At 40.2% G+C, this 288,358-nt stretch overlaps 8 protein-coding genes and 4 long non-coding RNA genes across 46 annotated transcripts; 3 read left to right on the top strand and 9 right to left on the bottom strand.

The window, feature by feature from the left end:
- Positions 1-15,520: 15,520 nt before the first annotated feature.
- Positions 15,521-25,057, bottom strand: LOC106045359 (uncharacterized). 6 transcript variants are annotated; one of them, XR_010827796.1, is made up of 6 exons: positions 24,064-25,057; positions 23,276-23,418; positions 22,050-22,189; positions 20,591-20,717; positions 19,479-19,645; positions 15,521-16,393 (listed from the first exon to the last, which is right to left on the bottom strand). It is a non-coding gene; the product is annotated as an uncharacterized lncRNA (long non-coding RNA). The 6 variants fall into 6 exon arrangements; XR_010827797.1 differs by having other exon boundaries at positions 20,591-20,708; positions 24,086-25,057; XR_010827800.1 differs by lacking the exon at positions 24,064-25,057 and adding an exon at positions 23,502-24,002.
- A 31,426-nt stretch (positions 25,058-56,483) lies between these two features.
- LOC136789055 (E3 ubiquitin-protein ligase Topors-like) lies at positions 56,484-58,798 on the bottom strand. The gene is made up of 2 exons (XM_066988436.1): positions 57,640-58,798; positions 56,484-57,514 (listed from the first exon to the last, which is right to left on the bottom strand). Exon 2 carries the CDS (start codon positions 57,428-57,430, stop codon positions 56,492-56,494), a length of 939 nt encoding a protein of 312 aa, XP_066844537.1. The 5' UTR covers positions 57,431-57,514; positions 57,640-58,798; the 3' UTR covers positions 56,484-56,491.
- A 2,223-nt stretch (positions 58,799-61,021) lies between these two features.
- LOC136789124 (E3 ubiquitin-protein ligase Topors-like) lies at positions 61,022-63,298 on the bottom strand. The gene is made up of 2 exons (XM_066988872.1): positions 62,170-63,298; positions 61,022-62,044 (listed from the first exon to the last, which is right to left on the bottom strand). The coding sequence occupies exon 2, from the start codon at positions 61,958-61,960 to the stop codon at positions 61,022-61,024; it is 939 nt and encodes a 312-aa protein (XP_066844973.1). The 5' UTR covers positions 61,961-62,044; positions 62,170-63,298.
- Positions 63,299-65,557: 2,259 nt separating this feature from the next.
- Positions 65,558-72,760, bottom strand: LOC106040418 (E3 ubiquitin-protein ligase Topors-like). The gene is made up of 2 exons (XM_066988871.1): positions 72,410-72,760; positions 65,558-67,436 (listed from the first exon to the last, which is right to left on the bottom strand). Exon 2 carries the CDS (start codon positions 66,494-66,496, stop codon positions 65,558-65,560), a length of 939 nt encoding a protein of 312 aa, XP_066844972.1. The 5' UTR covers positions 66,497-67,436; positions 72,410-72,760.
- A 4,049-nt stretch (positions 72,761-76,809) lies between these two features.
- On the top strand, positions 76,810-90,176 carry LOC106045378 (uncharacterized). 3 transcript variants are annotated; one of them, XR_010827805.1, is made up of 5 exons: positions 76,810-77,790; positions 79,040-79,216; positions 85,674-85,744; positions 89,317-89,515; positions 90,038-90,176. It is a non-coding gene; the product is annotated as an uncharacterized lncRNA (long non-coding RNA). The 3 variants fall into 3 exon arrangements; XR_010827806.1 differs by having other exon boundaries at positions 85,613-85,744; XR_010827807.1 differs by having other exon boundaries at positions 76,810-78,054.
- AGTPBP1 (ATP/GTP binding carboxypeptidase 1) lies at positions 83,438-149,893 on the bottom strand. 14 transcript variants are annotated; one of them, XM_066988424.1, is made up of 28 exons: positions 149,759-149,893; positions 148,665-148,805; positions 147,720-147,944; positions 134,042-134,112; positions 129,809-129,939; positions 128,940-129,007; positions 128,499-128,562; positions 128,011-128,157; positions 127,575-127,706; positions 125,630-125,723; positions 124,162-124,199; positions 121,687-121,895; positions 121,069-121,246; positions 119,285-119,382; positions 118,138-118,254; positions 116,992-117,698; positions 113,144-113,227; positions 112,779-112,865; positions 112,539-112,687; positions 110,964-111,051; positions 110,145-110,289; positions 108,307-108,460; positions 107,357-107,537; positions 105,744-105,873; positions 105,263-105,394; positions 102,841-103,017; positions 97,379-97,539; positions 83,438-84,157 (listed from the first exon to the last, which is right to left on the bottom strand). In XM_066988424.1, the coding sequence occupies exons 2-28, from the start codon at positions 148,695-148,697 to the stop codon at positions 83,980-83,982; spliced, it is 3,978 nt and encodes a 1,325-aa protein (XP_066844525.1). In that variant the 5' UTR covers positions 148,698-148,805; positions 149,759-149,893; the 3' UTR covers positions 83,438-83,979. The 14 variants fall into 14 exon arrangements, 12 of the variants coding, with proteins under 12 accessions (XP_066844525.1, XP_066844524.1, XP_047936520.1 ...); XM_066988423.1 differs by lacking the exon at positions 149,759-149,893 and adding an exon at positions 149,651-149,734; XR_010827795.1 differs by lacking the exons at positions 83,438-84,157; positions 149,759-149,893 and adding an exon at positions 98,939-99,122 and having other exon boundaries at positions 97,402-97,539; positions 148,665-149,469.
- Positions 149,713-175,888, top strand: NAA35 (N-alpha-acetyltransferase 35, NatC auxiliary subunit). Of its 4 annotated transcripts, none has more exons than XM_066988429.1 (23): positions 149,713-149,822; positions 150,398-150,531; positions 151,573-151,606; positions 154,344-154,458; positions 155,530-155,604; positions 156,900-157,067; positions 157,818-157,884; positions 159,467-159,510; positions 159,940-159,990; positions 160,837-160,920; positions 161,748-161,862; positions 162,360-162,538; positions 163,622-163,681; positions 164,847-164,953; positions 165,171-165,237; positions 165,894-165,992; positions 168,253-168,431; positions 170,153-170,289; positions 171,655-171,722; positions 171,962-172,102; positions 173,622-173,744; positions 174,848-174,928; positions 175,476-175,888. In XM_066988429.1, exons 2-23 carry the CDS (start codon positions 150,408-150,410, stop codon positions 175,533-175,535), a joined length of 2,178 nt encoding a protein of 725 aa, XP_066844530.1. In that variant the 5' UTR covers positions 149,713-149,822; positions 150,398-150,407; the 3' UTR covers positions 175,536-175,888. The 4 variants fall into 4 exon arrangements, with proteins under 4 accessions (XP_066844530.1, XP_013051258.2, XP_013051257.2 ...); XM_013195804.3 differs by lacking the exon at positions 149,713-149,822 and adding an exon at positions 150,039-150,184; XM_013195803.3 differs by lacking the exon at positions 149,713-149,822 and adding an exon at positions 150,205-150,227.
- A 1,374-nt stretch (positions 175,889-177,262) lies between these two features.
- Positions 177,263-210,453, bottom strand: GOLM1 (golgi membrane protein 1). 4 transcript variants are annotated; one of them, XM_066988432.1, is made up of 11 exons: positions 210,263-210,453; positions 208,714-208,834; positions 204,299-204,420; positions 201,948-202,127; positions 192,743-192,797; positions 190,830-190,932; positions 188,271-188,409; positions 184,286-184,412; positions 182,751-183,038; positions 180,386-180,496; positions 177,263-180,079 (listed from the first exon to the last, which is right to left on the bottom strand). In XM_066988432.1, the coding sequence occupies exons 3-11, from the start codon at positions 204,395-204,397 to the stop codon at positions 180,012-180,014; spliced, it is 1,170 nt and encodes a 389-aa protein (XP_066844533.1). In that variant the 5' UTR covers positions 204,398-204,420; positions 208,714-208,834; positions 210,263-210,453; the 3' UTR covers positions 177,263-180,011. The 4 variants fall into 4 exon arrangements, with proteins under 4 accessions (XP_066844533.1, XP_066844535.1, XP_066844536.1 ...); XM_066988434.1 differs by having other exon boundaries at positions 208,719-208,834; XM_066988435.1 differs by having other exon boundaries at positions 208,746-208,834.
- An 11,055-nt stretch (positions 210,454-221,508) lies between these two features.
- Positions 221,509-225,961, top strand: LOC136789056 (uncharacterized). Its single transcript, XR_010827808.1, has 3 exons — positions 221,509-221,796; positions 222,731-222,855; positions 225,140-225,961. It is a non-coding gene; the product is annotated as an uncharacterized lncRNA (long non-coding RNA).
- Positions 225,962-226,062: 101 nt separating this feature from the next.
- On the bottom strand, positions 226,063-230,902 carry LOC106045362 (uncharacterized). 4 transcript variants are annotated; one of them, XR_010827802.1, is made up of 4 exons: positions 230,765-230,902; positions 229,775-229,864; positions 227,820-228,345; positions 226,063-226,364 (listed from the first exon to the last, which is right to left on the bottom strand). It is a non-coding gene; the product is annotated as an uncharacterized lncRNA (long non-coding RNA). The 4 variants fall into 4 exon arrangements; XR_010827803.1 differs by lacking the exon at positions 230,765-230,902 and adding an exon at positions 230,229-230,617 and having other exon boundaries at positions 229,775-229,861; XR_010827804.1 differs by lacking the exon at positions 230,765-230,902 and adding an exon at positions 229,973-230,222.
- A 4,986-nt stretch (positions 230,903-235,888) lies between these two features.
- ISCA1 (iron-sulfur cluster assembly 1) lies at positions 235,889-241,625 on the bottom strand. Its single transcript, XM_066988437.1, has 4 exons — positions 241,456-241,625; positions 240,418-240,471; positions 238,451-238,556; positions 235,889-236,179 (listed from the first exon to the last, which is right to left on the bottom strand). Exons 1-4 carry the CDS (start codon positions 241,534-241,536, stop codon positions 236,031-236,033), a joined length of 390 nt encoding a protein of 129 aa, XP_066844538.1. The 5' UTR covers positions 241,537-241,625; the 3' UTR covers positions 235,889-236,030.
- Positions 241,626-244,994: 3,369 nt separating this feature from the next.
- Positions 244,995-280,719, bottom strand: TUT7 (terminal uridylyl transferase 7). Of its 6 annotated transcripts, none has more exons than XM_048080525.2 (29): positions 280,568-280,719; positions 278,332-278,852; positions 273,114-273,292; positions 272,442-272,558; positions 271,159-271,336; positions 270,636-270,724; positions 269,595-269,646; positions 266,703-266,772; positions 265,677-265,803; positions 264,817-264,936; positions 263,681-263,812; positions 261,597-261,777; positions 260,070-261,196; positions 259,794-259,944; positions 259,045-259,131; positions 257,681-257,781; positions 257,124-257,181; positions 256,321-256,424; positions 255,157-255,246; positions 254,956-255,069; positions 254,772-254,849; positions 253,925-254,102; positions 252,681-252,728; positions 252,479-252,570; positions 251,779-251,894; positions 249,830-250,155; positions 248,044-248,120; positions 247,808-247,871; positions 244,995-247,446 (listed from the first exon to the last, which is right to left on the bottom strand). In XM_048080525.2, exons 2-29 carry the CDS (start codon positions 278,819-278,821, stop codon positions 247,403-247,405), a joined length of 4,590 nt encoding a protein of 1,529 aa, XP_047936482.2. In that variant the 5' UTR covers positions 278,822-278,852; positions 280,568-280,719; the 3' UTR covers positions 244,995-247,402. The 6 variants fall into 6 exon arrangements, with proteins under 6 accessions (XP_047936482.2, XP_047936480.2, XP_047936481.2 ...); XM_048080523.2 differs by having other exon boundaries at positions 244,995-247,064; XM_048080524.2 differs by having other exon boundaries at positions 244,995-246,629.
- Positions 280,720-288,358: the final 7,639 nt, after the last annotated feature.

Genomic DNA, 288,358 nt, shown 5'->3' with positions numbered 1-288,358 from the left:
CCTCTTCTATGAGACTTTTGCACATACTTCCTGCGAAAACAGCAACATTTGCAGGCAAAGTGGTGAAACCTGTATAATAGAGCTCAGACAGTGCAAATACGGAGCCCTTCTCTTACATCCTGTGAGGAGCTAATGGGTACACTTTTCCATAGATTCACTGGGGAGTGGGTATTTTACTGTCCAGTTTTCTGCATGTCACAGGTGAAGAACAGGGCTAACTTTGGAAAACCTACAGTAGAGGATTACAGCAGAGGCCATATATTGCAATAGATAATCTCACATTCAAGTCCGATGCTTTAATATGAAAACGCACTTCCTCCTTAAAGTTAAAATGATGTATGATGAGAATTGTTTATCATCCAGTGACTCCTCGTGTGTACTGTTGCAGTGGTTTCTCCCAAAGGATAGGCCACAAATCTTGTTGATTTAATGTTGCTGATTCACACATTTTGGAAAGAGAAGCTGGTTTCTTAGGGAAAGGCTTAGGGATGAATTCTGGGAATTCTGGAAGTGTGATCTTGGCCAGCAGAGCTGGAGAGCAGTGTTGCCATCTTTTTTTCCTTGTCAGCTCCTGTGGAAAGCAACGGCAGTGACTGGCTTAGTGTGGAAACAGGCTGCAGAGTGGCAGCTGGAGCCGACTTAGTTCTGCTGTGTAGGGAATCAAAATACAGAAACAAATGTATGGAGAGGTAAGTGGAAAGTATGTTTTTAGCTAACACCTCACCATCTCATAATCAGTCCTATTGGACATATCTTAAGAACATAGTTTTCTTTCTCTGGAAATACCTCTTACTAAAAGCAAGAGGAATAGAATAATCTACAAGGTGACATAAGAACCTTTTTAAAATTCCTTAGATCTTTACATCTGTTTGGACAAAGATGATTCCAGCCATTTGTACAGGGCCTATACCATTTTATAACCTTTATTGTACTATATTTACTGAACATAGCAACTATATACTGAAACACTCTGCCATATTTCCTATTTCTGTAAAGCACTGAGAACTTAAGGCTGTTATTCAGAGACCAGTTCAAGAAAATAAGCATGTTCAGGAAAGCTATAAAGCCAACAACTCACCCTTGCGCTTCAGTGACCTTGTCTTACTAAGTGCTTTTCCAAAATATGTCTGGAGCTTAAGGTATGTTTGAATACCAAGGCTGATAGGGTAACCCACAGAGAGTATCCAGAAAGATTTGCCACATGGGGTTCCTCTGAAGGGACTTTGGTGAGTACCAGTAGATTTTACTTGTTAGCACAAACTCTGTGCAAACCAAGAAGAGGTTTTGAAACAACAGGTCAGAGTCAGGTTGAGATCTGTTTGACAGAAAGCCAGACTCACCACGACAAAAATTCAGGATGAACAAAGGCACACACAAACTCCATGTGTTTTTCTTCTGTTTTCTTAAGGCAGTCCACACCTGCTAACCCAAGACAATGACCATGCTCTCAGCTGTCAGTCAGCTCATCACTTCTCCGCAACAGAAATCATCCCAGGAATTCCAGGGCTTTGTTTTTTTTAAAATAACCAAAGACTGTGTCAGAGTCAACGGGAGACCTTTACCAACAGTGTATCATGGGCAAAGCTTTCACAGAATCACTGAATCACAGAATTGAAGGGGTTGGAAGAGACCTTGAAAGATCATCGGGTCCAACACCCCTGCCAAAGCAGGTTCCTTAGAGCAGGCTGCCCAGGTAGGCATCCAGACGGGCCTTGAATATCTCCAGAGAAGGAGACTCCACAACCTCCCTGGGCAGCCTGTTCCAGTGCTCCGTCACCCTCACCGTGAAGAAGATCTTTCGCATGTTGGTGCAGAACTGCCTGTGCTCCATCTTGTGGCCCTTACCCCTTGTCCTGTCCCCACAAACCACTGAAAAGAGGTTGGCCAAATCCCTCTGTCTCCCACACCTCAGGTATTTATACACATTGATGAGATCCCCTCTCAGTCTTCTTTTCTCCAGGCTGAACAGACCCAGGTCTCTCAGCCTTTCCTCATAGGGAAGATGCTCCAGGCCCCGTATCATCTTTGTGGCCCTCCTTTCCGGGAGATCCATGTCTTTTTTGTACCGGGAAGCCCAGAACTGGACACAGTACTCCACGTGAGGCCTGACCAGGGCAGAGTAGAGGGAGAGGATCACCTCCCTTGACCTGCTGGCCACGCTCCTTTTAATGCACGCCAGGATCCCATTGGCCCTCTTGGCCACGAGGGCACACTGCTGGCTCATGGTCAGCCTGTCGTCCACCAGGACCCCCAGGTCCTTCTCCTCAGAGCTCCTCTCCAGCAGGTGAACAACTGTACTGGGTCTGGCTGGGATGTTAACTTTCCCTGCAGCAGCCCATACAGTGCTGTGCTCTGCACTTGTAGCTAGGACAGCAGTGGTATCACACCAGTGTTGTGTCTGCTGCTGAGCAGTGCTGGCACAGCATCAGGACTCCCTCTAACCCTCCTAGGGGGTGGGCAAAAAGGTGAGAAAAGAAACATCACCAGGGCAGCTGACCTAAACCAACCAGAGGGATATTCCATACCATATGATGTCACACTCAGCAATAAAAGGTGGAAAAAGGAGGAAGAGGGGAGGGGTGGGCTCTCGTTGTGAAAACGTCTGTCCTCCCGAACACCGGCTACGTGTGTTGAGGACCTGCTTCAAGGACGTTGTCAAGCATCGCTCATTTGTGGGAAGTAGAGAGTGATTTCTTTTCTCTGCACTCCCACATAGCCTTACTTGTTTTGTTTAGTTTTCCCTTTCCCCCTCCCTTTTCCCCTTTCCCTTTTTTTCCCCTTTAGTTAAATTATTAAGTTAATTGTTTAGTTAAATTGTTTAGTGAAATTGTTTAGTTAAATTGTTTAGTTAAATTGTTTAATTAATAATAATTTTTCCTTAATAATTATTTCTTTTTTCCTTTAATTAAATTCTTATCTCAACCCATGAGTTGTTCTTTACTTCTTCCCCTCCTCATCTAAGTAGGGGGAGTTAGAGAGCGGTTGTGGTGTTCAGCTGCCTAGCACGGTAAAACCACCACAACAACACACACCCTGTCGTGTGGTCAGATGCCTTGTGGAAACTCTCCTGGTTTTCAATATCAAGAAAAACTCCTATATCTCTGAATCTGCACATGCTGGAGGAATCTATTCCAAAACAAAACATAATTCAAAGTTCAATGTTTTGAATATTTTTTTTTATCTGTGCCTGCTTTTATATTTACATCAATCTCCATGGGAAAAATAAAAATAAAAACTAAAGCTCAGTTCTAACATCATGAGAAATATTATGAATGGAAACAAAGCCACACACAACAGCATTGGAGGTCAACATGAAAACAAAATTGGCCACATTCATGCAAGGCTCTGGCCCAACAGTTCAAGCCCTCCCAGATTGTAGTTGACATTAAAGAAGATTCATGCCCAGAAGGACAGCAGAGGCCTTTCATTAGGTGTGAGGGAGAGTTCTCTTATCCATTATTGAAATTCACGTAACACTGGCCATAAATGACATCTCTTCAACTGATTCTTTAATTTCTTTTTGGCTTTGTAAAGCTACTCAGAAGAGTTGGCCATAGATCACGTCTCTGTATTTATAACCTAATGGACAGAAGCCTATCTGTTTGTGTTCCACACTACAATCAATCCACCACTGAAATAGCTTTCAAACATAAATATCAAAACAAAGTCATTTTCCATAATATTAAGCTGTATAAATATATACCCTGCTGGCTATCCCTGATAGTGGTCAACATGTAACTAACATAAAATTTGAATTTGCAAAGCCAAAAGGAGCTGTATCCCTTAGCTAGCAGAAATCTCAGATATTTACATTGCCACTATATCATGCAAATAAGCATATTTTTCTCATTTGTATTTTCTCTAGTTTTTACTATTGTACATATTTAGGCACCCAGTTTTATTCCTCTGATCACTTATTCTGTGTAGACATTGGTGTCCTTCTTTTTTTTACAGATGAACCATCTAAGGCCCTGAAAAATGACTTAGTCAGCTGGAATCTCTGTGCAATGTAGTGAAAGAGCCAAAAATTTAACTAAGCATTTCTGGACCTCCACACTTTTATTCCTTTAGATGCCCCAGGCTCTTTTTGCAGTAAAAATCTCATTATAAGGATCTGTATGGATCAAGAAAAAGACAGAATGAACCATCTGAGTTCAAATATGAACAATCTGAACCTAAATCTAGTACTTTCACTGGGTTTTCTTTTGTTTTCTGCATGACTTGTACAGGAGCAAATGCACCATCATGTCATTCTTCACTCAGAGGTTGGTGAGGCACTGGCACAGGCTGCCCAGAGAAGCTGTGGATGCCCCATCCCTGGAGGTGTTCAAGGTGGAGTTGGATGAAGCCCTGGGCAACCTGACCTAGTGGGAGGTGTCCCTGCCCATGGCAGGGGATTGAAACTAAATGATCTTTAAGGTCTCTTCCAACCCAAGCTATTCTGTGATTCTATGATCATGATGATCACAGAAAACACTCTTCTGATATTTTTCTTCCAGCCAGAAGCCAGACCTGCTTGTAGCTTCTTCTCTCCAAAGATTGCAGAGCCTTTCCTCTTCACCTTAATACAAGATGTTTCAGGTCCTAACACTGTCCCTTCGCTTCCTGTTATACCTGCAGTGACAGAGACCAGCCAAAGCATTTTTGGTACTTGTCCCCAGACCTGACTATGCCTGCACTACATGGCTGATGAGGGTGGCTTTGCCAGCCTGATGTGCCTTCCTCTCTGATCTGTTGTATGCATGGCAGATATCCACACACAGCTTGCCAGCTTTGTTTAGGTGAATGGGGCTTTGAATAAATAAGAAGAAACTCATCCGAGAAGCAACTTTCCTTAAATTGCCTAAGACAACCTCTCATGACCAATAAACAGCACACATTGTTGGGCCCTGCTATGGATGTTATCAGTTAGCCCTTGTTTTATCCTCTGACAATATGATGAATATTCGATAGTGATAAACCACCTAATGCCAGGCAAGTTTCTAGGGAGCAGGCCTGCTTGAATTGGCAGTGTGCACACCTCACATCCTTGCAATTGCATGAAGCCAGGGCCAGTTCCGGCCTATGCCACTTGGGTGTGTTTGGGAGATGAATTTGGCAGTTTGGTCCAGCTCAGAGCCAGCAGTTGCTCTGGAAAAAAAAAAAAAAATCACACTAGAGTTGGCACTGGGCTGAAATTGCTGTGTGATATATTCATCCCACATGCAAAAGGTCAGCCTTCGCTGTTGATTTCCAGAACTTCAGCAGACTTTGGAAACTTCTCCGTTTTCAATTTTCTCTGTGCACAACTAGGGCAGGAACAGTGGTGGCTCTACTGTGTGATGCAAAAGATATGTACTTCTCTGTTCTGAGAAGTGCTGAGGAGTTAAAGTCAGCAAAAAGAATGTTTTTAATGAGTTCTGGCAATGACTACTACTTTCCACTGAAACAGTTTCACAGTGAGAATGGGGTCACATGGACATTTTGTATTTTAGGGGAAAGTTCTGATATTTTTTGACTCTGCTAGTAGATGAAATGTTTAAGAAAAAAATCAGTTGAACCAACATATGGAAGTGAAAACTTGTGTTTTAGATTGGTATTTCAACATTTCAGTATGATAAAATATAAAAATGCCAGTACTTCAAAGCAAGTCTTTTCATGGCAATTTCCACATGGACTTTCCCAAAAAAATATACATTCTGAAACTTCCTGCTCCATGGAAGAAGAAAGAAAATTGTCTAAACAAATACATTTTGGCATATTAAAATAAATGTTACAATACTACAGTCTCTTGTGGCAGGAAAAATCCCTACTCCAAAGAGCTCCAACATGTATTACTTTTGAATAACAATGTCCTTAATAACACTCATCAGGGATTTTAGCTCTTGGCCTGCCTATGTTTCAGGAAATTCTGTCTTTCCACTGGAAAGAAAAAGTAATTCCTTCTATGAAGACCAGCTTTGCTGATCAATACTCAGCTAACCAAAGTGAATTATCAAAGAAAGATCTGCTTACTTTAGAACTGTGTACGACACAACTGGAGTTGTGCTGTCTCTGTGCAAGTCTGATTTGTGTTTTACTTCTTAGCTTTATCTGAAAAGGACTCAGCTGAAGCACAGCGTAAAGTTACTTAAGCAGCTCTTCCAAGCAAGTATATTTGCAAATTGTGTGTGGTCTTGTTTTTAACAATGCAAAGATCGTGAAGCTGTTAACACTTGTTTGAAAATTTGCAGGCATTGGAACCTCCTATCAGGATGGAGTACTTTGTACTCCATAGTACAGAGTCTATCATGCTGCCTTTCGTCTTGTGCAAGAGAAGGGGATACACTACAAGTACTTCTAAGAAAGTTTGGGTAGCTCACAATAAGTCCTTGCCCTCCAGAATCATATTCTTCCTTGGCAGGATTACTCCAGCACCACGAAATAGACTAGACCTTCAGCAAGCATCACACATCACATGTTTCTGTGGGAATTCATCCCTACCGAGGATGTTGTTCTGTTGGAATATCTAAATGTTTGATAGCAGGGCTCCTAGAGGTAGCCGACCACGAGTGATGTCTTGGTTTTATGACTCTCAGATTATCTTTTACAAAATGCACATAAGAGGGGCCACAACTGTACTGCAACCATTTTCAGAGCACACCTAGCCCAAACCTACCTAGCCCCATTACATTTGGAAATATTTCTGTAAGCTCATCATTGGCTCTGCTGTTAATGAGCATTAAGAAGTTTTTGAGGTAGTGAAATGCTGCCATTTATCTTGAGGCCACCATTACATGCTACTACATATCTGAAGAGAAAGCAAGAGCCCTGAAAAGAAACAAGCTGCTTTCTTTTGCAAACAGCACACATACTGCAGTGATAGTTGTGTTTTTTCTTTCTGTTACTTAGCTTTGTCGGTTTTACTGCCAACCTGGGATTTGCTGAGCAACAATTCTCTTGTTTTGGTTTAAGCTCAGGATTCCTGCAGAGCACAATGCAACATAAAATATGGTCCTACGTGCTGGGAAAGAGTGTTTCGTTTCCCAGACATTCAGATGCAGCCTAGTTGTCTAAAGAACAAAGAAATATTAGCAGGTATACTCCCACATGGTACATGCATCTCATAGTAAGATATGATCCATGCTTATTGCCAGGGACCTTTCTGAACAACAACTAACAGTCTTGTAAATTTTTACTAGTAGTTTGGCATTTTTTCACTTATTCTGAATTCTGCTAAAAGGATTTTGAATAGGAAATCCACAGTCAAAAGTTAGCATGTGAGCAAAGTTTTGCTTGTTGACAGAATTATTTAGAATCATAGAATCATTTAGATTGGAAAAGACCTCTAAGATCATCAAGTCCAACCGTTATGTTAGCTCCCATCAGTCCTGAAGCGGGACAGCCCTCCCAACCTTCCTGGTGTATCTTGAGCTCAGTGAGGCACCACTGGCCATTGCTGCTGGTTTGTTCTGCCTTGATCACTTCTGTAGTAACCAACACAGAGTACATCTTGATGGTACTTAGCACAAAGACAGAGATTCATGAAGTGGCTTTTCTGTTATAGTGCTCACCCTCAAGTGCTTGCTAACTTTCACAAAACAGCTTTCATGGGCTGTTTTGGGGTAAAGAACATGTAAGAATGAGAAGTCTCTGTCAGGGAGTCCTTGCACAGGAATCTTGAACTCTCTCCTTGCCCCAGGTGAAATATATTGCCCAGATAATGCTTATGTAAACCGTTAAAAATCATGAAGATATACTGACTTCCACCAGCTGAAGATCCAAGCCTATATCCTTTTGAAACATTTTGGTATCATCACAGCTTCAGTCCATTTTTGTGTGCAAGTGGAGGCACTTCACTAGGTGCCAGACTAGGTGCCTAGGTGGCCAGACTTCTCTGTAGATTCAGAGGGGATTTGCTAGGAAATTTCAGCTTAAGAAGGGGAGACAGAAGAGAGACAGAAAGACAGACAGACAGAAAGACAGACAGAAAGACAGAAAGACAGAAAGAGAAGAAAGAGAAGAAAGAAAGAGAAGAAAGACAGAGAAGAAAAAAGAAACAGAGAAAGAAAGAAGAGAAAGAGAGAAAGAGAGAGAGAGAGAAAGAGAGAAAGAGAGAAAGAGAGAAAGAGAGAGAGAAAGAGAGAAAGAGAAAGAGAGAGAGAGAGAGAGAGAAAGAAAGAAAGAAAAAGAAAGAAAGAAAGAAAGAAAGAAAGAAAGAAAGAAAGAAAGAAAGAAAGAAAGAAAGAAAGAAAGAAAGAAAGAAAGAAAGAAAGAAAGAAAGAAAGAAAGAAAGAAAGAAAGAAAGAAAGAAAGAAAAGGAAAGAAGACAAAATAATTAATGAGTATAATAAAACACTTCTTCAAGAGTACACTGGAAAGATGCATTCTCAAACGTTGTATTTTCAGGCTAGTATAATCAGATGAGAAGGAGATGTACCACCTTCACCTGCCAGGACTGTCAGTGCCCTGAGGCAGGTGAAAATTCCTTGCCCACCTGTGCTGTCCTACAGCTCTCACTTACAGTGTGGCCTGTACTCGCTCTCAACAGCTGATGTTTTTCCATGTTGCATGCATGTAATCTTTCAGCCAGGGAGGAAGAATATATATGGAGGATTTATACAAGGACCGACATATACCCTGTAGATAGGACACTGCACATCACAGCCTCTGTCTGACTTAGATGTGGAGTTAATGTGAACAAGTGCCACAGGGGAGGTCCCACAATCTGAGCACTTCCATGAACCATCAAGAAGTGGGGTTGTTACATTTGCTTCCTGAACTGGTGGACTGGAAGAGACCTCAAGGAAGCCTTCTCCTTTATCTTCTCCCACATGCCCATGAATGTTATGATCATGCTGAATTGTCTGTGCCAAAGTCACGTGTGACATGAATTGTACTATGATGTTCTTCTAACACCTCAGTGGTGGGTACTCCATAACCAGGGCATCTACCCTTTGGCTATCCTTACCTTTGGAAAGCTTTTCTCTGAATTTCTTCCTTGGTTGGAGGCTTTTTCTCTCTTTACTGTAACCTTTTAACTATCTGAAATATTTCACCCCTTTCTGAACAAATGATTTTCAATTCAGTCTTTATGATGCATAACTGCAACATGTTGATCAAACACTGTCTTTGGAGACATGGTTTTAACAGCTAGGTCACACAACTACCAGGGTGTTACAACCACCTGGTTTTGGGCTGTTTTTGAAAAGAAATTACAGGAGCTTTGTTATGATATGTAGAAGTCCTAGTATCAAATTTATGGTATCATTTCACCTTTGCAGAAAAATCCATTTAGAAAAATTCACATTTAAAATTCAAGTACGTACCACCTGCACCCCATTCCATTTCAACCCCTGCAGAAAAAACTAGCCCTTTGCTTCCTGGAGTGAAAATGAAATATGCTACTTTGGGTCAATCAGATTTTATGTTCAAGCTCAATTGAAAATGTTTGCATTGTTGTTTCAGGATAAAAATTCCTGTAATCTGTCTGATTCATTGCAGGTTTGGGACACTATCATTCAGTAGCTCAATCAAAAAATGTACAATTTCATAGCTTTGCTTATCATATTCAGACACATTAGCACCTCTGTAGATTTCCTTTACAAAGTCCAAGAAGGAGCTAATTTCAGCTGTGAAAGCTGAAATCATTTTAGTCCTTACTTTACCCATTTTAAAATGTTCTTCAGGAGAAAAATGGCCATGCTACAGCTCATGCCAAAGACATACTCAATTTATAAAAATTGTTAATGATTCCTGAGAATTTGTCAGGATCTTTCTCATGAGCCAGATTTTTCTGAAATATTTTTAAGCCATTAAGAGACTTTTGTTACATACCTGACATGCTAAAGTTCAATCTAAACTGAGCTTAGCATTCCAGGGGAAGATTCAAGATGATGGGCTTATTTTAATCTGATACTTGACATACTACCTTTAAATTTAGAAGAGAGCTTTCTTGAATGTGTCCTGAAAGAGGGATTCAGATATTTTAAACAAGACTTTTTATATACAAGAAGCATCTTTCCCTCCATGAAGATTTGGACCCGTTATGCCAAATGCCAAAGACTTGTCTTGTCTCATTCGGCAATTTTACACTCTGAGCTTGTTTCCTAAACAGTGCTTTGGTTTTCTAGTAGTGCAGCTGGCACCAGAGAAAGGTATACAATGTATTTTCCCAGTGTTTATTATTTTGTCTTCCTAAAGGAGTTTTCTTTTTCCTCGTTACCCTTTTCCCATTGCAAATTTTGGTCCAAGTCCAGGTGACTGTGGTTGGGTTCTGTGGGGATTTTTATCCTGGTTCTCTCTCTCCATGCATATTTCATGTGCCCATTACTTTAGGTGCCATAAACACAAATTAAAACCAGCATCATTTCTGTCAGAAAGGACCACATTTCTCTACTCATTCATTATTTATGCTGCTTCCTTAAGTGGTGTTGTTCTTGCTTGTTTGTCTCTAATAGAGGATACAAGTTATTTCACAGTCTTTGTTCGTTACCGAGTTTGGGTGGATCAGGAGGTCCACCTAACAGTAAAAAGTGAAGCTGATCTCTGCTGATAGATAAATCCTTGAATGACATCTTCTGCTGGACAGCCAGCCCTAGCTAGCTATAGAAACCACATTAACCTTGCTTTTTATTGTGGGTTATTTGAAGGAAGATGATTTCTGTGCTTTGGGCCCTGCTGAGCACTGAATGTTTAACCTCTGGACCCAGAATGGACTATGAATTCATGTGATGCATAATGAACCTCCAGGTCTGAGTATATAAAGAGCTGTCCTACGTGACTGAGTCCAGCCTTGTAAGCAGCCTCACCTTCTCAGGAAGAAGTCAAACTACATTTAAAAAATTTTATTTTCTCTTGCCTACTGCTTCTGTGGGGAAGTTTCCATATTCTAATTTTTCAAAGACTTCCCATTTCCATCCTGTACTGACATGGTCAGTTTGGACCCTTTTTTTCCCCATTGGCAACATTATTGTCCTTTGATTACATAGTTCTTTCCACCATGGTATAACATACCTTAAGGGAGTGGCTGCACCATCTCCCACATTTTACTTTGTTAAGCCAAGAATGCATCTATGCTGCTGCAGCAGGGACATCTCTAGTAATTTCATCCACCCTCATTAATGCTTTATGGTGGAAACTCACTCAGCATTGACCATCAGGCATCGTCAAAAATCAGAAGTCAAAAGTGCCTTGCATATTCTTGGACAAAAGGAGGGAACTTCTTTACTGCTCTCAGAGTATTTGTTGTTCACATTGTCACGCTCTTCCATACAACCAGGAAAACCATTCGTTCCCTTGTAAAGAAGATGGGAGATGAGCTTCTTGACATGCCATACGAATTCAGACTGAAGGTTTGAGAAAAGCAGTTAATGCTATGGAATCATAACAAAACTGTGAGTTGACAACACCACATTCCCTTTGTTGTTCTCCAGATAAAAATATGTCAGATCATACATTAACTTCTTACATCCTACAGAGGGTTCAGTAGGTCTGTGTTACAACATGCTGCAAGGCTATCCTATAGATAGGTGGTGACAGAGGTGACTTCATCCTAGACAGATGACAGACAACTCTTTGTTACCAGCACACACAGTGAAACGCAATCTTGTTGAAGGAGAGGCAACAGCTCTGGGTGTGGTGCACTCAATCCTCCTAATTTTAGCAAGTCCGATAGGAACCAGAGCTTCTCCAGAGCAGCCTTTGGCTTGTGGTGCTCTTACTGAAAGCTACTCTTGCAATAAGCCCCACCTCCACCAACGTTTGCCCTCTCCTCTTGGAGAGCTCTTGGACAGTCAATGAATTCCTGGCCAACAGGTGTTTGCTGGAGGTGGTGTGTCTCCTTGTGATGGTTTTCATGTGTGTCACAGATAAGGCTGGGGAAGTGATGGCATTTTCCTTACAGGAGTAAAGCCAGCTGGGAGGGAGGGAGGGAGAGAAGAAGAGTGGAAGGAAGGAGGGTAGGAGGGAAAAAGGGAGGGAGGGAGGGAGTGAGGGAGGGAGAAAAGGAAGGAAGGAAGGAAGGAAGGAAGGAAGGAAGGAAGGAAGGAAGGAAGGAAGGAAGGAAGGAAGGAAGGAAGGAAGGAAGGAAGGAAGGAAGGAAGGAAGGAAGGAAGGAAGGAAGGAAGGAAGGAAGGAAGGAAGGAAGGAAGGAAGGAAGGAAGGAAGGAAGGAAGGAAGGAAGGAAGGAAGGAAGGAAGGGATAGATGGTTCATGAGGGGCAGTGCTGTGCTAGCAGGTATGGCTAACACATCCCATCCCTTTCTCCCCACCATCTACCCTTACTCTCAAGGGACTCTGAATAACAGAGGCTCCCTCTAGGCTGAAATAGAAACATCTTCACCCATTTCCACTGCCTCCTTTCCTCTCTTTCCTTTCAAGGGGGTCCTTCATACAGTAATCAAAGCTATAAAACAGCAGAGCTCCATCACAGCAGAGGAGAAGTATTTAAAATGAATTAAGAACACAATATTAGGCAGATAATGAGCTCCAGGTTGTGCAGAGCCATCTCTCCCCCTCCATCTTCTGCACGCAGCAGCAGTCCAGGGCAGCGGGGCTGCCAGCAGCGCGGGAGAGCACTGCCACCAAGTGCAAAGCCAGCTCCTCCACATCCCCCATGCAGGGAGGATGGCTTTTAAAAGCCAATAATCTCGCCCTCTGCTCAGTCCCTCACCTTAATGAAACTGCCACAAGTCCCGTAGGTGGTCTGTATGGCTTTTGGGGGGCTTTTCAGGCTATAATTTCCCAATCACTTCATCATTTTTACTCTGTGAATTACTATTTCAGCCTGTTCTTTCACCTTCTTTTTAATCATCAGCTTTTTAAGTAGTTCCTCGTAGACAAAAACTGTTAATATAACAGTCATTTTAACAGCTGGTTAAATTAACTATGTGATGGCAAGGCATGCAGCAATTTGTGAAGTGCACAATTCAAGAAGTCTTCCAGCAGCACTGAGAAGAGAAGGTGGAGCATAGCTTCAGGACTTGGAGAACAAAATTAGGTCCTGCCTACATGGGGATGCTGAGGAAAGCTAAGCTGAGCTAATTCGAGGTGTGAATTTAAATTAGATCAGGTAAACCACATTACATTCCAAAGTGAATTAAAAGAAACAGAATTAAAGCCTCCTTCAAATCAAAATGAAAATGTCACCACAGTGAGGTAATGCAATTTAAGCAGTGCATTTTAAAATGAATTTGATTAACTTTCCTGAAGGTCCTGTCCCTGCACAGACAAGACCCAGATCATAGCACAGGCACAAAAAGATGTGGTTGGAAGATGGTGATATTCCCTCCTGTGGTGCTCTCTGGCACTGGGGAGCTGAAATTAGTTTTGTTCTGCCCTGCTGCTCTCTCAGAGAAAGCAGTCCTGGCCTCTGCTTCGGTTACCTGAACGCTAGTTAAATAGGTACACTCTCTGTCTTTGGTTTACTCACCCGCAGAATTGGGACACTACTGTTCTCTAAAAGGGGTAAATTATGAGAAAATGCTCATAAACTAGTACTAAGGGATGCAAGATCCAGGTAAACAGAAGAAAAGATGCTCTGGTGTATAAGTAAGGATAAGTAATTTAGTTCTTTTACTTTTATTTCTTCATTATACTACTAATAACAATATAAATGTTTGTGTTTAGCATTTATATATTTGTACTATCAATGGCATCTGGTAATTCAAGCATAAACCAATGGAGGCTCTCCAGCCACTTGTTTTCCGATTCAGGCAAAATTTGGGATCATGGCTTTGCTCTTCTCTACCACAGTCTCCAAAAACAGTCTGTGCCTGTTTCAGTCCTCTGGATGCCAGCAAAACTGTGCAGAATTGCCACTTAGCAAGGCTAATAACCAGTTCCTTCCTGGCTCCATTTCACATCATGGTTAAAGGTAGGGGAAATAAAACAAAGGAAATGTTAAAGGCTGTTAGTAGATGTTGCAGTTTATTCCCAGCTTCATAAGAGCAGAGTAGATTATATGGTAATACACTATCATCTGTTTCTTGGTGATTGGCTGTACAAAGTCATACTGCTACTTACCTTTAATAAATAAGTTCCCACTAGTGTTCTTTGCAATTTACATATTATACAAATTATATGAATGAAAATAAAAGTTCTGCAAATATTTTCTCTGGCTCTTCTTTCAATTCTCCCTCCCCACATTAGCAAAACTTAAATGTAAAGGCAGAAAACCACTTAGAACATAGACATAGAGCAAGTGCTGGTGAATCACTTACCTAATTGAGAAAGAGTGGCCTGGCTAAGTGGTTACACAGCAAAATGGGCAAAGGAGAAAGGTTCTCATAGGCTTGCTCTAACATGGCCACATGAGACTCTGCCACACATGATCTCTCCAGAACATCTGTGCCTGGCTCAGCGCATGTAAACCACGGCATCAGTCAATTGTGTGAAGGTATTATCAGCATTAATCATGGCCAAGATGTGTCTTGTCTGTTTCAAGTGAAGAGCCTGGGTCAGTCAGTGGCAATTCCTCCCATGTGCCTGGTGATAGGACGAGGGGGAATGGGCTAAAGTTGTGCCAGGGGAGGTTTAGGTTGGATATTAGGAAGAAATTCTTTACCAAAAGGGTTGTTAGGTGTTGGAATTGGCTGCCCAGGGAAGTGGTTGAGTCACCATCCCTGGAGGTCTGTAAAAGACGTTTAGATGTAGGGCTTAGCGATATGGTTTAGTGGAGGACTTTTTAGTGTTAGGTCAGAGGTTGGACTTGGTGATCTTGGAGGTCTCTTCCAACCTAGATGATTCTGTGATTCTGTAATGCTGCTGAGTCTGACTGGGCATCCTGGAGAAACAGGGCTTTCATATTTTAGGTACCCTGCCCCAAGGAGAAATTGCAAAAGCCAAATAGTTTGGGTGTTTTTCAGAGAATATAGGATGGGACAAATACGTGAGGCATGTGCTTTCAGCTGAAGTCTTTAAGAGAGTTTTCAGATTCAGGCATGACCTCCGAGGTAGGAGCTACAAAGATAAAGCAGGAAGAGATGGACAGTGCCTTAAACCGCTTTCTGAATAAATCTTGTATGTGTTTTATCTCTAAGCCTGTTGGTGACAGAAAGTGAGGGAGCCTGGCCAGGCTGACAAACTGAGGACAAAGCGCTCTTGAGGCAGCAGTGAAGAACATCCCTGCAAGGGGGAGCTAGGGTTCAAGAACTCATGCCCAATGGGCAGTGCTTCGTGGCCTGCTCCAAAGTAACAAAGAAGAGGACAATAATTCTAGATGCTGTCTTGGGGGAAGAGAGGAAAATATAGTGAGGCATGTTGTGCAGATGTAGGGAAAGACCAAATGCCCTTTTCTGTTGCAAAATTAATGAAATCAGGAGAAAGATCCAGATTTAAAAAAGACATATTTTGTTTTTAAATATTCCAAGTCCCAAAAACAATTTGATGCTAAAGCAAAGAAAAAGAGAAAGCCAGGTCACACGGGACACTTACATTAGGCAGGATAAGCCCTTTTAAATGTGCAGTAGGGATTAATTGCACTTTGGCAGTGATGTACTATATGACCTACTGTAACAGTTTTGGAGGTAGCTAACAGCAAGAATAAGTCATCTTGAAAACGCAGTAGGGAAGCATACTGTTGCAAAGATTCACAGGAGAAATGGCCGTGTTCTTCTGCATGATAATAAGAAAAAGCACAAAAGGGTGAATTAAGGATACAGGGTTGGTTTTGCATTTTAATTTCCGTATTTTTGTCAGGTTATATTGTAACTCGAACATTCCTAAAAGGTATGGCAATTCTCCTGATTGTGAAATTTGTACCTGTTTTCTTTTTGCTTTTCTTTCTTTCCTAAGTGGGAGGGGGAAATATCTTATGGCAGATTATTAAATCCCGAATGGCTGATACAGCTTGGCAATATGCATTTTTGCAGTGAAGAATGTATGTTATTAAGTATGTTTGGTATGTGTACTACATATTTATGTCACAACTATTTACTCAGGAAACCACATCTTTTAAATAATAATAATAATAAATCAATCTTTATATAGGTATGATTTATTTATCCTAGAGACTGAAAAAGCTCTCCCAAAATGTATATTTAGACATCTCTAAAAAGTGACTTATTTACCCCCTTCAATACATTAAAGCTGGAGATTAGATGATTCACCTGACAGACTTCAAGGCCTCCCCTGGAACTGTTTCATTCTGATAAGCAAACGTGTATTTCATGCCTGTTTACTGGAGAAAATTTACTATATTTGCACAATATCTTGTAATGACTCTAAAGAGGTGTTTAAACATCACCAGTATTTTCAACCCCCTACATAAAAAATAAACAAACACCAAGACAGTCAATATTTTCTTTATACAATACTGTAGTCAGCCGTGCTGTGGCTTTGATTCAGGTGTGCTCAACATTTACATCTCTGAGATGTCTGCTGTATTCAGACAGGCAGTCATTTTGTCTTCAGTTTGGAGCAGGCAGAGGAGAGCCTACAAAGAAAACATGCTTCTTAAAAATGTAATTGACTCTTTTCTTGTTTAGGGTGTTCTGCTGAAAGCTCATGGCTGCAAATCACGTACAGGAAAACAACCTTTCTACTAAAGACAGAGTTGTTTATGTAGGAAGAATGTTATTGCAAGCTGCCTTTTCAAGGTGGGTAGAAAAAATTATTTGAAGTGCGATAACTGAAAGAAGGGAAAATCAATACCTTTATTTAGCATGGGAAGCTAGATTTACCCTCCAGCCAATGCTTATATTTTTCCCAGATGGTTATTCCCTCAGTGGCAAATCCCAAATTAATTTTTTTTCCAGTCCCCTAGAATTTATACGAGAGAAAAAGGAAAAGGAAAAGGAACAGGAACAGGAAAAGGAAAAGGAAAAGGAAAAGGGAAAAAAAAAAAAAAAGGAGTGTCAGGAATACAGAAAAACCATCCTAGTTCTCCTTTTTTCTTTGCCACCACTTCATATGCGAGTGTAGGTAGCATGGATGTCCTGTACCTAGTCCAAGTTTCACCCCATAGACCTAATGCCACCCACCAAGCATTGACTTGCTTTCAAAGTTGGGTCTGAACACTGAACATATCTTCTGACGGACTGAACCACAGGGACACGCCCTGGAGCAGGAAGAGGAGCTTGGTAAGGTCAGTTCCTCCCTGGACAACAGCTCCTAGCCTTTATACACTCAATAGCTGCTCTAGCCAGAATCAAGGTGAACAGCAATGGTTTGGGCATCTGCAGAAGAAAGATCAGCAGTCCCAGGGCGTCTGAGTGGAAGGGCTGAGAGCCTGATTTGTGAGCAGCATGAGATACTTTGGTAAGTAGCAACAAGGTGGCTATTTGCGTAAAAGACTGGTGCTGACACTTTCTGGGAATGGTAAACCATTTTTAGAATTTAAAGTGGAAACTATTCAAATTTTTTGAGCACATTATGTGATATTCAGAGTACAGGCTAGAAACAGAAAGTAGCATGAGAAAAAGAGAGGACCAAAACCAAAAAACAAAGCAAGGATGCAATGAATACATAGATAACATTTTTTTCACTCAACAGGACTTCTCATGTGGGGTTCCTAATGAGGACCAGGGAGGGGACATCTGACACGCTGAGAAAATTGCAGCAGTGGTATGGGAAAACCCAGATTTTCCAACCAAGTTGAGATAACAATGATAATGGGATAGAAGAAAAAAATATAGTTCCTTTGGGTTTATGGCCACGTTAGGTACAAACTATATTCTGCAAGAGAAGCTCTGAATTATTCCTTTGCTCACACAGACTTAAGTGTGTTTCTGTTCCAGTGCACCTCCTCTCCAAAAAAGGTCTTCCTCCTCTCTGCCTCCATCTCAGTCCATACAACTGATTTGCAATGGCTTTCTGCCAAACTCTTCTCTTTCAGACAATCGTTCCTCTTTCAAACTTTTCAGTGCTAAGGGTTGGAGACTTCAGTTCCAGTCTCACCACCATCATTACTGTGAATGTCCAAACACCAGCTGGGGAAGAGAAAGTAAGTCCTGACACTGAATTACGTTTTCCAGAAGCGTAATCATAGTATTTTGCTGTTGTAAAACATAACACTTCATTCAAAGACCTCTGAGCTCTAATTGATTACTTAATTAAGTCACAGAATGTTCCTGTGATCTAGATAAGTATTGAAATGGGTGAGTAAACTAGTCGAGATGAGTAAAGTCATTAGTCAAGATGACTAACAGAGATGAGAAATGTGCTAATACAGAGTAGTTTGTGGAAGAGGAAAATGAGCTTCAAATGGGTTAGCAGAGTGATTTTTAGAGAATATTTCTAAACACCTACACTCTTCAGTAGCCAGCAGGAGCTGTGACTGCTTAGGAGCACCTAGAAACCAGACTAGGTATGACTTGCCTAGGGACACTGAGGGGGAAACACATTTGAAACAAAGGTGTGTATGGGGCATTGGAACAGAGTGCTGATAAGACCACCTGGGCTACTGACTCCTCTCGTTCACCAGAATGGACAACCACAGAAACTATATTCAGTCTAGGATTTCCTACAGATCACTCTACTCGTCACGCGGGACCCATCTCCAACATTAGCTGTCATTTTAGCCACTACTGGCCCAGAAGTGTCTCCTGGGAGGGTCTCGCTGTCACCTCTCTTCAGTGGATGATACTGATATTGCCTTCCTCTGCTGGCTATGGATATCTTTACCAAGATTGAGTGGACAGTGTGTGGTTTGACCAAGCCAACCATGGTGTTATTTAGTCAACCTGTGCAGAGTCTTCCTGCGCTCTGTGGCCTACCAGCACCATCTCCAGAAGTAACAGGAGAGAAGAACAGTGAGAGACAGCATCATTTTCCCCCCTGCTGAGTAGTGAGGGTACCAAAGGGCTGATGGATGTAGAGTAATGCTTGGTTAAGATTGACAACTATTTCCTCCTGCTACGTACACATAACCAGCACCCACCTGTTTTCCTCCCACCCAGAGATATTTTTGAAAGATTCTTCTAGCAAATTTCTGCACCAAAATTAAACCTATCTAGCAGTCAGCCTTACTGCCGTGTTCCCACGTCAGCTGTGTGTCATGACAACAGATGATAGAAACGCTGCTATTCAGGCTTCACAGTGCGTGTTTCTTTTCTTTTCTTCTCCCTTTTCTTTTTTTTAATAGCTTTAAAAAGAGCTCTGAACAAAAGTGCTTGCTCCATGATGCAGTGCTGAGCTAAGGCACACAGGGCAGGTATACCTGCCCACATGCCAGCGGGCAAAAATAGGTAGAGTGGGTGAGGTTTCCTGTGGAGCTGCGGGGGCTGAGGGAGAAACGCTTCTAGGAGAAGTAGAGATGGCAAGAGAAAGGAAATCGGAGAGAAAGGAGAGGCAGAAGCAGAGGCGCACCCCCATCCCTGCACTCGCCCGCACGGCTCCCAGGGCCCTGCACCCCCCTCTGCTGGATTTCTGCAGCAGGAGGACCCCATAGCCCACATGTGCGTGTTCCTGACCTGCCCTGTGCCCTACAGCAGGACAGACCTTCTGCCAGCTGGGCTGGAGCCCTGCAGTGAGGCTCCCAGTGCCTCCCTGCCTTGGGACACTGCCCAGCAGATGCCAACCTGAGCTGCCGGCAGGATCCTGCCATGTCGTCTCTGCCTCTTCCTGACACAGGTGCTGCCCCAAGATAGCAGGGAGGATGCAATTTTTGGCATCTTGCAGCTGACCGATGGGGAGGGATCTTGTGCTGTAGAGGACAGGGCTCCATCTCCATCACTGCTTGCTTGAGCTGTGCAACACAATTACCACAAGTCACCCAGGGATGGCAAGTGTTAGTTTAGGACCAGTAAGATCTGGTTTTCATTCCACAGTCCTCCATCCCCGTGAATCTTACTGGGGGCCCAGCAGATCAGAATACCAAAGGATAGATTAAGAGTCTGTTTTGCCAGCATTGTGATCCTGTAAGAAAGGGCTGTCACAGGCAGAAGGAAATAAGATAGCTGATGTAGATTACCAGATTCCTTGTGCTAAAAGTTTCATTTGCTCCAGGATAGGTAAGCAAAAGTATTGATTTCCTTTCTTTGGAACAAAACCTGCTGTGAAAGTTCGATGTCAGCAGTGTAAGGAAGCCTGAAACAGGCAATTTTAAATACTGTCTGCCTTAGGGTCCCTCCCCTCCCTTCTGAAGAAGTGGGAGGGTAGGTATATGTGTAACATCCTTAAGACAAAAAAATCATACCAATTTTTGGCACTTAGAGGTTACAATCTAAATAGCCAAGACAGGCAAAACACACCAAGAGTTTAAAAAAAAGCACTGAGAAGCAAAGTGTCTTGCCCAAAATACTCACAGAAAAGCAGTGGCAGAGCTTATATGGGGAGCAGATTTGCAACTCAGTTTGACTGTGCGAAATGCTTTCCCACCTAATCGGCTAACGAGAAAGCATTCCTCTTGAAACACTATGTACTCATTTCCAACAGCCAAATTGCTGAAGATGAATTTCATTTGGAATTCATTTTAAAGTGAGTATTTTTAAACCTTCTTGCATACCAAGTTTCTGTGAAATGTAAAATGCAACCACAAAAAATACCCCACAAACCACTTTATAACACAAGGGACAAAAATTAAAGGACACAATAATCACAAAAAAAAAATATCAAAAACAAAATAGCACGAGATCCCAAAAGAAATCCTCAAGGAGTATCACAATAAGTAGAAGTACCTGATCTTACTCACCCGGTAGAAATCCCTTTGCATGCATCCTGAACAAATGGTCTCAGTGAGTTTTGCTATTGGTTTCAAGGAAGGGGAATTTGGATTTCAAGGCAGGGAAATCTGGCTCTGCAGACGTCAGCTGAGTTATCTATGGGAGTATAGCACTACTGAACAAAAGCCTCCTCCCGAGAAACAGCAATATTCCCCAAGATGTAACTTCTCCCAAGACAGACCTGCAAATACTTGCTTTTCCTCAACAGCCAAACCAAAAATGTGTATGCATAACTTCTTTTCTCTTTTATTTTCTTAGTTTTTTTTTTTTTTAATGCATCCCTAGTTCTCCAAATAAGAAAATGAAATAAACCTAGTAAAAGCAGGATCCCAGTTCCTTTGGGCTCAGGCTATTCAAGGGTATTCATAAACTAAGGGAGAAGGGCATCTCCAGCTGAAATTGCTGCAGTTCACATCTCACATCTCGTAATAGCCACAGTTGTTTGTCTCACGGCATCAGAAAAGACCGCAAGCAACCCCTGAGCCAAGCAAGAATTTAAATATGTCTTTGAGGCCTCTCCCATTTAGAAAAACGCTTATGTCTAGTTGATACTAAGGGCTGCTTCTGAATACAAATGCTTCCCTGAATCAGGGCTCCACAAGTATCAGAAGCTTAGATCAAGAAGCTGATCTGTCCAAACGAGACATTAGAGGCATGATGAAATGCTGCAGATCTTCCCTTTAATGAAACTTAGTTTATGAAACCCTTTAATAAAGCTGCAGTGAGTATATTTACATTCCCAGCAGAGAAGAGCTCTCTCTTGAAACAGGAAAAAATTACTGCAATTAATAATATCCTGATATTCTTCATAATGCCAGGAGATTGCATGTTTTTGTTGAGCTGTTCATCATTTTGAATATCCATGCATCTCTTTATTCCACATCCACATCCACACCCGCTGGGGCACTTTAAGGACTAAAATTCATTGCTGTATATTAAAAATAGCAAATGAATCTCATGATTTCTGTTGTATCTCCCCTGTTTATTCAGCATACAAAAGACAAAATCAATGGCATCCTGCCTGAGGAATAGAGTTATTTTTATTTTTGCACTTTTTTATACTGCTGCAGATTTTTGGCTTTACTCTTGAAACTGTGATGTGCTGCACCAATATATTTTCTCTCTATAAGTTTTCAGATCATCTGCATTTCGCTGTGCTAATCCCAGATGTTTAAAATCATGCTAAATAGTATTTATATCCCATTCATCTCTTTCTCCAGCATCTCCTGTGTATCTGCGTGTTTCTTTTCCATTGCCAAGAGTCTGCACTGAGATATTCAGAAAGTATTCTCAGGGGCGCAGATCCAAGTAAGCACTTACACCTAAGCTTACATATTGCTGAAGGTAAGCTTGGGTGTGAGAGGCTGAGGTGCTTCCCTGAGCTAAGAAAGACAAAGGGCAAAGGAGGAATGGCCCTGTGGGCTCTACCTTTTGGGGAGGGCTGGGATCCAGATATGTAGTGTGGCTCTTGCTAGAATTGTACTGCTTTCTTTTTTAGAAAAGCAGTGTCGTATTTCCTTTCCTTCCATCTTTCAGCAGTTCCACAGTTGCCCATGGTTTTCCAACAGCTGTCAGAGGGAGAAAATTATTAAGGAAGCTGTATCTTTAACACCTAAGGATGTGTGTCATCCAGGTTACACATATGTGCCCAGATTTCCCAGATCTTTTTTTTTTCTTTTTTCTTTTTTTTCTAGGTTATTCCCTGTTGCATTTACTGCTTTCTCCACCCACTTTGTCTATCATTTTTGTTCAGATGAATGCACAAATATGTTCAGTGTTTCAACCATGCTAAGTGTCTGTTAATTCAATTTCCATTCCAATTTATTAATTATGGACTTTCTACCAAGTACTGCTACTTCCCCAGTATACTGATAAAATCCTGTCCACTTGTCATCAAGTTATTTCATGAAGGCAATTCGCTTTGCTTTAGCTGTCCTTTTTTATTTTCTGAAGTCATTGACTGCCTAATTACTCTGTCTATATGGGTTCCTTCATTCCCCTACTTTGTTGTAGGGGAATAGTTCAAGTTATTTGATTTTGTTATTTGTGATCTTGAATCTTAACACTTAAGTGTAATTTCTTGGATGTTTTTATTATTTGATTTAGTTTTCAGGCAGAAGCGAAAATACAAAGAATATACTTTTTCCTCCTTTCATCTCTTTGGTACCATTTCTTCTGGGACTTTTCCCTGAAATGTGAGCAGGTTTTCCAGTAAAGCAAAGCAGATGTTTTGCAACTGTTTTCACAGTAAGAAGTCCCTGACAAGCTATAGTACACATGTCCTGTACTGTAAGTATTGCATGAATACCTTTGTCTGTAACTAGTCTCACTGAAATTGACAGGAATATTTACCCCTTACCTACTTACTGTGTGGAAGAAAATACTCTTCTTTTCGCATTTTCACATTTATTTCTCCCTTCAGCAAACTGCTTACAAGGAAACTATGCACATACTTACAATATATGTCTTGTGATGTAATTTGCAGAGACTTGGGTTGTTTGTTTTTTTTATTTCTACCTCCTAACTTATGGCTTCGGTAGCTAAGAGATGTGTCTAAACTCTAACTTTAGCTAAACACTTACAAATTTGGGAACAGTTGAGGCCTAATATGAATTTATCTTGAGTTTATCTGAAGTGCACTTCAGATGTCGTACCTGATTGGATCCTACTCAGGGTACTTGAAGAGCAGTCATCCTTGAAAGACAAACTCTTGACTTCTTTCTTCCTTCAGAAAGCACAGAAACGTTCAGTTTGCTTCTGCTCCTTTTTGCTGCCAGTGAAGCAACGTTTGTTCCCTCTATAAAATGGAGCCAAACAAAATGATTACATGAGTCATCAGGAAAAAGCAACAGCGGTAGATGGTCACTGATGATACTCAACTTGAATTGCTTACTGGCCCCCTACTGATCCCTTGCAAACTTTGGCATCTGGAGGAGAACTGTGACTTGTCTAGGGAGTAGTCTTGCTGCTCATGGGGCAATATGCATAACCAGTTTTATCTGAAAGTTAAATTTACATTCCCAAAACATTGCAGGTCTAACATCGCAGGCTATAGCCATAGCTGATTGCAAAACACTGAATGCTAGAAACTGAAAATGGAGATATTCCTTCCTCAGAATAACAGAGAATATTTGCCTACTCAGCTACTTCTGTAGATGTTAACTGAGGTATCACATGCTGGTACATAAAAATACAATCTGTTATCCTTATGTTGATAGTTCAATCAACCTGTCACCAGGTTGCAAAAGTACTCTTCCTGCTTCCATCTCATAATGAAAGGAGAAAAAAAAAAAAAAAAAAGAGCAGGTATGTGTGGTGTTAATTCTCATATTCTATTGACACAAAGGAATAAAATATTATCAGAGCTGCGGTAAAGGAGAAGAGGCAAGGCAAATGATATTTGTTTGAGATTTCACTACAGAGAAAAGCTCCTCTTGTTCACCTGCAGCACTTCGTATCATCACCTGGGTTAAAACTTTCGTCACTCTGCAGTTGGGCACCTGGTAATAGTTGGAATGAAGAGACTTCTAGGCACACGTCACCAACATGTATATGAAAATAAGAAAACCTACACAATCCCAAACAATGCAAAGTAAATTACTAAAAAGAGATTGGGAAAAGCGTTTTCTTTCTTTAGTCGGATGGCAATAAGAAATTCGGCAGACCTCGGCGGTTTAGGCTGGAGGAAAGCCTACAGCTCACTGCCACGGGCAAGCCTCCTTCACTCAGAAGCAAAGCCCGGCGAAGGGGGGCCACGGGGCGGCTCTTGGAGCACCTGAGGAGCCCCGAGGGGCGGCCTCACCCGCCCTGCCCGCCGAGGGGAGAAGGGCCCCGGGCCGGGCTGCCCGGGCCCCGGCCCCGCCGAAAGGCGGCCGCGGAGCACCCCCTAACGGGCACCGGGGGAACGCGCCCGGCCGCCGGGGCCTGCAGCAAGGCGCCGGCCTCGGCGGGCGGCCCCGAGCCCGGGTGGCGGCTGGGCCTCGCAGCCGGCTCCGCGGTCATCCCCAGCGGGCTCCGAGGGGCGAGAGCTGGCCCCGGGCTCGCCCTGCCAGCCCCGGTGTCCGCGGGGCACGGGCCCCGTCCCCCCCGCTGCCCCGTCCCGGCTCGTCCTCGCCCCCTCGGGGTCCTCCTGTGGGTGCCGTGGTTGGGAAATGCGGCTTTCGCCCCGTTTTGCGGGTGCAGACAGAAGGGCCGGTAGAACAAAGGCTGTTATTAATTCCCATCTGCTGAAAGGAGGCTGCAGCTGTTTCGAGAGGTTTTCCTGCAAGCTATGCAGATCTGCTCAGAATTTTAATGGTTGTTTACCAGCCGAAGTGTGCCATTGAAAGAGCAAGACGTTTCCAAGCAAACAAGGTGTGAACGTCATTTCAGACTGGAAATAAACCTCTTCTTTCTTGCGAATGTTGTTATGGGCGAGCAAAGACATTTTTGTGTTTGACTGTTTTCAGCGGTTCTATTTTAACTCATCCTCTCCCATCTAAGGAGCACACAGAGGAGCAGATTCCTTGAAATAGGTAAAGTATTTTTATGCAGGCAAGAAGGCTTTACAGGGAAAAATAAAAATAAAAATCTGTCTGTGTGGTCTGTAAACACTTGAAAGAAAAGGGTAGCTCCACAAAATCCTGGTCCCCAGTTGAAGTGGTCTGTGCATAAAACTGGTATCTGACCAAAGAGCCTAGGAAGCACTGAAGAAACACACAGGCACAAAAGATCAAAGAATGGAAAAACGAAGACACTGTGTTATGTTCTGGGAAATGATAAGACGTAAGGTAGGCTTTTCATCTTGTATTTTCTGCAGTGGCCATAAACTTCAAGTGAATTGTTATTCCTAAGAAATTAACATGACTTTAGCCAAGCTCTCTAATGCATGTTATTTATGTCATGAATTAAGTCTCTGCAACCATGCCTGTGCTTTATGGCTGTGTATAACTATAAGCTCTCCTTCAGTGATAGTAATATATGCGGTTTGTGTGCAGCCTGTATATCATACGTAGCTGAAAGGAGCACTAGAGAAATGCCTCAAATATAAATGCCTCAGATACAAATAAACAAAGGTTTTTCACGTCAGTGCATTTGCAATTCAAGCTCTTTTTTCTTTATCCCAGTGGATGTAGAACTCTCTGACCTGCAGAGGGTATTTCCAGCTGAAATGACAGTCCCTGGATGCAGTCTAGCATTTCTGGCATCATTGCAACAACTGAGGGATAGGAAAGATCCACTAACATCCACCATTTAGCCAAAAAAAAAGTTGTGAGCATCCTGCATTTACTCTGCCTGAGGAACAGAAAACAAAACAGAGTTAAGTAACATAGTAAATGGTGGCCAGGAAATGACCAGGAAATGAATATAACATTGAGGCAGGGGTGAGGAAAGGGCTGGACAGTCTGCTACTATTCCATGGGGTCATGCAACTAAAAATATTAGCAGGAAAATTAAACTATTCATCTTTCACTAAGACAGAAAGGAAAAGTGATCTGGACAGTATGACCTTCTAATCGGAGTTAAGTAAACGTATAAACAATAAAAATGGACTAATATTTCAAGGAATTTCTTTTTAACGACTGCAGTGGTTAAAGTTACCATGAGATATTTTCCTGTAATAGAACAGAATCCCACTAAATGCTTATTATTTGACTGCTGCTAATGGAGACAACAAGACTCTGTACCTTGTCTGTTTCTGTTACAGAAGACCAGGAGTTTCACTAAGCTGCTGAAGATAGCTTTCCCCCATTTAGACATGAGTTTATTCTCTCTTAATAAGTGGTAACCTTAGGCTTTGCATAATGGTGGTGCAAAGTGATTTTCTAGTTTGTGCTCGCTGATTCATGGTAGCTAATTTCTAAGACGCATGTTACTTCAAAGAGCTGTGGACTGCTAAATGAGTTCTTCCTAGAAACGTTATCCCACTTTCACGTTCCTTACAAATACTTCTTCTGCTCTGCAATTCAGCCTACAGTATAGCACAATGGAACAAGTTTTAAAAACAAAACTAACAAGCAAAACAAACAAACAAAACAAACAAGAAAACAACAACAAAAGAAGAATGGGAAATTGGGGAGTGATAAACAAGATGAAGTTACTGGTATAGTTTAGAAAGGCTAGAGATGTCAACTGAGTAAGCCAAGGGGAAAAAATCACCTCTCACTGCCCGGTATTTTCCTTATTAAGACAGTCGATTCTCTCATGTTTTGAAGCAGTAAATAGGATTTAGCTATACACCCAACCACCCCCAAATCTTCTGTGTGCATGCTGACATTCCTGGACATGATCTCAAAGAATCTAGACACTTTGATTTACTACGAGGCACTACAGAAGAAAAAATAAAAAATAAAAAATAAATGAAAATAACCTGATTTAATAGCCCAGGTGGATAAAGAAATGAGTAAATGCTTTCGGTTTTGAAATTAAGTCTCTGGCTGGCAGCCAGTGCTGTTAGACTTCCAGTGCTGTGGGAATGGACACGTAGCAGTGAGTTGGCTGTACGTATTAAGCAAGCACTCAGACCACTAGACAGCATCCTTATCTCCCATTTTGGAACAATATCCTTTCCAGACATAAGAGCTCACTGTTTTATTGTTGCAATGCCCAGGGAAATTCCCTCTCTCTCAGTGCCTATGGCCTTGTTTCCTGTACTTCAAAATGCTGAACACTCACTGAGTGTTCACACCCACATCCTTATGGTCTGTCAAAACCACACCATTTAATATGTGCATGTCACCCAAAGCTGTGCTCGTGCACCTCATCGCAGCAGCCACGTGCAACAAAACAGCCTGCCAGTGTTGGCTGCAGCTGCAGAGCTATGTGGGCACACAATGTGGGTCGTTACATGGAGAAACAGGGGCTTCCAGAAAGAGCTATGGCAATTTTTATGCGAGGACCAGGAGAGCATACCCTGAGTGTAGGAGACTAGCACCCTCTGTGACCAAAGAGAAATTCTCATGCACGCTCCAGGGGTGTTGTGCTCAGTGCATTCACGGCCCCGTGCCTCTGCAGCCAACACAGAAGAGCAGCAACACTCTCTATCACACGAGCTAATACCAATGTATTGGGTTTACGTGGAAAGGTGTGTGTTTTGGGGGGAGAGGGGAGCAGGAAGGGCTGCAGAGGTGGCAGGACCAGGGCTTGCCCCCATGCTGGACACAACCAGTTTCAGCAAGTGCGAAAATGAACCCACCACTGACCAAAGCTGAGCCTGTCAGCCCAGCTGGTGACACTGCTGTGGAAAAGTGAGACAAACAGCCCTGCAGACACAAGGGTCAGTGAAGAAGGATGGAAGGAGGTGCCCCAGGTGCCCAAGCAGTTCTCCTGCAGCCTGTGGAACTGACCATGCAGCAGCAGGTTCTCGCCCTGCAGCCCACGGAGGAGCCCCCGGTGGAGCAGGTGGAGGTGGCCTGGAGGAGGCTGCGGCCCATGGAGAGCCCCCGCAGGAGCAGGGTCCTGCAGGAACTGCAGCCCATGGGAGCCCTTACGGGAGCAACCTGTACCTGAAGGACTGCACACAGTGGTATGGACTCGCACTGGAACAATTTTTGGAGAACTGCAGTCCATGGGAAGGACCAACATTGAAACAGTTTGTGAAGGACTGCATCCTGTGGGGGACCCACTCTGAGCAGGGGAGGAATGTGAGGAGGAAGGAGCAGCAGAGAGCAAATGTTACAAACTGACCACAACCCCCATTTCCCACTCCCCTGCGCTGCTCAGAGCAGGAGGAGGTACAAGAATCAGGAAAGAAGGAGAGAAATTGAGCCTCGGGGTTGGGGTGGAGGACATTTTATTTTTTGTCTTTGTTCCTCTCTCTACTTTTAATTGGTGATAAAATAATTTTCCTCAAATCAAGTCTGTTTGCGTGCGGTAGTAATTGGTGAACAATCCCTGTGCCCTTATCTCAACCCGCAAGTGTTTTTCCATCGTATTCCCCCCAGCCGTGTCCTCTGGTGGGGGTGGCTGAGGTGGGGGCTGAGGTGGGCTGGGTGGGGGCAATCAGCCAAGGTCAACCCACCACGACCAATAATTATTCCTTGCATCAACCACCAGAAAAGTACTGTCAGTGTTTAGATCCAGGGTTGTTAATGCACCTCCTGATGTGTTTTCTGTTGTTCAGAGCAGGCCATGGATGTCTTCCGATTCTGTTCTTCACAAACACTTCCGAAAAGTGACAGCAAGAAGCAAAGATTCCTAACTTGGCTGGCTAAACCTTCAATGTCCTGGACTCGCCTGTAGCTTTGTGCTACTACACAAAGAGCCAACTATAATAATTTCCTTATTCTTTTTCCTACCTCATTTCCTACTTCTTTTGCTACACTAGAAGTCCAAGACCATATTTCATTGAAACAGTGTTGACTGTATATCATACAATGATGAAAACTGAATGCTTCCATATTGCTACTACTCATCTGAACATTAAAATTTACTGCTGTTCAAACTAGAATAAATTTTATTTTACACATAATAATTAATGCTTTAAAAGAATAGAAGATTTCCTTGCTGGAAGCAAGTTATCCCCAACTTTTCTCAAAGGAGAAGGCACTGAAATTACTACAGCAATATTCTCAGCAAGGGTACAGCCCTACCTGTTCAGCACCAGGCAATGAGTTCATATACTACCTTTCTGTTTCTAGTGCATTTTGCAAGCCCATGTCAATTTATATACATCACTGTAAACATCCAGAAGTTGAACGTACAGAGACCTCCTGTCTTTCACATTCAGACTCTTACTCACACACCCAGTGACACATGCAGATGCTTATAGGAGTAGCCCAGTTGTGTGGCTGACCACATGGGCTGTGGTTTATTAGATGTCCTTATGGGCCATATTACATGCCCCCTGCTGTTCCTGTGGTCAGATGTCAGTGGGCTGTTCAGCCAACGGGAAGATGACTCCACATCATGAGAACTGAACAGGGCAGGATTCCCAGGGAGTGGCTTGTAACAGTAGGGAAATACATTCTAATTTAATTAAAAGGGAATAAATATTTGTAGTTGTTTGAAGAAATTGGAATATTAGAGAGCCACTTGGGCTAAGCCTATGTGAAACATGCCCATGATAAAACTTAGGAAAACCAAAATATTCGTAATGTAACTCTACACTTTCTGTTATAAAACCTGACCAGCTTCTTTGGCCAAGGGAAAAATATCTATACTTTCTTGTTCATGATTCTGTATTTCAAATGCTATAAACAACAACCATGTCTTGGAAGATAATATTACTTTAAAATTCTAATTAGAGCCAACAAGAGCTGCAAGTGCTCAGCATAGACCTTTTAATTTTAGAGTAGCAAAGTCAACAATTTGAAACAGGAAAAGAACAAATAAATAAGACAAAGTGGAGATGAAAAATTGTCTTTTAGAAATGCCATTTATTTAAAACAGACTAAGCAGAACACCTGGCTCCTTAATATAGAACAGTAGTTGGGGCAGCTCCATTAGGGGAAATTGATTTCAGCAGAGATGGTCTTGGGGAAAAAAAAAAAAAAGAAAGAAAAGTAATTTCCAAAAAAGTCATATGGAACCACTTGTTATTCCCTCCTCTTCCTTTTCAAATCTGCTTCAGGGAAAAATCTTTCAGAAGCAAGAGCTTAAACATAGCTTCCTTGGGTCTGCTTCCAACAGAATTTTTCATGCTCTACTTCTGATTAAAGGATCTGTTCTCATCAGGTTTACACAAACACCACATTTCATGGTTTCCAGATTCTAGCCCTAATTCCTTTGGTTCCTATTGCTCTTATTTTTCACCTCCTGTAAAATAGATGACTACCTCACACGAATCACTTATTTAATGTCCAAATGCAGTTAAAAGAATGGCACTAGGAGGAATGAAAAATAAAGATCTCAAAGTCATTGAAAACAAATACTGCTAAAGTCTAGAGCTCCGTTGCTCCTCTTTGTACATAGATATTTCTGTCTATGACAAGGTGGTTTTGCTGTTTTTTAACACATTGAGTCTGATTCTGTAAAGAGCTGGTGAGGACCCTTATCTCATTTGTTCACATCTAGAATTGCATGGGCTTCTTGTAGCAACCTTCAGTAAATCATCACATTTCTCTGTAAATACAAAAGAAACGAAGCTACACTTCCTTCGCCCTTTCTCTGCCTTACCCTCTTGTCTGTCTTGCCTCTGTACATTATATACATCTTAGGAGGGGCAAATCTAATTTGTTTTCTCTGTAAGTTTCACACAGTCACAGAGTGGCTGGGGTTGGGAAGGACCTCTGCAGTTCATCTTGTTCAAACTCCTGCTCTAGCAGGGCCACCTAGAGTTGGTTGTCCAGAACCATGTCCAGACTGAAGATGTGCAAGGGCAGAGAGTCCACCACCACTCCAAACAGCCTGTGCCTATGCTTATGGTCTATAAAAACATAAAAATTGACAAACTTTATATATATGTTTATGCAAAATTTATACACTGCCTTGCCCTATCCTGTCTGGTAAGCGGAATCAAGGAACAAAAGACCACAAGGGTTTGTAAACAAGAGAGTGCTGGGGATCCAGAGTAACAAGCCCTGAGAGCAAAACCATGCCATCAAATCATGTTGTCATATGTGAAGAGTTAAGGTTTTCTTCACTGCATAACACAGTTTGAAGCACTTCGGTTGCTCCTGAAAAAGCATGCAAATAACACTCAGAAAGTGAGTTCATTGCCTGTCTGATGAAGGGCTTGATAATCATTATTCCAATACAGTGCAAGGAAACAGATAAATGACCAATATGAGATGGCATATACCATGTTGTACTGCTATACCATACATGATGCATTGCCTAAGAGACATCCATGTTAGCTCTGAGTCTGGCTTAAATTCAGGGTGCTTTGTGGCCAGGCAGACATCAGCAGGAAGACAACTGTTAGAAGACATGTGTTTTGCTCCTATCTGCCATGGACAAATCATTTTTTCCTTCTGAGCTTCTTTCCTTCACATTTGCCTATTTGGATTGCAGGTAACCTAGGGCTGAGTTTGTGTCAAAGTGAATGTGGTAGCATTCAACAATAATTTTGGCCGTGGTCTCTCTTTTCTGATTCTAATAGATTTTTGAAGTGATGCACAAAACACAAAGCTTTTCCAAAAGACTCAGTCTTTTCTTTCACTGAAACAAAAACAAGAAAACAAGCATCAACAAAAACAAGCATCCTTAATTGGCTGATTGGGGATAACTAGTCTGGGATTAACTTGTCACAGACCCCTACAGTTGTCAGTAATATATACGTGTATATGTGTGTCTCTGTGTGTGTTTGCGTGTGTGTATACAGTTAAACAGCTACAACGAACCAAAGAGTGTCATATTAAATGTTGATCATTTTATTAGTTCACATTCTGCTACCATGCTGGTAATTTGGCTCCAATTCCCATAAGCAGTATAATTAGCATTGCTATTGCAAGTAGTGGGTAAGTTTTGCTGGGCAGTGGATTTTTACCTAAGTGTACCAAAACTTCTGAAAATTCACTTTAAAAGAACATTTGGTTTCTTTAAAAATTTCAATTTAACAACTTGATCATAATCTGCTGAATATAAAACACATGCAATAGATCACATAAAATCACACCCTGTGAACACTTGGGAGGTGTGAACCACTTAGCAGAGTTACAGTGTGCTGGCTCAGTGACTCAGAAACAAACCCTGTCCCTGCAGAGGATTCTTGGTGTCATCACCATTTGCCCACCCAGGCGATACGGATGTCTCACACTTTTGCGGTCTCTCTCCAATGCACATCCAAATTAACTCTGCATTAACAAGCAAGTTCATTCCGTCCACCCAGCCCTGTAACTTTCACTCACTTTTCTCTTGCAATGGACTTCCTGCTGACTAATCCACCCTAAAAAGGGGGACTTGAGAACAGTGATCCCCCCTTCTTCATGTGCTCTGCAGGTAAAAATCTGACATGGGTTTGGCTGGGACAGAGCTTATTATTGACCTCTCCTCATCTCAACCCATGAACTCTCACATTTTAACCTTTCTGATTCTCTCTCCTGGGGGGAATGAGTGAGCAGCTGGGTGGTGTTGAGCTGCCTGCTGGGGTCAAACCACAACAAAATCACAAAGCACCAGTGGGTTTGAATGCTCCTGCTTGGCCTAAATTGGGAATTATTCTGAACCTAGTCACTAGTTGCATGCACACAGTCTAAGTGACTGAACTATGCTGTTATACAAAATGCAGTCAGCTTTGCATCATTCAAATAAGCCAAATCTTTTTTGATTTTCACAGAGGGCAAGACTAAAATAATTTTTCTGTTACTACATTTCAGAATAGAAGTGTGCCCACTGCAATTTACTATTATTTCTTTGAGTCAGTGACTCTGAAAATTGAATGCTTTGCACTATCAAATAGCAAAGATGGTTCAGCACATAAAGAAATTTTTTTAATGATGTGAAATCAGCCAGAGGAGCCCTTTGGACAACACAAAGTTTTCAGTTCCAGAACTCCTCCCTTGGAACAAACATTCTGTCCCACGGACTGGCCTTCTGACACCATTTAGTAAAAAACCCTCTTATTCTATCCAAGACCGTGTCATTGCAGCATTCATTGCACCACCTTCAGCACCTCAGCACAAGACAAAGTACTTGGGAAACCTGAAACATTTGTTAGAGCAATATAAATCCAGAGGAGACTGAAATCAGCGCTGCTACCATTTTCTTACATCATCAAAGGTTCAGAATCCATTGGTAGCATATGGGTAGTGTGAGTGTTTTTAGCAGTATTGTTATGTAGCTAAAAGGAAAATTTCAGAAAATGAACCTTCCTCCTGCCAGTATGTATATTGCATTTCAACTCCATTTTCAATACACATCTGCAAAGTAAAATAAAATAGCAGAGGGGACAGAAATCTGATCAGTGCATGTTTTATATGTTTGGAGATGTATTTTCAATCATAGACACTGAAGCTTCAAAAGGAAGAAAAAGTTTAAAGAGAGAAACAATACTATAGTAATTTCATTCTAAATTCAGAAAAAAATGCTGGCAACATACACAGCACAGTTCTCTGAAAGTATTTAACTATTGCCCATCTTTTTCCACTATAAGCACCACAAAGAAAGGCACTTTTTAATATTTTATTTTGGCTAATTTGCTCTTTATGTTAAAAATGCCCTGGCACAAGATGGATGAACATCAATAGAGCTGATGTCAGGTATCAGTCCAGCTATATGGATTTAAGTTAACACGGAGTACACAAAGTTGACACTGCACAGGCCAAGTGCACAGACAGGGCAAAAACACAAATTCGCGATTTATAGAGTTTTTAGACAGGCCCTCTATACCAATATTAATGTGATAACTTTCTCTAACCAGACAAGTATTTCCTATGAAATCTTTTATAATTACTGCAAGAAATACTTTCTTTCCTCTAAGTATGATTTAGTAAGTCAAAGCCCATTACAGCACTCTAAACACGCAGCTTTCTATATATTTATTTTTCCTATAAATTTGGGGTGATTTTTTCAGCCTTTTGAATCAGTGCTGAGAAAGGGGATCATCAATGATGTAATCTATGATAATCCCTTCATCGGTGGCACAGCAGCACTGAACTTTAACCCAAACCAAGCAAGCTCTATTCTATTTTTAGTTATAGACATTGGTCTTTAAATGAACTCCAGAGGTGTGTGTTTGTATCCAAGGACAGATTTTGGCTTTTAGACAAAAAAAAATAATCTTCTTATTTTGAGTCCAAATCAGATAACATTGGCTTTCTGTGACTTAACTTCTGTGGTTTGAAGGGAGAAAGAATGATGTCACTAGTTCTAAAATTAGATATTTTCTTTGTGTTATAGTCAGAGAACACATTCTCTGTCATTAAGCGATCAACAGTTAACAGATGATTGAGCAGGGAATTAAAGATCTGAGCCTTCTTGTAAATACCTTAATTTGGGTGATTGTAATTAAAATGACCTTGTGCTTGTGCTTTGGTAAGGTTGAGGCCAAAATTAAAGAAAGAAGCTTTTTTGGAATGAAGGGCAACTGTTTTAACTTAACATATTTTTAGCAAGGAGACTAATTAGCTATCCAGGCATGCGCAGAGCATCTGAACAGAAAAGTTGGCAAAGCATGACTAAAACATTGCTATGGTTGGAACTACTGAAATAATGCCTTTCAAAGGTTCATTTTTGCTAAATCTCAGGCATCTTTCACTGAGACAATCAGTAGCGCTTATTAAACTCACTAAGTCTTTTCTTAGAATTAGATTATTCAGACTTTGGCCTTATGTGGCTTTGGCACTACCAACACGTTCACATAAAATCCCTAGGACTCATTTGCTCATTTTTGTTTGTTTAGGGATCGTCCTCCTTCCTCTTATATTACATTTCAAAATGGCATGGCTGTATGTTTTTCTTCCAGAATTTTCAAAAACAGTTCAGCCTCACTCAAAGCCCACGCACAAGTTTCAGGCTGGTAGGAGATAGAGCCATGTCAGGGTCACATGGACGACTGACTGGGCTAGGGTTATACATAAAGCTTCCCAAGGGCTTTTCTGTATATCTTACAGAAGTTGAGAGATGTTAAAAACAGTTGGTCATGGTGAATGACTTGACACGCACATATTATGTGCGCATTAAGTGTCCTTCGTAAGACCTCACAGTAAGCTGAAGCTTTACAGAGTTGAAGCCCAACCACATCACTTTCAGGGCCAGGCTTTTTTCTCCAACATGTTGTTGTCCTTCACTACACTGTTGATAATTGTTTTTGAGCAATATAAATATTGTATAGCATGCAAGGAGCATGAAAGACAAGACTCCTGAAGTCAGGCTTTGCTGACTGTTAAGCTTAATGCTATGCTAACTGAAACAGCCACACTCTCCAGCAGGCATATGCTGCTACTGGCCTTCCTACTTCTTTTTTAGGTGAAGCAAAATTCACAAAAAAAGCAGTTTTCTGTAACCAAAATTATTTTCCTTTCTCCAGTCACCTCTTCTCCTTTATTGTATCTGTTTCATCCTTCATACATTTTTCCTCCAGCACCTTTACTAGTAGAGAAGCCCTTGCAGCCTCAGTGGTTGTACTTTGTCCTCCCGTTTCTAAAGAGACCAGTCCAAAATGCCTTGTTCCTAGCTGCAGCCACCTCAGTGCCTTCCCTCTAGCTGCCCCATGCTTTGAGTACTTATCCTCAATGGTGTTTCTCTTAGGCTAAACAAGAGGGCTGTGGCCAATAAGCTCTTGAACCCTCTTTCCTACACTTTTGCCTGCTTTGGAGCAAGAAATAAAGCAATTATTAGTGGTGGGTAAAGATTCTGAGCTGGATGGCTGTTCTCTTCAAACCTGAACTTACTTGTCTTTTCTACTTTTCCTTCCTGCTGGTTTTCATATAGTCAAATTACAAGGAGAGATTTATACTGAGTGCCATTTGTGGGTGACATCTGCAAGGTTTGTGTGTCTACCTTGCTGTAAATAACACTGCAAACCACTGGAAGCAGTTAACTTCCCACAGAGCTGCGGACACGAGGATGTGGGAGAGAAGAGCAGCTCTGAGTCACTTCTGCAGCAGGTACTTACCAGCTGGGTCAGATATCCTCTCACTGGATCTGTTACCCTGCCCCTGAGGATTACATTCAGAAAAGGTCTGTGACAGCACTCTGCCAAAAGTACTCTTTGGTGTATAATAACAGAGACACGGTGAGGCTGAGATAATACAGAGACCCTTACAGATGTTCTTCCTATTGGCAGCTCCTTCCATGCGAGCAGTTTACCCAGCCGTTGCATCCTGCAGATTATCACTTTCACAACCCTGCTCTCAGAAAAAAAAAAAAAAAAAAAAGGAAAAGGAAAAAAAAAAAGAAAAAAAAGCGTGTTATTTTCTTACTTACTCAGTCCTGGATCCAGACACTCTCCTGTGCTAAAGGAAAGGTTATAATAACAAAGACTCACAGTGCTTTTAGTGTTCATTAAGGCATAGAGGGGTATGTGTCAGCTTCAGGGCAGACATGGAAGATGCAAACAAAAACATGGAACTGTTTTGTGTTTATATCCTACTTATGCAGGCATTCCTAAAGGGCTTGGAAGTCTCTCTCATATACAAACAAAGATAGGTTATTGGTTACAAATATTAACTTCATAAAAACAAGCTTTCTGTATGGCTTTTCAAACTCATCTAAAGCAGACTATTGCTTTCCACAGCAACATCTTCAGAAATGAAAAATAAAGTGAAAAGAGCTCACTTTTTCATATTTTCAATAATATTTGTAATATCTTATGTCCTTTGTAAACATCTTTTATTGAATAGTATGTTATAAAACCAACCAAGCAAACAAACCACACTCACAAAAAAAAGAAAGGAAAATGAATCTTTTTTTTAAAAAGGGTTAACGTCAGCTTTCAGCCACTAAGGTATCAATCTCTAGCATCTTTTCTCCAAAGCAAGATTACCACATTTGTGCATGTATCACTGCTTAAAATTAGATTAATATTTAGACTAATATTCTGTCTGAAGGTCTGGGCATAGAGAGGAGATGCAGACAACATTCTTTTACTACACTAATAACTTCTACAGGTGGAAAAGCTGAAATACAGAGACATCCACTTCGCTCTCCTTGCAGAAGTAAGTGCCCCAAAGAGCTGGACGTCTCCCATTTACCCAACTTCATGAGACTTTGCAAGCTTTATTGTGCCTCTTTCCCAGATGTTTTGATCCATTCTTTTGTGCTCATCTTTGAGGGAAAAAACAAACAAATAACCAAGCAAAAATGGAGGCATATAAGGTAGATGATGAGACGTGGCTTAATTAATCTTCAATGCAAAAGTAGTAGAAGTGTAGGAGAAACTTCTGGCAGAGGACAAACAGGGGAAAATGGAAATAATAACTTTTAAGTTAGAGATCTAATGGATCTTTATCAAATGCAAGAAAATTTTAAAAATACTGTAATATGGCAGTAACTATTCTGTGCTGTGCAAGTGTTATTTTACTTTCAGAAGTGCTCAGTGGAGGTTTTTTTTCCCCTCGGTCAGCTGAAGACACTCATGTTATTAGGAAAGAGTGTCAGGAAACGAATATAAATGTTATTGTGAGACAAAACCTGTTTCAACTCCCATGATTACAGTTTAACACAGCTGCACCCCAAGAGAACAATAGAGAGATTTATTTCTTTTATAAGTCTAAATTTTATAAAAAATAAAAAAGTCCTGTTAAAAAAACTGTGAGCACGAGAACTGCCTGGGAGGATATGAACACAAAAGAGAAAGAGCACAAGAGAGCAGGGATGCACATGTTCTTATGAAAGGGGAAATAAATATGTTTCCATCTAATATTTAACTCATTTCTTTTGGGTACTTACACAAAATGAATCATAAAAACTCCAATATTCTAAGACAAAAGCAGTGAGGAAAAAGTAAAGCCTATTTTATGGGTCTGCCACAGGCACCTACTAGGTGCGGGCAGTGCACTGACACCAGGCGTTGAGGGCCCACATGTGTTTGCTGGCACCACGGGCCTGCTTCTGATTTGCAGCTGCGGGTGCTGCCAGGCTGGCTGCGAAGGGCTGCTCTTCCCTTTCTGCGACCCAGCGCTCAGGCCTCCACCACCGGACACCGTGTTGCCTTTCGGCCAGCCTGGGAAGGCTCCTGTGCCTGGGGAGGAGATTAGCGGGCAGGAAATCACGTCCCGCGCAGTGACCATGTCGAGTCTGCGAGAAACGTCCTACCCCCGTTTTGCTGTTTTGCAGCTGAGACAAACAAGTCTGCTTCTCAGCTGAGAAAACACAGTGAAAATGACCATGCATGTGCATGACGAAAAATAAAAGATGAGGAAACAGGAACAATAAAAAGCATAGCCCGACCATTAGAAACAACCACTGAGGAGGCAATGCAGCATATCGAGAGAGATCCTCACAGTACTTATTTTGCTAACTCATAATTAAATATTGTATATTTAAGCTGATCCTGTTGCTCTGCAAAGTTACTGATTCAGGTGTGTGGGGGAGAAGTAACGTTATTTTATAAGTGCACCCAAAGAACTGCTCAGCTACCTTCTCAGTACAGAATTAGAAGTCAAAATTCATTCTAACTCCATGGTTTTGATAAGTGTTTTTTCCACGGAATATGACATTTTTTCATAACCTGCCTTGAACTCCCAATATTACAGTTTTCTCTGCAATATTGGGAGTTCTGTCGATGGTTTCTGCTTTTCAGTTCAGAAACATCAACATTCAAAAGTGGGAAAAGTTATACATTTTGGTTACACTGGAGTGCTCAGTCAGGAAATTTAAGTTTTATTTCCAGATCTGCTGTGGATATAAATCCCTCTGGCAAATCCTTCCACTCTTCCGTGTTTCATTTTCCCTGTCCGTAAACAAAGATTCATCTATTTTTAAATTGCTGTGAGAAGCCAAGATGTACTTTTCTGTGTACAAAACCAAGATATTATTTGAAATGAGATCAGCTATCACCGTCTGTTATTAAAGACTATATATTATAATTTGAAAGACACAAGTGTCTGTGTGCTACTGCTTTCACTGTAAAATCAGAAGTATTGTAAATCAGTATGTTAATTTTTATGTGAGGCATCTGAAAAGAAATTCATATTTCAAAAAGAAGGTAGAACATTTGAAAACACATGGTAGACATACTGTACCTCCAAACAGTTCCCTCTGGTTCTCCTTTTATTCCTATAAGTGCATCAAAAATAATAAAATAAAAATAATAAAATAAAAATAAATAAAAATAAAAAATAAAAATAAAATAAAAATAAAAATCAAGGGAAGGGGGTCAAAAAGATGACAAATGTTATGAAGGAAATTGCTATTTTCTTAAAAACAACAAAGACTCCCACTGATATCAGGAAATTCAGCTTTTGACTTTCTAGGTTTAATGAGAATCATTTTGCTCTACAAGCTGAAAGAAAAGACAGTTAAAATTTTCAGAACCAGTTTTATTTTCTCAAGCAAAGGAGTGATTATGGACTTATTACAAAGACGTAATATTATTTTGATTCGATTTTGAAAAAAAATAAATCTGACTTACTCTGCATCATTTTAATTGGCATCTCTTCCTTCTAGATAGTCAGGCTGTTTTCCACTCCACACCATTACACACAGACCCAGCAACATCTTAAAGTCAGTACTTACAAATGAAGAGAAATACACCTTAAAAATTAACTTTTTCATCTCCATTTGTCTGCCACAGATTTTCATAGAATGAAAAAAGAGGTGATCACAGTGTTGGCTTTGTTTTTATTAAACATCCATTGTCAGATACTTGGCCCCCTGACGCTTTAGAGTATGCAGTTTCAAGGAACATCTCCCCAAAAGCTGTAAAGTGTTGCAGATCTCTGAGAAAATGTTTAGCCTCCAAATTTGCCACTAACCATAGTGTCATAACAAGACTGTGGAACAAACTTGTCTCTGCTATTATTCAAAGAAATAATAAAAATAAAAATATGTATCATACCAATGAAATTAAACGGGGACTGAGTTTGGCTCCAGAACTTAGACCAGTCTGTTCCTATTGGATCCCGTAACAAACCCAATGTCCAGACTTTCTTGTTTGAAGCAGATGTTTTCTATTCTTTTGCATACAGGGTACACCAATAAGTGTGATGCAATTGTTTAGACAATGTTAACAGCCCTTTCATGAGCTAAGGATGCATCATCAGCCGTGGCTAGTAAATGTTCGCATCTGTTTTCACACGTCAGTGCACGGATCACCCACTACCACAGCAAAAAGGGTGGGCTCTGCTTTCTCTGTAAGAACATCCTCATCCTTTTCCTGGAGCAACAAGATTGTCACGCAGAGTTTAGGCTGAAGGGAGGAGAGAGACGGAGGTTTCCTGTCACGCCACTTGGAGTCGAGCAGAGTCCCCTTTAACGCAGACTTTGTGGCTCTCCATAAACAAAGGACATGAAATTGCTTCATTTTCTCGTCTCGTGAGTGCTGCTAGCAGCTCCAAGGGCAGGACTGATGGTAGTAACAATCACTACTTGGCTGCCAGCAGCCAGCCTTTCGAGGGACTGTTAAGCATAGGAAGGGTTACTCCAGTCCTCTGTGGTCAGTCAGAAACAGACCTGAGACGAGGTGAGCCATCATCCTCCTACCTGCTGGAAGAACTACTGTCACTGTAAGAATTTACAGCAAATGCAACTATTTAATCCCACTAGAAAAAGTAAATATGGAGGAACCAGACGGACCAAGCCCACAAAGCACTCCAGCTCAGCTGCATAAAGTAGGTAGAGCAAGAAGCTGAAGATACACTACCATCATTGGAAGGAAGAAGAGAAAAAGAAAAAAAGAAAAAAAAAAAACAACCACACTGTGATTAAAGTCACTGCCGATAAATAAAGTGCAAAAAGCTCCCCAGACTTTGGAAAGGCAGCCTGGCAATGCCAGAGAGAAAAGTGGGGCTGAGAAGCTGTCCCCTGACTAGATGTGTTTTTGGACTGCATTTGGACCATAGGACACCTGGCGTTTCATGCTGAGGGGTATTGCTCCATTAGAACCAGCTTCGTGGTGACATGCGTCAAAGAGATGATGGAGGACAAAGACTTTGGACAATTTTTTTTAATGTTTCTCAAACTTCATTAGTTAAAGCCAACTCACCTCCTTTCGTATGTCACTTTCCACAGTTATGAACTCCGATAAAAACTTTGCATGAGAAGTTGGCAGGATAAGGGCCTGAGAGGTACCAGCAATAAACTTCTTTCCAACAGAAAGGACGCCTGATATCGTGCATAGTTAGTTGTGTCACTAACAAGTTATTAACAAGTTTGTTGTTAGGCATTCCTTACCCAGAAGACAGAATATCAAAGAAATTAGGATGAAGGCCCTCGGTTTGCGATGGTGCTCTTTGGGAAGTAAGTCATTGTGGGGTTGGGCATGGTAGAAGAAGCACAACCAGCTCCTAGGATGCAGACTTGCTGCTCATGTCACACAGGTAACACCATGACCAGGCATGTTCAATTCTGATTTCTTCCAGGGAGAGACATGAACTGCTGCCAGCCGGCTCTGAGCTGTGCTGCTCCACACATCACAAGTGACTCAGAGTCATGATCACTTGAATAACAAGCAAACAGCAGTTGAGGAGAGAAATCAAAGGCATAATGGAGTAATGAAAGCCATGTTTCTTATTATTTTTCATACAAATCATCAGATGCTGAATCCATCAGCCTGAAAAGGGGACAAAATTATTTGCTCTCCAGGGCTTGGATTAACTTCTGTGAGGTTTTTAAATTATGTTTCTTCTAGTGTTTCTTTGCCTTTTTAATGGTTTGTTGTAAGCCAGAAAACAAAGAAAACACATTGGCTTTGGAAGATATTCTCCTTCAATGGCAAAGAAGCTAACAGCTCTTTGCAGTAATTGCTTACATTGTGTTGGTTTTTTTTTTTTGTTTTCTTTTCCTGGACCTTTCTCTCTAGCTCAGCACTGCTTGTTTTCACAATGATCTTACTTCTGTCCTTGGGTAGCTTTGACATTACAACTGCTGAAAAAAAACTTCCTGCAAACCTTTTCACCAAAAAAATCATTTTGACAAGAAACATGTGTGTATGTTCCTTCTGCATGTTAATTTGAAAACAATCCTCTTGAATTTGAGGTGCAAGAAAACAAGGCAGAGGTCATTTTAAAGAAACATTTGTTCAAACGCTGGTCCAGCCTGTTCAGGTGGCCTTGAAGAAGCTTCAAGTCACTCTGAATGTGGTGTCAACAAAGTACAAAGCAACCACAACTCCCACAGTTTCCTTTTTCCAACATGTACACAAAGATTTTAACTGCAATACCACTAGCAGGAAAACAAAAATTGAGGATGACCCACAGTTATTACCATATTTCTTATAGCAAATTAGTTGCACAATTAGCATTTACACAAAATAGAAAGTTCCCACATGGGTAGCACTGTAGAAAAATGTCTCAGACTGTTAGGCTGCACATAACACATAAAATCCAGAGATATACCAGTTGCACTATGGAATTTGGGCCCAATTATCCCCCATTACACAATATGAACTACGGGGTGATACTGGGTATGTTGTTTATAGAGCATACTCACACTGAAGACACAAATCCTATATCTGTGTTGAAATGCTACGCTTTAACCCAATAGTATTATTTCCTGACACATATCTGGTATCAGAATCAGAAAATTAATAATCCCATCAATGCCATATTTTTTATTACCAGTAAAGAGGCAGGATTTGCTTTGAGGGACAATTTTCAGTGAAAGAGGATTTATTTTTATCATTCTCATTCATGTCTGGAATAATTTAAACAATATTTTGGTGACAGAAGGAGTCAAATATTTGGGAAAGAAAAGTCATTTTAATCTGCATTTGGGGAGAGGCAGCCATAGAACCCACTGAAAACTCATCACTCACCCCTAGGCTAATAAAGGGTGGAAAAAATGTTGCAGTAACCAGTTCACCAGAGATAGTACCATTAGGCAGGCCAATAAATGTATTGCCTATTTTGTGATGGATAGTTCATTTGGTATCCTGTTGAAAATAGTGTTATAACTTCATTTTATGCACCATATAGTTTTGCCTGGCAACAAGATCCTTAAGATGTGTTTTTCCTGAACGGCTGCTTTACATTCAAATCCCAGGCTTCCTATTTAAGGCATCTGAAACTGGCCTGCAACTTCTCTTGAACACACCTAGCCTGCAAATGAGAGGGGTCATCTACAGGCTTCTGTTGCAGACACGAGGCTCCCTTCAACCTCCCAGGCTGTGAAAGTAACATATGCACACAGTTCATGGCAAGCGATCACATCTCCCGTGATCAGAAACAGCAGGATAACACATGTGCTTAAGAACATGCAAGTTCCAGCAGAGAGGGAGGCAAGAGCTAATTACCTCATTTAATTCCCAGGCATATTACAAGGGATTCCTTTGTGGTCACTCTAAGATATGCAGGCATCTATAATCTTGTAGCTATTTTCTTCTCTGGGTTCCCTAGGAATGTGATGTAGCACTAAATGAGGACAGCATTATTGCTGAACCTGCAGTGACCCCAAAGAAGAGAATTAAATTTATCGAACTATATTTCTAGAAACTTTTGCTTTCATTCATACCCAACTTTTTGCAATTTTTACATTTCAGTCTGAAATTTCACAGACTTGTCTTTTGGACTAGTATTACATACTTAGAAAGTAGGTTGGAGGAAGTAAGTAAAACAAAATCCTCCTACATACTCTGGAGCAAGATGGAAGCAGAAAACCATGCACTTCCCTCAATCACATGCAATAGTCACGTATTTATTTTGCACAACTTCTGAAAAGGAAGAGAGAGAGAGAGAGAGAGAGAGAGCAACAACAAACTAAAAGGACAAAAAAACTGAAAGGACAAAAGTCAACATTTAGTCGTCCAAGGAGATGGCCACTGCAGCACCTGCCTGGATGACTCCTGGCCTTGTTAGGTCCCCCATCGCTTTCTTTTCCCACCAAGATCCCTATTTTGCTGGTGCCCTGTGCGCCTCCCAGAGCGGCCCCACTGGTAGCAGCTCCCCAGCAAACAGGTTGCCAGCAAGCTACTTTTTACAGTGGTCTGTCTCCTCATCCAGTGTGAGTCTTTGGCTCACGTGCATCTCTTCAGTTGATGGTGCTGGGATGTTGCAGCCCATCAGGTGGTTTTTGTGACTACAGACCTTCTCACTGGTGTTTGGCTTGAGACTACCAGTTTACTTCCCAGCAAGGGATTATAAAGAAGCCAACATAGCAACTCTTCATAAGTGCTGAAGAGGGCCAGCTGTCCAAACCAACGAACTACATAAAAAGAGCTTTTAGTCCTTTAACAATTCCCTGAACTACCCAGACATCTTTTTTCATTTTGCCCAAGCTAATAGAAAGGAGGCACAGCTCACTTAACAGTGGTGTATCGTTGCTTTGCAATGAAGGGCATTATAATTCTGCCCTGAATAGTCACGCACGCAGTGTTTTCACAGGAGGAAAAAAACAAACAAACAAAAAAAAAACAGTAGCCAATTGCATCAACAAATAAAACTCTTCTTGGCCTACTCAGTATTATACTGGAGAAGGGGCTAACAGATATGTTAGATAATAATAATAGACATGAATGAACAAGCAATTAAGCAAAATGAGAGCTGGACCAAATCTCATTAAACCAAACCTGAATCAAACTCCTTCCTTCAGCTGAGAAATACTCATGTGTCATCCCACAAGTCACCACTTATCATTTGCAGATTCTGATATTCAGAGATGAATGGAAATTTACCAACAGTATTCTTCCCCAGCAGAAATTACCAATTGCTTGAAAGTGCAGAATTTTACACAAATATTCAGTTCTGACATTACTCCACATGAAAGAAAGAAGAGGAAATAAATTTGATTAATATTCTGTGAGGACAACTCCAGAATGGAGTGTTTTGGTATTTCATTTTGAAAAGAACTTTTTTTTATTAGTTTCACTTGAAAAATATATTTGCAGAGTGTTGACATCTTGTTTTAATTATCACAAAGGACTTTTTCTTCATGAGAGTTATTTTAAGGGGAAATTCAAAACTTTCTGTTAAACTTGTAAAATTTGCCACCAAACAAAAACTCTGGTTACTGTTTAGTGGCTTTCACAGAGCCTATTTTCTGTTGTGTAAGGAATCTACCTCCTGAAGGACTGAACACTGGGAAACACAAAGATTAAGTAACATAAATATTCTGCAAACATTGTATTAATTTGTTAGCTTATGACTACTTTCACATTACATGCAAGCTCCTGTGATTTTACTACAACCCCCCCCTTTTTTAATAAGCTCTGTAAAGATGTTATTTGTAGCTGTATCTCATTGCATCAAGTTAGTGATGTTAGTTTGTGCCAGTGAATGTTTGTGCTTTGTGTTAGTGTTTGTGCTTTGTGTTAGTTTGTGCTTCTGTGAATGCTCTTGAAGATCAGAATAATACGAGCCTGCAGGGAAAGTTGATGTCCATAAAAACCTCGAAGTCAAAGAAATGTATTGGTGGGCACATATTAAAATACTTCTCAGCAACATTTAAAAACACAAACCTTGTACAGAAGGATGCTTTTTATTCACTGACTTGGTAAAACAGACTAAATCATCTCAGAACAAGATGGTAAAGAAAGTCATACATCTGAAGTACAAAAGGCATCAGCTTCTGTTTGCAGTCATGGCTTCATTTTCTTTCTGCTTTTTCTTGTGTATACAATGGTCAGTCTAAAACTAGCCAGCTTTCTTTTGATAAATACATACTCCACTACTTCCTCCTGTTTACTTGAAATAGCCAGTTATGAATGCAAGGTATTGGCTAAAACCAGAATAAAAAGAAGGACATCTGACAGAGAAGAGTTATATGACATGCCATGCGGGGGCTGACTGCCAACTCACTGAGCTGCACACCCACATTTTCATGTAGCTGAAGGCCCCATCCTCCTGCTGCAGTTTCATAAATACCCACAGTTTGGGAGACCCTCTGATGTCCTGCATCCTCCTCACCTTCCCAGGTTGCTTTCCTCCTCTCCCTTGCTCTTCTGTTTTCGGTGTGGGGAAGGGCAGGCCTGGCACTGGTGGGTGCACTTGGGGACCTCTCCCTGTCAAGGCTGCAGCTCTTGTCCCCCATGGCAGGCATTTTGCCTGGCAACACACCATTTCTTCAAATGCCAGCTCTTCTTTAAGCTCAGGAGGACTACTCACATCTACAGAGCCCGGAGAAAATCCAGACTTTTAGCAAGAGAATTCCATGTAAAATGCCCCCAAATAGCAAACAAGTTGCACTCCACCCTCTGGCCACCCTGGCGTACAGGTCTCATTATGTCCCTCCTGCACCCGCAGTATTGTCACCTTACATACACAGATTCCCATGTGTCAAGGGCTGTGCTTTCCATTGGGTCTGCACAGAACCCACAGTAAGTGAGCTTGCCTGAGCATTCGTAAAACAAAACCAGTAACTCAGGGAATAGATAAAATCCTATGAGACTGAACTGTCAGATTCATGTATAGCATCATGGCATTAGCCAAGAGGCAAGCACATTTTTGAAGCTCGGTGTGATCATCTCTATAGTCATGGATCTATCACAGAGGAAGGGTGGTGTGAAAGAGGAATCAGTACATATGCGTAGGCTGCAGTATAATAAATAACTTGTGGTACAAAAGAAATAAATCAGCCGACATTCAGGGAAAATCTATAATGAATAATTAATTCTTCACCAAGGAAACATTCCTCACAGTTCTATTGCTTGCAACACTTCACATTTTGTATTGTTTTTTTTTCCCTGTCCCTTTCTCACCACTTAAAGTCTCATCATTCCTCATCAATGTTGTTTTCGTACTCAGTACATTCGAGAACAACCAAAGATTTAGCATTTTCATAAATTAAGATCTGAAAGCAGTTCAAAGCGTTCTCTGTTCATTAATACTTGCTCCACCTTTTGTAAATGATCCTGTGCAACCTTTCCACAGCTTGTGAGAGGTATTCTGACCCCTGTGTAAGACTGGGACACAAGGCCCCTCACCAGCAATGTTCTCAGGAATGGGGCAGTATCAGCCAACCTTGTAGAGAAGCAAAGAGGTCACCTACAGCAGCTCAGCTATTTGTCCACAGTACATTTGAAAAGTGTGGAGGGACTAAATATATCTCCCCTTTTTTGTCTCTTTCTGTGCTTGGAAAAGAAAGCCTGATGCACTTTCACAGCAGTGAAATTTACCCAGCTTTTTGGCCTGAAGTCCTGCAGTTTGCCAAAAAGTATGGTTCCAGAGAACAGGACCAAAAAAATCACTTATGACTGTAGCACTTTTTTTTTTTTTAAAGGCCATGAAATTATGGTATAATCATGATTAAAGATAAATTAACCCTAACTAAATTCTGTATTTTATTAGATTCTTTCTTATTTATCCAAACACAGGTCATTCCTGAATTTATGTGCTCCACTAAGCAAATTATGCTGATGTTAAGACAGAGGAAGCAAAAAGAAAGAAGAGGATTACAAGATATTAATGCAATTAAATCAGTGAATTGAACATATCATATCTAAAGTTTTATCAAGTAAAAAAAATAATCCAATCTTGTTAATTCTATTTCACAATTCCTATTGCAAAGTGATGATTTTGCCAGGAAGATCTTTAGCCCAAGACAGAATTCACTGCCAACACTACAGAAAAAAAGAATAATTTCATCACTGAACTACCCAATGCAATTACACTTTAAAAAGCTCGGTGAGGTTCAAAGGGTCTGTGAAGCTCTGTTTCCTCTGCTAACACTGCATATGTGTGTGATAAGATTTCTACTATGTCTTCTTCCTAAGGGGATAGGAAAGCATAAGCTGGGGTCTAGACTTTGGGCCCACAATGAATTTAAGATTAAGGCTTTCTTACTTTAAAAACTGTATTAAATATTATCACAAAAATAATTCTCTTCCACACAGACAACCTCAGGTTTTCCCTAAAACTTCAATCTAAAAGGGCATATTTAAAAACATCTATAATTTCCCACGGTATGTGTTACGCTAATATATACATAGCATACTGTACATCAGAAATGGCATTAACAGCACACTTCTGTATCAACAACTGGAAAGCTATCAGAAAAGTCTCCAGAAAAAAATGCATCTATCTCTGAGCATCCACTGATTGCACTAAATATAAAGCCCTAAGAAAGCACAAGCTGTCAACGTTTTTCCAGTACACAGTACTACCAAAACACTCTGACAGTAATATTTCTGTAATAGCTTAGATGGAATCGAAGGGTGCAACTCACTCTGTACTGCTAAGGCCAAGTTTGCATCCATGAGAGGAAGAGAGTACATTCATTGTCAGCCATTATGTTTGTTCATCTTTAAATGTTTTTAGGGAAAGAAAAGGACTCTGTGGATTGTCTTGATTTTTTTTTTTTTTTTAACAAGTGCACAGCAGAAGTCTTTACAGCATAACCTCTTCAATCCTGAACTGGCTTTCAGTAAAGCTGATGCTTAGGGTTGCAGATCAGGAAGGGAGGGAAAGAAAAACATATACATCATCCTCCAGTGACACATTTTGTACTTCAGATAGAAATATTCTTTGACTGAAAAAGTGACTTATGACTGCTTGTTCTTTGCATTAGAAATACCTAATTAATTCTTGATACCTAATGACTAATGAGTGACTACTTTATATAGTGTCCTTATGAACAGATTTTCTTTCCTAAGATACAACCCAATGAAGTCAAAAACAGGTTGGTCAGCCAGATCAGTTTTAGCCTTATAAAACTGATACTTACCACAAGGAAATCAATGATTCCAATGAAATGCTAAATATCCTTTATGTTTTTCTTTTGTTTGGTTCTCAAAACAGGGAGAAAATTTGCTTATTCCTTTGTGATACACTGACCATGATACTCTTGGTGTAGCCACTGGTCCCTAAAACCGCATTTCCTTCTCCTTTTCCTTCTCCTCTTCCTAACTCTTGACTTCTTTGGTACTCCTTTGTTTTCTCCACTTATATTTTTGACAGAAACTTAAAATATACAGTGAATTCATGAAAATTCTCAGTCCTCATCCACTGCGAAAGGATGACATAAACCTTTTGGTTTAGATATTATGCAGATTTAGCTCTAAAAGAGTTCTGCACTGGTACCTTACTTTCCAGTGGGACTTTCCCTTTGCTCCTAAGTCTGTTTCTCCTACTGAATTACCTACTTCCAAAGTCACAGTACAAAGTATCTCCAAGAGAAATGGCAGCAAGAAGCCAACAGAGACAATTTTCTAAAGCACACTTAGGACAACAATGTCCTGGTGGGTTTCTCATAGCCTGACAGAAGAACGTTTCTTCTTGCAGATACCAGCAGCTGCTGTTCACTCCCCAACATTGTGTTTGGGCAGAAACTGAAGCTGAATTGAGGGATTTGGGGATGGGCTGTACCAGGAAGGCAGGACATGAGCAGTGGGCATAGTATGACCAAACGGGCTGGTGCTTCTGTTTGCAGCAGCCCATGGCCTGAAATGCTTGACAACATGTCATGCCACACGGCATACTGTCAGGCTCTTTCCGCACCAAAAAGAGTAGCACTCTTGTAGGGCTGTTGCCCAAGCCCAAGCTATTTGCACATCTATCCCTCTTTCACCTCCTACAGACCTCCCCTATACCCACCTTTCCCCTCTTAATGACTGTTCTACAGTTATTATTTTGGCCTTACTATATTGAGTTTCTCATTAAAAATCAATGGAAGCCCTACAGCAAGATATATAAAGACCAGTTCCTGAATCCCAAGACAGTGTGAGGTTTGTTTCAAGATTTCACTCACTGGTATAGAAAACCACAATTTTCTTCTCGGACATGACTGCTGGAAGGAAGCAAATATTTCAGAGCTGATTATTCTCACCCATTCCTCATTCCTCTGGGTCTTCCCCTCTGAGGCAGAGTGCAGGTCAAATCCTCTGTCTCCATGGAGCACCTTCTGGTACAGTGCATGGGATTAAAGCCTGACTTCTTGTGGAAAAGAAGGCTGGGGGTGGGCAAGAGGTGGGGACGGAACATCATCAGGGCAGGGACCTAAACCAACCAAAGGGATATTCCATCCCATATGATGTTGCATTCAGCAATAAAATGTGGAAAAAGGAAGAAGAGGGGAGGCGTGGGTTTTCATTGTGAACATCTGCCCTCCCAAACAACGGCTATGTGCTATAAGGCCCTGCTTCAAGGACATGGTCAAGCATCGCTCGCTGGTGGGAGCAGAGAGTAACTTCTTTCCTCTGCACTTCCGCACGGCCTTTGCTTGTTTTTGTTTGTTTTTTGTTTTTTTCCCCTTTCCCTTTTTCCGTTGGTTAAATGATTTTAATAATGATTTTTCCTTTAACTAAACTATCCTTATCTCAACCCATGAGTTGTTTCCTTCCTTTTCTTCTTCCCCTCCCTTTCTGAGGGGGAGTGAGAGAGCGGTTGTAGTGGAGTTCAGCTGCCTGGCAAGGTAAAACCATCACATATATTAGACAGCCTTTTAATTGCTCTGTGCTACATGTGTTTTCCCATTAATGAATGTGTCAGGATGACTACTAACCAGCTGCATCTGGAATCGCAAACATCCAATTTGTTTTAGTGGCCAGACCCTCTTTTCATCCTCTCTCCTCCACTCTGCACCTGTGGCACCTCCAGCCTCACCCATCCAAAAATGAGATTGCAAGCATTTCTGATGCCTTCCCTGATTGCCAAGATCTGCAGTCCTGTGACAGGGCAAGGACTGTACTGCTACCTGAATACAACAATAACCATCTCTAATACTGCTTTGCTTTGGGAGACATTCTCAGCACAAAGTTATAATCAGAGCAAAAGATTCTACATTTGCAAGTATAGCTCATAGACAGACATCCATCCCCTGGCTATCAACAATCCCAAGAAAATGAGAAAATAACCCGTAACTGACATAGCCTGGCCTCAGATGGACCATGGTAATGCTATAGACAGATCAAAGTGTTGTTCTCAAGAAAATCTGAAGACTACAGTCTCTTCAATTATCCTTTGTGAGCACAGGGAGCAGCTGTACATAGCTCCTGTTTTCTGTGCAAAGGTAGCTTATCATCAGATACATGCAAGCAATAGGCAATTATGCCATTTTTCTCAACTATTTAAGTGAACATTTGGCTTCTATTTGTCATAAAACTAACAAAAAAAAATAGGGAAAATTTTTGACTTGCAGTAGACTACATCTATTGCCACACAAATTTTAACACTCCTTGACAAACTAAGGCGTGCATTTTTTTCAATCTATGTAGCTAGGAAGAGCAAATCACTGGGTTCAGTTCATGGGCTGACACGGAAATATCAGACAGGGATAGCAATTTACCTGATGGTGGTAATCAAGACTGTAGTTGCATTTACTGTCAGTTCTAGACTCAGTGGATCACATACTTCTCTGGATTGCACATCTGTACTGAAATCCTGCAAACAGTCAGGTGGAAAAGCCAGCCCCTGCTTCAAAACCTGGTCTTGAGTCCCTCCTTCCTGGCATTAGAGATGGTTTACTCTGGAATCCCCTGTCCCAGGGGCAATATTGAAATAGCTGTTAAATGAGGGACAGAGCCTTTCTCCACCCACTCACGTTATCCATCACGGATAATTACAATGCTGTTTGTAAATAAATAAGGTTTTTCTCTTTTTCAGTGCTCTTCCAAATGCTTACAGCTGCAATGCCATGACCAGCATCTGTGACTATCCTATTTAGTATTAAATTAGATCAGCAATCCTGTGTCAGTCAGTCAGGAGAAGAAACATTATGAAAGAGAATATTAAACACATACACCAGCAAAGATAAGAAAGGAAAGACAGTAAAGTTAATGAGGACATACAAGTCCCAAGTGTTTGAAAGCATATATGCATTGTTTATGGACCTGTGTGAAACAGAGAAAATCATATTCCATAGACATGCAAAAGCTGTGATAACCTTGGTAATCCTTTTCAAAATATAAATACTTTCATCAAGTCCTGAAAAGTATTTTCTTAGTGAGTCTAGAGCAAACTGAAGCAATTCTCATTTTGCAGGACTTTGCAAACAACTGATGCTAATTTGCTTGCTGTAAGCAGTTGTTTTATGAATTACGACTCAGACAGTACAATATCTGCTAACTGATAGTAAAATAAAATCTGCACTCATGGGAGAGCTTAATGTAACACTGTAGGGTTACAGGATATTGCTCAGGCTTACAGCATATTCCATTATGCAATATAATCATCCCCAAACTTCCCAAATTTCTGCTCGTACATCATTATCAAGCATTTGCAATCAGATTTGTTTCCCAGATAGTGGATATGGCAGTATCTATGTCTTTCTGCAATGTCCTTTCTAGTCAGTCACTGACACTGAAGTTCTTATCATCTGCTATTGTCTCAGGTTATCGTATTACTCACGCATTAGCTGTGCAGGTTTTACTATGCTATTGTCCCCATCATACTGCTAAATCCAGAAATCAGTAAACAAGAGAGTGTTTCATGAAATGATGAACCAAGCAGTTAACAGGATGTAAACTGGAAAATAATTCAAGGCTCTTATAAGCAGAAAAGAGTCAGGGAAAAAAATGGTGTTGAGAATGCATGGCTCTGACATGAAAACACAAGAATCTGAGAAACTGTTGGGATTTGTAGTGGGATAATGTAGCACTTGAGCAGAAAACCTGAATCTGTAAAGACATGCTTTACAGTGCAGAATCAGACTGACACTATTCTAGCTGCTTGTTCATGGTCTCTTGCAAGGACAGCTGGCTTTAAAATACCCCATATTTGTGAGGAGAAGAACTTACAGCTGTTTCAGAGACTACTGTAAATGGTGATGATTATTCAGTGGAGTATCCCAAAATAGGCTAGGAGATTTAGTGCTCCTCCTGCTACTATGACATAACTGATCTTTGGCTCTCAGCATTTCCTGCAACATCAGGACACAATTTTTCCACCAATCATGAACAACTTCACAAACTGCAGGGCTGGCTGCAGACCTTGGTTTCCCCTAGGGACGCTGTTTTTAGCTGACAAGGAGCAACTGGGGCCAAAAGCTGGTCTTTAGGCAACTCAGACACCCCTACATAAGAACAGAGAGACCATTGCAGTAGATCTCCAGGAGAGACCGTACCACACCTAAACAAAGGCCTTTCAAAACAGTGACGAACAGCAATGAACACTTGTTCTCTGAGTATACATCATCTGAAAAAATCATCAGTTAACATGTAACTGTCACGGTATAAAACTGCGAACTTCAGACCCTAGTAGACTTCATGCAAGTGAAAAAAAAACAAACAAAACAAACAACAACAACAACAAAACAAAAACAACAACAACAAAAAAAACAAACAACAACAAAAAAACTCCTACCTTTTCTGCTGGTGTCACTTGAAAGAGATTAGAGATGTGCTGGGAAGGGTCCTGCAGAAAGCACACACAGATGAGGTAGTGGTGGTGGAGGAGGGGAGCACTGAAGTGAGGGTACCAATCTTCCATAAACAGCAGGGAATCATATCTGTATATTGTAAAAGGAGAAATTCTGAAACTCCATTGTCAGGAGCGCTGCTTTAGCAATCACCACCTGGGTGACTGGAGACAGGAAAAACCCCACCATTCACCCTGCAAGATTGACTGAAATACTGGGACAGGCACTGAATAAATAGCAAAGTGTGGCTTTGACCCCAAGGCTACCCCAACGCTAAGTGATGTTTCTGATTTTCCCCAGCTCCATTCACTGAACCATTGCTAGTGCTGCTAAGGACCGACACTAATGGACGGTCCAGAGTTAAATGCCATGTTGAGGATGAGAGCCTCAGCTCGGTCACCACGACGGGAACCTGTAAAGACCTGTGATTTAAAAGGGTCACGGACAAATTCAATGGAGAGAGTTTGCTGGTTGAAAACCAGTGCTAGAGATAAGTGCTACCTCAGGATTTCCAAAACTACATGAGTGCCACCAAACACCTGCTTACCTGGTGTCTGCTGAACCTATCGAAAAGTGAGAAGTACTGTTAAGGGGGAACCAAAACTTGATTATTTTTTTATTATTATTTTATTTTATTTTAATTACAAGAGATGCACTTTGCAAAACAGGGACACCAAAAAGTTGCAATATTCTAGCCAGACTGATGGCTGACCCTCTGGGTGCAGCCACGTCCTCCCATACCAGGTCAAAGGCAGCCCCTGGCTGCTCCTTGGGCAATTTTTCCTATCTGCAGGGCACGCACTGCCCATGGCTGCCTTCAGCTGCAAACTCTCCCTCTCCGTTTGCTGAAGAGGATTGCACCCAGCTCCCACCATGGAGACACCTCAGGCAACAGCCACTTTTCCAGCTCAATTTCAGTGCTGGGTACCTGCAGGTCACTTGGGGTGAGGTGGACATCGCTCTGAGGTCCCAGCAGAGATGGGGGTGCTCTCCATGGGCCGCAGCCTCCTCCAGGCCACATCCACCTGCTCCACCGGGGGCTCCTGCACAGGCTGCAGCGTGGAGATCTGCTCCGTGTGGGACCCATGGGCTGCAGGGGGACAGCCTGCTCCACCAGGGGACTCTCTACACGCCGCAGGGGAACATGTGCTGCATGCTTGGAGCACCTCCTGCCCTCCTGCTGTACTCACCTTGGGGGCTGCAGGACAGGTTCCCACTCCTCATTCTCCCAGCTGCTGTTGTGCAGCATTACTTTTTATCTTTCTTAAATCTGCTCTCACAGAGGCACCAACAACATCGCTCATTGGCTCAGCTCTGACCAGAGGGAGGTCCCTTTTGGAGCCGACTAAAACTGGCCCTTACCTAACAAGAGGCAGGCAGGTTCAGGATTCTTCTCAGGGACCAACCTCTTGCAGCCCCGTGCTAAGGGGAGAGTGGATCTTGAGAAGCTCAACATGAGCTGGCAATGTATGCTTGCAGCCCAGAAAGCCAACTGCATCCTGGGCTGCATGGCCGTCAGGTGGAGGGAGATGATTGTCCCCCTCTACTGTGCTCCAGTGAGACTCCACCTGGAGCACTGTGTTCAGCTGTGGGGCTGACAGCATGTGAAGGACACAAAAGTATCGGAACAAGTAGAGAGGAAGACCACAAAGATGGCTAGAGCACCTCTTCTACGAGGGCAGGCTGAGAGAGTTGGGGTTGTTCAGCCCGGAGAAGAGAAGGCTCTGGGGAGACCTCATTGCAGCCTACCAGTAGGGAAGTGTAGTGATAGGCCAAACAGTAAAGGCTTGCAACTAAAAAAGGGTAGATTCTTATTAGATGTAAGGAAGAAATTATGTCCTTGTCCTATCACTACTCTCCCCGATGCAGTCACTCTCCAGCTTTCCTGTAACCCCTTGACTTATTGGAAGACTACGTGGTGAGGCACTGGAACAGGTTGCCCAGAGAGGCTGTGGATGACCCATCCGTGGAAGTATTTAAGGCCAGGTGGGATGGGGCTTTGAGCTACCTGGTCTAGTGGGAGGGGTCCGTGACTATGGCAGGGAGATTGGACTTCTACTATCTTTAAGATGCCTTCAACCCAAACCATTCTATGATTCTGTGACTGCAGGGCCTGGCCCGCAGCTCTTGCCACATTTCCCTGTCCTGACTTGAGTGCCTTGCAAGCACTACAGCTAGGCACCATGGTGATAAAAAGAGGGCCTAGAGACCGTGTGAGAGCAGGGGGCCACTACCTGTGGTGCTCAAGTGAGAGGAAGAAAGCCTTCAAAGACCAGAAGGACAAGCCCCGTGGGTCTTGAATCGTTGCTTAGAAATACTGCAGGAGCAGAGCAGGAGGTATGATAATGCTCAGCTCAGGGAACAGAGGACCGGCAAGAGCAGAGGACCAAGTTCCACAGCCATCAAATGTGGGTCGAAGGTCCACCAAGAGCAGTCAACCAGCATCAGCGCTGGTCGCTCCACGGCACGGATGCACTTGGCGAGCAGAGCCTCAGTGCCGTGTCACCCAACCCAGGGGAAAGAGGTCCTGCCAAAGCCATTTCTGTGGCACTCAACGGAGTGCCCAGCACACGGCTGCCGGCTCCCAGGAAAGGGGCCGTGCAAGGCCAAAGGGCCCTGCCCCATCCTGAGGGTGTGGTGGGGAGGACACCAGCTCTCATGTGATAAGCACTGTGACACGGGCTGGCCTGGGAGACCCCAGGCTGGAGACACCTCCGCTGGGGCCTGCTGCCAGCCCAGAGCTGGGCAGCACATGCTTCCGAGAACAAAGGGGAGCAAAGAAATTGTGGCCGGCACGTGAAGAAGGAGCCAGCAACATTAAGGGCCCCCACTGCCAAGCCAAGGGCGGCACAGTTGGACGCCCGCTCCCTCTAGACTGACCCCCCGGCCTCAGGGCCAAGCAGAAGTGCAAGGAAGTGGTGGGGAGAAGGCAGCAGGGGTGGGGATGACGAAACCGGAGACTCTACAGAGACACGAGGAGACTTTGTCATTTTAATGTCTTTATTTTCTTTCCACATGGTAAGATGGAAAGTCCTCAGCAGAGTACGCTGGTCCCCTACTGCTGATGAAGCCCTGTCTGCTGGCCCAGCCCTGGTTTTGCCAGCTGCTGGGGCACTCTTGTCATCTCAGCAGCGGGGTGGCCTCTCCTTGGTTGGCAGAGAGTCCTGGGAGCTGGTGGCCCTCCTCCTTGGAGGCCGCTGGGGCGTCCTGCGTGAGCGGTCCCTGACCCGGCTGGCAGTGGAGGGCCCTGCTGCAGCCTCCCCTTGCTCCTCGTGAGGCTCTTCCTGGGCGGAGAGGGGGCGGCTGGGACCCCCATGAAGGGCAACTGCTGCTGAGGTGCTGGGGATCTCCTCCATGTTGGCTGCCTCAGGGCTGCGGGAGGGCACTGGGCCAGGGGCAGGATTCCCCTCAGGAGAGGCAGAGGGGCCGGAGGCAGCAGCATGGGGTTCCTCCCGGCCCAGCAGGCGGTGGACCTCCCCGCTGCACTGCTGCGCAGAGGTGTCAATGAGCTGGCGCACAAAGCCAGCCGTGTGCCTTCGCAGGGAGGTGCGCAGCAGCAGGGCCAGGGCGCCCTCGTCTAGGCCAAAGAAGCGCAGGCTGGAGATGACGAGGTGCTGCGCTTCAGACGCTGCCCGGATGTCAGCCCCCAGCAGCTGCTCCAGCTCACGGCGCAGCCAGGGCAGCAGGGGCTGGAGGACCTGCGGGTACAGGCGGAAGATGAAGGCCCAGGTGGTGGGATGGAGGCCGCCCACAGGAGCCCCAGGCAGCGGGCCCGCGGCCTGTGGTTGGGATCCTGAGGGGTGCTGGGGGCCAGGGGCAGCTGCGTGGCCGACGTCCAATGCCTCTGCAGACGCTGCGATGGTGACTTCTTTAAACTTGTCATCCGCCCGCACTGAGTGCACGATGGAGGTGACAGTCCTCTTGCACAGGGGGCACTCAGGCTTGCTCTCGGCCCACCGCTGGATACACCGAAAACAGAACTGGTGGAGGCATGGCAGCACGTAGCTGGCGTCATCCCAGCTGTCCAGACATATGGGGCAGCGACTGTCCAGCGCTGTGGCCATGTTCTCCACCTCCTGACAGGGGCAGGGGAGAGCAATGGGGTATGGCCTGCTCCTCTCACTGGCACTGGCACAGCAGGTGTCACACTGCAGAAGGCAGAGAGGCCCTGGTCAGGTGCTGACTGAGGGACGGGCATCTGGAAGAGATCTCCAGGTCATCAAGGAGGAAGCTCTTCCAGCTGCCCAGGGGGATCTGTCCCCGCAGTGCTCACCTCTGCTGCCTCGAGCGCTCCTCCTGGGTCTCCTGGCGGCCTGAACCAGGCAGGACCGCAGAAGAAGCTCCAATGGCTCTGGGAATGGCACCGAGAGCTGCTGCAGCAACTCCCAGGGCACGACACCAGCACCAAGGCCAAACTTGCTCCTCACTCCAGACCTCACGTAAACGCTCAGCCGGAGTGTGGGAACCAGCCAGCAGGATCGGACTCTGCGCCTGCATATAAGCAGCAGGGAACACAGTCCATTGCATGAGGCAGTCACACTCCCTCATTGGGGGACATCACAATGAGTTCTCAGGGCTTGCTCTGGCCCTGGTACACGAATCCAGGGCTACCACGATTACACCATCTGCGCCATCCCCATTGCTTCTGCCTTGTGTTCAGCACCCATCTCTGCCATCAATCACTGAGGCCTTGGCCTTGTCGCCCTGGCCAGGCCCCATGTCTCCAGGCACAGCCAGCAGGAGGCTGTATTCGATGGAACCACCTCGTGCCTGACTTGGAGGCTGCAGGGGACAGTCCCAAACTCTCCAAAGTCCCAAAGCCTACACCGCAGCACTGCAGGCCAGCCTTCTGGGTCCTCCCAATCCAGGTCAAAGGCAGCCCTTGGCTTTCTCTTTGGGATTTTTCTCCTATCAATGGAGAAAGCAGTCTATCCTTTCTGCTTTCCTCTCCTTCCCTTCAAGATTCTGGGGCGCTGCCGTAAACAGCAGGGAATGATATCTATATATATGGAAGGAAGAAATACAGAAATCCACTCCAGCAGCACTGCTTTAGCGATTGCCACCTGGGTGACTGGAGACTGGAAGAACCCCACCATTCACCCTGCAAAATTCACAGTGCACTCAAACACTGGGACAGACACTGACTGAATAGCAAAGTGTGGCTTTGACCCCAAGGCTACCCCAACGCTAAGTGATGTTTCTGATTTTCCCCAGCTCCATTCACTGAACCATTGCTAGTGCTGCTAAGGACCGACATTAATGGACAGTCCAGAGTTAAATGCCATGTTGAGGACGAGAGCCTCAGCTCGGTCACCACGACGGGAACCTGTAAAGACCTGTAATTTAAAAGGGTCATGGACAAATTCGATGGAGAGAGTTTGCTGGTTGAAAACCAGTGCTAGAGATAAGTGCTACCTCTGGATTACCAAAACTACATGAGTGCCATCAAACACCTGCTTACCTGGTGTCCACTGAACCTATCAAAAAGTGACAAGTACTGGTTTGGGAACTGTACAGTGTTTATGTGGCAAGGTTTTCGTAGCGGGGAGCTGTAGGGATGGCTTCTGTGAGAAGAATGCAAAAGCTGCACCATGTTAGATAAGGAGACTGCTGCTGGCCGGACTTGAACCAGTAAGCGATGCTGTTTGCGCCTCTGTGAGAGCAGATTTAAGAAAGGGGAAAAAAAAAAGGAAAAAAAAAAAAGGAAAAAAAAAAAAAGCACTGCTGCACAACAGTGGCTAGGAGAGTGAGGAGTGAGAACCATCCCTGCAGACCCCCAGGTCAGTGCAGAAGGAGGGCAGGAGGTGCTCCAGGCATGGAGCAGTTCAGGAAGGATGGCATCCCGTGGGAGGGACCCCACGTAGAGCAGGGGCAGAAAGTGATCGTGAAGGAGTGGTGGAGACAAAGTGCTATGGACTGACTGCAAACCCCACTTCCCCATTCACCTACGCCACTTGGAGGGGGGGGAGGAAAATGGAAGAGGGATGAGAAGAAGGTGTTTTTGGTTTCTTTCCTTTGTTTCTCACTTCTCTACCTTGTTAGTAATAGGCAATAATGTTTATTATCTCCCTACACTGAGTCTGTTTTGCTCGTCACGATAATTGCTGAGCGATCTCCCATCCTTACCTCAGAGCTTGAGCCCTTTGCATCATATATTCTCCCCTTTTCCCTTTGAGGAGGGGGAGTGAGAGAACGCTTGTGCTGGAGCTCAGCTTCCCACCTGAGTGAAACCACCACAGGAGTGCCAAATCTCATCACAGTACTTTTTCCTTTTTTTTTTTTTTCCTAAGCAATTCACTTCCTTGCAAAACAGGAACACCAAGCTGTGTGGTACCATCAACACACTGGAGCAAAAGGATGGCATCCAGAGGAACCAGGACAGGCTTGAGACGTGGGCCTGTGTGAACCTGCTGAAGTTCAACAAGGCCAAGTGCAAGGTCCTGCATCTGGGCCATGGCAATCTCAAGCACAGATACAAGCTGGGTGGAGAATGAATTTTGAGAAGCTCAACATAAGCTGGCAATGTGTGCTTGCAGCCCAGAAAGCCAACTGCATCCTGGGCTGCATCAAAAAAAGGGCATGGCCAGCAGGTGGAGGGAGATGATTGTCCCCCTCTACTCTGCTCCAGTGAGACTCCACGTGGAGCACTGTGTTCAGCTGTGGGGCTGCCAGCATGTGAAGGACACAAAAGTATCGGAACAAGTAGAGAGGAAGACCACAAAGATGGCTAGAGCACCTCTTCTACGAGGGCAGGCTGAGAGAGTTGGGGTTGTTCAGCCCGGAGAAGAGAAGGCTCTGCAGCCTACCAGTAGGGAAGTGTAGTGATAGGCCAGACAGTAAAGGCTTGCAACTAAAAAAGGGTAGATTTTGATTAGATGTAAGGAAGAAATTCTGTCGTTCTCCAATCACTATACTCCCTGATGCAGAGTCGCTCTCCAGTTTTCCCGTAACCGCCATGAGGTATTGGAAGACTGCATGTTGAGGCACTGGAACAGGTTGCCCAGAGAGGCTGAGCAGAGCCTCAGTGCCGTGTCACCCAACCCAGGGGAAAGAGGTCCTGCCAAAGCCATTTCTGTGGCACTCAACGGAGTGCCCAGCACACGGCTGCCGGCTCCCAGGAAAGGGGCCGTGCAAGGCCAAAGGGCCCTGCCCCATCCTGAGGGTGTGGTGGGGAGGACACCAGCTCTCATGTGATAAGCACTGTGACACGGGCTGGCCTGGGAGACCCCAGGCTGGAGACACCTCCGCTGGGGCCTGCTGCCAGCCCAGAGCTGGGCAGCACATGCTTCCGAGAACAAAGGGGAGCAAAGAAATTGTGGCCGGCACGTGAAGAAGGAGCCAGCAACATTAAGGGCCCCCACTGCCAAGCCAAGGGCGGCACAGTTGGACGCCCGCTCCCTCTAGACTGACCCCCCGGCCTCAGGGCCAAGCAGAAGTGCAAGGAAGTGGTGGGGAGAAGGCAGCAGGGGTGGGGATGACGAAACCGGAGACTCTACAGAGACACGAGGAGACTTTGTCATTTTAATGTCTTTATTTTCTTTCCACATGGTAAGATGGAAAGTCCTCAGCAGAGTACGCTGGTCCCCTACTGCTGATGAAGCCCTGTCTGCTGGCCCAGCCCTGGTTTTGCCAGCTGCTGGGGCACTCTTGTCATCTCAGCAGCGGGGTGGCCTCTCCTTGGTTGGCAGAGAGTCCTGGGAGCTGGTGGCCCTCCTCCTTGGAGGCCGCTGGGGCGTCCTGCGTGAGCGGTCCCTGACCCGGCTGGCAGTGGAGGGCCCTGCTGCAGCCTCCCCTTGCTCCTCGTGAGGCTCTTCCTGGGCGGAGAGGGGGCGGCTGGGACCCCCATGAAGGGCAACTGCTGCTGAGGTGCTGGGGATCTCCTCCATGTTGGCTGCCTCAGGGCTGCGGGAGGGCACTGGGCCGGGGGCAGGATTCCCCTCAGGAGAGGCAGAGGGGCCGGAGGCAGCAGCATGGGGTTCCTCCCGGCCCAGCAGGCGGTGGACCTCCCCGCTGCACTGCTGCGCAGAGGTGTCAATGAGCTGGCGCACAAAGCCAGCCGTGTGCCTTCGCAGGGAGGTGCGCAGCAGCAGGGCCAGGGCGCCCTCGTCTAGGCCAAAGAAGCGCAGGCTGGAGATGACGAGGTGCTGCGCTTCAGACGCTGCCCGGGTGTCAGCCCCCAGCAGCTGCTCCAGCTCACGGCGCAGCCAGGGCAGCAGGGGCTGGAGGACCTGCGGGTACAGGCGGAAGATGAAGGCCCAGGTGGTGGGATGGAGGCCGCCCACAGGAGCCCCAGGCAGCGGGCCCGCGGCCTGTGGTTGGGATCCTGAGGGGTGCTGGGGGCCAGGGGCAGCTGCGTGGCCGACGTCCAATGCCTCTGCAGACGCTGCGATGGTGACTTCTTTAAACTTGTCATCCGCCCGCACTGAGTGCACGATGGAGGTGACAGTCCTCTTGCACAGGGGGCACTCAGGCTTGCTCTCGGCCCACCGCTGGATACACCGAAAACAGAACTGGTGGAGGCATGGCAGCACGTAGCTGGCGTCATCCCAGCTGTCCAGACATATGGGGCAGCGACTGTCCAGCGCTGTGGCCATGTTCTCCACCTCCTGACAGGGGCAGGGGAGAGCAATGGGGTATGGCCTGCTCCTCTCACTGGCACTGGCACAGCAGGTGTCACACTGCAGAAGGCAGAGAGGCCCTGGTCAGGTGCTGACTGAGGGACGGGCATCTGGAAGAGATCTCCAGGTCATCAAGGAGGAAGCTCTTCCAGCTGCCCAGGGGGATCTGTCCCCGCAGTGCTCACCTCTGCTGCCTCGAGCGCTCCTCCTGGGTCTCCTGGCGGCCTGAACCAGGCAGGACCGCAGAAGAAGCTCCAGTGGCTCTGGGAATGGCACCGAGAGCTGCTGCAGCAACTCCCAGGGCACGACACCAGCACCAAGGCCAAACTTGCTCCTCACTCCAGACCTCACGTAAACGCTCAGCCGGAGTGTGGGAACCAGCCAGCAGGATCAGACTCTGCGCCTGCATATAAGCAGCAGGGAACACAGTCACAGTCCATTGCATGAGGCAGTCACACTCCCTCATTGGGGGACATCACAATGAGTTCTCAGGGCTTGCTCTGGCCCTGGTACACGAATCCAGGGCTACCACGATTACACCATCTGCGCCATCCCCATTGCTTCTGCCTTGTGTTCAGCACCCATCTCTGCCATCAATCACTGAGGCCTTGGCCTTGTCGCCCTGGCCAGGCCCCATGTCTCCAGGCACAGCCAGCAGGAGGCTGTATTCGATGGAACCACCTCGTGCCTGACTTGGAGGCTGCAGGGGACAGTCCCAAACTCTCCAAAGTCCCAAAGCCTACACCGCAGCACTGCAGGCCAGCCTTCTGGGTCCTCCCAATCCAGGTCAAAGGCAGCCCTTGGCTTTCTCTTTGGGATTTTTCTCCTATCAATGGAGAAAGCAGTCTATCCTTTCTGCTTTCCTCTCCTTCCCTTCAAGATTCTGGGGCGCTGCCGTAAACAGCAGGGAATGATATCTATATATATGGAAGGAAGAAATACAGAAATCCACTCCAGCAGCACTGCTTTAGCGATTGCCACCTGGGTGACTGGAGACTGGAAGAACCCCACCATTCACCCTGCAAAATTCACAGTGCACTCAAACACTGGGACAGACACTGACTGAATAGCAAAGTGTGGCTTTGACCCCAAGGCTACCCCAACGCTAAGTGATGTTTCTGATTTTCCCCAGCTCCATTCACTGAACCATTGCTAGTGCTGCTAAGGACCGACATTAATGGACAGTCCAGAGTTAAATGCCATGTTGAGGACGAGAGCCTCAGCTCGGTCACCACGACGGGAACCTGTAAAGACCTGTAATTTAAAAGGGTCATGGACAAATTCGATGGAGAGAGTTTGCTGGTTGAAAACCAGTGCTAGAGATAAGTGCTACCTCTGGATTACCAAAACTACATGAGTGCCATCAAACACCTGCTTACCTGGTGTCCACTGAACCTATCAAAAAGTGACAAGTACTGGTTTGGGAACTGTACAGTGTTTATGTGGCAAGGTTTTCGTAGCGGGGAGCTGTAGGGATGGCTTCTGTGAGAAGAATGCAAAAGCTGCACCATGTTAGATAAGGAGACTGCTGCTGGCCGGACTTGAACCAGTAAGCGATGCTGTTTGCGCCTCTGTGAGAGCAGATTTAAGAAAGGGGAAAAAAAAAAGGAAAAAAAAAAAAGGAAAAAAAAAAAAAGCACTGCTGCACAACAGTGGCTAGGAGAGTGAGGAGTGAGAACCATCCCTGCAGACCCCCAGGTCAGTGCAGAAGGAGGGCAGGAGGTGCTCCAGGCATGGAGCAGTTCAGGAAGGATGGCATCCCGTGGGAGGGACCCCACGTAGAGCAGGGGCAGAAAGTGATCGTGAAGGAGTGGTGGAGACAAAGTGCTATGGACTGACTGCAAACCCCACTTCCCCATTCACCTACGCCACTTGGAGGGGGGGGAGGAAAATGGAAGAGGGATGAGAAGAAGGTGTTTTTGGTTTCTTTCCTTTGTTTCTCACTTCTCTACCTTGTTAGTAATAGGCAATAATGTTTATTATCTCCCTACACTGAGTCTGTTTTGCTCGTCACGATAATTGCTGAGCGATCTCCCATCCTTACCTCAGAGCTTGAGCCCTTTGCATCATATATTCTCCCCTTTTCCCTTTGAGGAGGGGGAGTGAGAGAACGCTTGTGCTGGAGCTCAGCTTCCCACCTGAGTGAAACCACCACAGGAGTGCCAAATCTCATCACAGTACTTTTTCCTTTTTTTTTTTTTTCCTAAGCAATTCACTTCCTTGCAAAACAGGAACACCAAGCTGTGTGGTACCATCAACACACTGGAGCAAAAGGATGGCATCCAGAGGAACCAGGACAGGCTTGAGACGTGGGCCTGTGTGAACCTGCTGAAGTTCAACAAGGCCAAGTGCAAGGTCCTGCATCTGGGCCATGGCAATCTCAAGCACAGATACAAGCTGGGTGGAGAATGAATTTTGAGAAGCTCAACATAAGCTGGCAATGTGTGCTTGCAGCCCAGAAAGCCAACTGCATCCTGGGCTGCATCAAAAAAAGGGCATGGCCAGCAGGTGGAGGGAGATGATTGTCCCCCTCTACTCTGCTCCAGTGAGACTCCACGTGGAGCACTGTGTTCAGCTGTGGGGCTGCCAGCATGTGAAGGACACAAAAGTATCGGAACAAGTAGAGAGGAAGACCACAAAGATGGCTAGAGCACCTCTTCTACGAGGGCAGGCTGAGAGAGTTGGGGTTGTTCAGCCCGGAGAAGAGAAGGCTCTGCAGCCTACCAGTAGGGAAGTGTAGTGATAGGCCAGACAGTAAAGGCTTGCAACTAAAAAAGGGTAGATTTTGATTAGATGTAAGGAAGAAATTCTGTCGTTCTCCAATCACTATACTCCCTGATGCAGAGTCGCTCTCCAGTTTTCCCGTAACCGCCATGAGGTATTGGAAGACTGCATGTTGAGGCACTGGAACAGGTTGCCCAGAGAGGCTGAGCAGAGCCTCAGTGCCGTGTCACCCAACCCAGGGGAAAGAGGTCCTGCCAAAGCCATTTCTGTGGCACTCAACGGAGTGCCCAGCACACGGCTGCCGGCTCCCAGGAAAGGGGCCGTGCAAGGCCAAAGGGCCCTGCCCCATCCTGAGGGTGTGGTGGGGAGGACACCAGCTCTCATGTGATAAGCACTGTGACACGGGCTGGCCTGGGAGACCCCAGGCTGGAGACACCTCCGCTGGGGCCTGCTGCCAGCCCAGAGCTGGGCAGCACATGCTTCCGAGAACAAAGGGGAGCAAAGAAATTGTGGCCGGCACGTGAAGAAGGAGCCAGCAACATTAAGGGCCCCCACTGCCAAGCCAAGGGCGGCACAGTTGGACGCCCGCTCCCTCTAGACTGACCCCCCGGCCTCAGGGCCAAGCAGAAGTGCAAGGAAGTGGTGGGGAGAAGGCAGCAGGGGTGGGGATGACGAAACCGGAGACTCTACAGAGACACGAGGAGACTTTGTCATTTTAATGTCTTTATTTTCTTTCCACATGGTAAGATGGAAAGTCCTCAGCAGAGTACGCTGGTCCCCTACTGCTGATGAAGCCCTGTCTGCTGGCCCAGCCCTGGTTTTGCCAGCTGCTGGGGCACTCTTGTCATCTCAGCAGCGGGGTGGCCTCTCCTTGGTTGGCAGAGAGTCCTGGGAGCTGGTGGCCCTCCTCCTTGGAGGCCGCTGGGGCGTCCTGCGTGAGCGGTCCCTGACCCGGCTGGCAGTGGAGGGCCCTGCTGCAGCCTCCCCTTGCTCCTCGTGAGGCTCTTCCTGGGCGGAGAGGGGGCGGCTGGGACCCCCATGAAGGGCAACTGCTGCTGAGGTGCTGGGGATCTCCTCCATGTTGGCTGCCTCAGGGCTGCGGGAGGGCACTGGGCCGGGGGCAGGATTCCCCTCAGGAGAGGCAGAGGGGCCGGAGGCAGCAGCATGGGGTTCCTCCCGGCCCAGCAGGCGGTGGACCTCCCCGCTGCACTGCTGCGCAGAGGTGTCAATGAGCTGGCGCACAAAGCCAGCCGTGTGCCTTCGCAGGGAGGTGCGCAGCAGCAGGGCCAGGGCGCCCTCGTCTAGGCCAAAGAAGCGCAGGCTGGAGATGACGAGGTGCTGCGCTTCAGACGCTGCCCGGGTGTCAGCCCCCAGCAGCTGCTCCAGCTCACGGCGCAGCCAGGGCAGCAGGGGCTGGAGGACCTGCGGGTACAGGCGGAAGATGAAGGCCCAGGTGGTGGGATGGAGGCCGCCCACAGGAGCCCCAGGCAGCGGGCCCGCGGCCTGTGGTTGGGATCCTGAGGGGTGCTGGGGGCCAGGGGCAGCTGCGTGGCCGACGTCCAATGCCTCTGCAGACGCTGCGATGGTGACTTCTTTAAACTTGTCATCCGCCCGCACTGAGTGCACGATGGAGGTGACAGTCCTCTTGCACAGGGGGCACTCAGGCTTGCTCTCGGCCCACCGCTGGATACACCGAAAACAGAACTGGTGGAGGCATGGCAGCACGTAGCTGGCGTCATCCCAGCTGTCCAGACATATGGGGCAGCGACTGTCCAGCGCTGTGGCCATGTTCTCCACCTCCTGACAGGGGCAGGGGAGAGCAATGGGGTATGGCCTGCTCCTCTCACTGGCACTGGCACAGCAGGTGTCACACTGCAGAAGGCAGAGAGGCCCTGGTCAGGTGCTGACTGAGGGACGGGCATCTGGAAGAGATCTCCAGGTCATCAAGGAGGAAGCTCTTCCAGCTGCCCAGGGGGATCTGTCCCCGCAGTGCTCACCTCTGCTGCCTCGAGCGCTCCTCCTGGGTCTCCTGGCGGCCTGAACCAGGCAGGACCGCAGAAGAAGCTCCAGTGGCTCTGGGAATGGCACCGAGAGCTGCTGCAGCAACTCCCAGGGCACGACACCAGCACCAAGGCCAAACTTGCTCCTCACTCCAGACCTCACGTAAACGCTCAGCCGGAGTGTGGGAACCAGCCAGCAGGATCAGACTCTGCGCCTGCATATAAGCAGCAGGGAACACAGTCACAGTCCATTGCATGAGGCAGTCACACTCCCTCATTGGGGGACATCACAATGAGTTCTCAGGGCTTGCTCTGGCCCTGGTACACGAATCCAGGGCTACCACGATTACACCATCTGCGCCATCCCCATTGCTTCTGCCTTGTGTTCAGCACCCATCTCTGCCATCAATCACTGAGGCCTTGGCCTTGTCGCCCTGGCCAGGCCCCATGTCTCCAGGCACAGCCAGCAGGAGGCTGTATTCGATGGAACCACCTCGTGCCTGACTTGGAGGCTGCAGGGGACAGTCCCAAACTCTCCAAAGTCCCAAAGCCTACACCGCAGCACTGCAGGCCAGCCTTCTGGGTCCTCCCAATCCAGGTCAAAGGCAGCCCTTGGCTTTCTCTTTGGGATTTTTCTCCTATCAATGGAGAAAGCAGTCTATCCTTTCTGCTTTTCTCTCCTTCCCTTCAAGATCCTGGGCGCTGCCGTAAACAGCAGGGAATGATATCTATATATATGGAAAGAAGAAATACAGAAACACCAGTTCAGTAGAAAATAAGAAATACCAGCCCACCAGCCCCTAATCAGTGCAGCAGGAGGGCAGGAGGTGCTCCAAGCACGCAGCACATGTTCCCCTGCGGCCTGTGGAGAGGCCCCTGGTGGAGCAGGCTGTCCCCCTGCAGCCCATGGGTCCCACACGGAGCAGATCTCCACGCTGCAGCCCGTGGAGGAGCCCCCGGTGGAGCAGGTGGATGTGGCCTGGAGGAGGCTGCGGCCCATGGAGAGCCCCCGCAGGAGCAGGCCCCGAGCCGGAGCTGCAGCCCGTGGAGAGGAGCCCACGCAGGAGCAGGGGGTCTGGGGGGAGCTGCCGCCCGTGGGGGACCCGTGCTGGAGCAGTTTGCTCCTGGGGGATGGACCCCGTGGTACGGAGCCATATGAGAGTAGGTCTTGAAGAGCTGCTGCCTGTGGGCAGCCCCCGCAGGCTCAGTTCGGGAAGGACGGCATCCCGTGGGAGGGACCCCACGTGGAGCAGGGGCAGAGAGTGACCGTGAAGGAGCAGCAGAGACGAAGTGCTATAGAGTGACTGCAACCCCCACTTCCCTGTTCCATTGCAGTGCTTGGGGGGTGGAAGTGGAAGAGGGTGGATGGGTGGAAGGTGTTTTTTGTTTCTTTTCTTTGTTTCTCACTTCTCTAGCTTGTTAGTTATAGGCAATAATGTTTACTAATCTCCCTACACTGAGTCGGTTTAACCCATCATGATAATTTTTTGATCGATCTCCCTGTCCTTATCGCAACCCTTGAGCCCTTTTCATAGTATTTTCTCTCCCTTTCCCTTTGAGGAGGGGGAGTAAGAGAGGGATAATGTGTTTTGTTTTGTTTTGTTTTAATTTTTGCACAATACCATTAGAGGAACTGATATGAATTACATAGGCTTTGAAGTGGGCACCTGAACCGAGTTCTCTCATCTCTGGAGTTCTTCTAGCTTACAAAATCAGCCTCTACCTACGTCTTCCAAAATCTCTGTTTCCCCTCAGAGTGTGAATGGATGCCACTGGAAACATCTGTGCATTGTGAGAATAAGAAATGTTTTCTAGTCATTGCTAGTCATTCTAGTTCATTGCTTTTTCTCCTGTGTATCTGCAGCTGCATCTCTACTTGACAGTGCCCAAAGCATAGCCAAGAGGTAGCATTTGTGGGAACCCCCCAGACTGGACACAGTAAGTCCTTGGGGCCTGGGGAATACCTCAGAGCAGCTGGTGAGCCTTAGGTCCAGAAGAGAAGAAGAGCATCCCCTGCTTGAATTTCCCCAAAAATGTTGACCATAGGTGTGATTTGCATGTGTTTAGACTGCTTAAGCAGACCTAGCAACTGTCAAAAGCCCATGAAAGCTGGCTACACTGTGAAGTCAAGGAAGAGAAAAGCATTGCCAGCGTACAGTGCAGGCAATGTTTCTACATATGCAACACCTTATAGAAGATTCCATGCCAGAAATACACTTTCTTTTATAATTTGTTTCAGCAGCTTTCAGGAGAATACTTTGTGAATAGGATCCTTGGATGAGGAAAAGAAAAAGGGGAGAAAATTGCCATCAAAAAGAAGTCATTGATTTGCGTCAAACTCCTGAAGTTGATTACATGACAGCATATGCATTACTCCTGAGTCTGAGTAGTGGGATACATCTGAAGGTCATGTGGCTCCCCTTAAGGTTTCTGATCTTGTCCAGCTGGGGTTCTCCTCTCAAGGCAGACCTCTGCCCCTGTGTAGCCCCACAGCAGTGGGGCCCAGTCAGCTCACAGCTTTCTTCCTGGCTGCCTGCAGAGCCTCACGCAGCTCAGCTTCTGTAGCGAGTCTTAGGCATGCAGGGCCGGACGTGGCTCTGGCCTTGGCACCTGGGTCTTTACGCAGGGCCCAGCAGCAGCTCTTGCTGCCAATGCCATCAGCTGCCTGCTGTCCCTCCACTCACCTTGCATGGCTGGCTTGCCTGGAGAAGTGGTCATGGACCTGTGTGTCAGAAGAGGGGCAAATGCTAAAATTACAGGCTTTTCATATATGGCTCTTGGCTAGTACTGTCTATTCATTTCACTACTGAAAACTTTATGTGAAGGAGTTCTCTTGTAAATGACTGTGTTTCAAGTCATCAGTTATCACAAATGTACATAACTCCGGTGAGAAGCAAGAGATTAACTAAGAAAAAAAAAAAAAAAGAAAAAAAAAAAAAAGCCTAGCAATTTGAGTTATAAGGTGCAAAAATTTAGATTTAATGACATTTGAAAAGAGAGGACTGGACAAGAAGAGTATGAATAAAGGAAAGAATGGGCCAATGTGCTGTATTGATTATTCAGCACTCTCTTTTGATATAAATTTTGCAAGACTATTAGCTGGTTTTGGTGTTTTCTAAATAGTCCTGGGTTTTAGCATCTTTACTGCTGTTATTTTGGCCGGATTAATACTTACTTGAGTACTGATCTTGCAAGCATCTGTCCCTGTGAGGTTAGAATGGGTGATCATCCCCTTCTGAAAACAGTGAAATGGAGTGCAGAGAAATTACATTGCTCACATAAAGTTTGAAATAGAGAATTAGAATTCCATGGCCACATGCACCCTAGCCCAGTGTTTAATCCATAAGATCAACCTTTATGTAGTCTGGTGGAAGCTTCACCATAGCAGGTCTAGATACCTCTTCCAGGGGAAAAAAATGTATATCAATCCCCACAAAATATTAGTACAAAATAGGATGAAAATGCTGAAGAACCACATCATTGTTAAAATCCTTTTCAAGGATTTTGGTGCTAGAAAAAAGAAAAAAAATAAATCTATTAGTAAATAAATTAATCCACTATATCTATATAGTAGATAATCTGTAGTGTAATAAAAGCAAAAAGAAGCATGAGCTCTTCCTCAAATTCAGGTCCTCACTCTGGATCATAAACATTCTCAAATTTAGAAGTCTTTATTTAACTAGGAAACTAATTGTCTTAGGTATTAGCCCATTTCCTTTCTTCCTTCTCCTTGACGTGCAAAGTTAGTTTGTATTAATGACAGCCACTGTGCTTGCTGAGCCTCCCAAAATATCCTTGGCATTGTACTAGTTTAACTGATCCCATAACTCTGCACGAGGGGAATGTCTACCCCATGAAAAACAGGCTGAGCACTTAAAAAATGCATTATTGCAATTCTCACCTTCCATGCTGGGTAGTTTATATTATAATCCATTATGTCTCAAAAGATCTCATAAGTAAAGATGTAAGTATTTCTTAAAACAGCACTAAAGAAGTCCAGGACCTAAATTCAGGAGAAACAGCTTATTCTGTTTCCACGTAGAACATCATTAACAAGATGTTGTATCCTCCACAAAGCTGAGAAAAGTAGAAGACAGCAAATTTTAATGTGTGTTTTATAAAGCCACAGATGATCCCCTTCTTGGTTTTTATACACACCAAGTCACCAGAAAGCTGTGTTTCATATTTTAAAATCTTCTGAATTTCTCTGGTACTTTTAGCAAGTTCAGTAGGGAAAAGATAAGTGGAATATAATCATTTCACTGTGCCTGACCTCATTACCAACATCCCACATTTAAATTTATCTCTTGTCCATTTTTAGGCTAGTGAGAACCTGAATTACCTTTGTTCTTATTTGTGACACTCAAAGAGACACCTGATCTTACATAACCTCAACTATTATGTCAAACAGCAAAAAACACACCAAAGGTTTACAGTCCTCTTTCTGCATTCTGGTACTTTTTGTCTTCTAAGGTTTATAGAAAGAAAGACCAAACAGCTGAAAATACACCATTAACCCTTATTATTTGGACATAAAAAGCAAATGAGTAGAAATAACAGCTCATATAAAGGCCTTTAAAATAAAAGCAAGTTATGTACAGAGCAAGTAAGGAATGTAATATGGGAGATAAGTTTGCTTTTGGCAAGTTACTAATTATTATTCTGCTTTAAACATACTTATTTTGCATACTTTCCTTTGAAAATAAGCATGAGATAAAAACGGATGTTTGAATTCTTGAATGTGGATATCTTAGGGAACTTTGAGCCTTTTTATTATGTAAATAAACTAATAATATTTTGCAGTTACCCTGTCAAAATGTCTATGTGCTCTGCACATACTAAAGCAAAGATGAAAAAGTTCTTCTCATATTATTTTGTTCTTTTGTGATGGTTTTACTCGGGTGGGCGGCCGAGCTCCACCACAACCGCTCTCTTACTCCCCCTCCTCAAAGGGAAAGGGGGATAAAAATATGATGCAAAGGGCTCAAGGGTTGAGATAAGGATGGGAAGATCACTTAACAATTATCGTGATGGGCAAAACAGACTCAGCATAGGGAGATAGTAAGATTTATTGCCTATTACTAACAAGCTAGAGAAGTGAGAATCAAAGGAAAGAAACCAAAAACGCCTTCCCCCCCATCTGCCCTCTTCCACCTTCTCCCCCCGAGCGGCACAGGGGAAGGGGGGAATGGGGGTTATGGTCAGTCTATAGCACTTCTTCTCTGCCGCTCCTTCTCAGTCACTCATCCCCTGTGCTGTGGGGTCCCTCCCACGGGATGCAGTCCTTGCTGAACTGATCCGGCATGGGCTGCCCACAGGCAGCAGCTCTTCAAGAACTGCTCCAGATATGGGTCCCTACCACAGGGTCCATCCCCCGGGAGCAAACTGCTCCAACCTGGGTCCCCCACGGGCAGCAGCTCCTGCCAGATCACCTGCTCCTGCGTGGGCTCCTCTCCACGGGCTGCAGCTCCGGCCCAGAATCTGCTCCGGCAGGGGTCCTCCACAGGCTGCAGCCTCCGTCAGTGCAGGTCCACCTGCTCCACCGTGGTCTCCTCCACGGGCTGCAGCGTGGAACCCTGCTCCACCGTGGTACTCCATGGGCTGCAGGGGGACAGCCTGCTTCACCATGGTCCTCACCACAGGCCCCAGGGGACTTCTGCTCCGGCGCCTGGAGCACCTCTCCCCCTCCTTCTTCACTGACCTTGGCGCCTGCAAGGCTGTTCCTCACTCCTCTCACTCTCCCAGCTGCTGTGTGGTACAGCGTTTTTCTTTTCCCTGTCTTAAATATGCTATCACAGAGGTGCAAAACAACATCACTTATTGGCTTGGCTCTGGTCAGCAGCGGGGCCCTTACCTAACATGGGGCAGGTTCTAGATCCTTCTCAGAGAAGCCACCCCTATAGCCCCCTGCTACCAAAACCTTGCCACGTAAACCCACTACATCTTTTTACATATATAATGTGATGGAATAATTTGAGGACAGTGATATTGAAACAGAATTTACTGGTTGCTGGAGTGCACTGAAAGACCTAACAATATGCTTCACAGAAAAATTCATTCAAGAAGTAATAAAACTGCAGTGGAGAACTCCAAAAGTCATCTTTGCAAACTTAATTTAGCCTCCATATGCTTATAAATTGTGATGCAATCTTTAGGTATATGCTTTTTCTTCTGTGCTTCATTCACTGCATGAAAGAGACTCCATACCCTTAATGAGCAACTATTGGATATACTTGTTTCATTCCTCTTGTTCTTTGCAGGATCTCCTGCCTTATTAATGTCACACTATTCAAAGTATTCTGAAGCCAAATTCCTCAAGGTTCTCGCAGGACTCTTAGAGTCATATTTTTAAACATACGATGATGCTCATCAAGTCTAAATCATGTCTCCAAAATTATTTAATTAACAGAGTGGTTTTTTTGTTTGTTTGTTTGTTTGTTTTTTCATCCATTTTATTGCCTGGGACCTGAGGCATTGAGAATTGAAGATAAAAAGTAACTGCACATAGTCAGTGCCATGTCAGAGATGTGAAGCATTACACTGCACTTCATGTATTCAAACCTAGCTCCCACCAGTTTCAGCCAGCGTTTGGGTTGTCTCAACTCAGGCATTCAAAAACTGACACTCACCAGCTAGCACAACCTGGAGCAGGAGACCTGCTTTAACTCAACATAGGGATCTAGATCTTCAGGCTAGCATTACCAGGGGCTTTTTTTTTTTTTTTTTCATTTCTATCTGTGTTTTATTTGCCACACAAGAGGACTCCCATCTACTTAGATCAAGCTCACCGACTACATACTGACTTGTTTTCATACTAGTAAAAAGCAAGTAAAAACTTGCTCAATAGTTTTCAAAGGCATTAAATACTGAAATAAGTTTGATTTAACCATTTTAATTGTTTCTAAAATCTGCTTAAATGTAGATTTTAGTAAGTTTACACTGAATTTTAAGCAGACATGTTTTGAAATGGTAAATTATGCTCAGTGATTTTTTAAGATTCATTTAAGTTAAAAATCTGCACATAAATCTATTTTTCACAAGAAGAATAGGGAGTATATTCTCCAAAGCATGAGTGTTTACCTCCTGAACACAGAGCAAACTACAAGGCTAGCTAAGCTCACACATGTTCCTGCACATAAATTTAAGGTTAGACATCTGAAAAACAAAAAAGAGTTCTGGATAGTGACTATAGTTTTGGAGAGCAACAACATAGACAAAGAGGTGAAAATCAAAGCAGATAAATTATGTCAAATTCCAGTGCAGAGACCATGATGTGCTTTTACGTATGACCAGGAAAAGGCTTAGTAGAAGAAGAAATGCATTATTCCGCTGCCCACAACATCAGGAAATCTGTGAATAAAGTGCATGGCTATTGTATGGTCTCCAGTGACCACGTCTGAAAAGGAGCTGGTGACCCAGGGAAAATTCAGAAAAACCTGTGAGGATGAATCCAGTTTCGCATGATGGTTTACATCAAAGCAGCCTGAAGAAATGCAGTCTACTTGCTTCAGCAACAGAAACAACAAAAGATTGAAGGATGACTTCCTTGTAGTCATCCTTGACTTCCACTCAGCACCATAATTCATGTTGTTAGCTGCCATTTCTTTTCATGGCAGCATTACTGCCAGCCTGGATATGAGACCATTCGAGTGTTTCTGTTGAGGTGTTCCATTATTTTAAGTGCTTAGATTCCCTTCTGTCAACTCTGAATTCATAACAATAGTTTAAAGGTATCATCAGTATCTGTATTAAGTCTTAAAGGGAGTCCTGGATTTTCACTGGCTTGAGACTGTAGCCATTTCCACCTAGAAAAACAAAATGTGGATTGTGAGAATCTATGTTCTTGGACATAAAAAATGGGGAATATTGACTGAAAAAAAAAAAAAAGGAACACAGGACTTTTACAGGAATGAATCTGAAACAGCACTTAATTTAAGTGAAGACACTAAGCAATATTAAAAATAGTGGTATCTGCATTCACTGGATAAATATAGTTAGTTAATGAAGCAGGAAAAAAAAAAAGACAACAACCTCTTTTGCTACATGGTTTTGAACAATATGTGATTACGAAGGATAATGTTGCTCTGGCTGAATCAGGCTATAAACTGCTCTTCATATCTCTCAACAACTGTCAACACTGGCTGATGGCAAACATGAGATTACAAACCCTTTCCCTGGTCCAATAGTACAGGTCCTACAATTTTTCCACTCAGTGAGGAAGGAGAATTGTTAACCTGGAAATTGTGTGCCACTGCATAGAAACTTAGAGGATATATGTATAAGATGCTAATGCTGGATACAAAAACAGATTGGCTGGAGAACAGCTCAGCAGGAAGGGATCTGGGGGCGCTCAGCATGAGCCAGCAGTGTGCCCAGGCAGCCAAGAGGGCAAACCCCATTGTGGGTGCATTCAGCACAGCACAGCCAGCTGGTCAAGAGAGGTGATTCTCCTGCTGTCTTTAATGTTGGTGTGGCCTTGCCTTGAGTATTGTGTACAGTTCTGGGCTCCACGGTATAAAAAGGTTATTAAGGCACTTGAAAGTGTGCAGAGGAGGACAACCAAGCCGGTAAGAGGGCTGGAAGGCAGGTCCTGTGAGGAGAGGCTGAGGACACTCGGGTTGTTTATTTGGAGAAAAAGAGGCCAAGAGGAGACCTCATGGCTCTCTGCAACTTCCTGAGGAGGGGAAATGGAGAGGGAGGTGCTGGTCTCTGCTGCTGGTAACTAATAAAAGGATGCGCAGGAGTGGCACAAAGCTATTGCAGAGAAGTTCACACAGGACACGGGAAAATTTATGTACCATGAGGGTTGTCAGACACTGGAACAGGCTTCATAGAGAGCCAGCTGGTCCCCCGTGCCTGTTAGTGTTCAGGAGGCATTTGGGCACTGCCCTCAAGAACATGCTGTAACTTCTGGTTAGCCCTGAAGTGGTCAGGTAGTTGGACTGGAGGATTTTTGAAGGTCCTTTCCAACTGAACTATTCTATTCTGTTCTGTTCTATTCCATTCTGTATTTTTTTCCATAATATACGTACGTCTAGTATCACCTAGTTCATAGGTTAATAACTGACTATTTGATAAATAAAAGACAACAGCAACCCTCACTATAAATTAAAACAAAGTAGAGGAAGAAGGTACAGGAAAACATTAATGATTTTATTTTTTTTAATGATTCCTGGTAGCATTTCAATGGTCAATGCCTATTAAAGGACATCTCCTTCACCACTTCATTAGGCCAAGGCCTGCCCCATAGCTAGAGGCACTCATTGAACTAGACCAGTCATCAAGGAAACACATCATCAGTATGACCTTCAGCTGCCACTCACAGGACTGCCTGGAAAAGCTCCTGGCCACAAACAAGGAGAAACATTTGCTTTCCTCCTCCAGCACTCTCATAGCTATGCTGGGCAATGTTCTACTGTTTGGTCTCCTCTCCCGTAAGGTATTAACAGGCAGACAGATGTGTACGGTGAAAATAAAGAAATCTAGGATGCATTAAGAGGAACTCTAAGTAAAAATCAGATACAGCTTCTCCTCAGAAAAGTCTTGCAGCTTTGAAACGTTACACTCTGCTGAATGCCATATGGACTGCTTTTTCACTTCTTTACAAGCTTTCTCAAGGGATTTTTCTAATAACTGGCATCATGTGGGGATGTGAATCTTTTACATATGTAATACTATCTGGCAATGCATTCTAAGTGTACTACCAGTCATCATAATCTTTTATTATAACAATCAATATTTTATATCCTTACATGATATAATATAGCTGCCCTTCCCAATTTACAAACCTTGGGCTGGAAAATGGTGCATTTCTTTCACAGTATTGACCTACATTATGAATGAAGCTTTAAAGGACATCAAAGAGAAGAAGAAAGAATGGGCTTGGGTTAGTGCTATCCACAGCTGCAGCCTTGAAGTAGCTTTTTGTAGGAAACAGTGGTGCTTTTTCTGTTAATATATCAAGAAAAAAATCTTTCCTATCAAGAGAATAACAAGGTTTAATTAGCTTTAAATTGAACTAATATGAGAACTTGAATTTTGTAAATTCAGAGTGTTAGTGACTTCAGAAATAATAGTGGATTTGTCATAACAAATCTGATACCACCTCCCTCTTCCCTTTTTTTTTTTTTTTTTTTAAGGCACTGAAAATAAGTACATTTAAGCTATTTGAAACCTTTTTGCCATCTCCTCAGTTTGCAACAGCACAATGTCTTCTCTTCCTCTTTTGGCGTTGCTCAAATCCTTAGCACTTAGAGACATATACAGCGTTTCAGTTGGGAATGAGAAAATGCCTTTCCAAATTTCCTCACAGTTAGCCTCCAGCAGACACATTTGGCTTGAACATCTCTTCCTGCAAACCCCATAGCTCAATCAACACATAAGCCTTCCTGCATGTAAGGCTGGGGTCTCAGACGCATTCTTTCCAACTTCACGTTTGACAAACACTTTAAACTTTTGTTGAAGTATTCCATTTCTATTATTTCATTTACATTAGCACCTGCTAAAGATGAACATAAATCTTGGTGATGTAAATCACTCAATTTAACAGTGATAATGCTGTAGGTGGATCCTGGATTTAAGGTGATGATTTTAAATTATAAGGAAAGAGTTGTACCATTTTCTAGAATGAAACTGTTTTCTCAGCTTGAGGCATTAAGAATGCAGCTGGCAATAATTAAAGATCTGTATGAATATAGGAGGGAGAATGACAGAAATAGAACGTGTAAGCCACAACCTAAAGTCCTGTAACCCTTTGGGATCCCTGGCCCTCCTGCTCACAGACCTATATGCCCGCCCAAGGACCCGAATTCTGGCAGCCCTGCTCCTGAGGCACGCCCGCCATTTTGTACTCCAGCAGCACCCCGGCACCGGCCAGCCCTCGCCGTGGGGAGGCTCGGGGTGGAGGCCGCAGAGAGGCCTCAGGTGGCTGAGGTGTTCCTCAGGCCCTGTTTGTCTCTGCTGTCCACAAGCTAGAAATGAAGGAAATGTTGACCGAGTCCATCTTTTTTTTTTTTTTTTTTTTTTGGTCACTGCCAGTAGGCGCACTGCAACAGCCACCTTGCCCTGGTGGGCGGGTCTGAGGTGAGGGTGGTTACTCTGCACCACCGGCAAGCCGCAAGTCACCCTCCCCTCTGCCTCCCCCTGCTGCAGAGCACAGCTCAAACGCAGAGGAAGGATCTTTAAGCTCTGCCAGGGAGATGCAGCCAAGGGAGTGATACTGAGCTGAAGGCTTCCCCTGCTGTCAACGAGAGCGTTTTTGCCTCGACACAGGAAGCCATGTGAGGGAGATCGCTGAGTGACTCGGCTTCCTTACTGAAGTAGCTGACGAGGAGCTGCTGTGCTTCAGTAAATTATGTTTGATCTACTCCCTTATTAAAATTTGGGTCCAGGTGGTTAGCATAAAAGGATCTGTGTAGTTAGTATCGTCCTGAATTAATTTATTCTGGTAACATGGAGTTGAAAAATTCTTGTTTTGATATGCAGTCTATTTCTGTTCTGGACACTGAGGCTTTGCACAAAAGGATAAAGTACCTGACATGCTGAGTAATTACCTGCTGTTTTTAAGCAGATGTTTTGGGGCACTTTCTTTCATTCTGGAACACACTCAAGCTTTGCATTTGATAACAGGAGAGTTTTCAAGCAATCCTGAGTAGCATGATTCATAACAGAAGGATTTTGTCAACAGTGAGGTCAAACCAAAAAGAAGAGGGAATTATTACTGGTTTATCACTTGAGCTAAGGGACTGGCATGACCTTACTGGATGAAATTGGACTTGTGTACTTGTGCACAAGTATGAGAAGTGCGTAAATTGAGGTTGTGGATCCATTTTGTGACTATACACAACCGGTAACAGTAGGATGACTGTTGCAGAGAATGTGAAAATTTTGCAACAGTCTTAACTGAACAAAAAAAAAAAAAAAAACAGGCATATGTTATTTTGGAATACTGTCTGACCCAGTTTAGGACTTTTCATTTGGCAGTGTATTGTAGTAAATTAAATTAAGTGGGATGCTGAATCAAAGCCAAATATTAAGGCAGACTGTTGGCTGAGGGTTTGTGCAAGAGACTTCATTCCAGTTTGTTTTCACAAAACTTATGAGTGAGCCATTTTAATTTGGGGGTTAGCTGGACTGCTTGTATCATTCTTAAGATTTATGTAAATACAGTACAGGCAAATTTTATACAAAATATTCAATATCACCTGTCTTATTTACTCTGTACTTCCTGTGTTATGCTGAAATACGTTCGTATTCATTTTCTTTGGGGAATAAATTGAGTATGAATGTAATGCTGCCATCTAAGTGTTGTTTATGTTGACTTAATAATTAGCCAGAGAAGACAACAGTTCTGATCCAACCCCAAAACAGAGTCTTGTAAGGAGTGCAGTCTGCAACCAGTCAAGTGATGAACGACCTCTCCCGTGCAAAGCAGTTCAACTGTGTAAGCCAATACCTTCCCAGAGCTGTTTCAGGTGATTGGATCAAACAGAAGACTACAAGCTGTGAGGTAAAACATGGACTCGATGTGCATCACCTTTCCCAGCTCCCTGCTAGGCGAGTGACCCCTGTTTGATTTTCAAGTTTGAGGGAAAGCAAGGCTGTTGTTCTGTTAAAGCTGACTGCCTGTCTAGGCCATTCCTGGCCCACAGGCCTCCATGTTCTGGGGTAAACCTCATTATGACTTTCCTAGCTGTTCTCATAAGCTTAGAACCCCCCTTAAGTTGAGAGACCTTGTGCAGGTTAAGCTGTATGAAGACATCTACAGTAATAATACATGATTTTAAGAAGCCAGTTTTCTCTCTTGGGCTGAAAGAAATGAAATTGAGTAGTGGAGTGAGTTATTCTCTAAATACACAAGCAAATCTGGACATTTTTCTTTTGACCTGAGTAGGACAAAAGATAGGTGAGGGCAGTACAAGATTTGGAAAATAAAAGAAGTTCCTTGTACTACATTGTGGAAACCTTTTGTGCATTTATTGTCTGGTCTTGTTAAGTTTGGAGAGACGGTGCAAAGGCAGCTCCTGTTTCAGGTCATTTTAAATCGGTCTCCCCATACCATGATAACAGCAACATTTCACATATTGAAGTAGTATTGTGGAATTTTGTTAGTCTGGTTCTTGTATTATTTAGTATTCAGTCCTATAAAAATTTACAATAGTGCTATTTGGTACTGCTAGCTTAAGTACACATTCTTCCAATCTACTGTGAAAAATGATGCATGCTAAATAACCCCATTCCAAGAAAGAAGGGCACACACAAAGCACAGACATCTCATGGTAAGAATGCTGCACAGGGCAGCAAAAAGCTGCAGCTGATGGGCATTTGGTAACCACATAATTTGGCTCAACAAATTCTGTGGTGTACTGTTTCCTTTGTTGATAAACCCATAATTTTCAGAGGAGTCTATTCTTCCTGAACTGCTTCAAAAGCTGGACTAAGAATATGTATTTTTCTTTTCTGTTCTTTGTAAAGAAAAAGAATTTCACCTAACTTTTTGTATAGCAGAAGAATTAAGTGGATATGTTTCATATTTATGAACTACTTTACAGCAACTAAACAAATTCTCTATACTATTAAAAATATATACTATTAAAAACAGCCACCTAGCCAAGCCATATATAATTTAAGGTAGTGTACCCTTTACTAGTTGTCAACTGCAGTCTGAGTTGGATTGTAAAGGGATGACTTAGTGAAAAATAAAATTGTGCCTTTCCTAGATTAGATGAAAAGTGTTTGCTGTGTAGGATGGAAAGATCTCATCAAAGGACTCTCTTCCCATGTGCTCTGTGATGTCCTCCACTGTGGTTCATCCAAAATCTTCAGAAGTTTTAGATTCATTCATGGATATTAAGCTTTTTTATAGAGCTATAATTAAATCTATAAATGTGCAAATGGTACACTAAGCCTGCAGTGCACTAACTTTAATTTGGCAGGGAACAAAAATAAGATCCTCTTTTCTGAAATGCTAAGCACGCCCCAACTTTTATAAATAGGTTCAGAGCAGCAAAGACTATCACAATAAATCCTTTAAATTTTCTAACCAATAAAATGTGTAGGGAAGCAAAGTGATCGTAATTCATTCTTTATCATATATATATTATATATATATATATATATATATATACTAATAACTATTGTTACTTAGGGCATGCATAATAACACTGCAACAAGTGTATTTATCACAGCATTACAATGGCAAGTCTCTCTGAAACGTGGAATTTTTGCATTGTGAAGTGTGTTTACTGCTACTACAGTCTTGTTTGAGATAAAAATCAGTTCTCCTCGATAAATCAGGCTGGTAAAGCAATCCACTTCCAAAAAGAACCCAAGAAGATTTTGGCACAAACTGCATTCTTAGCTGTAAGTTATGTTACACTAAGAGATGTCACTAGTGAAAACACAATACCAAATTTTAGATGCTATCTGAATGATACCTGGAAAAGGAATAAAGAAATTCATCATCCAGCAATTATTTAGAAGCCAGACAGTAACTGTGAGTAACAGAAATGTAATTATTGTTTCTAACCTTATTTGTTATTTTTACGGGAAAAAAAAGATATAATAATAGCTCCTTTTCCTATACAGAATCAGTCATGATTATAATAAAAGGGTTTCATTTAAAACCAGAGGTACATTGGAATGCCAATGCATAAAAGGAAGACAGTCAGTTGTCTGGGTCAGGCCGTGCTAGACTGATTTGTGGCAGATCAAGAAGCTGCCAGCCTTTGTTCACCCCCATTCTGCCCGTTTAATGGGGGTGAACGCCATAGGAACGGAGAGGAGCATGTGCTCAAGCCTCAGCTGTTCCAGTTTCAGCTAAAACACCAAACTTCTCACCAAAGCAGATAAAAGGGGACGCTGGAGTTTGTCTGCCAACACTGTTGTTAGCAGTGGGATAAAGAGCGTGAAGCAGCTACAGCTGCAGTAGTTCCTCCCGTGAGCTCGTGTTCCCCTGGGCACGAATGGAGATTCTGCCTCTCAGAACGCTGTACCCACAGGAGGTGCAGTAAAGCATGCAAGGGGGATGGCCTTTGTGTTTTCCACAACGTGCTAGGTCATGACAGTTTCACTCTTGCTTTGGAGCTGCACTGAAGGTCAGACCCACAACTGCCAGTTTGACATCTAATCAAATACATAGATCTAATCTAGTGTTTAAGTGCATTCTAATCTGATGTATAAATCTGAGAACATACGTGCATATTCACTTTGGATGAAAAGACAATTTTGTACTGCTAAACCAGAATTATTTCTAACTGGGTGTAGTAAGTTTCTAGTCTCACGAAATGCACAATGGGGTTAACTAGCACTTAGCATCCTGCTCCTTCCAAAATTTAAGTCAAAATTATTTATGGAAGTTACTGAAGTATGAATCCTTAAGGATGAAAATTTATGCAGAGAGCTAGTACAGAAGTGGCACAGTAATACGGGCATTCTGCACTGCTCTGACTGGCCTGACTTAAGGATATTTCAAATTTTCTGGCAAGGTTAATCCTTCTTCTTGGCAGATTCTCAGTTCCTCAGCAGCTTCAGTGCAGGGGACTCCTCTCCAACAGGGACTTTCTTATTTACAGTATGTAGTCAAAGAACACAAGGAACGACCATTTTCACAAGACAGAGATAAATTTATAGAGGGACAAAAATGCATTTCCATTATAGCCTTACATTTCAACAGTGCATGACTATTAACATAAATATAAGTCTTTAAACAAGAAGTACAGTAGCATATCACTGGAGTGTCAAAACCCCTTCCCCAGTTTCAGAACCAGGACTTGAACATCAGAATATGGACAGACATCACCAAACAATGCTGCATTTGAAACAGCAGACTCTGGTGAAAGAACTATCTCCCAGTGCGAATCACTTCATACAGTTAATTCCCTGATTTTTTTAATCCTTCTACCAACAGCACCCTTCCCCTCTAAAATACAGTTTTATTTGCAACAGTAATTGTACACAGAGTTCTCATCAGTTAAAAGCCTTCTGTAACTTAGGAGTGTTATTACTCATGCTCTTAACGCCTTGCACATGCAGCCGAAAATGAATGCCACAATGGGGTCACATCAAGTAAAAATCATTTTGGAAAAGTATTTTTCATTGCAAAACATGTTGGTTCTTGTAAACAACAGAGTGCAACTTCATTTGTGCATTCAATCTCATATTAAGCAGAGACAAGAGTCAATAGAAACTGGCAGATGACAGAAGACAAAAAAGATTAAATCTCATGCCTGACAGCTTGAAAAGTGAAGAATACAGCATCACAGCATAATTATTTGGGCTAGAAAGGACCTCAGGAGGTTACTTAGTCCAATCTTCTTCTCAAAGCAGGGTTAACACTGGGTTCAAACCAGCCAAAAGATGTTTCAGCAAAATTGGACCTTCCTTCGTTAAGCATTTAAACTAGAAATATGCAGTTAATGTGCCCCCAGTAAAGTGAACTCTTAAACTATGTGCATGTTGAACAAGAAAAACTGAGCAACTGGGTAACTAAAATATATATACAATGTACATGTTTAACCATTTCTTGTAGTCATGTACACTTGAGAAGAAACCTTTTCATATTAAACCATAGTTATTTTATGGGAGAGACTTCTAACAAGCATATAGGTCTTGTAAACACAGGCTGCATTGGTTGCAGTGCAAAACTCCTGAACTGTGAACAGACATTATATTTTCAGCTAGTACTGTGGTAAAACCATATAATCCTCAGAAGCAAGAAACAGTGCAACAATTCATACATCACTCTTTAATTTTTAATTTAGTAATTATTGAATGGTTTCAGAGCAGGCACTACATTATTGCAAACACAATCAAATCCTTAACATAATGTTGAAAAATAACCTCTTCACCTCAGTGTACACACACGCATATACACACACACATAATTTAAAAAAATCTGTACATAAGTTATTTTTCAGAAAGCAACTCAAAGAATTGTACCACACAGAATTAGTTTCTGTACTCTGACACACCACAAATTATAATCCATTTTTTGATGATAGGCTTTAAGGACACAAAACTCCATGCAATACTATTTAGTAGAAAATGAACTAAACAGTAAATAAATTTATCTAGTTCGTGCTAAGAGAAAACACAATTTTTTAAATAAAGCAAATGCTAATTTATGAGAAATCAAAAATATTTATTGTCCTTGAGCTTGAAAAGGAACCAGCGATCTGTGGTTCCTAAAGCTTATCCCCTTAGTAGATGAGAGTGAGGAAGTGTATGACTATAAAAACCAGGATTCTTCTTATTACTGGCTGCAAAGACGGTTCAGGAAAGGAGTATCCTTGTTGAGTCTGAGTCTGAGAGTCCATCTTCTTGATTTGTGGCCTCATAATCACCTGCATTCTCAGCTAATTCAGTGTCTTGATCATCATTACTCTCTGCACTGTAGTCAACTTCTTCAAGGAAGCGAGGCTCATCTTCATCCAAAACATACGTAGTAGGGCTAAAACAAACCAGAGGTTGTTAAAAGCTTTACCTTGAACACAACATTCAGGCTGTGACCCATCCCTATCCCAACACACAGTAATCTACAAAATGACCTCAGGATAGGGGCGGTTTACCCAAGACTGATTTTTTAATTGCACGTAAAACAACTGAGAGCCAAAAACACATTTTTAGGACCCTGAACTAATTGGTCAATCATACATAACTTGTTATCCAAATGTGCCATGAGAAATCAACTCTATGTTACAGAATTACACTAATTGCCTGTGCAAATGTTATACAATTATAGCATTATCGTAAGTTGTTATAGGACTCAAATACAAAAACAGTATCTGCTATGAACAAATTTAAAAACATACCACAGTCTAAGAATTTGGGTGGGAAACCTGTGTATTTTACTAAATACATTTTACTGAAAAGCATTGTGAGCAAATTATACTGCACATACTACAGATGATAAATCGAGGCAAGTTTTTCTGGCCTACAACTAAAGTTAAGTTCCCATTTGTGTCGTAAGACTTATATCTGGTCCTCACATTGTCACGGTCCACAAAATGATCTATGCTTGTAACTAATAGCCTCCAATAATAATATAAGTAATACTTTGTGTGTGAACAAGAGAAAGTAACTTTCTGATCATCTCACCTTCCTAGGACAGATGAAAACAAAAGTAAAAGCAAATAAACAAAAAAATAAAAAAGTATGTGTGTTTTCCAGACCCAGTTTTACCACTCTCCTTTGGGACATAAAAAGCTTTCTGATTAAAATCACTCAATATAGCTAAATATTTCATAAGTAGTTTTATATTCAGATGAAGTCCTAAGAAAGTTTTGTAATGCATTTTACCTAATAATCAGCGTACACAGAACTCAGCCAAAAGAGCATTCTCATACAAAAAATCATCAGGTACTTGTATAAATGTTTGCATATTAATTTTGATGAATTTTGTCTTAAGGCATTGTGGCTGTGGCTTCAAAATTAAAAGGATTAGTCATTGCTTCTTTCTAGTTCTGTTAAGAGCTTAAGTGGATCTCCTGAATCTGCAATGCAATCCTTATTCATTGTAAATAAACTTCACACTATTTTCTTCTACCTATAATACCAATAACATGCTACACTAACATTTTCTGAAGTTGGCAATTAATTCATATTTTGGGAGAACAACAAATAGACAAACTGCTAGTCCCAGCTTAGAAAAAAAGACATAAGACCTAAAATATTAATAAAATAAACTATCAAAAATTCAATTCAGTCAGAGTCTCTGGATGTACATTTAAAACAATCTGTACCATAGTTCAGTGAACAAGCTGTTTACACACTGATCAGTGCAAAAGGGAATACTCCACAAACCTAAATACTTGCAAAGATTATTTAAATTGTAACTAGGGCAACAACCCGCTATGTTGGTTAAAGAACTGGTACCAGCTCTTTGAACAAAATTATTTCCATTTAGGAGAGAGACCACGTCAGGAAAACAACCTGTATCTTTACTGAGGTGCCTCTTCATTTCACAGGTGGGCAAAGCGCTGTACTGTAAGTAAGGATACACACTTCATTTGAAAGACCTGCTGTAGCCCTGGGAAAGGTATACAATTTTTTTGAGCTTTCATCTTGTGATACTTTATGCCCTAGGCAGTTGCTGCCTGCCAAGACTTTCCTATAAGGGAAAAAAAGCTGAAATGTTTCATTTATTTCAATGAGATACCACCAAATATATCATATTCAAAAAATGCACAGTTTTTTGTTTTGTTTTGTTTTTTAGGTCCTGCTTCTAACCACTTAACACAGGTATTGATTTGCTGGGTATCACATGCAAGGAATCCACACTGCAATTGCAGGATAGATTGTGTAATTCAATTCACAGGAAATGGACCCATTAAATCTGAATGTTGGTCCTATCTTAACTCATAATTCTGAATACTGAAACAAAAAACTACAATGGGCTGTGTCAATGACAAATACTTTATTAGCCATTGACAGCGAGATATTAATGCATTACAGTAGGCACTCAGAAAAATTCACATTAGTGAGGTATTATATAGGCTAGTAAAGCTCTCTGAAAAACTTCTACCACTTTTTTTTTTTTAATAAATGTCATTGTTTGGAAATTAAGCTTAAATATTTAATCCAGTACAAAAATAAATAAGTAGATAAAGCAACCAACAAGCCTGTTTTAAAAAGTAGCAAACAACGAAGCTTATTTTAACAGGAACACACAGAACTGGACAAGCAAGCAAACCATGAAGTTTACCATGTAGAAATACCTTCTCAGTTCATAGAATATGTCCTGCTTTACACTGTGTTGCAAAACAATAGATGTCTGTACTGTAAATTTATTATATTTATAAAAATGTATTTCATATAATGACATATATATATGCACACTTCACTTCCGGCTTTTAGAAATTCAGCCAGTGTGCACAGTCTTAACGTTGTTATGTCTGATGTAAGACAGTCTAGATGTTTACTCTGGCATATATACATGCAAAATTCTTGAGGGATGCTTTTAGTTGCCATTTCCTATTTAATAAAATCAACATTATAAATTTCATTACTCAAGAAAAGTACCAGTAGAATAGATAAACAGATCTCACTCTCAAAACTACATAAACTTTTAATGTAGAAACTGGCTCCAAAATCTGCCTCGTAAGCTTTCTACTGCCCTCCAAAACACAATGTGCCACCACTTCTCAATCATTAATTATTGAAAACAAAAGTTAGGATTAAATACATTAAGATGACTTTTTCCATTTCCCCTTTCTTGAGTCTCTGTTCCTCACAAAATGGTACGCCAGAATGTTTTACATCCAAAGGAAAAACCTGTTGCACACCGCTCACGTCCATTTGCTTTCCCATGGTGTGTCTTCTGACGTAGCAGATGCTAACTTTGGATATTTAACTTTCCATCAGTCTTTATTCTATAGTTTAGCGTGAATCTACAAAGCATAGTTACTACCTCACTGTTTTACTGAGGCTTGGCTACAAGAAATATAGAAATCCAAACACCTGAAAAAATTTCTTGCTGTTTAATCAAATTCTTCATTTGCCTCCCCACCGCTCCCCACCCTCAGCATATCTTATGACAATATACTTTTAGCTGCCATCATGCTGATTCGGTGGGTTTTAATTTCCTAACTTTTCCCTTGGGCTGTTTCTAATTAACTTGCTCAATAATCCCTCTTCCTCTACCCCTATACCTACTGCATTTGCTTTTAAAAGGAAACCATTATTTTTCTCAAGTTAACAGAGATTGTTTATCATACAGCCACAGTTTGCAGCCTAATGGATGTTATAATCGGTGTATCTTCTCTGAACTTTTGCAGAGATTTTACTTAAATAACATTTTATGGGTAAAAAGAATAATTCCTAAATGTGAAGTAATATACCTGATATAATTTCTTGGTCCTCATATTTATTAAGAACTTCAAAAATATTCCTTTAATTTAAAAAAGTGCATTTTCTACATCACCTGCCACCAAATGCACTGAATTTAGGTATGAACACAGCAGCTTACTAAAACATTTATTTTTAACAACAATGCCTATTTTTTCTCATATTTAAATTAATGCTCCAAACATATTCAAAAATAAATCCATTCACTAACATGATATATTTTTTCAAGCTAAAATTTTATTTGTCCCTCAAAGACATACTTGGATTTTTCATTATCCATATGACTCAATTACAGATAAATTAATCCACAAGCCAGACACAAACACAACCAATTTCAGGCCCATGGAGATAAGCAATTTTCTGAGACTACAGGGGAAGCACACACATTAAAAAACTTCTGAAGAAAAAAAATAAGAAATATTCTCTGCTAAACAATGTAAAGTTGCTGCTGCCTGGGGATTTTGGAAAGGAAGGAGAGAAAAATCTAAGAACTAACAATTTCTTTTAAAATTGCAATGCCAGGGGAGGAAAAATTTTTAAGGAACAAAATAGTCAGGAGGTACCACAAAGAAATCATTTATCCATTCCTGTTCTTTGATTTCCCTTTAGGGTCCACATTCTTTTATAGGAATCAGCAAAGCTGCACCAGGAGGCAGTACCACACATGCAGCTACGTGTGCTGTCCCCTTAAGCAGCTCTTCACCTGTGTGATGTTCCCAAATAGTAAGGATGGTTTCTAAAGAGAATTTCCAATACTAAAGAGAACAATTACATGTCCAACTCCTTTCCCAACCATGAGTAGCTGTGTATCCAAATCCCATTTAAGTTTTACTTTTAAATATCCCCACTTACAGCGTTCCATTATTTCACTCCACAGTTTAACAAAAAGTAATCTCAACACGTTCTTTGTGGTGTCACCCTGAAATACATCTTGTAAAACTCAAAACTGGATTAAATTAGGTGGATTCCACAATTGTTGACTTTAGTAGTTTACACCCTCATATTTGGATCATACTACCAAGAACGGAAGAGAAGCTTGAGAAGTGGATCACAGACGCACAGAATGGGTGAGGTTGGAGAGGACCTCCAGAGCCCACCTGGCCCAACCCCCTGCCCAAGCAGGGCCACCCAGAGCAGGCTGCCCAGGGCCACGTCCAGGGGCTTTTGCAGATCTCCAAGGAGGAGCCTGCACTGCTGATCTGGGCAGCCTGTGCCTGTGCTCCGTCACCTGCACGGTAAGGACGTGCCTCCTGATGATCCAGAGGAACCTCCTGTTCCAGCTGGTGCCCAGTGCTGGTGCCCAGCTGATGGTGTCCTGGTGCTGGGCACCACTGAAGACCCTGGCTCCACCATCCTCTTTGCACCCTCCTCCCTTCAGGTATTTTGTACACATTGATGAGATCCCCCGAGACTTCTGAACGTAACTCTCAGGAGAGGAGAGCACCTCACAGGAGAGGTGCTCCAGTCCCTTCACTGTCTTTGTGAAAGCACTGTCTTTGCCTACGTTGGGCTCTTTCCAATATGTCCATGTCTCTCTTGCACTATCATTCCGTCTGAGCAAAGCTTATGAGTTATTAAGATGAAGGGAAACAAAATAGCTCAAATTCAGTTTCCTCCTGGCAGCCCACAAAGAGACCCCTTGCAAGAGGATCTCTGTCAGATATTCTCTTGCATGTGCCCCCACCACTCTGATGTATTTTCTCAAATATAACACTGTAAGTGCAGGAAATGGATTTCACAGATGTTTTTTTTTCTTTCCCACAGCTCCTGTTGGCAGTCTGCTTTTCTACCATTTCCTAGATAGCCCAAAGCATTCCCAAAAGATGCTTTCTGCTTCTCTGTTATAATTAAATCAAATTAACAAACAAAAATACAACATGTTCTAGAACACACCAATGAGCGTCAAAACAATTAACGGAAGGACTAGAAAAAAGGTCAAGTTATTGAGCAAGGGATAATTCCAGTAAGTCCTAACAGTTATGACTGCAGTCATGTGTTTTTGTTTCATTGCACACAGACCCTATCAAACCTGTCAGCATAACAACTATAATTCTTCCTACAAGATCAGTATTACAGTCTAATCTTTTCCATTTGGAAATGGGGGGAAACATTGGCAAACTGGTCTGAAATAATTAAAGAAAAATAAAGTGTTTAATTCATCACTTAAAATGTTAAAGTGCACTGCCAGAGGGAAATAAATCTTCTGACTGCTTTATTTTTCTTAAGTCAAGTATGTTTCAGACATGGTTCAAAATGAACTCATGGAAACTGAGCCTACTTGTAATGAAATATCAGAGGTATGTTTTAAAATATTAGCATTTATTTGGTCATTGTAAATACGACTAGTAAAACCGAGGAAAGCTTGAGAAACCCTCAAAATCATTTGCAAATAAAACTGATGCTTCTGTGTTTAAATTTTGACGTTTAAAACTTGCCTGTTTTTTCCTTTCAAGCATTAAAATTGTATTGGTTTTTGTTTTTACAGTAACACCAGTAACATTCAAAATATAAAGGAAGTAACTACAATCCTCTTCACTGCTTTACTCTAACGAGGACATTACAGCTGTGTAAAAACTACGTACTTTTATACTACTTATTCATATTTTTTTACCTGGATTTTCTGTAAATAGTTTTCCTCAGTCATCACTAACGGTAAGTAATGAGCTGTGAATCACGTAAGCACAATGAAATCATAAGCAGTACTTTTACTATAATAGAATAATAAGAATGGAAGTCTGGGCATATGAAGCCAGGAACTGTGTATGACTGACTATCTTCTGGTCCACGATTGCTTCTGAGGAGGCATAGAAACTAGCTTTATAAATTTATCTCAGTAGAGACTCAGTGTATTTCCAGTGCTCAAGCGAATAAATAAATAAAGCCCAATAAACCAGCTGATAGAGATTTTTAATATCTTGTCTAGAACAGCTCACAAACGCAAAAACTTCACCACTCTGAATACATCAAAGGGCAAATGGCCCACATTTCACAGATTTGGCAGAAAGATTTCAAGAGATGTTAATAAAAATCACTTGTCTAATACACTTAGAAATAGAACAAAATTACAGGAAAATTTATGTCCCTTGACAAGGGCAGGGACTTCTGACCCAAGGAAAAGTAGTCATCTCCTTACTGCAGAGGGGAAAAAGAAAACCGTACCAAGCAAACCTTTCATCAAAACAGCAGTAAGGTCTCCAAAAGCACGGAACCCCTCTGTGCTTCAGGCCTAAGAGTACCTGGCAAAAATACCACAAGATCATTGATGTTCCGTTATTGTCAGACTGATTAAGTGGGAAAAGGAGAGCTCAAGACTTTGCTGAGTCTCATTATGAGTTGTCACTGGGAGCTGGTATTCGTTGTACCTATGGCAATTAGGTAGAGCCTTCTAGACAGACCTTTTGGAGCACACACCTGCCCACACACGATGACAAAAAAAAAAGTTATGATTAAGAAATTTACATGAATAACACCTTGAGGCAATGACCAGTGATCTTTTTCGCTGTACAACAGAAATGCAAAACTGCCTTGAAAACTACTTCACCAATTGCTTAAAAAAAATGCTTGAAGAGAAAAAAAAAGTTATGAAAGACCTGTGGAAAATCTGTTCTGAACCACACTTTTCTTCAGCGCTTAAAAATCTAAGTGTTCCTCACTCAGGAGAAGCTCCCACTTGAGACAATCCAATTTTATTTTTGGAGTTAATATCTGATCACTGCCTATCTACCAAGCCCTCAAGTAACGTCTGAGACAGAAGAAAATGTCTTTCAGTAAGATTCATAATAAAAAAAAAAAGATTATTTTGTTAAAATTTATTTTAAATTAAATCTAGAATAGAAGAACATGGTATCTCCATGGACTCATGATAAAGCTTTAACTACACCCTGTTTCACAAAGTGTTTCAGTTCTAAACACAAATCAGTACCTGCAAGTATATAACTATAGAGACTTCCTCTGTGAGTATCATCACTGATAAACAGTACAGGTTTTTGAACTTTCTGCGGAGATACACAGTGAGTGCTACAGAAGACTGGAAACTTGGACTTAATGTTAATCCCCTTAGCAAAGGATGAGAGAAGATGATGTATTAACATGCATAATAAGGTACTTTTATTGCTAATAGTGGTGGAGGTACTGTGAACAAAATTATACCTTCCTTATACAAAAACCATGTATTTACATGGCTTTTATAGCACAAAGCACAGATATCCCCCCTCCCCCCCCCCCCCCCCCAAAAAAAAAGTGAGCCCAGCCACTCAGGTAGTGATTTCCTAATATCATGGGTTTTGCTTATCTCAGAAGGGTACCAGAATTATAGTTTTTAAAATAGTCACTTTTTCTAGATTTACTAAATGAACATTTTTGCCAGTTTAGCTATTACATACTTAAATATTTTTCAATAGTTTTAATTAGAGATAATTGCTTAGGTAACTTTGGTGAAACAAATCTGTTTGATGATGCATCAGCAAGTTCAGGAAAACCAGTGGCTGAATATAGGGCTATTGTAGTTACACAAAGCTTAAGAAAATTCACATTTGAAAGAAACAGCGTGATATTAGGTTGATATTCCAGTAGCAAGACAGACAGCCATACAATTTAAACTTTTCTCTGAAAAAGATTCCCTGTCAAGTGTCCAATTCCACTCCCATTTTTTAAGTAAAAAGCATTTCTGCTGAATTCAGTCAAGTAAGTCTGTAAATGAAAAGTGATTTGATAGTCATAATTGTTAAGATAGTGTCCAAATACAGAGTCAGCTACAAATAAACAACATATTTCATTCTTGGCGTTATAGTTTAAAGATACATTGTTGGAAACCACACATTTAATTTTTCCATCACAGATTCTTACACAGACATATGCTATTGGTAAATGACCACTCCGAGCAAGGTACTTTATTTCTCAGTTCACACTACATGGTTTCTTGTTAGTGTTATTAACATGAATCTACATTTAATAGGTTTAAAGAACAAAACCATCACACACTAGAAAAATCTAAAGTGTTGTTAACGGATTTCTCCAATAAAGCTTAACACTTTTTATGTTAATGTTTTTTACCTGATAGAAGTTTTAACTCTAACATGCACAGAATCTGATCTGTTTTCCACTGCCTTCATTTCTTTGCTGCAGTAGCAGCTGGCTATTACCATTCACTGTCTGTAGCTGTGTAACACCTAAAGGTCATGACTGGGGAAAATTTTGTTTTTAAGATGATTTCTAAATAAAAATTCACTTTCAAAACGTTCAAGGAAGTTCTTAAATGATCTCTCTCCAATATAAAATTTTGTCTAACAGCACAATTACTTTTGTTTTTTCATGACTTGGTCCATTGGAATGGAGTCTGAACCTTTCTGGTTTTTGGATGTTTTCGGTTTTGTTGTTTTTTAAGTTCCTTAGTACCAGTTATTTTTCTTACACAATAGGATTATAAACAGTTCTGTGTACAGTCTCATCAACTTTCTTATAAGCATCATGTTATTTTTCATCTCTGCTCACATGTGCCAACCTACACTGCATTTGTGCAGTAGTAAGTCTTATATTAGTGCTTTCAGAAAATCCAGAATAAAGCAGCCCTCATAACCCTTGTTCTCACCAACAAAATATAAATGTCATGTCAGGGGCAGCTTTTTCCCCTGCTCCAGCGTGGTCTTACTTTACATGCAATTAATATTGGTATACAATAGTTTTGTTTGTTTGTTTGTTTTTAAGAGCTAACTCGATTAAAGCAGTATTTTAGCTGAGAAAGAAGTTTGAACTGTGTATCCGTAGCCATATCTTTCTCCTCAGGATTTGCTTTATTTCTTAGCATCAAAACAACCCACCTTCCTGCTCTTTTTTTTCATCTAACATTGCTGAAGTTTTCTATCAAACAGAAAGCAGTAACAATCTTTTACTGACTGGAGGCACTTTCACACCCTGTCATAAACAATGCACTTTAGAAGTCCAAAATGGAAGAACTGTAAATCCAAAGGATTGTACTTATGCTTGTACATACTCTCAAAGAAAGTTATCAACGTATGTGCAGACTAACTTTGGCAAACCTATTGCAGAATTAGGACCATAACAATCAGCTTTACTGTGAAACTTAGCTTCACTGAAACCGGAAAATCTCAACAAATGATTGTGCTGACTGAATTGCATTTCTGAACTTTCAGAAATGCAATTCAAAGAAAACACTAATTCTGCTCTTACCTTATGGTAACATCTAGCATAAGCATTTAATCCAGACAATAGTTCTCTAATTTTTCAACACAATCACACCTAACTTGTTCTACTGTATGAGAATCAATTAAAAGCTATACCAGAACGGTGAAGCATAACGAAATTGTTTTTTCCTATTCTGATGCTTATGTGTTTCGGATGTTTCTTTAGCTCTCTGCTGGAAACTATGGGGAGTGTCTCATGTATGACATTTCTCATTTCAACAGGTGTGAAGGTCAATCTGCCCTGAATAATGTTAATGAATTGGAAAAAACATCACTTTTTTTTTTTTTTAAACATAGCCACTACCTATCTGTGAACTAACATGCTAACTTTTTATAGAGAGATAAAGTGATGCATCTGAGGCACCAGTTGATATAAAGTTATGTGGAAATCTGGGGCTGTTCTCCAATGCCACCCTGATAATTAGTCACTCACAAATACACCTTTGTTCAAAATACCACAATTTGATGCTTAATATTTCAAAGAGATGCATCTATACTGAAGCTTGGTTCTAATAAAACTGACAATGATACAACACTTCTGGATGAGAAGATATTATATAGTTTCCTTAACATATAATACTAGCTGCAAATAAAATACAAACTATTCTTGAAAGTTTGCACTCAAGGTTGTAATGTAAGAAAGGCTCCAAGTGATAAAGAGCAACATGTCAGTGTTAGGTTTTGAAGTTTAGCATGTTTCTCTAATGGACAAAAGGAACTTTTTATTCTGACTACCTGACTTAGTACTCCAATTTAAAGCTGCACAAAACACCAGCAAGCTTTTAAAATTACACTTTTTAAAATACTTAAATGGAATTTCTTCTGTTTCAGTCTGCATCCATTGCCCGCTGTCCTGTCACTGAATACCACTGAAAATAGCCTGGCTCTGTCTTCTTTACAGGCTCCCTTCAAGTATATGGACACCTTGACAAGATCCACCCCTAAGCACTTTCTTCTCAAGGCTGGACAGTCACAGCTCTTTCAGCCTTTTCTCCTACGGGAGATACTCCAGTCCCTTAATCATCCTAGGGGGCCCCTCATTGGACTCTCTTCAAGTGCATCCATCTCTGTCCTGTAAAGGAGGGCCTAGACCTGGATACATATCCGGGCTGTGGGCTTACCAGTGCTGAGCAGAAGGAAAGGATCACCTCACTCGAGCTGCTGGCAACATTCCTCCTCAAGCAGGAGTAAATAATTGAGAGTGGCCTCACAGTGGTATCAGTGCTGTGACCTTGTTTTTTGCCCTGCTCCTCCTGGGAACCTGAACTCCACCACCTCCTGGCCATTGCAGCCAAGGCTGCCTTCCACTTTCACATCCCAGCCAGCACATCCTTGTCTGCAAGTACCAGGTCCAGCAGAGTACCTCTCCTTGTTGTGTCTGATCGTTCGGTCAGAAACTTGTCGTCAGTGCCCTCCAGGAACCTCCCAGATTGCTTACAATCTTCTGTGTTGTTCCTCAAGCAGATATCAGGCATGGCTGAAGCCCCCCATGAGGACCAGGGCCTGCAAATGTGAGGCTACTTCTACCTGTCTGTAGAAGTCCTCACCTACTTGCTGCCTGGTCAGGTGGGCTACAGCAGATACCCACTACAATGTCACCCACAGCGGTCTGCTCTTTAATCCTCACCTATAAACTCTCAGTTGGCTCCTCATCCTTGCCCAGGCAGAGCTCCATGCATCCAAGTGTTCTCTCACAAAAAGGACTTCCCCAACTCACCTCCAGGTATCTGGCTTTCCTACACAACCTGTACCCCTCAACTGCAGAACTGCAGTTATGGGAGCTATCCCACCACATCTCCGTGATCCCAACAACATGACAGAATTGCAACCACACAGACCTTTAATTCACTATTTTTATTCCCTATGCTGTGTACATTAGTATTCAGGCACTGCAGAGAGGCACCCCCAGCACAATAATTTTCCAGAAAGGCTCTGTGATTTTTTTTTCCCCCCATAATGATGTAAAACAATGCTTGAAAGAAGAGATTCAAAGTTACTCTCAACTATTTCGTATCTATGCATAATTGACATATTTTAAGTATGGTACTTACTGAAGAAGTCTCCCACAGCCTCTTCAGTGTATACCTCTGCATTCAGGCAATTCATCTATGCCCACCCTTATTCTGGACTGAAGTCTGTCCATACTTTTCTTAAACTCCCATGGAGACCGTGCAGCTTTCCCAGTTAATCTATTTGAGAACTTCATTTTTGCTTGCCATATATATATATATCTATATACACACACATACATACACACATGTATATTTTACCTACAGTCTAAGCTAACTTCTTTCAAATTTAAGGCCATTACTTCTGATCCTGTCTTCTCTCGACAGAATAGATTCCTTGCATTTAGCTTTTTACGTTTGAAAACAGCTCTCATATTCTTTCCTCCTCCTCCAGCTCTGAGTTTTCCTTTTCATTTTGATAAAGGCCTTGTGAGGAAAATTATAATCAAAACAATTAATTTTACTTGCTGTAGTAAGACTTCCTGTACATTAAAGTTGGAACTCTATCTGGAATCCCATCCTAAAAGCATTGCAGTGTAGAACATTCCCCTTTGCTGAAAGGGGAGCTGCACTATGGAATCTTTTCAAGCATCAGTACTGGAACTGAACATCATCCCTACCTTCCACAGGGTACCACAGATGCCCTCCCATATTTCTGCTAGTTCTGCACAGTCTACAGACAAATTCCTCTTTAGTGTAGCATCTAAAGTCTTAGGCACCTTATTATTTTAGTTCCACAAAAGCAAAAATATGTTCATTTTTTTACCCCAACCTTCTATAGCCAAGGCCACTGTAAAACCATTTTTGGCTTAAAGTATACTAAGTGATAACATATTATATAGCACACAAATCTTATTCTTTTCCAATTTCATCTAACACTTTTCTTAAATTTGTAATTCTACATTATTTCATCTCTAACCACGTTTTCAGAAAGAGATGTTTACACATTTGAAATCATTATTTTCCTGTGTATCTCCAATTACCACATACGCGTGGATACTAAGTGATTACATGCATGGAAACATATAACAATACGTATGGTTTTGCAACCCTATCTAAGGCTTTAACAGTTTCACAACGTAATAAGCTAGCTACTGAACAGGTACAATACACTTTGTGTCACAAACCTTATTTGTTTTAAATTCTTAAACTACTGTTATGTATCTGTACCAGAGGGAAAAAATATTTGGAAGAAAAATTTGCAGTTCTTACAGTAATTTTCAGCTTACATAGTTCAAGTCTGTTCAAACAAATTTTTAATACTGTATTCAGTAATAAAATTAAAGAAAAACCTGCTCTCAAAGAGACAATTGAGACTTAGGGTTTCACTGCATATAACAACTCCCCAATGACATTAAAATTTATACTAGCAACAACAAATGTTAACATACAGTCTAACTTTATTACTGCTTTCTTTAAAAGTTTGAAGCAATTGAATTAACAAGATAGTGTAAGAGTAATCTGAGTATACTGAAAAACTAAATGTCTCAACACATCAACATTCTTTCTGAAGACTGAAATAACATTTTTTGAGAGAATCCACTTCATTTGAGAAATTAACTTTTTTCCGGAAAAAAAAAAAAAAAAAAAAAAGGAAATATAATAAGTGTGTACTACCTTGTCACTTTACAGCTCGACTCAATCAACTCATTTTCAATATCCAGCAGACTAGAAGGTAGATTGTATTCCAAAGGTGAGGCCATTCTTTTTAAACGCAGTAAGCCAACACAGAACTTGGCTCCCATCTCCTCCAGTTCTCTTGTCCCTATCTGCAATCCCTAATTTAAAAATAAGATTTAAGAAATATAAAATAGGTACATGCAGATGAACCCACACATACTGCAAAATTATTATTTACGACACATTTAAGAACTGCAGAGTAAATGCTTTGCATAAGTATCAGGAACAAAACAAAATAGAGAATAACAACTTGAGTCTTCTAAGGGAAAACAGACATTTCTGGGCACTTCTGCATTTCTTCAGAGCTTCCTATTTAACACTACTAGCACATCAATATTAACAGAACTTTTACCCAGTGACACTGGAAGAGAGAGATTAGATACTACGTCCAAGTTTATAAGTCTAAATTATTTATAAAAGCTGAGACAAAATTTAAAAAATTAATTTCAAATAAGAGTATCTCGAATACAAGATTTTTCAAGCGAAAGTCCCTTCAAAATGAATAAATTCACACTTCAACCGTGATCAACTTCATTGATGTGTTCTAACACATAAACAAGAATTTAAAATAATGTTACTCTTTAACATAAACAAGTATCTCTTCCCCTCCTATGAGTTAGAGGTTACATGTTAATTCTGAAAGCATTTATTCACACATTTACTAAATAAAAAGACAAACAAAAATTGAAGTATCAAAAGCCATAAGTTGTTTTCTAACTTGAGTAAGATATTTTCTTCTGTGAAGAGGTAGAATTTGTGTTATTCTCCAAGATTACATGTGACGTGTCCCATCAGATTACAGACTTAGTGAGCAATGCTCTATATAAGGACAGAACCTCTGACCTCAACTCTTTTACAAAAAGAGAACAGTATTACAGAGTCATCCTCAAAAATTACAGCATTGGCCAGTACTGAACCATATATACAATAACATATTCAGTGTCACAACCTAACTCAATATGCCCTCTGCAACTTCTTTATCTCAGGAGAATTTAAAGAAGAGTTTAGTGTACTTCTTCTAAGCCTCTTAAAGAAATGGGTAGTTAAAAAGAAGCTTTGACAAAACAAGCAAGAAAGCAGACGAACCAGGAAACAGTGGCAAGCTCTCACCCAGTAGGAAAATGTATGAAGCAAAAAGAACAGAGTATCCCTTTTTTTTTTTCCTAAAAGCTAGAACGCAAGCTTTGTATGTTGCCACACTGATGCTGTACTATAAAATGCAAGGCTCAGAAGAATTGTATTGCTGTTTGCACATACTTCACGTACTTCTGTTTTGACTATATGCAAACTTAAATGGAAAGTTTGATTTTATTTTTCTTGCGATTTCTCTTTTTATCAGTAGTCTTCATAAACCAGGTGCTTTTTAGTAACAAGAAAGCTAAAGCAATACCTACTATTCTATAAAAGTGTCATCCTCCTGTCAAATGGCACAGAAACCTGTTATCAGTGAACAAGAATTGGATACTAAGTATTATTGTTAATAGTAATACTACTTACCTCTTTTATAGTGCTTTTGTGCTGTAGGTTTCAAAGCACTTTATTAATAAAGGAAGAATTATCCTCATTTTATTGATGGAGAAATGGAGGCAGAGAGGGCTGAAGCGATTTGCACAGTGTCTCACAGCATGTCACTGACCCCGCTGGGAACAGAAATCAGTTCTCCTCACTCCCAGTGCAGTACCTTATCCACAGAGGCCAATTTTTTGTTTTTGTTTTGTTATTTGTTTGCACATCTGTAACATTCGAAGACCCCAATCATAGCTGGGGCTCCACTACGCTAATCACAGGAAGACACAGTCCCTGCCCCAAAAAGATTAAAATAACATTAAGGACAAGAGGCAACAAGTATGCAGAAGAGGAAGGAGAAGTGTAACAGTAATCTCACTGTTACAAAGATTACTAAGGTGCACAACTGGATGTTCAGAAACTTTTCCGATCATTGTCTACATCTGTTGCTGAAGAAGATATAGTTAGTTGACAGACTCCTTACAGAGTATCAGAGGAGTGGCTGTTTAAGTTGACAAGAGTACAGTATGAAATAAAGTGCAAAGACAATTGTTAGAAAGATAAATAGCGTGTGCATATTCCATGGCTGCTATTTTCAGCACAGCAGAAACAATATATAACTAAAGAGAAATCTAAATGGATCAAATGGGAGATGGGTAACTGTGAAGCACCTAGACAGCAAGAATTTGAACTTGCTATACTGAAGAGTCTATAAGCTTGAAGTAAAAGCCTAAGCTAAAGTCTAGATTTTTATCATTTCTTTGATTAACAGAGAATGCAATGAACACAGACCTGTCAAATATAGAACTTCTTAATCCATTCTTTATGTTGAATCAGACAATTCTCTTACTTTCCATGAAACAAGGGACCCAAAGTCTGCTTCCAGACATTGTAATAAACAGTTGCACTAAGGAACTCAGACAAAGTTCACTTTTGCTGAAGCTTTGATTATACTCTGCTTCTTGGTCTTCCAAATACCTTCAACTATTATTCTAATACCTTCAACTGTGGTCCAATTAAGTTCCTTATATGTTACAAACATTGCTGTTAAGCACAAGGTTAGCCACCTCAAGGTAGCTTAAAAAAAAAAAAAAAAAGGATGCTTTCAATTTTGGCTTTTTGAAATTCTGAATTTCATTCCTTTTTCCTTTATATTTTACACGATCATCATCCTAGACAGTAGGCAGTAATACTTCATACAGCTGACTGGCGTCTTCCTTACTAAGTATGGCATGTAAATGGCTTCATATTTCTTCTCAGCAATGGACTCTCCTACATGAAAACAAAGATGCATGACAGAAGGTGCAACAGGCTGCCACCTTAAGTTGAGACGAATCTTCCTGTAATATGTATTTAAATTGAAAAGTTTTAGTAAGATTTGGAGAAATCATTTGGACAGTAAATCATCTTTTCCTATTCAGTAGGAGTTACAAAGACATGATCATTTTTGTGAATTCAAAGTGTAGAGATAGAATGATCATGGTAACTTAGCTTGTGTGTTGACCAAATTCTTGTTTTAGACTCTTAAAGTCTTCTTTTCTGTGCATCATGAAATTTCCAAGTGACAAAGCTTTCTCAATTAACTTAAAAATTAAGTCATACTGCCAAGCTTATAAGTCTCCAAGCAGTAGAGGAACAGATTTCCTAGTTAAATTATTGTTCAACTTTTAGGTTTAGTAACAAAATTTTCCTGTTATCTGGAATCTTAATTATCCTTCACAGATTACTGAGCAACTTTTCACCTCATCTTTTTGGTTTTCGTATCTTGAATCACAGATGACTAAACAATATTTGCAGCACTAATTCTCAGTGTGTTACAAAAACAACACACAAGCAGTTCAAGTGAGTTTGTTTCCAGAGATAACTGTCCCAGTGATCCTAAATTCAGGTGAGAACTGCAAACTTCAGTTAAACAACTTTTTTCCTGTCTGTATGCAGTCTAGCATCACCACTGTCTGAGTAAAATTAAAAATAATACGAGTCAAAAGTGATGACCAACTTTGGCAGAGACTCATCATTTCTTTCACAAAGAACAAAATTTTTTAGTAATCTTCTTTGTGCTTTGACAAAATTCAGTGATGACAGTAAGCCAGGTGAGCAGAAAAGTGCTTCAGACCTTTACACAGCACACGGTCCCTCAGATCAGAACTGTCATGTCTTTTGGGGTGGCAAGCAGGAGAGAAGAGAATTTCTACAGCTTAACTCAGTTTTGTGTTTTGAAATAACATATGAAATATGAAAATAAATATATATCACAAGTCCATTCATGGAGTTGCTGGCTTCACTTCCTCCATAGAAAAAAGGCCCAGTCTCTTCTCTCTTTGACAGTCTCTTTGCAGAAATGCTGCTCGTTCCTTGTTATGTCTAGTAACTTTGGCCTTTCAGACAAATTTCATTAATTAACCTGAGCATTATCATAGTGAAGAAAAAACAAAGGTTCTTTATGTATGTTACAAAGAATGACTAAGAGCTCATGAACTGTTTCATTCCAAACAAAATAAGTGACAGAACAGCAATTCAATCTCATCAACTTGTTTACAGCATGTAGGAGATTGCTCTTCCCTTTAGAGTAACTGATTTTTCCACAGAATTCAGCCATTTCTTCCTCCCTTACTGAAGAAGGGCTTTGCAGCTTAAGCATCTTAAAAGTTTGTCCACAAAGTATCTCTATTCACCTTTCAATAAGAACTTTCTGTAGCAGCACTGTGAAGGCCATGAATGTTGATGTTTGTAAGAATATTCTGGAAGTTTCAAACTAGCTGGATAGGTTATTTTTTAAAACTCCATAATGTCATCATCTGAGGAACAATGAAAATTGTAATGGAATATTCTGACAATAACAGGAATGCTTCTGTTGTTAATTGACAAAATTAATACACTCGTTCAGTAGTTACAGACCTACTAAAATTCCTGCCAAAATACCTTCCTGCTGTCTGAAAAGATAAGCATGGGTAAATATACTTTGTTATATCCCTTTTTTTTCTCTCCTCCTTCTTTGTCCCAGAATTCTGGTTCTCATGCACCTTATCTGAGGTCAAGCACCTTATCTGAGCCTTCTGGCCACTTTTTCTTGATTAGCACTTCTAAACTCTGTTTTGAAGCAGAGGAAGGTGTGACTTCTCTGAACATTCACTTTACAAACTTGCTTCAATTTGTAGCTACATTTAACCCACTGACAGAAGCTGAAGCTCTGATGTTAGGGTTGTTTTTTTTTTTTGTTTTTTTTCTCCCTACAAAGGTTTTCCTTATGAAGTAAGTTTTCTACTAGTGAGGGGGGTCACTTTTTGTTTTAAAACATCCATCCCTATTAATGGTTTGAAGGACACAACTTGAAAAAAAGCTCTAAGTCTAGAGGTGAAACAGCTACAATGAGTTTACCTAAAGATACGCACTTAATAGTGTTGGTAAGACAATATGAAAGTGGTTCACTTCCTAAGTTTATTTCTCAATCTACAAAAATTCTGTACTAAATACTTTCTGAAGAACCAACAACTGCCATGGTGAAGTCTAAAATTGCAAGATGTGAAGGATTTTATTCTAGTATTGGCATTTATTACCACCCAATCTGAATAATCTACTGGAAAGAATAGTTCTCTGAATTTTTTAATTACATGCATTCATTTGTGCTATAAGCAATAATTAACAGTAAGCTTGTTAAAACAGCCCATAAGCATAGCATACTATGATGTGTTTTAAGTGACAGACAAAGACTGTTATGCAACTTGTAATATTGCAAATAATGTCATTTCACCAATTTTAGAGTACACAGAGATCTTAAAGCAGTTTTAGAAGTCTAAGGTAAGCAAGCAAGCAAGCAGGATTATAAAACAGGCTTCCAGTGCAAATGGTAGAAATTATAAAGCAAGAGCAGTTTAACTGATACACTTTCTTACCTTATATTTGCCCTGGTCACATCCACATAATGTGCTTTCCATTGTGTAGCTCCTCTGTACTCCAATCTCTCTCCAGACAACAACTCGTGCTGTTGACTCCTTGGACTTTTCCACTACAAAGCTGCAGCTGCCCATGCAGAATGCCGGTGCAGTTTGACTCAGGATCTTGGGGAGTGCCTGCAAGACAATAATTCGAAAGAGACAGTGATTCTTTATTTCACCTATGAAAGGAAGACAAGGGAAAACATTAAATCACAAACTGTCATCAGAAAATCTGTCTGTAGTTTAAATTAATATAAGAGTAATAATAAAAACATTTTGCCAGCTGGACTTTTTTAAGCCCAGGAGGCTCAAATGACAACAGGTTTGTAACTTCCTACTTGTTTAAATCCTATTTTTCAGATGCAGTTCCTAAAATGAAGTATTAGTCATGTGTATAGGAATGAGGAATTCTTCAGGTGATCGCTATCTCCTTCTAATTCACCCAGATAACTTTGCTTAAATTAAGTGCCCTACATAACCCACACAGTTAAGAAAGCATAATTCATATATTGAACTGTTCCAACAATCCAACCTGCAGACCTAACAGGCATGATTTTATTAATACAAAATAGTCATCCATAGTCAGCAAAGCACTAAGCACACGCTTAACCTCTAGATTATGAATCAAAATTCAAGCTGTTCACATTACAGTGGTGGAAAATCATAGAATCATCTAGGTGGGAAAAGACCTTCAAGATGGCCAAGTCCAATCATCAGCCTGACCTACCAGGTCCCATCACTAACCCATGTCCTTTGGTGCCACGTCCACATGCCTCTTAAATGCTCCGGGGATGGTGGACTCTACCACTTCCCTGGACAACCTGTTCCAATGTTTGACTACCCTCTCTGCAAAGAAATTCTTCCTAATATCTAATCTAAACCTCCCCTGGAGCAACTTGAGACCATTTCCTTGACAGGATTATCATTTGTCACCTGAGAAAAGAACTGACACCCTGCTTGTTACAACCTTTTACTACCTTTCAGGCAGTTGTAGAGAGAGCTGAGGTCTCCCCTCAGCCTTCTTTTCTGCAAACTAAAAAACTCATGTGCTCTCAGTCACTCCTCATATGTCTTGTTTTCTAGATCCTTCACCAGCTTTGTTGTTCTACTCTATATGCACTTCAGCAACTCAACATCTTTCATATAGTAAGGGGCCCAAAACTGCCCTTCTTGTAGATTAGTCACATTTGCTAATTTCCTGCCAACTGCATCCACCCTGGTTAGCCAAGACTGCTGGTAAATTACTGAAATCTCCATCAAATTACTGAAATCTCCATCAAATAAAGGATGGAGATTCTCCTAATCTTCCTTCGCTGTTCATGTATTTATAAAAGCACTTTTTATTGTCTTTTACTGCACTATACAAATTGAGTTCCAGTTGGCCCTTCCAATTTTCTCCCCGCACAAGTAGACAACAAGCTCTATAGTCCTCATGAGCCGTCCACTCCTTCCAGAGTTCATGAACTCTTTTTCTTGCTGAGTTCCTGAAGAAGCCAGGCTGGTCTTTATTCAAGAAAAAGGCCCAGCCTTCCTGGACTCCTTTGCCTTTCAGAACCACTCCCAAAACAGGTTTCTAAATAGACCAAACCCTGCCTTCTGGAAATCCAAGGCAGCAGTTCTGCTAACCACTTTCCTTACTTTACCAAAGATCAAAAACCCTATCATTTCATAATTGTTGTGCTCAAGACAGCTTCCAACCATCACATCACCCACAAGTCCTTCCCAGTTTGCATCTCTTTAGAAAACACAAGCTGTTTGGACATTATAGGTTGCACATATTTCCAATTACCACATGGCGGCAGTGGAGCTACACAGAAGAAACTATTATCACATAATTCTTTGAATCTTATTTTAGGAATTTTTAAAAGGCTATATAATACAGTGGATGTTGCTTGTGTAAATTAATTGTGTATTAGGGGCACATGCCTCTTAACTACATGTTTTTAAACAGGAACTTTGCTTCTTTCCATATATATGAGTATTTCTCAGGGTAATTTTGTTATTTTTGCTGATTTTCTTGATGCTATTCTATTGTTTGCCATGCTCAAATGATTTTTTTTTCCCATTGACTAATTATAAATGCACAGAAGCATATTTTCCATATAGTTGCTACATGGTGTTGAACAGAAAAAGCACACAATGCTACTTGAAAAAAATTAAGCACACCGCTAAGAGTAAATTCTTAAGCTGTATTAGCATACAAATGATGTTTAAAGCTATCAAAATATTTTGACGTACACAGATGAACTAAAAGCCATCATTCCAAATAAGTCTGGTTATGCTATAAAGTCACTGTGTGCGCAGAATAAGACTAGGAAGTTATTTGAAAGGCATATTCCAAATTCATGCCAAATGAAAAAGGTATGAATGTCAAACTTACCCTGTAACCAGGGTCTTCCATTATGTCACAAGAGGCAGCATTAACATTTGTGTGCCACATTGTCTCTTTGATGCTGCAGCCATACATAAATACATTCTTTTTACGTGAGTGGCCATGATAATCGCAGTAAACCTACAAATAACCATATACCAAAATAAAGCCACGGCACATAAATTTTAAAAATCTTCATTTATCCTTCTATTGCATTTATATTTTCACTGTTGAAAGTTCCAAAAAATTATCAAACAAAACTCTTTATATGATAAACTTTTGCATTATGAAGAAAAGGTAGGATTCTTCTATGGAAGATTTAACCCTCTACCCTAACTACAAAAACAGATTCAGACTTAGAAATCTGCAAAAGCTCACTTCACCAAGTCACATTTTTAAGTGTGATACATGGTAAGACCTTATGAAAATGTTTGTTTTATAGAACAGCTAAGTTTAAAAGCTTCAGAATTGTTTATACAGACATACTCACCAGAGGTAAATGTTTAATAGCAGCCAGATATTGCAGTAAGCCTTTAGCATGGTAAATGGTGGGATGCAGATCTGGATTTGGATTTTGCCACTGTCTGTTTAAGTCTTCTCCACTTAAAGAGCAACGGTGGCTATTGCAGGGGAAGAAGGAAAAACACATGATAATACGTTTGTATTATCTGAATACTTTTAAATAAGCTTCCCCCATAACCTCAAGTTTTAGTTGTTACCACTGCTTCTTTGGAAGAGCCTGGTAAGAAAGAAACTTCAATTTTATAACACTGATTAATGGAAATGTATAGAAATATTTGAGTTTTTATTTTTAAGCCATGTTACAGAAAACATAAAAATAAATCAGAAGTGGCTTCTCAGATGAATTCAATTGTAATCTTGCCTATGTCCTCTTGAAACTGAAAGCTTGTGATTTTATTTAAATGCTAGTTCAAAATCAGTAACTTCAAACATATGGTATCTTTACAGTTTTGGTGTGTTCACTTCTGTAACAAATACTAATGTCAACCAGAAATCTAAGGTTTCAACATGAAGTCAACAGGAGATAGCCAGCTATTAGGAAAATAAGGAAACAATACCAAAAAACAGCAAACAAAGAAAGATCATCTCTGTATTCAGCAAACTTTCAGCAAGAACTGTTTAGGTTGCAGAAATCTACATTCGTACAGTCATTTTCAGTACATTAGTCTTTTGATTGTGTCTGATTGGACAGATTTGTTAATTGTCCCTGCATTAAACTTTCACTTACAGTCTGAATGATTTAATTCCAGGTTTTCAGCTACATGCATATTTTTATGTATATAAAGAGAGGGTTCTACTCAAATCTATCATTGCTTTGAATGTGTTTGTTTTGTTGTTGGTTTTTAGGAAAAACTTCTAAAATACTACTCATAACTAGGTAAGAAAGAAGTGTGGATTCACCATACTGGAATTACCATTTTATAAGAACTCCCTGTAATCAATATAGACTGCTGAATATTTACTGATTGCAGTATCAGAGTGTTCTGAAATATTCCTTGGATTTAGTAAGAAAAGTAGTAGTAAATGAAAATATTGCCATTAGGCTATCATAAATTCAGGATACTCTCTTACTGACCTAATACAGTTCTCCCCTTTAATAACACCTGATAAAATAGCCACTTCCATAACATCCTTCTAAAAACTACAGGAAAAAAAGGGAGAACTACATAAAAAGCTGAATCAGATACAAGAACTTACTTTTCATGATAAATATGAACTTCTCATACTTTTTCTAGAAGCAGCTGTGCTATCATATACCACTCTACACCTATCCAAGACTGTGGACAGTAGTATTTTCTAGTAGTTCAAAGAGACAATTAAAATTACATCAAATCACCCATGAAAAAATGAATATATATTTATAAACTTTGAATTCATGGAACAACTGCACCTACCTTGGAAAGCCAAAAAATGGAAAACTAAGGTCTAGTAATTTCCTAAGTAATTTTCTTCATATTAAATACTGCTTTGTGTTAAATATATTTATGTTTTGGGATTAGTTTAGATTTATTAATTTTTTTAATAACAGATTCAAAGACTTTGTATTACAGGTCAAATATCTGTAAGTAAACTTATGCTTACTTTCCATTGATGACACCATCCGGATTGAGCATAGGAATAATTTTGAAAATATAAGATTCACGTAAACTTTGGGCATTTGGGTTATTGCTCATAAGATATTCCAGTGTTCCCTTCATAACCCAGCTTGCATTAGTCTCTCCAGGATGTACACGAGCGGATAGGAAAATATAAGGACGATTCCCTAAAAAGAAGCATGCACAGAAGTTGCAAAATAAGACTCAAGCTAATTAAGCAGTCTGTTAATTGAAGAGAGGAAAAGACAGCCTCATTTATTACAAACCACAATAGATTATTTGGGAGTTATTTTTCAGTATATTCAGATAAATGGGGAATTCTTGATACAGCTTGCCAGAATATTGTTATAAGGACTGCTAATTACAGAATTCTCACAACTGAACTTTAAATTCAATCCAAGACACATGAGCATAACCAGCTTGAGCTGGTGATTATGACATGATGAGTTTGATGCCTTTTTTTTTTTCGCAATAGACAAAAAAAAATCTGGTGGCGGGGGAGAATAAAACAGAATGCTGTTATGACCAAAGTGTAGTTCAAATCACAGTAGCTTAGACATGACTCTAGCTTTAGCTCTAGGAACAATTTTTTTGGCAAGCAAATATGCTGAACTTTTGGAGACAAAAAAGGAACTCAGAACTCAGGTATCCCTTTCCAAGGTGTGTTGCCTGCAAAATGCTACATGCAAAAATATCTAGCAACTTATTTAATACTTGAAAGAAAAAGTCACTTGTAAATATCCTTGACTACCACATGTATTTTTAAATACAAAACAAATCCTGAATATGAACACCCTTCTAATCTAATGAGATTCATTAATCTTACTTTACATTGCTACTTTTAGAATGCACAGTGTTTAATACTAATTATTTTTTTTTCATAAAGAGATGTTTTTCCATTCTTTTCAGTTGATGAGAAAGAAAAATCATACTTACTAAACTGACAGATATGTTCATAGTAATTTGACTCTGGCATGGCTGTAATAGTGACTAAGGGACAACTGTTGCCAGCCAGGGTCTCACAGAGAACATCTTGTCGAAAATATATCTGTTGAGGGTTGTGCATAGATTCCAACTTCTGAAGATGCATCTTCATCCCCAAAATAATGGAAAAAAAAATAGATCAAATGTTTTGCAATCATTTATGACAGCTTATTCCATGTGTCCTGTTTAATCCTCCTTTCTTTTTGTCATTCTAAACAGTGTTAAAGCTTCCATGGTAATTTTGACCATTAAATACCATTCTCTGTATCTCTAACAAATTGAATGCTTTTCTTTATATAGCCTGTTGTTACAACTGCTTTGAGGCAGATGAAGGCACAGAGAGCAGATTTCTTGGTTTTCTACCAAATGAAACTGTAAGGGTATGTGGAAGGTGAGCGCCTGTGATTCATAAAGGTTACCCAATCAGGGACCTTTTTAGTGCAGAAGATAACAAGTAAAGGGGGAAGTAATAAACAGGAACAAGAGAGAGACAAACCTGGTAAGCAAGATATAATAGAAACAATGGCCAAGATCAAATGTCTCCAGGCATTAAACTGATGGGCCTGGAAAACTACGGGCAAAGCTTTGGAGAAAGCTATTTGGACTAGCCAGTGAGTTTGAGGACCCAGGTCCAGGCAGGGTTACCAAGCAGGCAGAGTCATGCTGGTATCTGGGAGGGACCACGAGGCAGAGTGCCTGCCAGATGAGCATGTGCACCCATGTGCCAGTAAGCATCCATCTGGACTAGCCTGCAAGCAGAAGGCCTGTACAGCAGGTAAGAGGGATGAGGATCAGGCAGGTGATTGCATGGACAGATGGGCCATAGCAGCACCCCACAACGTGTGTGTGCTTGTGAATCTAGGGGAGGGGGGTGCTTTCACTAGGAACAGCAATCTTTACCAGCTGGAGAGAAGGAAAGAGACTTGAAACTAAGTTTAAAGTGAGTCTTGGAAATGTTAAATGAGTGCTGTTGAAGGCAGCACCTTGTCTGTGCCAGTCTGTGTAGCTGTGACACTGGGGAGTGGGTGGGTGGGTGTCAGTCTGTCTCTGTCTAGGTTACTGCTACTACTGACTGAACCTGCAAACAGGGAAGCAGCAGCCACATCCATCAACGTGGGACAGAGACCCCTGGGTCCCTCAGCTGGGCTCCAGCAGCGGGTTAGGCAGAAACCCCAGGCCTCAAAGCTGTTGGAGGCAGCAGCTGCTTATATATTGCCATCAGGGATGCTTCTTCAGGGAGAAAATACTCCTTTGTAAAAAGCTTTGCTCAACACAGTTTCATATTAGCCATTGAATCCCCAAGCACATTTTTAATACTATGACAAAAACAACTACCTGAAATTCCAACCAAGTTTTGCTTGGTACTAAAAGCTTTACAATACCCCTTTTAGGTAATTCATTATTCTGAAAATGTCCCTAATTATCTTAAATAATTGTAACTTGGATAAATCTGTTATGAAAAGGTATGCATACATAGCAGGATATGAGTCATTTGACTCAAAATAAATAAATAAATAAAATTCAATTAATAGTTTTCCAGACAATTATGAATTGTGATTCTCAGAAAAACCTTTTAGCCTGAAAGGAAGCATTTATTTTTCCAGTTACTGTTTTTTTTATAACAACCTACACATCACCATTCTAAGTACTAATATTTTATAATCCTCAATTTCAAGCAGCATTTTGAACTCCATAGAAAGAAGTGAAAAGAAATCAATCATGAATGCTTATGTATCACATTCTCTAAATGTGTAAATATTTATCTTTGTAATGGATCGTAATCTTCTCACCTTTAAAGTTGAGTATGTATATGGATAATGGTAAGCAAAGTAGCAGACATCATCTTTATGTTGAAAAGTCACTGTGAACGTAATCGTGTAATAAGATTTTCCTTTCTGACCCCCAGCAGCAATCGAACTTCTTGAAAAATGATTCCTAAGAGTAAAGTGAAGTTAATAGACATACTAGAACACTTCTCGTTATCGTTGATTATTTCTGAACCACATTGTAAGAGCAAGAAAATTTTTAGGGATTTTATTTCTCTTTCCTGTTTATCCAGGTTAAATCCACTCTTTCCCATCATCTGTAAGATACTTTATCACAGTAGGGATGCACATGCATTCACATCAGGAAGATGCGAGTACACAAACAAACAAAAAAGGAAGTAAATAACTGTTGACCAAAAAGGGTAACACAAGGATATGCTGCTACCTTCTCATCCTGTGTTTTAGGATTGCTCTACAATGACTGCATGATTAAATAGAAAAAAAAAAAAAACTAAACACGAACACCACTTCATAAATCTTACTGGAAATCACCATTAACATTTCAGTAAACAGGTATACGCACATTCCATAGAAAGGTTCTCTAGAATAGTATGCAATATATGATGAAAGATGAACTACTTATCTGTTTGCTAAAAAAGAAAAAAAGCACCCTATATGTTGGTCACTTGTGTTATTCTCTATAGCTGAGGAAGAAAACGGTGTTCAAAACCAAACTATTAAAATGTAATTATTAAAAGTCAGAACCAAACATTTTTCCTTAAAAATTCTACTTACACTAATCTTCAGTAAAAGCTTTGGCGTATGTTTGATGGGTGTACTTACTTATAGTAACAAATATCTGTCCCAACACGAGTCCAAGATGGTCGAGAATTTAATGCTTCCTGAACAGAATACATAAGGGGCTGCATGCCTTAAAGGAAAAATGCATCTCATTTTAATGCTTAACCTTAAACATCAAGCTCTTATAAGTAATGGACCACATCAACATTTTTATGTGAGTCTCCAAACTAGCTATGCTCATTTACTACCAAAGAGTACACTTTTATGAATATCTAAATATTATACATTCTTTCAATCAGGTCACAAAAGACTGTCCTTCCTCCTAGTTTTCAGAAAACAGCAAATTAAAACAAACAGATCTACACAAGGTGAAAACGAAATGTGTAACTGAAAGCTGTGGTTAGCACAAATGATAATCCACGAAAATCTAGGGTTCTACTCTATCCAATTCACCTATACAAAAAAGGCTTCAAAAAGAGTTCAAAAAAAAAAAAAGACTATAATCCATTCACATGGATAGCTGTAAAAGTAACTGATGTTTCAGAACGATAATACTCTTTTTTTTTTTTTTTACAGTAACAGTTTATATTTTTGGAAGAATATAGTTAAGTTGAATACTTCATATCAAGTTGGAATAGAAAATTATATATCTTAATTGAACAGTATTTGCTACTTAGGTAATTAGTCAAATATATTGACTGATTCAGTCAATATACTTAAAAAACAAAAGTAACTATTAAGTGTTTGAAACATACGAACGAAGATCTAAGGTAACTGGTGAATACAGAATTTAAAAAACATTTTACTACTGGTCAAACTACTTGGGTATTCCTGGATTCTACCAATGTGAATTATAAATTATGACAAAGACTGATGTGATGTTACTCTATCCCAGGTGTTTGAGGATGAGTGGGAGAAGGGATTTTCTCTTTCTCCTCCTCAAATGACTAAAAGAAAGAATTCTAGAATATCCATCAGAAAAAAAAAAAAGTTTTTACACTGAATGTCTGAATTCCAGACAAATAGAATAAAGGCATATCAGGTAAGCCAGTATTTTTGGATGAGGCACAACCATGAAACAATAATAGCTAGAGACTACAGGTGTCATTTACAAAGCATGGCAGTTCAGAGACTTAGGATTCCTTCTCAAACACGATGTACCTCTCCTCCTATCAGTAAAACAAAGCTGTCTGAGAACGTGTCCACCTACTTTCACTTCTGAAAATACACCTTTGTTCAGAAAGGGATTAAAGACATTAGCTGTCATTCTCCTCCACCTGTGCAGGTCAACAGACTTTGGTGGTGTCATCCCCACAAGAGTCTTAACATAAATTTTAGCTGCAGCCACCAGTAACATTCTTCAACCAGAAACGTGGTTTCACTCACAACACAAAATTTTAAAAACTGACAGTCAGTGTTTTAAGATGTTTTTTTCTTTTTACCGAAGCTTGTCAAAACATTCTCTAATAAAGCTATTGTAAAATCTGATCTGTAAGAAAACACAATTGTACCAGTCCCCAGGAGGCTTAAGGGGGGAGGGGAAAGGAAGCAGCTTAGCTGTCTAGTACAGAGCTTTTTCTACATATTTCTTCTCAAAGTATGGGAAATATATCTTACCGTAGTTAAACTGACTGTTTGACTTTTCACAGTTGATGATGTTAAACCGGTAACCAATGCCTGTTTTCATTCCACTGACTTCAAAGTAAAACCATTGATGATAATGATTGCTATTTATATCTGAGTTCAGAATTAGATCATATTCGTTTCTAAAGATTAACAAAAACAAATTAATCTTTTTTAAAAAAAAATCAGAAATGAAAAGCCTTGCATGTAAAAAGAAAAGCGGAAATATCTTACTTTCTGATTTGAATAACTTTGCGCAAGTTTCCAGATTCAAACTTGGAATTAAACTTCAAAACATCTGCTTCCTCTGGCACTGACCAACTAAGGGTACAAAAAGAAAAGAGGTCAAAATAACTAAAGCAGATTTGACTAAAACAAACTCATTAGGTTAATTTTAGCCCACACTCGGTAATTCAGAAATTATTTTGAACATTTCCACAAATATATCTTGAATAGCAGAAACAATGTTACATTAGAAGAAACTTCTAGTGAAGTCTATCATAACGCTGCTGTTTTTAAAATTCCAAATCACATCATCGAGAAAGAGAATAGGCTTAGACTATTATTTTAGTATTGTTTTCAGTGGGGTAAAAACTTACCTGGAATTATCAAGGTCATATACAACTCTGTCTATAATGTCATTTTGGTGAATTAGCCTTTCAATATCTTGAGCGATTTTTGTCCTAAAATAAAAGAAGAATGACTATTTAAATTGTTGCATACTGTTTCCAATTACAAAAGAGAAATTACCTCATACAACAAGGAAAACTAACGTTAAGATGAAGACAGTGGGACAGATTTTCAAAGAGACCTCAGCCTCATCCCCACTTATGTGCACGAATTATAGGTGTACTTCAGTTTAAACACCTGCATTCACAGCTGACTGATTTCAATATCTGTATGTGAGGGAACTGAGTTTTCATGCACACAACCCACCGGGTTTTATCTTATGAGAAAAAAACGTACCATTTCATAATGTATAGTAGAAGCAGGAATTACTCAAACATTACTTATGTTAATGCTTTAATCTAGGACAGCACTTCATAGTATTAGTAACTCACTTGAGTCCTATCATAACTAAAATTAAAGAGTTTTAGAGAGTAGGTCGTGCAGTGAGTGTGTTAGTGCACTAGCTTTTCACCTCTGGAGATCTACGTTCATTTATCGACTAGGTAACAAATAAGAATGAATTTGGTGATGTCAGCCAAATGCCATGTGTATGTTTATCCAGATCATAAAACCATTGCACAACTGGCAGTATCTAGGTCCTGGTTTGGAAAAGTAAGTATGTTTTGCAGTTCAAGAATGAAATATAGTGGCAGAGCTGTGTGGAAAAGCTTGCACAGCACCTGCAATAAGAAGAAAAGGAGGCAGATTAACAATGAAGAATACAGGAACAGAGTTGTAAAGAACGTTCAGGCTGGAAACTGTCCATTTAATTAAGATAAATATTGTTGACAAATGAGAAAAAGAAGGTAAGCACAGAACTCTAGGACCTCATTAAATTAAGAGTAACTGAAAAGTAAGCAAGTCACAAGTCCACCATACTGACAGAACTGTAAAAATGCTGACTCACCGCCACCTATTTCACCAAGTTCAGCTCAGGGCAGAACAACAGATTTTTGATCTTACACAAATCATTAGCTCTCAGCGTGCTTCAGTTTCAAAGGGTCATAATACTTTCTACTATCACAGCAGTTGTGCCAGAATAAAATCCATTACTGAATAGCAGACATTTAAAATACCAGAAAGAACAAACAAATGGTATTCAAGATGCACACTAAAAGGCAAAGTTGTAGTGGGTATTTTCAGGTATCAAAAAAATCAAGAGATAGGAGAATCTATTTCAAGATAATTAAAGGAAAAAATACAAAAAACAATACTGTTGACACACAGCTCTGTGTTTATAGGCCATTTTTTGTGGATCCTGATTTACCTAATGATCACTTCTAAGAGCCAGAGGATTAGAAAATATTAAAGTGTACAGAAAAAAAAATAAAAAAATTAAGGAATAGAAAAAAGGTGGAATTTAATCCCTAATTCACAGGTAATTTCATTAAATAATATTTTTCTTTTCTGAATAGTAGAAAAATAAAGAAGACTGCTGTTATTATCAGATGGTATTTTTCAAAACAATAATCCTTTGGTGAAAAATTGGGTAAGAAGTGTAAATGAAAATCTAAAAGCACTCCAAAGTACAAATCCAAAAATGTTGCATCTCCTAGCACATCACAAGAATGAAACAGAACCCAAACCCCACATATGTCTAATGAAAAAAAAGAACACCCACTATCTCCCCCTCTCCAACCCTTGTGATAAGTTCTTTAATTAAGAGGATGGATTAAGGCAACACATTGTTTTCCAGAAAAGACGTAGCTGACAAGCAGTAACTAACTGCTTACAGTGAAGAGAACATAAATCCCACTGAATGCCAAAAGAATTTGGACACTAATTTGCAAAAGACTTAAAAGCTTCTCCATGTCCTCTACCAAACTCATTATTAACACCTTTCTGCAAATTTAAAATTCCTAAAAAGATTAAGCCCTCTTCAAACAGATTCCTTTCTCAGAAATTTGTTACATTGCAATAACAAGACCAAGTCCTTTCTAGAAAACCAAATTCTTAGAACAGTGTACCTTAAAAAGATTACATGGGAGTTTTGATTCAAGCTTAGCACTGTAAGATGAAATTTCATACTCGTTTCACAGATGAGCTAAAGTGTATTTCCATCATACATAGTATACCCCAACAAAAATAAAGCATTTTAAAGCTAAAACAAATATCATATAGAATTACTCTCACAGTTTAGAAATCTGCTTTATGTACAACCTCACAAGTAGGTTTGTTTGTCAAAAGGCAGAGTTTAATACAGTGCTTTATTTCTAAGAAGAACGAGCAATGGAATGACAAATTTTATTTGTTTTTAGAGACTTCACTTGATATAATGTTACTTAGGAAAATTCAGAATGATTAAGTACTGCAAAACCCTACATGAAGATTTGCAATATTTTCTTAAAATGCATCAGAAATCAACTCATCTGTAGATCAGCTGAATCTACCTTAAAAATAAGCACATGGGGAAGGTCCTTCTCTAACACTAGCTAGCTTTCTAGTAATAGTACGTATATTATGCCATTAATGTTTCAATATTTGTTCATCAGAAAGATCACCTTTTTATGACAGGTCTGAGAATCAGCTGAAATATTTCAATTCTACTGCCTAGTTTTAAAGACACTTAATCTCTTTATCATTGTAATCAATAACTAAATGTAAATATGAAGAATCTCATGAAAGTGGTTAAATTTATGGGTATGTGCTGACAGCATTCAAAATAATAATTAAGCAAGTGACAAGATCTACTACCATTACTTCTTGCAAAAATGTTCTTATGTCTTTACAGTAACTTAATTTTACACATGAGCCAGCTCTTCATACTATCTCTGCAAATTATTACCAGTGACATTCAATATTTTTTAATAATGAAAAGCTCAGCAAACAAATAATTGGTTGTGTTGACATGCTTATTCTGTGCCATTTTGCAGATCTAACACAGATTACTTCCTTAGCAGTTGTTCTGTTACACTGCAAACATTAAAACCAAATACTTAAAAAGTATTATTTTAAATTTTTTCCCACTGCATTTCACTGAAAGATAGCTTTGTTAGCACAGGAATGTGGAAAAGTGAAGTACCTTTCAACTATCAACTATTAATATTTGATAAGATCTAAGAGGAACGTTCAGGTATCTTAACTGAAAAATACTAATGCTGAACACATGAGCAGTCTAGCACATAGTCCCTTCAGTGCTTCTACAGTTCCTCTAATACAAACAGAAGGAATTCCATTCACGTACACCAGAATTTGTACTTATTTTTACAAATTTTTACTTATTTACAGGCAACACAGAGAAGCACCCAATAAAATGCATCAAGAGGAAATACTGTTGATATACCCTTACGTCCACAAGCTCTCAGTTCTTAGTTTTTTTGACTGATAAAATACACTGCAACTCATTGTTTAAGTCAGATATTCTGTAGTTAAACAGTTAAGTTAGAAAGCATCACATCTCTAGCTTTTTTCTTCTGATTTAGAAAGTGTTAAAGCATTGTGGAGTTTTTTGTTTATGTTGTTGGGTTTGGGTTTAGTTTGTTTTTAAATAAAAACCAGAAGATATATATGGGGGGATGACAGGGACAGAAAGGAAGACTACAAAGTAAACTTAGTATTTAGAAATTGGAATTACTGAATGAGAATTTGCAAAGATTCCAATTCTCTTCTTATTTAGGGCTTTGCATTGATTAATGCCTACTCACTTACCTTCAAATTGCTTTTTCAATTAAAGCAGTTTTAGATACCAAAGTAAAAATTGTATAGGCTAAGATTAACAGGCATGTAAAGATTATTTTTCAAGGGAGACAATAAGAACAAAAGGCATACAGTAACTCACCTCTGCACTCCATAAGGTCTTTCCAGAATAGGCTCTTTAAATGGGGGTGGAATATGGCCAAAATAATCTGGATAGGCCACTTCTGAATATTCAGGAATAGATTTTGTGTTTTTCACCATTTCAATATAGAGATCACAGTCGTGAACTGGCGATACATCAGAAACTTCAAGCACTACTTGTTCCCCTGATGAACTAGATCTGGAATCCTCCTCCTCCGAATCCACTCCAGTGCAACAGAGTTTTCCCAGGTGGACAGATGATCCTTCAAAAAGACTACCTCCACAGGGTGAAACATGTTCACAAGTTTTACTACATGCAAGTGGGGTAAGGCTAGCTTTGTTTTCCTTCTTTATTACACACCCTGCATAATACTGATCACTTTTTGTACTGTTCTGCAAACTGATTCTGTCCAAGCCTTTGACAATTTCTTGGCTTAGACACTGGCATGATGGAAGCAGCTTCCTTTGATCATTTTGCTGAAGCAAACTACTGTCTTTGATACTATCTTTCTTTGGTAGTTCCAGAAAGGCTGGCCTCCTATTGCATTCCTCAGTCAATAAAGGATTGCTCTCCTTCAAAGAAATTCCTTTTACTGAGAGGCTTGCTTCAGCGGAAACCTCCTCTCCTGCTGTAGGAACAACAATAGGTCCACCCAGATTTGCATCAGGTACAAAAGGCTTTGGTTCCTTAGAGACTAAGTCACATTCCTTAAAATATTAAAGAGAAAAAAAAAAGCATAAAAACAATAAACAAGTAGTTTATCAACAAGAAATGATCAAGTCATACCATTCTACTCTCAATAGCTGCACTGCACTTAAGGACACACCTGTCATAATAAATGTTTGTCAGAATGATCTCATATCCTTTCTTACTATTTTACTTTCTGCTGTGCGCAGCAATCAGACACCAGAAAATAGATTCCCCTCATATCTGCCCACAACCCCTTTCTCAGCCATTTTAAAGCAACACATAATATTAAACTAAACAACTCACTAAACAGCAACCCTATGTGTAGCTCTAGAACTGCAAACTGTGTCCCCCTTTTTTTTTTGCTGGAGTAGCTATCCACTCAAAACAAAACCATCAAACTGTGCTTCAGAGTCAACTCTTCATGATGAGGACTGCATTGGAAATCATATACTTTACCTGAAAGTTTTCTGAAAGTTCTGGGAAAAATTTCTCATACGTTTTCAATTCTTCTAAGGGTCGTCCCAATTCCTGTCTAGGCTTCAGTTTATTAATATCAGTCTCAATATCATCATTCTGAAACAATACCAAAACAAATTAATCTTCAATCCAGGATTAATGAACTTCTAAAATAATGATAATCAGCATTTATATCTGACACAGACATGCTTTAAAAGTCAAATATCACTGTTTTAAAATGAGCTGAACCACACATTTCACCATTATTAAAAGCAGTTTGATTTCATCGGTATCTCAAAACTTCCATTTCAACAGAAACATCAGAAACATAAAACAATTTTCTTGCTTTCATCAAAATGTGTTATGCACAGACATCAGACTACCCTTTACATAAGATCTATGCATAACCCAACCATCTCAACCTGACATGTAGAGATTTCATCTGACTGCAGTGACAAAGGAATAATTGCTTCTATGAAAGAAGATATTCCCTTCATCAGGTCTCATGAGTGCCTTGAATAAGTTGTCATTACAGTCTGTAGACAGATGTTTCAATCAACTCCTGAATGTATGTAACATAAAAATACAGAATAATGCTGTTCTGACTAAGTTTCCTTTCACGTCCTGACTGGAAGACGGAGAGCGGAAGAAAACCTTCCAAAAGCCATAAAACAATGGGGGATCCAATCTCTTCAATTGGCTAAACTTCAAGGTTACCTTGCTGAAAATACTGACCTAGTCAATGCCGTTCCAGAACAAGGGAGAAACTTAGAACATCTCTTACAAATTGAGTAGTGTAGTAATTAGGAAGAGAGAGCTAAGAGAGACACAAGTCAGTAACAGAAAGCTGCAAAGAGTTGTAGTGTTCTGCTCTACTGTACTCCAGCCATGTGAAGTGTGGAGGATATGTGGCTTTAAAAAAAAATTTGAGACAATCTGAACAACAAAGGTTGACATTTTAAATCAGTAGTCAACATTTTTAAGCTTCAGCAGGTATTTTGATTTTAGAAATTGTCCTGAAAACCTTCTCCACACCCTTTTCATATTTAAACCCATGGCTGTATATACAATTCAAGCAATTTAAAAAATAAATAAATAAATAATTGCTGTATCTGATTTTTGCCCTTTAGTTTTATCTCATACCAACCTTAAAATGTTGGTCCTTGTCATCCTCAATTTCAGTTTCAATTTCTGATTCTGCTTCAGCATCATCGTTGTCATCACTTTCATCTACTACATCATCCACTATGGTATGAAAAAAGTTTTGTAAGGCAGATCATTCATTTAAGGTAAAATATATGCTCAAAAAAGTGTATGTACTTGGTTTATTTTCTTTCTACTTAGCACTTGAAAAAAATGTAAAAACCAACTTGTTTTAAGTCCTGTAAAACCCCATAAATTTTAATTACTACCAGATTTAAAAACCAAAATGTTTGTTTCACAATACTGCTGACTCAATTTATTACATTTCCATCCAGTTTAAGACAGAACAAAGATCTTTGGCTTAAACAAAGCAAAACAAAAACAAAAAAGCACCAAAAAAAAACAAAAACACAAACAATGCAAAACAGCACACAGCCTTTAGAAATACTTTACAGTATAGAGGTGCCAAGAACATCTCAGCATGACTTAAGCTCAGCACAAAACCAGAGCTCAGCACAAAACCCCGCAGGAAATTTACCGACTGTCAGTAAAAGGCTCACTTAGAAGTTTACAGAATCACAGTTTAGAAATTATACTGATTTAATAAGGTATTCTTAGGTATTGCTTTTACAATACTGACTATACAAAATTATAGTTTTAATAAACTCAGAGTTTTACCACCCTCCACACTCCATATCTCCTTTAATACTGAAGTTTTTCTTAAAAAATAAAAATCCTCTGTATCTTATTTCTCCGGGTTTTTCAATTATTTGTTTACAGATTTCAAACAAAGAAAAAATATCAATAGCCTACTTCAACAGAACAGGGAGTTTCAAGAGAAGTATTACGTGTATGTAACACTATATTAAGTAGAGATGTTACTTCTGTGGATTTTAGAACAGAGTTGTAAATCGCTTTTCTACTCTGAAAGTAAAACGATCTCTAAACACCTGCAGTCTGAGTCTGTCCTAAATAAACTCTGAAGAGATATGTGTCTTTTTTCATAGTTATCACATTTTGTTTCAGAAAATGCTTTGAATAAGGTATTAAAATGTCAGGCTTCATCTCTTTACTTTGGAGTAACTTTCTCGCAGCAATTCCATTATTTGTTTACCCAGATACTAAACTGTTTCCCCATATCTGAAAATGCACTAAGCATTAATTATGCAAAAATAATGAGAGGCATTCACAATAGGAATCTATTTCCTACAAGGCATCATACAAGTAGTCTGCAGATAGGTGATGCCCAAGAGATTGCAAGAGTCAGCAATGTAGAAGAATCTACTCATCATGCAAATGAAGGAAGAATCACAAAGGATTAAAATCAACACTTCAAATGGTACATGTTACTCTGATAAACTGGATGTATAGAATTTAGGTTAACAGAAAAAAAATAAGGAAAGTGTATTTCTGTAAAACAGGATGTAGATAATATGTATAATAAGCTTAAAAGAGAGCCCATATAAGTTTGCAGATAAATATGTACAGCCTATGCTTTACAATTCAGAGTTCGACGACCATTTTAGAGGATGATCATATTTAGTTCCTCTTTTTATATTATAACACCTGTAACATAACCACATATGTACAGACAAAATTGTCATCAGTTAAAACTTAATATTAGAAACTGGTGCTCCACACTAACAGCTACAGACCCCTTGCTAGCTGATAAGAATCTCACTGGGGTCTAGGTCTTAGTGGACAAGATAAACACCTGCAGCTGATTCCACCTTATATATACTGTGTTTTAGACATACTCAAAGAAAAAACATTATGAAATTACCATACCATCAGGAGGCAAATTGTACAGTTGAGCCACAGGACCGCTGGCAGGAATAACTGGGAGTTGGAAATGAAAAGCACTTTTAATAGTTGGTAAAGGAAGACGATTCTTAGGAAAACATTTTCTCATTATTAGGCTGGACGTGTTGACAAGGGGATCAAGAGTTCTTACTGCAAGGCACTCCTATTAACAGAAAAATAATGAAGACAAGAGAAAGCATCTCTCAAACTAGTAGCCAAACTGCATTTGTTTTTATAGATCTCTAAAATTCACTAATGGCTAAAATATTTGATATGAAAAAAATTTTGAAATTTGAAAACAGAAGCCTCCTTTGAAGGCTAGAACTTCTGCCGTCTGCCCTTAAATTCACCTTTTTAAAACCTAGACTTCAAAGAGAAGGCCTTAAAAAAAAATCAAACCACCCTCCCATAAATAATCATAGCTGAGTAAGAGTAAACAGGAATCTCCTCCTGCACCCTTTCCTTCTGCTTTAAGTAAAGAAAATAACCCTTACCCCACAATCAGGAATGATCATAAATATCATTAAAAACTATGACAAATTTGAGGTGATAAAGTGTTTTTAAAGAGACAAACTGAACAACAAGAAAAAGAGAGAAACTTACTTGTGAAGTGTTGTAAAGAATTTTCATCCCATTTGCATCAATGAATGCTTTTCTTCCCAATTTGATGTTCGTAACACTTTTAATACATTGTAAAACTCCTTTACGTATCAGCATATATCTGTGTCGACTATCATGACGATGCCAATCAACATAAATTGTTAAAAGCACATGCACATATCCTCTGTCTACTGCTCTCCTGGCATTTGTTTCTTTATTTAAAAAAAAAAATAATTAAGAAAGTAAATTAAAAATTGCCCAATTATTTCAGTATTACTTTCATATCTATTTTAAAATTATTCTTTTTACACCAATTATTGAACTATTGCATTTAAGGTATTATTTCAGACACGCTTGGCAGTGTTTTAAATCAACCTAATCATAAAAAATGATAGCAAGTATGTTCCCATATTTCCTGGACATTTCTTAGAAGCCCTATTTTCCTCTATGTTTGTCAGTATTGCCAAAATTTTAAGTCATTCAAAGCCACACATATATACATCAGCTGTACAAGGAGACTGCTGCACATTTAACTTAACTCCTTATTGCAATTGGGAAGTATAATTACAAAGAGGATGAACTTATATCAAACATATCAATAACACGATGTGTAATAGGCAAAATATTTCGAATCAATATGGAAATCATTAGCAGAATTTCCTCAGGTATTTCTACCTTGTTAAAATGAACCTATATGTTCAGTCATTATTGCTCCAAGACAATAAGTCTTATTACATACGACTAATAAATAATAAAATTTTCAGATTTTTTTGTCAATTAAAATCCCAATTTAAACATAAATTAGTTTGGAAAAATGAGTACTAGAAAAATTTCTCGCCTCCTCTTCTTTTTTTTTAAACTAAACACATGCAATAAAAATAATGTATATAATAGACACCAGTAAATGCCAAGTATACATATGCTACACAATTTTAAAACACATCATTTGGTGTTTGTTTTTTTTTGCAATAACTTATTAAATAGCAACATTATTTGCTTATCTAATTTATTTTGCATTGTGTTCACATAATTGTATTCTGCCAAACAAAACTTGTATACAAAATTGTATGAATAAATCTCATCTTAAAGATAATACACACAAGAAATATTACTCCCATTAAAATTGACCAAATGACCGAGTTCAGTACTCTACATTTTGTGCTTCAGAATAACATTGCACATCATTTTCATGGTTTAACAGAAGAACAGTGTGTATTACACTTAAAGGTAATTGTAAGATAATGTAGGCTAGCAAATTAAAAAAAATAGCTTATATAAAGCCTATCTATCAATATCGAAACACTGTGTAAATACAGGACTTGAAACAAATTTCATACTATTTGTAATCCTTATGGCATTATAGCAACTATCACTCACATTTATCAACTGAAAATACTTGATCCCTAAATGTAACCCACTTCCTGGGTAATGAGTATGCCAAAACTACACACCAGAAATTAATGTTTTTATGAAAAGATTTACTTACATGAAGTGTAGGAAGTTACAGTGTCAAGACCCCTCAGGACTGAATAAGAATTATCTCAAAATAAATGCACAAGACCTCCTGTTTCAAATACACACCTTTTCAACATTTAATTTCTCTTCCCAACACTAAAATTTGACTGCAAATTCACAGAACAAAATACCAGCGACATTTCATAAATATTTCTTTCCCTGGATTTCCCAAGGAGAAACCCCCAAATTAGGAAATACAAAAACCCACAAGACCAAGTGTCAACTCTGATCAAACCTGAGAAAACAGCACTCTAAGAAGCATCTCAGAACTTTCCTGTCAAAACTGAAATAGTTGTCTGCAAATCTAATCATGCCTCCGTTCTTAGCCAACTCCACTAGAACTACTAGGAATGCTGTAGTTTTTAGAGAGAATTAGTTTTTAATCCCTTGCCAGTTATAATCCTGGTGCAAAATCAGCAGAGAAGATGTTTGCCAGGGTCTGCTGCCATGAGCCAACATCTGGGAACAGACCATTGTTTTCTTACCCCTGGTTCCACTTCACGGTCATCACAGACAGACTTGTCTTTAGGACCCAAGACCTAATTCATCAGAAAGGTATCTGAAAAACCCTGTATTTTCCCCTGTCATCCAACAGATATTTTCAGATATGTGTATGAAGAAGATGCATTGGAGATAAGATAAGGTATCCATGACTGCAGGGCTGAGGTGAGTGACTGTAAAACCGCCTTGGTTCCAGACCAGTTCTGCAGAAGCTGTGCAGCCTTTCTGCAGCAGAACTGAAGAGACAGTAACTGATTATTAAATATATATGTACCATTCAAAAACTGAAGTACCAGAGACTGATAAAACTGTAACCTTATCTTAGCCCTGGTTTTGTTTTGGCCACAGACTTAGTACTAGATCTACTCTTTTTCTCTATCTATATACACAAACATCTATATGTTTATACACACACATACATATCTCAGCTAGACAAACAGTTTCTTGTAGTTAAACACTTACTTGATTTTAGCAATGCAGCAAGTGTGTCTAAAGCAACCCTGTCAATATAACAAGAAAAGTCAAACAACAAACAACTAGTGAACTTCATCTACAACATTGTAAAAAAAAAATACAGCTAACAGATTTCTTTAGCATCTACCTAAATGTTTTCCTGTTTGTGCTGTATCACAGCTTTGGCGTTAAAAAAATGTTTTATTAAAATATCATGCATCTCTTCTATATCTGAAATCTGATGGTGAAATTTAACATCAACATAACGGCTATACAAACTTACAGTCTTTGCAAAAAAAACAGTTAAGTGACAATGCAATGTTTATGAACTATATTCAATGGATGAGGTATTTCTGACACCCATGTTTTTATGTTTGCAGCTGAGCAAGTACTTCTGTAAAATAAAGGACACTGTTTTAGAAAACTGTAGGTGAAAACTTCCAGTGTATACAGATGTAACGCTCATCTATCTGCACTGCAATACAAGATCACACAAGTTATTTTGCACACAAGGTTTTGTCTGAACTAACTCAAGATGTACAACTAGAAAACATATATATTTATTTTTACCCGCTTTGTAAGGATAGACTTCACACATCTGATCTCAGACCATAAACAAGGATATCAAGATTACTCACATCATGGAATAGTAAGTTCATGTGTTTAATTTTAGCTGGGGCTTGAAGGGGCAGGGCTTTTTTTTTTTTTTTTTTAATAGAGACACTCCAACAACCACGAGTACCAGATTTAGATAACATTATTTTGTTTGTAGTAAAGTTCAAATATGAAAAACTTGGTATTATTATTTTGTTAAGCAGATTTAAAAAATCAGTTTCCCCACAAGTATGAACTCCAAAAAGTTGGTAGTTACGTAAAGAAATTGCTATCTCCAGGAAGATCCACTTACTCATTGTAACCCTAAGCTCTCTAAAAAACAAACCAAAAAAAAAAAAAACACCCTCGGAAAGAAAAAAAAAAAATCTAAAGATACCACTTTTAAGGTTCTCAGTGAAATGTTATTTATTTTACACAATAGTGCACTAGATAGCTGGAGCTTCCTATTCTATTGTCTCTGAGAGTTGATAATTGCTTTCAAGTGGAACACAAAGAAAATTCTATTAAAAAAAAAAAAAACAGATAATGTCACTCTTCATCTGTGAGCCAATGGAACAGACAGAAAAACGATGGGATTGTCCTGATCAGTTTGTCCTGATTTGGGCATAGCCACTGTACAGTTTCCATGCAGAAATATTAGAGGCAAAAAATAACATTTATATTCTTTTACCTGGACTATAACTGCATATTCTGATATTTTGTGTTACTCTGAAAAAGTCATATCTGTAGTTCTTCCCACCTCCCTTCACTTTAACTTTCAAATACTAGTTACATTTGATTTCTCTAATATTCTTTTTCATAAAAAGTTTTGAAACATATCTTAAGTTTTTTCCATACACTGTATTAAAAAGACATTACTTACTTCATAAGACTAGTGTTCTTTTTACTAAAAGGGCCAATGATCTTAAACATCAGTTCTACTACTCCATTCTTTCCCAAGGACACTGCATTTACAGCTGGAAGAGTTAAAAAAAAAAAAATAAGATAATATAACAAGAAAGGCAAAAGAAAATCAATACACAAACTAAAATCCAGGCAAGTAAATTCTCAAGTACCAGACGCATATGCTCTAAGACAAACAATGACAAGCAGACACTACTCTTCATATAATCAGTGTAATAATCAACTCCTGATAAAACTTGCAAAAGAAAAAAAAAAAACCTTACTTACTACTTTTCAGATAAAATTAACACACTAGTTCTTGTGCATGCTTCTGCTTCCTTTGTTACTGATATGTATCATAAAAAGGATTTGTATTTTTGTAAAGCTCATGGTTTAATCACGACAACATCGTTTCTAAATTTTTGGGTCTATCATGTTCTATGACTTGCTGTTACCCTTCATTATCTGGATAGACAGGTCTATCAACCAGTATTTGCAAGCTAAGCGTTTGCTGTAGAATCAAGAAATGCCAAACAGTATTACTCCATCTAACCCTTCTTGAGTTACGTTTTCTCAGAAAAAAATAGTAATCCAGTGAGAAGGGTACAAATTAAGAGAAATGGTGCTGATTTTGTGTTGTTCACAAAATGCATGCTGCATGGTTTACACAGGCAGAATGCATGCTGCATGGTTTACAAAGGAATTCAATTCCAAACTGAGCTTACAAATACACAGTCCTAGAAAAGTAAGAAGAGGACGACTAAGCAACAAGACAAGTTCAACACTGTAAGTGCCACATGAGTACAATTCAACACTTGTACCCAAGTTGCAATTTCATCATCAGCGGAACTATTATAACACTAAAAGCTAATGAAAATGAGGACTCTATTCTGGTAGCAAATGTAAACAAATTTTAAGTAATACCACCCATCAACATGAAATAAGCTACTACTTTTTATGTTTGTAAGGAGTGGGAAATATAGAAAGACAGAAGTGATCTAAGCATAATCCAAATTAGAGATTCAGTTCAATCTTCCATTTTCAGGCTCAAGAAAGTTTACCTGTATGAAAGCTAACCTGTATGAACATCTGTATTATCTTCTCCCGTTTAAAAGCATTTTACCTCATTATCAGACAGCTCAACAGAAATAAAGCTTCCACATAAAGTACTGGAACTCTACAAATTCTCACACAAATAATCTGAAAACAATCTTAAAGGTCATGAAATCAATTCTCCCAGAAAAATGCGGTTACACTTCCATCTTCATACATTTATTTAAAAGGTTGAATGGCCATTTTGAGTTCAGTGGAAAAAAAATCAGCGCAATTAACAAATGGGAGGTTCAGTGAGAATGATGTTGTTTTCAGCAACTTCCTACTACCTGCACAAACAATGAACCAGGCTTTTATGGAAGAGTTTTCATCCAACAGTAGGGCACTTCAATAAGGGGAAGGTTAAACAAAAAGTAAATATTTCCTGTGAGAACTAAGTTTTAAATTTGCCATCATGAATTAAAATAAAAATACAGTAAAAAGAAAAAAAAACACGAGCATGTGTAATAAAGAGTAATTATTTCATTTGAAGTGCTTTTGCAAGCACAATGTTAGCATTCATGGCTTAGGTCATACAGCACTAGCATTTATACAAATGATGTGCACCCAAATTCAACATATTCAAATGCATTAAAGAATGCCAACCATATGTGCACTGAACAAAAACCAAAAGATACACAGGACGTACACAAACTTAACAGCTTTTATTAGACTCAAGCAATTTGACAATATAAAAATCAAATTCTCTGGTAACCATAGTAACTTTAAGCATTTAACATTAAACAAGTATGTAGATGCTGTATTTTTTAACCATATTTATGTCAAAAATATATAAATTATAAGCAAAATAAAAGTATTCAACCAATACTTACAGTTGGTTGAATAAACTCGTAATACTTGAAGGCATGGTAAAATTAGCCTGTGGTTCTGCAAATTCTGCTTCACTAAATTCAATGATATGTTCAGGGCACCATTAATTCTTGCCTTCATGCCAATCTTTTTGTCTGACATCAAAGAAATGCAAGATCAATCAAATCAGTTTTGAAATTATCATTAAAAAATGGCAGTTAAATAAACTGTGAATTCCTACAAGTGATATGTTAACTTTGCATATTTATTTATATTAAATATAATTAATATTGCATATTAAATATATATTTACCATGTTTTCCTCACCTCTACTCCTCCTTTTCTTCTCCTCTACTAATTCTGAGCACATGGATGTTTATTCAGCAATAAAGTTTTCTTAAACTTTAATTACAAAACTGCAAAGTATTAAGTCATATTACATAAGTCCATCATCATCACCTTTTGGGCCAATTTTTGCAAGAAGTGTATGAAGAAGCACCATTAATTCTTCATTTGGAGGAGACTCTCTGTTGGCATTCAAAAGCAGCTGCAACAAGATCTGTGTCCCTCCTTTAGTGACCAAGACACTTGCTCTCCGACCACCACCTAGAAATTTAATACACAATTTGTATCTTCATAACCAAAGAGCAGTTAAATATCTAAGCTATAGTTAACATAAAGGAAGACTTTAAATAGCAATATTGATAGAAATATTTTCTTCAAATGTGAAGAAAAACATGCTGGACTTAGACTTACAGCAACATAAATTATATGTGCATAATTATTTAAAAAATCACTTCAGTCTTTACGTTCTTTTGATTCTCTCGAAGCGTAAAATGCATATAAAGACAGCTTTAGCAACCTTCAGGGAAAAATAAATAAATAAAACACGTCTACAGAAGAATACAAGAATATAATGACAAACTACTATCTTAATGAACACTTACCAATTGAGACTAATTCAATGAGAATATTTAGTATATTTAGAATAGTTTGAGGATCTCTTGTATTCTGCAATAAAAAAGATATTTGATTAATTTAGAAGTCCAATATTGTCTTTTAGATATTTAAATGTCACTAAAGTCAAACAAAACTTAAGATGTTACTTTCCAGCTAACCATCACACCATGCAGCCTGAATTAACCGCAGAACCAATTAAAATCTAGTTCTTAGTATGACATATTAAATGGAATATTTGAAAAAATAAGGGAGAGAAATAATTAAATCCTTTATGATACTTAAAGACCCTATTTAATCATTAGACAGTCCTTTGACAAATTCAAGTTTTAGAGAAGAGCTAGAATAACAACATATTTAAAAATACAAAGCCCAGTGAGGATAGGAAAACTTGCAGTGTACACACAAGCAGAAAGATTAAAAGATTTTACCTCTAGGGTTGACAGGATAACTTCTATTCCAGTGGAACCCTTAGATGTCATCTCTTTCCTGGTTTTTTCTGCCATTAAGAAAAAGAAGGACATTTTTCTTTTAATGAAATAATTATTTTTTTTTAAATCTTCCGTATTGGTTAGTATTACACCACTAGACACTTTTGTCTCTAGATTGAAAGTGACTTTTGAGAAGTGACAAGTGAAGATAGCCTGAAAGGGGCTAGGAATAAGGAACATTTGGAAGATGGGGGAAGAAGCAGAGCAAAAGCAGCTGTAACTCCATATACTTATGAGGCTAATTCATGGAATCAGATATATAAATCTTCAGTGGGTCAGTCTACCATGGAAACAGGTCATCTGTGAGCAGCAGTGAAAATAAACATGAGCCTTTTTAACAGTAAATAGATTATTCTTCATATGAATACTGTTCAAAGTACCTTTTATCAAACGAAGTAAACCTCCCTCTGTATTAACTGAATATCAATATAACTGCAGCAGTTAAATATTTTACAATGTACCAAATATGACAGTATCACATTAGCTGTTCTTACACTGTGAATTATTACTTAAATTGACTATAATATAATGCATGCTATAATTTATGATATAAATTCTGGAAAAATATATTGTATTGACAATACAAAATGTATTCGGTGTAACCAATATTATACCAAGTAATTTTAAACATGGCCTTAAACATGTGCCTTCAACAACCCACAACAGAAACAGATGGATAAAAAAGTTTAACAAGCAGGAAAAAAAAAATGAAGTTTTGCAAACAGGAAAAAAAAAAAGTCCAGCAAAGAATAAACAGAAGGAGGAAGGCTCAAAAGGAAAACTACTACAAACAAAAAACAGTTATTTACCCTGACTCTGAACCAGATGAAGGATCTTTGAGGTAACATATCTGGCATTATCTGCTTCTCCTAATACAGAGTCCAAATTGATCTTCTCCAGCTGTGACAGCAGAGACATAGTCCGAGAATTGGTAGAAACACTAAAAAGAAAGAATTTTTACCTTCATTTGTATATCCACACAAAGCATGAAATCAAACATTAAATCAGAAAAAAAAAGGAAAAAACACTAAAAACAGGAAGTCCCATGAGGGAGTAAGAGGAGCGGCTACTTCTGTCATTTTTAAAACCACTTTAGTTCTCCTTAATTCTGGCAACTATTATTAACTGTTCTGGCAACAATTTTGCAAAGCCTACATTTCAGCAAACTAATTATATTTGAATATCATCTCCAAGAGCAAGTGTGAAGAGGTAAACTGGTTGCAGAAAGTTAAATACAGATATATGTTTATGTCAATTTGAGTAACTTCTATTGAATATAGTCAAGTGCCAGGTTAATGTATCAAACCAACTATTCAAGAAAAATAGGCTACTTCGTAGTCCCAAAGACTACTGTCATACAGACCGGTCTTTAAGAAGTGAAGGAAAAGATAATCATTCACAAAGTAAGAAAGCCAACACTCATCAGATAAAGAAAAAGATCACAATTTTGAGTACAAAACTTCAAAAAATCTCCAAATGTATCAACAGAGTTTGGATTCATCTTGAACACAAACAGTATCTTGGCCTGACATCACATACTTGCCTTGAAAATGTACTTTAATATAAGAAACTATTTCAAAGCAAGTATTTATATTTATAGGTAGAGAAAGAGAAAGAATTCATGTAAATATTTAGAGTGCTCGCAATAAAGTCAGTCTAGAATTGTTTTATTTACTCTTCAGTTTTAGGCCATAACAATTATTCAGAATAGTTTTCAAATTCACATTCTTACATGAAAGTCATTTTCAGACAAATGTTTAACATGTGAATTATGGTCGTATAATTAAATAGACGAAATGATTTCCAGGGTTAAACTACATTGACTTTTCACTTCTGCATCATTAGAATCCTGCAATAATCAACAATAATTCAATTTAGACACATACTCTTCTGACTACCTGCAATAAAACTGACATATATAACATTAACCTTATAAATACTGTAAGTTTTGTTTATAACAATGCAAAATTATTACATTTTCATTTGTATTTTATGTCTTGGAAAACACCTCCCACAGCTAACTGTTAAAGGAATTAGTTTACACATAGGCATAAATGTTAAAGTCAAGGAAAAAAAGTAGCTGATGGCAAAGGTCACACCACTGTGAAAGCAAACTGATACAGCAGTTGCAGAGGAAACTGCTTCCACAACTATTATTTAGATGTCAGTGTAGAAAAGTAAAGTGCATAACCAAAAAACAACTTCAGATTATACATGGTACTTATAAATTGTATAAGAACTTGTATATAAACTGTATAAATATAAAATTGTATATAAACTGTATAAATACACCAGTAGTAAGCAACGGCAATACTAATTACAGAGCTTCAATCAAAGTAATTTTATATTGAGAAGTGTATCATTTTTTCAGTCATTTGCTAGACTTTGGTTTAAAAGTATTTTTGATCTCAAATAAATCTGATTTGCTCAAATGCTATGTTTTAATCTATAACTAAAGTAATTACCTCCAGTTCCTTCTCACCATTCAATACCAGGCTGAATAGTAATAATAAAGCTACAATTATTTATTTGCCTAAACTTTGTTCTGTTTGCTTCTACTTCTCCATTTTTCACTGAACTTGAAATACTCCAAAGTAAGCCCCAAATTGTAATGAAATACACAAGCTCTGTCGATGTGGTCACAGACTTCCAAAGGCCATTAACTTCACCTGCCCCATAGCAAAAATAATAGTCCAGGCAACCCACAAAGAAGTCACTGTGTAGCAGAGCTGCTGTTTTATACATGCATGTGAGAGCATGCATATATGGTGGGGCGTAGGGAGGGAGTATTTCCATTTAGGTGTACCATTGGTCTCGGAATGACATAAATGTAGTTTAAAAGTAGGAAACAAACAAGGACAACAACAAAGATGTTCCTTAATAACAAACAAAGGAATAGGGAATACAAGTTTTTCTAAACACAAAACTAAAGAAATTAATGCTTCAAAGCACATCCAATTTTGACTCCTCTGGCCAGATAACTACAAAAAGGAACACCGGCACGTGGAAGTTATATACCATGTAGAGACAGTTAACATCTAGCGTAATCTCTTCACACTTACTAAAAGATTTAAGGGGTTTAGGAAGGGTAAATAATCCTCACCACAGTCTGGTATAACAATTTAAGCCCAGCAGTTCAGGGGTGTAATCTCCTCCTGGGGCCAGAATTTCTACTAAGAGCAAGAAGCACTCACCACAGCAGTTAAACTGTTATCTTTAGAATGATTTTTGGCTATTGATCTTGCAAGAATTCTTCCAACAGAAATATAGCCAAATCAACCTCAAATCCTCAGATCACACAGTAAAATGTTCTTGAAATGACACCTGCCCAGTGGCTATGCTCAAATATAAATCAAAGTCACGATTTCTTCTTAGCTATTTTCCTAACTGAAATTTCTTAGCTTATTTTTCTTAGTTCAATTTTCTCCTTAAAACAAGAATTACACTTTTATTATATTCTACAATGATATACATACTGGTATACAACACTGTGACAGATTTCAGTACCTGCACTGTAAATTAAAAAGTCTGTAGGACACAAATTATGTCAGCTAGGCTGACTGATTCTGCTCCTGCTCATAACATCACCGTGACAACCTATTTGACCTATGAATCAAGTGCAACTCCAGTTTGGGGTGGAACTCTTTTCTCATATCTGTAATGCAAATACATATGTCTTGTCAAATAAATAACCCAGGATCCATATCTAGAAGACAGCTCTCAAAAACAAAGAGGTACAACATAATTCAGTGCTTTTAACTCATCAGCCAGGTAAAACACAGAAATAATCAGAACAGCACACTAAAAGCAGCGTCCTGTCAAGCTAAATTTCCTCTTAAGTTGCTGACATTGCAGAACCTCACATGAAGACCCCGAACACTGCGGCCTGCCTTTCATGTAAGACTTCTTTTCCCACAGTGTGCAGAACCCTTCTTTTTAACAAGGAAAGCATTTTTCACCTCACCCATTGTAAAGCCTTCTCGTAAGAGGACTCTGTAGTCACTGAGGTTTACATGCTGTTTCCACTGTCTCTAATTACAATAAGCATAACTGAGGAGCCTTAACTCCTTAACTCTAACTTCACAAGGTCATCAAAAGTGTTCTCCTCAGAGATGAATCAAGGCCACATTTGCACTTCCTGACAGACAAATGTCCAACCTGTCCTTACAGCCTGCTAAAAACAGAAACTAAATAACCAAAGACAGCTTCATTGTAATGCTTTGCATACTTTGATTTACAAGTTTCAATAAGAATTGGTATTTCAGAGAAATAAGATTGAAGCCAAAATACCCTATTATGCTGCACTGAGGATTTTTTTTAAATATCAGATAGTTTGATGAAACTAGGTGGTTCAAACTGTGCTAGCTCAAAAGAACAAAACTGTTTTTTTAAATATACACTTTTTTTTTTTTTACAGATTTATACATTTTATACACTGAAAAATTTATAAAAATAAAAAAGTATTTCAAGCTTCCTGATGTTTAAAAGGGTTATTGCCTTCTATAGTTAATTGCATAGCTTTTTCAAATATTTGTTAAAATAAGCTATCATGAAACTAACAAACAACTCTTGAAATCTTCTGTAATTTCACTGTTGTTTGCCCTAATTGCATGCTGAGTTGTAGGGTTGTTGGAGAATTAAATACATCTTGTGGCAAATTCCATGACTTCCTGGGCAGTAAAAGTAAACTTGTCCTTTAATTCATTCAGTAGTAATCATTTGTATGTTTTGCCTGTATATGCATGAAATGATGAAATTAATTGATATTTCTTTCAATGAAATTGAATGTATATAAAGTTATATATGGACATGTCTGAGATTAAATGCAGACAAATTTAAAGTGTAAAAAGTTATTTCTTAAAAATCAGGCTACTTTACGCTAACCAATATCAACTCCCTCAGTTTTTCAGGACATAAATTCCCACTCTCACATCAGGGACACATGATGAATATTTTACTTATAATACTAATAACATAGGCACCGTGTCTTCACAAATCTCAAATAGCTTGATGTTGAGAAGTCAGTATAGTTTTAAATTTACCTTTTTTCAGATGATAATTTTACTTTGTTCATATCGGAAACCTGATTCTTCAAATCACCATCTCTGATAACCTGGAAGATATTAAACAGTTACATATTATCAGTATCTATTGCTCTTCAATGATGAAGCGTTACCACCATATTGAGCATCTCTACACTAGAAATGTTAAATAAGTTAATCCTCATTGATCACACTTCTCTGCACTGGCAGAAGCTTTTCCTCTCTTCACCCTGTGACACAGCTTTTAAAATAAAGCATTGCAGTGTAAGCATGGAGTGTGGTTCCACATTGTAATTCAGTCCTACCAAGCTCAGAGTCTGATTACAATAAAGCAGGAATTGGTATCAGAGATTTAACAGCCAACATTTTCATGTCCACAACTAAGTCACCAAACAAAGCTCCTCCTGAAGTCAGTACATGCCCATTTTTAAACTTCCTTGATATTGCTGTGAGATACCACAACATGCTTACTTCTGACTGCCATTTCATGCATCTATGGGATAACTAGGAACGGAGGCACTACAAGAAACACGGAGTGTTTGGTGTTCTTATTTAAGCAAGACCTGAATACATTTCTTGGACAGAACCCATATCGTGCTAAGGACACAATTTTCCTACCCTTTTAAGGACATAGTGTCCTCAGGCTACACTGTTTCCTCAAATGGTGTCTCCAAGCAATTAAGGTTGCAGTCTACAGGACCATTAACTGAACCTCAGTACTTCCATTTGAGATCTAACATGAATAGCAAATACTCTACTAAAAAAAAAACAACAAACAAACAAAAAAAAAGAAATACAACCAACCAAACAAACAAGAACAACAACAACAAAAAAAAAACACAGTGTTTTCGAAGGGCACAGTGGTTAGTTTTAAGACAGAAGTTGTCCAAAGATATAGGAAGTGAGAATGAAGGCAATAATGCAGTTGTGAAATGCAGACAAGAAACAGACCCCACAGAGAAATTTGTAAGACTTATCAAAAATATTTGTTCAATATATATAATAAGCAGTTTTTGATTACTGGTAAATTCCATTTGGCAGCTGCTAAAAGCCTAAAGCAGATGAAGAATGCAACAAGCTTATTTCCAGACTTACCTGAAGACAGAATCTTCTTCCAACAGCCAGGAAGCAATTGCTCAGATTTTTAAAAGAACTGCAGCCTGACTCAAGCTAACAGGTGTTCCAGATTTGACCAAGTACCCTTCAAGTGTAAACTACCTTGACTTCATTTAAAGAAAATGAATAGTTACAGGACAATAACTGTGTCCACCACAAAGCAGACAATCTGACAAATTAAAAAGTCTGGATTATTTGAATCAGGCTGCTGGTCTTACTGGGGGGAAAATATTAGATTCCTGAGTTCAAGTAGCCAAGTGCTGTTCAGCTAGCAGCGTTGACCTGCTGTCAGACAGATGATGAACAGTCTGCCAGTGCCAATGGTTTCTACATAGTATAGTGTACTGAACTGCTTTACACGTACAGCCAGATACACAGATGAACTATCTTGAACTACAAGGTCTTAATTTGTTCGACTCTAAATTTGACACAAAGTATTTCAGTAAACACAATGCACAAATACTCCAGGACAAGGGGAAAAAGACAAGCAGGTAAGAAAGTATGAGAAGCCCTTAAAAAAAAAACAAGCAGGGAGAACATGAAAAGAACACATACACCAGCAATCCAGAGGATTGTGGTGGAACATATATACATAGTAAGGTAACAAACTCTCTCTTTGACTTTCTACTAATGTAGAATATATGAAATGACGCAAAAAAAAATATATATCATGTTGAATTTGAATACAATTTTGCTAGGAAGGTAAAGACAGAAGGTGTATGGGGCTCGATTTAAACATTTTTTAAACACAGCTAGTGACACGAGTCTGCCAGGACAGAGCAGAGCAGAGGATAAATTAGCAACGATTATTAAGCATTTAGAAGAGCACCTGAAGAAAACAAAACAAGAAAAACAACAATCAAGCCTTAAATTGAAGGGAAACAGAGGGGAGTAGAAGGTGTTGACTAGTTAAATTTCAAGTTGATATACGCTGGATTCTGTGGAATCTCCCTCAGTCATTTCATACTGTCTGTGGAACATTATATCCTCTGGTCTCCCACCTGGACAGCGCAAACAGGCAAATTCCTTGGAGGAAATTTCTTGAGACAAGTAAATTTCCAAATCAGAAGCTGCACTTACTGTAACAACGCTACCAACACTAACAAATGAAACAGACTGCAGGAGGTTGCACAAAATTTTCACCTTATCCTTTCTCCCCCAAAAGTAAAGACATGCCTTATGTGGCATGCATTTGCCTGCTTCCCGGGTAAATTCTGTCACTGAGCCTCCAACTCACCTTTGCTGGGGATCCATCTCTTCAGCCCTGTAAGACTCATGGGCAAAGCCTAAGCAAAAGGGCAGAGGACAGACCCAGTATTTACCTTTCTCATAAGCTTCAGAATGTGCTGAAACGTAACAGAGTAACGTGGAGCCTGCATTCCTACTTCTAAACCCCCCCCCCCCCCCCCCCCCCCCCCCCGACACATGCATCAAGTAGTTGTGGTGTTTGTTGCCCAAACCCTTCTTTAGGGACACCAGCTCTTTCCTTGGTCTCACCTATCCATATCTGATGTACAGTTAAACCTGGCTCTTTCCCATCTTAGGTAATCATGTGCTTTCATGATCCTAAATCCACTATTTTGGGGGAAGAAGTACCTAGAACGCCATCTGTTTAAAATAATAATAGTAATAATAATAATAATAATAATAATAATAATAATAATAATAATAACAACAAAAAAATTCCATCACTAAAATCAGGTGTATGCCTGTCCCACTCCCCTTGTTTGTCTTTTCTCAGAGGATACTTTTTCATTTTCACACAAATACCAACAATGCCATACCGCATCAGAAAGCCACCTAAATCATCAGCTTTACTTTCCATCATCTACCCAATAATGCAAAGAGGGAATCAAAAAAGTAAAAGCTACTAACCTAATACTTCATATGCACTGTCACAGAGCTTTTCCTGCATCTTTGAGATTCTGATACTTAAACTGACATGCATATTTCAGGAGAAAGTAAATACATGCCTTATTTAATTGTACGCCACCCAGGCAGAATTTCTACATAGTGTGAACAGCCATTTTTAAATAAAATTGAAGAAATCAGATTATACTCAATGCAGTAATGTGTACGCCTCAGCTGCACCAGAACTTGCAGTTAAGTACATTCACTGTATATTGTTTTCTCTTTTATCTCCCATTAATCACTAATGGGCATTAAAAAAATAAATAAAATCAAACTCCAATCTTTACACTAAATTGTAATCATATTAAGAAAAAAAGCATAGTCACATTAGTATAACCATTAGAGCATGTCAGTGCTAAGCAGGTTTATTGGCATTTTTCTCGCATCAAATCTGAAAAATTCTCATATATTAAACAGGGTAACCTCACATCTGAGGCTCAAAATGTTTATTTTAAGTAACAGCAACTCTGGTTTCATGAGCTGGATCCCCCCCCCCACTCCCCTTTGTCACTGAAACTTGAAGTTTTTTGATACATACATTTTAAATATATATTTTGGGGTATTATACCAGACTGTCTTGCCATCATGTCCATTTTCCTGAAATGGAAAATTCTTCCCCAAAAGAATGCTTTCAAACAACTGCCACGGAAGACAAATCTAGCAGAATTCAGCAAGCTAACGGTAAGCAAAGTGAGCAGCAGTAGTAGTCAGACGAGGAAAAACAACTCTGCCACAAACACAGATGTGCTTACAAGCAGCACGTACGGGCCGTGCCAGATGAAGCTGATGCCTGGAACCCCATGGAGACTGAAAAAGCCCCAAAGCTTTTGTGCTGAAGTCCTGCTATTAGGACTCTCTCTGAAAGAAAATAAGTTAATCTGTCTGCTACTGAAGCTGGAAGACATTTTGATTTTACATAAGCTGAATTCATATGCTTTAACTGACCAAAAGATTTTAATATGGAAAATGCTGGTCATGGAAGAATAAATGTGATTAAAAACATTAAAATATCTTTTTTTTTTTCATAAAACAAAACAAAACAAAAAAAACAGAAAATAAAAACACCTTAAGAAAGCCAAAGACCTCTGAAATCAACCCTAGTTAATAGTAGGACTTTGCTGCACAAAATCTCAAAAAAAAAAAATTTTTTTGCATGATACATGAGTTTTAACAAATCATATCCACCAGGAGACAAAACAAAGATTCAGTTTCTCCATGTAAATTTGGCACATTAAGTCTGCAAAACCTGCTGGACTGTTCATCTCTATTTCCTTATTTTGCTTTGTATTCAAAGCTAGGTGCATCCCAAGTATTTTCAAAGCCAGAGCTCAGTCTTCATTTATGCTCATCATGGAGTTACTGATTTGAAAGGTTTAGAAAAAAAAAAAAAAAGGAACTGTAACAAGTGCATAGCAAACAAATTCTTTCTCAGACAGTGAAAGCAAGTAGCTGAGCAAAATCTTTCTAAATGTTGCAGTATTAAGAATACATATATATATGTGAAAGAGATGGGAAACAATTCAGAGGACAGAATTGTGTCAAGTAACAATAAATTAAAAAATTAAATACAGTAGATATGAAGAAATTATGTAATGATTTAAAATGTTGTAAATGCCAGGCAGCAAAAAGTTGGGAAGTTACAACTCAGCTAAAACCTGCCACAAGATCAGAAGGCTGCAAACAAGGGTAGGCTCTGAAAAAGACAGCTTTACCTCTCACATAAGCATACATGTGCCACCCTCCACCGTCCCAGTGCAGACTAAACCAGAAGCAAACAGGCTTTTGATAGTACAGCACTTCACATACCCCAGAGCCTCAGAAACTGTTTATGGACTTAAAAAAAATCTTTAGGAGACACTGAAAAAGTCTGTTTAAACACAACTTAGAATAAAAAAGTGCTCTTAAAAATCAGCTACTGCCTTTTCCTTGTACCCTTTCCTATAAATATTTAGAGTAGAAAATAAAGTCAGCTGATTAGTTCACTCACTGCTGTATTATTGCACAATGATTACTTTTTGACATGACTACATAAACTGCAGTACACACTCAGATATTCAAAACAACACATATAAAGCTTCACAGAAGACTGCGGCACCAAAGCCCTGCACAGCAACCTGTCAGCTATGTCATGCAGCCTATTACCACCACCACATTTAACTGTAAAAACAAGTCTGATACGAGCTGCCTGAAAAGCTGTAAATACCTAAGTCATTCCCTTAAAAACAAACAACAACAACAACAAAAACCCCACAGCAACAACAACACCAACACACAAAGCCTTTCACCAGAAAAAATAAAAATAAAAAATAAGAAAATTGCACTTCATTTCTTGCCTGGAAAGAAGCTCCTAGAAAGTTACCAATGCACCATAATTGTACTCCTCAAGACATGACAAACTTGCCAACGTCACACTCAAGAGTATCACATTCAGAACTTGCGTGATTTGAGTTGACAGAAATATTGCCAAAGTCAGCTGCTTCTTGCACAGATAATATAACCCTTTCATCAGGCAGAAGGTGAATGGTATGGGGACGGGGGGAGATGGGGGCAGTAAAAATAGCCGTGAGGGGAAGGACTGCCATAGCAGAAACTAAGCATTTCCCTTTGCCACATACTGAACATGAACTGGAAACCCCAGTAATATTCCTGATTTCTTGGCAATGCTTCAATGACAGAGTGTTAAACCTCAGAGGTGCTTGCCAGCACCTAACCCAGTGACTGGTCCCTTGGGCTTACGCTGTCAGGATAGCTAACATAGGTCTGTAAAGACATAATCCAAAAATCTATGCTTGTTATAGTTCACCTGCTGAGTTAGAGCAAACCATCAAGCCTTTTAATCCAGATGAAGAGAATAACAAACAACAAAACAACAACAATCAACCGATGCCTCCATGTTGCAGATTTATATACTGAAATGCATTTCCAGCTCTTTAAGATAATTCTGCTCATCACTAAGCAAAAATACAATCACATCACAATCCATAAGATCTCTCAGCAACCACTCTCATTTTCAAAACCTTGATTTCTACTATTTAGGTTGTGAATTATACATGAGACAATTAAAACGGTATTGCCTCCCTCGAGTATACACAACACTGGACACCCTGTTTCTCATAAATTGCTTTTTTTTTTTTTTTTAAAGGGGGTAGCAAAATACTTATATGCATCTTTTAGTGTATTAAGCTTTTAGGATGACAGTTTCGTGACTTTCATCTCTGTAGCTATTGCAAAAAAAAAATTTAAAAGAGGAAGTATAACTGGGTGCTCCCCCCCTCCCTCCCAACTTTCAGTCTTTCTACATGTAAATGTTACAAAACTCTATTTCCAAATGTAAACCACGCTGAACTCTGTGTATCCAGGGCATGCATCGAACTGCTCATAATCTTCTTGATGCTTAGCACAGGATATTGGGCAGTTAAGCTGTGGATAGTGGCAGGGCTTGAAAGCATACTCAGAGATACACTGCCATTACAAATCCCTCCTAAGCACTCCCACAGGCAGCTGCCTTGTACAGCACTCACGCTCATTCCAAGAAACCTGACTTCCTCTGTAAGTTCTTTAAGGAGTTTAAATACTTCAGTTACCGCAGTCGTCACTCCAGTGCCAGAGCGACTTGAGCCGCACTCAGTTCTCTCAAACATTAGCAATTCATACCACAGAAGCAATCTCTTCAGAGCAATGAGCTCACAGATACTGGAAATCAAAGAAAAGTTTCAATTAACGTATGCCAAGACCCAAAAAACGGGCAGTTCCCAGATATGTTCAGCTGAGCATCACCATGTTTAAAGGCCGCAAAGTCTCTTATCATGAGATAGGTTGCTGCCGACTCCCTGGGTGCGTGCAAGTCTTCTCTAGGCTGACACCTAAACATGAGATGAAACAGCAAGTTGCCTCAATCAGCCAAGAGGACTTCAAAAAGCCTTCTCTCAGGTTTCCCCTCTCTAGTTGTAGCTTCTCGTGCACAATTTTGGAAAAGATGCTTCCAAGAAGGATAACCTTACCTGTAATAAGCATCAGCTGATTGCTTGTTACCGTCTACAACTGTTGCAGAATTAGATTTACACAACTCTAACGAAGCAGCAATTAAGGATTTATAATACAGCTTTATAACAGATAGCACAGATTATATGAATTTTAACAGTATTTAATCAGTATCTAAGTATTAGTCAATTAACATAATGATCTACAGAAATTTGCTACAATAGAAACAGTGACTTACTTAAAGATAGGTGAATGGCAAGGTTCACACAGGTCTTACTGCAGAGTCCTGAGGGTGTCTGAAACCAGTCCCATGTGCTTCCAAAATACCCCCTGGAGTGAATTACTCACCCTACTCCCTATTTGCCCACGGACGAGCTTGTTCCTCACAGCCCCAGCCCTAGGATGCACACCCCCTTGGGGTGCCTGAGCTTGGGGGGCAGGAGGGTGCAGCTTGCTGCATTCTCTGGAGAGCTGAGCTCTCGTTTGGGATCAGTATTTATAGGATTGCAAGACCATCATCTTTTGATCAGTAATTCTCCAGGACTCAAGCCTTTTGCCCATTTGTTTATGATCCAGGTTGTGCAACCCCCCTCCCCTCAGCACTTATTCACGACGTTGCCACACCACAGGGCGTGGATGTGATCGGAGGGGAGGCCTGACCATCGGGGCCTGCATCGCACACGCAGCAGGTGCACAACACGTACACAACAGGGGAGCAAGGCAGCGCCAGGCTTCGCCCACACTCCGCAGATAACAGAGGTAGGGTGTCAAGATGACTCCTCCTTTGATTACAGAGAAGAAGGAGATGAGGCAACGTATTTATTAGTTAAAGTGGTTGACTAGTAGTCGAGTCCAGATCCCTTATCAGGTTGTTTGCTAGACCCTGATGCGCTTCCTTACCTCCCATGAGAGATTTCATGGGAACGAGCTCTGCCCTGCTGCTAATGAGCTCTCTGGCCCAAGGAGCGATCACAGGGAGGCCTGCTGTGGCTCACAAGCCTCAGCTAGACTTAGGGCACGTACAGGAGCAAAGCAAACCCACCGCAGCTACCAAAGCACACCAGTATTTTTCGATCCAAAAGCTTTCATTTAGAGGACAATTTGTGATGGAAATCTAAGCATGAGCACTGCCCCTCTGTGATTAGGTACCTCTTCACAGTCTACCCTTCAAATATCCACACTCTAAGACTATTCCTTGGTTTGGCATCCCCCCCTTCGCTTTTTGAAGGAAATAAAAGCAGAGACTTTATATTTATTAAGCTCTTGAAGTCCACAGTTTAGGCTAGCATAAAAAAAAAATCACAGTGATGAGTTAAGACATCAGAAGCTAACAATAACAATCCATTCTGCTGAAATGGGGGTACGTGATAAAATTATCCTGATGTTACATACAAAGGTTTCCAGAAAAGAACATTGCCTTGCCACTCTCCCCCAGCCAAAAAAATAAAAAAAAAAGGAAGGAAAAAAATCCAATACAGACTCGCACTCACAATGTGCGTCGTCTGGTATTTCCAGAAAAACTCTTAGGTCAACAAGTATGATTTCACTGACGGATTAACCAGAAGGTGGGGCTGTCCTATTAGCATCGCCCTGTCATTATATGCGGCAGCGAGATATACAATGACTACTTGCAAAACAGGGAAGCCTTTCCATGAAACATAACCCATAAAGGTAGTCCTTCTGGTGGTTTAAGCATACCTGCTCGGCTAGAAGAACACCGTTTGCAGGGGGGAAAAAATAAAATAAAATTGCTAGGGAGGCGGTTCCTTCTTCAGGGAAACATAGAGACGAAAACGAGCATTTGTGCCACGACCCCGCATAAAAGTTTCACGGTGTTCCTGCATCCTGCGGGCACGCCGAGGAGCCTCACCTCTGCCCCCACGCGTGCAAGCACCGCGCCCCCACCCAGGCCACAGCCCCCGCACCCCACCCGCCGCTGCCCGGCCCAAAGGCTCCCGGCTCCCGGTCCCCGGCCGCTCCCGGCGCCCCGCTCGCCCCCCGTTCCTCCCCGCCCCACGCCGAAGCGCCGCCGCCAGACGGGCGCTGCCCCTTACATCTCCGCAGGCACCCGCGGAGCTTCACCGCGCGCGGGCGGCTCCCCGCGGGACGTGCCGGGGGCTGCGGGATGCGCCCCCGCCGTCCTCATCCGCTCGCCGGCGGCGGCAGGACCGGGACCGGGACCGGGACCGGGACCGTGCCCACCCCGCTCCGCTCCGCACCGCAGCGCCCGCCCCGCCCCGCGCAGGCGCCCCGCGGCCCCGCCGGGGATCGGCACCGGGCGCCGCGGGGAGGGCTTCACCTGGCCGCGGGTGCGGGCCTCAGCCTCCTCCTGCCTCCTCCTCCTCGTCCTCCTGCTGCCGCCGCGAGGGAAGGAGGGAGGCAGGGCTCGGGCTGCCTCAGGGGGCGGCGTGTGGGAGTCGTACGGCCGCGGGGCCGGCGCGACGAGCCGCGTGGGGTAGCGCGGCCGCTGGCGTCACCCCCCTGACGGGAGCGGCGCTGCCCGTGCCCCCGCGCAGAGCGGCGCCCGGCCTGTCGCTGCAGGTGCCCGCCCGCAGCTGCGGGGGAAGCCGTGGGCCCCAAGATACCAAATCAGTGTTTCTACCAGAAAACACAGCCAGTGATTCTCATAAGGCCGTAATCCCTAACAGAAATTTGCGGTGTCTGTTACCCAGTAACACTGCGCAACCACAGAGCTACCTATCCTGATTCTCATCCAGCAAAAAGCAGATTTTAAAGCATACACACTTTTACTCATCGTGCCTTTCAAAATACATAGATGTTACCCAACTGGCTACGCTACCTGCAACTACTGTCTTATATACCATGATTTATTCCACCCCCACGGAGTGGAACAAAGATTTCCAAGACTTTACTGTCTACCAAACAGCTTTGCGTTTTGGGTGATGGTTGGCAACTCTTCCTCAGGGGCAATTCACCTGAATAGTTTACCATTACTGCTTGTTACTGCCTTAGCTCCAGTGGTGTCATGGTATTAGATTAAGTTGCACTTATCATCCATGCAGTCCAGATGATCTGTGCAGAGAACATACACATCTATACCTTCTGGACACAGAACAAAGCTGCTTTAGTCAGCAGAAACCTGCAAGTCAGGACCAGGGTACTACTTCTGTGTACCTGTGATTGAGAGGAGATACCAGTCCTCCTATCTGGCTCTGCTTAAATACAATGTTTGCCCAGCTAGTTAGTGGCAGCCAATTTCTGCCCATTAGGTCATGGAAGCCAACTGCTGTTTTGCTGGAGTTAATTCAAGTTTAAAGTGGTGTAACAGATTCTTAAGTCCATTATCACATCATTTTTGTATAAATGCTGATTATGTCCTCCGAATTCCCCTCTCCAACATATTAAAATGAACGGATAGGAGTGGTTAAGGCACATAAGCAGTTGTCCCTGATCTTATTTAGTAACAAATACTTCAACATTAATTATGCTTCCTAGAATTTGTGAACCTATGGATTATGATCAGAAAATACACACAGATTTGGATGGGGATTCCTCCCTCACCTACCTTACAGGTTCTTCGGTCGTGTACCTTGCGTAAGAGGAATGCAGAGAATCAGAATGCAGGAATTTACCAGCATATTGGCACTGGGCAGGAACAGTCTCACTTGTTCCGTAACAGCAGTCACGTTGGACAGCTATTAACAGAGAATACTTTAAAGCAGCAAACAGTACAGCTACAAGTTTTCTGTGAAGTTCTATTCATGGAATAATTTTAAATGCATAACTCTGTCTACAGCAATATCAGGGCATTAGCAGAAGACGTAGAATAAACTCAAGTATGACTCAGTCAAAGACAAAAATAGTATCAGGCAGGCACTGGCAAGTAAAAAGCAAAGAAGGGGAATATAAATAAAAATCCCTCTTTTTTTTAAGCTGAAGAAAGAATCGGTTTACTTAAGTTAGCTCAGAAAAGAATATTTTTAAACAGCTCTCTGTGTATCCTGGCACATGACAAAAATAAATTAGCTAAAAACATGAAAATTCTCTACTGTAGAAGGAGGACACAGCATTGGATTAACTGGGTTAAGACTGGCGACAAGTGCCATTCCACTTGAGAAAAAAATGAGTGATAGTAACATGGCTAAACAAATACTTGGATCCTTTCCTGAAGTCCGCTAAATTCTCACATTATGAATGTACTCAGAAGAACAAAAACATAAACGCGACCCAAACACAAAATGAAAACTATCTTAGTTATTTCACCAAACAATTTTTCTGTGCATTTCTATTTTTACTAGTAGAACATCTGCGTATGGATGTTGAAGGTCATTCATTTATCAAACTTTTTTGTTTTGTTTTTTTCAGATACAGTGATTCCACATTTAGAATTTATTTCTACAGAACACAAGTTTGCCTTTAGAACAAATGTATAAATGTAGTAGCAGGCCAATATTGTTCTAATTTGCAAAAGAATTTTCACTGATTCTGGTGGAATTTACTTACATGAGATTGCAAGAACTTCCCCTATTTTGTTTTCAAATACATTCCTGTGTGCAAAAGTGAATAGTTTGAATCCTTTGTAAATATATACTTAAAAGATCACTCTTAAAACACAACACAATTCTGAACATTTATCATATGCTATGAAATTAATATAAAGGTTCATTATTCTTTTTCATTTCACACAGTTTTACAACATTCCAAGTGAAATCTTTGACAGGTACACAAAACTACTGGAAACAATTAAGTTTTTATTTAGCCAGAGAAAACCATAAGTCTGTGGTGTTTTGAAAATGAGGTGATGAAAAATTATATTACTGCCATTACGTAAAAGCTTGATGGGTCCCAGACACACTTTTCTGAAAATAACAGCAACAGCAACACTGCCTTGCAGAACAGAACTGGTTCCATACAAGACTAGGCCTCTGATTTTGCTAATTGTAGAGAATTTTGACACAAGTATACTCTTGCAAATGGGACAATCCATGCACTTACAAAAAAAGTAGCAAAAAGATGTCAATCTACACTCAGTGTGGAAAGGCAAGGACCTGAGATGTATCCAGCAAGGTAAGGTTAAAAAAAAAAAAAAAAAGTAGCTTCTATGTTTACACAAATCATATTGTACTCATTTATTATTTTTGGAAAGGTAGTAGAAACAATGAATCCAGCAACACTTTCCAGAAGCTTATGCAAAGGTGAAAGTTTGCAAACAAAGAATGACTCCCCTCCCCCAACTGCATGCTTACAGTCCGTTATTTAAACATTTATTAATACATATGCAGCACATTGGGTGTTCCACAGTCAGCCTATATAATTAAAATAATCAGAAACAATTGTTAAAGTTAATGGCTATTCCCTCTGGGAGCATGAAGAACAAAGAGATTGAGAAAGCTCTTCAAGATACTTTAATGGTAACGATATGTAAGCATCATTAGATCCTATCCTCTCCCTTTCTCAGTTTCCCTTGTAATTATCACCAGGTTACTCATTGTTTACTATTAAATCTTAACCTGCACTAGTTAAATCCGCCTTGCCTGTTTCTATACCCCCTGTATAAATCCAGTCAGCCTGAGATAATAAACATAGCTACCAGCTCTCCTTAACTGTGAAAAATAATCACTCCCTCATTTGAGAGCCAACACTTGTTTCCACATACACACTGGAGAATTTGGCTTTGGCTCTTTATCTCTAGATATGTCATTCCTCTCTAACAATTAGAATACTTGGTACTTTTCCAGCATAGCCTCTGTTCTTTTTCACCTTTGAGAAGATCTTTTGTGCTCTGCTATGTATGTATTTCAACAAATACAAAAGCATTTCAGTTCAACCTCACATCTGTCGTTCATTCAGCTATTCTTGCTTTTATAATACTACAAAAGAAATAACCCATCAATATTCTTTGCACAGACTAATTCAGAGTATATAGATTTGTACCCTACTGGGTACTTTCATCCTAGTCTTCTGGGATTGGCGGGGGTCAGGGGGAGGGTTGTTTTGAGGTGGTAAGGAGAGGGATTTCTGAAGTGATGCATCACGCCTCATAGGCTTGTGCCAATTCAGACACTTTTTTCATATACCTAAAGACAACCAAATTTTATTCATACACACAGGGTATAAACTCAAAAAAGAGAGTGAACTGCTCGCATTCCAGTCAAAAACTTCCATTCTCACAGTTTAAAAATAAAAAATGAAAAGGGAAGAATTTATGTACCTCAATTAATGTGTACACTGAGGACAATATTTTGCTATGTCTGCATATCCTGCCATGTAAGGTTGATCCTGAAAAATATCTAAATATTTTTAGTTACATCAGTGCACCAGAGATTAACAACTTACATTAGTACAAAACCGTCAGCAAAGTTCTATGAAGCTGTGAACTGGGGGCAGTTTTTCAGTTGATTTCGTTGTTGTGTTTCATTTTGTTTTTAAACAGACCATTAATCTGGAATACCCTGTGGTAAATTCCTCCACATACAGGCACGTTAAGGAATGGCAAGAATTAAAATAAACTTTGGCCCAGCTGAAGGTCACCTTCTTTCTATTTATGAAAATATTTACATACTTCAACACATCTCCATTTTCCTTCTCTCGCTGCACCAATTATTTCTGTTGACAAGCACATATAAATAAATAAGCTCTTGAAAATTACCACTGTTCTTAGAGCAAGAAAAAGGTAAAAAATAACCTTCAAAAACAATGAGATACCTACTTCATGGGGGAACACCAACTGAAAACAACTTGCAGCAGGTGACCTCTCTTGCCATGATGGATTTATAACACTGCAGGTGCTTTTTCTCTTTCCCTCTCTCTCTATGCAGATCAAAATTTCTTTTGCAGGATTTTTTTTTTCCTTAAGCTGAACAGTATATGACACATCTACTCCTATCTCCTCATAAGTAATGTTAAAAAATTCATAATCCTTTAATACAAGTTCCTACAGTGTAAAAATAGACTCTGTATTACACACTCATACAAAATACATCAGTACCATCAAAATTAATATAAAATTATTCTGGAAAGACAAAAAGAGCAGGCAGTCAACTGACTATACCCTAAATCGGTACAAGGTTAGCTGAATTTTTCTTGAACAAAGCAGCCTATTTAAATCAAGTATATGGTGACATGTTCTTACTATATTACAGGAACAAAGGTACTTCTTAATTAAAACTGAACCGAGTTCCTCATAATCTTTACATTTAAGCTACTCCCACTCCACCAAGAAGGAAACACATGACATGTTCCGGACACAGCCTCTGATAACTACAAGCAGGTTGCTTTCCACCCCACCCCTCTATTAGCACATCCAAAGAGATGTGCTTGTCTAAGAGAAAAAAGGCTATTTTTCCATTAAGCACCAAGGCATTTTAAATACTATTAACTTTTGTAATACGCTTTCCCCCCAAAGCAAAAGTGCATGTGTGGAACCTAAAAATAAGTAAAAAGACATTTTATTTTTTTTTGTTTGCCCCTGTGTGAGTATCACACATTATCAGTAGATCATCGGTCCTTCACTCTGCTCTATCAATGCACTTTATTGTATCATATAAAGTGCTTTGATGTTCTTGAAACAAAACACCTCAGCTTACCGATTACTGCAGGGAACACATGTTCACTTTTTAAACTGCTATGGTCATTTCACACAAACGCAACCAACCTGCTCATCTTTGACTCCTGGTATTTTTGCCATGAGAAGTGCTTACAGCCAGTCATGACGCATCCACTGGTCTACTGAGAACTGGAATGAGATCGCCACAGTCACCTCACAAAAGCCAGGTCATAGTTCTTAGAGTTCAGCCTGCACACAAACATAAACAGGTATTCGGTAACAGAAGCATTGGCAACAAGCTTCCAACATGTGATATTTTCAGAAATGAATCAAGTACTGCAGGTTTTTATTTAATTTCATATCTATGAAACAATCTGTAACAATAATCTGAGTTATTTCTCCTGAAATTAAACACAGAATTTCCCCAGAAATTCAGCCCTCTTTCTACAGAGCAGAGTGCTAGTGCTGGTGGCATTTTCTCTGTTACAGAGAGGTAGATATAACCAGTTTGCATTCACAGATGTTTAGCCACCGTCATGTTCAGCAGCAATGACCTGCTCTTCGCAATCATAACCTTTATATCATTACAAGATAAGTATTACATAGATTTGTGTATTTTTTCCAGGAAGTAAGTATGACTACAGCGCAGCCATGAAGCACCCGGACATTTCCGCAGCCGTTGAACTAAAAGCAATTATTTCGGAGAAGAAGTCGGCGCTGTCATGGGCTTAACAGCTCACTCAGATTTCTCTCCTTTTGCCTCGCTGCAGGTGCAAGCACTCTGTGCTTGGAGGAGGCTGAACAGCAGGGCCAACGCGCAAAGACAGCTTTGGCATTCAAATCCCTGTATTTCTTCCTAGCATTGGAGGGAGGGGCAGCTTTGGTTAATCTTTTTGGTGAGCAAAGTGTATTAGCAGCTGGTGGTGCTTCCCACAAACACGGGGTTGTGCACTTTTTAAATTAATACCCCCCTTCCCTTCCCTTCCCTTCCCTTCCCTTCCCTTCCCTTCCCTTCCCTTCCCTTCCCTTCCCTTCCCTTCCCTTCCCTTCCCTTCCCTTCCCTTCCCTTCCCTTCCCTTCCCTTCCCTCCCCACCCGGGCCCTCCCCAGGCCGCCGCCGACCCCCCCCCGCCCATCAGCCGGTAGCGGCGGTGCGCGCACGCGCAGACGAGGGTGCGCAGAGGAGCAACGGCGCATGCGCACCGAGGCCGACTCCGATCTCCGTGTGTGGCGGCGGCGGCCGAGGGGCGCTCCTTGTGCGCGGCGGGTGAGGGCCGGGGGCCGCGGGGGGCGCCTCACGCTCCGCGGGGGGGCCCGGGGCGGGTGTCTGGGGGCAGGGGGGCGGTACCGGGCGAGGCGCGGCACCGGCGGTCCTGTGCGGGCGTCCCCCGGGCCCAGCGCGGCCGTTGCGGCGCCCGGCAGCGGGCGAGGCGCTGCCCCCAACGGCCGCCCCCAGCGGCTGCCCCCAGCGGCTGCCCCGGCGCCCCCGGCCCCGCCGCCCCTTCGGTGCCGGCGCCGCGGGTGCCTCCTGCCGCCGCGGAGGCCTCCGGCGGGGGGGCCGAGGCGGCACGTAGCGGGCCGCCGGCGAGGCTGCGGAAGGGGTTTTCCGTCATAGCCTATAAGCTAGTGGTAGGGAAGCTGTGGGTAACAACGCATCCTCTAGAAAAGAACTGTACGAGTAATTTTTTCAGTCTATTACGTAGTAGTAGCTGTTCGAATGAAACCAGATTCGTCTGTTTTCCCGTTTCCCCTGATATTGCAGGGAAAAAAAAAAACACATTCCATTGAAGCGTTTTCTGTAATTTGTGCGTAACGTGTCGTGTGTCCGATGTGGGTTTAAAGGTGCAGCACCATGGTTATGAAGGCTTCAGTCGAAGATGACGATTCGGGATGGGAGCTCGGTATGCCTGACAAGATGGAAAAGAGTAATACAAGCTGGATAGATATAACCCAGGACTTTGAAGAAGCCTGTAGAGGTGAGTTTTAAACTTAAACCCTTGGAGAACTGAGAATAATTTTTTGGTTTAGTAGTTTGACCCGCGTTCAAGATCCAGATGAGTGGACCACACTGATGCTATGGTTCCCTGTGTTTGATTTACTGCAAGGCTAGAAATATCAGAAGAACCTTGCCTAGCTTCTTTCAGATTACATAAATATCTTCTCTAGTCATGTTTTTTCTGTTGTTATCGTATGCATTTTTGCATCTGATTTTTTTTTCTTTGCAAAGAGTTTTTCCTGTCTCATGCTAAGTGGAAAGCCCTCTCATCCATGCAGAATCAACATTTTTTTCTGTACATTTTTGAATCTGCAGCATCTGATGATTTTTTTTTCATTTAATTGGTCAGTGCTTCATTTTTCATCTTTGAAATAAGGGTGACTTTCAGAGGAGATGCAATACGTCCCACTCGCAGGGAAACAATTGGTTTCATTTAAATGACCACCTTTATGGTTATTAGCTATTAGTTTACTATGACAGCAAGTTTTTTTAATTGATTTTATGATGACATTAAGGAAAAAATGTAAAACTTCAGCTTACCACACAACGAAGTTACACAACGATAGACACAATTTCCTTATACTTTGAAATAATTCCCTTTTATTGGTGATCTGTACTTCGTTTGCTTATCGAACACATCTAAAGGCTTTGTTAAAAATAATGAGAAAAAGTAAGCATTTCCGTAAATACCTTCTCTGGAAAAATTAGACATCTTCATAAAGGAGCACGGAAAAGTGATGTCCCGTGTTTCAGGCTATTCAAATGCTACTGTTGGGTAATTTTAAACCCCTTCAAGTGCTAGGATAGCAGCGAAGAATTAGGGAATATGAAGGGCTGTTTTTCTAGCCTTTCAGTTTTAAAAGTGCTTTCTAAGTAAAAGCAAATAAAGGTAGGGTAGAAATGCCTGCTTCCCACAAGTTTCTCTTTTAGCGTAATACCATTTTTAAGTAATACAACTCTCCTGGACAAGTTCTGTTGGAAGGATGATTTTAATTATTTATCATGTTCTGTTTCTTTGTAGAACTGAAGTTAGGAGAACTGCTTCATGACAAGCTGTAAGTATGCCAAGCTGTAAGTATGCCTTTAGGATAGTTTTGTTTTTTTTCATAGAATTAGTGCAAATGCTTTAATACTTACTAATGAGGAAGTCATGCAGTATGAGCTAAGTTTCTTTTGATTTTTATTTAACTAAAGTAGTTGAAATATTCAGAATACCCATTCATCCTCATTGGTATGTATGTGATGCATCTATATGAAGGCTGAACGTTTCCCATAGTGCCAGTATAGCATTACTTTTTCTGTTAATAGATTCAGTGCGAACATTAGAGGTTTATAGAACTTGTTATCATCAGTGATGCTGAAAGTGGTGAACCTACTGACCTATTTTATATGGACATGCTTTTACACAAAAAGACCAGAAAGGTTTAGAGTTTTTAAATTCAGTTACCTCAATTGTCACTAGCAAGTTTTAGATAGATGTGCTTTAGAGTAATTCTAAAACGTAATGCCAAATTGGAAACTGAGAACTCTACAGACTAAGAAAAAATACACTTAAACAAAAAGCATGTGCTAAGATCTTAATGTTTTTATTTTTTTAAGAATTAATTGAGATTAAAACATTTTGAAGAAAATGTAAATTATTTAACTGTGTAAGTCTGTTCACTTGCAGAAGGAAAGAACTGCCCACTTCAGACTAATAGCTTAGAAGACAGAAACACGCTATATAATTTCTTAAAATTGTGTTCAAGGATGTCACAAAGTTACTCAGTAGAATCAAAGTACATTTTCATGGTATAATTCTATACACAAGTGCCTCTCAGAATTAGGACATCCACCATGCAGTAACCTTTTTTTATTTAAGAAAGGCTTCTTCAGCAAATCCACTGGATATCAGTGTACAAAAAGTGAGGCACTATATCCTGTTGTTGTAGGCCAGTCTTTCATTGCGTGTATCTCTTAAGCAAGCTTTTATGAACTTGCTGACTACAAGAGATACATTGTCACGTGCTGGAGTTCTTCTGCTTGGTTCATTTTTGGTGTCAGTTTTCTTATAATGCCCATTTGAAACAAAGCTAGTATATTCAAAGTATATTACTGTTTATATCATGTGTAATGCCATTAATTCGTGGGGGATATATATATTCAAGCTTGAGAAGTGGGCCCACATGAACCTAATGAGGTTCCACAAGTCCAAGTGCAAGGTGCTGCACCTGGGTTGGGGCAATCATGACATGAGCACAGACTGGGAGAAGAACAGCCCTGTGAGAGCAGCCCTGTGGAGAAGGATTTGGGGGTTCTGGTGGACAAAATGTTCAACATGAGCCAGCAGTGTGAGCTTGCAGCCCAGAAAGCCAGCTGCCTCCTGAGCTGCATCAAAAGACGTGTGGCCAGCAGGTTGAGGGAGCTGATTGTCCCTCTCTGCTCTCACTTGTAAGGTCTCACTTGGAGTGCTGCATCCAAATCTGGGGCCCCCAGCACAAGAAAGACGTGGACCTGTTCGAGCTGGTCCAGAGGAGGGCTACAAAGATAATCAGAGGGCTGGAGCACCTCAACTATGAAGAAAGGCTGAGAGCTGGGGATGTTCAGCCCGGAGAAAAGAAGGGTCTGGGGAGACCTCATTGTAGCCTTTCAATGCTTAAAGGGGGGTTTATAAAAAATGGAGAGCAACTTTTTACATGGGCAGTCTAGGAGGAAGGGTACTAAACTAGAATAGGGTAGATTTAGATTAGATAGTAGGAAGAAGTTCTTTACAATGAGGAAGGTGAGGCACTGGAATGGAGAAGCTGTGAGTGCCCCATCCCTGGAAGTGTTCAAAGCCACGTTGGATGGGGCTTCGAGCAATCACATCTAGTGGAAGGTGTCCCTGCCCATGGCAGAGGGATTGGAATTAGATGATCTTTAAGGCCCCTTCCAACCCAAGCCATTCTATGATATGCCTTACTTAGGGTTTTGGATGTAACATAATAAAGAACATCTGTTTAACTTAACATCATTTTATCATTTTATGTATTTTTTAAAAAGGTGATATGTCTGTATGGGGTGTATAGAAACGTGTGCATGGATTTAGTGTGATATTTGGCTAAGTAGTGTTCTTTGGCTTAAAATAAAAACTAAGTGTTTTTTGCTAAGCATCTCTTTTCTTACATACTTCTTGAACAATCCTTAAATTTATGAAAACCATGCCCTCTCAAGATTGATAATAGAATCAAATATCCTGAGTTGGAAGGGACCCACAAGGATCATTGAGTCCAACTCCTGGCTCCACCCAAAAATCAGACCATGTGTCTGAGAGTGGTGTCCAAACACTTCTTGAACTCTGACAGGCTTGGAGCCATTACCACTGCCCTTGGGAGCCTGTTTCAGTGCCCAACCACCCTCTCAGTGAAAATTAATTTACTGCCAATTAAAATGTATTTACTCATTCAGGTAGTGTGAAATAAAAAGTTAAATATTAAACCAACAACTTTCCTCCCCCTCTTTACCAGGCTCAACTTCACTCCTTCATTCCCAACTACTCTACCTCTCCTTCCCTACCCTGAAGTGGTACAGAGGGATGAGGAATGGGTGCTGCAGTCAGTCCGTACCAGTTCCTCTCCGCTGCTCCTCCTTCTTCGCACTTTTCCCCTGATACAGTGCAAATCTCTCCCATGGCTGCAGTTCCTCTTATAGGTTCTTGTCATCAGTCAGAACGCAATGTATTTAAGAGGGTTGTCATTATATGTTCTTTTATGCTGGTTTGTGAAGACCATTTTGTATAAGGTAATTAAACTTGGATCATTTTTGTCTCTTTAGTTTTGGTCTTTTTGAAGCCATGTCTGCCATTGAAATGATGGATCCCAAGATGGATGCTGGTATGATTGGAAACCAAGTTAACAGAAAGGTTCTTAACTTTGAGCAAGCTATTAAGGTTTGTGGGAATTTTCTGTTTATGCCTTTTCACTGGCTGTAGAAGTATGGTATAGCTTAACCAAATTGCAGTTAAACATAATTCAACTTCATGTATGTTTTCACTCTTTACATAAATTGACTTTTCTCTTTATTTTGGATAAGTAGCTTGTGGTGCTTGCCTTTTTTGCTATTTACATTACCACAATGATAGTAACTCTTTAAGTTGAAAAGTACTGTAAAACTGTTAAGTATTAATACCTCAAATAAATACATTTCAGAAACAGTTCGGCAAGTCATCCCGTGCTTCCCTAAAACATGTCTTTTATATGAAGATAAATTGGTTAGTCCATCTTCCAGATGAAAGGAAACCAGCTTCTCTACAAAAGCTGTAAATTAACGCTTTGTGACTATCAGTTCATTAGCACCGAAAAGAAGCTGGCAAATTTAACGACATTCACAGTGGTAATTAACTTCTGAATAGTCAAAACTGATTGAAGCTAGGCTGAAAGACTGTCTTTTACTTTGGAAAAACTAATGGACTCAGAGAGGAAAAAAAAATTTGCCATAATACTTTGAACAGACTGAAAGAGAAGCCCCAGTAAAATAACAGCCATCTAATTCTTGATTCAGATGTGCACACACTGAACAAATAAAATCAAAGAAATAGGGTTGCTGCTTCCGTTCCTGACCCTCAAAGAAGTAAAACTACATACAAGTATCTGCAGTGTAAAAAGCAGCCTTCATAGGTCGTACATATTATTCCTTGTTCAATTGTTACTGTGGCTACACATACTATTTTGTGATTTTGAGTGTTGCCAGTTACTTGGTTTTAAACTGTTATTGGCAACTCATAAATCAGAATTTTTATTTTATACTGTTCTTTGAAAAGCTCTCTGTTGGTCGATGTTCAACACGATGATAGAAAGTAAACTTTTCCAGAATTTTTGAGGCATTGTAAAGCTTATCATATGCTAGTGTTCTGAAATCTTAACCAAATTGTAATTTCTTTTTTGGCTGTACCAATAATAAGTCGCATTTTGTCTGTGGTCTTCCAAATTCCTAAAATTTGTTTGTTTCTTTGTTTTTTAAGGATGGCACCATTAAAATAAAGGATCTCACTTCACCTGAGCTGATAGGAATAATGGATACATGCTTTTGTTGTTTGGTGAGGATTTCTCCGCTCTTAGTGTTAAATATTCTTGCTTTCCAAATGTAATCCCCCAATCCAGATTTAAAAAAGAAAAAAAAAAAAGAACTTGAGGAAAAGGATCCACTAAGCAGAAAATATGTACTTTGTGTTTTGATTTCCATTGATACATTTGCACTGGCGTATACCAGGCCATAACTTTGATTTTATGTTTCTGTTTGTTTGCTTGTTTTTTAATTCCTAGAAATCATTATGGAAGAGAACTGGTAATATTTTAAATAATGTGAAAAGGTTCTATAATGATAGTTTTTTCATGTGTATATCTGCCTGCTGTCTGTCAGGGTTTGTCTGTGTGGCAAGTGATACTCAGTAGTGTACAGCAGCCTGTTGCTCATCTTTGTACAGTCAGCATTGACTTTGAGCTTTCATTGGCGTTTTGAGGAATGGAAAGAAAATATCTAATTCCATTTAGAAAGGAATTATGTGAATTATCACACATTTCTACATATTTTCACATATGATAATTGTGACTATTCTTCCTATATGTATCTTTTCATTTGCTCAGTAGATGATACAAAATACTTTAAGATACTCTTTAAAATTATGTCAGTAAAACTACTTCATTTTTTTTAAAGCAACAGTTCAATTTTGTTTAGTTTATTCACAACAAACCATAGAAAGGTCACTGTATATTTGATGTGGTGTAACATTATTCCTTTTTTCCAGCCCCTTGAAATACTGGTGAACTGCTGAACTTTTAAGGAACTATGGTCATGTTAGAAATCTGATCCTACTGTATTGCATGATAGAAATAATATGTTAAATTACCAAAGCTTTTTCCCTTTAGTTTAAACCATGAAAGTAGAGAAATTGGTTTGTGAAAAGAAGCTGTGAGTTGTAGAGGACATGCAGAATATTGCTGAATTGTTTCATAGCTACTTTAATTTTTTGTTCTGTATTTGAATAGAGGAAACTTTTTTTTGTTCTGTATTTGTATAGAGTAAATTTATAAGTCTGATGGTCTCTTAACTTTGTCATGTGTAAGCTACAGTTAGAGAGCAGAGTTGAACTCTGTAGAAGAGGTTTACCCCACACTGCAATTTGATAGTGCTTATGGTTAATTAACTTACTGCCTTTCACAGACAGCAGATGGGCAGGTTAAGAGTCCTTCTCCAACCCTTTTTGCTAGATGGAAAGTTAAGAGGATATGGACTTTCTTACTTGCTGAAGCACAGTGAGATGCAAAAAGAATGGGGATATAAAAATGAGGACTTGGCTGTCATGAATAAAACACTTAATTTTCTTTTCCCTAGATAACATGGTTAGAGGGACATTCCTTGGCACAGACAGTATTCACTTGCCTTTACATTCATAATCCGGACTTCATAGAAGATCCTGCTATGAAGGCTTTTGCTCTGGGGATCCTAAAAATCTGTGATATTGCCAGAGAAAAAGTTAACAAAGCAGCTGTTTTTGAGGAGGTACGTTTCAGTATATCTTATGGGTAAGTGTGCTACACTGTATGTAGACTCCTTAACACAAATGAAAGAGCATTTTAGAGAAATTTATTCCTGTTTGATTGGTGGGTACCATAGGAGCAGCACTTCATCCTCCTGAAGGTGTTAGACCTGATCTTTTTAAAATGCATTTTTCTTCAATGGAGATGTTTCCTATATTTTGCTTGAATATTGAGGCACATAAATATTTTATTCAGGAAATAATGCAAATTTTGTGGCTAACCATTTGAAATCACATTTACTTGTGGTTTTCATTCTGTTTAGTTTTTGATTTTTCTACTTCAGATAACCACGTCTGTCTATTTGAAATGTATATATATCAGTGGAACGAGAACCTGGTTTTCTGTGCCCTTGTACCGGAGAAAACCTTGATGTTTTCTGAACTTGGACAAGTACTTCTTACTGACTAGATCTAAAATTGGTTGAATAGTACTGTGCATCCATCGTTCTTGAAATGTTTTGAGAGGATGACAATTGGTAAGAATTATGAAGGCATACTGGTATTAAGGGTTTATGCAGAAAATGGTTTTCCCAAGCTGGATTTGAGCAGGAAAAGCACCCTAACCAAGGTTGTATTCCATTGCTTAGAATAAAACCGAACTTCTATTTTATGTTTTATTTATTTATTTATTTATTTTATGCTGCTAACAGTTTTAAGTTTTTTGTAGTTTTTATTTATATTTCACTACTTCATGCTTCTGCAATTTTTTTTAGGAAGATTTTCAATCAATGACTTATGGATTTAAAATGGCCAACAGTGTGACAGATCTTAGAGTTACAGGTACAGCTTCTGCTTTCTGTTTATCTTTCCATTAGTCTGTCTCGTCTGAGCAAGCTGGTTACTTTCAACTGAATTTAATGAATCAGCAGGAATCTCAGTTGTTATTTTTTTCTAGTTCTGTGAAAACCAGTGGCTTGGTAAAAACCAAGCAAATATGGCCAACCATATTTTTTTTTCTTGAAGAAAAGTTTCAGCTATTTATTTGTTAAATGCCTGAAAAACAGGAGAGGTGCTTTAATACATGCCAGCCAAGTGGCTAAGCATGGGATCATCCAGGACTGAGATAGATACAAATCACACCTAAGTGTTCTTCTTGAATTCTGCTTCTCTACTTTGCTATTTATTGTGATCTACATGGACTGCTTTTGAGGAAAAAGTAGTTCTAAAGCTATAATAACATATGTTATTAGTGTATACACAGATATTTACGTTAGTCTTTTCTATGCAGTGTTATTCATAGAGACTTGAACTAGTTTAATATTAGAAGATTTGTGGAACACTTTAACTTTGGGTATACTCTGATTTGTCTGTTGTTGCAAGACGACACCAAATTAGGTGCGTGTGTCGATCTGCTCGAGGGTAGGAAGGCTCTGCAGGAGGATCCGGATAGGCTGGACTGATGGGCTGAGGTCAACTGTATGAAGTTCAAGAAGGCCAAGTGCCGGGTCCTGCATCTGGGGCGCAACAACCCCAAGCAGAGCTACAGGCTGGGAGATGAGTGGCTGGAAAGCTGCCTGGCCGAGAAGGACCTGGGAGTACTGGTTGATAGTCGGCTGAATATGAGCCAGCAGTGTGCTCAGGTGGCCAAGAAGGCCAACAGCATCCTGGCTTGCATAAGAAACAGTGTGGCCAGCAGGGCTAGGGAAGTGATTGTCCCCCTGTACTCGGCTCTGGTGAGGCTGCTCCTTGAGTACTGTGTTCAGTTTTGGGCCCCTCACTACAAGAAGGACATCGAGGTGCTCGAGAGAGTCCAGAGAAGGGCAACGAAGCTGGTGAGGAGTCTGGAGAACAAGTCTTACGAGGAGCGGCTGAGGGAGCTGGGGTTGTTTAGCCTGGAGAAGAGGAGGCTCAGGGGCGACCTTATCGCTCTCTACAGGTACCTTAAAGGAGGCTGTAGCGAGGTGGGGGTTGGTCTGTTCTCCCACGTGCCTGGTGGAAGGACAAGGGGGAATGGGCTAAAGTTGTGCCAGGGGAGGTTTAGGTTGGGTATTAGGAAGAACTTCTTTACTGAAAGGGTTGTTAGGCATTGGAATAGGCTGCCCAGGGAAGTGATTGAGTCACCATCCCTGGAGGTCTTTAAGAGACGTTTGGATGTTGAGCTTAGTGACATGGTTTAGTGGAGGACTTGTTAGTGTTAGGTCAGAGGTTGGACTAGGTGATCTTGGAGGTCTCTTCCAACCTAGATGATTCTGTGATTCTGTGACATCCTGTCATCCCGCATGATTTTTTTTTCCTAGTATTTGGCTAATACGTGTTTAAAGCACTTCAAAACTTGCCTTCTCCATACAGTTTTCTTGCTTTAAGTGGTGTAGGTGTACCTAGGAATGCTTCTCAGCTTTTAGCTGTATTGTCACTTTTACAGGTATGCTAAAAGATGTAGAAGATGACATGCAAAGACGAGTGAAGGTATTTCTCTTATGCTTGCCTTGCTGATTATACTTAAGGGGTGCTTAATGTAGGTTTGGGAGAGGGAGAAGTCTGTCTATAAATGTTGATTGTGGGTGTTGATATTCTTCTGGCTCTTATGTAGGTATACTGTGTGACATTGAAGAATTCAATCTTCCTTTGTCAAAGTCTACTATATAAAATGTTCTTAAAATTTCCATAAAAAGTGGAAATTGACTATTTGCAAAGTAGACCGTGGTCGGTATAATTACTGTACGAGTGTTCTGGATGACTTAAGAACGTAGATTATATATTACGAAATTTTGAACTTGAGAATTGTTTTTTAGGGCTGTTTAACAGATGGATGTTCTAGAGAGTATAAAGGTGTTTTTTTCAGCAGCTTCCCTTTGCAATTTTCAATAAATTATTTCAAATTCCTTTACCTTTTAGAGCACTCGAAGTCGACAAGGAGAAGAGAGAGATCCTGAAGTTGAACTTGAAGTAATGAATTAGTTACTTTTTTCTTCCTGATTTCCCAAATTAGTATGTTGTTAACTTAAATCAGTATTTCAACTTGTGAGAAGTGTGTGTCACCAGTGTTGCTACTGCTCGCGTATCTGAGCTTCTCTAAACGTGGCCCTGAGCATAGCCCATCCTAGTAGGTTGGATTTTAAGCTCTGAAAAGCTTCTTGATTGATACTGCTGGGAGAATAGTGATGCTGCTGCAATGCTGCCATTTATTTATCCATCTCTCAAGAAAAGATAATTAGCAAAGTAGATTATCAGTCCTCTACCTTCTTCCCTCAGTTCCTTCCAACAGCGTTTACTGCTGCTGTCAGCTTCCCTGTCAAGGGAGAAACTAGGAAGAGAAGATGGAAGCAGTGTAACTCCTTCCAAAACGAGTGATGATTAGTGTATTTGATGTAGTTCATATGGAAGGGTATGGTTTTTCTTTCCCAGTAACCTAATTTATTCAGAAATAACCTGTAATGTGGATTTTCAGGAAAAAAAAAAAGAGAAAAAGTCAGTTTCTTTTAATAGCTTGTGACTGTTCACCTAAGCTGAAATTTGAATGGCATTTGCATAGGAGTTAGCTAGTGGTTATACTTTACTGAAAGCATCTTTGTATTTTTTGTTAGTGCTTTTTTTTTTTTGTTAGTGCTTTTCTGGCAGCAGCACAGATTTCTTGTATAAATTCTGTAACACTTCTTCAGGAAAGTAGATAACCTGTTTTTAAGACTTGGGAGCATAATGTTATAGGTTTATGGAAGATATTTTAATAAGTTTCAGGATTTAATGTTAATTGAGTGTATTGCTTAGTAATTTGAAGCATTTTTTTAATTACAGCATCAACAATGTTTAGCTGTGTTCAGCAGAGTAAAGTTTACCCGGGTACTACTGACTGTTCTAATAGCATTTACCAAAAAAGAGGTACGTTTGTTTTTTTATGTGTTTTTATTATAATTCTTTCTCTAAAGCAGAAAAAATACTCTGTGAACCTGAGTTGATGTTGCTGCATGTGCAGGGTTGGGGAAGGCCTTATAGTAGCTATTGTCAGTTTCTGTTCAGTTCTTACGAAAACGTGTGAATGGGCAGTAACTGATGTTAGTATGACCTTGTACAGAGAGACAATGTCACTTCTAGAACACATAAAGAAAACATTTACAGGTTTGGGATCGCTCTTTTCACACTCACAAGAAAAACTTTTCTTTCTCAAGTCCTGTCTCTTTGTCAGTTACCTGACACTGGGCTGTATTGTGTCCATCTCTAGAGAATCATTAGCTTTTCCATCCATGTGGGTATTGAGTTTATATCTAGCTGCCTACAGGACAGTTTAAAAGACCTTTATTAAATTGTCAGGTCCAAATGTAATCGATAGACATCAATGTTCAAGAAAAAGGGATTGAGTAGTTCAGAAGAATTACACTCTAACCATTTGTAGAATGGAAATAAAACTGTGATGTGGAACTGATCTACTCTGATCTACAAGCAAATTCTCTGTATTAATTGCTATGAGTTAATGATATGTGCAAAACCAGGTCATCTTAGAGTCTGATTACCGTATAAGTTAACTTCACAGTCTACTTTGAATTGATTTAGGTCTGTGTAGCAGCTTATTATTGTAGTAGAATTGTGGATATAATAGGTGAATATTATGCGGAGTTATGGATCTTGTTCAGCTTCTGTTAGCTCTTATGGAGGTCTTAAACTTTTTATACTTTCACTGGAAGTGCTAATAACTGTTCTCTGCCTTTCAGACAAGTGCAGTTGCAGAAGCTCAGAAACTGATGACTCAGGCAGCTGACTTGCTTTCTGCCATCCACAATTCATTACATCATGGTATCCAGGCACAGAACGATACCACTAAAGGAGGTAAGTATCAAATTTTATAATTTCATTCATTTCTTAAATATGTTGCCTTAATAAACTCAAATATTGAAGTATATTTAAAAAAAATCACTGCTTATCTTGGACTAATAATACTTGTTATACAAGCTGTTATAGATCTGCATTTTTATCTCAATTTTATTTCTCTAAAAGTTGGTTCTTTTTAAAGTAATATTATCATGTCAAAGCCAGAGACCATGTGAGCTTTTGGTAAAGTGTATTGCACTCCAAATTAGTGCATATGCTATTTCAAGATAAGAAACACCACCTCGCTTTCTTTGTGGGTAATTGCTAAGGCGTTGAGTTTTTTTTTTCTTTAATAGTAATCATTATCTCAGCTGGGGAGTTTGTGTCACCAGAAATTAGCCATCAGTTAAAAAAGTTAATTTTTGCTAGTGGAAACATTTGTATTACACTTCAAAGTGAGTTCTGAAAACACGGTTTATGTGCAGCTTTTCTCTTTCTCTCTTCCCCTTTCTTAGATCATCCTATTATGATGGGCTTTGAACCCCTTGTTAATCAGAGATTGCTGCCTCCAACTTTCCCTCGATATGCAAAAATAATTAAAAGGGAAGAAATGGTCAATTATTTTTCCAAACTAATAGACCGAATAAAAACTGTATGTGAAGTGGTCAACTTAACTAATTTGCACTGTATACTGGTAAGCATTAATATTTTGTATTTATAGCCAAACATAAGATCTTACAGTATGACTTTTGAAAAAAATCATTCCATATATACAGTGCTGTTGCTCACCGCAGAAAAAACTGTGCTATATCAATAAATCTTTCGGTATTTCGTATTGCTGTGTACCATTTTAGAACCTACTCTCTTTCATGATACTTCATCGTCATCTTTTTTTTCAAAGACCTTTTCACTCAAACTTCCCGTTTTCCCATTACCTGTTAAGTAATAATGCATGGCAAAGACAGAACATAAGCACATTAATTTCTATCTGGTTCTTATTTCTTTGGCTGAAGAGCTGTATCTGCAATAGCAGGACACCATTCCTTACTGTATTCCTTATTCTACATATGTGCCTGTAACACAAGAGAGCACTTCATACATTTGCATTTAAGCATGTAATTCCTTGGATAGACATAAAGCTAAGCATCTGCCTGTGTTTTTCCCTGAATAGAGATGCTGCCCTCAGTTACTGCCTGCATTTATTATAAGTGATTTAAATGCTTCAGATACTTTCTAACACAATTTGCTGACTGACAAAAGAGCAACAGTTATGTCAGGTGTAGTTCAAAGACCAAGCAAAAATCTTTTGTCTTCCTGTAATCTGTTACAGGATATACTAAAACAGTATTTGCGTGAAATACCTGCTGCCAATTAAACTTTGCAGTTTTGTTACATACCTGGTTCAATGTTGCTGAGACCTGAGCTGTTTCACAGTATCTCTTTTTCTGTAATATTAACCATTTAATTGTTGCATCTGAAAAAGAAAAGTCAAAACCTTTTGTTCTGTTCAATAATGGATAATTACAGAAGAAATAGATTTTAGCTTATATCTTCTGTTTTGTTCAAATTATTCATGCTTATTTTCTTACAATTTGTATAAGCTATGTTATGTGCATGTCTGTGTGTGTGTATATATATATAGGTGTATTTACACAATTGTGTTTATGTGTGCGTGTGCAATGTGTACATAAAATGCAACTCTATATATCTGTATATAGATAGATAAAAAAGTTGGATATTAAACTGACTTGTCTTTTTTTTTCCTAAATATAACTAGGATTTTTTCTGTGAATTTAGTGAGCAGTCACCATGTGTTCTTTCAAGATCTCTGTTACAGGCAAGTCCTAATCTATGTTGTTGAGTAAAGTACTTAAAATTTCATGACAAATACAGATTCATCTTCTTATTTTAAATATTTAAATTATTTACATATCACTTAATAATATACAAGTTGTAAACATTTTCTCTAGGTACTTAAGTATCAGATAAATGGAGTTTATGTTCTGATGTCATTTTTTTAAACACATTAAAATAATGTTTAGACCATGTTAGTACATGCTAATTAGAGCACACTGTTGAACTTTTTTTCTCTACCTTAAAACTGTACAAGCATTTTTATACTGTTCTGTACAGACTGCCTTAATCTGGGACTGGTGTTTGTATTCAGTCTCCCTGTTGTGACCGAATTTCATATATAGACTGCTTATATTCCTACAAGAGTAACTGATGGTTAGGGCACAACAGGCTTCTATTTTTTTTTCTCACTGTTTCACTTGCCTTGAGAGTATATTATATATTCCTTAACTCAGAGTAAAATATACTTCCTTATGAGAGATTTTGATTCAAATAGGGTGTCCCTGAACATCACATCCCCTTTGATCCTGATTAAGCCATGAATACATCTGATGGAAAATAACTATTGGCAAGTAAAACGTTTTCATAGTGTGTGTGTGTTCTGACTTTCTACTACACGTCTTTGTGCAGTCCCTGTGGGTGCCTGGCAGCAGAGCTTTTTCTTCAGCTGCTGGTAAACCATGTAAGAAAGGGACAGTGCACACTCATGGAGAAAAGTGGAATGAGCAGCAAACATAACCAATGAAAGCAGTAGTATCTATAGGATAGAGAAAAATCTGCATTAGGCCTATTTCTTTTCAGATTTGCCTTTTCTGCCTCCAGGGAAACTGCATAGCCTAGTTTCTGTTAATCTTCAGAAAGAAACATCTGTCTGATCAATTGTCTTTGAAGTCCAAGAAAAAATCAGTTTTCTTATGCACCTTACAGAGCTATATTTGTATTAAGGGATTAACCACATAAGTGACTGATCTCAGTATACCTTTATTTCTGAGACCGTCACCTTGTACCTAGACAAATTATTTTAATTTTTAAAGCAATCTTGCAAGTTTTTGATACAATTTAGGTACCATAACAGCTTCCTATTAGTAATTTCTGAAGCATAACTTTTAACTTAAAGAATGTTTCTAAAAACACATTTTTACTTTCAGACAACATTTCTGGTAGATAACAAGAAGGTGTTTGGTACTCACCTCATGCAAGACATGGTAAAAGATGCTTTAAGGTCTTTTGTCAGTCCTCCAGTACTTTCTCCAAAGTAAGTGGATCTTGAATTGACTTGCATGTGTTTACATATATGATAAAAAAAATATTTCTGCGGACATATGAAGAACGTGCACACTTTGTACTTACTTGTGCTTATTCATGAAGAAGTTAATTACTGTTGCTGCCTTCATGTTTCTTCTTGAATTTTGTGCTATGTAGATGGGTAACATTTATATTAATATGTATGCATATTGGTATTTCCCTTCTAGGTGTTGTCTTTATAATAATCACCAGGCTAAGGACTACATTGATTCGTTTGTGACACATTGTGTCCGGGTAAGTGTTCATTCCAATTACAGTAAATAAATGCATATATGAGTACTTCTTACCAAGATTTCCTACTGTTGAAAGTGAAACCGTTTCTTACAGATTCCTGATGTGAAGGCAAAATTGCAAAACTTAGCCATCTTGAAAATGAATACGCTTTTAGAAAGCTGGTATAATAACTATGGCTGTTTTTTGCCTGTATTGTTCTTCCAGGTTTTTCACTAACATTTTGACTAACACTTCACATTATTAGAAATCCACACCCACTACCACAAAACAAATGCATAGCACTAGAGTAAAAAATACTTTTTACCTTCTCTTCTATTTGAAAAATAAAAAAAAAATGTTTGAAAAGGTTCTGTATTTATTGCTACAGTGCAGCACAATGAAAAGATCAGAAAATAGATTTAAGTAATTTCTCTCTTCCCACGAGCGGTCTGTTCTGATCAGACTCCTTAGGGATGTTCCTTCAATCTCATGTTGACTTACGTACAGAGAAATAGACACTTGCATTGCTCCACAGAGCTTGCATTCCCCAGGGAACCTAAAGGAACCCACCTCCTAATACACGTTTAAAACATGCCCAAGCAGACATCACAGTATTCCTCCCCATAGCAGTCTCAAAGTTGTGCTGAAAAATTAAAACTACTCTTTGTTTCTTTCAGCCATTCTGTAGTCTGATTCAAATCCATGGACACAATAGAGCTCGTCAGAGAGATAAACTGGGTCATATTCTCGAGGAATTTGCCACCCTCCAGGATGAGGTAATATCCCAGACAGCAGGCCAGCAAACCTATTGTTCTAGGTATATTTGTACCCTCGTGGAGCATATGGTATTAGATTCTATGCAAAAGAAGCAACTCATACTGTTTGTTAGATCTGTTGAACAAAAAGATACTGTTTTTTTTTAATTATTATTTTAGATTAATTTTATCCTATAAGTAGTCTTTGGGGAAATCTGCTCTTGTGTCTGCAATCCAGTGGCAACTCCAGTGCTTGTGGTCTTGTGTCCTTTTTGAAACTGTTGGTCTGCAAGATGTAAGCAGGGAGAGATGGGCGAGATGGATGTCCATCAGGTTCCTGGAATGCATTGAGGACTGCTTCCTGCTACAGGTCCTCAGTATGCCACCTAGGAACACTGAATTGCTAAATTTACTGCTTGCAAACTGAGAAGACTTAGTTAAGTTCTTAACTAATGGTGGCCTTGGATACAGCAATTGTAACAGTGTGGGGTTTGGGTTCTGGCTGAGCACACTGAAGACCAGTAATAGGACAAACGCCTAGATTTTAGAAGAGCCAACTTTAGTATGCTTAGCACCCATCTGTGAGGGATTTCCTAGGAAGCGCACATAGAAGGGCAAAGAAGCTTGTAAGCGCTGGGAGTTATTCAAGAACAAACTCCTGGAATTGCAAGAATGGACCACTCACTACAAAGGGAAAGGAACAAGGCAGAGCAAGAGACCACCCTGGCTAAATAATGAGCTTTTGTCTGTGCTTAAAAGCAAAAAAGAAGAGTACTGTGTATGGAATTGTGGCCAGCTATGCATTGAGGACTACAAAAACCTTGCTAGAGTAGACCCGTTGTTGAACAGGACTGAGAGGCTGGTTACTAAGAATCCTGACAAGGTGTAGGTTTTCAGTACCTTCATTACGTCCATCTTACCAGCATAGCTGGAGCCCAAATCCACACGATCAAGTAGTTACAACAATACATGTGTTACCGCACCAGCAAAGGAGGAAGACAAGTGGCAAAAGGTACAAGCTGCACTGCGAGAGGTTTTATCCTGATATAAGAAAACATTTTTTTTTACAATGATATCAACCAGTTACTGGAACAACCTCCCTAGGGATGTGATGGAATCTTTATCATTGAAGGTTTTCAAGATGAGGTTGGATAGGGAGCTGGGTAATCTCATAGAAGTGCCCTGTTCCGTGAAAGGTTGGACCTGATGGTCTTTGGAGGTCCATTCCAACCTGGGCTGTTCTGTGATTCTGGGAGACATATTTGCAAGACACTTCTGAAAATTAAGATTTATAGCTCTGTAGGATGCAAATTGCTAAATTTTTCTAAGTTTTAAGAAGTTTATGTGAAGGAAATAATAACTCTTAAAAAATATGTGCTTCAGCTTGTTTTGAACATTTCTTCAGAATGGGCGGTAAAAAAAAAAAAACAAAAAAAAAACCAACACAGGAAAGGTATATTTCCTCTTGATGGGAATGTTTTATTTGGCGTCAGAGGTAATGAAATAAGCAAATATTTTCCAGGATCTTCATGGTAAGGAGGACAGCCCAGAAAGTTGGGGGGGAGGGGAGAATTTGTGTGTTCCGGCTTCTCTGAAAATGGTTTGCTTGAGAGTTTGCTGCAGTACTGCAGCTCAGAGGCACTGGTTTTTTCACTTTGTAATAGGTAACATGGGGTGATTTGTTCAGGACTACTGATAATATTCCTACGGTGGAATATTTCATATCTTTTGTACAATTACTTTTTAAGACTGCATAGGTCTTACTAATGTTTTACTTTCAGTGTTAGGCCACAGTGCGTTTCTTGCATACTAAGCTTAGAAATATACTTTTTCATTGCAGCTACATAAAAAAATAAAAAAAAACCCAAACAGATAATTGCCAATATAGCAAAACAGATACCCACTTGTGTTTTTTGAGGTCCAGTGTTCACATGACTGTTAACAACTTTAAAATTTTAAGTTTTAATAGGAGTAATGTTATTAGTGGTTGATAAACTTATTTCCCTGTATGACTGTATTGAGCATTTTTTTGTCTGTTGTGCTGAATTTTCTTACAGGCATGTGAGTAACCTTTCTGATTTCTGACAGTTCTAGAGCATAGAGGTGACAGTATTTGGAAAAACATTTCTGTTTTTAATCTGGAGCGTAGCTTTGCTGACCCAATTTGTATTCAGATTTTGTTAAGATTTTATTTCTGGCAGAACTCAAATGCTCTTCCAGTCATATGTTCTTCCTTCCCTGTCTGTTATTGAGTAGTTTGTTTTGCTTTCTTTTTCGGTAGGCAGAAAAAGTAGATGCAGCACTTCATAGTATGTTACTGAAGCAGGAACCACAAAGGCAACATTTGGCATGCTTGGGCACCTGGGTCCTATATCATAACCTTCGTATTATGATACAGTATCTTCTGAGTGGCTTTGAGTTGGAACTTTACAGTATGCATGAATATTACTACATATATTGGTAAGAGGATGCCTTATTGACAGTTCTTGGGGGAGGGCTGCTCCCACTGAGTTCTAGTTGCAAATAGTTAAAATAGGGACTTCAGTTATTACTTTTAATCTCAGTCTTGCTCAACACACTGTTTAGTTACCTATTCATAAAATTACAAGTGGAGAAGGAAAATCTATTGCTGTCTTTCCTAGACTTAATAATTAGTGTACTTAACATTTTCTTGAAATAGTAATTGGTTCTCTGTTTAGCTTTTGAAAACAGTATCTTCGAATGAAAATAGATGAAAAATACACTGGTTTTGGCAGAAGAGAATGCAGAAGGAAAACAATTTCCTTTATTCTTTTCTGTCTTTGTCCTATCAAGATCAGTAATCTCATTGATCCCTTTAGCATTTTTAAAAAGAACTTCAGAGTTTTAAAGTTGTGACTGTCATCTAAAAGGTGACTATGTAAAAACATCTTATTCTTTGAGCATATTTGATGAGGTACCTGCATTGAGTCAAAACGGTCACACTATATGGAGTCAAAATACTTTTTTTTTCTTTACCTCATTATCATTCATCTTCATTCACATTAAATTATTTTTCATAGTAGATGTCTTGGTCCAAATCAGAAGATTTTAAATAGTTCATTTTTTTTGGTTCAGCATTAAAAAATTGATGTTGAACCTTAAAGTACTTCTGTACTTTTGAGTTTGTTTGTTTTTTATGAAGCTACCAATAAAAAAAGCTCTTACCATGTAAGCTGTCAGCCTTCTTTCTGAGTGATGAGACAGGTTTAAATGACTTGAACTTCAGTGCATCTCATTATGTTTTGCATTGTTTCATTAGTGGATTAAACATTAAGTGGGAGAAGTAACACTATAGATATTTACCAGAAGATTGCAATATGCTCTAAGTATTACCTTAGTAAGTAATACAAGGTTTTCTGCAACTTACTATTTTACCTGTCTGTATTTCCCCCTCAACCCCATTTTAATAAAATCATTCTTAACCAGAGCTATCACATCAGCTGTTTTGTCTCCTCACTTTAAGTGAAGAAAAGAAAAAAAAATAGAGGAAGTGTCTGAGAGGAGATCTGCAAATTTCTCAGTAATTTTTCTTCTGAGTTACAACTTCTTATGAAACTTTTTTTTTTTTTCACATGCTCCAGATTTGTAATTTCTGCTCTTTTTTTCCCCATTCCTTTTGGTTTGAAATCAGGTTACGAACTTTTTGGATCCACTGCCGCTCACTAAGAAATGTCTCTTAAAGAATTGTTAAAGATTTCTCTTAAATATTAAGAGAAATTGCATGTGGATCTAGTGTTCCTGAGGGATTGGCTTTTTTTGGTGATTATTTATGGGTTTTTAATGCTTGAAACAGTTACTAGTAGTAACTCATAATAAAACTAGAGACATAGCATTTAGACAGCAAACCAAGCATTTTTAAAATGATGGTGGGGGAAGGAAGAATTCTAGAAAAAATAATCTTATATGGATTTTGAAACAGTAAGAAACTTTCACTTCACTTAGTAAATGTATGCATACCTTGAGACTCTGTGTGGAGTCTTTTAATAAAACAAAACAGAATAAGTGGTTGATTTCAGCAGTGCACCTTCTTCAAAACAGGTGGATTTAAATGTCCTAGTAGTCTCGTGATTAGTTCTTTGGCTGACTTAGCACTCAGTTGGGATGTGTGCATTAAGATTTACACTGTGGTATGTAACAGCTACATACTGTTTCTTCCATAGGTATCTATCAGAGTTCCTGTATGCTTGGTTGATGTCAACACTGAGCCGTGCTGACAGCTCTCAAATGGCAGAAGAGAGAATAATGGAGGAACAACAGAAAGGCCGTAGTAGCAAGAAAACAAAGAAAAAGAAAAAAGGTATCTGAGGTGTAAAGTGTAACTCAGACTTTTTCTTTTCTTCTTGTGGCTGTGTAGAACTAAAATTTAAAATTAATCAAGTGAACGTTTATGTGAGTGGGAAAAGATTCCTGAAGTTAATGAAGACTGAAAGTAAAGCATTTTAACTAAGAACATTCTCTGCATAAGAATTTTCCACGGTTGTTTATTTCAGAATTGCTTTTTTAAAAAAATCCCAAACTCATTTATATTCATAGCTTCACCAGTAGTGTTATGTCTTAGATGCTCTAAGGTGTAATTAACAGCACCAGAGCAATTGTCTTTGAAAAACACTACATTTTTACAGTCTATAATTCCTGTGAAGGTATGGTTTTTTTAACAAGCTTCTGTAGCTAGATTCAAAAACCAAACTTCCAGTGTCTTTCTGTAATTTCTTTTTGGCTTCAGAATGTGTTCAAGCATGTTTCTTAATTTTACAATGGTGAATTGCCCTATTTCAGTTCAGTGGTAGTAATATTATGCAGAAACCTCATTCAAAAGTCAGACTTTCTCTGATGTATGTCAGAAAACAGGCGATGAGAATTTCTTTTCCTAAATCATAGCCAACTGCTACTGTAGTCAGAGTGATAAGCGTGCTACTAAAGAGGCAGCTCAAACCAGTCTTTAAATAGCATTTAATACGGATTTTCCATGCCTAAGTGGTTACTAAGATTGTGATGTATTGGAGTTACCTTAGCATTAACTTTGGAACTGAACAGCATGCAGAAGTTCTACTTCTTTGCTGTTCCTTCTTTTTTGTGTTTATATATCCTTCTCTTCCACTTAAGGAGAACAATTAGATATGAACAGCTCAAGATCATTTCAACTAAATTCCCTTTGCTCTAGAAATTTGGAAAATTACTACCAAATTTTATGCTTTCTAAAAAGGTACCAAATTTGGGGCCAGTTAAACAATGGAAGCTAAAGGGGAGCATCAAGGAATATTATTAGGGTAAGAATCTTTCTAGTTAAAAAGTTTTAACCTTCTAGTCTTAAATGTTTAAAAAATACATGGATTAAGCAAACAACAAACTGTAAATTTTAGATCATTTAATGTAATATAGTGACATGCTAATACCATTGACAGTCTGAACAGAGTTATTCCATTGAAGGCAATATCCTGTTCATGTGATGGTTGTTACTAAGTATGTCTTGTGATGTTTCGTATATTCAGGGGTCAGACGAGCAAAAATTTGTTCCTGATATTTAAGCTTCAGTTTTCTTTCTTTATTTTTAATGATATTTGAGGATTACATCAGTTTCAGAAAACGTGAAGGAAATATTTTGATGTGATATACGTATGTGTGCTTATGTTGAATAAAAAAAAAATCTTTGTGAAATTTGCAGTTCGCCCTCTGAGTAGAGAGATCACCATGAGTCAAGCATACCAAAATATGTGTGCTGGAATGTACAAGGTAATTTATATGTGCTTGCTGAACAATGGCTTAATTTTTTTAAAATAAGAAGTATACCTGCATACCCTCTGTTTTTAGTGGGACTGGAAATTAATTTCAAGTTAATAATGTGATACAGTAAATTATTTACTACTATTACCTCCTTCCAATTATAGCTAAATCATAACTTCCACCTTGCTCACAGCAAAATACAACATAAAGCTAACCCTTTTCACTGTACTCTGTCCTGTCCTTTTTAGACAATGATCGCATTTGACATGGATGGCAAAGTAAGAAAGCCTAAGTTTGAGCTGGATAGTGAACAAGTGCGATATGAGCACAGGTTTGCTCCGTTCAACAGTGTTATCACACCACCCCCAGTGCACTACCTGCAGTTTAAAGTGAGTAATCTTAAAACGTGGCACCACTCATTCTTTTATAAAAATCATTTGTTTACCTGCTATAGACAATTTTGTCATTGTAAAAATTGCTCTTAACATCTCGAAGTTCACATTAAGGCTTACCTGGGCAACCTCACCTAGTGGAAGGTGTCCCTGCCCATGGCAGGGGGGTTTGAACTAGATGATCTTTAAGGTCCCTTCCAACACAAACCATTCTGTTTCTATAAGTCAAAATTGCAAGGATTTCTAGCTTTAGTTGCATGCAAGGAAAAACATAGTTTTGAATTCGTAGTAAACTCAGACTCTTAGATGCTTAAAAATTGGTCATCTTCGGCAGTTTGAGATGCTTGTGTTGGTTTGCATGAAAATAAAGTTTATTGAAAGTCCATTGACACACTTTTTGGTTGTGTTTTACCTAGCAGAATGTTTTTATTACTGCAGCAAGCAAATAGGAAAATGAAACAAAGATAAAATTAAATTTCAGTTTTAAATCACAGAAGTGCTGGTTGGAAGCAATCTGTGGAGGCTTGTTCTGTCCAGTCTCCTCCCTGAAGTAGTATTATAGATCAAACCAGCTGTGTCTTTGTCTAACAAGTCTGAAAAAAATCCAGGGATATCTCCAACCTGTCTGGATAACCTGATCCCATACATTTTCAGATCCTCTTAGTCTTTGGATAACCTGATTCAGGGCTGTGCTATTAGCCTTTCCTCCTCATGTCCTGTTTGAATCTCTCAAGCTGCAATTTGTGGTCTTTCTCCCTGTGTTATATTGTGTGCCATTAACAGGGAGCTTAAGATCACCCTGTTGGCTTGTATTCACCTTGGTGTTCACTGTACCTAGTAACCAACTACATTCTACTGATTTGTGGGGCTATTCTGCCTCAGATACAGAAATTTGGACATTTCATGTTGAACTTAGATTTCTGGTGGCCAGTCTTTTAAGTTTCTAAAGGTCTGTCTTATACTGAAACTGTACTATTTTGTATGCCAGCCACAATTCCTGAATTAGTGTCATGAACAGTTGTGAAAATGAAGACTATCATGGCTTCCTCCCTTGTCATAGAAGGTTTTATCTCTGAGTAAAAAAAGAGTTAAGGGATCAAAATTATGTAAAATGAAGCGTGAGTCTATCACTTGCCATAAACATGCCTCGAGTAATTAACATTACATCCATTTGTTCTCTTTTTTCCTCCTGTTTTTTCCTGTACTTTCACTTGCTGCTGCATGGGACTAAAAAAGCAAGTGAATGTCAAGTTGCTCAGAACGGGGATAATTTTATCCAGAGTAGTAGTTCATTGCATTTTGTGGCACTACAAAATGATATTTAAATAATTTATTGCTGCTTGATATTTGCCTTTTAAAATTAATGTTTTCAACTTTACTGCTTATTCTTAAAGTATTTAGTTGACATAAATTTTTCTTCTTCAATACAGTAATTTGTTTTCAATTAAGGTAATAAAAATAAAATTCCTTGGCAACTGATCTTACTATGTCTTTATATTTTTCTTTAACATGCTAGGAAATGTCTGATTTAAATAAGTACAGTCCCCCTCCTCAGTCAGCAGATCTCTACATGGCAGCTAGCAAACACTTCCAGCAAGCAAAAATGATTCTTGAGAATATTCCTAACCCAGACCATGAGGTAAGGCTGAAATACTGGAAAAAGGAGTGGTTGCTAATAACAGAATGAGTGTGTTTGTTTTTTAGCAGTATTTGTTTGAGATCGAGGGTGCCTCACGTGTACTCTGCTGATGAGCAAAGCTGAACGTTTTGGTTACGGAGCAGACAGGAGGCTGGTGTCGCAGTGGTTCATTTCAGTACATTCGATAATGAAATCTGGGTTGTGCTCCCTGTTCCAAACCCTCTCCCTGCTGAGTATCTTAAACGATAGGAAGCAATTTATCTATGCTTGTTTGCTGCCTTCTGGCCACATTCAAAGAGCATATCTCTTTTACCGAGAAGGTGACACGTACATGTGCCTCACGTACCTGGAAACTGGTCATTTTCCCTAAGAGATGGGAAAAATGGCTTCAGCGTCATCAGGCTGGAAAGAGGATTTGAATCTGGCATTTGTTTCCTGGAGCAGTTTTCTCAGCAGTAATTGTAAACCCTTGTAGGAGTTCTTCCCTGTTTGTTCATAGCCTAAAAACTACGTGTCTGTGAACTGTATTTTGAAGTAAGGACACTTACTCTGTTGCATCCGAGCAGGTTAAGAACAGTTACGGGATTAGGTTCTTCTGAGGATTTAGGAATCCCTGCCTCTTTTCTGGTTCCTGGTGGTGCTTACACAAGAGCTGGCTAGTTGAGGCTAACAGTAGTTCGAGGTAGTTCAAGTGTGCCCAGAGCACTTCCATTAAAAAGCAGCCTGCTTGGTGCTTAAGTTGATCTTCCTCGTCAGGTTTGGATCAGTGTATGGGATAAGATACCAAGAGTCTGTCTAAACCTTTATGTGGACAAGTGCCTTAGAACTTGCCATAGTTTTAACAATCCTTGAACTTAACCATGGAAAGCAGTGGTCTCTATGGTCTGTTGAATAAAAAAGTCAATATTAAAATAAATTAAGTATATCAATTGGATTAATGAAATTCAGAGGACATCTAGAATGCCTTGATCTCATCTGAAATAAACTGGTGCTGGAAGAGGACTGCAAAATTGTTAGAGTATGTAAACATTTGAGTGTTATCCTTGAATTATTTTTGAGGTCATATGCTTCCACTTGAAAACTTCTTGTTGTTTTTTGTTTAGGTCAATCGAATCCTAAAAGTTGCTAAACCCAATATTGTGGTCATGAAGCTACTGGCAGGAGGCCACAAAAAAGACTCTAAGGTAAGAAAATGCCAGTTGAAATGAATGTGAAGTACAGTAATAAATGCAACGCTACCACAGATTTCTTACAGCTGATTTAGCGGATTGAGGCCATAGTTAGAAGTAGTTTGTTGTAGTTATTTAAATAAAGAAAACTCTCTATTTAAATGTCTTTGAAACAAAATTGGATAAAGCGTGTGTGGGATGACCTGTGCAAGTATGGGTAGTCTTCAAAAGCAGAGAGTAATTGGTAGCTACGTATCATCAGCTTGTGTAGCAGGCTTCAGGAGAGGGCCTTCAGGCTTCCTGCTGCGTGGTGGGCACGGAAGAGGGAAGGATCACACTGAAGTAAGGCACACCAGCGCTCTACAACTTGGCGCCCATGACCACTGGAGAGTGACTGGAATATCCAGAACTGGGTTGGGATATTTTCCGGATAGGAAAGAGCTGTGATTATTTTTTAAACCGCCTGCTATTTGAAAGTTTTCATCTATCTGCAGGGTGTACCTCATTTTGAATACAAATTCAGTAGTGCTTCAATGTAAAATTTTAAACCTTTTCCTTCTAGGTTCCTCCAGAATTTGACTTCTCCCCTCATAAATACTTTCCAGTTGTGAAGCTTGTTTGAAGGATGGGATTATTGTTAGGATACCTGAAGCATAATCAGATACTGGCTGTCAGATGGAGTATCTTGTGCTGTACCAACCGAGCAGGATCTCTGGGATAAAAGTATTATTTTATGAAATATCTCTAGTCTGCCTTCTTTGTATGACCTGAATGACAACTGCTGTTTTAAAGTGGTTTGTATAATGTTCTTACAGGTGAAGCTGATTTTAATCAACTGCATTGCTGAAGAATGTTGTACCTTACTTGATTTTATTAGATTTAATCATAAATCATTTTTATGAATGAACTCCGACAGAAAAATGGCATTTTAAAGATTTAGTAACACTCATGGCTGAATAAAAATACTGCAGTGTAGTCTTATTGTCTGTGAGGCACAGCTGAGCTACTATAAGTCTACTTTGAACAAAGCCACTTGGAGAAATGGTCAATTTCCATACTTTTGCCCAAACTGAATCAGATGTGCTCATTTTGCAAGTAGAAAGGCTGATTTCCTTTCTTGCCACGTCCAGCAAGCTATAACAATCTTTATACAAATCAGAATCAGATAAAAACTAGACTACTTCATTTAGCACCTGCATTCACTGACTTGACTTTACTGAAGCCAGTTGTGGAGGAGGTATTTTGTTTCAAATGGAGGAGATGTCCTTAAAGACAGCAAGAAATGGAGTAAGTTATTTTTTATTTCTTTATGGCACTTGAGAATCTGCATAGCTAATACTAGAATAGGCACTAGCAACACTGGAACACAAGACACCAGGAGCGTATTTTAATTAATTTGCTATGTGATTTCAATCCTGTTACAACTTTGCCAATGCAAAGGAAGGACTGCTAATTTGTTCTGTTGCTTCATCAGCTCTTGATGCACGACCTTCATTGTGTTGCTTTGACTCCAGTGTTGCTGCTGAATACTGCTGCCTTCTGTAAGGGTTAGTAGCGATAGAAATCCCAAACAGGGGAAGCCGCAGTCCTACCCTTCCCTTCCTGGAGGAGTTCTTCCTCCTGTGCTTCCAGGCGTGAAGCAACAACAACAGGCTAGCTCCTGTGTTAAGCAGCCTTCTACTATAAGAGAACAGGAATGTTAAAAAGCTGACTTGCTTTCTGATGAACCATACTGCTGCGAAATGAGGCAGTGATGAGCTTTTACCTCCCTCTTGACTATGTTTCTTATAACATACCTTTGTATCATGGGGTAATACCACTTCAATGGCATCACATAAGCAACAGCACTGGTAAGCTATAACAGGAAAACAGGAACGAACCTCTGAAGTAGAACAACTCTTTTGTCTGGCAGCAATTTGCAGCTTCCTGGAATGAGGAACTCTCAAGAAGTAGTTTCTCATTTCTCTGGTAAGGAGGTTGCATACTGTTGTACATGTTTGCTTATGTGGATTCATATACTTGAATGTTTCTATATCACTGCCAGAGGAATGAAAATCCTGGAAAATACAGTTGTAAAGATCGTAAACTGGTAGTAGTGCAGGACATGAAGAATTCATCTACCTTTTGCTGCTGCCTTGTAAGCAATCATAAAAATATTTCTTGTCTTCAAAATCTTTAACTCCATGACGGCAGCTCAAGGGACGGCCTTTTATATTTTTCCAAAGGAAGCAGGAGGTATGAGAGTACAAGTTCTACATCGTAGCACATTCACAGAACTCTAAAAAAATGCTCACCTATCCCATTTTCATTAACATTAGAATTGAATCAACAGTACAGAACAAAATAGCGCACAGTAGAGAAGATTATTTTTATTTTAAAATGATTATCTAAAATGGATCAGGCTTTGCTTTTAAAAAACATCAAGGACAAGTGTTAATTTAACCCCAAGAAGACTAGTCAAGAAACTTTCCCTCCCTCATGCAAGTAAAAGTTTTAGTGATTAAACACTATGTAAACCACAGTTTGCAGTGAATCTCGTTTGTTCAAATAAAAGTCAGTCCTTGGACTTTAAAGTTCGGTACAGTAGACATAAAGGTCCCTTGTCCATTAGAAACCTACCACCCTATTTACATTCGTGTAGCACTTAAAGTTATTAAGACTATATTCCATTACGGTTCTGAATATTGCTTTTACACAGGCTTTCAGACCCCTACTGTCAGAGTTACACCAGTTGTGATTTGCACAGAGGAGGTTGTGTTTAAGGGGAGGACACCATTTAGCTGGCTAGCAAGGAGCCTTGTCAGATTTTAGGTACTGTACAGAAGTACAGTGAGCAGTTTCCTTATACGAGGGTAGCCAAACACTGGAACAGGCCCTGGCTGATGCCCTGCGCCTGTCGGTGTTCAAGAGGCATTTAGACAATTTTCTTATTGATAGGCTATAACATTTTATTAGCCCCCAAGAGGTCAGGCAGTTGGACTTGATATTTGTAGTTCTGTTTTAAGTGAACTATTCTAATTCTAAAAGAATTATCTGGCAATATATTAATAACATAAAGGATTTTTTGTTTGGCATTTTACCAGTTTCAAGTTAAAGCCATTCATTCAACTTGAATACAGCATTTCATTGCACATTTCATACAGTTAAATGTACGCTCTTTAATAATCACTATTATATTCCTGATTAACTTCATCTCAGCTATATAAGTTTACAGATCCAAGTCCTAAAATAATGCCCATTTTACTCTGAACACATGTAAACATTTTGATGTCAAAACATAACATGGTTTGCAAAAAAAAAAAAATAAAGCAAAAGAACCAGCATAACAGAAACATCCCAAGTTTCCCAGCATTTGTCATTCAAAGATGCTCATTACCTCCTTTTCTCACTGCTTACAAACATTTCTCTGTTATTACTTACTATAGTAGCCCAGCCCAGTAAAATCTGACTTAAATGGTGAAAAAGTAACAAAGAACTCAGTAATGGACAATTAGTGATTCTCTTAAAAGAATTCATTACATTTGGCAAGTCTGCAAGTGATCTGTTTGCGGATTTGGGTGTAATAGGCGCTGTCTGACTTGAGCGCTGCCTTCTTTTGACAACCCCTACTCTTTTCATTCACAAAAGAACCAACCCTCTACTTGCACATTTAGACGCCTTAACGTACAGGAGCTGTAGCACAGTACACTTAAGAATGACACACCGTGGAGGCTGTAATATGAAGCACATTGAGAGAAAGCCACAACAAGTCTTTATATTTTTCAATGAAGTTGCTGTTTGGGAAGTTGGTCGTGTCTGTCGTCTGGTCACACTGGTCGGTTCGCCTTCACAAACTTCCAAACGTGGGTGTCGGTCTTAAGGACAGACACAATCTTCAAAACCGCTGACTGCACACAATGCAGGTAAGACTGAAGTTAAAGGTTGTTTCAGTGGCAGCAACGGGTAGTTGTAGGCTATCCGAAGTGAACTAGTTTTTGGTTTACGTTCAGAAAGATGCAGAAAAGACAAAGACTACAGAACATTAACAACATGATAAATTGTGTGTAACGCACGACTTCACAACAACTACAGCTTCATCTGTGAGAGAAGGTGAAATGTCTGGAAAATGCATAGTCTGTTTTGCTGCCTTCACAAGTCCAGCAGAGATTATTCACTTTTTTGAACAGCTGAATCTGCTGTTTTATAAGGCAAGCATTTGCCTTTCTACTCTTCAGAAGAAGATGGTGGCTAGATAAAGGGTAGATGTGGCACAACATTTCAGGAGGGCTCTCTCATCAAAAGGTCAGGAGTCTGTCTGACTGAATTCTGTGGAAGTTAGTGGTAATTGAACCATACCGTACTTCTGATTCTGTGAACAGGTGTTCAGCAAGGCTTTCAGGAAACTTTCCTGCTAATCTCTTAAGAAGATACTATTATCAGAATCTACTTTAAACTTAAAGCTAAGAACACAACCAAGACAGTGATTGCTTTCTAGTACAGATCATGTAAGCTAGGAGTTTCATTTATGAGACCAAGAAAACTATATCATACTGCACAATATCTAGGAACTACAATTATGCTGAGTCTACCTACACTGCAATAAAATGGTGTCAGAACTGGCATAAGGGCAGACTGCAGCATGCATGGGCCATTTTTCATCTTTTCACGTTTTGTCAAGGCAAGTTAGCTTACCCTCCCCTTTTAAACCTAGGTTGGAGATTTCTCTGCTGCATTGATTAGGGGAAAAAAATCTGTCCTTGCCCAAGGACTCTTTCCCATCTACCACCCAATCCATGCACGCTGTGATTGTAGTATGACTGTACAAGTGATCTGACTTCAAAGTTACTACAGTTATTGCTTGCTGGTCTCAATTTTATAATCAGTAGGAAGGAAAGAGTCATTGCAGAGGTCAAGCTGCTTTAAAAAAAAAGCCTTGAAAGATTTAATGATTTTTTTTTCACCACTGGAACAGTACTAACATTTCGCAACAAAATATTACTTCATTTGGGCCCTTATCGAAGTCTTGAGAAGATAATCAGACATTCTTAAATCACTTTGCTCTCATCCTTGCTGCATTTATAGGAAGAGGTGACTAAGTTGCATCATCAACTTCCTTTGTTCACAACCTCTCTCGCTTTTCAATTTGGTCATATAAGTGGTTCTTCATATTTTCTTCAGCGTTTTGAACTAATTAGGAAAAAAAAAAAGACACAGAAATCTCTTTAAGGCTCAGAAGCAATAGGTCTTCATCTAGAAAATTCTGAAAGGACTGTTAGTACTCCATGGCAGAGTAAAGTTACAGATACTTCCCCTCCCCAACACACATTAAAAAATAGTTTCAGTAATGCTACATAGAAAATAGGTCACACTCAAAATTAGGGAAAGCTCAGAGAACAGAGAAAAAAATAGCTGTATCTGCTACAGGATAACATGCAAAACATCATGGTAACATTTTCAGCTTGAATTAAAACATTCTTTTTTTTTCCTATTTACCATTTGCAATGCCTGCAAGTGCTGCTTGCTTGTCCCTTTCTGATTCAGCTTCATTCTCATCTACATTGTAGTCAACGTTCTTGTCCTTCAATGCTTCCTGTGCCTGGTTGTCTGGAAAAATGTTACACTGAATGAGTTCTATGCTGCACAAGATACAGTTACTGTAAGTATCTAGCACAAAATTTATTTTGCTGTTGAATTAATTGCTGTTTAAAGAGTATGTTTTAATATTATTTTTCCTTTTGAATGGAAAACCTTTGCTGTAAATCTTGTATAACGAGCAAGGTAACAATCTTTTGGGATTTGGAATAAAATTCAGTAATGCATTCAGATGGACAAAGAAAAAGCATTACGCAATTTCAGAACACATTACATGACAGCCAAAGAAACAGTGAAACCTGAAGATGATACTGAAAACCTGATGGAGTTGCTTTTAAATGTATTAGCACCACTGCTAAAACATACCTCAGATTCCCCCCTTCTTGTTTTGGCTTGTCCACCAATTAGAAAGCTCTGAATTCAGCATAAAAAGAGTACTTTACTATGTGCTAACTTGACACAAAAGTGGTTTTCTGTAAAAGATTTTCTTCACTCTGTCATGAATCATCCTGCTCGATACAACTTGTATGTAGTAAAATTTGCTCAAGATGAAGATTTCTTACTACAGATTGCTCAGAAGTAAATTACTTCTGACTGCTGAAGTCCTACCTTTATTTTTTGGTTTGCCAGCCATAAAAGACATAGTGGCATAGAGGTATAACCATACCCCAGTTAAGAAAAGAAGAAGAGTCTCTAGTTCTCAAGGAGAAAGAAAAGCCAAAATATCTAAACAGCAACTGATTTAGAAACAGGCTTGAAAGCTTTTAGCTTTATACTGTCCATGTTCAGACCAAAACACCTACAGTAATAGGCCTAAAGGTCTCCAGGTTTTAAAAGAAGCTTTAAATGACAGACAGGATGCTTGGGGAACGTAAAAGAAATCCATTTCTACTTGATGATCCTTTGGCTGCAAGGAACCTACACCATAAGGTATGGTATTTTTGCTTGGCAATCAAGCCTGAAGAATACTGTGCTGGTCTTTCTCTCACAGAAACTCTGACCTTTCACAGGCCGCACCACAGAGTTTTTCTTGCACTAATTTCTGGATGATTTTTGTACCTGATTGTTCTGTTACTTCAGTTAAAATGCAAAGAGCTAACATGTATAGTCACATCTCTTTGGAGAACTGCCTGCTCTGGCCAGCATCTTTTTGATGCAGTTGGAAAAACACTACTTCTGCAATGCAGATGAGATTATTTATCCCTGCCAAGTCCGCTGTGGTAACATCATAACATAATGCTTTATATGAATGCATTCACTGGGTTGAAAAGCATAGACAGCATTTCCCGTGGTCCATCAGGCTGCTTGTTTACTCTCTGAGCTACGGATTCAATACTGCATCGTACAAGGAAGGGTGAAGGATTTCCACATTCAGAAGAGGTCACAGTGAGGTCCTTAGGATAGATACTCCAGGTAGAAAGACAGATACACAAGACAGGCTGGGATGAGCTCAGGAGAAGCAAGGAACTGAGCCTGCATGAATGCTGTAAGCTTCAACTGCATCAGAAAATACTGCTTTGTTCTGTGAAAAAGTGCTGATAACCATAAAAAGTGCTGATCATCCTAGGAGCACCATGCTGCGTGCACGAATTGAAGTCTACCTAAGACTGAGTTCCTCAAGACAGGGGGATGTCTAGATCCTGGCCAGGTTTTGACAAGACATCAGTATCTCAGCACTGTGGAGACACTGGTTCACAGTCACACGTGGTGGATGCCAAAAAATGTCACCTCTGCTGACAACCTTTTGCAGACGCATGATAATAAACTTCAGATACCTGAAGTCTCAGGTGAACTTTCACTCATGCTAACATATTTTCAAACAGGGGTCGCTAGCGTTTACACATCAACATTATAAGATGACTATGTGCGAAACATTAATATGCAGTATCTCTACTCATCAATGCTTTGGATGGGCAATATGTCTCATCCTTTTCAAAAGCATTGTATTTTTACACAGCCTCAATACCAAGAGGTTTCCGGGACTAACGTCCCCAAATGCTGTGTACAGACAATGGAGAGACAGAGGGAAAGGCTGGGACGGCGGTGCGAAAGAAACCAGCCTGGTAGCTCCTGTTGCACGAACAGAAGCCTGCATCTTCACCCACTGACATTAGAAGCATGCTGGGGATTAACTAACCTTTTACCTCTCACGCTAACCTTTATGAAACCTTATACTACGTCCAGTCAGCTGCCATCACTGTTTCAGAAATCACGCTCTATTACACACTTATATTCCTTTACTTGCAACACACAACACGCTACCAACCAGCCTTTCCAGGGGATGATGCACCCTGCTTAGCATCATAATTTAGGAGCTGCTCCCTCTCCACCTCCTCATTGGCAACCTGCTCTGTGGCCGGCTGTAATGCATCTTGCCCAGCTACGTGTTTTTCATCTTCAGCCGGGTTCAGTTCTTTCTCTGACTCAGGGGGCATCTCCTTATGACCTGCGACAGCCTTGACTGAACCCTGTGGGTGTTTCAGTTCACCAGAAAGTTTCTCCTCTTCTGCTTTAGGGTCCTGTTTTCTGATGGCAGCTAGGCCACTTATTCTTTCTGTAAACAATAAAAATGATTGAGTAAAAAAATATCTTTCAGTGGCAGCACAAGTTAAAAACCTTTAATAAATGCTGCTTTGTTTTTTACATTCAATTCTTGTTTTTCTCTCAGTCATACCAGATCCAAAGAGAAAGACAGAAGACAACCCATGTTTTTCAGACTGGGGACAGCTAAAAGGTGAGACTTGTAAAGTCTAGTGGCATTGTCTACTGTCAACATATTCACATTGCTACCTACTTAGAATGCTCACATGTGGAGTTAAAAAAAGTTTGGCAGGTGAAATAGAGCAGTTTAAATAAAAATTGCAATTTGCTATGCAACATCAGGTTTCTGTGTGTTGCATTTTCGTTATTGGCAATAAAACAGATCAGGTGTGCAAAAGCATCTCAGGACAAAGCAGTTACATGGGCAGGTTTTCAGCTAAACGAAGGCTGTTCTTAAAGCCTTCACAGAGGAAGTGGAGGTAGGCTACTGCTTTCAGCAGACATTACCACATCACTTTTCCTGTGTATTTGTATTTTTAACTAAAAAACACCAGGACAAAATTTACCCAAATAAGTTATATGGAGATGTTGTCTTGAATTGCTCTAAAATTACTCCCAGGATTGTAATTTAAGATAGCATGAAAGAATAATTAAATAGGAAATTGGATTTCTCACACACAGTTCTCTGTGAGACTGATGCACAAGGCACATCCATTCGAATTAATAGTTTTTGAGAGTTTAATGCCATAAGCAACCACTAGGTTATCTAATCTGATCTCCTGCATATCATTTCCATTACTTGCATTTTGCTCATTGACAACACATGGAAAGCACAGGCATGCATTTGTTTAAAGCCTAACTTTCAGCCATTCTGTACAGAAGAGCAGCAGCCTAGATATATCAAACTTACTAAAACTCGCAAATTTAAAACATGCTTAAAAATCTTTGCATCCAAAAGCAAGGTATTTTCTCACCAGTACGTGAGTGATATGACCATGATAGAATGGTAACTGTTTTTATTTTCCTTTACATGCAACACGTCAATTTCAATATAACTGAACTAGTAGAAATGATAGTAATAAAAATACTTGAACAGATACTAATTATACCCTCCTACAGCTAAAGGAAAATTGATTATAATTCAGCCTACCAGTGTCACTTTTCCATCTTAATCATGTATACAAAAATATTTTCAAGTGTTCCATTAAATTACAAACTTTCTCACTCAAATTCCTAAGATACCAGTGATTTCTATCTCACCTTGAGCCTGCAGAGGGTCTGTCTTCTTTACCGTAAGTTCTTCTTTTGGTACATCGTTATCTTTCGGCTGTTCTGAGTCAGTCTGCTTGAACTCAGATTGCTTCAAGGCTTGCAGCTGACTATCAGCCTATAAAGTGAATATACACAGACAGACATTGGTCTTAACATCTGTTCCTGGACTTGGAAGCTAAAATTAGGTCAGAATCCATTCAATTTTCAGTAGAGATAAAAAAAAAATGTAAACACTCAATTTTTTCTACTGTTGATGGAATTACGATCTTGATTATGCAGTGATGTTTCTATATAAAGAGCATATAACACATCACAAGAACTTAAGATACCATTAATTTAATTAAAGCTGAGATTACTGTTTTTGGCTAATGTTTCACCAGAAACACTACCTGTTACGCCGTGAGGGCCACAGACCTGTAGTGCTGCACCTTTCTCCGCTGTTGCCCTGCTACCACATCAGGGCCAGCAGAGCAGTAAGAACAGACAGCATTAGCTACTGCTAGTACAGGGACAGGTAAACCGAGTTCGTGCATAATCAGAGTTCAGTTAATCAAGGCTGTACAGAACGGGACTAAAATTATGTTGAATGCAGGCTTCAGAGAAGAAAAAAACAAAACAAAACGTACAAATCAACCAAGTAGACAACAGTATCTATTTAACTGGATGAAACTCACTTAAGGAAGAGTTTTGAATTAAGGATTATCGACTGCTGGTACTAGACTGGTCTCAGAGCCTGACCCATATGATCTGCTTTAAGATTAATGGCTAAGTTGTACACTGTCTTGAAGATATTCCAACTCAAGAGTCAAAATTTTCTGTGCTGCTTTTACTCATATTAGCATTTAACTGGCCAAGAGCTATGTCAATTCAGTTCACACAAACATGGGCGTGAAATATGTCCGGAGGCCATGTTGCACTATTCCAGCATAAAAAAAAAAAAGTCCGTAATGAAACTGTTTGTCTTACATATTTATCTTTTTAAAGATCCAGAGAGCGCAAGTGTACAGACATTTAGGGACAAACATTTTTATACCTGACTACGCAAATGAGTAAGAAACCCCATGGTGTGGAAAGTCATACAGCAGACAAAAAGCTTCCTGTTACAACTGTTGATGAACTGCAGCTACCTATTGTTCTAAGCATGCCAATAAAATACCAGGTTGACAAGTCTTCCTATGGTCATTTGGAAAACATCTGCAGAAAGAAGTGTTTAAATAATCAAGATACTGAAGTTGCAGAGGATTTGTAGGACATGATTACTTGGCTATTTTGAAAATGTTTAAGCTCAGTCGAGGCCAGGCAGAACTAAAGACCTTGTTGGGTCAACACCATAAAGTCCAACATCAACAACAAATAATCTAACACTAACTCTTATGAAAGCTCGAGAAGCAATTATTACCACAGAAGATTTGGTAAGTTTACTGCAATAGAACCCTATCTTCCTCCTAGTCATTAAAACCTAAAAATGCTGTATTTAAACAAGCTTCTTTTTTATACATAACTAAGCGTCTCCACCAGACACTGAACAAAAATCTATTTTCCACTTTAGGCTGGGGCACAAATAATTCCATAAAAATATGAAGCCTGAACTTAACAGCTGCAATTCAGCTCTTAATTAGACACAGAGCCCATAATTTACATTACCTTAAATATCTAACTCTGTAATTTTTAATGATAGTGTTGAATAAAAGAAGTGTGTATGCTGAAAAAATTTAAGTTGAAGCAGTTGGCCTTCTTGCTAAAAAAAATAATAATTTAAACACGTAAGAGAGAAATTAATACAGACACTATATATATATATCCCTCAACCAAGGAGTATACATCAGTCCTCAAAAGACAGAGCTGTAAAGAGTAGCTCTGTATTTATTAACAAACCAATAGAGAAAATTCCATCATCTTTCTCTGATTTATTTTAACCCTGACCTTTCCATTACATAAGCATGTACATCTTGCAAACTCTGCATGAAAAAAAGGAAACCACAGTAGCTCAGCCAATGTGATCTGTAAAAAAACGGAATTATTCCAGCTAAAAGCTCCAGTTAAAAACATTCATGGCAATACATAACTCATCCTCTGTACAAGAAAAAGTTGCAATCCTTGAGCAAACAAACTACTGCGAAAGTTACAGCTTGACATAAAAGGCACTATCACAGACACTAGGGAACACAAGGAAACAGAATTTATTTTGGCTGCGGCTGTATCAGTGGTTATCTCAGCTGGGACCAACCCATCTGTAGATTGGAAGGAGGACTGGTAAACTGCTGCCTGCTTTGAGCAATGACTGCCTTCAGCTATGGGACTTGCTGAAGGAGGCTGTAAGTGTGTTGCAGAGGGGCTTCAGCCGAGCTTCCCAGGTACCAGGCTGGAACTTTTAAACAAACCACATCCAGCACAAGCAATGTTAATGAAACTCTGCTGCAAGGCAACACTGGAAATTGAGTTGATCACCTCTTTGGTATGCTCTTCCCCACATCAACTTCCCAAACGGTTTGTATTTTCCATCTTTCAATCAAATAAGATGTATTTGCTGTACAAGGTTTCCCTAGCCATGTCCGAATGATGGGTTTGTTATTTACTCACTTACCTGGCACTGTTCATAAAAATTACCGGTTAGACAAACAAGAAATTTCACTTTCTTCTAAAGGGATAAATGGCTAGCATTTACTATCTCTAATGCTTCGTTCTTTTTGCAGTTCTCTCAAATAACACAGGTTCCCAGGATAAAAGGTCACAGCTTCAGCAGTTCTCTATTCTCCCTTTTTACATAAAGAGTTTGAGGAGAATAGAACAGAGACTGGAACCATTATCTGAACGCCGGGGGTCAATGGGAAGATGTTTCAGCCATTCTCCCAATCATTTCTAGCTATTTGCAAAACCCAAATTCAGCTCTCAATGCTTTACCCTTTCCACTTACTAAATCACCAAATTGTTTCTCCAAGTGGCCTTTTCCTAGGCAAGGACTAAAAGGCAGAAACTACCTAAACTCCCTTGCCTTTGCAATGAGTTGGCCACTCATATATGGTAAAAAGGCCCAATTGCAGCCACATGTAACATCTGCCACAGGTGCTTGCAGTCTTGATGAAAGGGTACATCCAAATAAATTGTTGTACATCCAAACAAATTAGCTGCCTTTTCACCCAGAAGTTTCACTACCTGTTTCCAGGGTTGTTCGTAGCAAGCTGTCCCTGATCTAACCCCACTTCACTGAAGAAGCAGCAGTAATTCACATGCTAAGACAACATGACCATCTCAGATTTCTATTTTCTCGGCATTTTTCCCACCCTCCACACCTCAGGAGGAAAGACTGGGTGGGCACACAGCCACCCCCTTTGGCAACCCTGCACTGTTCCACTGATACTGCTCAAAGTACATACAGCAACGCTTTTCGTGCCTTTTTTGATTCAGAATAACCAAAAGCAAACAGCTAAAACATTTCATCTCCCCCTCATTCCCATTGCAAAAGTCTGAAATCTGTGTTCACGTGGAAAATCATGGCACTTTATACCTACTGATGAACCTCAAAGTCTCTAGTGAAGACCTATGGACTACAGTATCATATTCGAGGCTTGCTGGTACTCTGAAGTGATTCACAGTACATTTATCCTCATCATGTATCCTCATCCAACTTCAACACACAAAGCTTTGTAAAGTCCTTTAACAAAGTCAAAAGGACCAAAGCTCAGCAGCACAAGTATTCTTGAAAGGGCTCCTCACCACTCTCATTAGTGGCTCTCGAGCTCTGCGCATCTCAGAGACAGTAATTTGGAGAATGGCAAGGTCTCCTGCAGCCTCTGCCTTGTTCTGTATCCAGATTCTCCCAATTTCACATAAATCAGAAACATTCAACAGATATGAATCAGAGCAGTACAAAACTTAACGAGATGAGCTAATGTTAGCTGAAGATGGCAGAAAGGAGGAGAACCACTTAACAATTACATAGAAAAAGATTTGTAAGAAACTACCTCCACCATACCTGGCCACTTTTTTTGGAATCTTCTGGGAAGTCTTTATTTTCTCTGACTTGTGATACATCACTGCCTTTTTTTGCGATTTCATTTATTCTTTCTTCACATTGTTCTTTTAATTCTTTCATCTGGTTGATGCACTGTGACCTGGAGAAAACATGAACAAGTGAGCAGTCATGAACTTCCATCCATATCCATAAAATAACTCTTATAAAATGTTGTTTTGTAACATTATTTATTCCATTCCTTTTGTTTATTTACTTTTTAAATCTTCTTAGTTCTATTACCTGTGCTTACATTTGAGAAGTCCATAGAAAAAAAAAAGATGTTAACCTATGTCCTAAAGACAAACTCAAGGTGCAGGTGGTCCAAGTTCCACTTTAAGAAATTAAATTGTTTTTGCTATACCAGCTTAACAAGCTGTACAGATTTTCTTGTCTTTGACTAATCAGTCCATTTCAGTTAAGTCAAAATCAGTTTTGATCCTTGAAAATCTTCTGTTATGATAACAGAAACACATATTTGGGTTTTAGTTACAAAGAGGAAACAGCAAAGTACTAGGTCAAATCAAAAGCAGATGCAAGCTGCTGCTAGCAAACTAAACACACCCTTTCTCAATATTCCACCAATGTGCAGTGCTGTAAGACAACAAAATGCTACAGAAAGGAGTTCTTCGGTAGCTATGGCGAGTTCCAAAAGGGATATTTCTTAAAGAAGACAGCGTTTAGTATTTTATATGTAATTTTAACAGTTAGACAGTGCTACCAGTGCCTCCTCTGTCATAACACTAAGGGACTGCTGCTTTCAGTTGTGTAGCCGACCACTCTCTCATGGTCATAGAAAATGAACATCTAAATATTATTCAGCAAAGCTAGTGAAGAAAGTGTAGCTTCTTGACTGAGAAAACAACTGCTTTTGTGGATTACCAAAGGGAGATTGCAGGAGACAGTGCACCCGCCTCAGGACTGAGAGAAGGCAGACAAGTTAGCGGCTTAGTTCCTGTTCATCTAATGGTGGGCCGAATTATCATTCCTGTCTCTGCACCTTCCCTGACCTATGCAAACCCATCTAAGTAGTACGGTTTCATCTCTCTAACTTGTTTATCCCTTCACCTTGAGCCTGCTGTGATCCTGGAGATGCCTCCTCCAGATCTGACCTTCTGCTAAACAAGATGTACTTGAAAATATTTCACAAGAGAGGGGCAATAAGCGTGCGTTTTCAGACACCAGGCTTTCTACATTTACTCTGTATCACATTCCTGCACGTGCTTATCAATCCAGTGGTTCAAGGATTTACCACTTATGTGGAGCACGACTATACAGCACGTACACTTACAGATACGTTTATTCTTGATGACCACAGCCTTCGAAGGAGGACATTAGAAAACAGATACTCTTCTCCAGCTAGCAAAAAACATCAACAAAGGTCCAGCAGTCCCAGCTATGTCACAGCTGTGGCGCACAATAAACTTCAAGGGGAAAAAATACCTTGATTGACATGTAAGTGCAACACAGCTTAATAAAAGGCTGGTACAAACTTAAATCTCCAACTTCCTTTTACTTTTATGTTAAAGTCCCAAATTATTAGAAATCCACCGATATATTCCATCTGGGTCATCACTACTAAATGAGTAACAACGTCTTAAAAAAAAAAAAAAGAAACATACTACATAACCAACTGACAATCAGTAAACATCCCAAATGTGGTAATACAAATCCTTAACTCTTAATTCAGGGAAATGAAGAACAAACAAAAAAATAATAATAAAAAAAAGGTATTTCAAGTTTTCAAGTTTGGCCTGCGAAATTCAGGTTTTTTGATTAACACGTTGAGCTTCTAGTCAGAATTCCTAAAAAATCTGGCTAAAATGTGACTGTTGGAAAAATACATATCACTAGAACAATATATGCCTGATGTAAATCCTTATGAGAACATACAAACACCAAATTTTGTTGGTTTTCTATATCAGCACACCAGAGGGGAGAATAGTAGTGAGGAGACAAGATTATTGAACAGAAAGAAACCATGAAAAATTCTTAGAAATAGCAAAAATACATGTTAGTATTACCAGAGATACTGGTATGTAGTCGTGTTCAGTTATCCATGCTTCACTATTCAATGAGAAATCTCAACTAAAAAACCATGACTATGTACAAAGTGCACTGCAGAACTGTAGCTCTATCAGAAATTTGCTGTGACCTCCACAACTCAGGGAGGTACAGCTTCTCAAAGGGTATTCCCGTGTCTTAGTCCTCAAACTTCAGCATTTAGCCTCTTTGTGTTGCCATTTCCCCCAGCTCTTAAATGAGAGTATTGCTATCCTTCTCTTCCTGCACTGGAAGGAATGTGAAGTGTGTGAGAAGTCTGTGCATACTGAGATGCTGGGCATTGCAAGGACTATATTCTTCTCCAAGATCGACCATAAGCAATTTTAGATGTGTCAGGTGCTGCTTTCATCTTAAAACTGCACATCTACTGACAGCGATACAGCTATCACAAGAATACTTAGGGTTATAACTGAATCACTTACAACTCCAGAAGCCATTATTTAGAAAGAGCATACTTACAGGTCATACGAGAACTTTCTCTGAAGGTTAGTCTGGTTCTTCTGAAACTGGTAAACATCCAGCTGTAGTTTTCCATATTCTGTCTGTAACTCTTTAAAGTGTTCTGATCGTAACAGGTTTAAAATATGTATTAAAATACACACACATATATACCCAGATATATTACAACATAAATATCACACAACAGATCTGTCAGTAAGTACACTAGTAAGTACACTAGCTCTATCCTCCTCTTACATTCATTACATTTTGTATACAGATGCACTGACAATCGCTAAACTGATTCATCAAAGATGCACTGGACTGGGCATGATTAGTCTTTCAGCTGCACATATGTGTCACACAGCTTGTGTTAATATTTTGACCTCCTTTTCTTCATTAGAAATACTCTTACATTAGGAAACTTGTTTGCACACCCTTGTTCTGCTAGATTTCAGCCCAAAAAGCATGCAGGTCTATGGAAGACTAATCAGAACATAGTATGAAATAGCTTTCATATTAATTAGCTATCAGAAGACCAAGTTTCCAACTCTTCCCTGAATAACATACATTTTACTATTAGATTCCTCTGGTTTTGAGGAATGTAAGATTCATCTTTTTTTTTTTTTAATGTTAGAAGAATCATCATCACGCTCTAGCATTATAAATACATTCTGATAGAAAGCTTTGTGAGAGGACATCAGAAGAACTGGCAATACATTTATTTGCCTGTTTATAGAACTTATGATGAGACATCTGAGGCATAAATTGCTAATAACATTTTGGGGCACAAACATGAACTGAAAGGAATTAGACTACATTTTCTCGTTTATTATATGAATTTGAAAATTCTCTTGGTGCTAAAACCTATGACCCAAACACCTCAGAGAGGAATGCAAACATATGCTACAAAAAGTGGAATGAAAAATATATAAACAATACGTACAGAAGCTAGTTGTACTTCATATCATTTTTACATCATTAGCAGTTAGGGGTCAGGAGTCCCACATTAAGCACTACATGGATAAATACAGATTGAGAGCGGCCCTGAGGAGAAGGACCTGGGGGTGTTGGTTGGTGAGAAGCTCAACGTGAGCCAGCAATGTGTGCTTGCAGCCCAGAAAGCCAACCGCATCCTGGGCTGCATCAAAAGCAGCATGGCCAGCAGGGTGAGGGAAGGGGATTGTCCCCCTCCGCTCTGCTCTCATGAGACCCCTCCTGGAGTACAGCATTCAGCTCTGGGGTCCCCCGCAGAAGAACGACGTGGACATGCTCGAGAAGGTCCAGAGGAGGGCCATGAGGATGATCAGAGGGCTGGAGCACCTCTCCTATGAAAACAGGCTGAGGGAGTTGGGGTTGTTCAGCCTGGAGAAGAGAAGGCTCCGGGGAGACCTTGTAGTGGCCTTCCAGTACCTAAAGGAGGCCTACAGAAAAGCTGGGGAGGGACTCTTCGTCAGGGTGTGGACTGATAGGACAAGGATTAATGGCTTTATACTTAAAGAGGGTTGATTTAGATTAGATATTCAAAATAAATTCTTTACTGAGAGGGTGGTGAAGCACTGGAACAGGTTTCCCAACAAAGTCGTGGATGCCCCATCCCTGGAGGTGTTCAAGGCCAGGTTGGACGGGGCTTTGAGGAAGCTGGTCTGGTGGGAGGTGTCCCTGCCCACTATTGGAATTGGTTGGAATTAGATGATCTTTAAGGTCCCTTCCAATCCAAACCATCCTATGCTTCTGTGAAATCCCTCTGGTGTTGAGGCGTATGCAGACTGACAGATCACTGAACAGGAAGTGTGTGGATGCAGGAGCGAAGTCACAGCAGCTCCTGCACCCTCCCCACAACTTGAAGGAAGGCAGCATTCCTAGAAGACACTGTAATAACACAAGCCTTAAAGACCAATATGAGAGTGATACAGGGAGGTATTATATCATACCTTTTAGACTCTGGATTAATCGTTCATTTGTTGTGATGTTGTTCATCAGCACTGCCTGGAAAGCACAAAACAGAAAACGATGTTTTAATTGCGAAGGGCCTGTGTTACCATTAAGGTTATAAACAACAACAACCAAAGCACTTAAAACAGGATTTTTAATTTGTGAGTGCTGAGTTACAGCCAAACACAAAAACTTTATTAGCTGCTCTAGAGATTTATTATTACAAACAACAAGCACTTATTTTAACCCAGATTTCCCAGTATACATACAGAAAAAACAGCTATCACTGCACAGATATCACAAACAAAAGTAGGAGGCATTTACAGAGACCACTGCTAAAATTGCTTGCTGCTTCATTCTGGTTTAATCTTATTCCATGAAAGAGAATACCTTGTAGTATAGCTTGCTGTTAACTCCTGCTCACCTGCACTCAGGAACACAAGCATGAGACAGAAAGCATAAGCGAACTCTGCAAATGCAACATGAAGCCTTTGCCTTGTATCACATTTCTAATTATCCACTCCTGCTTTGATAAGAAAGCACTGCATAATGTTGCTCCATTCCCTCACTTTGCACTTGCTCTCTCACTCTGAAGCAGTCAACATATGAACATGACTCGTCCCTTTTTCCCCTCACTCACCCTCTCCCAACACAAATACGAATGCCCCAAAACACCAGAATATTCACTGAACTAACATGAGCCTAAATGAAAATAATTCCTCTGAGCCAAATATCAACATAACTCATGCTCATATTTAACATTCAGAAAGCCTGGTCCAGGAGTCTTAAAGATGAGATCCACTGATCCTTCAGCAATGATCCAGTCTCAAGAGCGTATTTCTTATGTTTCATTGCAATTTTCTAGATCTGCAGTTTTCCCAGGACACCCCTATATTCTGCAGGGGTCTGAGGTCAGGATACATCAAGCCCACAGTTTCCCAAAGCTGCTGCTCAAGTACTGATGCATACCCATACCCACATCACTTCAAAGGAAAAAAGAAGTGCCTACATTCATTCTGTCTGCCCGTGTCATGCCAGTCAATGCTGCCAGTCAGTGCCTATTTTCTTGAAGACTACAGTAACAAGTACTAACTGATGAGGAGAAGGAAAGTGTTCAATCAATCCAAATGAGACTACACAGCAGAGGCGTGGATTTGTCTTTTGTCTACCCTTTAAGAAGTCCCAAATCAAAGAAGTGGCCATTCATGTCCTGATGAAGAGGCAGATATTTTCAACCCAACAAAAGAAATATTCCTACACCATTCTATACATACAGTCAGACCATGAGCTTATTGTTCATGGTGTTATGAACAAACATGAACATTTGTGAAAGCTCAAAAGCAAAGGTTTTACTCCTTTGTTAAAAAGAAAAGAAATAGCAATGACATGAAAAACAGCACATACCTAGGATTACCTCCTACCTATCTGTCGTCTCCTTTCTTATAGGACAAGATAAAATAGGCTCTGGATTTGTTTTCACTGGTTTACTGGAGAAACTGTTAGTTTGACATGGCCATTTTATGTTCAGACAGATTTTTGTTTGTTTGTTCTTTAATGAAACCCCCAAATACCAGAAACGTTTCTTTCATTTTGACAGTGAAGAAGACAAGAGTTAAATGTTTTGTACCTTAGAACAGCAATAACTGTGATTAGCTGATGTGCAGAAAAGCCAAAAAGTCTCCTTGAAACATTAAGAAATAAACACGTATCTTACTTGTTTGGACTGCATAAATCCAAATCAAATAAAACTTCCTTTTGACAATGCCACACCTACCTTCCTGAATTTGAGGGTAAGAGTACAGTAAGAAATCATGGAAATCTATTCACCTGTTTAACTTGAGCAGAAATGCTGTTTAATAATTTACAGGGCAGTGTTTCAACTGCCAGTTTTCTATCTGACTGTATCAATAGCTTCAGGCTTTCCATTCTTCCTCCTGGCATGCAAACACCAGCTAATCTTTGCTTCATATCTGTGAATTAGGCAGATACTATTTTATTTTTCAAAATGCAGAGTAACAGTCAGCAAACACAAGCCTAAACTCAGAGCTAGGAAAAAAAAAATTACATTTTAAATCTCGTTGAGCCCACAGAACAATACCTATAATCCCTAGCAGTGATTATTCAGCTCAGGATACTCGGTATTTTGCCATATCAGAGTCTGATCTCTGACTGTGGGAGTAACTCTGTTAGACAGAACCAGCTTGTTGTACTTGCACGCATGCCTTCCACAGAAGACCTTGCGACTATCAGACAGGAAAGGTCAGTCTCCGGCTTGGGGGTCCCGATGGTGGACAGCAGGCCCTCAGAAACCAAATGGAAAGCCATGCTGCCATCAGCAAATAACGGAAAAATCTTGCTACAGCTGGACAGCAAATGTTTTAACGACAGCTGAGAGAGATATTTTTTATTTACCAAAGAACATGTCTACATAAGTCATATTCTACTAAAGAAGCACAAACGTTAAAGGTATTGTTAGTTAAAAAAAATAGAAACGTACAGAAACGCATGCGTGGAAGCACTGAGATAAACTATCTCAAAGCGTATGTTTTGAGCACATGCTCTGAACTACACATAAGCATTTCATCAGATTAATGCCTTACACAGCAGTTGCAATAAACACACTCCTGGGAGGCATACTACACTAGCTCCTTCAGCAGTGGCTGTATATGGCTTTTTATACCATCATAAACAAGCTAGCCCCAGCACCCTGAACCAATGTATGTGTTTTCCAACAGTAACCGAACTTAGCATATCCAGGCACATAATGAGATTCCTGATGGAAAAAAGAATAAAACAGCAAAGTAGCTGAGAAGAGTAAATATTTGTTTCAGAACTAAAACCAGTGAAAAGGGGCTTTGCACTCACAAGGAGAAAAAGGTCAGACACAGCGTCAGTGATCTTAAGCTGCACATACTCTACATTTCCACTTTCGGGGTGCCTATGGTTCAGCCAGTCCCAGCCCACCCATTTTTTCTTCACCATATTGAAACACAATTTAAAATGAGATACTCTCTAGATATATGCTGTACGAGTTACGAGTAAGCAGACTGATTTCTCTCGCTAATTCAGAAACGCCACACAGCAGCAAGTAAAGCGGGGGGCAAGACAGTGCCTGCTTTCCTTAAAACTTTCCAGAACTAGAAGATATGACACTGCTTCTTTCAAAAACAGAAACAAAACATACATTGGTGCCTCTTCACAGCAGGCTTTTCTTCCCTCTTCCCCCTGTCCACCGTCACTCTGTTTCAGTAGAGTCCACTCTCAGCACACCACCAGGTACTTTGCCTCAGAATGCTGCACTGGGAATTGAGATTTTCCCAAAGGGAAGGATGAGAACAGCTGTGGCCAGTGTTAAATGAGTAACAGTGACGTGTTTCTCACCCACAGCACACAAAGCTTGCTGCTCTTCCTCAGTAAAACAAGATATGGGATGGGGAAGCATCACAGAAATCCACAGAAAAAGAAAATTGCAAAAGTATGTTCTAAGGGTTAAAACTAAAAACAGGTTACGTGTGTTGTTCTGTTGCTACACTCTCCAAAAAGACTACTGTGGGTGTGTACCTCTCAGAAACTACAAGTCCTGAAAAGCAACCATACTGGATTGGATATCGTTCTGCTTTAGAAAATTGTTTATGGATTACAAACAGCCCTTTTGCACTCCCGATTTCTTATTTGTTGTTACTGAGAGCTCACGTAAGCTCTCTTGATCTCTTCACTCTATTTTTGTATGGATTTCCAGAATCCATTGGGTAAATCTACATGAATCCTCAAAAGTTCAAACAGATTTTTTTGAAAGCAGACTGGTTACAGAAATGTTTTAGACATACTCAGACGTAGGAAAAGAATTATGACAGCAATTACCCAGGATTACATTGCCTCAACGAATGGTGAGCCCATGGGGTATTTCAGGCTCCAACAATCTCCTACCTTCTGTGCCTTTGCTCTTGAAGTAGCACAGGGGCAATGTAACCAGAAAAGCAGGCAGATGTAATTCTCAGTGGCTGTCACGTTGCCTCTAACAATGACTTTAACTTGCAGAGTATCTTACTGGTGTAGAAGTCTGGAACAAAACTAACTCAGTGGCTTAATTATCCTTGTCATATTATCAGCATATTACTACATCCTTATCCATATAATCAGCAGAGTAATAAGATGCAGTGACCAGAGACGAACTGCAATTAATCTGGGTCTCAAATCTTATCTGAGAGTTGCTTTTGTGAGAAGTCCAGATTGCGAAGGTTTGCCCCTGTACAGATTTTTTTCTACATCCAGATGCCCTATAAATTCTCCCTGAAAAATAGCAGGTTTTTTTTTTTGAGATATACCATTCACTTCTACACATCTGCACTTTCACTGTTCTTATTTAAGAACAACTATGAAAATTAAAACAAAATCCTGTTTATCATTCAAACATCTGTCTAGTTACATTTAGACAGTTTGTATTACTTGGAAAGAGAGCTGAGTGACTCGGGGTTTGGACTTGCATTCATCCCTCCTGGAAAAGGTAAATACCTACTGTTAATCCCCAGGGAGGGGAATAAAGTTCAGTTCAAGGACTGAGGTTTGTATAACCAGGAAGGGTGAATTTATTACTTGTCCCTCAGGAATCCATGGAGACAAAAACAAGGATATGCATTTGTGTGTGTATACAAATATATATGTATGCACATGTGCATATACAACACATGTTTATACATACGTATATACAGATAAACACACGAAAAAGCTCAGAAATAGTCTTTTTATATATTCTGCATCCTGTTGTTAAATAAACACTGATGCTGAAGAGCTTCTTCAGATTAAGGTCCTTAGCAAGGAGAAGGACGCTTTCCTTCTCTTCCACCACCATTGCCACATCAGGGGTGCTTCTAATTTATGGTGGATGAATCCTTGCCAACTTGGTTGATAACATCTTTTGACAAATATAGTTTTCCAGTAAAGCACTTCTCCCTACTCTTGAGTTGCAGAATTGGAAAACAAACAATATCTGTGTGGAATGTTTGCTCATGTGTCACAACAAGAGCAAATTCTAAACTTGCCCTGAAGTGGTGCACGGACACATACATGCTCGTTCTAGCACTTCACCTCCTGAGACTTTCCAGTCATGAAAAGAAAAAGAGAGGAAATAAGTCCATTGCATCACTTTTATCTAATGTTTTCTACAGTGACATCTCCTCAGTTTTCAACAGCAAACTTTACAGATTATTCCAAGCAGGTTGATAGAAATACAGTTGAGAATTAGAGGCCAAGCCAACAAAGGAAACCTCATGATAGGTGTTTACTACCGCCTGATCAAGAGGAGAACACTGATGAATTGCTCTTTCCTGAACTACAGGAAGCATTATGCTTACAGGTCCTGGTCCTGCTGGGGAACATCAACCAACCTGACACCCGCTGGAAAAGCAGGACAGCAGAGGTCTCCCAGAGGACAGTTTCTTAATCCAGGTTACAGAGGAACCAGAGGAATAGCTTTACTGGACCTGCTGCTCACTAACACAGATAATATAATTGGGAGGGGGAGTCAGGGAGAGGTCAGGATAGGTGGCAGCCTGGGTTGCAGCGCTTATGCCCTGACAGACTTCATGATCTCAAAGAACATGGGCTGGGCAAAGACCAAAGTTAAGACCTTTAACTTTAGGAAAAAAAACTTCACCTGTTTAAGGAAATGGTGAATGCAATCCCGTGGGAAACTGCCGTTAGGGTCACTGAAGCAGAAAAGTGTTGGCAGCTCTTCAAGGATATTTTTCTTCAAGCACAAGAGTTCTTGATCCCCAGGTGCAAGAAATTAGGCAAGGAAGGCATGAGACCAGCATGGCTGCATAAACACCTCCTGGCTGAACTGAAGAGCAAGAAGGAAATGCATAGGCACTGGAAACAGGAACACACACCTTGGGAACAATATAGGAAAGCTGCCCGAGCATGCAGAGATGTGATTAGGAAAGCCAAGGCACAGATGGAACTGAACCTGGTGAGCAATGTGAAAAATAACCAGAAGGGCTTCTACAGGTACATTGGTCAAAAAAGGAGGAACAAAGAAAAAGAACCCTCTCTGACAAGTCAGAAGATCTAGCGATGACAGACATGGAAAAAGCTGAAGTACTCAACAATTTTTTGCCTCTGTTTTCACTAGTGATCAATCTTCTCAAATCTCCCAGGTCCCCGGATCTCAAGACAGCACTTGGGTGAAGTTCCTCCCCTCATAGGAGAAGACCGGGTTGGAGACCATCTGAGGGATCTGAATGTGCCCAAGTCCATGGAACTTGACGAGGTGCTTTCCAAGGTACAGAAGAACTGGAGGACCTAATTGCCAAGCCACTGCCTATCATATCTGAGAAGTTGTGGCAGTCGGGTAAAGTTCCCAGTGACTGGGAAAAAAAAAAAAAAAAAGAAGAAATATCACCCCTATTTTTAAGAAGGGTAAAAAGACCCTGCAAACTACCGACCAGTTAGCCACACTTCAATTCCCAGCAAGATCATGGAGCAGATCCTGCTAGAAACCATGTGGAACTGTGTTGAGGCCCAACTGGTTGACTAAAAAGAGCCAAACCAGTTGCACCAAGAGCAAATCATACCTAACTAACCTGGTGTGCTCCTACAGCGGAAGAATTGCATCAGTGGAAAAGGGACAAGTAACTAATGTCACCTACCTAGATTCTGCAAAGCCTTTGACACAGTGTCCCATAATATTCTTATCTCTGAACTAGAAAGGTGCGGATTTGGCAGATGATCTACAGTGCGGATAAGGAATTTGCTGACAGCTGCATCCAAAGTGCAGTAAATGCCTCGAAGTCCATATGGAAACCAGTAACAAGTGGTGTTACTCAAGGTGCTGATATTAACATCTTCATTAATAATATAGATGATGATGGGTTGGAGTGCATCCTCAGCAAGTATGTGGATGACACCAAGCTGCGTGGTGTAATTGATACACCAGAGGGAAAGGATACCACCCAGAGGGATCTTGACAGGCTGGAAAAATGTGCTCAGGTGGTCCTCATGAAGTAAACCATGGACACGTGCAAGGTCCTCCACCTGTGTCAGAGCAATCCCCAGTATTGATACAGATTTGGTGCTGATTTGATTCAGAGCAGCACTGCAGAGAAGGACTTGGGGATACTGGTGGATGAAAAAATGTGCATGAGCTGACTGTGCATTTGCAGCCCAGGAAGGCAATCGTATCCTGAGCTGCATAAACAGAAGTGCTACCAGCACGTCAAGGGAGGTGATTCTCTCCCTCTACTCCAACCCTGTGATTTCCCAGCTGCAGTACTACATTCAGCTCTGTTCAAAGACAGGGTGGATGGGCCTTTGGGTAACCAGATCTATTATAAGCTCTGCTCCTGGCTGCACTAGATGATCTTTAGGGGTCCCTTCCAACCCAGACCACACTATGACTCTATTCACTCGAATGCTGTCTGAATATCCTGGAATACCTTTTTAATATGCACATACATTAAAAAATAAACCAAAAACATACCTCACTTTTTTAAAAACGTACCAAAAGATTGAACTCAAATGGAAGACAGAAATTATCAAAGAAAACTGTTCATCTCAAAAGTGGTAAAAATAATTGGTTTATTAATTCTTTGAAGACCTTGGATAAAAATGATTTCAAAATAATTTAAAAATATATGCCATTGATTTGCATATTAATAGCATGCTTCCACCCTCATTTTCATTCAGTTTTTCTTTTTCTACAACTTTCAGAGATTCTTCTAGTCAATTTTTGTTTGCTTGTCACATGTTTTGAAAAGCAAATTGCCATCTAACAGTGAACCATTCACCTGAACAGTACCTATTACCATCACCAGTTATATCTGTTTAGTCTGCTGAAAACTACAGTCCTGGAAAGTTGATCTATAAACTCTGGCCATGAGACTCTACAGGAGAAGTAATAAACACGGAATGACTACTCTCAGATAAATACTCCTGGCAACAGTGAGAAAGTTATATTAATGGTTTACTGACACATCTGAGGCAGTGTCTGTAACACAAAGAAAATACAAAATAAAATGGTTAGTGGTAATCATACATACTGTTATTTAAGTATGTATGTTTACATTCTTCACAAAGGACTTTCATGCCTCTTGCAACACTGCACTGTCAAGAGCATCAACACTAAAGGCTGTTCTAACCCTTCTAGTGTCTCTCACTTTTATTATATTTTGTAGGCTGAAGATGCCACAAAATTTGCAATGCATTTAGAAATAAACATCAACCATTATGCCTACTGAGGAAGTAAATACGAATGTATCTGTTGGTACAGTTTCTTGTTTTCCTCGAGTTTTAAAACATTAGTGTACAGGAAATGGCCAGAGGCCAACCCAATGTAGCTCTATTGACGGCTTAGGAAGACAGTAGAGGTATTATTCTGAAGTGCTATCACTTGCAGTTTTAATACTTCATATTCAAAAAGCTGATGAAGTGCAGCAGTAAAAAAAAATATATAGAGATAGATTTTGTCTTATTCTGTATGTTTCTTTCTTTTTCTTCCCCACAATGTATTTCTGTTTTCTCCATTACAGTCTGCTGAAGAAGTCTACCACTCTGAGGGCTATAAATCACAATCGTAGAACGTTTGGGTTGGAGGGGACATTAAAGACCATCCAATTCCAACCCCCTACCATGGGCAGGGACACTTCCCACCAGACCAGGCTGCCCAAAGCCCTACTCAGCCTGGCCTTGAACACCTCCAGGGATGTGGCATCCACAGCTTCTCTGGGCAACCTGTGCCACTGCCTCACCACCCTCTGAGTGAAGAATTTCCTCCTAACTCTTTTTTAGGCTAGGCACCGGGGAGAGGTTCTTCACTGAGAGGGTGAACTGCTTCACTAACAGGCTTCCCAGGGAAGCAGTCACTGCACCAAGCCTGTTGGAGTTTAAGAAGCATTTGTACTGTGCTCTTAGTCATATGGTCTGAATTTTTGGATAGACCTGCATGCTGCCAGGAGTTGGACTCGATGATCCTTATGGGTCCCTTCCAACTTGGGATATTCTATAGTTCTACGATTAGTTTAAAACCATTCATAATATGGATTCAACGTCCATTTTCTAAACATTATGATAATTTATGTTAAACATTTTGCCACACAAATGTTGACCATACCCCTATTAGCTTGCACATTTGAGCAACCTTACAGTGTTGCAGAGAGCATGATGGTAAATCACAGTCTCATTGTAAAGTGTAGCTAGAACAGGGCCTACCTTCTCTTCCTGATGTGCTCTGTTGACATTTTCCATCTGGAAGCTATGCAAGGACTGGATTTGATCAATCTGCTCTCGCTGCTTCTCCAGCTCTCCCTGGAATTCATTCTTTTTGAGCTCCACAGCGCCTCTCTCCGCTGCTGCTCTGCGGACTTTGCTTTCCAAACCTATGATCCGACTCTGGGGAAGAGCACATTAGCAAAAGACAAAGAGAAATGTTTCCCCACTGAGACTGTTTTAAGAGGGTCATGCTTTCAAACTTCACATTGGCAGAACTGGAATATGTAACAAGTAAACCCAATTTCCTTTTTACTGGGCTTTTCTTCTATTCTTTCATAGAATACCTAACTTCAGAGAATACAACAGACAAACAATACTAATCTCATCAAAATATTTCCTCAGTTGGTGATATCTGTCAGCCACCTGTAAGCATACACACACACACACACACACACACCAGACTTACATAAATTATTGGTAACTCATATTCTGTAGCAGCCATCAAAATTTCAGTTAAAGATCATCAAATAAATACAAAGCTGTCTAAATACTTACAGTAAAAAAAAAAACCACACAGAAAAAAAAAAAACAAAAAAAACCACACCAGAACAAAAACAAAACAAACGAAATACATTAAAAAATATGTCTACAATCTTTCTGAAGTACAAGGTCAAAACATTTCTCAAAATGCCCATTCTGACATCACTGCAGTTTCTGGTGTTGATCCTAAACTTACTCAGAGGGAAAAAAATCATCTCTCAAATCATCAAAAATTTCTACTTAAGACCATGGACAAAATGGACGGAGGACAGCACCGTTTCATTACTCCACTTCATTGCCACTGCAAGAGAATGGAGAGGAGGAGGGAAAAATAAAAAAATAAAAAAAAACAACTTGTAGCTGGGCTGGAAAGGCAAAAAAAAGCACTTATTCCGCGTTAGTCATAATAGCAGCAAAGTCTTGCCAACAAACGAATGGGTTATATGAGTGTTTTAGGAGTGTTTTAAAAGCTCCATTCATAGCTTTGGATGTGCTTTTATTCTAGTCAGAGTGCATGACTACACAGAAGTGAAAGTACATTCATTGGTGTTCTTTGGGGAAAGTGTACAAGATGATACAGTAAATCAGTAACAGTAAACGGGATTTTATGTCTGTACGTTATTGAGACCAAGATAAGCTGGTATGCTGGCTTATTTTCATATCAGCTGCCCCATGATTGTGCAGCAAAGCCTCAGTATTACTGCCACAGCTACAAACAGCTGGTAGCCACCACCCTGAGGCCCCTCACTAAAGGAAAGAGGAGAGATGACCAAGTTTCCAGAAGAAATGACATCATACCCTGTCACCACAGGAAAACTAAGACGTTCCCTCAACTGCATGGCCCAAGACGTGCCCTGCTTGAATAGTGTCAGCTCCGGGGTGGAACAGGAATGCAGTTCCAACAGCCATCAACGCAGTGTTAAAATTCAGTTCAATTAAAAAGAAAATAATAATTAAATAGAAAAACTTGGGAAGAGCTCTCATAAGCCATGTTTAATCACCTGACTAAATTTTCAGGTTTTTGTTGTTGCTGATTGTTAAAGAAAAAGAAAGGAAAAAAAAAAGGAGAAAGGCGAGGGAGGAAAGGGAGGGGAGGGCGGGGAGAGCTGAATTCTCAGGATGTGCAGTCCAGTAAGGATAACAAACCCAAGCTCAACAGACACAGAAAATACAGTCACCACTACAAAATAGCAGAGTTATTATTTCCATGTGAGCTGTGTGCCTTCTTTAGGAACGATTTCTAAGAAATACAAATTCAGATTTCTCAATACCATTTCTGAACAAGCTAGATTTCTCTGTCCTTGGTGGTAAAGTGTGTGTGCATCCTTATTCGTCTAACATTTATCAAAAGAGGTCAATCTTACTTTATACTAAAAAACAGAAGTCACCAGAATGGCGAAAATATAGGAAAATAATTTATGGAGATGAGCAAATTACGGAGGCCCATTCAGACTAAAAAACGGGGGGCAAGTTGCAATGTGCTCTGAGGGAAAAAAAAATAAGAAAAACAACAGGATGCCACATCTGCAAACTGAAACAGAACAAACCAGCTGAATGCCACATGTGTGCGGAAGTTACAGGCACCATATGTAGGTCTTCAGGTTTTGGGTCCCCCTTACCTACAAACAGGCATTCCTCCCATTTCCCCATCTCCCTCGGCTGATGAGCATCAACTGTAATATTTGTGTAAACCCCTACAGCAAGCCAAAGTTCCTAGCTCACCACATGCAGAGGAAGCATTCCTCTTGCTGTGGACTACCCTTATTAACCATACACGTGCAAGACCACGTGCAGACCAATAGGAACATTACCTGCAGATCCGCATTGCGAGAGCTTGCAATCCAGTAATTGAAACCCAAAACGATGATGCAAGCCAGGAGGGCAGCCACGAGAAGAGGTGGAGACTTCATCCCTCAGCAGCTGTTTCCTAGCCCTGCAATTTCAAAAAATAAAACATAAAAATTAACGAAAACACACAACCACAACAGTGTAGAAATCTGCAAATCAAAATACATGTCATACAAATCAAAATACATATCGCGTCCTCCACTTAGATTACTTTACACACACAATCAAGCTTTTACTGTAGTAATGCAACAGCTCTCAGCTGAATGGACTACACCTAGCAAGGAAGGCATTCTGCCTAGGTATTTCTATCTGGGGGTGTTCAAGGAAAGGTTGGACGTGGTGCTTAGGGACATGGTTTAGTGGGTGACATTGGTGGTAGGGTGATGGTTGGGCCAGATGATCTTGACGGTCTTTTCCTTTTCCAACCTTAATGATTCTATGGTTCTATGATCTGAGGGACTGAAAAAAAGAAAAAGCCGTATCATATTATTAGTTTCTACATAAAGCTTCACATCAAGTGCAGGGTTAAGTCTTGAATATTCTTGACGATATAATGAAAATCTGCAATGAACAGAATAAACCAGCCATCCTTCTATCATATATTCCATCCAGCAAGTTAATTAGACAATGCTGGACTCGAGATAAGAGGATACATTCCTTGTAATCTCATTTAGTCAGTAACGAAATTCAAGTCTCATGGTTTCAGGAGTAATTTACACTTTGCTTTCAAAACTTGGGTAGTTCAACTTTTTGCCCTGGTAATATGATTCTAACATTTTGGTTCCACACTAGTTAGTCAGTCAGTAAACAAATCAGATTGTACCAAATTATTTTATGGATAATCTAAAAAATATATAAATAAATAAAAGTTAAGCAAACACTCTGTTGATTTCAATGGGAAATTGTACCAAGTGATGTTTCTCTTGATACTCAGCTTTCTTCTGCTCCTAACAACAACAACAAAAAAAAAAACTTGCTTTATTTAATAAGCGAGGTTTAACAAACGAAGAGTAGCAATTGCTGTTGAGCCTTGGTTTATTATGTGGAGCTGCCTATTCCAACATAGAATGAGGGCAAAGGGCAGCTGCAATTCTGCTTGCAACAGGCCATAATCTTCCCATGATGCGATAAAATCTGGGCTTAATGAATGCAATAACACCTAGCTCAACGAATCCTCAAACTGGACTGGGAACCTTGGGCACAGTTTGTAATACCGACTGCTCTCTTGCAAACTAATATTAACCTTTTTTCTCTCCTTTGTGTACTACTGCAGACAAAAGCCAGCAAAAATAAACACAGAAGATCAAACAGCAAACACTGATGTACTGCAAGACACTATCTCAACATGAAATGGGTGCATTTGCTGCTAAAACACCGTACAGTCTCCCAAGTGAATGCTCTTAAAATGACTTCTTTTTCCCTATGGATGCAATTTACAGGCTGTAATGTATTTATAAATTAATAAATGGTAGCAACTCTCAAAGGGTTTATGTGGGGACATACATTGTAATCTCACGGGAAGAAGAAAATGTCAGCAGCTGGCAGGGAACAGAGATGTTGGTATTACTCTATTCCCAGTGCTTAGGTCCCACAACAGCTCACCTACATTTAATGTGTGCATGCATCCAGAGCAAAACCAACTCTGGAACACTCCTCTTTGGATTCAGCGTAAGACACAACCTTTCTTCACCTTTCCCCAGCAGGAATTGCACAAGACTGCCAGTCCGATAAGTGCTTCAAGTCTATTTGCTCATTTGAAAACACTGTGTGAGTTTATCTATTTATTCGGGGACGGGCGCCGAACGGCAGGAGGCAGCTTCCTGAAAGTGCCACCTCTTCACTCGTGCCGCACCTTGACCGGCAGCTGGCCTCAAGTTGTGCCAGGGGAGGTCTGGGTTGGAAATGAAAAGTTTCTTTTCAGAAAGAGCAGTCAGGCATTGGAATGGGTTTCCCAGGGAGGTGGTGGAGTCACCATCCCTGGGGGTGTTCAAGGAAAGGTTGGGTGTGGTGCTCAAGGACATGGTTCAGTGGGTGACATTGGTGGTAGGGGGATGGTTGGACCAGATGATTTGGGGTCTTTTCCAACCTTAATAATTCTATGATTCTATGAGTTGTAAACCCGTCCTGCTGAGGAGCAGGTGAAGCACACAAAGCACACAGTTGCATGGGTCCAACACCCCAAGTCCAGGTTTCTGCTAAGGATCCAGCGGTCGCACACAGCACAGCCCCGACAGCAGCCACAGGGACACGTGCAAGGCAACGGCAGGGTGGGGAAGAGGCACAAATTTTAGTCATAAAGCACAAAATCAAGATGCAGCGGACTAAATCACACACATATAGATACGTACACATTTCCAACACAAGGCTAAGGATTATGGAAGTGTGTACAGCATTGTACAGACTGTTCTTCCTGCTGTGCCATGTTAAGAGGAGCGCCTGAGATTTACACGGCATCCTTGTCTCCACAGGCTCCCTGAAAACCTAGAACTGCAGATGTCCGGAGTGGCAAAAACAACATGCAGCAAATGGGCATGACCACATCAGCTAAGAACAAAGTAATTTGTTTATTTTTGCTTACCAGAAAACCACAAATCTAAAATACTTGTACAAATAAAATACCACACTTCAAAAAATGTATATCAAAATCCATCAAGAAGTCACCAGCATCCTGTTATTCATCGTAAACTTATTAGTTGGCACACTTAAAAACATGGAAAAAATTACCAAATATAAACTGCAATATATAGTGCGTCATTCCAAGCATTACTTGAATAAAACAATTGGTATTTTCCTCCTGCCAGTCAGAAGTAGGGGAAGCAATACATCTTATCAGCTATAGAAGCTTACACTGGAAATTAACTACTATTTAGACTAGCTGCTTAGCTCCAGAAGACTCAGCAGGTAAAGCAATTATACAAAGGACAAACGATTAGTTCAGGGCACACCTTAAAGCACAGGTGCAAAACGTTACACCTACCCAGCGTGCAAACTGAGTAGCCTGAATTCCTTTCCTGCTTCTTTCAGCTGCTAAAAGCTGGGAAGCAAGCACTGATTTCAGTAAAGCATGCTCAACTTCCATATGTTTTTCCCCTCTAGAAAACTCGGTGTTGCTTGCCTTTATGTTAATGGAGAATATATTTTATAGCCACCAGAAGGAAAGGCAAAAGGAAGAGTAAAGGGGAGAGACACACAGAAGGACCTTCTGTCTAACCAGTGCAGACACAACACATAACCTCAGTTGCAGTATCGGTATTTCCTCTCTCATCAGCCTAAAAATAAAATCTCCGTAACTTTCTACCAGGGATATACACACACGTTCTGGTGGAAAGATAAGCAAATCAGCTCAGTAAATACATTTATATGGAAATGTATTTGTCGTGCTGTTTTCCAGGAAATATCTGGTTTGGCACAGTGATTTGAGTTGAAAAGAAAATATGTTTCTGATTTTATGGGTAAGGAAGTGATTTTACTGAACATGAAGGAATCCATCTCTCATGAATGTTTACTACAGATGTGAAAATCAGACGCTGTATCACAGATATAGTGCTCTACATTTGGTAGAGCACAAAATTCCTGACTTCAGCACAGCCGATTTCAGTCTTCTACTTTGCCAGCCTAGCAGAGCTCCATGGAGAAGGAGGTGTGTTAGACTTTAGGATATTCAGGCAAACTAACATCTATCCTTCCTTGTTTGAAAATACCATCAGTCTAAGCAAATCTTTCTTTTACAGCTGTCATGTAGGTAGTTGCTATCAAGCAGCTTCCAGTACAGGCAGCCAACGAACGCACCAACTCCGGACAAGGACTTTATAAGCAAAGACAAAGCAAGATGATTTGTGCGTGCCAAAATCCCAAGAGGAAAGCCAAGTCTCCCTGCTTACAGGGCCCAGCTTGGCATATTTGTGCGAGACCCGCCGAGCGAGGGCCAGCAGACCAAACAAAGCACTCACTAAAAACCTGGGGGACTTCTGGGCAACGCCTCTGCCTCCCCTCAGACATAGTAACCCGAAGACAAAACCCACTGGAGACTTGAGGGTTGATATCCTAATTCCTTATTGGGTGAGCCCTACTTTCCAAAAAAATTAAAAAATATAATGGATCAGCTTCATCAACAGACTAAGCTACACCAGACCAACATCATAATGACATCCTGATCAAGTGTTCTCATTCGTTAACCAACACTTACAAGCTAACAAAGCGGACGGCACGTAGCCTGCCGGCACTTATTGCCTGCCCCTTGCCCGCTGACTGCTCAGCCACTGCAAGGCACAAAACCAGCACAAGCAACAGCACGAAGACAAACCCAGCAGGGAAACACAGCAGCCTCCACGGAAGCGCCGCGACCCTTTCCCAGAGTAGGCTCGATTCCTCGTCCCACCTTACAGCACAGATGTATCTGGGAAGGGCAACCTGGAGCTGCAGGCACGAGGATGCTGCGGGCTGAGAGAGCCACACCTCTTCTTCCCAAGCGTCTTTCACAGGAACCCACAAACTGCAGGCTGAAAGCAATAAATAAATAAATAATCCTGAAGTGTTCAGCAACAGCCACTTTACAAAATTCCATGCTCCGGACAACTGGTTCACTTCAGGGTGGCAACTAGCCAGAAAAATTCACACACAGATGCTGCAGGATGTTACTGAGTCACTATTTGTCCAAATTATCAAGTTACACTTTCCCCAGGAAGAGGAGGGGAGGCACTTGGTGTAACAGGTTTGGCGACTGCATTTTCACCATTCTCAGGAAAAATCATCACTGGATACTCAGATTGGGTCTGTAGGTCTTCCCTTCCTCAAGCATTTTAAACCATGTTTTAAACAGATCAGGAGAGTATGAAAACGCTGAAGAGGTGTCTGCTCAGGGAGAGGCCGGTCGCTACCGCTGCCCCACCAGCTATTTTACAAATTTTACAGAAGAATTTCGTCCTGCAGCTGACCAGAAGAGGCCATCAACCAGAACTGACTCCGTCACCCACAACGTGCTGCTCTTTACGCTCTTTTGATTTTGAAGAGAAGACCCAAGCAGGCTTGTAGCTAATAAGTCGCTAGTGGTTTGTGTTAGGTATCTCTTCTGATTAAGGCAGCTCTATAACCAAAAGTAACAGGACAAAATCTTGTAAAACACCCTCACGAAGTTTTCAGGCACGCATTTTCCGGATGCGTTTGTAGACATCACTACCAGCAACCATAAAAATTTGTGTACGAAAAGAGAATTAAATGAGAAAGTTACGAGAGCAACCTCAACGCTTGGACTGCTCATTTCTTTTCAAGAAAACAGATTGCTCTCGGTGCTTTTTCCATGCGGAATGAACTACCCTGTTAGGATCTAAATCAAAAGGACCCCCAACTTGATCCTGAAACACAGTAAGTGGAAAAGGGTCACGGCGGGTTTAGGCAGGCACTGAGAGAGCCACACCACCACCGCGCTGCTCCCAGCCCTGCCCGGCTACACGCGTGGTCTCGCTGGGAAGCGCACAGACCGCCCGCTACGAAGTAAGAAACGCAGAAAACCAGCGGTGCGAGCGGCTCTTCGGGAGCACGGTGCTGTGCAGATGCAAGACTGGCACGGGCTCAACCAGAGACACGGGCATCCCCTGCGGGCTGCCACAGGACCGAGGCAGGGCAGGGCAGCCCCCCGGGGCACCCCTCGGCTCAGCGGGGCCGCAGGACGAGAGGCCCGGCCGCCCCCCCGCCCCCCGTTGGCACGGAGCCGCGAGCAGCGGCTGCAAAGCGGCTGAGGGAGGCCCGGAGGGAGCCAGCCCGGCCCGCCCGTGCCCGGCCCGGCCGCCAGGGCCGGGTCCCCCGGCACAGCGGGGCGAGAGGCACCGCGCTGCCCGCCCCGCGGCTCCCCGCTCCCTCACGCCGCCCCCACACGCCGGGCCGCGGCCCCACAGCGCGGCGGAGGCCGCGGCGCCGCTCTCCCCGCTCACCTCGCCGCCGTTACCGCTGCCGGGCTGGCCCCGCCGGAGCAGGAAGGCGGCCGCCGCCTCTCTCGCCCCAGCCCCCGGCACCTCCTGCCGGAGAGGGCGGCGCTGGCGGGCGGGCAGGGCCGGGCAGGGCAGGGCAGAGGCGCGTCGAGGCTTTCCACCCCCCGCGGTCCTGAATATTGCTCCTGCCCCTCAGCTTGCGGCGGCGTTACGGGAGCGGTGCGGGCGGCAGGCGGGCACGAGGCTGCCCCAACACAGCTCTGGGCTGTGAGCCGTGCGAGGGCTTTGGGAAGAGGTTGTTCTTCTGAGATAAGCGTCCTTAACAGATCTGGGGCAGTAGGCATCATTAAAAAATATAAAACAATTAAAAAGTAATTTATGACTGAACAGGTAGCTCAAATTTTAAAAAAATATCTTTCACCATCAGAAGGTAGTACTGAACATGATCATAGAATCACAGAATATCCCGAGTTGGAAGGGACCCACAAGGATCGAGTCCAACTCCTGGCACCACACAGGTCTACCCAACAATTCAGACCGTATGACTAAGAGCACAGCCCAAACACTTCTTAAACTCCGACAGGCTTGGTGCAGTGACCACGTCCCTGGGGAGCCTGTTCCTGAGTGCGACAACCCTCTCAGTGAAGAACCTCTTCCTGATGTCCAGCCTAAACCTCCCCTGTTGCAGCTTGACTCCATTCCCGCAGGTCCTGGTCACTAAAGAGAACAGACCGGTGCCTGCCCCTCCGCTCCCCCTCGCGAGGAAGTTGTAGGCTGTGATGAGGTCCCCCCTCAGCCTCCTCTTCTCCAGGCTGAACAGGCCCAGTGACCTCAGCCGCTCCTCATATGTCTTCCCCTCTAGGCCCTTCACCATCTTCGTAGCCCTCCTCTGGACACTCTCCAACAGTTTCATGTCCTTTTTTTGTACTGTGGTGCCCAGAACTGCACACAGTACTCGAGGTGAGGCCGCACCAGCGCAGAGTAGAGCAGGACAATCATTTCCCTCAACCAACTAGCAATGCCGTGCTTGATCCTTTCTTCTGTTCCTTAAAGACTATCTTAAAATGATCAGAGTAAGACATGCATTTTAGCATTTTCACCTGAGAGAGCTTTTTTTTTTTTTTTTAACAGTATGTACAAAACGTTTGTCTAGGTCAGAAACAAATCTTTGTTGCAAGTTCAAAGCCGTGTTGGAGCACATCCCTCTTCTCATCTAGTTAGGAAGATAAGTAATTTCCTGACTGGGAGCAATTTGCTCTTTCATATTTTTTTAAGGAAAAGTGAATCCTTCTTTGCAGCACATGCAAAGCCTAGAGTTATAATTTGACTAAAAACAGGGCTTCGATGTTTAGGGAACTGAACTGTTTGCCAAGATTCATAGAAACACAATGGCAGTCAGAAAACAGCTCATTTGTCTTTGTAAGTAAGACAAGAAAGATGTTAAAAATAAACACCGATAAAAATATTAATTAGGAATCATTGTGCAAGCAGAAAATGTGAGGACTGTCTGCAGCTGGGACCACTCATTGACTAATTTTGCCCTGCTTCGTTACAGGCAGCCAATACTTCTGGAGACATAACCCCATTATTTTCCCTTTCTCGGTAGATTGTCTTGATGAGTAGCTGTTCTGTACAGAAAGATCAGGAATAAAAAGTCTCTTAGATACATAAATAGCTGACAGGTCTCAAAAGCTAATTGACTATAAAGCCCGTTTTCAATAGCAAGAGTGAAGGTTTCAAGTCCAGCACTGTCTGCAGTATGCATCCAATGAGAATAAATTAAGTTAATTGAGTTCAGAAACTACACTATGCAGTTTGCAAAAAGTGATTTTATGAACATTTAAGGACATTGACAGTTACAGAACTAGTTAACAGCATTTGTCAGTAGCCATCACCTACCAATGTTTTAGAAAATATTAGTAACTGATACTGACAGAGAGGTAGTTGCGAAAACATCAGATGCTGCAGAGCAATGGCTCTTATGTAAAAACATAAAAATAAAAACCTTCTGTATTTAAGTTTCATAGCCATCATTACTGTCCCTATTAACAAATGCTCTAGGCTACAACTGTAACCAGTCTTGCATAAAAATTAGTAGAAAATGCAAAACAGCTCAGCATTATTTCCTGATTCCTGTATGCGCACAATACCACCATGGTCTTTCAGAACTATGTCCTAAAACTTCTTTGGAGCCAACAGAAATGCACTTATACATATGCTAAACTGCAGAGAAGTTAAGTAACTCAGCAAGGTCTCTTGGGACCAGTACTAGAAGTAGTAAACTTGATAAAGGTCTGTTTATATGAGCTTCACAAGACAGTGCAGCCCTCAGCCCAGGGCAGAGCTGGTGCTGAGAGTGAAGCCAGATTTGTAATTGAAAACACTACACACTGGAAATGAGTTTTAGTGACTTACTACTGCTGAAATATTGTGTATGAGAAACGTCATCTAGAAGTAAAGTGATTTGCAGAAAAGTGCTGGAGGTGGATTGCCTGTGTAATTTTTGTTTGTTTGTTTGCAAACATTTGTGAAAATCAAGACTAGAGGTTAAAGTGAAGAAAATTAGATGTGCTTTGAGGAAGAGGAATTAAAAAGACTCAAACTTGTATAATAATAGTTATTTATCATGAAATTAACCTGAAACACAACAGTAGATGTGTGAACATTGGCACACACATGTATATAGCTGGCATACTAATGAAACCAGGATGCATTCGCACAGAAAAAGTCAGCAAATCAGTCAATCGTAGGGAAAAAAATGTTTTATCCATGTCATAAATATTAAAACTGACTGAAGTGCAGTTTTTTCTTTTAACGTTAAGAGTTGTCCTGTGAGAGAGAACAGGATTCAGCACAAGCCTTTATCATAGGAGTTCTGTTGTGTTGCTAGGGCTCTGCATCAGAACTTCACTGTAAACATCAGGTTTTGACAGATGTTAAAATTTCCTTTGAAAGAAAAACACCTGAGGTACAACGTACTTTGCAGCTGATGCCATGGAGATAGTACATCCACTCTTTCTTGAATATTTGGACAAATAACTCAGGAGAATTAATCCATGCGAGAGGATTGTTCTGAAGCACAGAAGTACTAAGTTTTCAGGGAGTGGCTGATGTATAGCCTTCCTGACATGTACAATCCACAGCTGTTAGATACTACCAGCCCAGTGTTAACGTGTCTGTGCTTAATGTAATGTTTCTGATATCTCCAGTAATGAGCAAAAGTAATGCTAAAAATAACAACAACAACAACACTTTCTCTTTGATATCTTAGAAAATGCCTTCTAATTTTGCATTGTACCTTCCTCATTATCTGAAGCACAAGGATTCAAATTGTTTACCTTTCTAATATATGGGAAAAGAGAGACATCATTTTTAAGTGCCACATTTTGATTGTTCAGGATGGGTTGGTCAGGCCCTTCTGAATAAGCTCTTCTTGAATAGTTCAGGCTTCTCTAAAAGTTTATTAGTTATTTAAGGTGTAATACCTCAGTGGCATGAACTTACAGTACATCTCAAACACAAAAAGTGTTTTATTTTCCATTGTACGCACGCAATCATATATGTTATCTGAATTCATGAATGCCTGTAAAATGAACTGTAAGTGTGACCTGCTGATCACGCAGGTAGCTGATCTTTTTTGTGATTTGCATTGTTTAAACACGTGTGAGAGATGGAATTGTAGCCTTTGTTTCAAATTCCATAGGTTTCTGCCTACTTGTGAGGAAACACATATTTTTAAGTTGCACTGTTTTGCAGATATTCATTCCTTGCAAAACTAGTAGTTTAATACACTTGATCCTGAGGATACCACTCACAAATGTATTTACCTTTTCTCCTGACCTTTGTTATGGTCGTTTGTACATACATACAAGTACATGGGTAATACTTGACTGCTGTAAACAAATTTCCCCATGAACACTTGAGCATCCCTATTCGAATACATATCTCCTACAGACTGTTAGATGTGAGCTGCACCTCTCTGGTCATCTCTCCAATACTTCCAGAAGCTCTGCCTCTTCATCTTTAAAAAAAATTGTAAAAGTTTTGTTCCAGCAGCATTAGTCAGGCAAGAAAACATTGGTCTAGCAGAGAGTGAACAGATTTTAAGAAATCTGATTCTAATCCTATCCCTGACATTGATTTCTGTGCAGCCCTGAGTATGTCATTTAAAATGTTAGGTTGGAAAATAAATATATATCTCACAGACAGGGAAAAGACATACAGCTGGTGCAGAGTAAGTTTCAGTATTTTCTTTTCACTTTTAAATATATACACATATATAAATATATATAGTGCCCTTGGATAAAACAAAATTAAAAATCAAAAGTAATTTAAAATATTTCCCTTAGTACTGTGTAGTGACTGTGTATCCCACCTTTTAAAAGTCTTTGAACTGGTGGTACTTCAGAAGATATCTCGTGTCCTTACTGCAACACAAGGATTTAAAAGTATTTTCTTGTGGATGTTTTTTATAGAAAGCTTTTTATGGAATTTTTCATAGGTTAGTAATTGCAACTTGGTAGTGTTTCTTCTCATTATGAAAACACAATAAATGCATATAAAAAGTAAGTCACAAAAACTAGAGAAAAAATACAGTGTCTTACAATTCTAGATGCTGAAGAACTGTAAGCATAACTCTAACTTCAGGCCTAGATGAAGCAAAGCACGATTTAGGGCATTATTTAATTTTGAGTCACCTTTTTTGTCACAGAGAAGAACATCATAATGATAGACTTGTTCTAACTATCCAGGTTGAATGCATTTCAAGCACAAGCCTGCTGCTCCTCTCTGCATCCTGCCTCCCAAAACAAAACAAAACAAAACAAAACAACAACAGAGAACAACACCAGCAACAGCAATAAAGAGAAAGGATTAAGGTAGAGAGGAGTCAAGTGCAAGGAAAATCTGTCGAAGTAGATCCTACAATTACTCTGGGATACTGGAATTTAACAAACTATTGAACTATGATGTCAAACAGCCTCACTTTTCCTGCAGGAGAATCCTGTCCCTCTGAAAGCCAAAGAAGTTTAGTCACTCACATGTTAAAGGCCAAGATTTTATCTTGTGTCTTTTCCAGTCAGAACTTCTTTTCAAGGATCGATGGGAAAAAAGATCCTAAAACACCAAATGTAAACAAAAAAAAAAAAAAAAAAAAAAAAGCTTCACTTCATTAGAGGTGTTGATTGCACTTTTGACATCAGCAGATTTGTTGCTATGCTCTTCACTTCTTCCACTCCAAAGCAAACTGAGAAAGAGGATTTAAAATCAAGAAGTTTTCGTGTATACATCTTACCTAACAAGTTTACTACTGTCTAATAGCAACTGAAATTGCTAACTTCTTCCTTATCAGTCCTACTTCCCAGTCTCTTTTCTGCTTCATCCTCAAAGACCTTTTCTTTTTTTTTCCTTTTTAATACTACTTTACCTCTCCTGTTACCTGACAGAGAAGGAGTAACTCTCAAGACTTTGTAGAGAAATAGATAGAAATAGATTACCTTGAACCATTTGTTTCTTTCCTAATATGCCTTTTTTTTTTCCCTGCCAAATGGTAAGCTAAAACAGTCCAACTGTCAATATCCTTTCATTAAAAAATAAAACTAAAAACTAAAAAATAATAATAATAATAAAAAAAGAAAACATCATTCCACCTTGCCAAAGCTACTGAAAGTTTTCTGGTAGAACAAGATGGTCAAATCCAGTCATGAGATCATTCTCTGGAGATCCATAATCAAAGTATTGTCAGATTGCTATCACCCAGCACAGGTGGAAAATTTCAGACTACTAGAGAAAGACACTAGACATGTTTTAGTATGAGTATAGTCAACAGTTTTACTGTTATTCCCAAAGGTCCCAAACAACAGGCATGTAACTCCCCAGAGCATCCAGTGAAGTTAAGTTTTAATGCATTCCCTTTCCTCCATATGTCGTTAACTTAATTTGCCAGACATCTCTGTTTCTTCCTGTCAGTCTAATCTCTTTGAGGATCCTGTCTTTCAAGGTCTGGTTCTTTGAAGAGAGAGTTCAAGGTCCCTGGAGGTGTTTAAGGAAAGGGTTAGGGACATGGTTTAGTGGGTAATATTGGTGGTAGGTGGACGGTTGGACCAGATGATCTTGGAGGTCTTTTCCAACCTTAATGGCTCTATGATTCCCTTGAACATCTGGTCTAGCGTGAGGAACTTAAGATTTATACTTTAAGCATCCAAAATATTTATAAAATTATCAAAAATAATAAACATGAAACAAAATAAGGTCTTCTCTTCTGTTGTTGTTGTGTTTTTGGGTTCTGTTGTTGTTGTTGTTTGTTATTAATGTTTCATTAAGTCAGGGCTATGTACCAAAATCAGAAAGGACTGAAACGCTGAAGGCAGCTGCTGGGAGATGAATGATCTCCCTTACCTCCTGTCTCCTTTTCTCAAGGGAGAGCATCTAGAGTCCATGTTGCGTTCTTCAGAGGTGCAGAGCATATTATAGGATATAAAAAACACACATTTGCAACACGTTTCTTTATAGCAGACAAAAAGTAATATGATCTTTTCTTCTGCACAATACATATGCATGTATTTGTTCTAAGTGCATACTGACTTATGTGTACTTTCACAGGGTCTGTTCTTACATCAGAATAATTACAGGCTTCCCCATCACTGGATGTCGTTCTGTAGCCTGCATTTTACAGCATGTACACTTAATGACCTCCTTTGGCCTTGAAAATATACCTCCAAAAAATCTTCCACTAAAATGGGTGCAGTCTGAAGCACTGAGTGAAAACTAACACTTACACAAACCAATTAATTTACATAATGAAAGCAAAGAAGTGAGAATTTTCTAGTTAGAGTTTTCTAGTGAGAATTTACTAGAAAAGATTGACATTCACTATTAAGATCAAGCAGCACACATAATGTTCTGCATGTTTTAATTCTTTTACTCCTTAGAACTGGATTTACTTACAGTGCTTTGTATTGAGCTGGAGTTCAGTTGCTAACTGGAAATAGGAGTAATTATGTGCTCACATAGGAATTAGTATTAGGTAGTATTTTCTACTTCCATTTTAAAAGAAATGCACTCAGAATGAGTGTTTCATCTGGATTCCAACACATCTCTTTGTTTGCAGACATAGAAACTCTCTATTTAGGTAATTGCTTTGTCATGCTAAAAAAAAAAAAATAAAAGGCATGCACAAACAAAACAACAACAAATAGGAATCAGGGAGCGGTTTATTTCCCACTGCGGCAGTCCCCAGAGGAACTGTCAGCTGAAATCTGACTGCAGTCCTGTGTTACTGAAGCACAGGCATACTATCACAGGCAGATGATAAAAAGGTTTTCTCTGCCCTTCCCAGCTTTTGTATACTCTCTGAGTTACTCTGAATAACCCTGGATGCTGGCCCTGGGCGTAGCTTCTCCAAATGGCATCATCACTGTGGCTTCTGCAGCTCTGGAGCGTTTGCCTCAAAGTATCAGCTCTCCTGCTTAATTGTGCAGCCTCATTTAGAGAAAATGCCCGATATGCTCTGATATGAAAACGTACTGCTTCATGGGAAATCTGGGCTAGCTGCAAGAGTTACAATTAGACAATGATGTCTCTGTAGAAAGACATAAAATAAATACGCACTCAGTATGCAGTAAAAAAACACCTTAGCAAAGAACATTTTGGCTTTGGGAGCTGGTTGAATCTCTCCAGGATCCTCATCGTGTAACTTCTTTCTGTTCAGCTTGCTTCTGTCCCTATGGTATGTTGACAGCTTCCCTGTCCTGCTTTGCAAAACGGGTTTTTCATTCATAGGATATATCTCTGAAAGTTGCTTCAGAGAGTTCACTGACTAACGTTACTCTTCAACACTGGTTATGCAGTTTTCTTGGGAAGAATATTACCTGAAGTCAGTATCTATATTCACTCTTGATAGTTCACTTGGGCTATCTGTGTAGCCAGAATTTAGTCTTTTCTCTTTCAAAACAATATAGAAAAGAGTAAAGGAAGAGAAAGCGCCCTCCACTGATATTAAAATATTATGAAATTAGTCCCTTATTTTCTACACTTTTAGCTTTCGGAGGTATAAGACAGTAAAAGGAATGCAACGCACTTTTCTATGTATGTTATACAGATGGATAAATTTCCATTACACTGACTGCATATGCAATAAAGGACGCCAGATTTGCTGGCATTTGCTGCAACTTTGTGTGCAGGTTTGTGGCCACATGCACAAGTTGCAGGAAAAACACAGCCTGTTTTTCCTAGAACATAGTCTGTCATTTGCAAAACTTTGTCCTATTTGAGTGAAATCAAGCAAGTATGCCTTAAGTGAGTTTAGGAGAATGACGATGCTTTGTCCTCCTAATAAGAGCACTGAGAAGCTTAGTTTATTAGGGATAGCACATGGCTAGTCCGATATTCATAAAACAGGGTAAAGGTTACAAAAATTCTCCCCAGATCTTGAATGTCCACCCAGCCAACAACGGCCTCACTCCGTATTTTTTAGAAAAAACATCAGTGACACAAAGCTGTAATTCTGCGAGGAGGGGAAGTGGTAGCTAACATGGTAACTACGTACAGTTTTGGCTAACGTATTACTCACTTCAGCTTACAGGAAGGTAGACCATATATAGATCATTTTATCATTTCCTTGTGCCAGGGTCCACACTGTGCAGCAGGCTATGGTAATGTACGATAGGGTATCTCTCTAATCACCTGCCAGCCACAGCATTTTGCTCTGACAGTGCACTTTGGTACAGTGGTCTGAGCTCTAGATAAAGTGCAGGGTGACTTACACCTCGTTACACAAATTCTGCACTGCCTTGTTCATAGCACATGTACTGCACAGGGAGGAGAGAGAAGCAATGGTAGCAATCATGAGGGAACAGCTATGTGTACTTTGGAAATGCAGGTGGAACACAGGATCATCTAGCAAGGGAGTCTATAAATGCCAGAGTACTAGCAAGCCAAAAAAAAAAAAAAAAGTCTATTAAATATACAGAGGTTCAAATCACAAGTTTCACATGCTGTTATTTGTTTATGTGAAGGTAATACGTTGTTTTCTGGGATTAGTGCCTGTGAGACACAAGCGCCTGTGTGTGAACCTGATTTGTCATCTCACGGTTAAAACAGGGGACTTACTAGTGATTCAGTTTGGAGACAAGGCAAAACAATTCCACTAGGGTTGCTAGATAGCTGTCCACACTTGTGGTGAGGCTGCTGCCACCATCATCTCACTGGCTACATGCGTCAAATCTCCTTTTGCCATCAGCAGTTCAAAGATGGTGCGTACAGGACGCCACTGAAACTGAGTGAATGGTGTTGCTACGCTCCCAGCACAGCAGCAGGAACAGGGACTTGTCACCCTTGGAATGTGTCACATCAACAGCTTTCCCAGCTTCTGTTCTGTAAAAACGTGGGTGCCGCCGCGGAGACTGAAGGTCCAGCTTAAACACAACCTTTGCAATAATCTGTTACTTCTGCAAGCTTGCAAAAATTGGTGCTGCACAACAGGCACATTTTCAAAAAATCAAAATCAAAAATAAATCCGTTGGTTTTGCATGCATCCCTGCTGTTTGAAAGGATAAAAATAATTAGCAAATAAAAACGCAGTGTATGGTGATCACTGCCAGATGGTACCAACCACAGAGTACGGGTATCTGTTGAATTTTCCCAGTTACACTGGATTTCTTGTGATCACTAACACATTTTTACTGTGTGCTTATATATGTGAAAGGGCTGAACTCTAAAAATATTACAAAAATTGTCAACAAATGCTCAAACTCTCCTACACCAAAAACACCAATGAGAAACACTCTCCAAGGTCACTGCTCCTGTTGGCAGAACACACCCTTTATGTTCCTTCTGGCAAACAGGTGATATGAAATTAGGATGTCTGCAAAAAACAGCAGTATGGTTGACAGTACTATTTGATTAACGAGCTGCTTCATTGTCAGATTTGATTCTCAGTCTGAAGTCCAACAGCCTGTGGTGTTTTCTAAACTCTTTGCCTGATAGTTTCTGCGTAAAGATTGGAAAAGTGGATAGTGCACATTCCAGGAACATTTTTGAGCAACATACTCTATCTTAATATCAGCTGCTCACTCAAACAATAGTGAGCGGCTGTTATTAAGCCAATATTAACAATGCCTAGGCTGTTCTAGGCACTGATGGAAATCTGTCCTGTCCCACTGAAAAATGCATACACAGATCCTAATCAAATATTGTCGTTTCTTCTACTTTCGAAGGTTTCCAAAAGTGAGTGAGAGTATAAAGGATAGCGCATCAGGCCTTCTGGGAGCTTCCACTGTAAAAATTGTTGTTATTTTGTTTCCAGAGCTTCACCGCTTATGAGCTGAGATGTTGACAGGAAAGAATAGATTTTGAAGAGTTCACAATATATCTGCCAGCTCTGCACAAGGATGGACATGCTGCTTGGCTTGCCAAGTGACCTGTGCTTGCAAAACACTGATACATACACTGATACAACATCAGAACCATAGGACACTGTTTCGGATGGCTTTGCTTTCAAAATATGTATAAACAACAGTTCTGGTTTCTGTACCCGGAGGTAAATTGTTGTAAGTTGTCTGTCTCTAACTTCTTCTTGGTCCCTGATGCATTCCTGGGTCTCGTCTCTACCTCTTCCCTTGATACTGTAGTGGCAGCTGGTAGATCTGTGGTGGAAATATGTATGACAAGATCCCATCAGAATGCCCACATGCTCTGTCTGCATTGCTCTGTTGTTTCCTGGACAGTGATCATAGTAGCGAAAGTAGGGGAGACCAAGACTTTATAATAAATGACACCTTGCTCCTGCTTCTACCATCTCCTTTGTCATTACAGAAATTAAGGCACCTGTGTTCTTCTCTTTAACTGTTGCTACAGTTTCCCTTGAGAAGAAATATTTTTTTTGATATTATATTCCACCTTTCCTCTAAAACATTAAATTATTTTAATAGGGCCATGGATAAACAGAGAGGCAGTGGTAGAAAAATTAATGCTTGCAGTGCTAATCCTATCATTGAATTCGTATAGGAAACAGGAGGCAAAAGACTGTTCGTAGCAGCAGCAATGAGGATATGATGCATGGCACAGAGATGTGATCCTGTCGCCGTATCTTAGAAAAGGAAGCAGACATGCAGTTGAAACACAGTGATGGGTAGGGGCTCTGCTTTCTTTTGCCTGCCGATGGCATGCTAAGGCTAACTCCTGAAATCAATTCATACTCCTCTGCACAGCTGTGGACTGCCTTAGGTCTGATGATAAACTGCATGCAAGTACCTTTCGTGAGCTGGTTCCCCAACAGCACAGAAAAGCACACGTGGCCCAGAATAGTCTTGGAGCTCATCAGATCTGTATGTCGTCTGCTGCAACACCCTGAACAGCAATTTGTGGCCACCCCTTGTAGAAATGCAGTCAAAGCTGGCCCCAATCCAACATTCATAGGCTTTTATAGACGCAAAGGCTCTAAAAATAATGCATTTGAAATAATACACTCAAGACCAGAATGTGACAGCGCTCTGGAGCACAGCTCAGCACAGACTGTCTCGCTCAGTGCCTGAGGATCGGTAAGTGGGGACTAACTGCATTGATCATTTCTCTTCCCTGATCATATGAACATAATATCTAAGAGTCTGAGATCAGCTGCCAGCACAAACAATTACAGACCTGAGGACCATTTCCCAAGCGACTGCTGCCAGCAGACTTGTACCCGCCCCACAATACTCCAGGACATGGGAGAATGCAAACCTGTTCTCGCTTTTCTTACAATGTTTGCTCAGCAGCGTTCCAAGTCTGCAGACCTACTGTTGGCCATGATCTGTGTGCCACCCACCCCACTAATATTACTCTCCCACCACACACAGTAGGAACTTTCAAAATCTTTTAACAACCTGAGCAGACAAACAAAAAACTTTAAAGAAAACAAGGGTTTCCTTCCTAGACCTGTAACACTTTCCTATGTTTCCTTTTCGGGAAAGAAGGAGGATCCAGGGACATCTTTAATTGTCTCCATTCAGATTTGACCCCATCCCAACCCCAATACAGAAGGCAATCATGTGAAGCAATTGCAAGAAGAGCCGAGCAGCTTTTCTTTTGGGACTCTGTTTGTATCTGCTATGATTTGTGCTACATCCCCAACTCTTGCCATGCCTCAGGCCCCAGCACTTTTTTCAAAATCTGGCAGCCTCTTAATCTACAGTTCTCCCAGAAAGCACAGACAGGGCCTTACATCTGCACTGCACAAGATTTACAGCTGTGAAGTGTGACAATTGGTTACACGTACTCCCATTCATGCTGCTCTGGCTGTGCACAGGGCCCTTTACAATCAAGGGAAGCAAAATATACATAACTGCTTTGGGACAATGCATGTTTTACAGGGCATAATAAAAGAGACTAAAGGCAAGAGCTCTCGAATACTATTTCTAGCTGTGACACTTTGTCTGTGTGCCCTTGGGAGAGCAAACTCTGTATTTAAGCTCCCGGCATGTTTATTCCTTACAGAGACTACATGCTTTTTAGCTGGTGAGGTCAGCAGTTGTCCAGTGTGTTTATGTGAACCATGCATATAACACGGAAGAAATGTGAAGCTCTAATATCATATAAAACAAAAGGAATACATTATCAAGGTAAAATGAAAAAGATAAGAGTATTGCTTATACTTTGGGGGGGGGGGGGGGCAGGGGGGGAGGGGTGTAAGTATCATAAATAAATAACAGCCTAAGTAGACTTCCTTGACATTATGAAATTTTTGTTTTGTAGCAGGCAAGCTGTTTTTCCTGCAACTTACAGACAGGGATCCATTATGACAGTGCTATAACTGAAGCACAAACATTACAAGTACTATTTCCTTTTGTTTTATAGGCACATATGATAAGATCTACACAGGCTTTGTGTTACAAGTTGAAATCCATAAGCAGCAGTCTCACAACCAGTAGCCCTTGTTCTTGTTGGGGGGGGGGGGGGGTTCAACTTACCAGATGCCTGCTGGAAATACAACACAGCAGAGAGGAAACAGTCTAGGATGTTTTGGGGGCGTGTGGAAGATAACTTCCTGACACAGCTGCTGAGTGAGCCAGCTAGGGAAGGCATCCTGCTGGACCTTTTTCTTGTGAACTGTGAAAGGCTCATGGGAGATGTGAAGGCTGGAGGCTGTCTTGGCCACAGTGATCATGAATTAATAGTTTTCAATTCCTGGAAGAGTAAGGAGGGGGTGTTAGCAGAACTGTCACCCTGTACTTCCAGAGGGCAGGCTTCGGCCTGTTCAGGAGACTGGTTGGTGGAATCCCTTGGGATGCAGTCCTGAAGGGCAAAGGAGTCCGGAAAAGCTGGACACTCTTCAAGAAGGAAATCATAAAAGAGCAGGAGCAGGCTGTCCCCATGGGCTGAAAGATGAGCTGGTGCGGAGGAAGACCAGCCTGTTTGAAGAGAGAGCTGCGCTAGAGCTCAGGAAGAAAAAGGGTTTGTGACCTTTGTAGTATGGGTGGGGTGGGGTAGGGGACAGACAGACTCAGAAGGGCTACAAAGATCTCATGAGGCTATGCAGGGAGAAAATTAGAAGGGTCAAAGCCCCACTGGAGCTCAGCCTGGCTGCCACTATTAAAGACAATAAAAAATGCTTTTTTAAGTACATAAACAAGAAAAGGAGGACTAAAAAGAATCTCCATCCTTTACTGTATGGAGGGGGGAAACATAGTGACAAGAGATGAGGAAAATGCTGAGGTACTTAATGCCTTACTTGCTTCAGTCTTTATTCAGACCTTATTGCTCTACACAACTACCTCAAAGGAGGTTGGGGTGGGGGGAAGGATGTCTCTTATCCCAAACAACAAGTGAAAGAACATGAGGAAATGACCTCAAGATACGCTAGTGAGGTTTAGGTTGGGTATTAGGAAAGGTTTCTTCACGGCAAGGGTTGTGAAGCATTGGAACAGGCTGTCCACGAAAGTAGTTGAGTCACCATCCCCGGAGATACTCAAAAGAAGTGTAGATGTGCTCAGACATTGTTTTGTGGTAGACTTGGCAGCACTAGGTTAACAGTTGGACTAGATGATTCCACTCCGGTAATATGAAGTGGTCTAAATAGAAATAAACTTCAGATTTTGAGTGTATTACTCAGGAATCAGAGGTATAGCATCCATTTTATCATTCTGTTGATCATTTTGGGAGGGAACAACATGTCTGCAGTGTGACACCACCATCAGGCTTGTGATGCAAGAGCTAAGACACGGTCTTAGTTTTGGCCAGGGTTAAAACATAGCCTTCTTCTTAAAGGAATAATTTCTTTAGCAAATTTCTATTCTCCTCCTTCAGCTAGCACCCTTTTGCACACCGTTTTTTAGAAGCAGTGCTTTGTCCCAGCAGTACATGTCTGGGGAGTAAAGCTGTGCATCCTTCTAAACTAAAATTCAGAAGCAGGGACAGCCTTTACCAGAAAATAGCCGGGAAACTTGTTGAATAGTTATCTTTCATATGTCAGAAGAAATCCATTTCACGGTTTGTAGTCCTAATCCAAAGTTCACCGAAGCCTGTGGGTTTTCATTAACTTTGACAGGTTTCAGATCAGATCTTCAGAAAAAGAGACACAAAGTAGTGCACCACCACCTAGATACCAGCCTCTGGGTGGGGGTACAATAAAAGCTGTGCAAAGTAGAACCCAGTTGAGGTTTTCACTCAGCTCTTTCCCACAACCCTTAAGCATCTGAGGAAAATAATTTACAGCTTTAGAATAAATCCTTAGCCAGCTTTCACCCAGTGGGCTTTTCATGAGAATGACTAGAGGTGGGTAGCTAAGGCAACTTCAGCCCTCTTTCTTTAAGTATCTTCATAAACACCATCTGGTGTATGAGGACTGCACATGCTTAGTATCTCACCAATGAAGAAATATCTGCCTTAATCTTCTGTGTTTCATAGTCACATGCATCTCCAGGGAATAACTTGCTCGCATGATGAAGACAAAAAAAGAGTGCAGTTCGGCAGCTCCCATCGGTGGAGGCCTCTAAGCAGCACGAAGACAACAACTGTGGCTGCTCTGGACACCAGGAAAGAGAGGAGTCCTCCTGGAGAGGCAACACAACTGGACTAACTGATTAGCAGTGCCAACCAGGCAAGCAAAAGGTCTTGCAGACACTTGGACACTGGATTGTGGGTCTGGCAGAGTGATCCCCTTTGTAATTAGGATGGAGAGAATCCTATCATAAAACAGGAGAGCCTGATGTGTCAAAGGAAAATGGGAGAAGGGGGAGGAATACATATGGGAAATTCACTCCTGAAGCAAAGCAAACTGAAAGAGAGGCTGTCCCCTGGGCATCTGCATGCAAAGATCGATTCATGACTAACAAGAAGAGAGAGAAAAAGGGTGATTAAAAAAGAACTAAGGCATTGTTTGAAGAGAAGGTAGAAAAAAATGGAGAAATAGAGAAGTGACAAATAAGAAGAAAAAAAAAAGGGGGGGGGGGATGTATAAAAGGCAGAAAGATGAGGAAAGGAAGGACAGACTTGTCCTAGAACATGCCTACTTCCAAAACAACATCTGATTTGGGGGTATCTTGGGTAGCAGTTAACTGAGCCAGACTCCCTAGACTGAGAACTACATTTAACAGAAAAAGAGATAACATTTGTTATACAAACAGCAACTTATATTCCTGGAGAGATGGAGAAATATGTGAACTTTGTCTGAAGGCTTATGTTTCCCTTCAGCTGCTCCACACTGAGAAGCCAAAAAATCTCCGGGAGTCATTTTATTATGCTGTGTTTGGATACTGTGAGGAAGTCATGCTCCAGGCTCAAATTCAAGCCACTACTATAGTCAGAAGAATAATTAAAATAACGATAGCTTTTTAATTGCCTAAGGTACTTGCAGCTTTATTTCCTTTTCTGGTGAACTGCAGTCATTTCCACTTAAATTCAAAGCGTAGAACAGGATACGCAGGATAAACTGAGAAAATTATTGAATCCTTAAAAATCAAAGGGAGGATGTAGTCTGTCTTCTCAGGTTTTTCCTCTAATATTGTGAAAGTTCTGTAATTTGCTTCTCTCCAAAATATTTGGAAAGGCTCCTTCCTCTTCGCCATGCCTTTATACAATTTCCACTGCAGTCCCCTCAGATTATGGAAGATCACATATGGTATTTCTGACACTGGCAATAAGGTATGTATTATGTTACTATATATGTAACAACAACCTTTCCTCTCAAATAATTAGAAATACACCGTAACAAGGCAGAACACTGACCTCTGTATGCTATAATCTAAACTAAAGTTCAGGACCCAGATCTGCAGTGAGGTATACACACCGATAAATGCCTATATTGTTTGTTATTGTTGTTGTTTTGAAATCAAAACAAAATGAAACACATAAAGCTAGTACTGCTTCCATTTGGATGTGTGGAGAGATTCTTCCTGATTACCACGTCAGGAGGAAAAATACTTCACATATCCTCACTGCTTGGCACTCATGTCACCCCAGTCACATTCACTAGGCCAAAAAATGACTAGATGTCAACACTTAGCAGCTGCACGCTCTCACAGATGTGAGTTGCTGACAAATCAGGGAAGACATATGGGTACTGATGCCACCTATGTTGCACCTGTTATTTGAAGTAAAAAAACAGATCTCAATTCACCTAGTTTTATCCTGTTTCCATATTAAAATGTCCTTGGCCATCTAGGCATATTTTTTTCACTGTTGGCCTATGAGGGACCTTGGCTGATAAGCATGAGAACCAGTTTAAACTAGCAGCTTGAACACTTGTCTGCTTCTTGAGGTCTGCAAAGAAAAAGTGGATGCTATGGCAGTCCTCAGGTCCAGTGTGTGTGGGGGTAGGAATATGGACAATGTTGCTTTGGCACAGATTTTGCACTCTGCTGCTTGAGTGGTAGCAAAAAGATACTCTGGTGTGGTGGACTCTCCAGGCAGAATGGTCACAGCGTCTGCAAGTTGTTAGGTGTAGCAGATCCATAAAAAAGCCTGGTAATATGCTTCAGAGCAGATGTACAGTTAAAATAATAGTAATAATGATAATAATAATAAATCGTTCAAGAGCTATTGAAGCTGTTGATTAGGAGAATCTACTGCTTTGTTTAAATGTGAAAATTGTTTACATGAACCCAACTCTCACAAAAATCCAAGCCAAGATTCCCACTGAATTCAATGTCAGGAGCAACTAAAAAGCTTGTAAGGATTAACTGCCTCTGTGTACAACACTGACAGAATTCTCAAAAGTGCACAAGGGCCTCAACTGGAGAGAATTCCCAAAAGCCTGTCATGATTTTGTAGAACTTTTTAATATTTGTTATAGACTTGTCTGGAAAAATAAAAGTTTGGTGTAAATAAATACTGCAGACTGCTTGCCTGCTTTTGCTTTGACAAACATTCTTTCCATGTCCCATATATTCACGCTTCCATTATTTGGAAATCAGTTCAGAATTTAATACCTGAGTTCGAATATTCAGGAGGTCTATCTCAGAATTCAGTCTCAGTTATTTTCCTTTTTATTTTTACTTTTTTTTTTTTTTTCCCCTGTTGTTTCTAGCTAATCCCATTTGTGCTATTTGGAGCCACACATAAATAAATATCAGTAGAGACTACTCACCTTCAGAACTGTGTAATTTTGAAATGGCAGAAGTCTCAAATGCTGGCTGGAGCTTTTTCTCTTTCCTGAAATATTGTATCTTGCATAATATCTCCCCGCTGAAACATTTGTCTTGGATCAAAGAAACTGGCATTGGAAGGCAACTTTTGATCAGAAACACGTAAGGTAAAATAAGTTTTTGCAGTGGGCCACAAACATCATATTTTTTGTGTCCTCCAGCAACAGATATTTTTGGCTTTGATTTAAGCAGCTGTTTGACATCTTCAGATATAAAACTGCCTGGGATTGTCATTTCTGTTCTTGGTGAGTCAGCATTTTTCTTTACAAAATCTATTTGTGAATAAATGCTACTAACAAAATCACGACAAAGAAAACTGCATTTGTTATGTGCTGCAGCATCCCAGTTATTAGATCTTACAGCTGACTGTATGGTATGAAAGAGAGAGATGTGCCTTTGTTCCAAAAGCCATCGGTACTTTTCCTGCTCATTTTTAATATTTCTGAGGGATAACAACAATTCTGACACCTGAAAAAAAAAAAAAAGGATTTTTTTCTCATTAATGGCTATGAAGATAAATTCTGTGGATGACTAAGAAGTTTTATTTTGTTAATATTTTGTTATTACTTTCATTCTTTAAAAGAATATACGTTTTGATAAAAATCATGGTTTGGTAGACATTAATCTTCATACCATGCAAACAGATCATGCTTGCCACAAAAATCTTGCATAACAAACATAAGATAAAACAGTATTCAAGGGCTAGAGATGAAGATAAAAGCAAAATGATGATGTAAGATATAATGAGCTGTGTTCCCAATACTCCACAATGATGACAGTTCCCTTTGGATTGATTTATATCAATATGTATAGATGTTTCTTTTATAATGTTTATAACAGACTGTAGATGACAACAGCTCCATGAAAACTCATCTCTAATTTTTCTACTTCATGCCTTGATTAACAAAATTGTCCAAAACTACTTTTAAAATGTCGTTTGACCTGAAAAATGCATTTCACTACACAGGCTATGTGTATAAAACAGATCACTAAAAGTGAGAAAATGAATGTAGAGAAGCTGTAACATTTTGTATCCCTCTACTTAGCCTATGTCCCACACTCAGTGCCAGCGAATCTCTTACCAGGAAGCTACTAAGATGATGCACCAAATCAGGAAAAGAATGTGCTGTTTATTTGCTGTCATATACTATTATGTACTGGATCCAAATATTATGCATTAAAAGTTATTTTATTTTACTGAAAACTCATAGAAACTGACAATTTCTGTGCAGATGTAGTTAGCATTGCTTAGAATAAAAACTACTTCAGACAGAATGCCTGCTGTTGAGATTACAATGTCCTTCCGTTTTATTCAAATAGCACTCAACGTTTACAGAAGAAATCAAGTGAGCTGCTTCCATTAAGATAACTGAGTATTAAGGGACACATAATCTAAAAGACAAAGTGGAATCTGATATCTGGCACTTACTGATGTTCTGATATATATAGAACAACGAGAAACAAACAAAATGATCTTGTTGATTTACTGCATGAACATAAGACAAATATATATTTTCAGAATAGGAGCAAATGATAGTAATTGAAATACTATGCTTATAAATACTGAACTTGAAATGATAAACTGCTACAAATTCTGGTACCAATTCTTTTTTCTGCTACAAAAATTAAATGCAAATATATTTGTGACTCTTAAAAAAGTTCCTCTGTATTTTCTTGCTAGGCATCTTTCCATTAAAGCCTGGCATATCTCCTCACTCTGACAGTTCCACTATACATACCAAAGAGCATTTTGAACAAATACTAATTTGGTACTGTAGAGGTACCTAGGCAATTGTTTTTGGAAAAACAAAACAAAACAAACCCCACCAACACTGAAGATATAAGGAAGTAGACACAGAAAGCCTACAAATGGGTTTTATACTGTTACAGTTCTTACTTTACAACCAAAAGAGAAAGACTGTTTCTTCTGCTCTGGATCTTCTGGCACTATATCATTCCCAGTTTGATCCATTGTGGCCTCACTCTGCTGAAAAAAATGAAAGACGTTTTAATTAAAATACGTGAAAATGATAGGTTTAAAAGGGGAAAAGTTTAATAGGAAAAATACAAATGCCCAAAAAGGACTCAATTCCACATTTCTCAGCATCCTGTGAATTAACAGTGGTATTTCTGTATTATGCATCTGTACTGGGTCTGGCTGGGATGTTAACTTTCCCTGCAGCAGCCCATACAGCGCTGGGCGCTGCACTTGCAGCTAGGACAGCACTGGTATCACCCCAGTGTTGTGTCTGCTGCTGAGCAGTGCTGGCACAGCATCAGGACTGCTCCCCAGAGCCAGCAGGCTGGGGGTGGGCAAGAGGGGAGGAAGGGACATCACCAGGGCAGCTGACCTGAACCAGCCAAAGGGATATTGCGTGCCACGTGATGTCACACTCAGCAATAACGGGTGGGAAAGGAAAAGGCGGAGGGGGCGGTGGAAGCTCTCATTATGAAGACATCTGTTCACCCAAACAACCGCTATGCATATTGAGGCCCTGCGTGCCAGGACATGGCCAAACATTGCTTATTGATGGGAATTAGAGAGTAAATTTTTTTTCCTCTCTCTCTTTCTCTGTGCTTATTCATGACATTGCCTTTTTTTCTTTTTTTTTTTTTTTCTCTTCCTTTTCCCTTTAATTAAATTATCCTTAACTCAACCCGTAAGCTTTTTTCTTTGCAGCACACTTTTTTCTCCCCCCTCTTCTAAGGGAGGGGAGTGAGAGAGCGGAGAGCGGTTGTGGTAGAGTTCAGCTGCCCAGCAGGGTACAGCCACCACAGCATCACAGTACTTTGCCCACCAGTGTATAAAACCCTCTCTAAAATGGCAGGATTTCTCCATTTCCTTGCGAGATGATTGCCAGTGCCAAAACACCCGAGGGGGCCTCACCCTTTGGCCTGCTGGGGATCCACCATGGAGGCCACAGCTTGGCCTCCCTTGGCCCTCAGAGAGGCTCAGAGCAGGGAGCGCCAGGGAGTGCTGAGGCACTGCCGGGGGCGGGGGGAGAAGATGGCGGCTGGGGGAAGATGGCGGCTGGGGGAAGATGGCGGCTGGGGGAAGATGGACGCTACCAGTGGGGCCTTGACCTGCTGGTGGTGTTTAATTTTTATTTGGCTAAATTTTACTAAATATTTTACCTGGGGTGAAAAAATTCTCTTTCCTGCCTGCTTTCACTCTCCTCCCACCTCCTGCCCCAAAGGCCGCTTTGGGGAGTGAGAAGTGCCGTGAGCTGTGGCAGGCTTTCTTCAGGCAGCAGGTGACTATGCAGGCAGGTTTCTTGAGCTAGCAGGGCCGGAGGTGTCAGCAGACAGAAAAAAAGCCACTGCCTTTGCAATGCACCAAAACATTCTCTGTTCAAAACTCAGCTCGGGCAGATTCCCACCGGAGTACTATTTTCCAGGAAATATTTTTCAAATTAATAATGAACCAAGGGTTCTGTTTTTAGAATTGCGTGCATGCAAAACCTCTTTATTGAGGCACATGGGCCTAATTATAACACGAGGCTGTTCTAACCAGCTTTGCGACAGCCCTGGCTGCACTGATTTCATTAAGACAAAGGATGGCACATACACAGATTAAATGTGAATAGCTTTCTTTGTAAGGACCCAAACCTGGAATTCATGACAGTTGTTCCGAGTCCAGCATAACTGCTCCACAGTTCTGTTACGGGCAATGCCTGTAAGATGAGAACGGTGAAGATCCTTGTTAAATGTCTAACAGCCTTTGGATTTGTGGATTGCATGAGCATTCTGAAATTCTAAGTTAATTGTAGAAAACAGATTCTTCATGAAAAGAATATTGTGGGAGGCAACTGACAATAACCTTGCGGCAAGTAGTTGAGGCTTCCTAGGACATAGGCATGTGATCTCTAGCTCATCTTAATAGGGTAGTTTAAGTAACATACACTCACTATAGCTATCACTGCACTATGGTTTTTCCGTATTTCAGCAAAAGAAAATAGGTTCCTCTCTTAAAGCATTGAAATGCACAATGCAACATGTTAACATAAACTCAGCTTCACTAGCTTAGATTCAAGCACTTGTTTCACTAATCTGCTTGAATCTTAGTTCATAGCTTGAATAGTAAAGGCAGAAATTCAGAAGATATATCTCAGGGAGAAGCAGTATGATTTCTAAACAAAGCTTCCAAACATCAGATTTACATTATCACTATTTACACCCAAGTACTGGATTTTCTATTTATTTATTTATTTTTGTGGAGGGTGGAATATTCGTTAGATATTCACTAGAGAACCAATTTTTACTATACACTTAAACCAAATCTAATTTGCAAACAGGAGGATCACACACTGTAAATTTCTTGTGAAAATGGAGGTTGACAGGAGGGACTATTTCCCATTCCCTACTACCTGTGTTCTTCGTAACATCCCACCACATTAATCTTGCCTTTTCTCCTTATTTGAATACTTGCTTGTATTTAAGCTTCTGATGTGAAACAAGCGCAAAGAAGGAAAGAGTGTAATTAACAGCAAAACAATCTAATTTAAATACAGTTTTGCTACCCCATACAACTATTTAGCATTGAATCAGAAGGAATACTGTGCTTAGGAATGAAAGGTCTGCGTGAATGACTCACCATGAACAAATTACAGACTATGGATGAAAAAGGAAGTGGCTGGCTGGAAATCTCTGTGAAATGAATTCTACTATTCCATTTCAAGTTTCAGAGGCTCTCTCATTTCACTAGCCAGTTAAGGGGAACTTATTCCCGCTATCTAGATTTAGTTTCAGTAAGCTATGGAAGGAATTCTTCACTAAAATGTAGTAAAATCACTATGCAGTCAGTAAAAACCCAGATGAGTACGGTGTAGGGGATGAGAGCATTCATTTGCAGTAATTCAGAGTTAGATACAACATAAATGAAGTACATTATCACACTACTAGTAAGCGGAACAGTGAAAAATCCAATGTTTTAATAGCAAAAGCTGGCAAGCAAGCTACGCTTTGCACTTTGTTACTCTTCCCATCAGGAGGTCTTACAGTGATGTGGCATTCTGCATTTCTGTAGCCATCTGCCATCCTTCAGAAAGAGGCAGAAAGCACAGAACAGAATAAAAGGGCAAACAACACAACAGTTTCGAACAGTATAAGCAAGAGCACTCTGGTATTCATGAAATAAAACAGGAAACAGAACGTGAGAATCAAGGCAGAGGCGGTTCTCATTTTGAAATGAGTGGACTGTAAGCTTGCTGCCATCCTGTGGCAGCAGGTATGCGTTCCCACGAACTAGGAATCTGGGTTGAGTTCATGGAAAAGCTAGACAGGCCTCGTCTAGGAAAGCGGGTTCCACAGTTTGAGGATCTTGTGGAGCTCTGCTACCAGTTAAGATGCACACAGGTTAAGAAATGACCCACTGAAAGGGGCTGTAAGAGATGAGGGCAAAGAGCTAGCTTCAAGTCAGCAGACAGACTTCCCTTACTGTATCTCTCTTTAAGAAACATGACAGCTACTTAAAAAATTACAATTCAAATGCTGCTCAAACGCAAATGCATGTGGAACTGTGCTAAATATTTGCATTTTAGCTTTCCTTGTCAAAGCAGCATATTTTGCAAGTGGTAATAAAAATAGAGCAGGACAAACTGCTTGCTGTATGGCCAGTCAATACAGACAAAGAGCATGTATCAGTAATCTCTAGCATTTTCTCCAAAATTTGGTAGTATTTCTAAGAGTTATTAATTCAGGTAACAGTAGCATTGTATCTAGTTTTTAAAGGCACACAAACATAATTCCCTTCCACCCCCTCTGCCCCATCCTCCTTTGTTACTCTTAACAGAATTTCAAGATCAGAATCTTTCATGTTTACGAACAGGCAGTATTTATTGTTATAACTGAGAACTCTACATACAGTATTGCACAAAATTATAATGTATCAACTGACAAAACCATGTTCCTATATAACTGTTAATAGCACTTTACAGAAGCTTACTTTAACACACTGTGCGTTAAGTGTCAGTAAATTGATCATTCTCAGAGGATTATTTCATGGGTGTATGGAAGTGCAAACTCTCATTCAAGGCATATACACAAAACACATGAAAAGGATTGCTGTGAGCACCACAGGTCCAAAAAAAATATTTAACTACTAACAAAAAAAAAACCCCTCCCTCCCAAAACAAAACAAATGCACACTGAAACAAGCTGAGTAAATAACAGCATTCTTAGGAAACACCAGTGCTACTACATTCATAGTCTTATCCCCTAGCAAGAAGCATAGAAATGTAATCTGAAGAGATGCCCTTAACTCAGAGTTTTAGACATACTAATTCAGCTGTATCACATTAACTGGATTTTTGTTTGGCAAGACCAAAGGACAAACAGCACTATAAATTCAGCTAACCAGTGTACTACCAGTTATTCCTGAATTACTGTATAAAATAAAGTAACTGTGTACAATAGTTGACCACTGCAGGGAAAAGTGTTTTTGCATCAAAAGGTGATACAGTATACAACTAAAATTCAAGTACTTAATATTAACTATAGCTGTGGAAATCCTGGCCTTCTTTTCTTACGCAGTACATCTTGAGAATTTTTCATTTTTATTTTTCTCTGTACAACTTTTCTCAAACTGGATCTACCCAGCTGCAATCCCACAACTTCAGCACATTGCTGCTGTAAAGTTGTTCACAGGCACATGGTATGACTCTAAGAGCCTTACTCCTCTTGTCCTCTGCTTCCGATTTCCAGCCTTTTGACTAACTGCTCAGGTCAGTTTCCCAGGCAGACAAGTTACCATCTCTCTTCTACGCAACTAAGTAGCTCAGCTGCACAGTGTCCTCTTTGGACAATCAGGGAAATTAGAGATACATTAGAATGGAACAGTACTTTTTTTCCTACCACCTTTGGGAAGGTCTGGAGAAACATTTACACTTCTGCCTGAGCTCCAGTAGAAGAAGTACTGAAGACAATCAGCTTGAAAAACACTGTCTTAAAAAAGGAATAATCTGATTAAAAGAAAGTACATTAATCCCAAAGAAAAAATAGCATCCTGTAAGTATAATTGTTTTAATTACTGACTAGATTATTTTTAAACAATTATTAAATACAAGTTTTTTGTTTTTAAATCACAAACATTTCCTGTTAGTAAATTGACCTCAACATGGGAATTAAATAGAAGTTACCGTAAAGTTTTGTAAGGGAAGAATCCTAGTACCTACACAGTCATTACAGAGAATTCAAATTCTAACAAGATTAGTAGCACACATGTCTACAAAAAGAAAAAAGTACTTTTTTTTTTTCCTCTCAAGAAACCCCATGCATATAGCTTTGGTGCACAGACAGCATATGAGAGCATATACATGTTCCGTGACCACTGGAAATCTGAATTCTGAGCAGTGTTATCAACTTTGCAATTTAAGTCAAGAAGGATGAGGACAAACAGCAGAAATGTGAGAAACAAGACCTGCTTTACTCCTGCTTTAGCACTCCATTGCCTGAACGTGTTTCAAGTTGTTGAAACACAAACAACATAAGCTCTGCCTTCAACAAGGCAAGGAGCAGGATTAAAATTGGATTAGCATATTTTGAAGTATTTCTACAAACAGTGCTCTAACAGCCTACTACATTAATACATTAACTTCTTTTCGGACTTCCTTGGATTTACAGGAAAATAGGATACCAGAAAACCTACACATAAAAAACATGAAACCATCAGAAATCTAAGAACATAAAGTAAGCATCTACATAATCCGTGAACTTTGAAGCTGAAGACCATAGATCGGTGTATATAAACAAACACCTATAAATGTTGGTTTTCGTTATCTCCTTCCCCCCCAAATCAAATCAGAATATATTTCTGATAATTGCATGGGTTTTGGATGGGGAATTGTGAGTACACTGGACAAAGAAAATGGCAAAGGAAAGGAACAGTGAGGTTTATTTCCTTGGCATGTGAGAGTACAGAGATGTTGCTATAGCACTTACTGTTCTTACCTTTTGGATCCCAACTCATCACAAAAACAGCATGACTATACCAGTGCTGGAATATAACACACAATTTAGAATTTCAACATGCTTTATTTTCCTTAATGGCATCCACACTTGACACAGCTTAAGAACCTGAAGAAAATTCATTTGCTTCTGAAAGAAAAACAGCAAGTGTTTCGTGGTGTTCAAAGTCAAAAAATTAGTCCTAAGTTTCAGATGTTAAAGCTTTCTCCACAGCCACATGTTCCTTTGATGTTTGGGTTATTGAAGACAAATTCACTGGACAGTTTGTCTTCTACATAGTCCATTTCAGTTCCTAGAAGCGTCAGCTGTGCTTTCTTCTCAATAAACACTCTAACCCCTTGAAGACAAAGAAAAAACATTTACATACAGCAAAATCATTCATCACTTACCTTGAAATTCTGTTTCAACTAGAATAGAACTGGATAAACTTTCTGTTTCAACCTTGATAAAAATGGAAGCAAAATTTCAAGACTATCATTAAAACATGTTTTCCCTTGACCAACTTGAAACACTTTGATTTTATTTTTTACCCTACTATAACACTCTAATAACAGCCTAGCACTGTTATTTGTATGTATATGTGAATGCATACATTTTTTTGTTTGGAATTAGAAACACAATAACCAGGGAAATAAGTTGTAGAATTTGGGAACGAATATCAGCTTTGATACTTCTCATGCATTATAGTTGTTAACCCATTTCCTACCATTCTTACAAGTCTGACAACATCTGACCAACAAGAGGTCAAAAAAAGTTCTTCTCTCACATGGGAATGTCCTTTGTTCTACCAAAATTATTAGGTCTACATGAACTATTAGCAGTATTGAATCCTATACCAAGCCAAATGTGTGGCCTTTCAAAGATATAGTAACTTTTAAGGACTAAGAATTAGTAGTTCATCTTAGGAATCAGAAAGGGATCACTTTTCTAAAGCACGCAAAGTATCAGCCTGCAAAGATACTGAACTTTAAATCTCCAAGTCCAATACAAAGACATGAGTGAATTGCCTTAGCTATCTACAGACTAGGGAATAACAAAAAGAAAAATTTAAAGTTGCATCAGTAAACAGCAACAAGAACTGGTTAAGTTATACGAGAGATTGATGGAAAGCCGTTCTATCACGGTCAAAATACAAAACATATTGCTAACAACACAAGCCTGGGGGCAACTGAGTTGAATTTGCCCCAAATACATTTTCGGGGAGGGCTATATCTAATGAAAGAGTTTATGGACTTGATCCATGAAGCAGCCACTTGCTACCTAAATGCCAGAAAATTTGGGCTGGTATCCAAAGCCACCAGCTCACAGAGTATAGAGCTATATAAAAGTCAAAGCCTTCAGTGGAAGTCTGCCTCCAATGGATAAAAGTCTAGCCAAAGAAAACTGCACAGACACATCCAAAATGCTGTTTGGCTTTGGAGTTGCAGGTCTCTGTCTTGACTCAGGGAAACTGCTTTTACCCTCCTCAAGATTGAAATCAGGAAATACATTCTGAAAAATGCGTTTTCATCCCTATAAAGTCAGAGCAGCTCTCTAAGTCAAGCAGAAGACGTAATACCAGAAGCAAGCTAAGTTTGAAATCAAGAGGCATTTGCAGAACTGTGTGGCACTCTCAATCTCATGCGTTCCAGTTCAAACTAATCATTTGCTGAAGCCCCGACTACTTCTTTTTTTTAAAATAATAAAATGTATGGGTTGGTCATAGATATTTCCAAGACAGCTGGAAGAATGGGCTCTGCCTAGCAGCATACCTTTTAAAAGAAAGTAACTGTGATACTGCATTCTTATTCTAATCTCCTACTTCTCTGTTAGATTAAACGTAATTATCCCAAATGCAAATACAAGAGAGTTCAATAAAGCTTAAAAACAAAACAAAGCAAAAACTCCGAACACAAAATAAATATTTTAGGAACTTTTATAAAAGGAGAATTATTATGCTTCTGTAAAAAAATAAAAAAATTAAAAAAATCCATATTTGACGGGAAGACCAAAAAGAAATTCTTATAAACATGGAAAAAATTAATGGAAGTTTCAGTACTTTAGCAACAGACCTGTGATGGGACACACAATGAAATTATCAGGAATCAAGCTTAAACACCAGCATATGAAAAAAAATTAAAAAATGCTTAATTCAAATTGTAGAAGTGTTGTTACAAAACATTTCAAAGATCAAAAGCATAAACAGGTTAAAAACAAATTACCTATCAATGAAGCATAAGACTAATCAGAGAAAATAGCTGCTAAATCTTTTTGCAAATAAAATCTTTATTTTGCCAAGCCTTGCTTTAGGCATGCTGATAAAGAATCCCTTTATACACTCATGGTTCTGTATTTTCTCTAAATATCTGCAGTCAGCCACCTCCAAAGACGTGAGTGACAGGCTATATGACTTACGCAGTAGTCTCTGAACCAGAGACTGCAAAGCTGCAGATTTTAACGGTAACTTCAACACAGAAAACAATGCAACAGTAATCCCAGCATCGGAAAGCTAGAACCTCTTGCTGTAACTTGCTACTTCAAGGAATTTCTAACCTGTCCCTTCAAATCTGTAATTAGGTTCTTCTCCCCCATCACCACACAAGTTTGCTGTACTGCATCAGAAACTCACCATCTTGAACTACTTCTTCATCAGAGTCTCCTTTAGACTTTGTATATTCTAATGTGTAAGAGAGTCCATTGCATCCTCTTGTACGAACACCTACTTTCACACCTACCTGAAAAAAACACAACCCAGAAACATAGAAAAAAGTCATTCTTAAGCCTGTTCTGCAGTACCGAGATAAAACATAGAACACAAAATGCTGATATCTGTCCTCCATTACCCCAAAGGCAGTGCTAAACCAGAAGTGCGTTAGTATTATAGACTAAGAGGTAACACTTTTTCCCTTTTACAAAATTGACTACTAAGGTAAGGATAAGTATCAGATGATTACAACTGTGGACCAAGCTCTAAATCATTTTTAAAAAAAGTCTTGAAGTACAATAGAAGTAACAATAAACTATTGCCTCTCCTGTAGGTGCCTCCTCTCATAAAGACGGTGAAATTTTAAACATGTTTTTGTGACTTCAAGTTAAAGATTATTCAGATGCTAATTCAGGCACTATTTTAAGATTATTTACAGTAATTTATTTATGAAGCTGTGAGGCCAGGCCAAGGGCAGTGGCTAGATTTTTACATTCCTCCTCTAATGACCATCAGAAAACTTTTACTTCAATACAAAGTTCTGAAAGAAATTACTTTAATTTCTTCATTACCCCTACTGCCATTCACCTGTAAAGCTCGATCCCTTCCTTACACCAAACACGTCCATTTGTTTCATGCTTTAATCCTTGTTGAAAGCCAACACAGATGGTATATTTGTAACCACTGACAGCTATCCAACACAGCCTTCTATGTCTGACCAAAAGGGTATCTGTGCAGGTAAAAAACTAAGGTAAGGTGGCACGGAACCAGAAAACTACATGTGCACAAGAATCTTTCAAAAGTGGCTGTTCCATTTTCAGCACACAACCGCTTCATAATTAAATTGGAAAAATATGCCGTCTATCCACATATTCAATGTTATGACAAAAATGGATCAAAACATTATCACTCGCCACCAAGCGGGATTTCAGACAAACAGTGTATGATCTGTCCAGACTAAACAGCTCTCTCTGCAGGAGCTACTAGATAAAAATATGCTGGAAAACAGGAACACCATCTGTAACAAGGAGGTGACTGACCAGCTAAGCTGTGGGCTTTGGGCTTCCTCATGATGGTTTAAAGTGTTAGAACAAAGAGTCTAGATAGGTGCAGATGTACAGGAAGCAAGAGAAACAATGGGCCTTGTACCAAAGTTGGAAAAGAAATATACTTCTTAAAATAGTACTTGCTGTGAAGCAGAAAACCTAACGCTTGTTTTTGTAACGGTTAGAAAGCATAACTGTGTTTTTTTCCTATGAAGAAAAAGATGGTGATTATTTATACATAAAGACTCTCTCTCTCTAAAATATATGAATATATATACATATTATATATATATTCACACAAATATAATATTTATAATATAATATATTACGACATAAATCATACATATACACAATATATGTTTAAATATAAATAATATATAAAAATACGTATATATTTTTTATATACACATATATATAAAGAAAAATGCATTTTATGTCAAATTTCTCAAGAATTGTATGTTTTCCAACAGGTATTAATCTAGCTTTGTAATTATTTACTTCACAGTGAGAATTCCTACAAAAACTAATTGGTAACATCCTAATATTAACAGCTGAAGATCTCTGGTTCTACCAGAAGTCATGACTATGCCACATTAGAAAATTTAATTAAAAAATAGCTTAAAAATACTTTGAAGCTTAATCTTTTTCTTCACTTTTATCTATCTCAAAAGTAACTGTACAATGAAATGTCATTATAGTTATTTCCTGCATTTTATAAAAAAAAAGACACTGAATAAACAAGCTTACACATTCCCCTCCAAACAAAAGACACCAACATCTCTAAATTCCTTAGCACATTCCTTAATACCTCAGCACTATCTATCGGGTGGCCTTGTTTACACTTACATGCTCAGGTTTATCTTTAAGAAGTTGTTTTATCTTCTGCACGGCTGATGGGGTCTGAAAAAGAAAAATATGCACATCAATTTGAAATGCTCCTTTTTATTTGTAGTGAACGCCTGCACATACTAAGAAGCATGTAACATACTTACACGTATTGTAAAGTTTTCTGACTTTGTGTGCAACCTAATTTTGTCTCACGTTTTAGCTTCTTTTTCTATCTGAGACGTCCACCTTCGGCACCAGCCATCTGTCAGTACTGACTAGCCTATGGGAGCGTGAGATACACTTATGGGAGTGTAGTGATAGGACAAGGGCAATGGCTTCAAACTAAAGGACAGGAGGTTTAGACTAGATATTGGGAGGAAACTCATTACCATGAGGGCGGTGAGGCCCTGGCACAGGCTGCCTGGAGAAGCTGTGGATGCCCCATCCCTGGAGGTGCTCAAGGCCAGGCTGGATGGGGCTTTGGGCAGCCTGGTCTGGTGGGAGGTGTCCCTGCCCATGGCAGGGGGGTGGGACTAGGGGATCATTAAGGTCCCTTCCAACCCAAACCACCCTGTGCTCTACTTGCACCTGATGCCTGATCCCAAGACGTTTACCCCCCGTAAGGCTGCTGAGCCTACCCCACGCAGCGCACAGCGCCTGTTTACTTTCTTCCCCACGCACGCTGCCAGCCAACAGGCACCTCAACAACTTCACCCCGTGACAGCAGCTTGCTGCCCCAAGGTCACTGCTACAACTCACTACGTTAACTCTGCTCGCCCGGAACTTTTACCCAACGCACATTACAGACAAGGATGAACTACGCACAGAAAATTTACGGACCTCTTCCTTCCCCCCCCCCCACCCCCAACCCCTCCAACGCCCGCCGTGCCCGCAGCGGGCCGATCCCAGCCCCCCTTCCCCCCAACCCCCCCCCCCCCCCCCCCCCCCCCCCCCCCCCCATGGCCGTTAACGGCTCGCCCCCCCGGCCGTTAACGGCTGGCCCCCCGCCGCTCCCGCCCCGTACCCCCGCCCCGCCGGCTGCCGCCGGGCACTGACCAGCGTGAGGGCGGCGCGCGTGGCCTGCAGCTTCCTCTTGCTGACGGCGCGCACCGTGGCCCGCACCACCGACGAGGCCATGGCCCCCCCGCGCTGCCCTCGGCCATGGGCACCGCCGACGTCACGCCGTGACGGGGCCGCCGCGCCGCGCCCTGACGGCGGCCGCCCCCATTGGCCGAGGGGCTGTGATGGGCGCGGGGAGGACCCGCCCCTCCGGCGGCGCCCCGCCCTCCGCGGCCGTGCTGCGCCACCGGGGCCTCGCTGAGGCGGTGGGCGGGTGCTGGCGGCGATAGGCGGCGATAGGCGGCGATAGGCGGCGATAGGCGGCGCCCGGCACTCCCATCCCCCCGCCGGGGAGGAGCGCAGTAGCAGGGAGGGCGGCGGCTGAGCGGCTCTTGGTGGAGGCGCAGGGCAGCGTTTCGCGATAGCTCCCGGGCGCTCCGCCAGCCCCGGCAGAGCGGGGACGACACAGCCGTGGCTTTCGGTGCCGTGACGGCTGCCGGCTTCTCGCCTCCGGGACAGCCCTGCGTACCGTCACTGTGCAAAGCCCAGACACAGGCACCGTGCCCCACCGTGCCTCGTCACCACATCTCCTTCAGGCACCTGGCGCTCCGACCGCCAGCTTCAGAAGTTTTAAATGGCTTTAAAATACTTATTTTTTTAAGTGTATTTATTTATTATTTCATACATGATTGTACCTGTTCTCTCCAACACTAGAACTAAGGCACAGCACTTCTACCTCAACTACGAAAGCAGATACCAAGTCCATAAAATTGCATTTTCTTTAGCTACACAAAACTCGGGCACACATCCTCACCTAAAACACACCCACCTGTGGGCGCGGGGGCTCATATTAGTCCATTATTAGGACTTATATTATTATTATTATCATTATTAGTCCAAAGCTTCAGTCAGCAAGACGAGTGCTTCCAAGCTGTAAAGTCGTGTACAAATGCACACCCACCATTACCATCCACCATGCGGGCATAAATTGCTTCGCCTTCTTGTATTTCCCCAGGGAGCTTCCAATCACCATTGAGCAGAAAGGTGACTGAAGTATCTCAGCGTATAAAACTGAGCATAGGCTAGAAAAACAGCCTTTTGTTAAGGTGTTTTTTATCATCAGTACAATGCCAAAAGAAGATAAAGGTAAAATCGGTATTAAAATCTAAGTAGTTCAAGCAAACAATAAGAAATATTATTGATAACTTCATTACGATAGGAAAAAGTATATTCTTCACTAGCAAGGCCATTTTTGATGCAGTTTCTGCAGGTCTTATAAGACTGTGATTGGTTTAAAAAAGGAAGTATTGTGTACTAAAGATGTTTAAATAAAATATTAAATGAATGACAAACCTGTTTTAAATACATCTATAAAGCAACTCTCACAAGAACAACTGGATTGGAAAAGCTGGCTCTGTAGTCTGAACACTTTCTTTTAAAAGGAACTATGAATTAAGGTAGGTATCTAGATAACTATTAAACTAAGATTAAATTGCTGATTTAAGGAAGACAGTTAGCTCTGCTGTATACCTGAGAGAGAACTTCTTCTTTCATCTTTATTCAGCACTTATAACTAAGTAATCATAGCACAAGACATTTTCCAACTGTGGAAACAAGAATGTCAAGAGCACAACAGCACTTTGAAACAAAAAAATCACAGCAAACAGCACAGTGGACAGTGTTCATTGTGTAGTCTTTAGGGAGACTGAATATAACAGAGGTACTGAACATACAAGTGGTAAAGAAGAAATCTTCTAAACTATTAGTTTATTAATATTTATTACATTCTATATTAGTATTCAGCTGTAAACTAATAGTTCAGTTTATTACTATGAGTTTTGATGCTGTTTTTTTTTTTTTTTAGAAGCTTTTTATTGATGCAGTGCATCTCTTTTTTTTTTTTCTATATATGTGAAAAGTCACTCTCTTGAGAATATACTCCCAATAAGGCAAGAAGGCTCTTGGATAAAAAGAAAGTTATTGAGAACCTAACTTTTATTTTACTTTGATTTCCAGTCATAGAAGGGTTTGGGTGTGAAGGGGCCTTAAAGACCATCCAGTTCCAACCCCCTGCCATGGGCAGGGACACCTCCCACCAGACCAGGCTGCCCAAAGCCCCATCCAGCCTGGCCTCGAGCACTCCCCGGGATGGGGCATCCACAGCTTCTCTGGGCAGCCTGTGCCAGTGCCTCGCCACCCTCTGCGTGAAGAATTTCTTCCTTACATCTAGTCTAAACCTACTGTCTTTTAGTTTAAAGCCATTACTCCTTGTCCTGTCACTACACCCCCTGATGAAGAGTCCCTCCCCAGATTTCCTGTAGGCCCCCTTTAGGTACTGGAAGGCCGCTGTAAGGTCTCCCGGAGCCTTCTCTTCTCCAGGCTGAACAACCCCAACTCCCTCAGCCTGTCTTCATAGGAGAGGTGCTCCAGCCCTCTGATCATTCTTGTGGCCCTCCTCTGGACTTGCTCTAGCAGGTCCACGTCCTTCTTGTGCTGGAGGTCCCAGAGCTGAACACAGTGCTCCAGGCGGGGTCTCACGAGAGCAGAGTAGGGGGGGAGAATCCCCTTCCCTCACCCTGCTGGCCACGCTGCTTTTGATGCAGTCCAGGATGCAGTTGGCTTTCTGGGCTGCAAGTGCACGTTGAGCTTCTGATTAACCAACACCCCCAGGTCCTTGACTGCAGGGCTGGTCTCAGTCCATTCGCTGCCCAGCCTGTATTTGTGCTTGGGACAGCCCCAGCCCAGATGCAGGACCTTGCACTTGGCCTTGTTGAACTTCATGAGGTTCACACAGGCACACCTCTTAGGCCTGTCCAGGTCCCTCTGGATGGCATCCCTTCCCTCGAGTGTGTTGACTGCAACCCACAGCTCAGTGTCATCAGGAAACTTGCTGAGGGTGCACTCCATCCCACTGTCCATGTCACTGACACGAAGTTAAACTGTGCTGGTCCCAGTACCGACCCCTGAGGAACACCACTCATTCCTGAACTCCACGTGGACACTGAGCAATTGACCACAACTCTGAGTGAGATCACCCAACCAATTCCTTACCCACCAAGTGGTCCATCCACCAAATCCACGTCTCTCCCATTTAGAGACAAGGATGGCATGTGGGGACAATGTCAAATGCTTCACTGAAGTCCAGGTAATTACAAATCCCTTCACTAAATTTTACAACATACAAATCCAGTAGATATGCTCATCATCATCAACAGCCTCATCATCTGTGTTTATTCTCTGTAATGCATCATTGTGTTAGTAAGTTATGACTGTGCTCTTTAACTATAGTTTAGGCAAAGACATTTACTAGTCATTTGTGTAATGCCTGTACTGTGCAGCCCAACTTTAGAGGTTTTATTCTAGGGCTGTGCCATTGGTAAGTATACAGACTTAGTAGTCGTGTAAGGAAGCAGCAGCTTCAAAGTGACAAGACTGGTAATCTACGGAACAGTTTGCAATTGGATGTGAGTTTAGAATCTCACATTTTTTAAGTTTTACTGTTAAACTACAAAATATCACAACGGGAAGAGGGTGAGTATGTATAAATATTATTTATTTCATTTTAAAAATACCTTCTATTTGTGAGATTGTGCCTTAGTCTCTTGAAGGTTTATACAGGTAATTCCCATCAGCAAAAAATGGAGTCTCAACAGAGTACTAAAACCATACAGAAGCCATGTCAGCCTTTCTACTTTTTGGGGTATGAATGAAAAAGTACAGAAAAAACATTTTTTTAGAGGAAAAAATGGCTTAATTTTATATGAAGACAGAAGTTACAGAAAAAAAGAAACTATTGTTTGTTGCTGGCTAAGATTGAAAATTTGTCAAGGAAATTTTTTTTTTTTTTGAAAAGTTGCAATCTAGAAGTTTATAAATAGCCAGTTACAGATGGATGCAAATCAAAATAGGATCTCAGCTTCTTGAAGTCACTTTAGAAATTCTAGCTTTCACCTTTAGTTTAAAATTAGATAGGTAGGGAAAAAAGATTTAAACATGACATTTCAAAAAACAGATTATTCTAACAAGTTAATCATTAATCTTACATTTAAGTAAAGGAATACTGAAAACTACAACCTAAGAAGAAATATAGAAACTTAAGTCTGAATTTCTTTTTTTTTTTTTTAATTTATTTAAAAGTCATAAATAACAGTGGTTTCAACTTTATGACATAACTAATCCTTTCCTGAACGAGATAGAGAGTACATTACCAGCTCTGGAAGGACTTCAAGTAAAGCTCAAGTTGATAATACTACTTAAATTCTTGGCTGGTCCAAGGATTCCATTCACATTTTACGAAAATGGACGTGTTTTCCCCAGTTGCCATATATCATTTCTCTGTTACATAAAGCAGTTATGTCTGTATCCCCAAGGTCATGAAAAAGATTCTTAGCAGCATCAAACAGGACTGACCTGTTTCATAGTCCGTTTTTTTTTTTTTTCTTCTTTTTCCCCTCTTGTACACAAGCACAGCAGCAAATGAATTCCCATAAAATCACAGAAGGAGAAAAAACAAAACAAAAACCTTAATGGCACTGCTTATTTGCAGAGACTTTTACATATGTTTCCTAGTGTCCATGTTTTCAGTTCTGTACATGGGGGAAAAGAAAACACCACGAAAACCTGTTTGCAAACACAGCTGTAGCAGTCTACAAACATTTCATACAATTTTACACAAGGATTCAGTAAACAATCAACATTTATAAATATTTGCTCTTTCAAAAATTAGTTTTTGAAGAAAATACATATTTGGCTTGCACACAATTTTAGTGCATTTTAAAATGGTCAGGCTGAATGACAAAACCTTGGTCCATTTTTAGTACTTGCCCTTATCTATATGATTTACCTAGTAAACAAATACAAAATGTGGTGGCTTTCTGTTAAAATGCTTAAAAACAACCTATTTAAGAGCAGGGGTCCATGGTATGAGACCATATTAAAATCCAGTTTCTTTTACTAGCAATTTGTATTAAATTTAAAGAGATATGGGTATTTTAAGTTGAAGATTGTTTATGCTGCTGTCCTGTGAATCCAGATGCTTTAGCCAAAGTAAGTTTTTAAGTGAATGAAGGGCCTGTATTGCAATTTAACAGTGCTTCATATCCCTCATGATTCTTGTTGGGTCCTCTTCTGTGAGGCTTTTCCCTGAGTCATATATTTATTGGAAAGGCTGCCTGAGATTGGGGGGGAAAAAAAAGCATCACACTTTAAAGGTTTAAAGGTTTCAAATAATATTAAAAAAAAAAAAACAGACATAAAGCAAATGAAACAACCAGACAGGAGGAAAATACCGTTAAGTCAAACTACAAAGAAATCACACACAGATCAACTTTATAACATCAGCTCCTGGAGAACAGTAGGAAATACTAAAATAGAAACAAGGAAGACTTTTTTTTTCCAACTAAACACCTAATGTCAAACTGCTTTGTGCTTTAAATCCCCAAACTTAGATTTGAAAGAGTCTTGCAATTCAAACAGGAAGTACTATCCCCACCCCACAAAAAACTGAGACTCTAATGAGGTACTTAATAGCAGTTTAGTCTTCAGAAGTTTGTGAATACTACTCAAATCCCCCTTCAGGTGCCCCAGAAGAGACTTATATATATTTCCTGGAAAAAGAAAACAAACAAGCTGCTAAATGGTTTGCAGTCGCATTCAAAACTCAAGTTAAAAAAAAAAAAAAAGCAGTTGCTTTTAAAATCTTCATTGTACCAGTTAATAAGTTAAGTGTGTGAAATTACTGTAAGGAAGCTGCAGCAGCAACCATGCATCTAACACAATGCACAAAACATCTCTGATCCAGAGAGAGTACATAAAGGCCTTTATGTCATCATCTGACTGCTACTTGTAAGTGTAATTTTAACTTTCTTGCATTTTGGCAGCTCAGACAAAGGATGTGCTTTCATAGTCTCTCCTAAGTTAGCTGATCATATGGAATTCTAGACGATTACTCTGAGGAAGCCTCACAAGAAAGTGCTCCACATGTCGTCCCTGAAGAGAAACACAGAACCCCATGTATGCCAAAACAGAGGGAGAGAAGAGAAAGATTGATAAAAACACCATATCCTTCTGCAAAATAAATCTATCAGAGTTAAATAAAGAACAAATGGCTGACAGAATTAACATGCCTTATGTGTTCTTCTCCCGAAACACAACTGAGAAAAAATGCACATTTCCAGCTTGAAAAAAAAAAAAAAAAACTGTTTTCACTTCAGAATTATCTAGCAACCTGTCCAGACTACTGCTGCGTTCAGCAAATTGGGCAGAGTTCCCGTTAGGACTGATGGAGAAAGCAAGTTAAAAATGCATGCTTTTACACAGAAGTTCTGAATTGAAATTAAGACATACAAACCTGACTGGGGACTCAAAAATACTTTTCCTTTTTGTTTCTTTTTTTCTTCATGTATAAGCATTCCCTATAAATAACACATATGTATTGATGAACGAACAAAACTGAATTATAACAATAACCCCCCACCCCCAAAGGTTCTCCTCGAAAGCTTAAGTAAAGCTATTTTTAGTTACTTTGCATGGGCTTCAGAATATTAAAGATAAAAAGATCCAGGAAAAGGAACATATAGTGTTTACCTGATTTAATCGACCACCATGTTTGGCAACAGTTGGTAAAGAAGGGGATCCACACAATGCTTCCAGCTTTGATCCTCCTGAAAAGGTCATCATATAACCAAGATTTACTAATTTGAAACTAGTTTCCATTTCAGGTTTCATAACATAAAAAAAAATACATAGATACTTGCATCTACTTTCATAGCACAGAAAACACGTGACATTGCTATTTTCCTCCATTTCATAATATGGAAAGTGGGCACAATGAAATGAGATGCATCTATAGATAAGCATCTAAGTAATCTTCTCCCAGATCTACAGAGAAAGACTGGGATCTTCAGAGAACAAATGAAGACATGGGGTTAAGAGAATTGTCCAAAGTCCCATAGAATGTTTGTAGCACAGCAAGGAACAAAAATCAGATCTTCTGGGTCTGCTCCTTCTTAGTCTTCTACTCAACTACAGAGAACACTTCAGGCACTAAGCAAGCAAAAAACAAAAGCCCAACCTAGATCAATTCTCCTCCTCTTCAAATTCAAATATAGTAATTCACAAAATACCCATCATTCCCATCAGTGACTACAGAACAGTCAGACATACTGACTTTCACCACAGCAAAACTCAACATGATGGCAAATTAAATGGTAGCAAGAAATGCTCAAAGATAAAGAAACTCAAAAGTTAAGTTTAAACTTGACATGCACCTTCAAAACATCAGAAGCTGGATGGCCTTACTTTATAAACATCTTTTTTGTCCACCTAATACTTCTAGTGGTTTATCAAATGAAGAATACTTCCAAATACCCTGAAAGTTCTGGATATATTTGCAACCATTTTCCTCCCACTTCCAGTATTTTGCTAGTACAGTCTTATGCCCTCTTCTGCTAAATACAGCTGATTAAGAAGAGTCTCCTTATCTGAGCTAGAAGGAACATTTTTGCTAATAGAGAAAAGCTGGTTTGAAATTATGTTTATGCAACAGATTCCTGTTTTTTACTTTAAAATGTCAAGGACTGAGCAATCGGTAGAGCATTTTTTCTATAGTATGAATTTAAATGCTCTTAGGTTTACGTAAGGGAAAACTGTAATACTGTGTTCCTTTGGAAGCTAGCTGAAAGTACCATTCATCATCTTAAAAAGTTTCATTTTTATTACAGAGTGATTTTCATTTCAACACAGATGATAAGAAATCTGTCTAATCTGAAGGATGACTTAGATACTGCTTAGCAGTTCACTGTTTTGTTCAAGTCTGTCGGTAAAGATCTCGGTGTGGGGCCCTTTTGTAATTTTTTTTTTTTTTAACTCAAAGTTACAATTTCACTCCAGGAAAAAAGACAGATTAAAGAGGAACATTCTTTATTTTATTTCATTCACAGTATTTTATCTGAGCAATTTCTTTTATTTAGTGACCTTATGGTCACTAAATATTTTGTGTATGGGAAGATGATGGGAAGAGCTATAGGCTACCTTTTACTGATATTTCAGTGCACCAAAATAGAAGCTGTAATTTGAAATGTTAGCAAACTCTTATGTAGAGAGGACAATGAAAGCAATTTCAACACACACTCTACTCTTTCTTCTACTTCCATCTTACCTGCTAAGAGAAACCATGTCACATCTCAGGATACGGCAGAGTTTTGAAACGTGAGGAAGAGAAAACTGACCAAGTGTGACTACATTTTTAAAACCTGAGACAGCATTAATGTGATGTCATTCAAAGCAAAAATCTTTATCCATTAGTCAACACTGCTAAAAATTCCCAAACAATAAGTTGTGCTTAAGCTACTCAGGTTGATCAGCTTCATACCTGCAGCTGCTTTATACTGTGGGCACTCCTTTTTGATATGACCTTCTCTTCCACAGATGAAACAACGTTTTTCTCTTAACTCTCTGTCTTCCAGACGCTTCCACTTCTCTGCTGATTGCCTGGGACTCTTTTCTCTTCCAGTTTCCACTATTCCCCTTGTTGGTTTGCTCTTTGGAGGTGTAAATGGATGCAACTTTCCCTCTTTCACTGAGCTCTCTTTTTCTGTTGTTTTATTCTGGGTTTCTTTGTCCTCTTTGCTTTTTTTCTCTTTGTTTTCTGGGTACCTCTGGTTTTTGCTATCTTCATAATCACGTCGCCGCCTTACTCTGCAAGAGGAAAAGGCTACAGAGTTCATACACCTTATATACATACATGGAGGAAAAAAACCACAAGCATTGCATATGGACAATAAATGTATTTAATGTATTTCCTCAGACGGTCAAATAAGGTTAACTCCTTTGACTCTCCTAACAAACAGTCCTATACTGATATAAAATACATTTAATGATTTAACTTTGCGATTAGATTACAGTACAGGTGAAAAGCTAATAATTATATCTCAAAAACATAAAAATGTCTGTAGGAAGATCTGCGTGCTGCAGCTTTAAAGACAGTGGAAGAAACACCAAGCAAAATGCTAACAGATAAAAATAGGGTATCAATTTCTTACTTGTACAATTTTATCAGAAATCTAGCTTCCTTCCTTCCCAAACTGTCTACATTCACAGTATCTCTAAAAATCTGGGAGAAGATTCTAATGTTCAAAGTGACTTAAAGTGTCGCCTATTAGTGAGGACCCAGGTATCGTTACTGGGTTTATTTAACTTTTTATCTATGACATGGAGAAAGAGCAATCAGTGAAACTTCTGGGTCTGAAGATGACAATAAGCTCATTTGTTCACACAGATGCAGCACTAATGGCAAGCAACTGGAAGAAACTAAAAAAACTGAATGACTCAAAATGATGGCAGACAAGTGTCAACATAGATAAATTGTGAATAATGCATCCTGGTAAAAATACTCTAAATCATGTCCATACAATGTTGAACTTGGAGCTGGCAATTAGAGCTAAGAAAAGACATCTTGGAAAAATTTTAAAGAAATCTCTCAAAAAAAAATAATCAACTAACTGACAAACAGTACTGGCCAAAAAGGTTAATGTTTATCATCAGATGAAACACTAAGAACAAGGGAAAGGGGACTTTTTTTTTTCTTTTTTTTTTTTAAACTACGTAAAACCATGGTGTACCAATATCTGAGTACTGCATGTTGATCTGGTCTCAATCCTTTAAGAAGGAAGTAGTGGAGTTAGAGAAGGCACAGAGAAAGGCAGCTAAAATGAACGGAGCAACTGTCTAAAGAGGAAATATTAAAAAAGGCCATGGCGCAAACTTGGAAAGAAGCTAGAAGGAAAGAAGCACAATCATGGCTTACAAACCCATGAAGGCAGTATCATTACTGAATAAACCCTACAATGCTATGCCTATGAAATGTTCATGAAACTAAAATGAGTTTGGTTTAAAAGAGGTAAAAGAAGGTAGTACTAGTTTACACAGCATTTAGCATACTTCTGGAACTAGTTAGCAACGAAGGTAAACAGGAGAATCAGGTTCAGAAAAAACACTTAAAAAGATAAAATTGTAAATAACTCCAGTCCACAAATGAGGACTACCAGAGCAGGTGCATGCTGTATCATCTCCTATTCAGCAACTGGAGATGATGGTGGAATATAAGAGAAGAGATTCCAGAAGACAGCCAACTAGAGTGCCTTCTGTAAACAGCACGTCCTATTTGAAGTGTCTGGACAGAGGACTCAGAGATGCATTGACTTTTGCTCTAATGCTGTATAGAATATATCAGCATGTGTGCAGCTTTAGCATTCCTATTCTAATCTTCCTTCTAAACAAACCTAAGGAAATGTTGCACACAGATCCCAGAACTACACTCACTTTCTTCTCAAGGGACAATCTTTCATGAAGTGGCCAATTTTACCACAAATTCTGCAGCATCTGTCATTTGGTGCCAATTCTCCTTCTGTGAGTACTTCTGGATCAAAGAAGTACTCCTGAAAAAAAAAAAAATAAAAAAAGATGCATTTAAATTGCAAATCCATACACTTGGCGATCAAAACAGATAAGCAAATGTTGAACTACAGTAGGAGTTATGGAAAAGTATAAACCTTTTGTGTGCAGCTGAACTCCTGAAAAACCTGGTGAGATTAACTGTCCACTGCTGCCTCTTCTTCACAGGCAGCCTGCCAACTACCAAGTCTGCAAGTTCTTTTTAAAAACGCAGTCTTAAAGAAAGGTAAGCTGTTTTTGACAGAGACTAAAATGTTGAAAAATCTGCACAATGAATATCTGTTTATTAGTATTCTGCATGCATCCACATTTTATACAACATGAAAGCAGTATATAATAATGCTTTTTAATGCATTATTATGCTTAATGATTTATTATATTTATAATAAATAATATTTATTAATATTATTATTAATGTTTTATTATTATCATCTATTATAATGCTTAATGATTTATTAGAGAACTGTAGACATTTAGAAGAGAAAATAAGGAGACTGTAACCATGTTCCCACAAGCGATAATTTATACATCCAAGAGCATGTACATACTTCTCTTAGAAGCAGCTTACCATTTTTGATGGATATTCTTTAGGAAATATTTTTACAGGAGTACCAAATACCCTTCTGCCATTAATAAAAGCCTTCATTATAAAATTTGTCACTAGGGAAACAAAAAAGAGAAAATATTGTGAAAACACCAAGCAAGCCAGTAAAATAAGATTTAAGACAAGATCGTCACTTTGTACACAAACTTGTCAACAGGAAACTCACTTTTTCTTGATAATCCAGCTCCAAGATTGTGGTTCAAATCAAAGGGATCTGTATAGAGAGTATTATAGACATTATTGAAGTCCAGGGCAAGATCAGCAATATATGTATACACACATGGATAAGCCAAGGCAGCTATTTCCCAATAAAAAGAATTTTTTTTCCCAATGAAAAGAAAAAGTTCATGGACACAGGATCACAGCAGTCCATCTCTAAAGTGACTTAAGTATCCTGGAGTGCATTAAGCACAGTACAGCTAGACAGTCAAGGAAAGTGATTATCCTGCTCTGCTCTGCACTGGTGCAGCCTCACCTTAAGTAACGCACCCAGTTTTGGGTGCACAATACAAGAGGGCATAAAACTATTAGAGAGTGTTCGAAGGAGGGCAACAAAGATGGTGAAGGACCTAGAGGAAATGACATATGAGGAGCAGCCGAGGTGCCTTGGTTTGTTCAGCCCAGAGCAGAGCAGGCTGAGGGGAGGCCTCATGGCAGCCTGCAGCTCCCTCACGAGGGGAGCGGAGGGGCAGGCGCTGAGCTCTGCTCTCTGGGGACAGCGACAGGACCCGAGGGGACGGCATGGAGCTGGGACAGGGGAGGGTCAGGCTGGGGGTTAGGGAAAGGTTCTGCACCCAGAGGGTGGTCGGGTACTGGGACAGGCTCCCCAGTACAGTAGTCATGGCACCAAGCCTGCCAAAGTTCAAGAAGCATTTGGATACTGTCAGACGTATGGTTTGACTTTGGGGTGGTCGTGTGTGGAGCCATGAATTTGACTTGATCCTTGTGGGTTTCTTCCAACTTGGGATATTCTACAATACTATGAAAGAGTAAGTTGTATGTGGGGGTAAGACAGAAGTTCTTATCATGAAAGTCATATAGGCCAGAAAATGGCTTAGGGAACACTTCTGAAATGTATCACTTTATTTTCTTGATCGAGACCTTGGTATTAGCAGTGTAATACATAAACAGCATTAAATCAGTTATTCAAATATGGACTCTGCAAAAATTAGTGTTAGTGAGAAAATCTCCAGGCATGAAGTCTGCTTTGTAGCTTCTTTGCAGATAGAAAAAAAGAAAAACTTTTAGCAATACTGAAACTCAATGGGAATTTTTATACAAAGACTTTAAAACATGAAGAAACAGCAACTTGCAATCTAGTAACAGAAAAATAAGCAAGCCATGTGGAAAGATCATTTTTTTCATGTGGACATGAAAGCAATTCCACATGTGTACATTATGTGCTTTTACCTTCAATTACAATGTATTTGGAGGTCCACTGCTTCTTGAAAGTTGTAAGCAGATTCTTTCTCCTAATGCAGATGACATGCTCTTTAAAATCAAATTCTTCGGTGTAAAAACGGAGAAGTCCCAGCCAAAGCTGCCCAACAGATTCAGTGTTTTTGCCAAAGTCAGGCCAAACGTCTGGCTGAAAACGACAGGAATATTTTCAATACTTACATTAGGCAGAATAACATTGTAAATTGGAAACTCCAACAATGCAAGCTTTGTTCTATAAAGAAACATGATTCAGTTACTCCAGAATACTTCCCTTCCCTTCACAGTTGGTATTAATAGACAAATATTGATTTTAAAGTGGTGTGTTTTTTAAACATTAACAATTAAAGTGTAGAATTAATAATATTTCTAACATTAGATTTTGCCTGTTTTCCAAAAGAAGTATTAATTCACTTTAAGTGCTCACTTAATACAAAACTATTCAACAGATTTAACGAACTATTGCCAAATATGTAGCTTATACTTGAAGGAATTCTCTACCCAGTAATACAGCACATCCAGCAACTAATCATGATTAACACCTTAAAGTAATTTCTTTTAAATCTATTTTTTCAGAATATGCAGGGTTTTTTTTTTTTTTGGTGTTTTTGCTGTTGTTGTATAGATGCTTGCATTACTGAGTTGAATACAATTGACCACATTCCTAAAGCTTCACGTTGGGATTTTCAAAGGAATAGCTACTCCAGTTACATTTCTTTATTCAACCACCATATTTGAGGATGTTTCTTAAACTGAATTCTTTTTCATGTGCAGAGCTACAGGTAGCACCATTTCAAATTCACCTTTCTGATTTACTCACCAACTCTTCTATCTTATCAAAGAAATAAACGTTCCAACCATCAACTAAAATTTCAGGCTTTTTTGGTTCTTTGTAGATCTGAAAAGATAGTATTAAACTCATTAGAAGAGCCCTTAAGATTCAGCACTGACATTCTTCTGGTCAATACTGTGTACAGATACTCATTTCTTTTGATACACTATACCTCTTGAAGAACAGGGATGACTGGTGGATTTCTCTGTTGAAGAAAATAAAGCACCATAAGAGTATACGCATAAGAAGAAAGGCTACCTCGAGATGCATCTCCTATGTCACACATCTAGAAAAAGAAACAAATTACATCTTTTGTGATTGTTATCTCTTGCTGCAGGCATTACTGCTTCTAGAATGTCAGAAACAAACTCACCTTTGTGAAGACTTTCATTGTGTAACACAAAAATTTTACTCTAGGATCAATGGCTGAATATGATGACAGGAGTCTCGTATTATGTAAGGCCTATGAAAATAATAAAGTCATGTACAAAATACAGAAGCTCTGAAGAAATGAGGGAATAAGCTGAGAACACAAAATTTTTTTAAGTCAAGAGAGTAAAAGTCAATGAACGATTCAGAGCACTGCAGACTGAGTTCACATGTGTATATGCATACTTCTTCCATTCTAATTTATTTAAAAATAATCAGTTTGTCCACAAAAAGTCTACAGAGTAGCGTGTTCAACAAACACAGATGAAGCCCTGTGTAGTAAAGTGTGTATTGAGAAAGGAAGCATACGACAATGAGGTTATCACCTGATCTGTTAAAAAGCTGACAAACCACCTTCATCTGCTCTGAAGTGGTATAAAGCAGCATTCACAGAACAGTATTACAGAAAGGGAAGAATTCATCTACTACTCCATTTTCCAACTATTTGGTAAAAAGTACGATCATGAACTAAAAGATTTCATTTCAGACTGTGAGAGCGATCAACTGACCCATCTGGACGTGTAACTTCAAAAACAGACTTGCAGACTTACTTATGGGTTGAAGTATCCTCCTCAAGACTCCCCTTGGGCTCAAACAGAAGCTTCATAAAGTTTAATGTTTCACTCTAAAACTTACTTTCCTTTGATGCTGCAAGGAACTGGCTACTGAAGTACAGAGATATTGAAATAAACAAGACTTGTTTAAAATATTCAGCCAAGGTCTTTTTTTCTGAAGCTGGATTCTAAATCACTGTCCCAGGTCTTAAAGGTTAGGCAAGAGCTGCGATGGGAAGTGAGGGATGGGGAAGCTGAAGTTGTATTAATTTGTCTTTCTGATTTACGGAAAGAATTAAACACCTAAAACTCTACTGCTTATTCTTACTGAGTAACTAATATATTGTCTTATAGATGTCACAATTCTAAAGTCTCAGTTGTGCAATTGACTGCACTCAGTTAAAACAAAACAAAACAAAAAAAATCCCTTGGCTTATCAATCTAAAACAGAAATAGGTAACTGGAAACAGTTGACTATTGAACCTCAACAAAGCTATCATTCTATTGTCAAGAAGCAGCCCCACATTTTTCTGTTAAAAAGCAGATCACCTTACCAGAGTGTTATATAAACTGATGTCTACTTCAAGACCACTTCTGACATGGAAAAATTTGACAATTGGGACTTTAGCTGTTGTTATAGGCAAGACATTTCTGAGACCTAGGAAGAAATGTTTAATTACTACATGGCTGCAATACAGTCATAACAGTATGGAATGCTTTACAACTAAGCCCAGCTATAGTAAGAATGCTACAAAATCAAATCTTACTTGATACCAAAATTTGTATTACTTACATTTTAACAATGACTTTAGGCATTTGTTAAACACTATGAATATACTATATACATTATATCCAAATACACATATGCCCCCCAATAAAACAAAGATCAGTCTAAATGTAACAAAAATAAACTTAAGAGATCAGAGTTACAGTTTACTCCACTTATATTAAAGTCGTTTAAGATAAATCAAAACAAGCAAAACAAAATAGTATTTTCTTGTAGATTGAGCAGAATATCTTGTGTAAGCTTGTATTAGACTACCTTTTACCATTACCTTGTTAGGCACTGAACATACAACATAACTGCTAGCTTGAAGTCTCAAACTTAAGGTTTGTTCTTATGCATTTAAGTTATGAATCTAATATCTGTCCAATTCAGATGCAGTTTTAAAACACTGTAACCTTAAAACCTGCATGTGCAAATAAATCCAAATAGCTACAATATATACTCTTACTCTAATATTAACTTCATCAGTACAGTTTTATACTAACGATTTTCCATCTACAGTGCTGCAGAACTTTATCACATCAATTGAAGTCACAAACAGAACCGCTTATTTTAATATTCAAGAGTTACCTGACTGTTTCTTGAGAACTTTTGCTAAATCTTCAATGATTCTGATGCAATCAAGTCCCTAAGACATTAAAAAAAGAAAAAGTCAAAACTGAAATATCTGCTACAAGTATTTCAGACGAGCCTTTTATTTAAGCTTAAAGCTGCTTAAGATAAAGTTGCTTAAGTTTAAATGAGCTTAAACGATAATTGAGTTCCGTATCTCAACACTAGACAGTAACCCAACACAGGCTTTTTTAAAGTTTTTGTTAGGCATGAAAGGAGATTTATGTCCTTTTCCATTGTCTTCCATTTCTAGTTGTTCATGCTACAAAGCGTGTTATTTGCACAGCAAAGTTTTGCTAGTGCATAATTCAGAAGAAAACTGACTACCAAGAGAAGTTCTTGAACTCATGCCTAGACCAATACCAAAAAAATGAATCATCTACTTTTGTGCCACCTACTAGTGTTCTATTCTAATCTGAAAAACTTTCACAAAACCATAAATTTGCTACAATATATGTACAATATAAACAAAGTTGTGCATTTATTAGAAAAACAGCAAAATCTTGTCAAGCTACCTCAGCTGTTTCCAGCCCATCCATTGTCATACAGATATCAAGGTCACTTTGTTTGAAGCCAAAGCCATTTTTTGAGGAACCAAACAAATTCAGCTTTGTTCCTGTAAAAGATATGATGGATTATAATCACGTTGACACAGAATCTCAAACTATATATAGCCTTCAAACCACTGTATGCTTTTTAATATGTTTTAATACACTGTTTTTCTATGGCACTTCAAAATTTATTTCCTATCAACCTGGAAAAAAATATCAATTTTTATTGGTTCAAAAGAGAAGTCTGACAGATTCAGAAACAAATTAGGTGGTCCTGGAGCTATATGATCAGCATGCAGGCATAGGCTGAAATCTTACTAAAATATGCAAGATTGCTCTCTGTAAGAAAACTTCATAATAAGGGACCCGTCTGTCAACATATTAGGCTCCAGCAAAAAAAAAAAAAAAAAAAAATTCTGTGAATTTTTAAAGACTATGAACTGAATTCCAAGGTGCTAAATAAAAAAATCCAGAAACAAAATAATAGTTTCAAGCAAATATGGTCTGAAGACAGGTCAGAATTTTAAAATATTTCAAAATCAATAACTTTTGGTAGGGACAATATGGATCAGACTCTCTTGGCCCTGTACATAATTTTTAAATATATTTATACACACTCACAGACTAATATATATATATGTATGTAAGTGCATATAGATAGATAGATATACGCAGTGTTTGAGGTATTACCATCTTTTCCATGTCTTAGTAATCAAAATATAAAAAAATATAAAATCAAAGAGAAGTGCTGAAACAAACGGAAACACGTTCATAAACTAAAATATTGTTTTTTAGCCTTGGAATTAGGAATCCTAAGAGGGTTCTTAAAGACTATAAAAAGCTTATTGTTGTTGTATAAATAAGAAGCCTAGTTAATGAATGCAGCTAAACCACCTATCATAAAACTGTTCTACTATTACTTTGATTTTCTCCTTAGCTTGTCATTGTTCGTTGCTACTGTTGTATTTATGACTCAGTCCAAGAAGGCTTAAAACAAAACCTGTGTGGTCTTGTTTTTCTTTAATAAAAAATAAACAAGAACTGACATAGTTTGAGCCTGTCTTGTTTGTTCAAAGAAATAAAATTCGTGTTAACAGGAAGGGAGTCCAGGGCATGATAGACAACACTGAGATATTAAGCTGCACTAGTTAATGGCTATTTTAATGAAAAATAACAGAAATTAATGTAATGACATATAGTAGTGCTAAGCAGCAATACAGATGTTCAATACTAAAATGTTTATTATGATGGTATGATAGGTTTTCTTGGAAAACACTCAATTATGAACTTACCAAAGTATGAATATAAAGCTTGAACTACCTAATTACCTGGGAATTCCAGTCTAATGAAGTTTTCCAAGTTTTGTCGTATATATTCCCGAGCCTGATCCTCTACAGTATTTGGTGCAAAATCCTCTTAAAAATAAACAAACAAAAAACAGTTAAGGTAAACTGATCTGTAGAAAGTGTCAATGGCAAAGAATCAAATGAAAAAGTGAGGGGCACACAGCAGGGAGGAGAGAAGAGCAAGAGAAGATTCAAGTGTGAAGGAAAAAGCGAGGATGAAGAAGAAGAGAAATACCTGTTCAAAGAAAAACATTAATTAGACAAATAATGCATTTTGTCAGGTCAGAAATGGTGAGAGAGAAAGGAGGAAAGTTGGGTCACTCTGAAAAGAATAGAAGTGGAGAAGTGTTATAAAACAGTATACTTCTAGACCATTGAAGAAGACCACTGAAGACTTCTAGAACATTGAAGTCTTTGCTTGCTAAGAACCATTACTTGAATGGTTTATTTGGAAGCATCAGTCAAAAGATTCCACCCCAAACTAAACTCTTAGATTTATATTAAGATGCCTGAGTAATTAGACAGTGTGTGGAAGTATTTTGTATTTCTCCAGATACACACTCTAGATACAGTCCTATTGTAGCCTTACAAATCTTACGAAGTATATCCGTAAGAGTTGGATGCAGTGTGGCAAATAAACTGGTCTCCATAATAACAACATTAGCCTGTGGTTATTACATTGGTTTTTACAATTCTTTTCTTCCCCACAATATGCAAAGGAAAAAACTTACGATAACATTGGACACAAACTTGATCTAGAATAACTGAAAATTTGGGTGTCAGCGGTGGCAGTGGGTCTAGCTCAATTTTCTTGAAGTCTTCTGGACAATCCCTCTTTAAGTGACCTTCCCGTTTGCACAAGCTACACACTACTGTAGGAGACTGCATGAACAGAAAGCAAGATTGGTTTTAAAAAGTATAACCCTTCAATGAATTCGAGTAGTACTTTCATATATCTGATAATAGAACACTAGCAATATGCTTATGTTCTGTTAAAGCTTGCTTACCTTGCCCTTTGTAAAAGCTGTTTTACTAAATTTATAAAAGAGTTCAGATTCTAAACACTGTTCTATTGCTGTGTTCTCTTCAAAAAGACTTCCCTTTTCAGTAAGATCCTCTTGACTCAAATTGATTCTCAGAGATCCGTCCACATTTTCTTTGAAATGTTTGTCTTCATATTTATTGGTGATGGACAAATCATCATCTTCCTCTGACAGTGCATCCTCATCTCCAGATCCATGGAATGTGTTATCTAGTTCACCTTCAGCTCTCATGATGCCACCACACACTGCTTGGCTTAGAAGACTTGATTCTTCCTCCTCTTCCTCCTCATCATCAGTGTTAATCATCTCAGATAACTGACTTTGTGTTGAACACATGAATTTTTGTGGGGATTCATCCAGTTCATCAGTACCTTCAGTGCTCTCCTCATCAACATCAATCTTGTCATCAATTATACCACTGCACTCTAAGCCGAACTCATCACTCTCTGTAAGTGCTGTGTTTTGAAAACCTTCCAAGTCTGAATTACAGCATGGCTCTATATCATGCTCAATCACTGTAACAGGAAGATCTCCACTATCGCTGTCTTCATCTATTCCCTGCTCAGTAGTCAAGATATTCCATCTTCTTCCTTGTTCTTCTTCCTCCTCCTCTTCTTCATTTCCACTCTCTGTCTCCTCACAACTTGGTTTAAACCCCTCATTATCTCCAGAAATAACTTCCTCAACTATGCAGTCTGAATCTTCATGGGCAATTCCCAAATGACTTATATCATCAGCTAATTCTTCTTCTGTCAAGCTTTCTGAGCCATCACACACCTTTGAAGAATCAGTTCTATGCGCCTGGGGAATATCTGTGGTTTCAATTACATAATCTTCCACTACTGCTGTGTTCATTCTATCATCCAAGGTTTGCAAGTCAGAATTTTCGTGCTTTATGGCATCATTTCCATGGTCCAGATTTTGGGATTTCTCCTCATTGGCATTTGGAGAGGACTTTTTGCTCAATTTTACATCCTTCTTGTGAGGCAAGGCAAAATACTTGTAAGTTGCTCTCAGGCAGTGAAGAATATACTCATACATTAGCTGGCTGTTCAAAGTTCTTGCTACATTCCTCTTGACTGAGTATGGGTCTAGCAGAAAGAAACAGTGAACCAGCAGTGTAGAATTTAACCTATTTTTTTTTAAATTATAACTTATATCCTTAAAAAATTAACCCTACTACTGTTAATTACTTTAAAAATTTGTATAAGCACATAAAGTCTGTGAATTGTGCTGAAGACTCCCTCTCCCCATTATCCCCCTCTCCTTTTTTTTAAAATCCACTTACACTACTTTTGGTAATACTAAAAAATAGCCAAATGAAATACTAAACCGATTATACCAAAACATGTTGTACTGTATTATTGGGAATCACTGTTCGGTGCTAAAGAATTCTAAGTTACTGCGCATGATGTCAATAGCCAAGAAAGTACACTGCAAAATTAAAGGTAACAGTTCTATAAAGTCTATTGATACAGTTTGATAACATACCTTCCACAGCAATGCGCTTTTTAGGCCAGTCCTTTAATTCACGAGACACTGTTTCTTTGAGTCGTATGCTAATAACCAAATCAGCCATATTGAACTCCAAGGCATAGAAACGAAGCAGTTCTACCCAGAGCTGCCCAGCAGGTGCTGAACACCGCTGTCCCGAATCAAATACTAAGGGAACCTGTCAATTACAGAAGAAAAGCTTAAATAATATAATGCATACATAGGTATTTAGCTCTTAAAAGATCTGCTAATCTAGAATATGCATTTGTAAATAACGTCAGATAGCTCAATTTCCTTGTATTCTATCTGAAATGTAATATTACAAAATTTATAGTGGCTTCTATATTCCTGCAATTGCAATAGAAATTGCAAAAAAAAAAAAAAAGAAATGGTAGCATAAGCTTGTATTGTAATACTTCAGAACAAAAGACTGCAGCAATGGTTAAAGGTGTCAATTATTAACAATTGCTTATTTAAGTGTCTGTGTCATAATTTATAAATTTCAAAAAACCCCACATCTAATCTCATTTGACAGAATAGATTATAGAGCCTATACTTTATTGCTCAATGTTGTAACATGCAACTACATAGTAACACTGTTGCCTACACAATTATTATAAAATAAATGATTTCTAAGAATAGTTACAAAACTAATCATAGAATCATAGAATGGCTTGGGTTGAAAGGGACCTTAAAGATCATCTAACTCAACCCCCCCTGCCATAGGCAGAGACACCACTGGATCAGGTTGCCCAGGGACTCATCTAACCTGGCCTTGAACACTTTCAGGGATGGGGCATCAACAGCTTCTCCTGGTAACCTGTTCCACTGCCTCACTACCCTTATAGTGAAAAATTTCCTCCTAACCTCTAATGTAAATCTCCCCTCTTTAAAAATGTCCCCCCTTGTCCTATCCCTATCTGCCCATGTAAAAAATTGCTCTCCATCTTTTTTATAAGCCCCCTTTAAGTACTGAAAGATTACAATGTGGTCTCCTCAGAGCCTTCTTTTCTCCAGGCTGAACATCCCCAGCTCTCATTTTTTTGTCATAGGAGAGGTGCTCTGGCCCTCTGATTCATGGCCCTCCTCTGTATCTGTTCTAACAGATCCACATCTTTCCTGTGCTGGGGGCCCCAGCCCTGGATGCAGCACTCCAGGTGGGGCCTCAAAAGGGCAGAGCAGAGGGGGACAATCACCTTCACCTCCCTCCACCTGCTGCCCACTCCTCTGTTGATGCAGCCCAGGATGCAGTTGGCCTTCTGGACTGCAAGCACACACTGCTGGCTCATGTTGAGCTTATCGTCCACCAGAACCCCTAAGTCCTTCTCTGTAGGTCTGCTCTCAATGAGTTCTCTCAGTCCATGCTCATGTCAGGGTGCAGAGCACCTTGCACTTATTCTTGTTGAACCTCATTAGGTTCACATGGGCCCACTTCTACAGCTTGTCCAGGTCCCTTTGGATGGCATCCCTTCCGTTATATCAGCTGCACCACTCAGCTTGGTGTCTTCTGCAAACTTGCTGAGGGTGCACTCGATCCCACTATGCCATTGATACAGACATTACACTGCACTGGTGCCATGACAGACCGACCATTTAGGGACACCACTCATTACCAGCCTCCACCTGGCCATGGAACCGTTGACCACTGGGTGCGGTCATCCAGCCCACTCCTTATCCACTGGATGGTCCACCATTCAAATCCATTTCTCCAATTTGGAGATCAGGACTTTATGTGTGACCATGTCAACGGCCTTACAGAAGTCCAGGTAGATGACATCAGTAAGAGAAAACAGCATTCATATGCTTAACCTAATTCTGAAATGAAATTGCTTCATTTTCCTACCCAACAGATTAAAACCCAGGGTCTTATCAAAGAGATTGAATTAACACCTGCCGGCTTCTAAGCAGCAAGAGATAAGCATAGTAAGCCTTGTACTTGTACTAGTCAGCTATGCAACCTTCCAGTTCATCTTATGGTTTTGCAACACAAAAACAAAGCAAAAATAGAAAGCTCTTCTTTTCTTCCCCCAAAGCAGCAAAGACTACTAGACTACTACAGAAGTAAATTAAACGGTTCACACCTTGTCCCTTTTAGGGGAAGTTTCTTGTGGCACATCAGCGTCATCAGGAGGGTTATGCTCCCAAACCACAGCATCATTCTCCACTTCTTTAATATGAAAATTAGTTAATTTGTTTAATGAGAATCCTTCAATCTAGAAGAAATAGGAAAAGCAACACAAGTTAACATTATCTGAATTTAAACCATTTCCCATATAGTAGTAAGCCAAAACAGAACAAAGTTTAAAAATAGCTGTTTCAGGCCCTAGAAAGTATCCCAGCCTGCTTCTCTCTTCTCCCTAAACTTCTCTACAAAAAGCTCTCAAGGACACAGTGCTTTTGGAAGGGTATCCGTATTTCACCGAACCTTGTCTTGGCACACTGTACAATAAATACATGTATTTTAATTGTATGGTCATATAGTATAGGGCTTTTTTCTCCCAGTGCACAGTGCGGAGAAACTTTGGGAATGAGTCAATCACATAGCAAAAGAAATCATTAACTGCAAGGCCCATGTAATTGCTTATGGAAACTAGAACATGCACACTAAATATTAACAGGTGACTGTACAAATAAAAATGCATGCCATGGGTACAAACAGCTGAATGATGTCCTGGAAAACCGGATGTTGTCGCTAACAGCACTCCTAATATTAAGATGCATCTCAGGCTTCTAAAGTCAAGAAATACATGTTTTAAACCCCTAGTCTGATCCCATGGACTAATACTAAACTGATGTGCTCCCTAACTGTGGTCTACGTATTCTTCACTGGAAATGAAGCATTAGATGTTAAAGTCCAAGACACTGTTTTGGAGTATAGCTATATGTATTCAGAGTTCTCAAGAGCATGGAAGAAAGACTGAATAAATGAGGAAGTAGGTTGTTACAAATTGCATTATTCAATGGCCTACTCTCCTTACTCACTAAAGGGTCAACAGTAATACTTAATTCAGTGACTATGATTGTGAACTGCATCCTTACAGCCAAGTACATAAAGGTTAAGTGTAGCATGGTTGAAATCACATTCTTTCTGAATTCCAGCAGAAATGATTGGTGTATGGCTTGCTCAGTATAGCAAAAAGCTGACAGGTTACACCACCACCAAAAGTTAAAAGGATTGTCCTCTCACTCACAATATTCAGTTTATTAATATACATACCCATGATCCCAAGTAGACAGGTAGAAAAGGCTCTTTCCTCTGTTGCAGGAAGAAGACGACCATTAATGCAAACACGTAAGGTGACAAACCTCCTTCTTCGGGACGATCAACACAGCACAACTGTAAAAATATATTGGATAGTCATTAATGTTTCAAGAGACAACTTGCAAAATATCATTTTAATTCCTGTTCAGAAGCATGTCACAGTACACATACTGAGAGAAACTCAGGTATCTTTGACCACCTCTTGTGAGACATGAACATTCACATCTTCCACTCAAGGCATGAATGTTTACTGGAGTCATAACATTAATACAAACTTTTCAGCGTTAAGAGTCCTGGTCTGCAAATATACTGCACAGACAGAGTACATAGACTGGCAAAACAGCACACTGAACATTTTCAAAACGATGACTTGTTTTCCATAGATATACTGAGTTCAAATGATTTTCTATGCTTTTATAAGTCATATTTTAACTGCATACACAAAATCTTGAAAAAGAAAGGTTTTAATCTACATATGGAAACAATCAGTTTTTCTTTCATTTTTTTTTTCATGATGGATTACATTTATAGGAAACTGCCAATTCCATTTCATATACATTCTGACTTTGGTAACGAAAAAGAGCAGGACACTTATAGCCTTGCATGCCAGTAACTGAATCTGAAAATTCCACTTCTGAAATTTACTGGAACATTATAAAACAACTAGAGATAACTTATAACAAAAAGAATATCCCTTTTCCAACTCTAAGAACAGTTTCAACAACTGTTTTCTAAACCATATGTATTGTCTCACCAGCATAGTACCAATGTTCATTCAATATTTTCACAGATGGGGGAATAAAAATAACTCTTACCTTTGCCCAGTATCTGAAGGCAATCACTAAAGATACAACAGTGGGTTCTAGTTTTCCAAGCGTAGCCAAATGGTTTGTTGTCAGATAAGCGTTCTCATTCCCTGCACTTACTTTACAAATAAGGCCACTAAAAAACAAAGAGAAAAAAAGTAAAGATATTGAAGGAGTTGTAAGAATGGTGGTAGGTTAGAAGACATCTCACAAAACATTGTAGAACGTGGCTGCCAGGAAAGATTTAAAAGCCTTTCCAAGACAGCTTATCTACATTAAAAGAAGCACAGAAAACCAATTTGATTTATGATTAGATTGAAAATACATGCATTGTAACTTTCTGTGAAAGTGTGTTCAAGTACAATTCAAACTTAAGTATGTTTCTAGTGACATCAACTCTAATTATATTAATTCACTGAACTAAAAAAAACCCACAAAGTTAACAAACAAAACTTAAAGTACCAATTTCATTTATGAATCAAAAACATTTTCCCCACATGACACCCATCATAAAACAGTTTCTACACTGTTTCCACAGAACGAGAAACATTTTCAAGCAGTGAGAGATCAAAGTAGCAGCAAATAACTGATAATATACCTGTACCAGCAAGTATTTACAGAACGTTGGGTGAATCTTAAGTGATATCCAGTAAATGGGCAAAATAAAATTTGTGAAATACTAGTGAGGTTAAGCAAGCTGATCTTGCCCTTAAAGAAAACCTTAATTTAATATAGTTTCTAAGTTATCTAGAAGGCAGCAAAGGAACTCCTGTTAAGCAGTTATCCCAAATGGAGCGGTAAAGGCATATGCTGGAAACCATAAAGGTTGAAAGGACCGGGCAACATGCAGCTGGGGCCCGAACAACCCTTACACTCTTATTCTAGACTAGGAATGACTTGCCCGTGAGTGTTAGTTTATGTTTCAAGATCAACAGAATTGTAATAATTTAGTACTGGAATGTCACTTGTCAGATGTTGGTACACACAATTTACATAGCTATATACTATTAGAACACACAAAGTGACAACAGACACCTTTGCTTTTCTCTGCACACCACCACTGGTATTCTAGTATGGAAATCCGCATCAACTTCAATAAATGATTCTAGGGAGGAAAAAAGAGAAAAAGCCACATTAACTATGGTACTGACAGAAAATATCATTGAATCGTAGAATGGTTTGGATTGGAAGGGATGTTAAAGATCATCCAGTTCCAACCCCCTGCCATGGGCAGGGACACTTCCCACCAGACCAGGCTGCCCAAAGCCCCATCCAGCCTGGCCTTGAACAGCCCCAGGGATGGGGCATCCACAGCTTCTCCAGGAAACGTGTTCCACTTCGTCATCATACTCTGAGTAAAGAATTTTTTCCTTACTTCTAATCTAAATCTACCCTTTTTTAGTTTAAAGCCTTCACTCTTTGTATCAATACAATCGCCGACAAGGAGTCCCTCCCCAGCTTTCCTGTAGGCCCCCTTTAGGTACTGGAAGGCTGCAATGAGGTTTTCCTGGAGCCTTCTCTTCTCCAGGCTGAACAAACCCAACTCCCTCAGCCTGTTTTCACAGGGAAGGTGCCCCAGCCCTCTGATCATTCTTGCGGCCCTCCTCTGAACTTGCTCTAACAGGTCCATGCCCTTCTTGTGCTGGGGGCCCTAGAGCTGAATGCAGTGCTCCAGGTGGCGTCTCACGAGAGCAGAGCAGAGGGGGACAATCACCTCCCTCGCCCTGCTGGCCACCCTGCTTTTGATGCAGCCCAGGATGCGGTTGGCTTTCTGGGCTGCAAGAGCACGTTGCCAGCTCACATTGAGCTTCTCATCAACCAACACTCCCCCAGGTCCCTGACAGCAGGGCTGCTCTCAATCCATTCTCTACCCAGCCTATGTTTGTGGAAATATGTTGACCTGGACACAACTAGAGACGTGCAGCTATTTTCTGACATTCAATTTCTTTATTATCTCAACATTCGTGATTTTATTAACTCAGCCAAGAATGCAGTATATCAGATCTGATAATCATTCACTATTTTAAAGCAAGTTTTTCAAATGCAATAGGAAGAGTGTGGTCTATGCTCTAATAAGCATTTTCTTAAGTAACAACTCTTAAGAAAAAATTAACTTTTCAAAATTCATACATATGGTAGGTATAGTTAAGCAGGTATACTTTGATTAAGTGCTAGCTGAAGCGTAGGCAGATTAAACTCTTGAACAACTTCAGTACTACAGGCATATAGACAGACCAATGGTATCTGTAAACAACGTTAGTGCGAAAGATGAAAGAAATAGTGTTACCTTAGTATTAGGTGGAAAGAAAGCAATGAATCTTATTTTCCCTGGTAATCCAGCGTTGCTTTAAGCAAGTATTAGAACAGGCTTGCTGTCACGTCTCCCTGCTATGCTTCTACCCCTTTCACTCCCCATATTCTTTACATAGCTTTCCAAATATAATTCAGCTTCATTTTTTTTCTTAACACCAAGAACTACAAATGCAACTGCAGTCCTTCTTCCAGTTGGAGAAGTATTGATCCAAACTAGACTTATTACTTGATAGCTCACTGTTTCACTGGGTCAAGTGCAGAAGCAACAACAAAAATTTTAGGTACCCAACTTAAGAACTGTGAAACGGAAATCTTCTTGTTCCCACCTAGCCACTAGGACTCATGATCTCTCTGAGAATACCTTGCTTTTGCCACTGAGGTACCTCAAATGCCTAATACTCTGTCCCAGTATCTCTTGACTTACAGAAAAAGGCTTTGCACAAGATACTAAAGAAAACATTGTGTGCTTTCAAAACACGTTACAGATTGTAAGTTCCTCTATTCTTCCACCCTGGTTGAGGAATAAGTAACCCCATCCTCAACGACTGTAACAGTCTACTCAGTAGAGAAGAACATGCACATACAATGGCTGGGGAGGGAGGTTATGAGGAATGAAAAAATCTAGGTCAGAAAATACATGCGTGTTTAATGTACTTGTTTGGAACCATAAAGTCTGATTTCTCATTTGGACACAAAGCAAGGCAAAAAAGTCAAAAAGTTACTTGTCATAATCTGTATTTAAAAGGACAAAATTTCTTTCCCATCTTTTGATTTTTTGCTTGGGTATGTTCTAATTGGTTTGAGTACATTTTTTAAGATCTTAAATGTTACTTGCCTGTATTAGTACATACAGTTGTATTCATTACCTGAAAAAACACGTGTACATTAGCTCACTGCATTAAGAGTCATGCAGTTAAAAGAAAACAGACCGCAATCAACGTGGTCTGATGACAAGTTAGAAGAGCCTAGGCTACTTTTGGTAGTATATATAGTTAATAGAGCTGTCTCGGGAAAGAGATGCAGCACATTCCACCTTCTTCCCTTGTAATACAGAATAAAATGTCTCATTAGGCATTTCTGGTATGAACAGAAATGATGGTACTCCAGAAGTCATAAAACTGACTATAAACACAAGCGTAAGTTTTGCTTAGGACAATGTAGTATTTTCTGCAATATTTTTCAGTTTCAAATTATTTATAAAGACCCTCACAGTCACGTGGTTAACCTGTTCAAGCAGGAAAGGGTCTTTGTCAGGGAGCGTAGTGACAGGACAAGGAAAAATAGTTTTAAATTAAAAAACGGTAGATTTACATTAGACATTAGGAAAAAATTCTTTACTATAAGGATGGTGAGGCAGTGGATCAGGCTGTCCAGAGAAGCTGTGGATGCCCCATGCGTGGACGTGTATAAGGCCGGACTGGATGGGGCTTTGGGCAGCCTGGTCTAGTGGCAGGTGTCCCTGCCCATGGCAGGAGGGTAATGGAATGAGATGATCTTTAATGTCCCTTCCAGTACAAAACATTCTATGATTCCATCTTTAGATGGAGATGACATTCAACACTACTAAGCAATAATAGTTTAATTGAATTGAAAAGGAAGCATTTTTTTTCTTACCACTGTTCTGCAGACTTTCTTGAACAAGTAAGAGAACATCTGGTTGACTCATCTGTGAATAAAAGTAATAAAGCTGTTTTCACTGCTGTGAAAAAGGTGATTTTCTACAATTCAAAAAGAATTTTAAAACACTGCCTCTAGGACAGTTTCATTTTTCTTCCAGAGAGGGAAGCAAGGGGGAAACAGTAAGAGCAACTGAGAAGAACCTAATCTTAATTCTTAGCTATCATCAAAGTATATCAGAAAGAAGACAGATGTAAAACATCCTGGAGTAGCTCTAAGTAAATCTATTCTGATCTCTATCAAAGATTCGGTTGTGGAAAAAAAAAACCAATGAAAATACTGTTTCATTGTGCTTAAATACAATTGCCTTCTGACAGTAGTGGACCTCATGTAAGAGATTGAAATCACAGCTTTTATATGTATTTTATGAACATCGATCATTCTTTTCTCCATTACATTTCAATGTTTGCTTCTCTGAAGAAATGCAAGATTTTAGCTACTTGGCTGTCAAACCAGAAATGAGTTTAAGCATGGAAGCCTAAGGTTTTCACCAGCCTGAATTTCTTTCAAAGTTTCAAGCACAAAAATGTACAGAAACAACGAGCATAAAAAATCAAGACTTTACATTAGCTCACAAACAAATGATGTAAGATAGTTTCATGGCTCAAAAATAATGTAGCAATCGAATTCCAATGCATGTAATATATAGTACAGAAGCAAGATCATCCATTTAATTCAGCTTTAAGAGAAGACAGTTAACTTGACCTGTCGCACAGGACTGCTAGGAGTCCAGATGTTTTAGCTGTTTTCAGATTTTTAGAAGGAAGATTTGATAAAGCACAAAGTCATGTTACATTACCTGACCATTACTGGCCCTATGAAGCAAGGGATGTTTTTTTAAGACCGTATTAATGTGGTAGCTCTGTTTTTCCCAATGCTTTTTCATAAAAAGTGCTATTAACACTTTGTAATTTATATTTAAACTACACTTACAGGTGCAAACGACTCCGACAGATTTAATGAAATAGTCTTACTTACACTGGCAGGAAACTGAATATCTATGTTTATGTCTGAAGTTTTGAAACCAAATCCGCTACAGGAGGAGCCGTACAATCTTAATGAGCACTCTGCAATGAAAAGATTTATAATGCATTTATTCTACACCCAATTTTAAGTCCGTAGCTACTTTACAACATTACCAATAGATCTTACACCTATTTCTAGTTTTAATAATCACAAGAACTCAAGAAGAATCTTCCAATAGAACAGAGGTCAGTTAATAAATCGTATCTCTCATTCTGCAGCTAGTAAAGGCCTACCACGAAGATCAAATGCTCCCCACATCCTGCTCATCTTTACTTTTTACTACAGGTCTATTTGGGTCATGAGCACCACTGTAACTTAATTCTGGTATGAGACTATATTGCCACTTCATATCGGTTAACAGATTAGAAACCAAATATAGCGTTTCAAATAGTCAAGGCTTTTAATTAAGTTTTCGCCTTTATGTTTTTTTTTAGAATTGACATAGCTAGCATTTAGAACAAATCACAAACAATACCTGGCAATTTTTGATGCAGCACACCTTCCATCACTGTTTTAATGTTGAGCCTTTCTTCTAAATCTTCATTACTTAAGCCAAACTCCTGTACTACATTTTCAATCGCAACACCAATAGCTTTAATCTGTGAAGCTGTTGGAGGAGGCAGGGTGCTCAGCATCTGTTCCTCTTGCTTTTCCTTTAAAGATAATAAGACTAATGTTTTAATGATTCTGGTCATTAGCTAAATGCACTAGAATGAATGCATGCAACTCATCTCAATTAACACTAACACAGGTTTTCAATACAGTGGAAATAACTGAAAGCAAGAATAACAAAAGAGAAAATGTAGCAGGTATAAAAAATACATATTCCAGAAGGCTTCAGTAATATACAGTGTGTGTGTGTGTGTACATATATGTAGTTATTTGAAATGTAAAAAAGATCATCAACCCTTTCATCACCGATGAAGTAAGAAAGAGTAGAAGTTAATGAGGAAGAAGCAGTAAACCTGAAAAAGATAATTGTCTACTCCAACCGAGAAAGTAAAATGAACATCAGATATTTAATTTAAAAACAGTAAAATGGAGAGTATGCTGGAAGTTGCTTTGATGCTTGATTGTGCTCAAAACAAACCTATTTCCTTCAGATATAAATATGCCTACAATATTCCACAAGCTCTTAATTTCATATACAGTATTCTGAATAGCAGTCTTCATCCAGACATGTAGGTTATAATTTTTAATTCAGCCATACCAACTATATTTGCTTATTGCTACTCCTCATCGCTCTGGACTTGATCAAAACATGTAATCATTGAAATATGTCAGTGAAATAAACATTAGGAGGAATCACAGAATCACAGAATGCTTTGGGCTGGAAGGGACCTTAAGGATCATCTTGTTGCAAACCCCCTGCCATGGGCAGGGACATCTCCCACTGAATCAGGTGAATAAACATAACTAATCCGCAAGTAAAGTAAGAGAATGGCAGAAGAGCTAGTTGTTACAGATGTTTACTATATTTAAACCACCAGTACCCAACACTACTGAGTGACACTTTAAATGAGAACTTTCTTTAATAATGGACATGGAAAAAGTACAAATTAAATTTCAAAGGTGAAGGTGGAAGCAAAGTCCAGGTTCCATATTTACTCTTTTTACCAGCATCACTAAACGCTTTCAAGGAGCTTCAAATACATAAAAAAATGAGGATTGATTTTAGATAATGTAGTTTCACTGTTATTAGCAGAGTGATGACAGTTTCACAGATCTGCATTTATGCTTCTACTGTCCTTAACTCACCTTTATGCTTTTCTTGTGCCTCTTCTCCTTAATATGCTTATGAGCAAAAGCCACTGACTCAATCAAAACATCACACAATTTGCAGGCATATTTTGCTGATGGATAGTTTCGAGGTTGCTAAAATAAAGACGGTAAAAAAAAAAAACATTAAAATATAGATTAACATTACCCTCATTTCATTCAATACCCTTGCTAAGACGAGTGATTGTAACAATGAAATCCATGAACACTCTAGCTGTTCCAACTCTGTCGTTACAATCATAAAGTTTGAATATCTAATACAAGGCCAGAAGAACAGCGCTACTGGGTCAAAGAAGTCCAACATCTTGCTTTTGTGTTTAGAAAAAAAATCAAACACATGGCAGAATATAGAATATACAATTATTTTCTTCTGATACACTGCCCCAGTCTCTAGTGAACTAATGTTAATTGATGAACTAAAGAAGCAGCCTTTTTTGTGCTTAACTTGCTGCCAAATCACAACTTAATTAGTAAAAAACACAGGATAACTTGCCTTCTCGACAGTTCATTAACAGTATCCATTTTGTCAGTTACATCAATTATATAATGACTCTCTAGCTATAGTCAGATAAATTGCTCAAAGTGTATCTTCTACATCTTAATTCAAAGATTAAAAAATTAGGAAACAACAATAGGTAAAGACAGTGATACCTTCTTCAGTCTGTAAATGCAGTCTCGCTTCAAACGTTCTTCAGCTTGTTGCAACCCTAGAAGCTCTTTTGCTGACAGCTGAGATTCATCTATAACTGGGCCATCCACTTCATCATCATGATCATACTCATCTTTTCTAGTTCTTCTTGATCTCCTTGTTTTCTTGAGTTTCTTCACTTCTTAGAAAGAGTTATGAGAGTAAACACGTCAAATAACTTCAAAGTAAAACATTTTAGGTTTTGTTTAATTTTCACTCTATCTCTGTGAGAGTCAAAGAAGATATAAATCATCTACCCTGCATGGTACCACAATCTGTTCTGTGCATGTCTAGTATTGCTAGCAAGACTGTATAGCTATGTCAGAATCTACAGTATCTTTGTTTTGAGCTACTATGAAACACTAGTTTGTTTCACTGAAAATGGTCAGCAACCTTATTTATATTGTTTTGTTAAAACTGGCAAAGAAAAAAAATTAAATGCAATAGATTTCACTGCCTACTTGGGGCGTATCTGTATGTCATTATACAAAAAAAAGATAGAATATGTCCAAGGGCTTCAGGATGCCTTGTGAGGCTTAGGTACACGTATAAACTATAAAATGAAGCAACCCATAGGCTACCAAGCCTATCACAGAATTAGTGACTGTAGGCCAATATGAATAATTTCTAAGAGCTAACTGCACTATGATATAGCAGTAATGGGTTAGCTGACAATTTGTTATCGCCAGTAGTACCTGTCTCTTAATGTGTACTTGCCTTTCAATTAAACCAACACATTGATCGCTATTGCCTTCACATTATTAAGTAGACAAATGAAAAAAAAATAAACAGTAATAATACTTTTTGGCTACACATCAATAAATAATGAACTGGCTAAGTATTTATACCCGTTGCTTAATAAAACCACACAACTTGGCCAACAGATATGGTTAGAAAGCTTATGTTTACAGCAAAAGTTCTGTATCTAACGTCTGCAAATACCACTTCTTTTAAGCTTTGTCATTATTTTGAAGCAGAAGTTGCTACTAAAACTCAGGAATGAATATGTATAGGCTGGACTTTCATGGATATTCATTTTAGATTGCATCTTAACTTTCATTTGAACAGCTAGCTACACAGGATGTCCAGATGCATGGAATTTCAAAAGTTCCCTGCTTCAGAGAAAGTTTATGTAACTTCCCTAAACTCTAAAACCCTTGTTATACCATGAGGTTTTCATTTGTAATAATTAGAAAAGTAAATGACAAAACACAACCAGTCTACCAAATGTATTTGGAGTTCTTCCCTGTGACCACAATTTTTATCTCTTAATAACTGGCAGAAGTGAAACACCGCAGTTGTGAATCTTCAACCAGTTTTTTGATTCAGTTCACTGAACAGCATGTGTGCGTTACTGTTGTAAACAGGAACGGGGCAAGAACAGTAATATAATTCCTTTTGGCAGCAGAAGCTTATGCTGGAATAAATATGTCATGGGGATAGTACTCTCCAAAGCAAATTCCAAAGAACAGAAAAAGAAGTTGGTCTTAATTTTATACATCCCTTTCATTTTCTGTACTGACTCTTGCTAAAACTCCTCTGACCCACAACATTTGTTTGACTACTTTTTTTCTGATCGATTCAGACAGAACTTGTAGAAAAGAGTGTATTAAATAAACATCTTTGCAGGAGTGCGTGACAACTACCTACTTATCATTTTCCTCTGTAAGCACTAAGTAACTTTAAAAAATTACAAAGAGAAGGAATACTTCTAGTATTATTTGTTAGTTACTGTAGTGACAATCCAGTTATACACTAATCAATAGAGAAGGTACTAAAGGCAGGCTAAAGATCATGTAGCAAAATCAGTGCCACAGACTGGGCAAACTCCTCCGTGTGAGCTACAGTAAAGAAGCATAAAGATAAAGGAAAGACCGGATCAAAGATGTCAAGTAAGTGGAAATGTGGAAAGGAAAATTTCTAGCAACTGTTTGCTACTTGACAGAGAGTAAGAGTTCTTCAGGGGACCTCGAGAGGTGAGCTATGCCATGCCTGTGCTTCACAGCAGGATGAAATGAACTTTGTCTACGCCTAGTGATGCTCACCTAACCAGTTTTTAAAGGTCTTCAAGTAGAGACTGCATGAGTTGCCCTGACAATACCTCCTAAATTCTAGGCCCACTGCTTTTTGTTCTATCAGAAAAATACCAACCAGATTCATAGAATCATAGATGTTGGAAAAGACCTCCAAGATCCTCTGGTCCAACCAAGCCCCTATGCACTAAACCATGTCTCTGAGCACCACACCCAACCTTTCCTTGAACACCCCCAGGTACGGTGATTCCACCACCTCCCGGGGCAAACCATTCCAATGCCTGACTGCTCTTTCTGAGAAGAAATGTCTCCTCATTTCCAACCTGAACCTCCCCTGACCCAACTTGAGGCCATTCCCTCTGGTCTTATCACTAGTTACCCGTGAGAAGAGGCCGACCCCCAGCTCCCCACAACTTCCTTTCAGGTAGCTGCAGAGAGCGATGAGGTCTGCCCTGAGCCTCCTCTTCTCCAGACCAAACAACCCCAGCTTCCTCAGCCGCTCCTCACAGGACTTGTGCTCCAGGCCCCTCACCAGCTTCGTAGCCCTTCTCTGGACATGCTCCAGGGTCTCGATGTCCTCCCTGTAGTGAGGGGCCCAAAACTGAACACAGTACTCGAGGTGCGGCCTCACCAGAGCAGAGTACAAGGGGACGGTCACCTCCCTGGTCCTGCTGGTTACACTACTCCTGATACAAGCCAGGATGCCGTTGGCCTTCTTGGCCACCTGGGCACACTGCCGGCTCATGTTCAGGTGAGCATTGACCAACACCCCCAGATCCTTTTCCTCTGCACAGCTTTCTAGCCACTCTGCCCCAAGCCTGTAGCGCTGCATTGGGTTGTTGTAGCTAAATGCAGGACCCGGCACTCAGCCTTGTTGAACCTCATCCCATTGGCCTCTGCCCACCGACCCAACCTGTCCAGGTCCCTCTGCAGGGCCTTCCTAACCTCCAGCAGATTGACACTTCCCCCCAGCTTGGTGTTATCTGCAAACTTACTGAGGGTGCACTCAATTCCATCATCTAAATCATCAATAAAGAGATTACTACTATCTTGTTAATGCCTTTCTAGATAGCTGAAAACGGTTATCTTTTCCATCTGTCTGCCTGCCCTCCCGCTCCCCGCTCCCTCCTCCCCCCCACGCTAACTTTCTACAGAAGGTCTGAGGACTGCTCAACCTTTGTTTAGTGTGTGTTTTCTAGGTGTCCTGACATTCCCATTGATTTTCTTTGGGCTGTTTCTATTTAATTCATGCAAATGGGGTGCCAAACCTAGACACAGTACTGCAACTGAGTTTACTTTTAAGAAAAGGAGGGCTTCAGACTGCAATTGACTTCATGCCTCACAACACCTTGACATTGACTGCTCTTTTCCCATCTTCCTATTCATTATGATTCTTATCCGAAAAAAATGCTACTTAACAGCTTTTTCTCATTCACTTGTGCAGTTGACATTTGTACTTAAATAATTGTGCTTGGACGTATTTATTTTGTATTTAATCCTATACGCAGGTCATTCCTTCAGTTCTGCAAAAATAATTTTTTTAATTCCTCCTGCTTTTCCACATTCAGATCATACCAGCTCTACAGCATATTCAAATTAATACGCATCTTGTTTTCATTCATCATCAGATTACTGTAAAAAAACATTCAACAAAAGAGAGCCCTTGTAGAGCTTTGATCAATGCTTCCTATTATTTTGAAAGCATCATTGGTATTTTCTGAGTAGTTATTTGATCATCTCTGCAACTTTCTTGTATTAATTTTGTCTAGAGAATTTTCTCCTGGTTTACTTATACGACTGTCACACAATCAGACAAGAGTGTTGAGAGTACTACTAGCAGTACCTACCAACTGCTTTTCCCATGACTGCAGGAACTGATCACCATTTTTAATAAATAAATTAGGAGGACTTTCTTCTCAACAAATCCATGTTTACTGCTACTCATTTCTTTGCTACCCTCCAAATACTTACAGTAGGTAACAATATTTGTTGCACAATGGATTCCCAAAATTAAAGTTGCATACCATTTTTAATTCAATTTTTAAGAGATTCTTGCCCTTTCCTACTTGCCAGTAACCCACTTATTCTGAGTAAAGTCTTAGGTGTGACTGTCACATTCCAAAAATCTATTTCAGCAAGTTTCTGAAGTTTCAAGCGAAAATAGTTCAATAAACACAACAAAATTGAAAATAGACTTGAGAAAGTATTCTACTCTGCTCTTTCCATCTAAGGTTGACAAGTATACAATTAATTTCTAACAATGAAAGACACTGGGCACCAGCTCACAGGTTTGGTTTTTTTTGTTTGTTTGTTCTTTTTACAACTGATATCAAGGGAAAGGACAATTAATTCCCAGACATCTTTGCATCAACCAGCAATACTTCTCCTTCTCAGGAGGAGGGCAGATCAATATTTGTTTTGACCCTTAGACTTCACCAAAATAAGAGAGATTTCTTTTTAACAGGAAGTTGTCCCCTATTAATAGCACCTCTGGTGTACTAGTCTGTCATTCTTCTCACTGCTCTGGTCCACTTACACTTCCTTCTGATACTCATGTTCAGTGCAGATGTGATGCTATCGATTACTTTAACCCTGATCCAGGCTGCCCTCCTCTTCATTTCAGTATTTAGAGTTTGTACTCCCAATATTTGTATCAATTACCCCAGCTAAGTTTAATATACACAGAGTTATTGTTTTTGTTCTTGATGTACCACTGTTTCTTGCTCACATCAACACCTATGCTGCATTGTTTTCAGTCTTCATTAAGATGTACATTTATGGACCTCCTTGGTAGCACCAAAATCTTATCCTGCAGCAACTTAACTGAAAAATCCCTTATGGGCCTTGACAGGTTCAATCAAATTTTAACAGAAAACCTGCAAACAGGGATAACACACAGATGCTGCAATCTAGCTCCTACCATTTAAAAACTAATTTAACAAGTCAACACAATTTATAAAACAAGTTCTGTATCATACACTGTGTCAATTCATTTAAAGTGCTCCAGTACACTTTAGTCAATTTGCAATATATGACAGAACAGAAATAATTTTTGTCTTAAGGGTGATTCTTGACATTTTACTTTTTCAGTAACACACACAAAAAGCTACTGTACAGCTATGTAAAAATAAACAAATATGTTGATTACCAGCGTTTCCTTTCTGCATCTCTGGAACGTCTTCATTTGTTAGGTCTTTCTGAAGTTGTCGTCTTACGTTTCTGTTTCCTGCACCTTCAACCTCATGAAGAGAGTCCTTTCTTGTCCTGCTATGCATGGGGATCCATGCTACAGATCTGTACTCTCTCCAACTGTCAGAAGTACCACGGTGGTCATCAGATATCCACTTCTTTATCTGGTCTTTTTGGATATCACTGAACTTCAATCCTTGACTGTGAGTTGTGTTTTTAAGTGAATGGGGGCTACTCAAAACATTACGTGGCCCTCGCCTAGGACTATTTCCATAATGACCTGGCGTTCCCCTCTTCTTTTGCATGCTGACATCCATGTTATTGCTATGGCCATTCCCATATTCATCCATGGCTTGGCAGTCTTTCTGTAATGGACTTCCTTTTAATTCTTCTTCATACATTTCTGGTTCTTTTTGTTTGGCAAAAGGGGGTTTTGCAGCATCTCCCATGGTTATTGCTATTCAATTTAGTGATTCACACCTAGAAATTAAAAAGTTAAAAATAGTATTTTAAAAATAATCAACCAATAAACGTAAGTGCACTGGTTATTATTTGGTATTAACAATCAAAGCCATGGTTCTGTAATACCATAAACGCAAGCAAGTCTTGGTGGAAAGCAAAATTTGTTCCAATCAAAAGAGTTCAAAATCACATAGGTTTCTGCTCTTAACATGTTTAAAACCAGTGGGTGGTTGTCTCTCACCGCAGGGACAGCCCGTGACTTTTTTGCATAGGAAGCTCTAGATGCCTTTTGGACAGATAAACACTTTTCAGAGTCCACACCAGACTCATCTCAGTACAGCAACACTTTGAAAGAACCACTGAAAAGGCTTTGCCATGTATAGAATATATGTAGAAGGCAACAAAGAGGATGCCCCAATGGCCAGTTTACACCAACAAATATTCCCCTTCCCCTGTTGTCGATACTATTCGCCTTGTTAAGGATGAAAATTGTGATCAGAGGTGTTGCTTAACTCCTGCTACCTGCCTGCGAGGCAAAGATCACATGATGATTAAGAGCCAATCCTGCACTGCCCAATGCACTTTGCACTTTTTAGCTAGCTGGCCATTCAGAGATTTCACGTTACTGGGTACTAAGTATACTTATTTCATAGTAATGTGGTATTATCTAAAAAAATAACCTGCGTTACCAGTTAGCTCTCCAGACTTGGTCATGTCTGCATTCTTACTGTAAAATACTTACAGAGAGCTGCAACTCAAGCAATAGTTTAAATAGTTTTAGTTTTTAAATAGTCAATAGTTTAAACCTGCATGGGCTGTGAAAGTGGGCACTACCTGGAAGAGATCAGTCAAACACACGAAGCAGTGCTTACAACTACACTGAATATTCGGTTGTTTAACTACTGCCACATAGAACCAAACAAGAAAAAATTTCGAAAAAAGATATATGAGGTTAAGGTGCAGAGAAAGCTAGGGAAGCACTTAAGTAGGAAACATACTTCTGTTGTCTTTAATATGGAAGTATAGTGCTTGATGTTCTTGACTTTTTTTCTTTTTTTTTTAAATTCTGCAGGCCCCAAAGGCGCCCTCAGGCACATCAGTGTCTGCTTTCTACAGGCTTGAAGCTTTTAGAGTTTATATGGCTTGTACGCAGAAGAACTTTGCTCTCACATGTGTTGACAAAATAAGCTGTACACCTGTCCTAAGGGGGCTGAACTCACAGTCTGCTGTGCGTTATCAGGGAGATGCAGCCATTCTAGCCAGGAGCAAAAACGAAAAAGAAAAAAAAAAACAAACCACAAAGTCCAGCTCGCACAAAGCGAACTTGCTACCTGTTTCACGAAAGACACGTCCGCCGAACCTGTGCTCCGGTGACCTACGAACGGCTCACCCCGGAGTCATCCCGGGGTGCAAACCCACGCCCAGGCAGCAGGCCGGCGACGAGGCACGCCCGGCGCCGCCAGGAGCCGCGTCCCCGAGGGGGGCAGCGGGGAGGAAGGCGGCCGGGCCGGTTACCGGCGGGGGGTCACCACCACCGCCACCACCGCCACCACCACCTCCACCTCCTCCTCCTCCTCCTCCCTCCGCCCCCGGCACCGGCGCGGGGCGCAGCCGGCCCGACCCGGAGCGGCTCAACGGCCGCAACCCGGCAGCCCGCGGCGGAGGGGCCCCGTCCCGTCCCGTCCCGTTCCGTCCCCGGTCAGCGCCCACGGAGAGAAGCGAAGCGCACTCACCCGCCGCCGGCCAGCCCGACCCCTACGGCCGGCCCGCCATTACGTCGCGGCGGAAGAGCCGCCGGTCCCTCACCGCCGCCGTCCGCGCGGCCCTTCCGGCAGCACGGCCCCGCCTCCCGCCCAGCACGGGCACGGGGCCGGTGGCGGTGCCGGTCCCGCCGCCGGGGAGCGCTGCTCGCGGCCGTGCCGTGCCGTGTCGGGGCGGGGCGGGCTGTCCGCCATTACGGGGCCCGGCCGCTTGTCGCCGCCCTGAGCGGGGGGGGGTCGCGGTGCGGTGGTGGCTGAGCCGGGCTTGGTGTTGGTGAGGGGAGCAGGAATGGCATCGCCCGGCTCGTGTGAGCGCCCTGCTTACACGGTGGTTGTTCCTCCTTGGTTTATAGGTGTACAAGCTGGTGCCCGTGGAAGCTGGGCTGCATCGATTTTGAACGACACGCTTACTAAACGCGCGAGAGCTTCATTTGTAGGTTAAATTTAAATGTAACCCGCACAGCTCTCCAAAACATCTAGCAATGCAAACACTCCAGCACGCTCCTCTGCGGCTGTGACTAGAGCAGCTTGCTACCAGCTGCAGCACGGGGATCGCGGCTTTCAAATGTAGGTCACCAAACAGGCTCCAGATTGCAAACACACGGTGTCACAGCCCGCCTTGCCAGCTGGGAGCCCTGCTAATCTCAGAAGATTGTTTTTGCTGTGCCTTGGTCCTGGTAATAGAAGAGTAAATGCGTTGGCATGAACAATCACGGTGGCTATTGAAGAACAGCCACTGTGTACAGTGCTGTTCACACGTGTAGCGGGGGCATTTCCACACCACTGGGAACCAAATCCAATCCCATATAATCTGTATGCCTCATCAGACTAGCCACCCCGGCAAAAATATCTGACATGCAAAACAAATTACTCATGAAAAATAAAAACAAATTACAGGAAGTGGGGAAAAAAGCTGGTATGGTGCGGCTTTCCTACTGGTATCTAAATGGTTTACCTTAAAAAGGAGAAGAGAAATGGCAAGCAGTCCTTCTGCTTACACCTGGGATAGGTGGGGAAGAGGCCGTATACCTGCTTTCCTGTGGAAGAAAAACTGGCACTTGCTTTATATCACCGTCTCGCTGAATAAAGTGACTTGTTTGTTTTGTGCATATTGCTTGTGCTTGCTCAGACTCTTCATCTTACTGCTTCCTGCTGTTTCTGCATGCCCCCTTTATTCTCTAATAACTTAAGAGGATCTCTTCCTACTGCTGTTTTGCATCCATATTAAAGGAACAGAGATGCTCTTATCCCACCCTAGTAGTCCTCGTAATAATTCACCTTCCCGTTCCAATCCAGTTTTCCCTTGCAAAATATGTCCATACGTACACATTTTAAAGTAGTTTAATAGTAGAGTACTATCAAAATTAAGGATGGTAGCGTCCAAAAATATGACATTATAGCCTTATAGCTGTACAGCTCAGTGCTTTGCAACCCATTTCTGGTGCCAGCTACAGAACTTGGAAGTTATTTTTGTCTTCTACTATGGCCCCTTCAAAATAAGAAAATTCTTCCGGTGAGATACTCTCTGGAGAGGACCTAGCATACTAGCATAGCTTAAATAACAAAACCATTGCTGTAAGCAAATGTGGCAGGTATGCCAAACACAGAAACATTTCTAAGCCTTGCCCTGCCTCCTTCCATAAAATTGTTTGTGTCTGCAATCTCAGCATATTTAATGTCATATTGACTACGGTGGATCAAACAGTGCTTGGTCATGTGGGAGCTTGTCACTAGCGCACCCATGCAGGATTGCCTCAAATTCCTGTTTTGTTTTTTTTTTTTTATGAAACTCAGATTCCTGAAGTTCTTATAAAATTCACAAATTCTGTTTTAGATTTCCATTAGACAGATAATTGCATGTTCAAATCCTACCATTTTCTATGATTGCCAGACAAATAAGGATCTTCTGGTCAAACTTGGGCAAAAGAAGGAAATGCACACATGATGGAAATGGTGTAAACAGGGCCATGTGCCCTGGGAAGAGTACAGAAATGCTGTGCTGTTGTGCAGGGATGGGATCAGGAAAACCAAGGCACTGACAGAACTAAATTTGGCAAGGGATGCAAAGAATAATAATAAGGGGTTCTACAGGTACGTTGGCTGCAAATGACTAGGGAGAGTGTAGCGCCTCTTGACAAATGAAGATGGAGAAGAGTTAATGACTGATGAGGAGAAGGCAGAGGTACGTAACTTCTCTTCCGTGGTCTTCACTGATGGTCAGGCTTCCCACATCTTTTGTTCCTGAACCTCTAGGTGGGGGTTGGGGGAGCGGAGTCCCTCCCACTGTAAGTGAAGAGCAAGTTCGGGACATCCTGTTGCCACTTAACAACTGCAAGTCTATGGGCCCTGATGACATGCATCAAAGGGTCCTGAGGGAGTTGGCTGATGTAGTCGCCAAGCCACTCTCCATCGTATTTGAAAAATCATGGCAGTTGGGTGAAGTCCCCAGTGACTGGAAAAAGGGAAACATCACTCCCATTTTTAAAAAGGGTAGAAAGCAAGACCCAAGGAACTATAGACTGGTAAGCCTCAACTCTGTGTCAGATCCTCCTGGAGGCAGTGTTAAGGCACATGCAGGACAAGGGGGTGATCTGAGACAGCCAGCATGGCTTCACCAAGGGCAAATCATGCCTGACCAATCTGGTGGCCTTCTATGATGGAGTGACTGCATCAGTTGACAAGGGAAAACTGACTGATGTGATCTACTTGGACTTCTGTAAGGCCTTTGACACAGTCCCACATGATATCCTAATCTCTAAATTGGAAAGATATGGATTTGAAGGGTAGACCATCCAGTGGATAAGGAATTGGCTCGATGGCCACACCCAGAGAATGGTGGTCAATGGCTCTATGTCCAGGTGGACACTGGTGATGAGCGGTGTCCCACAGGGGTCTGTCTTGGCACCAGTGCTTTTTAGTATCTTCATCAATGACATAGACAATGGGATTGAATGCACCCTCAGCAAATTTGCAGATGACACCAAGCTGAGTGGTGCAGTTGATACCAACGAAAAAAGAGGTGCCATTCAAACCTGGACAGGCTGGAGAAGAGGTCCCACATGAACCGCATGAGGTTCAACAAGTCCAAGTGCAGGGTGCTAAACCTGGGTTGGGGCAATCCCAGACAGGAGTACAGACTGGGAGAAGAACTTGGGAGCCCTGCAGAGAAGGACTTGGGAGTTCTGGTGGATGTGAAGCTCGACATGAGCCAGCAGCGTGTGCTTGCAGCCCAGAAGGCCAACTGCATCCTGGGCTGCATCAACAGAGGAGTGGCCAGCAGAGAGAGGGAGGGGATTGTCACCCTCTGCTCTGTCCTTGTGAGGCCCTACCTGGAGTGCTGCATTCATCTCTGGGGTCCCCAGGACAAGAAAGATGTGAACCTGTTCGAGCAGGTCCAGACGAGGGCTACAGAGATGATCAGAGGGCTCTCTTGTGAAGAAAGGCTGAGAGAGCTGGGGATGTTCAGCCTGGGGAAAAGAAGGCTTCAGGAGACCACATTGCGACCTTTCCATACTTAAAGGGGTCTTATAAAAAAGATGGAGAAGAACTCTTTACTTGGGTACATAATTGTCCTGGTTTCAGTTAGGACAGAGTTAATTTTCCTCCTAGTAGCTGGTAGGGTGCTATGTTTTGGATTAGGATGAGAAGAGCGCTGATAACATGCTGATGTTTTAATTGTTGCAGAGCAGTGTTTACACCAGGCCAAGGACTTTTCGGCTTCTCGCTCTGTCCTGCCAGCGAGCAGGCTGGGGGTGCAGCAGGAGCTGGGAGGGGACAGACCCAGGACAGCTGACCCAAACTGGCCAAAGGGGTATTCCATACCATCTGATGTCATGCTAAACAATATATAGGGGTGGCTGGCCGGGGTGGGGGGGCCGGCTGCTCGGGGATAGGCTGGGCATCGGTCAGCGGGTGGTCAGCAATTGCATTGTGCATCACTTGTTTTCTTACACATTATTATTATTAATACTATTATCATTATCACTATTATTATTATTATTGTTATTATTATATTCCTGTCTTAATAAACTGTCTTTAACTCAACTCACCGGCTTCACTTTCCCATTTCTCTCCCCCATCCCAGAGAGGGAGGGGGGAGGGTGAGCGAACAGCTGTGTGGTGTTTAGCTGCCAGCCGGGTTAAACCACAACAATAATGATAGGACAAGGGGGAATGGTATTAACCTAAAAGAGGATAGATTTAGACTAGATACTAGGAGGAAATTCTTCACTCAGAAGGTGGTGAGGCACTGGAACAGGTTGCCAGGAGAAGCTGTGGATGCCCCATCCTCAACTGCTTCCCTGGGTAGCCCATTCAAATGCCTAACAACCCTTTCGGTAAAGAAGTTCTTCCTAATATCCAAACTAAACCATCCCTGGCACAACTTTAGCCCATTCCCCCTTGTCCTGTCACCAGACACATGGGAGAATAGACCAACCCCCACCTCGCTACAGCCTCCTTTAAGGTACCTGTAGAGAGCGATAAGGTCGCCCCGAGCCTCCTCTTCTCCAGGCTGAACTATCCCAGCTCCCTCAGCCGCTCCTCATAAGACTTGTTCTCCAGACCCCTCACCAGCTTCGTTGCCCTTCTCTGGACTCGCTCGAGCACCTCCATGTCCTTCTTTTAGTGAAAGGCCCAAAGCTAAACACAGTACTCAAGGTGTGGCCTCACCGGAGCCGAGTACAGGGGGACAATCACTTCCCTAGCCCTGCTAGTCCTGCTGGCCACACTGATGTATTAATTGTTGCAGAGCAGTGCCTATACTAAGCCAAGGACTTTTCAGCTCCCCACACTGCCCTGCCAGTGAGGAGGCTATGGGTGCAGCAGGAGCTGGGAGGGGGCTGAACCAGGACGGCCAAAGGGATGTTCCGTACCATATGGCATTGTGCTGAGCAATTACCATGGGGGGGCTGGCCGGGGCAGGGGGACCGCTGCTTGGGACTGGGCTGGACATTGGTCAGCGGGTGGTGAGCAATTGCATTGCACAACACTTGTTTTGTACATGTTATTATCATTATTACTATTATTCTTTCTTTTCTGTCCTAATAAACTGTTTTTATCTCAGCCCACAAGCTTTTACTTTTTCCAGTTCTCTCTTCCGTCCCACTGTGGGGGGAGGTTAAGCGAACGGCTGTGTGTTGCTTAGCTGCTGGCTGGGTTAAACCACAAAAAATGGGAAAGAGAATTAGTAGAGCTTGTTAAATTTACCTAGAGAAAATGAAAAATACTAAAAGAGTATATCTCACTAAATCAAACAAGATGAGCCAGATACTTATAAATGGTAAAAATGAACAAAAAGAACAAGTCAGACTGTTGGGTGTCATGGAAACATATCTTATTTTTGAAGACATTTCATCTCTGGAGTTTCCTTAGCACTGATCTTGAATCTGCCACAGGCTTTTTGCTTCAGCTTAAGCCACTCATTACATTCCCAGTGTCTTCATAACTGCATATACTTAGCTCAGTGTTGTGGATTAACCCAGCAGGCAGCTAAGCACCATGTAGCCAGCCGTTCATTCACTGCACCCTCACAGTGGGATAGGGGAGAGAATTGAAAAGAAAGTGCAAGAAGTCATAGGTTGAGGTAGGGACAGTATAATAAGAAGGCAAGGAAAACAAACAAACAAAGAAACAAAACAGAAAGAAAAAAAAAAATAAGGAAAAAAAAAACAACAAATTAAAGCAATGCAGAATACAATTGCTCACTACTAGCGGAGTGATGCCCAGCCAGTCCTCAAGTAACAGCCACCCCTTCTGGCCAGCCCGCCCTAGTCTTTTTTCGTTCAGCGTGGTGCCGCATGGTATGGGACATCCCTTTGGTCAGCCTGGGCCAGCTGTGCTGGCTGTGTTCTCTCCCAGCTCCTGGTGCACCCCCAGCCTCGTCACTGGCAGGGCAGGACAAAAAGCAGAGGAGATCTTGCTCTGTGCAAGCACTGCTCTGCATCAACTAAAATATCATGAGTTAGCACCACTATTTTCATTCTAAACGCAAAACACAACACCATACCAGCTGCTATGAAGAAAATTAACTCTATCCCAGCCTAAGCCAGGATACCCAGGCAAGTACATTTTTGAGTTGTAGTTGTGAATCAGATACTATTTTCTATTAGGAAAGCTTGCCCAGCGAGGGAAAAAAAATCTTACTCTGTTTTTGTAAGCTAAACTGAAACAATTCAGGGTCAGAAACCTGCCATACTGGTGCTAATGGAGATGGAGTTGCCCAGGAATAGGAGTGGCAGGAAGCAGAGGTGGAGTGCCTGTTTTGACTGTGACTCAGCCATCTCTTGGAGCCTCACCCTTCATCTGTTGTCTTTGTCACCCCTACATCTCACTGTTGCAACACTCTCCAGCTTGAAAAGCTACTAAGAAGTATTGAAAATGTTGCTACTTGTCTATATGAATGGAAGACTGCACCACTTCCAAATAAGTCAGAAACCTGTCTGCCAGATATTTTACAGTAAGATTTTCCTGAAGACACTGGAGCCATCTGATTTATACCAGTAAAAACAGCTTGCCCCAAAGTTCTGGATGTTCATTACTTTTCAGAATTATTTCATTTTGATTGAGATGTTCAAATACGGATTTATCTGTGGAGAGATGAAATAATGAAAATCTCCATGTGTTAAAAATGAAGTGATTTAGAATGGCCAGAGAAGGTATAAGGTACAAGGTATAAGGTACGAGGTATAAGGTACGAGGTATAAGGTACACGGTATAAGGTATAAGGTATAAGGTATAAGGTATAAGGTATAAGGTATAAGGTATAAGGTATAAGGTATAAGGTATAAGGTATAAGGTATAAGGTGTAAGGTATAAGGCAGAGATGGCCTTGTATCAATTATACCTTTACATCTGGGAGCCTGCTAGGAAAATGCATGCAAACTCTACCACACTGTAAACTGCACCTTGAAGTGGATGGAGAGTGGGACAAAATCCCAAACGTCTTAGAAGGTCAAAACAACAACAACAAGAAAACAAGACCCCCAAAAAACAAACAAACAAACAAACCCCAAACCCCAAACCAAACTAACCAACCAACCAAACAAAAAAACCACTGCTCACTGCTGGCCACAAAAACCATAAATTACAGCTAGATTTGTATTCACTAGATGGCAGCAGATTCAAAAGAATTGCTGAAAAACTATAGCTCAAATAAACTGCCTGTGAAAACAAGGTTTAACGACATGCCTATGCAGTGAAATAAAAGTGCAATAACAAAATGTGATTACAAATTTAGCCAGTCTGGTTAAAGACAGCATGGGGGGAAAAAGGCAGCACAGGCTTCAGCTTGGTCTGGCAAGTAGAGACTTCTGCCACAGTTTCCATACAACTTGTGCTTTGCCTGTTCTCCCAGGCTGGTGTTCCTGCCAGCCCTTTTGCCATTCCCCAGGCTCACTAGGTTAAAGCCAGTGGGTTTGTGCCTTCCTGTGCCACCTCCAATCTTTTTTTTTCTGTGTCAACAATATCTAAGGGAATATTTAGAATAGACCCCCCACGCACTGAAAGACTTTCTTATTCTAGTTCACTTTCACCTGAATGCTTTCTTTGCTCTGAAACACAGAGGCTGTAAAAGAGAGACAAGCAGAATATGTTTAGTTACTTTCAGCATTATCTTAAAAATCTCTAGATGACCACCATATATGATCATCTCTTGAAAATGGGCTCAGTAGGGCTCAGACATCCAACATGCCTATACCTCTTCTAAAACTGGTAACTTGAGAAATAAGGGAAAAAGAATCATAAATGGGAAGAGAAGCCATTTCC

The sequence above is a fragment of the Anser cygnoides genome, chromosome Z (genome assembly GCF_040182565.1).
Source record: "Anser cygnoides isolate HZ-2024a breed goose chromosome Z, Taihu_goose_T2T_genome, whole genome shotgun sequence".
NCBI classification, from domain to species: Eukaryota; Metazoa; Chordata; class Aves; order Anseriformes; family Anatidae; genus Anser; species Anser cygnoides.
The sequence above is the reverse complement of the archived record's forward strand: the minus strand, read 5'-3'. Positions and strand labels throughout refer to the sequence as shown.

Coding starts and splice junctions, on each gene's coding strand:
- LOC136789055 (XM_066988436.1), bottom strand. CDS start 57,430: ATGGCCACAGCGCTGGACAGTCGCTGCCCCATATGTCTGGACAGCTGG.
- LOC136789124 (XM_066988872.1), bottom strand. CDS start 61,960: ATGGCCACAGCGCTGGACAGTCGCTGCCCCATATGTCTGGACAGCTGG.
- LOC106040418 (XM_066988871.1), bottom strand. CDS start 66,496: ATGGCCACAGCGCTGGACAGTCGCTGCCCCATATGTCTGGACAGCTGG.
- AGTPBP1 (XM_066988424.1), bottom strand. CDS start 148,697: ATGGCAAAAATACCAGGAGTCAAAGATGAGCAG. Junction 147,945..148,664: donor CAGGAGTCAAAGATGAGCAG/GTTGGTTGCGTT, acceptor TTTACACTGTAG/GAACTTGTATTAAAGGATTA. Junction 105,874..107,356: donor GATGGTGTCATCAATGGAAA/GTAAGCATAAGT, acceptor CCCCTGCAATAG/CCACCGTTGCTCTTTAAGTG.
- NAA35 (XM_066988429.1), top strand. CDS start 150,408: ATGGTTATGAAGGCTTCAGTCGAAGATGACGATTCGGGATGGGAGCTC. Junction 171,723..171,961: donor TGTGTGCTGGAATGTACAAG/GTAATTTATATG, acceptor TGTCCTTTTTAG/ACAATGATCGCATTTGACAT. Junction 173,745..174,847: donor TTCCTAACCCAGACCATGAG/GTAAGGCTGAAA, acceptor TTTTTTGTTTAG/GTCAATCGAATCCTAAAAGT.
- GOLM1 (XM_066988432.1), bottom strand. CDS start 204,397: ATGAAGTCTCCACCTCTTCTCGTGGCTGCCCTCCTGGCTTGCATCATC. Junction 184,413..188,270: donor ATTCCAAAAAAAGTGGCCAG/GTATGGTGGAGG, acceptor TTCACTTTATAG/GCTGATAGTCAGCTGCAAGC. Junction 180,080..180,385: donor ACTTGCAGGCATTGCAAATG/GTAAATAGGAAA, acceptor TTTCCTAATTAG/TTCAAAACGCTGAAGAAAAT.
- ISCA1 (XM_066988437.1), bottom strand. CDS start 241,536: ATGGCCTCGTCGGTGGTGCGGGCCACGGTGCGCGCCGTCAGCAAGAGG. Junction 240,472..241,455: donor CGCGCGCCGCCCTCACGCTG/GTCAGTGCCCGG, acceptor TTTCTTTTTCAG/ACCCCATCAGCCGTGCAGAA. Junction 238,557..240,417: donor TTAAAGATAAACCTGAGCAT/GTAAGTGTAAAC, acceptor TGTTTTTTTCAG/GTAGGTGTGAAAGTAGGTGT.
- TUT7 (XM_048080521.2), bottom strand. CDS start 278,821: ATGGGAGATGCTGCAAAACCCCCTTTTGCCAAACAAAAAGAACCAGAA. Junction 254,103..254,771: donor TTGATAAGATAGAAGAGTTG/GTGAGTAAATCA, acceptor TGTCGTTTTCAG/CCAGACGTTTGGCCTGACTT. Junction 248,121..249,829: donor ACAGTATAAAGCAGCTGCAG/GTATGAAGCTGA, acceptor TGACCTTTTCAG/GAGGATCAAAGCTGGAAGCA.